This window comes from Pithys albifrons, chromosome 2, assembly GCF_047495875.1.
Source record: "Pithys albifrons albifrons isolate INPA30051 chromosome 2, PitAlb_v1, whole genome shotgun sequence".
NCBI classification, from domain to species: Eukaryota; Metazoa; Chordata; class Aves; order Passeriformes; family Thamnophilidae; genus Pithys; species Pithys albifrons.
In genome coordinates this window covers 71,394,584-71,682,941 of record NC_092459.1, presented here as the reverse complement: position 1 = coordinate 71,682,941, position 288,358 = coordinate 71,394,584, and the positions used below count along the sequence as shown (strand labels likewise).

Here is a 288,358-nt window from a genome sequence, read left to right as displayed (position 1 = left end):
CAAGTGAGAATATTTGGATGCCATTGCTAGTTTTGATCCGTAATATTTTGGTTGAATGTTTCTGCATCCTGGGTCATGACATCATTAACTTTTAGCTTTTGTGTTTTTATGAAATAAAATCTATGGTCAGAACTGTTAAAGAGTAGTTCTTGTTGCTTTGAAGGTTTCCCCTTCTCAACGTGCTTTTTCAGGCATTTTCTCTGGGTAAAATGTGGGAACACAATGTAAACAACATCCTTCAGCATGCATTCAAAGTCAGGCCCTCTGAATGTTGTAGGGTGCGCTCTTGCATGTGTTGCTGTTGCTGAAGAGTTACTCTTTTGATGTGCAGCAAACACAGGTTTTGCAGGATTCCTGTTTTGAAAAAAAATTTCTATCAAAGTCCAAACAACTTTCTCTTGCAATTTTTCAGTACTAAAGCCTTCCTACAAACACAGGTAAAATTTGACTCCTTCTTGCTTGTTTTTCTGACTTTGCCTTAAGAAGAAACATCACTCCCAGGCTGAATCTAAGGCACCTCAAACTACCAATGTTGTAATTTGATTCCCCTTAAGGAAAAACTCGTGGCTGAGCATGGAGATTTTTCTGTCAAGTCTATTGCACCTTCTCCTTGGATTACACCCAAAGGATGCTGTTCTGAAAAATGGAATTCCCTTTTCTTCACCTAAATGGGACTTGAGCTTCAAATTATCTCCTGTCCTCTGATATCATCTCTGAATTCTTTGCATTGATTTTTCATTTGCTTTTTCTGTATTCAGGATTCAGCACTGTTGCTAACAGCAAAGCACACACGCTGTGCACCTTCTGCTGTAGCACAAGTCATCCTTCCTGTTATTAGCTGTTTCAGTGTTCTGAATTGTCATTCAGGCCAAGTTAATTTTTATTCCTCTTTTGCCAGTGTGATCTGTGTTTGCTTTTTTTGCTTTAATTAGGGTGCTCTTCCAATCTCTTTGAACATGGGCATGAAGTTACCTGCAGCAAATATATTCCATATATGGTTTTACACATGCAGCTGTATCTCTTCCTTGCCTTACTGGGACCAGTAGGTATTAGCACTGGCATGTTCCACCTTTTTGCAGTTTTCCAGGTTGATGCAGCATCTTTTCAGCAGTCACTGCTGACTTTCAGAAATTATTTTTAGAAGGGAGAAACATGCAAGTTTTCAATTTTCAAACTCTCAGAAAGTAAAGGCAGAAATTTTGGCATGAATATCTTTTCAATGACTTCTGTGCTACTATATAAAGGGAGGTATGAGTCAGGCAATGAATGCAGGTTCCTGTACATTTCCACTTATCATGTGGGCATAACTCTCTTTGCTTGTAGTTTTTCTCCCCTGTCTTAAGCTTAATGCAGGCTACTGGATTGCATGAGTCTTAGAGAGAATATAAGCATATACACCATGTTTTTAAAAGATTAATAAATTTCCACTCTAGTTGTGTAGGTGTAGAGTTAACTTACCTATTTCTTGCTAGCAGTTGCATCAGCTCAGCGCTGTCTAATTTAGCTTAAGTAACTTTGAGCTATATCTTCATTTCCAGCTCCCTGATGGATATACCTGCGGTTCACATCTAACAGGTATCTTGTACTAAGCAGAATAATGTTACATCAAAACCGTAAAAACTAATGGTGCATTTGTTACTTAGTGTATAAACTAGTAGTTAGTACTTCCTGAGAAAGTACTGTATGCTATATTTGCAAGATTGGACTAGTTTACAAAAGATGCCCACAGAGGTGAGGAATGATAAGGTGTGGCTGTGAGGTTCGCGTTAGATCTCCAGTGATGCTCTGTATGGAAGTCATGGGATTGGTCTTTGGCCCAAGTGCAAACAGTAGGTACCCTAGGAAGACCTAGGTCAGACAGTCACTAAAGGGCAGGGTTGGGGTGGACTGTGTGAAACAAATTTAAGATTGTTATTTTATTAGCCCTAATCCAGGTTGCACCCTTTCTTGTCTGAATTTATGATGATAGTTAAGTGAGATTTGCAGCATAGACCATCTGTTTTATTAATTATGAATGTTCCTCTTCTAATAAATTTTAGTTTTACTTACCCTGTTTCAGCATTTGCCTAGAGTGAAGTCTGTGCATCTTGACATGTCCCTAAAAGAAAAATAGCTTTCTGGATAAATGGAAATGGAATTCTTTTTCACAGGACATTATTTCCCTTCAGCATAGCCCACAGGTTGGTGAAAGTAGTGCTGTTCCCAGAGCAAACAGTGAAGCCCCTTTCAAGTAAGAACCAGGTCATGCTCAAAGATTTGTGAAGAGTGTGTGGACTGGGGTATGCATTAAGATTAGGAGACAGAAGTTTACAATGATGTTTTTTACTTTATTACTGTATTGAAATCAGGGATGTTAATCTTTGAAACTTAAAGGGAAGTAGGTAGTGTTGAAGGAAAAGCAAATCTTAGTATGTCTTTAATAGCTGTCTCACAAGAAAGTAGGTCTTAAAATGGATTGGCAGTATTTTCTACATCACAATACTAGAATCTAATAGATGTGCAAATGTTACCAAAGAACTACAATACATGTCTTTAGCTTGAACTACAGTTAACTTTCTTTTCTTTTACCATAAAATTCTATATTGCAGTTTCTTGCCTTGCTCAGAGATCTTGGGATTCAGGTATTCCTCAGCCCAGCTTTCAGAGAAGTAAGCTAGCAGGAGCCATACAATTATATAACATGATTTTTCTTGCCCCCTTTTCTGACTGCTGTAGTTAAATATTAATGGAAAAATCAATGGACTTGACTACAATTTTTTACTTCCTTTAGAATTTGGACTTGCCTTGATGTGTGGTGTCTTTTTTGGTCTTTATCTTTTTTGGCTGTGCTAGATGATTTATTCCCCTCTATGCTATGCTGCACTACACTTCTCATTTCTAAAAAACTGCCATGAAAAAACCCTACAGACATATTAATGTGTGGTTTTTTCAAGTGATCATTTCTCTACTGCTCTTAATCCATTGTTCGATAATGTTTGAAATGAGATTCTACAAGCCAAGTGATAGACTTATATAAATAAAGATTTCTGTATGAAAGTTATTCTCATCCCAAGCTGGTTTAAAATTCTGTTTTATGTCCTCTGTAGAATAAATATACAAACATATTTTTGTCAAGCTACTAAAATGGGAATGGAATCTAGATTTTCAAAATAAAGCTCTTGTATAAGCTTACCCATTTCGTGTAGCTGTTAGATGTTAGCTGCAACATGTTGATACTGTGTTAGTGTGAAAGACTGGTGCAGCAGGCAAATAATTGTTTCTTTGATTGGATGTTGATAGGATCTTGTTCCCTTTTATTCTGTTTTTCCATCCTCTCTTCTTGATATTTGTACTGTTTTCCACATTCCTAAAGAATGAAAGGGAGCCTTGTTTAAGGAAAATAAAAAAAAGCCTTTGCTTGCTCAAATATAAGCAACCTGTAAGTCTGGAAAGTAAAGGTGCATTTACATAAACTGAAATGACCAAGGCAACTGCTACAGACAATGATGTTACCTTAAGCTTTTTAATAAAAAGGAAAATGAATTTAAATTTCATCTGGAGGCACAAGCAGAATATGTTGTTGAGCTCTGAAAGGCAAGGAGATCTTGCAGCCATGTGTGCCCCCCTTTTTTTTTTTACTTTGTTGCCTCCTCCCCAAAGAACAGCTCCTTAACAAGAGAAGACATCCACTTTGTCTCACTTCAGAATGGTGGTAGACACAGTAATCTTAGTACAAGGCTAACAACTATTGTAAGCAAAAAGATACCTGACTAGAAACATTTTAAAATAATTTTTTTACAAATATTGCTTCAGGGAATGACAGTTGTCTTTATTTAACAGAAGAAAATAGAATGTACATGGCTGGTCAGGGTAAAATGGACTATTCATGAAAGCCTTAAAAAAGTGTAAGGGCATATCAGTTTAAGGAGCTGTGGAATGCCATGGCCTTGTGTACCTATGTATATATTCATAAGCAATACTGTGAGTATGTTGAATTGTACACCGAGGATTCAACATCTAGTATTGTTTTGTCTGAATTCCCTTCTAGGATGGAACTGTAAACAACTTCATTTATTTGGGGAAGAACTAGCAACTCAAGTGCACTCGAGAGATAATAGGTATTTATCAGAACAACCTTCCCCTCCATAGACGAAGAAAACATGAAGTGAGATGGGTTAGGAATGGGACTGGACACAGTAATAAACATACTTAGACAAAAAAGACACAAACACCCTCAAATCAAAACAAGCAAAAAAACCCCCAAAACAAACAAAAAAAGCAAAAAACCCCTCCAACTTAAGCAACTTTGGAAGTTCCTTTATTTTCCCTGGAAGTCAAATGATTTTCATGTGCCTCAGATTGCGGCAGAAGCTATCACTTCAATATTTCAGCTTTTGGGGTGATAATAGACTGCATTATTCATTGGATGACACAGAACCTCTGTAAAATTGCTGAAGATGGCAGTAAGAAACCTGTTAATTAAAAAGAAATTGCCAACGAAAGTGATAAACCTAAGGAGTTGTTTTCTGTTTTAGTCTTTGCCTTGAATGGCCCTCTGGTTTATCACACTTAACTTTACATTGAAGAGTATTTTTTAAAATTACCTTTTCCTATTAAAAGTTGCAGCTAAGCTCTCCAACTTAGTCTCTGACTGTAGTGAGAAAGAAATTGAAGTGCAGAAAGCAACTGCTTGATTCAATGAGAAGCCCTACAGATGGTTGTGCAGTTGTGTTTGCCCACTTAAGTAAATCCCTCAAACAACACTGAAATTTGTAAAGCTGCATTAGCAACCAGCCTCATGGACAGAAAAGGTGCCAAACGCTAATAGCCTGCTGAATAAAATATGCCCAAGTCCTAGTTTTGTCCATTGTTTCCATGGCAGCCTGGGGCACTGTGGCCTGATGCAGCTGAGCAAACTGGACTCCTCAAACTTGGCTAATGACTCTCTTGCAACTTGCCAAGGGAGAGGGAGAAGCCTCCCCACACAGGCTTGCTGAACAGCAGTGCTTCACCTAGGAACAGCTACAGTTTATAGAAATTAATTTAAAGGCTGTTGGAGAGGAGGAGGAAGAGAAGACTGTGAGAACAAAGCAGAACCAGTATCAAAGACACAGGTGATGGGACAGCAGGTGTCCAGTCAAAAAGACCATGGTAGTGGGGAAGGGGGGGAAAGGAAAGACCTTGGCAACAAGTCTTCAGAGTACTGAGCAGGGAAAAGAAAGTAGAGCAACTCAAGATGGGATTGGTGACTAGAAATGGATACCTATTCTGGGGAAAAATGAAAAGGAAGGTAGGAGGGAGCTGGTGAAAGGACTTGAGTATAAGTTCTATCAGGAAAGGCTGAGGGACCTGGGGTTGTTCAGCCTGGAGAAGAGGATGCTCAGGGGAGACCCTGTCACTCTCTACAACTACCTGAAAGAATATTGTAGCCAGCTGGGGATTGATCTCTCAGGCAACCAGCAGTAGGACAAGAGGGCATGGGCTTAAGCTCTGCCAGGGGAGATTTAGGTTGGATATCAGGAAGAAGTGCTTTACAGAGAGAGTGGTCAAGCATTGGAATGGCCTGCCCAGGGAGGTGGTGAACTCTCTGACCCTTGAGGTTTTTAAGGTGAGACTGGACGTGACAGTGCCATGATCTAGTAATCAAAGTGGGGTTGGATTAAGGATTGGACTTGATGTTCTCAGACATCTCTTCCAACCCAACTGATTCTGTGATTCTGTGACCTGTAAGCTGTTGTAAGGAGCTGGCTCAGATGGTGGCCATTCTTGTAGCCTTCCAAATAGGTTCTCTCCTTTCTCATAGACAGATGACCAGGGAGGATACAAACAGAGAAGGGAAGCTAATGCTTTTGCTTGCTATTGCTTTACAAGCTCCACTGAGTTGCATCACTGTATAAGGATCTATATATTTTTAATTAAGAACTTCACTTTGGAATCCTACAAGCCGATTTGAGAACAAGTATTACAGATGAGTGACTTTTTTAATTTTCCTCTTATGTTCTTAGTGAAAGGCATGTGAAGGGGAAAATAAAAGATGCTCTTTATCTTATAAATCAAGATAAATAATGTTATAGATGTGGGAAGAGTGCTTGTGATGAATTAAATAGTCCTCAAGAGACTGTAAACTGTTCGACAGAGAATAACAAAATTTGAAATACCACATAAAGTAAGTAAGAAGTGTATTTTACATTAGCTGTTGTTATAGTAACTCAATGTATGATAAGGTAAAATAACTGAGTCTGCCTCTTTGAGAAGACTCTTCAAATAAAGCAGATTTTGACCTTTTATTACTAGTGAAAGTTTATACACCTTTGCAAATAACTGAAATGTAAATTGAAAGTGACCCATACTGGTAGACAGTTACTTGGAGGTCAGCAATGGGATAATGTTTCACATTAACTGAATTGAATGAAGGATGAGTACAAAAACATACAAATTTTGTTAATTCCTTTTAAGCCCTCACTAATCTATGTGATTGTGGTTAATCTCTCTGGGTGGCACCAAAATCTGTATATGAAGTGTAGTCATAAGCATGATGTGTTCAGCCTTGCAGCATTGCTTGTAGCCCACTCATACTTTTAAGAAGCTGCATTGCATATAGTTTTCTTCTTTTTGGCCAAAATAGGAGTGTCTATAAATTTAGAAGTGCCCCTACTGTCCTGTTTCCCCTTGTCCACTGCCTCAGGTTTCTTCAAGGATCTTATATTTGATAGTGCGAAGAAGGCAAACATGTTTTTCCAAATCTGAAGACACACATTTATTGAGGTTGTGTTTAATCAAGAATGGAAGCATTGAAAATAGGAAAGTTCCTGACTTGCTGGTGAAAAAAGCAAATGAACATCTGCATGGGCATCATCTCTCTTTTACAAGTTATGTACTGGGGCTCTTTACTTCAGTCTTTGTTCTTTACCAAAGCTAACAGAGATTAAGAATGTTCTGTCTAGTTGAAGGACTGCTTGACCTAACATGGTTTCCTCTTATTCCTTTCATTCTCTTTTCCAACCCTGCCACTTACAAGTCTTTCTCAAAACAAACAAGCTGAAAAATCCAAACCCTCATCTTAGAGCAAGGAATTAAAAAATGTCTCAGTTATGCCTAGACAAGTTCTTTCTTGTTATGTGACTGTCATTCTTCCTTCATCAGTCTCTAGGTTTAATAGAGTGTTGTTTTTTCAAAGATGGAGATGTATTTTAGAGCGGTCTTGAATCTATGACACTGAAAAATGAAGGGGTTTAGATATGGGGAAAGTGTCCTTACAGTTAAAATAGTACATGCTTTTTGAGGAGTACAATTTAAGTGGAAATTGGCATTTTTTCTTTCGTTTTTTTTTAATTTGTTACAGTTTCATAAGATTTTATTTACTCTGTGCTGCACTGATCTCCATGTAAACCACTCCTCCTATGCTTTAGCAGCACTGCCCCTGAAACTTGTTCAGATAGACAGATGGTGTGCTGTTAAATCCACCTGACTGCCTCATCAGTGAGAGTAGGCATTGGAGGGTTTAGCTGTTTTTAGGGAGGGGGAAACACCCCCCCAGCATTAATACTAAAACAAATTGATGCAGCATTGGTCATGACTACCCTGACAAGTGGTAATGGGAGCTTCCAAAAGTCTTGCCTAGATTTTTTTTTTTCATTTAGATGGTCTTTTCCCTTTACTGTTATTCTCATGGCCTCGTTTGGGACCTTTGGTTGTTTAAGCTTTATCATATTACACTAGATGAAAATAAACCTTGTGCTTTTAAAGGCTTTTATTCAGATGAAAGGAATTGCTATCTAAGTATGATATCAATCTCAGTAAGATACCTTATTATAAAACTTAAGAGCAGCAATTATAAATAAAAGAGGATTATTCTTGTATCTATGAGTAATTTGCAGTGACTCATGAAGGTTGCCAAATAACCTGATTCAAGGGCTTTTTTTTCTGGCAAAAGCTAATCTATCAGAAAAAGGCCTTGGCTATTAATCACTGTCCTTTCTAGACTTGTCAAGAGAGCTTAAATCAAATGTACAAATGAAGAATGAAAAAAACCAATCCGAAAGTGGTAGTTTATTTAGTCTTATAAAAAGTGTAATATTAACTTGATAAGTCTTTGTTTCTTATTTTCCTTTTCTATGTGTGGTGGTTGATATTTGTCTGGCAAGCAACTAGCCCTGCTCCGTTTGGATTAGCAGTGGTAAAGGGTTTTTAGTTCTGTTTTGCTTTTTGTAGTGGAGTTCAGTTGTATAGGGAGAAATGGTTGCACAGTACACACAGTCTGGGAGTTTGGTCACATTTTTATGTGAAGCTAGTGATCTAGGTTCTTCTTTCTAGAAGTGACTGGATTCTATAGCAGTGGAAGTACATGGAGCAAGAAACCACATTGCACAGATTTATGGCATTTAATGCAGAGGAGCTGTTAAGTCTGTATTGTTTCATCTTTTAAAAACTAAGAATGAATGTCCTTCTTGTACCTACATATGTATCAGTTATTTCTGTCCAATGGTTCTCCAAACTGCTTTTTCTTTTACTCATAATGGAGTTGATACATATTTATTTGTTCACAGAATATTCAAGTTTCATGATTCATTTTGTGCTAAGCCATTTTTGGGAACCTATTGATATGCAATGTGTGAAAAGAAAATAAAGATCAAAAGCAAATAGCATAATATAGAAGAAAGACAGTAGAAAGTGCTGTCTTGGTTTGAGGGGAAAAACCAAAATGTTTACCCACAAGTGGGGGAGGGGGCCTTCTCCACAATAATCACGCCACTCTTTATCAAATTTAAGAAAAGGAATTTTAATACAAGAAGGGTAACTGTCCCTAACTGCTTTAAATATGTATATATATGTAGATATAGGTATAACTATAAACAGACCAGAGCAAACCACTTCCCCAACACCACAGAGAAAAAAAAACACAAACAAAATAACAACCTCCACCACTACAAGTTGTTATACTTATGGCAGTATCAGTGTCACAGCCTGGCTGGCAGCAGGGCGAGTTCCCAGATGAACTCTGTGTCTCTTGTCCCAAATGAAGAAAGAAAGCTGAAAGTGGGGAACCGCCACGTGTCCTGGAAAGCAGCTGCACACCTCTCTCTCCCGGGTCACTGTCCCAGCCGGGGCGGGCAGGCCGTGACGGTGCAGGCGGTGGTGAGGCTGGAACAGAGGCCCGGGATCCCAGATGCAGGAACCAGGAGAAACAGCCGTGGTGAGGAGAAAAGTAGAGGCTCAGCAAGAAGCCCCAGCAGTATCCAGCAGCAGGAGCAGGAGAGAAAAAAAAGAACAGCTTCCCTCCTCAGCAACACAACCCCGCTCCTGCATTTCACTGAGCTAAAAAGAAAAATGTCCCCAAAAACAAAAGAGACAACCTGCCCCCATCCAAGCGATCAGCAGTTAGCTACTTCTTTTTGTTAACTGCTGGCATGGACAGTTAGTGGCAGGGGAGAGAATTTACATAATAATCCCAAACTACAACAAGTGCTTAGTTTTTATTATTTTGCTTTATTAAATAATTAAACTTCATTTTTACTGGAAGAATTTCTACCCCTTTCCCATGATCACTTTATACCTTAAATAGTGAGACAGGGTGGAGGACTTAAGCAACTGGATGGTAAAACACAGTGCATATGAAAAATACACAAGGGTCTACAGAGATAGTTATAGGATATGACCCCTAGAGGCAGAAAAAATATGACCAGCTATTCCTATGAATTTAGATATTCATGTTCAAAGAAATGGCTGTTGGTAAAATAGAGGGTCAGAATATGTCTCCAAACACATGATCACGGCATTTTAAATCTATTCCAAAGATTACTTATTCTCTTGCTTCCTTGTACCTCTAACTTGCCTATTTTTTTTTCTTTTGAGGTTTGTATACATACAACGTTTTATAGATTTCAGCAATGATAGTTCTGACATACTTAAATAGCTTCTATAATTCTCCCATAGTCTGCTTCACCCTTAATTTCACTTATTAGAACACTTTCTCCCACCATTCCTCTCCATTACTATACTTTTCTCTCCATTGTGTGATTGAGAATCCAGATAATACATATCATTAACCTCCTGGCCCTGGGCTTGTGATATATAGAGAGGTTTTTAAGGGTTTGAGGTATTAACAATTAGAGCTGATGGCAAGCTTTCCAAGTAAGTGCTGACCTGATGTATAAGGTTAATGTAACTGTTTGATCTGCTTCGTGATGACCGATAACATTAAATATTTGCTGAGTAAACTTCCAGGAATCTAATAGGCTATTACAGAGAGCAGGTGAAATGAGTGCAAGGAGGTCTAATTCATTTTAGCTTGAGAGGACATCCATGAAAAGTGATCTTGTAGTTGTTGCACTATTTACCAGCTCTTAGTTTTGGGCTTCATATCAGATACAATTGTACAAGGCACTGTCCTCCTATCTGATTAACTTCTAAGCACTTTCTCAGGTATTGTTAATAATAGGTTGTTACAGCTAAGCCTTTGAAAGAAACTGTATTCAAAGTTTTCCAGTGGTGACTCTTGGTTTTGTATCCCTTTTCGTGCAGTTCAAGACAAGTATTAAAGGAAATCTGTAGCTTCACTGTGGTCCAAATAACCAGATGCTTGTACTAATGCTTATACTCCCCAATGGGATTGAAACATGTTTTTGTTTATGGCTGCGGAAGAGATTACAGTTTAGTTTCCTCTGAAGGAATATGCTATACATGTACTGAAATTGTGAGATGATCCAAAGCAGCATAAATTTTTATGGATGGTGGGAGCATTTGCTTCGTAACCCATTACTGCTCTTAAATAAAATAACATTGCTGGTGTAGCAATGGGAGCAGATGAATGAGTGTTTTCTAACATCAGTGAATTAATATTATATTGTAATTAATGTATCTCTACCTTTTTTTTAAATTATGATAGCTTCTTTCCTGCAGAATAACTTGTGTAGAACTGTCCCATCATAACTTACATGCCTTTGTGTCCTTTTCTTTGCAATTAATTTGTATTGTGCAAAATAGAGCATGTGGATTGATGTCTGTATTGTTCATGCACCAAACAATGTGAACTGACTTGTTTATTCCCTGAATTCTCTTTATGGGCTCATTTTGAAATCAGTTTCTCAGTTACTGATGTGAGTAGTTCAGGAGATGGCTGAACATGCTGTAATTTTCCACTTTAAAAATTTCAGTGCAGCAGCTGGAGTGAAAATGTTCACATACTTAAAATCTTCAGAGTCAATCTTAAGAATCAAGAGAGTGACACTGATGTTCTGCATCTGGGGATCTAGGCCATCAGAGAGATAATGTACAGTGAATAAAATTTGATTGAAGTATGCTGTAAGATTCAATTGTGTAAAAGATGTTATTTATGGAGAAAAATGCATAATGGTACAACTACACAGAGCTGAAAGTATTGCTTAGGTAGACTTAGAGTTAGTAACCATCAAATGGAAAATATTGGTTGTAGTGTTTTTTGTTTTTAACAAAAGAAAATGTTCTCTCTTAAGATGCTCGTTTTTTCTGCTGTTGAATTTTGTAGAAGTTCATAAGCTGCTTAGTTCTGCTTCCAAGCACCGTGGACTTGATCTCACTTCCCATAGCAAAGCCAAGCTCTGCAAGGTGAGACAGATTCCAGAACATTCTTTTGCTAGTTTTACAGGACTAAGTACTAGCTGAGAGCTTTTTATGGTTTTCCTTTTCTTTTTTTTTCTTCCCCCCACCCTGCCCCCCTAATTTTTTTTTCATTTACAGAGAAAGCTCCAATTTCTGGTATTGCTAGACTCTTCCTTTGCAAGGAAAGAGTGCTTTGAAGCCTGGTGCATTGCTTTTGGGAAATGACGGCTTCCATGTCTGACTACTTTATTTGTTTTCCATGCTTTTATTTCAAGATTTTTATCAATCTCTGACATCAGAGTATGTGGTTGGCCATTCACTTTTATGTTTCTACATACTTAGGATGCACATAGAATAAAGCAGTGTTGGTTTTGTTATTTTGAAAACACTCTTCCCAGGGAAACAATCTCCTTGAAAACTTTTGTGCTAGCAGAGCGCTTAGTAAACTCTGGGGCATATATTTGGCTGACATAGGTATTTCAGCTTTGAAGGGAAAGAGGATTTGAAGTGCCAGCAGCAGAGAGATTCTAGGAACAGGTGGATATTTCTTGGTTTTCTAGTTTATGCTTCTTGGATGAGAATGCATGATGACGAACATCCATACACTTATTTAAAGTAACCAAACATCTAAAAGCAGAGACTTTTTCTGCTATGATTTCCTCTTTTACTTTGCACATTTCAGCCTAAAGCTCTGCGCTAACTAAACCTTTCAAATAGCTATGAAGAGACAATAATAATGTTTTCTTCTATCTTATGCTTTTGAAATGTGCAGCATTGGTTCACTTAACTGTTCAGCTGCCAGAGAAGTAGCTTTTCCCTGACAAGTGGCGAAAGTTCTATACTGACAAGTGCTGAGATGTTGTTAATTCATTAATGAATCGATTGGTTGATTTGAACTAAGTTTCTTCTATTACCATAGAATATATTTTATTTATTATCCATCACCACTGATTCTGGAGCTTTTCTGCATTTTTTAATCATTTAAAATACCAAAAAAGAATTGCCATTCTGTCATTCAAGAATTATTTCTTGATACAGCTGCTAAAATAGGGACTGCATAATGTCACAGAAATACATTGTATTTTAACTTAATTAAAACTCTAGAGGTCATAAGAGAGAATACAGAAAATTGCATTTAGGTTGTGTTTATATCCCCTCTTTTCTCCTTGGAAATTTGCCACAATTTGAAAGTCACAAACACTTTGTAAGACGACAATTTTCTTAAACACTGTTCTGAACTGTATGGGTACTTGGGGCAGCAGAGGATTAGATATATTTCCTTGAAACAGTGCAATGCTTGTTTATTGGTGTGTTTTAAGCTTCCATCAAAAGGCAGACTATCAACATTGTTGAGGTACCAACAGCTTGTATAATACATTTAATACATTATTACATCAATTTTATTACTGCTTCTTAAATAAACTGGAGTTCTTCCTCTCTCTGTTTAAATATATAACCATTTTGGTGAAATTAATTTTGCCTACAGACTTAATCACAAAGCTTCATCAAGTCAGTATCTTCTGTAAGCCAAAACAATTTTTTTCATACAGGTTGCCCATAAAATGTCCTTTATAACTAATGTATATCTATTGAATGTGTCAGGAAATTTGAAAGAGGAGAGATAAGTAGAAGGATAGAGTATTGTAATGTTAACTGGGTAAATTACTTGTGTGGCAATGCTTTTTTTAATGATTTTATGGAACATTTCAATTATGCAATGACTTCGAAATTTTTTGAGGAAAACACTGTCAAGCAAAGCTAATGCTTTATTCTTTGAAGGCTGTTTGAGCATTGTTATTTGAATTTATACAGAAGGCCATTGGAATGTTCCTTTTATATGCTTCACTTATTGAAGTAACTGGCATTTTTAGAACTGTGGCATAATGTCTTTTTTTGGGAGATAAAAATGGTGTATGGAGAGTACAGTAATTTGTGTATTTGGGAGCTTTCTTCAGTACTACCCACAAACATGAGAATATCCTGGAAAACCTAACCATCTGCTCTCATCCAGAGTACAAGTTGATTATTCTGTTCTGCATGCACCTCTTGGAGCTGACAACCTCAGCACAGGTCAGTATTTTCTGACTGGTCTGTAGTTTGAGCTTATTTGGCCAAGGTAAGAGACTGTACAGCTTCTCATGTGTAGATCCTTACACGTGGGATGTGTAGAGGCTCATCTGTTAGCCTCAGAGAGGACTGGAATTTTGCTTTACCAAATGCTCTAGGCATTGAAAAAAGAGTACCGTCCTCTTCCCTAGCTTAAAGTCCTGAAACAAATGTTTGACAAATTAATATGAACTAAAATCCAAAGCAGGTTTGTAAAAAGAAACACACTGGCATTTTTCACCTTTGTCCTCCCTTAATTGCCAGGTCATAGGAGCCACTCCAGAAGCAGAGTATATTAAAAATTTCCAACCTGCTTGAAAGTAATTGATTCTCAGTTGCTGCTTCTTCTTACAAAATGTTACAAAATAATCTTACAAAATGTTGATTTCCTGTGGGTCAATTGCAACTTTGAATGGAAGCTAAAAAAAAAATAGACTAATGAATTTGAGTATTAACAGGGGGGAAGCCTGATTGTGGGTAGGGATGCAGATTCTCTGCTGTAAAACTGGATGCTGGATTTTCTACGTTGTCCTGGTGTAGTCTAACTCATGGTTATATCATTTTGGCGTAGAAATCCTGAGCACCATATTTCTTAGTAGGAAAGCAGGACTTTTCAGGGTTTTGGATAAACTATTTTCTTTCCATGTTTCCTTGTCATTCATTGTCATACTGTTTATGTGAAGAATCAGTGATAGTTTCCCCTTGTAAGATTTTGCTTCATGCTCTTAATACTTTGGTATGCTCTGCTACTTAATATCCTGTGATTTCAGCAAGACATGGGGCTGCCTTACCCAGAAGCACTTTCTACCATACACAAGAGGCACAGCTGAAATTATTAATTTGAAATTGTTATGAAAACAAACAAAAAAGCCCAAACAAAACTGTGAAGGTTTGCCCTTTGCTTCCATGTTGTATTATGTAGAAGGCTTAAGTGTTGCTTATAAATTAATTTTTAAAAAGTCTCCATTATATTTGAACAGTATATGAAGAAAGGTCTTGGCTACAATGGGAACTTCAATCTTTTTCATGCATGTCACTCTCCAGCTTTCAGAGGAAGTTGACCTAACTTCTAAATCAAATATCAGTGGTCATTTCTTTTCATGTTGCTGTAGAAGTATGGGAAAGTTCAAGCATTACACTGCTGATAGCACTGTGGAAAAGCAAACAAAGAAATGGAACAGACTAAATGTTATCAATGTAAAGAATTTTTTTCTCTATTTGTTGATAATATTTGGTGGTCATTTTTCCAATTAAATTTCCCATTTAAAATCCATTTTGTCTCAATGTATTTCCTAGTGAGGTGATTTTTTTCTCTGTTTTCAGATAACTATGAGTCAGAACTATCAAGGAGTCTTAAATAGTACCCACTATAATAATTTTGCATCAGCTGATGTACCTGATAAAGCTAAAGAATGACTACCTTGAGGATAATGAGGCCTCTCTTCTTGTTCTTTAAAAGTTCTCGTATGGTTATTTATTTTAGTGTAGTATGCATTTCTCCCTTGTTAGCCGTTGAATACTTGGATCCATTTTTCTACTGCTAGTGATTCATGCTTTTAAACTATGAGTGGCAGTAATGATACACACCTATGATGATAAATGGTCTTTTATGAACATGAGGTTTTCAAAGGTAAGATGTGCAGCAACTGCCGAACACCTACTAAAGTTCACAACGCAACAGCTCTCAAACATTGTTGTATCTGCTCTTATTGCTTTTTACAGCCTCCCTCTTCACGTGCCTCTTAATTGTGACATCTGTGCACACACCTGATGTTGAAAGATTCCAAGTTTCACTAACTGTCCCACCAGGAGAGCTGTCCCACCTTGTGACACAGGACATTCTGTCCCTAAAATGAATGTGAGGAAGTGCAGCTATAAGAACGTTTAGCAGTGCCTTCAGTAAATCAGCGCATGCCACAGCTCCTGCTGCTTTGGGCAGTCAATTGCCCACTTGTTATTAGAAGCTGGGAGGTTCTGGAGAGGCTGCAGGGAGAAGGGCAGAGAGGGAAATATTTGTATATTTGTCCTGTTTGTCATGCTGGTTCTCAAAGCAGGTTGTATGATCATCTCTGAGGCAGATGCTGGCCTAGTTGCTTTGACCCAGGATGTCCTCTTGCTTTTATGCCAGCATTATATTGGCTAATCCCATGTGGCTGCCTCATTGAGGTAGTTTTTCAACAGAAGCCTGAGGGCAACATAACTAATGCAGCCTTTTTGAATAGCTTTTCATTAAGGTCGCTGCTGTTGCAATTTAAGTTCTTTGCTGTTAGGCATGGCTTCTGCTCAGTGTGTGCTGTAGTGATCTGTTCTTTAGAGTTGACTCTACCCTGAGGGGCAGCAAAATTCTTTCTCTCCCTGCCCACCCTCCTCCCACACCCACCTTTTTGATTTGGCTTTGTTCTAATTCAAAATGGCATGAGACTTCTGTTTCTGTGACAGAAATGCACCCACACAAGAAGACTGCATCCCCTTTTTTAAACAGTAACCCTTATGCAGACTTGTTTCTTTGTTTGCTGTAATGGCTGTACTTGGAATCTTGGCTCTCTGTATCCCACGGTCCTCCAGGGGGAGTTCTTATTAGTTGTAAAATTGGATTCTTTGTTAATTTTGGTTTAGCATTATCTATTGCAAGATAACTAGAAATTAATCCCTTCTCACTCCTACTGTAATCCTTCTATTTGCTCTGTAATAACTGCCTTCTAGTACTGCTCCATGTAATTATATTGGCATGGTTTGCGAGTTTGAATCAGAAGTAATTGACGTATATGCCATATGTTGTTTGATACTCTATTTCAGACAAGCAATTTTGAAAAGCATTTATCTCTGAGGATGCTATAGAAAGAAAAAGTCAGCTTTCATCACCTGTTCTCCTTACCCATTCTGAATCTAGGCTGTTGGTCAGTAGACCATTCTGTACCAGAGATTTTTCAAATTATTTTGTGTATCCCTCTCTGAATTGTTTAGACAAACTTAAGCAATCTATCAACACATGCAAGGAATTTCCTTCAAAAAACAAAACATAAATCTTTCCACTATATTCCTGTAGCAATTTCATATAACGTGAGGTGGTCTCATTCCTTGCTGCCCTGTCAGAGTGCTCCCATAATCTCTTTAGTTTTGGTATTCTGTGTAAGTCTTGGTACTTGCCAGTCTTCTATGTGGACTGATTCAGGATGTCAAACCAGGGGAAAAAATCCTTAAGTCTTAAATTAATGATTTTCTTCCATTTTATTTCCATGAAATGTGGTGCTAGAGCCTGTATACACACCAAAGTGGTCTGTATTAAGACTGTTTTTATATCACACAGGCAAGCTTAGAAATGCAGTAAATGATTTGCCAGTGTTTATTTTGTATTAACAAATAAAACCCATCTGTTCCTTCTGAGTTTACATACCTGCAGAATAAGATCTCTTCAAGGTACAATAGTCAGAAGAATTGGGACTTGTGTTATTTGTCTGATTATCAGTGCTCTCATCAGTTTATTTTCTGCACTTGTCAACATATTGTCTGAATAGACACACTGAAGGCTAATTCTAGGCAGGTGTATCTGCATTTTTGAAATCTCTCAACAGAGTTTAAACCAAAACCAAAACACTTTGTTTCTGTCATCTGCCACATGAATCAGTTGATTTTCTCCCCATAGTTTTTTCCCCTCTCTCCAAGCTTTTATTTGTGACTTTGTTATTACAAGCTAAGGTATGAGTTAGTTTCCTTTATTTTATTGAAGTGGCATTCCTGTCAGATATGTGTGTAACAGTAATGGTGTTAGTAAAATGGTGATTATAAGTGGAGTGATGTTTGCTTATTAGTGCTAGGAACCGTTGTTTTGCATCCTAACTTACCCAGGTTTACTGGGCAGAGGTTCAGAGCTCACAAACTCACAGTACTCAGCTTTTGAAGATGGTGGAGGAAAAACATTTAGAGTTTTGAGACAGAAACAGGAATTACCTTAGTATTTATTGCACTGATTGTTGAGTTGCATAGCATTATCTTTAAAACCTCAGCAGCTAGAATTGGGCTATGCATTGGAAATGTGGTTTTAATTTTTTTAAAAAGTAAAATATCTATTTGCCCTTCTAGAAGAAGCCTGGAAAGAGTGAATTGAGTGCAGTATAGCCTGAAAACCTGGAAGACAAGTAAAAAGAGCTCATTATTAATTTCTGAGGATTTTGTTGGTTTTGAGTGAGTCTTGGGAATTCTGAGAGCCAAACCTGCTTTCTATGTTGAGAACCTGAGCAGGCTGAAGGCACAGGATGGGAGGTGTGGATGGCAGGGGGAGCTAGATGGAGCTTTCTGATGTCCCTGTGACATGCAGGGACTGTTGCAAGCAGTGAATCAATTGCTTCCTCCTGCCAGCCCTGTTAAGTGTCAAAGCTGAATGCTAGTAGGAAGTAGTTTTAGGACAGAGACCTCTTTTTCTGATTGATTTAGTAATATGAAGTAGTATTATTTCAAATAGGGTAGCTGTCATCATCAGTAAAATTCTGGCACAACACAATATTGGTCCAGGATGGGGTTTTCAAATCTGCTGGCAGTCCAGATTGTTCCAAAGCAATTGAAAACAAATTCTTATTTTGCAACAGTTCAACAAATGTGTATTTTTACTTATGGGAGAGATACTTCTCTTCTAAAATATTTTTCCAACATCAGGGTATTGCCAAACAAAATCTGTGTTAGAAAAAAGAGATTTTTTTTTCTTAGTCCTTTGTTTATGTCATCTTTAGACTTCATAGCTTTCACTATGTGAAGAGATATCTGACATGATTACATTCTCAGTTTAAGGAACATTGTGTTGCAGTATATTATTTGACCACTAAATGTCTCTGAAAACCATATAAAGTGCCAGGAACAGTAAGTACATCACAAATAAGGAGCAGAAAGCCCAAATAATTCTATTGAATTCTACCATTGCCACTGGTGACAGGCACACAGCAAGTTGTCTCAAATTATACTTTCTGTGATGTGACATATTCTGAGAACTGGTCCTTTTCTGTAAGTTATTCTGCTTCTTCCTACTTCTCATATTTACAGAGTACAAGCCTGGAATCAACTGTTGCACCATGTATTCTCCTGGTCATTTGCTTCTCCCTGGGTTATTGTGGATAAAGCCTGCAATTGCACTTGCAAGAGAATGTCCAGCATGCAACTAGCTTTCACTGAAAGACTTTAAGGGACAGGCACATTCCTCTGTCTAGTAACTCCTCCTCAAAACCTTTTAAGCCTTGCTGGAAATATGAAAGTGGTGGGCTTTGGCTTCTGCTGTTGATTCCTGATGTATCTTCCTCAGTTCGGGTACAAGTGTCCTTATAGTTATAACTTCTTAAAGAGCTCATTCTATTAAATTCATCAAAAAGGAAAAGAATGGCTATTAGGATGTTCTCTAGCTGTTCTTTCATACCTTCTGCAACTTCTCTACATTCTTCTTGACATGTGGACATCAGACCTGGATCAGACCCATTTGCAGTACAGTTCTCACTGCAAAGCAGTGGCAGGAACAAGAATATGAGGTTTTGAATTTGCTTTTTGAATCTCCTTCTGAATCATATAGATTTTTCTTTGCAGTGGTGACTATTCATGTAATCTGTTGTCCACAGTACCCTCTATCCACTTGATTTTTGTGCTGCCTATTCTCTAAATTTTCTCCTAAACTTCTGCACAAAAGATCCAAACTTTCTTGTCTCCTAACTGAGATGTATTTGTCGTGACCTGAGTCTATATTTTTATATTATTATTAAGCACTTGAAAACATTTAATCCTAAACTGATTGGCCTCCCCTCTTTTCTTAAATACCTAATCAAATGTAATCAAGCTCTTCATCATGCACAGATGATTTTCAGTAGTGAAACAGATCAAGACTTTGGAGAATAATACTGATTTTCCTTATGGATCTGGGCTGTTTGTTTTAAGACTTTAGCTTACTTGTAAGTGAAGCTACTTATGAGTAACTTTAGCTTACCTATGAGCACAGGCACATCTGCTTCAGAAGGGTGTTGAGATGTTCTATACAGTGATTTTATAGGTCATTTAAATCCAATGACAATGCTTCCTCTATTTGTTTGTTTCTGACAATAGCAGAGTAGAAATTACTTTTTTCTTTATTTGAACTTTGGACATTATTGAACTGTTTTATGTGAATTATTTAATTGCTCAAAGAATGATCTATAAAGTACTGAGTAAAAAAAGAAAAATATTCCCAACCACAAAAAATACAAATAAGATTTAAATTGTTAAATGTTGATAAAAAGCATGACTCACTGTGCTTAAAACATAGCTGACATTTATTATGGGAGTTTAGAATAACAGTTTGTTATTGGAATTGAATTTGTTATGAATTTCCAACTCTTCATGCTTGTGGCAAGGGAAATATATCTATTTTGGTTATTTTCCGTGTAAAATGTTTACTCCTCAGGACCAAAGCTTTTCACACAAACATGTTGTCAAGAAAACTTTCCTTGGGTTGAGGTAAGGAAGTGTTTCTGGAGGTATGGATGACAGAGCAGGTGCATTTGATGACAACCAAACCAGGGGCCTGACAGTGTGGCAAAGGCTGTACATGTACTGGCAGCAGTCACCTGGTCTCTTGAATCAGGACTGAGTCAGATGGCACTCAGGGGGCATGAGGAGTTCTTTGGGCAAGTATTACAGGTATGGTTTTTCGAGTTGTCTAACAAATTCTTTATGTTTGGATGGAGTTTGAGTGGTTCTCGTAATAAATACCTTTTATTTCTGATGGTGTACCTAATGGGATGGGGTGGGGTTGTTGTGGCTTTGAACCTGAGGATGGCATTTGATGTGGTTGTTAGCTTCAGCAGCAGAATACCTTGATTCTCTCTTGGCGGACCATCTCAGTACCACAACGTTTCCCCGTTCTGCTAGGATTTGAATGAAAGGGGACCATGTAGTCTTCCTTCCACACTCTTTTCTGTTTTTCTGAGCAGATGATTATTGTATTCGGAAGCATGTCTACCTCAGCCTGTCCAGGGAGTTGCAGCTGCTTTTTATCCTAGAATTCTGAATCTCCCCTCTAGATTTAACCCTGTCCATCATCCCACAACTCTATTAGAGGTTTTGAAGATATCACTGGCAAATAGAATTTGATGTTTTCTTGATAAAGTGTTTCTGCGCACCCATTGTTGGTAAAGAGCTTCTGTCTTTGAGAACTGTCCCTAGAAATAATGGACTCTCCCACTGCAGAGAATTGCAGCCTTTAGAAAACACTCCATCAGGTCTGAAAAAGGCAAAATTTCTCGGTGGAAAATTAAAAGGTAAAATAATAAGGCAAAGAATGAAGAAACTAATCTGAATTTTTACTTTATTTTATTTTATTTTATTCTCTCTCTTTTTTTTTTTTTATGAAGCATCTAAGGAGCTGCTGAGGGCTGTATGGCTCCCACTGACCTCTCTGAACCTGTGAAGGTGTATGTGGAGGCAACACTTCCCTGCCTGCCCTGTTTCAGCAAAACTTAAATGAAGAGAGCCTGCTTGTGCTACCTGTTGCTGCTGAGCTGGCAGAAGTTTCAGCAGTCAGTAATTTCTTTCTTTTGTCTGATTTGTACAACAGCTGTTATTTATCTATCCCACTTACTATGCAGGAGACTAGGGATGGAATATGCTGTTTTAAACAATTGCCAAAATAAGAATTGTCAAGAGTATTTAATGCCTGGCGTTGTGTGAGTAATACTACTGAACTAGGGATGTGTAGAACAGTGCTCCCTGTCGCTCTTCTGATCCTTTAAAAATCATTTACAATTCTCTAACAAGACATATTTGCATGCAATTTTACTTTGGTAATTTATACAGCAAGTCATAATTCTGACACATTTTAAGATTGTAATAAGCTTATTTTTTGATGCTGCCTCTTTTACAGTCCTTTCAATAACCAACTCACTTGCAAAACTCACGTACCTGTGCTTGCCAAGAGATATGTTTCTGTAGTTTTGAGGAAGGTACTTCTGGATGTTAAAGAAAAGATGCTTCATTTACTGTAAAGTTTCTAGCTTTACCTGTGATATGTTTCAAATTTATCAGAAGAATAAATTAATAAAGGCTCTAGGGAATAGCTTCAGCTAATATTAAGCATTTTGTGTGTCCTGTTTAGGTATTTTCTTCTTTCCCTCTAAACTTTTCCAAAAATGTTTTGTATTTAGAGAGTGCAAGAAAATTGCTTCATAAAATGGCTGTGACAGTGTGGAATTAAGCTATATGTATTTGTATTATTTTAGATGTTTCAATCCCCTGTTGCTTAGGCAGGTATCCCATCCTTATCTCAAAAGGGTGCATGTTATCCAAGTTTTAGAGACCAGTAAGGCACAGCCAAATGGTGGTTTCTCAGTGTTGCACAGGGAGCTGGTGATAGAGGGAATTGAATCCAGGCTCCTTGAAGCCTGAGCTTAATGCTGTTCTTCCTGCTATGGTAGGGAGAGCAAATGTAATGTATCCTGCCAAGACTAGAGAGACAGGGCAGAGTTGTTCCATTTATATAAAGTTCAGAGAAGTAGAAAATGTTGGAGTTCAGCCCTCTAATGTTGGGAAGTTTAAGAAATTGTTCAGAGTTCTGGCTGTTGTTGGCATTGCTCCTGTGGAGCAGAGCTGGGTCCTTTCCAGGCATATTGGGGACAGTTGAGTGATATTGTCTAGCCTCTTTTTCTTCATTCTTTTCTTGACAATATTTGAAATAAATCTAGTGTTACAGAACAAAGGGTGAGGATGTGGAAGAGTTTGGAGCCTGTCAACATGTAAAATTCCTATCACTGTTACTTTTGGCATGGTTTTGTCTAAGCAGCACAAAAAGATTTTTGCACATACTTGATTTAAACACATGAAAAAAAAATCAGAAATTCGGGACATGTCGCTGGTATGGAGATCCATATTGGTTCAAAGACCTTAATCTTAGTTTTAACAAAATGTTGGCTTTTGCTTTCATTCACACTACTGTAAATCATAACTTCACTGACAGTTTTAATTTATTCCAGAATTATATGCTAGCATGACTGAGACCAGAAGTTGCTACAATAGTTTTGTTTGAGAGCAAAGGCTGAGTTCCCAGGTAACTGATTGCTGTACTTAAAGAAGTAATTTTTTCCCTCTGTGGTATTTGCATCCCAAGAAAAAACTTCGTAAGAGGTTGTTTTGTTTGTTTGTTTGTTTAAGGGATTTGTAAGGATTTTCAGCCAGCCTTTCCTGCCTGTAGCCAGCCTCTGTGTATGAGTTGTGTGCCACTGCTTGTGGCTTGTGCTCTGGAACTGATGCCTAAGAGAATGATTCAGAGGTCTAGACTTTGGCCCAGTTACTTCTTTGTTTTTGCTGTCACTTTTCCCCTTTGCTTATGCCAAAATTATCCTTTATGTTGGGTATTGCCTCTTTTGTCTCTAGGAAGGGTCACCCCAAGGCACTTCCTTGCAAGCTGGTACCACGTGTGGTGCATGCCAAGTACTGGAACAAGATCTGGGTGCTAGGAACAAAGCAGGTTTGCAGCTGCTCTGCCCCTTCCTACCTATCTGGTCATTTACAAGTTCAGAAGAGCAAAACCTGAGTTTTACATTGATTTTTGGATTTATCCCTGTGTTATAGTTTGGGCTGGCAAAATGCCAACTGCCTGGTACCCAGTCAAAAAGTCCACTCCCAGAGCAGGAGAGTGAGGGAAAACAGCAGAAACAAGGCTTTAAACACAGTGAGGTTTTTATATTTATACAGAGAAGAGGAGAGCTTAACACAGAATATGAAATAGCACATGGTGACAGGAAACAACAACAGGCTCACCGAGGTCGCCCCAGCTAACAGGTGAAACTCCGAACCAACCAAACCCCCTCCCCAAAGGAAACCTCCCAGCAAGAGGGAAAGAGGAATTAACAGGAATGTGCTCACGTCCCCGGCTAAGCAGACGTGCCGACCGGCAGGAGGGCCTGATATCAGCAGTCAGGGAGCGGGAACCGTCCTGGTCAGAAGCAGGGACCAAAAAGAGCAGAGACTCCTCCCACCTTGCTTGTTATACTCCCCGACACTTCCTGATGATGTCAGATGATATGAAATACCTCTATGGCTGCTTAAGTCAGATGATACCTGTCCCCTCTAATCTGTGTCACAACCTTTGAGGCCTGCTGAAAACTGAGGCCTACATGGGGACCTATGCTGACTAAAGCCAAAACTACTACACCCTGTGTATATAAATAAAGATAGTTGTTACCTACTGAGGGAAGTGGATTCTTGCAGTATGTTTCTATTATCTTTTGATAATAGCTCATCTTAGCACTCTCCTTGCTTTTGTCACCCAAGAATTTTTGAATGGTTTATATGTATAAATGTATTTCATCATTAGTGTGCTCTTGTGTTACTTGGATGCTAAAGCGAGAAATGCAGCTATAAATATTTATTCAATGCTTTATTTTTAATAAAAGTATTGATGTGTTAACCATCTGTGTTTATAGGCCTTATTGTAAGCAGTGATTTTCATCCTAGTTCTATAATAATCATTTTTCAAGTGTTTTCAGTCCTTAGTTAAAACCCTTTAAATTCACCCTTTTAATAACTAATTATAGATATAATATTTGTGTGATCTTGTGTAAAACACCTGTCAGGCTCCTTTCTAGCATGTGGGAAGTGTAGTAAGTGCACCTCAGCTTTTCCATGGAAGGGTAAGAAAGGAAAATGTGAATAAAATTAAGCCAAGGAAATTTGAAAGTAAGCATGGACAACAGTTTTGTTAAGTGATGCCTTTAAACTTATGGAATTACATCCCAAGGAAACTGCTATAGTTTGTTCTATTTGTTTCCATTCAAATCATGCAACAGGGAAGACAGATCTTCACTCCAGGAAACAAGATGCAGTTTAACTGTGCAGCTTCTTACATTCATCATTTTCTTTTAAGTCCTGACAGTGTACCTGTGCTGTGTATGATACAGCATGAATTTGACAGCAGAAAGAGATTATAAAACTTAGAAAATCTTCCCCCCGCCCTCCGTAAATGTTTTTATTTCCTTCAGGGGAAGAACTTGTTTCCTTCAGTATAATTGTTTATATCTTTGACACATCTGTTCCTTTTGCCTTTGAGGTGCTTTTACAAGATAAGTTGTATAATAATCACAGAGTGCCAGGCCTAGATGCTGCCACCAGCTGGATGTGGACGGTGGCAAGGGCAAGCAGTCTGGATGAGTAGCAACTGTTTTGCTTTTTAGCCTGACGCTGACATGCTGTGTAATGCTAATGGCAAAGGAGTTCTCCCTGCCTGATAAATCCTTGCCTGTAATTCTGTTGGGATAGAGGCTTTGGTGTCACATCTTTCATTTTTACACAATTGATCTGGTAAAATTGTAGCTTACACTGGAGATCGCGGAAGGAACCTGCTTGGCTGAAGGAAAAGTTATTTCCCTGAAGGAGAGTTTGCCATAGTTTGTGCTATTTGTTCACTTTCAAATCAAGCAACAGGGAAGACAGATCTTTCTCTAGGAAACAAGCAGCTCTTGAAAAAGCATTTCTTTATGTAAGAATTCAAGTCCTTTTCTACTTGTGTGCTCTTCTAATGGCTGATAAAGGAGCCCTTTCCTGTGACGACTGAGTGAATGTACTTACATCACCTTTTTCATATGCAGAAGAGAAAATGAGGGTAGCTACAGTGACCTGAAAATTTGGTGCTGAGGAGCATACAAGTCAGTCATGATTATATTAGGTGTTCATGTGAAGTGCTTTTCAGGAAAAAATGCTTGTTATGCACTGTTCTTTTCCCTGTGAAGAGGATAAGAAATCTAGCTGTCTTTAAAGATCTGTACAACCTCCTGTTGGAGGAATTTAGACACAGATTACCTTAGCACATGTAGTTGTCATTGAAAAACTATCAATAGGAAAATACTGTGATTTTTAATTAAAAACTGGGTTACTAATTATGGCCATTTACCAATATCCCGACTGTAAGTAAATAATTGAAGAGTACAGAAGTAAGTATATCTTGTGGATGGAAATGAGGAGTTTTATAACATTATCACTGGGATTTAATTCATTTGATTTTACAAGCTGAAGTGTCACTTAGTGCATCTTCTCTAGGGAAAAGATACTCAGCTGTTTCTCAGCTTCGATAGCTGAAGAAAGTGAAGTTTTTCCAAAGCCCTGAATAAACATCTGTCCTGATTGTGCAAGTATTTGATGAAGCATAGCCACCTAAGATGTTAATAACAATGCCTCATTAGCTATCATTTGTTTCAGTTCAGTTTTGTCCTTGCAGTCTGTTTCAGTTCACAAGTTAGCATGCTGGTGGCCTGTCTTGGTTTGAGGGGAAAAACCCCAAAATGTTTACCCACAAGCTGGGGAGGGGGCCTTCTCCACAATAATCACGCCACTCTTTATAAAATTTAAGGAAAAAAAAAAGGAATTTAATACAAGAAGGATAACTGTTCTTAACTGCTATATATAAACAGACTAGTGCAAACCGCTTCCCCAACACCACAAGAGAAAGAAAAAAACCAACAAAACCCAGCAGGTTTTCCTCCAGGGGGAAAGTTATACTTAAGCAGTGTCAAATGTCACAGTCCGGCTGGCTGCGGAGTGAGTTCCCAGTAGTTCCCAGTCCCTCTCCAGCGAGACAGACAAGTGGTGAGCTCCCAGATGAACTCTGTGTCTCTTGTCCCAGATGAAGGAAAAAGAAAGCTGAAAGTGGGGAACCACCACGTGTCCTGCAAAAGCAGCTGCACACCTCTCTCTCCTGGGTCACTGTCCCAGCCGGGGCGGGCAGGCCGTGACAGTGCAGGCGGTGGTGAGGCTGGAACAGAGGCCCGGGATCCCAGATGCAGGAACCAGGAGAAACAGCCGCGGTGAGGAGAAAAACAGCGTCTCAGCCAGAAGCCCCAGCAGTGCCAGCAGCAGGAGCAGCTTCCCTCCTCGGCAGCCACCGCTCCTGCGTTTGGCTGAGCTAAAAAAGGAAAAAATGTCCCCAAAACCAAAAGAGACAAACCTGCCCCCATCCAAGTGATCAGCAGTTAACTACTTCTTTTGTTAACTGCTGGCATGGGCAGTTAGTGGCAGGGGAGAGAATTTACATAATAATCCCAAACTACAACGTGGCCTTTTACTGCATTTCAGTTCTTTCAGGGAACAATAGCCAGCTGATTTGGAGGTCTCAGACCAGACGGCAAGAAACTTGAAGCCTGATTCTGATCTTGCTTACATAAGGGGAAATAAGAAATAGTGGTGTTTACACAAGTGAAACTTCATGTAGAATAAAATTATTTCAGAGGCAGCAGAATGAAACCCATAGTGTCTTCCCCATTTTCTAGAAAGTCTTACAGTCAGACTTGGAAATTATTTAAATTCCATTCACATGCCTTTTAAATGTCTAATCTCAACCTTTGAATGCTTCAATTAATGTTCTGAGACAAATCTTACCCTAATGCAGCTCCATTGAATTTGGTAGACTTAAACTTTGAATTAAATTGGCTTCTAAAATTTAATTTGTGTTAATCTTTCCAGATCAACATGAAACAAATGCCCACAAAATTGATATGCCACATGTATTTATATTTTCATTTAATTTTAACTTGAGTTGTAATCTAATCTGGATTTTATGTGTGTTAGTTTTGTCTTGTCTTCTGTTTTTTGTTCTATTTCTTTGTCTACTGGTATTTGTCCTAATTATAATTAGGCCTTATATGATTCCTTTGAAGGAAAAGAACTTCAAAAGCCATAGGTAAGCTGTGCACCATCCTTCTAAATGATGAAAGTGCTGTCAAAACCTTTGTGAGTGATCAGTGTATGTGGTCAAAATAGAGATGGATTCTTTTCTGGATTTTAAGATCTTGGAACTTTAATATATATCTCAAAGTAGTAGCCACTAATCCAGATATGAATTAAAAGGACACAGTAAAAATACATTCTATTAATTATTTTCAACATCACAGTATATTTTATTCCTTTAAAGTGTGTAAACTGGTGAGAGATTAACCAGTTAATTGTGTTTACAGCATCTTTACATTGATTCCTGTGAAGTGTAGAGCAGCTATGATAAGGGAAGCTCCTACAATGTCTTGGTATTGTTTGAGATGCCCACCTGAGTTACAGTCTGTGCAGCACATCTGGGTAATGTCAATTTTTTGTGAATGCTCAGTAAATCCCTCATGTCAGAGAGAAGGTTGCTGTCGAGAAGAGTACAGGGGAAAAAAAGTCAGTCTCATCCTTCTAAGAGCTCCTCCAATGAACCCTTCTCTTCTGTTGACCTGAATTTACTTGCCCTATATATTTTTTGGTTTCCATTTTACTTTTAGTATGTAAAATGAACTGTCTGGCCAATAGCCTTGCTGTTTAAGAGTGACTGGGAACATCATGGGTGTGTTGTGTTGACACTCAATTCAGCAGTTGTCTTGCTGTTCATATGTCAGACTGACTGAGGCTTTGGCAGACAGCCAAAAGCCATCTGTAGCATATTTCTTCATGGAATTCTGCTGTAGTAAGAAACAATTGGTAGACTTTAGTTGCCAGACACCCGGTTCATGAAATACATCTTCAGTATCTTTTGACTTTGGCCTTTCATAGTAATTTTTTTTCAGCTTGGTCTACAAAACTCAGTTGCTGGTGATTTAATTAAATGATAAAGGGATAAAGAAAAGTGTGTAAAGAGAGCTTGTGCATGCCTTAGCCATCTCGCCATCAGGGTAGCTGGCAGTTCTCTCGCAGCAGGGGGAGCTCAGGTAGACAGGTTTTTGCAGTGGGTTTCACCAGAAAACAAGTATTCTGCTTGTGCATGCATGTAGAGGTTTTAATAGTATGCTTTGACCTGCAGTGGAAAGGAGGCAGAGATACAGAAATATTTGTCAAAAGCACTTGGATGCAGAAGCACTTGATGTAGAGCAAGCATCAAGTAAAAACCTTACTCCTCCCACAGTCCAGGTAAATAGGAGTCACAGCCTTCAACCTATTCTGGAAGAATTTGCCTTACAAAAATAATAGTTGGAAAAATTGTCCCCAGAATTTACAGGTCCCATCAAAATGTGTTTAGAAAAATGGAGATATTCTGCTCCTGCTTTCAAACTACAGAGATTAACTTCAAATGAACTCAGAAAGGAAAAAAAGACAATTTAAAATGTTGTCAAATTCCATTTGAATTACAGAATGGCACTAGGAGGAAGTAATTTTATTGTTCTGAGCCAAAACATTCAAAAGGTTAGGGTTAGAAAGACAAACTTGTGATTTTTTGAATACTTGTAACTATGTGGTCTGATACTGCATTTAATTACAGAATCACATAAACACTTTTTTTGGAAGTGACTCATTTATTGAACAGAATTTGGAGTGTTCAGTTAATTGTTGGACACTGTTTCTTCATCCTATTTCAACACATTGTTGAAGGGTTGGACATACTAGACATTACTGTTATCTGCTCTGAAGGCCATGTTGTTCTTTTCTTTCAGGTGCTTTTATATATTGTGCAGTTAGAATCAGGAATGTTTTAGCAAAAACACAGTTATGAGATAAATGGGACTGTTCTGCAACTTGAAGATAGGGAAACTATGGCATAGATAACGAAAATGAAAGTGTTCTGGGAAAAACTCATAAGTGAGCTGACTTGTTGCAATTAAAACCTACTTACAGAAGTCCTATGGCAGAAAGAGGACTGTTTGGAGGGAAACTTCCCATGACAGTGTTTGCTAAAGTTAAAAGGGGATGAAATAAACTCACATAGGGGAAGCATCATTCCTAATACTAAACAGTACTGTAGCCTGATTTTCTAACAGCAGCAGACCTGCTTGTTGATGCTTCTAACATACACCATGTTTAATTCAGCATTTTCTTCCCTAACCATTTTGTTTTGTCTGAGAAAAAGTTAGAGTAATATAGGAATTATATTTAAGGGGAAGAAAACCCGAAACAAAACAAAAAACCCACCAAAAAAATCAGTGTAGGGATATAGCAGAGGTGATTCATGAATAATGTCAGGTTATGTTATACACAATGGAGACTCTTTGAGGCCCTCTTTAAAAGCATGTCTTTATAGTAAGAGTGATTAGTGTTGTATACCATGTTGTGCTAAGCTTTTAACATGGAGATGGGGCACAAGTTATAGCATGGTTATGCCATGCTCTTTGCAATATCTGTTATATTTTGCTTCAAATCACATCTGACCTGTTGCCATGATGCTTTTCATGCTTTTTTCAGCTTTGAAGACCAGGGGTACCAAAAAAAAATCTTGATTCTCTTGGCTAAATTAAATATGTAATATGCACAAAAGCTAAACTAGTCCTAGCAGAGGTGCCACAGTCAAGCCCTCTTTGGGTGAACCATTAGGACTGCAGTTGATTTTCTTCTGATTTACAAAGATCTGCAGTGGTTTGTGTCATTAAGATCTGTGGGGTGAAGTGTGTAAGCTGGTGGAATTTGCTCACCTAGGCATATGCAAGCGACTTCATGATGGTTTACAAGGGAGTCTTTGGCAGGGCAGTGAGGTGAATTTAGGCTTTCTGAGGAAGTGGATAGAGTCCTGCCCATAGATACAACCTAGTTTTACTCAGACTAATCTGTAAAGCTGGAGGAGACATCTTCCTAGGTGTTTATTTTTGCTTGCCAGTAGCAGAGGAATGCTAAAAATTAGAGCACATCCCTTAACAGAATCTCTTCAATCATTCAGTGCCTCCATGGCATATGTAATTTCTGACCATATCGGTAGAAAAATACATTTTCAGAAAGTTATTGAGCCTTTTTCCTGAGCAGCTGAATAAACTTCTTTCTTGAGGCAAGTATTGTTGTACTGTGGATGGAAATCTTTATCACAGTTTAGACTGGGGCTTAGAGACATTTCTTGCCTTCCTTTCTTCTTCCCCTTACACCATCTGCTCCAATTCAGCCTCTTACAGAGAGGCTGCAGTGTAAAGAAAGATATAAGTTGTCCTTGGAAGCCAGAGTGTAGGAGAGCAAAGGCAATTATTTGCAGTTGGTCAGTGTATAGCAGACCACATTTGCAAACCAATAATGAAAGGGCAAGGTGTTTCAAACACCTTGAAAACCTGATTCCTACCAGTAACCTATTTACATCTATTTAAAAGAGGTACTAGTTAGTGGTCATTCTTCCTTTTTGGCACAAATATTTTTTTTTCTGCATGCTGTTCTTCTGTGGATTTGATGAACATAGAAAGGAGAAGGGAGAGTATCATTTGGCAACTGTTGGTACAAGAGCATACAGGGTTTCTGGAAAGGCTGGGGAAGTATTAAACAGAAGGATCAAATACCTTTGGCAGCCCTTCACACTCAGCGTGTCCTGAATATACCATTTAGCCTGTCTCCAGCCAGCTTACCTGTCTCAAACACTTACCCTGACAACCAAAGTCACCTCCATGCAGACATCATGATTTGTAGAAGAGGATGGAGTAAGCTGCCTCTACTGGATATGGTGTTTTTACTCACAATGAACTTCAATTTCAGCAGTTTTACTCCCTTGAGGTTGAAGATGGGTTTGGGTGCTCAGAGCTGGAATTGAATATCATTCTCTTTCCTGGAACAGTTGGAACATCATTGAATAGGATGTCTCTTACTTCTCCAGAGACTCATATGCCTTAGAGCTCTATCTTCTCAATTAAACCACAACCCCTCTCTTTTTCAATTTTGTGTGGTTGGTGAAAGGTGATATTTTTTGTACTTGTTACCATTTTTCTTTCTTTTTTTTTCTTTGTTCCTTTCTTTGTCATCTGTATTTTGTGTTAACTTGTTTGCAGGTATCTGGATAAAGATTTTCCAGGGCTGGAAGGAAGATTATTTCTAAATCATGGCCAATGAGCTGTGTTTCAGGTCATTCTTTGACTGAGATTGTACTGAGAAAAAAGAGAAAAATCCAGAATGCAATAGTATGGAAAGTGGTGAAGATTTCCACACCTGTATTCTTAGCACCAAGGTAACCCCTATGAACTCCTTGATTTCCTTTACTCAGAAAAGGGGAAGTACAAAATTGTTAGCAAAAGAGTCTCCAGGCCTGGAACTGTACTAAGCCAAAACCCTGTATGCAAGGAAGATATTTTTGTCCATTGTTTTTGGTATCACCTCTCAGCAGTCTTCAATAGCACAATGTGGGTTTGTGCTTTTTTCACTATTCTTCTTAGACTTTTCCTATACTACAGAAAAATACTGCTTTATTGCTCATGTTTTGAGTTAGTCTTTCCAATTGATTTTTAAACTAGCAAAGTTTTAATAGATTGGATTACTTTTTTGAGCATGTCTTAATTCTTTAGCCAAAACACCACAAAATGGGCACAGTGTGGAGTTCCTGTTCATCACTCACCTCAGTCCATGCCCTTCAAGGTGGGTGACGTCTGCTCATTTTGTTCAAAAGTCAGTCTCTGATATCTCCTCTGCACTCACACACTCATCTGCGTTGGTGTGCCAGGGAGCAGATGTTTTGATTGGCAGATTGTATTTGAGGGTTTCCCTTGCAGAGGTTTTCACAACTCCCTCCCCCAAATAGTCTTTTGCAAAGGTTCTACTGATTTTCAACTAAAACTGTTTGCTTTGTGGTCCTTCACGGGGATGTAGGAGTAAGTGCTGAAGAGCTGTGCAGAAGTAGTCTGATTGCAAATGACAGCAAATCTGTGACAGAGAAGAACAGAGGCAGGAATGGAAATATTTCTGTGACTTCTGGGAGGATTTGAGAGAAAGGAGGGACCTCATAAAAGTTTGAGAACTGCTCACCAGTTTCAATAGTTCAGGAACCCAAATAATATCGTTTCTTTTTTTCTTTTTCTGGGATAACTATGAACACCTGTAGCTCCAACTGCAGAATGAGGAACTACTCTTGCAAATAATTAAAAATTGCACACCACAAAAAGGCAGTTCAGAGCAGCTATCTTACCTTCTTGAATGAGTCTCAGTTGTCCAGGATTTCTTACCACTGAATAAGGGGCAGGTAATGCAGGATAGCAAAAATATTGATAAAGTTATTTCCTTGCTATGTTACTAGAAAAAGCAGGGTGAAGGGGAGAACCAGACATGAAAATAAAATGGAGGACATAAAATTCTACAATATATATTTTTTTAATTTAAAAATAGTTTTTGAAAAATACTATTGGAGGAATGGGCAAAACTTTGATCTGTTTAAAGGATCAGACAAGTAGTTTCTGAATTTGTATTATGGCAATCAGATCCAGCAAAGTCATGACCACACCAGATAACTCATAAAACTTCATGGACTCTGTCAGGGAAACATTCTTGATTATTATATTTACAGAGCTTCAGTAAAGATAAAATATTTATAATCTGCATATATCAAATCCATGTTATTTGAATCTGTTTAATTTAATTTCTTTATTTTGTTATGAGGCAGAATGCAAATATTAATTTTATGGAGATGGAGATGAGTTGAACTGAAAACAGGTTCCAGCCAGGTAGATCAGTCTTGGGATGGGAACATACTGTGCTGAGCTGCCCACACAGTGCTGCCAACGTATATGAGTCATGAGTACCAATGCCATTTCCATTTATAGATTCCTTAGGAACAGAGGCAGCTATACATGCCATTGAGTGGTAATTTAGTTAAAGAAGGTTTGAACTGAAAATATTGAGCTCCACAAAACCGATTAAATCAACACAAGATGTCCAAAGTAATTTCCCTCTGAGAAATTACTGATGTTGCCAAATGCTGCTTTCATCTTCTAGGGAAGTTCCAAAGCTTTGATAATTGCTTTTGTCCCCAGCACACTTAAGCCATCAGGAATGTTCATATAAGACATTAACAATGAAATATTATGTTTTAGAATATCAATTTTTTGAAGCACAAACTTCTGGAAACAAAATATTTGATTCTTATTCTCCTAAGAGAACGTTCCAAAATATTAATAGCAAATTGAATCATATTGACATTCTGAAAGTTTTCAGGCTAAAAAGGTGTTAAGTAACAGTTATTCCATCTGTTAAGGTGGTCATAGGCTAGGGTACCTTGAGCTATATGTATATACTATATGTGGAGCGAGTCATATAAGCTGTGAATAACCATATAGTGTGACACTTTCACAGACTGAGACCAGCATATATAATGTGCATATATTAACTTAATACTCATGGACATACTTTATATATATGCATATATTTTAAATAAATGAATTTACATTTCCACACACTGAGTGTTTTTTGAGAAACCACAGATCTAAAGGAATAGGATTCCAGATTCCTCTTCCATTATCTTACAGAAAGAATGGTCTTTATGGCCTATATATTCCAAGTTACAAAATACCCATTGTAGATGAGGCTTTTGAGCCTGAAATCATTATCACTCACTCTACTAGTATATTTGTTGCTTCTGTTATTTCCATTCAAAAGAATATTCTTATTCTTCTTTCCACAGTAAAAAAGAATTTAGGGAATGCTACTGTTCATACACCTACACATATGTGTGTGTGTATCCACATGTATGTTTTTATAGTTATATCTACATTTAGCAGAGTCTCTCAACATCAGAACTTACCACTACTCAGTGGAGGAAGTTTCTGGCACCCAGAGCAGAGCACCTACCCTGGCAGAGCACACACACACAATGTCACATATTTAAGTCCTATGAATGTAGTTCAAGTTGAGAACTTGAAATTGTCACTTGTGTCCTATATGAATGTCTTAACCTTGAGGCAATTTTGGGGATGTTACAATTTTGGTCTCTCTTGTGAAAACAGTTCTGCTTTATATAAGTGATTAAAATACTAATTGAGTCTGGATCTTTCACAACTTGAGAAGAGTCCCCTAACTAGTGGGCTTAGAAAAACTACCTAGTTAGCCCTGTGAATGTGTAATTAGTTATACAAGATGAGGTTACTCCAGTGGAATAATTGAGAGCAGTTCACCTGAGAATAAGCTGGTAATTAGTGCACTCACCTAGTCTTTAGGAGACCCACTCATTCCTGGTATGACTTAGCCTGTGCTGGGATTTGAAGTATTTTATATCAGATTTTCAGTGAGGCTATGACTGGTTAGATTGTGGATTATTTCAGAGAAAGTTTGTCTAGATTTTCATAAGAATTTTCAGATGGTTTGGGGTTTCTCTGGATGAAGAACATGAGTAAAAGACATCAGTAAATTTTTTTGGAGAAGAAGAATTGCTTCTTGAATAGCTCTTTTAAAGGTAAAAGCATGAGAAATTCAAGAACTTTAAAAAAAAGTCAGTAATGATTCCTGAAATCATTGATTTCTTAATGTTATGATAAACAATGACATGTAATAAAAGTCACTTCTGTTGCTGATAGGGAAAGTAGACAATAGGAAACATGATGTTTGCATTGGCCTGTGTTTGTATGTTGACTTCTAGAGTTTACATGTTTTTCTTTCTCCTGACATCAGTTATGGAAAAGCATTAGCACTGTGTTTATAATAGATTCTGCATACTTAACAGCAGTTCCTTTGGGAAAACAAAACTCAAATATCTCGGAAGTGTTGCAACCTGTCTTGCCTTTCATAGGATATGACAAGCTTCCTCCTTGTACAGTACGTGGTGTCTGCCTGCAAGCCTGCTGGCACTCTCTGCAGACAGGTCCCAGACACTTCTGATGCAGGCCGTTCTTTTCCAGATGTTCTCTGCCCACCAGGATGGATCAATGAAGAGTATTGGCGAGACATTATGGAGTAGCTTGTACTGCCCAAATTCTTGACTGTATTTTTTCTTTGGAATGAATGGAGAACTCCTCTCCAAAATAGACTGGGACTGTGTGCAACACACCCAGTACAACCAGAGCTCCAAAGTATACTAACTCCTTACAGTACTTTGACAGAACACAGCCTCACAGAAGTCTTTCTGCCCTCTCTAAAGGCATACTGTTTGCACAAGGAAACAATGTGTCATACCTTATAAAATAAAATGATAAGTGCTCCTGCAGTTAATTACTGGCTTGGGAATTTAGTACATTATATAATCTTACTCATGTGAAATTGTGTTTTAGCAGTCCAATACTTCAAAATTCTGAATGTGTCTATAAAGCTGATCTGTTCTGTTACCTGCTTTGGTTGTCTGCAAGTAGTTTGGCTCCATAATTTTTATGAGGAAGTGGATACATTGCAGTTGTTTTAAGTTTCTGTCATAGTGTGTTGCATATTAAATCTGCGAATTAAAATGGTTGTTGTCCTTAACTGCAAACTGTCTTGGCTCTATAGCCTCCTCATTTATTTTTCTAGTGAAAATTCTATTGTGTTGCCTGGCACCAGTGAATCATTCCCAAATGTGCTCCATTTCTCTCACCTAAGCAAACCTGTGAGGCTGTGCCGGACTTGACTGGAGCAGCCTTCTGACTACAACAGAGAAATAGTAGATGGCTCCTTCTGCAGCAGCCTCTTAGTACTTCTTGGCAGTAGACTTCTTTCTGGCATTCAGAGACAAACATTATTGAAGAATTCTTGCTTGACTTAACTGCTCTATCTGATTTTCAATAATGGAAAGCACTAAAGTGATGCCTAGATCCTCTATAGTGGGTAAATTGATGTTCAGTGGTAAGGTAAGCTATTATTTTCACTATAGCTCTGAGCTGTCTGATGCCTGTGTGTCGATGCCCTCATCTGAGATGTTTTGAAGGTTTAGCTGCAAGTTGTTTCTACTTTTGGGTCATTCAAGAGATCAAACAGATTCTCCGATGTCATAGGCCCATAATTTTATGTCAGTTAGCTGGAGAGGTGCTTTTCATTGTGTTGCTATTCTAGCTCTTCTTTGCTCTTTCATTCATACTTCACAATATCAGTTGACATTCTTAAAACATGTGTTAATGTCATCTGTCACTTCCTCCTTGTTAGGCTTTAATATTTTATGTCCACATGCTCAGCCTGTGCTACCTGACACTGTATTCTGTCCAAGGGATCCTGGAGTTTTCCCATGGGGTTGTTAAAAGAAGTTCATCTTTTGTCAAATACAGTTACAGAGTTCTGTGACTCTGCACTGAGCAGGGAGAACAGATCTAATAACATTATTGGAAATTTTGTATTTAATATAAATTTTAATTCATGTTTTTTTCTTTTATGCACCTCCCTAAACTGCAAGTTTCTAAAAGCCTCCTTCTGACCTTGATTTTCATTACTTGACTTGTGGGAGAGTTTAACCATCATCATCATATAGTCTACTTGCTAAATAGTGTGATACTAATTTTTTGATATTCTTTTATCTGCTGTGGAGCTGGTTTGAAAGAATTAGTAGGCATGGTTTTTTGCTTCTCTGTCAATAAAGTGACCAATACATTTTACTGTGTCTGCTAATAACTGGTCTGTTTCTTCCACTTGGAAAATGAAATGAAAATCACCCAAATATACCTTTTGTCTGTGAAATTTCTCAGTTGCTCATTGCAGCTAATTTTGTTGCACCCCAGTCATGGATAACAGGGATATTACACATTCTGGTCTTATTCCAGTCATGATTACAAACAACTGGACTTTGACAGCACAATTGCTATTATAAGCTTTTTGAAAATCTCTAATATTTTTATGAATGGTGCTTGTCACTTTACATTAGCTGTATAAAATGAGAACAACCACTTGACACTGCTGGTTTGAAATCTGCTTGGTGCTTTCTGGTCCGGAAACATGCTTGCTTCTTGACAGGTTGCAGAAGGAAATTGCTCTTGATTTTTACTTCCCTTGCTCCCCGCTGTGAAGAATAATACAGGGTTTTGCTAAATGTTGAGACTGACAATGCTACCATTATCTGAAATGCCTGGTCTGAGTCTTTCTTTGGTTCCATTTGTGTCTTTTTTTGCTTTCCATATTCATAAAAGCATGACATGACTAAAGGTTTATTTGCCCCTTCTTTAGCAAATGCTCTCTAATCAATTTTTCCCTTTTGTATTTACTTACTTTTGTCTTTTCTGACACTTTGAAGTTTCTAAATCAATGTCAGACTGCCAGAAGATCTTTATTACCAAATCTTGTCCATCTCTTAAACTTGATCAGTTAAAGGCAATGTAAGCATATTTTAATTGTTAATTTTTATTTTGTGAGTGTTATTTATTGAGAATTGACTGTGTGTTGGACAGGAGTGCTGATTTAAAAGACATCCATTTGCTGCTTAGTCTCTTAGGACTCATTTTCGCTTTCAATCTTTCCATCTATATATCCCTAGATCTTTTGTGACTTTTTTTGTTTGTTTTTCTTTTCCCCTCCTAGATTCTTATCATCTAGTCTTTTGCTTTCTTTTTCTTGCTGCTACTAAAGTAACATTAGAAATTTATTCCTTCCCTTTTCATCTAATTTTCTTTGGAAGTCTTTCTACTTTTCTACCAGTACTATGGAATAATTCTAGTTATGATAAGATACCTAAGTCTTCAAGGTAGTTTTTACATTTCAGGGTTTCAGTTATGAACTGTAAACTTGAAGTAATTTTTTGAGATTTTAATCTTTGATTTTCACTGTAGCTATGTAAAAGTCATTGTTGCACCCTGTATTTGCTTGTTTATGTGTGCAAATATGTACTGAGGGATTGTAAAATTTTCTTGAAATTGAGTAATTTATACATAAGTTTGTACATTAATTAAAATATGACTTTCTATTTTTTCGAAGTAAATAGGGATAGGCTTGTGGAGTTTTCATGTGGAAGCCACAGTTTTCTCTGAGAAACATATTTTGATAACCAAATTAAGGGCAACTTGAAGTAGGAATGTCTGTACAGCCTTGGAGGTACCAGCTCTGTTGTCATAAGGTGAATAGACTTCAATGTTGATGATTGTTAAAGGCATTTCAACTATTTTATAAAGTGAATTCTGGAAACAGAATCTGTTTCTTCAGTGGTGTGCTGGAGAGATTTTTGTTCATGCTGTGTAACTGAATGTTATTTTAAACTGTTGTGCCAGGATGTGTGTTCATATTGCAGTTCTCATATGCCATGAAAAAATTTGGTTAGTTCCTTTTCTTTGGTTAGTTGCTTTTTCTGGCAACATTACCAGTGATTTAAGATGCTTAATATCACATTAAGGCAACTGACTTCTGTTCCTTCCTGATACTAAGTATCCGATTTCTCTGCAAAGGATTTGCAAGGATAGACACTCCCGTTCTAACAACAAAGCAAGGTCAAAGAATTCTTATGCTCCAGCACCCTTAAAGTCCATGCAAGGATGCTAGCTATTTTAGAGAGAGACCTATTTTAAAAATCAATTAACTGCTGTCACCTCAACTCACCAACCTACCAGTGCTCCCTCTGGTTCACTGCCTGAGAGAAAAATAGTAAAAAGGAACACAGTGTTTCTGCTTGAAAATGTAGTAGTTTGACCCTTTCCCATGTGCCTCTCCATCACACCTGAGCCTTGCTGCATTACAATTTTTATTTTTAAATACAAAAGCTGTGCCATTGCAATTCACCCACAGTGGCACTGAAAATGCACAGGCCTCAAGCTCCTGCAGCCACTTGCAATGATAGATCACCTTAAGCCAGCAATTCATTGGACTTTGAAACCAACTGCCAGAGCTAACAAGCCCCAGCTGCTGGTTCTGACAGTCTGGAAACACAGTGCTGAGCTGCTGTTAGCTGTGGTGGGGATGCCTGTGTATAGATAGGGCTGTATGTGGGTCAGTTTTGGATACTCAAAATCCAATTAAGACTGAGGGTTTTCAGTTTGCCCTTCAGCTACCTTGAGGGCAAAATAATCTTATTTTTGCAAAGAAAACTATTATTACAAATGCTGGTCTTGGCATTGTCGGTGAAAGATTTTTTCTTAACAAACTGTACCTTCCTCATCTTGCTTACTGGCAAAAATATGTGTCAGTGCAACACCGTGGATTTGCAGATTGTTTAGAGAAATACACTTACTTGGCACTATGACCAATTAAAAAAACAAAACAAAACACCAAACAATATTTATTAGTAAATATTTTAGTGTGGATTTTATTCGAACTGCTCAGGTGGTCTCATGCAGATTTAGTACCCATGTAGAAGGGAGCCAATGGAATAACATGCATATTGACTGTTTTAATGTTGCTTTTATTATTAAGGGCTCTAAACACATAATCCTTAGCCCACTTAACTTTTGTATTTTCTCATTACATATGCTTCCACAGTGTGGTGAATGCAAATGCTTAGCAAATGGCTATAATGATACAGTGTACTCCAGCAGAAATCTCTTTGGCCTTTTTTAGCCTCTTGATGCAGTTAATTACTTGTATTACAAGAATTTCTCCATCAAACTGGAACATCCAAGCCACATAAAAGCTTTCTCCTTATCTGTGGGCGAATATCATTATAATTCAGCCATGTTTAAATTGAACGTGCTGACATAAAGAAAAAAAAACCACTTAAGAGTTTCTCTGATTATTAATATTACTCATACCTGAATTCAGAAACCCAGTATAGGAGAGGGGAGTTATACTTCATTTCAATTTTGTCTGTATAAGTTGCCTAGCATGCCAGTTGAAATGTTCTCTATTCAATAAAAAGCATCGGCATCTGCAGCACTTCCTACACTTCACATCAGGTGAATAGAAAGGCAAATGTTGCAGTCATGTGGCTGAACTGTCCCAGCTAAAGTGCTCACTGTATTGGCTGAGCATTTATTTCCAGACAGGCAGCATTTCTTAGGCAGCTTCTCTCTCTGATGCCTGTCCCCAGTGTACACCATCATCTAACAGTTTTTCCAGTTGATTTGTGTGTACTGTTGGTATTGCTCTGATTCCACATGCTCAGATCCAGGCAGTGCAAAATTTGTGAAAAGCCTCATCCTGGACAGGGGATGTATTCTTCTTGGCTCAGTTTAGTTCAGCAAAGCTGGTTATCTGATTCTCTGTAGCAGACAACACAGTAAAAAAGTTAGGACTTCCAAGTGCTATGTAATACAGTTAATAATATCCCAGTTTCAGGCAAAGTTAAATCCCAACTATGCAGATAACAATCTTCCTTTCCATGCTGTATGTAAATGCTAATCCAGTTCAACTGGTCATTAGTTGATGGTTAAAAGGAGGAAAAAATCTCGGATGAAACAAGATACTGGGAACAACTGAGAAATTAGGTGGACTGTTGATTCTAACATCCATTAGTTATTTTTTTTTCTGCAGTTAGCAGGATTTTTTTTTCTCCTTTAATAGCATGAATTTAAGATATGAAGCTAATGCAATTATGCCTTCAGGGATAAATGATGTGAAAATCTTGCAAATCACTCCTAATGCTTCAGGCAGTATTATTAGAGATTGTCCCTTGAGAGGATTTATGCCTTGAAATTGTATGTTTGGTGAAAATTCTGCAGTAGAAGAATCATATTTAGGTTAGTGCATGGATAACAGAAGAGCAACAGAGTTTTTAGGACCTGGGGATTGATTGATATAACTTGAAATCTGGGAATGTCTGTCAGATGCTCCGTGTAAAGTTTAGTTAATGGAGTAGCAATCTCTTGAAAGAAAAAATATCTGTAAAATGAGGAAAAGTAGTGAATTCAAAGGGTAAGTTTTCTTGGTGTAGGGAAGTTACTACTGGAAGCTGTGCTATTTATAAATAGTCTAGAAAGGGGAGACAAGGAAAACAATGAATTTAGTGGTACTGCATCACTGAGAATAAAGAGAATTGATAATGAAGCAGTGATAGGACCTTCCAACAATGGCAGATGATATTGAGTACAGATAAACGTAAACAGGTGTGTGTGTGAAAAAAATAATGCCAGTTTTATGTACACAGTGATTGGCCCGGGCTGATTATTGCGACTAAGGAGAAAAAAGATGCTGGGGTTATTATCCCAGTTCCCTGAAAATGTCATCACAGTTCTTGGAAGCTCTGCAAAACACAACACACTACTACAAACCATTGGAGAAAAGCAGAGAACAAAATGTCTTTGTACCATTGTAGAATTTTATGGTGCACCAGCGTCCCAAATAACATGTGCATCTCTGGTCCTCCTACATTTCAGAAAAGGATGGTGCAGAAATGAGAACAGTGTGAAGAAAAGCCATTAGAGTAATTGAAGGTGTGGAAAAACCTCCCTTTAAGAAACAAATAATCAAAACCTCCTGTCTTAAAAAGGAGACAGCTGAGGGAAATGAGATAGAAACCTACAGAAGTACTGGGACTGCAGCAAAAGCTTAGCAAATCTAAGATGTTCCTGAGAAAACATTAGAAGCCAACAAATGGATGTCTTCAGATGCTCAGTTTATCAGAAAATGTTAAGTCAGCTCTAGTCTCCAGGAGTTTTGGAAGCTCACCAGTTTGCATCCCAATAAAAGACAGAAAGGTAAACTGGGCAGTAGTAACACTGCCACCCGTGCCTGTCGGCTATCCTGGAACTGAAGCAGAACAGCAGTACCGTGTACTCAGCAGCTCTGTTCTCTGCCCTCTTGGGTGAACATCTAGATCAGTGCTTCATCACATGAGTGAATGTTACCATGTGTTAGGCAGTTTATATTTGTAACAATGCCCATTAGTAGGGCTGTAGAAAAACCTTGAAGCAGTAAATTTGCCTATTCTGTACAGTTCAGAGTTACTTGGTTGTAACTATTCCATCTACTGTTTTCTTGTTTTGTTTTTGGTTTTTTTGTTGGTTTTTTTTTTTTAAACTGTGAAAATGTGAGCATAATATTTAACACATAGACTAGGTGGAAGTCTAGTCAAAAGAGAAAAAAAACAGGGTTTACAGATCAGGGAGAAAAAGAGAACATTCTTCTAGTTTGCTACTTCTGGCCAGTCAAATTTTTCACAGTTTTGCAATATGTAGCCAAATTATTGGCACATAGTATATCTGAAGCTGAAAGCACCAACTGAGAGTACATGATATGTTGCACTACTATTCAGACTGTTCTCTTTAGAGACTGATGGCATATTCCTTGTGACAGGTAATACCTGAAGCAACTGTCCTCATCCAGTTATCATTACTACTAAAAATACATTGTTATTGATTAAAGCAACAGATTTGGCATTTTGAAGCACTTCTCTGGAAACAGCTGTTACCTTATAGCTTGTCAGAGCTGTAAATGTGTAATCTGATAGCAGGTCATCACTTTTCTTTAGTGCATTCAAAATCATTCATCTTGTTGCACAATGGACTTTCTTGAGCAAGTTTTACAAGGTTTTCTTTGGTAGAGTTCCTCCTGATTTGCAGGAAGGGGAACAGAATCATGCGCAAAATACTTACTTCCATTTTATGTGGAAAGCTTACAGAACTGTTCCCTGGAAAACCTTTCTCTATCATACTCATCTACAACCAGCCTTGAAAATATAACCACTTTAAACTCTTTCGTGGTGTAATCCTGTTCCACTTTTCCCCTTTCCTTTTTCTATAATTGTCAGTTTTGCTCATGATATTTCTAAGCCTCATCAGACAGATTACAGTGGGGGTGGAAGATTACTTAAAATAATGTGCTAGTCTTTATTCTTTCCCCAGTTTGTACTTCACTGGGACCCACCACCTTGTCACTGAATTTCCTACTTTTTGTGTGCAAATATTAATCCAAAATCTGCCCCATTTGTTTCTACAAAAGTAAGGCTATGTTGACTCAGTATCCTGGCTAGATTTCAACCTAGGTAATTATCATGTTTTTCTGCATGAATTTGCCTCTGACTTGCATTTCAATAGGTGACTGTATTCTGCCTGTTGCATTTCAAGCCCTTCTAGCTTCCATTTTTGTTGTTCAGTTGTCCTCTGTTACCTGAAAGTACCTTCATTTTGAATTGTGTGGGAATCCATTAAAATACTTTCTCCCTTGACACACAGTGCGTATTGAAATCTTCAAGGAGGGAATGTACTTCTTTGTGTCATTTTATTATTATCTCAATTACTATTACATAAGAGACAATATGAGCATATTTTCAAGTTAAAACCAAGGTGAAACAGTAGAGGACAAACACCAAGAAGAACAAAATGTTGAAGTATTTTAATAAAAAGGAAAAAGCAAGACTGTAATCAGCGAAGATTAAATCTCTTCAGTATGTCTTAATACGTGAAGGAGTAATAGAATTGTGGTAGCAGTTTTCTGAACAGAAAATTTAACTTGTATTCTTTTTCTTTTTCTCCCCCCCCAAACCCCCCTTTTTTTTTTACCCTATTCCACTCCCATCCTTGTACTCTTGGCCCTGAGGAGAAGAATAGATTCCACAGAGATTTTTGCTAATTGCCAGTTAGATTATTTCCTTTTTTCAGAAAGTCATCTATTTCCTTTAGTTTGTGGAATTAGAAAAATAGGAAATATCTACTTCCAAAACTCTTGTCATTGTTCTTCATTAAATTTGCAATTTGTTTCCTTCCAAAGTGGATCCACTACTTGTCAAATGATAGTCATTGTCTCAAGTCTGCTGAATTTAAGGGCTGCTATCTGTTATGTGGAATTGACTTCCTCTGATATTTTTAGCAGATTTTGTTTTCTTCATGACAAAATATATGTTTACATTAGCATGGGTATATATAAGTGCATACTGTAAAGATGAACAAGTAACCATGTGAAATGAGTATTTATTTTTACATTGTCTTTAATTACAAATGTAAGGTGTACTAGCGTATTGAGGAGTACATTAATTATGTCTAAAGTGTACTTCTCCACTTTGTTTTCATCTGCTGTTGACATATATTGCACTTCCTACTTCTGCAGTTTGTTTGGATCTTATGCTGATTCACTCATGGACCTTAGATATTGATGGACTAGACCTATTTGTTTCATGATGTAAATAAGGTCTAAACTTTTATTCTAGGCACTAGCAGCTGGCATCAGTCTCTTTGGGGGCAAACTTCACTTTTTTGCAAAGGCCTTTGAGTTATTTGTATATATCTAAAAATCACCAGATTGCTATTCTTCCCTCTATCAAGAGATCATGGAATGGTTTGGGTTGGAAGGGATCATTAAAGGTCATGTAGTTCCAGCCCCCTTGCAAAGAGCAGGGACATCTTCAACTGGATCAGGTTATTTCAGAGCCCCATCCAATCTGATCTTCATTGTTTTCAGAGATGGGGCATCCACTTCCTTTCTGGACAAACCCATTCCAGTGTTTTACCACCCTCCTTGTAAAAGATTGCTTCCTTACATCTAGTCTGAACCCATCCTCCTTTGGTTTAGAACCATTACCCCTTGTCCTATTGCAACAGGCATTGCTAGAAAGTTTGTTGCTGTATTTCTTATGAGCCCCCTTTACTTACTGAAAGGCCACAATGAGGTCTGCCCAGAACCTTCAGTTTACAGGCTGAAGAATCCCTCCTCTCACAGCCTTTCCTCATAAGAGAGCTGTTCTATCCCTCTGATCATTTTTCTGGCCTTCCTGTGGGCCTACTCCAACAGTTCTGTGTTGTTCCTATGCTGTTAACTCCAGAGCTGGCAACAGTACTCCATGTGGAGTTTCATGAGTCAAGTAGTGAGTATCACTCCCTCCACCTGATGGTCATGCTTCTTTTGATGCAGCCCAGGATATGGTTGATTTTTGGGCCACAAGTACACCATTCCAGCTCATGTCCAGCTTTTCGTTGTCTAGTACTCAGAAGTTCTTTTCAGCAGGGCTGCTATCAAACCCTTCATTCCCCAGCCTGTATTGATACTGGGAGTTGCTCTGACCCAGGTGCAGGACCCTGCACTTGGCCTTGTTGAACCTCAGGAGATTCAGATGGGCCCACTTCTTGAGCTTTTCCAGTTCTTTCTGAATAGCATCTGATCCTGCAGGTGTGCCAACTGCACCACTCAGCTTCATGTCATTTGCAAACTTGCTGAGGGTGCACTTGATGCCATTATGTGATTGATGGAGACATCAAGCAGTACTAGTTCCAGTGCAGACTCCTTAGGGGATATCACTTGTCCCCAGTTGCCGTCTGGACGTATAGTTGTTGACCACTACCTGCTGTATGTGACCATATAAGAAATTCCTCATCCACTTAACAAGTCTGCCCATCAAATCCATATATCTTCAATTTAGAGAGGAGGATGGGGTTAGTGGTCCAGATAGACATCTATAGCTCTTCCCTTGTCCACTGCTGTAGTCACTCTTATCATAGAAGGCCACTAAGTTGGTTAGGAAAGGTCAGACTTTCTCTTGGTGAAGCCATTGCTGATTGCCTTAAATCACCTCCCTGTCCTCCACATTGTCTTAAATCACCTCCTTGTCCTCCACATTCTTTAGTACCTCTTTGAGGAAGTACTGTTCCATGATCTTCCCAGGCATAGAGGTGAGGCATATAGTTCGGTAGTTCCCAGGGCCCTCCTTTCTACTCTGTTTAAAAAGGAGTGCAATGATGCCCCTAGAGGTTTAAGTATTCATTTGTGATTATTTCATGTTTCCTTAAAATACTATGCAGTGATAGTAACAGGGCCAGTATTGCTACTGGTACTGAGAATGAAATGTTGGCTTCTGAAGCCTTGTAGCCTGTAGAGACAGATCTCATGATTTAGAGCCACAAGCTTTGAAGATGCATGGGGAGCAACCAATGCCTGACAGGGGAAGAGAAGAGATGAGATTCCTCTGCTATGCAGAATTTGTGATATACTTTTCTACTCATGAGCTTCTTTCAGACACTCTTAACATAATCCCTGAGCTTTAGCGTTTCATGCCAGTATTCTTCAGGCTGTTCTCTAGAAGCACTGTGTCTCTGCTGACCCTCAACCATAGCCTTTTGCTGAATGTTGTTCTAAGACCACTGAGTCTGACACCAAACTTGGTTAGCTTTTTATAGTTCCCCTTAGGAACCATGGACTATATAGAACAAAAGAATAAGGTAGTTGTTCACTTTCCCTTTGGCAGGTTAATTTATGTGCAAGGAATGTTGGATGGTACCTTCTGGGCACATTTTACGTGACTTGATGGTAGTTCTAATTCACTGCCTTGAGGCACTTATCATGACCTAGTATTCTCAAGGGTGTATGACTCAAGGAATGTGTTGGCTGCCATCTGTTCTGGCTGCTGCACTCATTCAGATGTGTCCCCTAGGCTAAGCAAAACAATAAAGCAGCTGGGAAGATTTTGCCTAGTTTTAAATGCCCTCCTATGGTTTAGTCATGACTTAATTTTTTAACCATTAATTTATTATGCAAAACCAGTCAAACATCTGTGGTTAAAATTCAGTGGAAATCATATGTTGTCTGTAAACTTGTTTGAAATAGAAGTGCCTTAGTTTGAATTTGTTACTCTTGGTAATTTTCTTCGAAGAAGGAATTGACCAACCTATTTAATTTAAAGTTGCATGAATGTTAGGATATCTGTACAGTTTTACTATTACATTCTTGAAGCAAACCATCTGTTAGTGCAACTTACATCCAAAAACAGCTCCCCCTCTGAACTGCTCATATAGTGAGAGAGTAGTACCATTACTTCAGTGATCTTTGTACTGCAGTTTGACAATAGCTCACAGAAACTTTATCATATGTGCACACCTGTTGTTCATCAGAAGACTTTTCCTAGTTCCCAGTCATTTCCTCTGCCTGTCTTCCCTTTCATTTACCTGTGATATCAGGTACTCAGCCTGCAGAGAAGTCAAAAAAGAAAAGTAGTGTATATGCTGGATTGAGTGAAAGCTGAGCTCCTTAACCTTTCTGGGAAGGCATATATTTAGAATTGTAGTCATTTGTCAGCTTTGATACTGAAGCAGCACTGATAGTTACAGTCTGAGGTACCAAATTATTTGATTTCTCAAAATGGGAGAAAGAGTACAAATCTGTATGATACCACTTTGTGAATATTGACTGACATTTATGGTAATTATTATCTGCTTTGTAAAACTGATTTGGTACTTTTTCTTTTTTCTGGGAGTGAAGTATTCATTTCCCTCCATTGTAGTTCTTAATCTACAGATGAGAAATCATCTTTTGGTAGCACCAAAACCAGTAAAGTGCAGAAACATTTTGGGTCACTGCACTCACAGTTTTCCTTCTTGCAGATAATTTCCCTCAGTTTGCGAGGAAAAAAGAGAGCCTGTTTAAGGATTTTTAAAAAGGGACTTGACAAGCCTAAGGTTACTGTAGACTGATTCTTTCTGTCTCTTCATCTTTCCAAGTCTGCTTTTCCGTGATCTGCTTCTCTGTACAGGGAATAATCCATGTAGCAGTCGAACTGGGTGTGATTAAAGGGGCTTTGCAAACCAAGCTGCATGGTCCTTAAAATTGCTTAGAAGTCCATGCTTTCAGGTGCTTAATTGAAATTCTGAACTGTCTCCAGGGTTATTCTTAAAATAGCTGATCTTGTTGAACAGATATCTAGAAATCAGTGAGCACTGCTGTTGTTTCAGTGCTCTTCCTCAGATGTCTTTTTCTCATCATTGAATATCTTTTTTATTTTCTTTTTCTCTATATATTTTCATCTGTTTCTACATGTTATGTGTTGTAGACTCTAAGACAGGGCAGGTCAATTGTTTTGCAAGGGTGAAGTTGAACTCCTACTCATTTTGAGCTGTAACAAGTACTCTAAAATATGTTTCTAGGTTTTAAAGGAAATCTTCAACTTACAAACCAGTTGTATGAATACGTATTAATTTCCTAACATATTTTTTAAAGTTCTGCTTTAATTTTTGCTTTCCTAAATGCTGAAGATAGTGCAATGACAGAATTAACTGTAGGAAGAGCCATGAACAAATACTGCAGTCCATAAATATTGCATTGACTCTGGGGTGCAAGTTTAAAGAGTCCCTTAAGATGTTGTTTTGTAAACAGTGCTAGTGTGAACCAGGTTTAGGAAATGAATACTGTTGCTTAATGGCTTTCCAGCAACATTAAGTGCTCTTCCAGCCAGGAAAACAAATATATAGCAATTGGAAATTTAAAGTGCCTTTTATTTGTATGATTTTTACTGTTGTCAAAGCAGGATTTTCTAAACATTTAATTATCCGAGCAGTTATAATTTTATGTAAAGTATTTCAAGCTCATGTTATTAACATAATTCTCAAAATTCTAGAAAGTCTTACTCTTGAAAAATCTGTCCTAATATGCAGTATAAGTATTCTCCAGTAATTTTCTCCTATTTACCAGTTCTGACACATGACTCTCCCTCATATTTCCCTATTACCACCTCAATGAGTTTCTCCTTGCTTTTGTACATTTTAATTCTCTTTCAGCTATTTCTTAATTCTCTACATATAAATGGAAAAGTAAGATACAATTACTTTCATCTCATTTGATTCTTTTTGCCACCCTTTATTTTTAGAGTAGAAGGTAAGGGATGCCTTGGCCTGGAGAGAAGGTGTGTGCAGGGACTTGCTGCCCTACACTTCTTCCTGTGGCTTCTTGACAGTGGCAAGGCTGGAGAGGGGACTGCTGTGCTGCCTTGAATGCTGTGACAGTTTTGGTGGGTAGTAACAGTCAGAGATGCTCAGAAGTGAGGAATTTTATTGCGTTGCCCTGAGAATTTAACCCATAGCAGTAGCAGCTTATGATTTTGTCAAGGACTTGGGAAAAGGTGATGTGCTGCTCTTCTCAGATGTTGCCTAGTGGCTGCTCAGCTGTTTTTTCAATAACACTTGAAGTTGCTGTCCAAAAGAATATGATCCAGCTCTCCTTAGATTCCATGATCTTATTATGTCTCTAGGCATGGTAACAGTGTTGCAGAAAAAATACTGGACTAAATAGTACTGATATTGGGGCCTGGATATTTATTTAAACAGTTTTATTAGCACATGCATAGAAGAATAATTACAGTTGAAGGAAGTGTACTACAGATATCCTATGCTGAATCTGTGTCATAGACTCTGCGAGCTATGCCAGTGCCATCACCCCATGTAAAACTTCACCAGCCACCTTGTTTCTAAGGAAGCAATGATCAGGAGATAGTATGCAAAGAATCAACTGTGACATGATGCTAACTGCAGAAATCTCCCTTATTAAAAACACCCCATATCCATCATAACAATTTAAAAATTCATATAGCTTGATATCTGGTAAACATGCGTATGTATTCTAGATACCTAGCATTTTTTTTAAAGAAAACAGCAACAACAGAACCATTTTGTCTTGTTAACAGCTGAAATGCCTTCTGCAGCTTGTGTAATAGCTGTGACTTGCACACCAAAAGAAGCAATCTGCTGCTCCTGCTAATCCTTTCAGCCCCTCCTGAGTATTTCTGGGGCTATGTAGCCTGAGTTCACCAATGTTAACATGGAATCAAATAAATATTTTTCAGAGAGTATTAAAAATGTTGTTTATAACAGAAGTCCTATAATTCCCATCTTAGTATGTTTTGAATGTGCTAGCAGATGGAAGGCTCTCCATGCAGGCTGTACTGGGAGAACACCATCTGCTTGGCTGGGCTACCATCTCTGTGCCTCTCTTGCCAATCTGGTTCTGAAGTGTGGCCTGAAAACACCTAAATTTTGTCTCCTTTTTGTGGATCCTTTTCAGACTGTTATGCTTGGATCTTTTCCTCCTGCACCTCTGTAATTCTGCTTCTTCTCCTGCATCTACAGATCATAGTTCTCTGTGCTCATGGTGTCTTATGCTCCTAGCAGTGATGACAGTCTTGATGCCTCAGTAGTTTTCAGGATATCCTCTCCCAGGACACATAGTACTCCTAAGGTAGAGCAATGCAGTTTTGAGACTTTTCAAGCTAGCATATCCTACATAAAGTTAAAAAATTACTACATTTGTAGTCAGGCCATTTGGTTTCCTAACCTGAAAATGGGATGGGGGTGAAGAGCATTAGCAGCAAAAGCTGAAGTATAATTGCAAACGATTTCCTATTATATTTCTAAAATGTAAAAATATAAATTGAACTCACATGTTATCTTACCCCACTGGTGGCACAGGAATGGATACCTGCTTAGAAGAATGCCATGTCTTAGAAGGCATCTACCAAATGTGGCATGAACATTAGTTTAATTTTCTAAGAAGTTCATTAAAAAGCATAAATATTAAAATGTATTGGCAAATTGAGACACCCAGTTACGCTCATAGCATTGCATGTTTTCACTTTCCTGCTCAAGAGCAAAGCAGGACAGCAGTAAAATTGCAATGAACTGCTGAGATTCAGTTTCTGTCAAGTGACCTTGCAGGGATGCATATTCATCAATCTACCATATCCCTCTTCTTTCTGTGTTGATTGGGTTCACCTAATTACATCAGCTGTCACCCAATTCCTGGTGACATCACAGGTTGACCTGACCTAAGCCCTATGCTTGAACCAGGTAATTAAGATGAACAGAATAGAGCAGCAACTTGGAAAGACAAACTAGCAGAGACCCTTCAGCTTCTATCTTCTTTCAGGAGAGTAATTTCAGAATTATTATGGAAGAGACACTGCTCAGTGTATAGGTCTGTAGCTTTTTCTTGGGCTGTTTTGCAGATTGAATATTAAAAAAAAGTCTTAATTTTTTTTAGAAAGACAACAAGAAAACGATATCACTCTCCCCCTATTTAAATGGTCTTGTACTCACACAGTCTCCCACTATGTCTAGCCTCTTTCCTAGGGTGCCTGTCTAGCTTTCCTCAGTACCACCACATGCTGTGTACATGACTTTGACAGTGGTCTCTGATGTAACTAGCTGCCCTAAAGATTGCACCCAGGTGACCTGGAGACTTCCACCATGTACATTCTTGTTGCTTTTCCCCCAGTGTGAGGAGGGTTGCACAGGGTCTGTTGGACAGGCTGCAGCCTCAGGAAAGCCTGTGCTTACTTTCTCAGATGTGCTCAACAGACACATGCTAGGGGTTAGATTAGAAAATTCTTTTTGAAAATGGGAAAAAGCAGCATGCACCTTCAGAAATAGTTAAGGGAGTTCTAATTTTGACTTTAATTCAAAGTGTATTGTTTTCTTTTCCACAGTGTTGATAGACTCCCAGGGAAATTTCTTCCTTTCTGTGAGAAGTATGGAAAATGCATCAAGTTGTCTATTCCTTTTCAGGCAGTTTTTTCTTACTCACCTATCCTAGAGCAAAATAACAACACCCACTGTGAGCTGCTCTCTACCCTGAACTGACCCAGCCCCTACGAAGCACATACCGGAGAATAAAGGGGCATCTGGAAAGCTTCATTTTGTTCTGTGTCAGTTTAAAGGCAGGAGAAGGCAACAGGGTGGTATTTGCAGTGTGTGAATTTCCATCTGTCATTCTTGCAGGTTTCCTTCTTTGCTCAGAAACAAACAAAAATTTATAAATTAATCTCAAACATTCCTGTTAGAATAAAGCTTGCACCCACAAGTGCACATTTCTAGTCAAGTAAAATTCCCCCTGAAAAAAATGATGGCTTGTCCATAATTTTAAAGTCTTGCATTTTTTTAGAAGATTGATTGGTTTTCAGTTCCATAACTTGCTCATTGGTGTCTTTTGTACTAAAATGAATAGTAGAAACTTTAATTGTTTGGCTTGCTAGAGTTAACTATTTAAATTATTTTTTAATGGAAAGATGCATAACTAAATAGCAAATATTCCAGTAGGAAAATTTATGTTTTGATGAGATAGAGGGATTCCACATAACCAAAGGTTTGCTGGTTTGGGGAAGCAGGGGGTGCTGGTGGATTTTTTGTGTTATCTTTGTTTCTTTTGAAGAAAACTATTTGTGAGAATTTTTGACCCCCACCAATTTTCTAAATCTTAATCAGCGGAGAATGGGAGCTTGACTGTTTTTACAACCTGCCTTTTCCTTTATTAATTTTTTAGTGGTTAGTTCTGGAAATTATTATTCTTGTTCTCATATGTCCATATTTAGAGTATAAATTCTTGAAAATTATTTTTCTAAATAAACCTAGAAAGAACTATTTAAAATGTCATATTGAGTGTGTACAGTGGACTTTATGTTGATTTTGTGTATGTATGTCAGGATTTAGAGGAAAGATAGTTAAATGCAAGTATGTACATCTAGACTACCAGGTGTGCAAGATCCATTTTGCACTGTTTAAAATTGAAAAGCAAGGTTCAGAAATATTCATTTAATCTTTTTCAGTCTGGAAAAACAATTGTTCAGTGGCAAAAACTTAAAAGAGCTCTTGTCAAAGTCACTTTTTAGCTCTCTAGAACCCCATTTTTGAAGGTAAGTCTTCATTCTACTCTCAATTCCCCTCCTTTTATAAATAATGCATATTTTGTAGTGTGTTTACTGTATGAGGGCCTGTCTTCATTTACAGTTTCATGAGCAAAGTAGTTGGAAGAGGGAGAGGTCTGTATTTGTAATGCAAGCACCACTTTTTCTTTTGTGTTAAGTCACAACACTGTGCATTTGCTTCTAAGCTCCATAAATTGTTCTGGGGCTCTGCCAGTCAATTGCAATTACAATGCATTGGACCAGTCAGCTCTTGTCCTCCTCAGCTGGGTCAGCTGCTTCCATTAGTGCTGTACTAATGCACACTGTGCAGTCATCTGCAGGGCGCTGTGGGCAGGGCGATTGCTCTGAACCACTGCATGACCCAGATAGAAAAAGATTCTTCTCACCTCCCAAGCAGCAAATCTTCATTTTAGCTGTAATGTACAGTATTGTTCGCAACCTCTAGAGTGACTCTTTATATTTTTTAATTTAACTCAAAGAAGTAAATACATGGAGTAATCATTTCATGCCATGATACACAATAGGGAAGTCACTTGAAACTCTCCAGGGAGATGATTTTAAAATGCTTTTTTGGTACATATTTAATAATAATTCAGTATGTATTTAATTTAATTCCTTTACTGATCTTTTTTGGTTTGTTCATTTTTGTCTAAAATATCAGAGTTCTTGAGGCAAGTGTTGGTTTCAGCTATTATTTTCGTTGTATTAGAAACAAAAAGGAATGGACAGGCCTAAAATTGTTGAATTGTAGTTTGTTCTTGAATTTTTCTCTTGCTGTGTACAGGAGTTGATTTGATTATGTATGAGAATGAAATTTGAAGATGTCAGATGCTGTCTGCTAGCATCACACTTTTTCCATTTTAACCAGCTCAAAAGATCTTATTATAGCTCCTGGCTATGCATTGCATTTTAGTATAATATGTAGTACTGCATTTTTAGTATGCATTTTGGTTGCCTATTACACTATCTGCTATTAACTTTTTTAGTCTTTGGCCCTTGAACTGCTCCATAGAGACTGAAAATATTCCTGCTAACAGTATAAGGTCAGCTGGCCAGTACTGAGGCTGTGCTGGATTTGCTGAACAAGCTGAATCCCATAGTGAGAAGAAATTACGTGAAACAAGTAATGTCAAAAGCTCTGATTCCCTGAGACCATTGCATGCTGTAGCTAGTCTTATCATGAACTAGGTTGTGGAGTTCCCAGCAGCCTGTAAAATATTCCTGGAGCTCTGCCAGTTGTGTAATGGGTGCTGTCTGGACTTTGGCTATCTGCAGATATTTTTTTTCAAGTTATTAGGTCATATATAGTGCCTGACCCAGCCAAGTTCTGCAATAACTGTTCATTTTCAGTAGAAACTTTTATGTTTTAAAGATAGGAGGGCATTATTGTCTTAAAGTTCCATTTAAGAGAAGAGGCAGCATTGAGAAAACTGAAGTGGTTTCTCCGGTTTGAGGTTGTGCCTCCTGGTTTGCAGAAAGCATCACTGCTGTCACCTTCATGAGGTCATGACTTGTTTCCAGCCAGTGCTGGCATTTGAGTAACTTATTTTCATCTCTCGCCCTCATTTCTGTATGAAGCAGCACAAACTCCTTACTCCTTCTCTTCTTCCTCATCCAGCGTCTATACATTGCTGCCACTGACAATTTAATTCACTGCTGCATTTTTTAATCTGACAAAATATGAAAACTGCTGCACTTTTCATTAGCTGAGTAGTACTAAAGAAACATGAATGAGCTGGGGTACAAATGACAAATTCGAAGTTAGCATATTGTATACGACATGTTGATGGATGTTAATGATCTCCCTGTTCTCCTATCCATGTCACCTCTGATTCAGTCATTAAATGACAAGGCTCCAAATAAATACATCTGGAGTGCCAGCCAGCAGTTCATTTTCTGCCATCAGAGAGGGTTAATCTCTATGCATCTTTGGAAGAAAATCAACATGAATATTTTTATTTTGCCTTATACAGTACCACAATAACATGTGGTGGTATTTTCAGGGCAAGGAGAGACCGGTCCTCTTGCTTGGGTCTGATGTCTGGGACCAGAGCTCATGTGGGACCCAGTGCTCTGCAGGGGTCCATTGCCATTTTGGTACTTTTGACCTGCCCTGTGTATTTGCAGCCCTTGCAGCCCTTCAGAGGGTGGACAGGGCTGTGCAGTTTTCTCTTTGAGGTCGAGGTGATACATATATGTCATGGTAAAGGCAGGAGCATGATCCAAGTCTTTCTTCCTTGTGTTGTGTTCTCTGGGGCTGTCTCTGTTCCCACACAATTTGCTGGAGTTTATTGTGACCAAAGACAGAACCTGAAAGCAGGGGCTGGTGGTAGGGTGTGTGTCTGTCAGGAGCCTGGGCAGCTGTGAGAAGGCTTTAAAAACAGAGAAGCAGCTTCCATGTCTTGGTGCCCCTGTTAGGGTCTGACCTTTATATCTCATCATATGCAACATCAGTAAATGTGCAGAGTCAAATGCAGACATCATCCCACTAAACTCTTTGTTTTTCAGTCGCTGTGCTAAAGGTTTGATGAGGCCAAGGCTTTCTCTGCTTTACTTCAGCCCAAAATTGAGTGTTTTCTGAGAAGTTTGAGTTCAGCCTAATTGTCACACAGCTGGTCAAAGTATTATTTTTCTTTCTTTGGTTTGGTTTTGCCTGTGAGTCTGTTCGAATACAAAGTGTGTTATTAACAGCTAATATTAACATCATTTGTGAATAATATATTATTTAAGATGAAGAGTAAATGATCATGCATTCCCTACAAAAATTATAACACAACTGTATGAGATTTTCTTATTTTAAATTTTTATAATAATGAAACAATGATGATGTCTTAACACTAAGAAAAAACCTTAAGTAATATGCAAAATAAGTTATAATAAGTTTTTATCACTTTGATAGATAGTAGGCATAATGTAGAACATAGCCCAAAATGACAATTTTTATTCAGTGGTGGGAATTTAATTTCACACAATTTTTTCAAGGTCACGATATCTCTGTCACTTAGGATTAAGAAAAGTGAGGGTGAACTCATAAAATCATATTGAAGTCATATATACAAGTTTTGAAACATACGTTGGATGTATATAAATAGTATATAAATAAATGTAGTATTTTAGGGATGCTGTCATTCTTTACTAGTATTTATAATCAGAGTAAGAGGGGATATCTCTAAAATGTTGTGTTCAAAATTAAAATTCAAGCTTTGTGGTGTGCCTGTTTTATATTTGAATCTATTGATGCATAGTACCAAGGCATTACTTTGTTACATGTCTGCAACTAATCAATAACTTAGATTTTAGCTCTGTTGCATTTTTTATACTTTCTTTTTCTTTGATATAATGAAACTTTTGAGAAACACATTATACAATCTCTTGTAGTCCTCAGAGAGGATTCTCCATTAGATTTCTGAATTATTAGGGAAGATATTAAATTTTTTCAAAGACAAATTCTCTTTTAAAATTGTAAACCATTGCTGCTGGCATTAATCAGTTATTGCATCTCAAAGTGGTGTGTGCTCATATGCATATGTAAAAAGGTGTCTGGAATAAAGTCACTGGTGTTTTCAGAGGCACAGATGGCAGCTAGCAGTTCAGTCTTTCTTGGCCCAGCATAAGACCAAATGTTCTGTCGTAGCTGAATTAATGATTAGGAATTAACAGTGTAGCAGGAAAACTGATCAAATGCTATGAGTCAGTTTTTATTTCCAGGAGTCAAGTAAAAAAGAGAAATGTCTTTGTCTGTTTGAGTGCTGGAACTGCATCTATTTAAATTCGCCCCTTAACACCCTTCAGGTGATATGAAGGAGGTATAAGTTGGTGCAAACTATAGTTTTATCCACTTTTGGGCATCTTTCTGCAGATGGGGCAGATCAAGGGAGGTTTTAGTTAAGGGATAACAGTTCTATTAATTACAATGTCCTACCCTGTGTTATTTTAATGAAGAGAGACTTCAGATGGGAGTGTGAATTTGCTCAGTTGTAGGAGTTGTCAGCTGTAGTACCTGTCCTTGAAGAATAACCATGGCTAATACACATAAAGCAGTTTTGATTAGCGAAGGGCCAAACTCAGGAAGTGCTAAAAAGCCTTCTGTGATGGTTATGGCAAGTGAGTTTACTTACGGACTATCAGCGGATTGTAAATAGCCCACCGATACGGTGGAGGGGTTTCCGCTTCCAGGAGCCAGGCTAGGAAAGCGACAAGCAGGGCTCCCTAGGATCAGGCCCCTTAGAAGCGAGGGACGGCTCCTCCTGCCCCCGGCCCGGCGACCGTCCCGAACGGAACAAGCCCGCACTTGCCAGGAGTCCACGAGGAAAAGCCAAGTTTATTGCCGCGTGCTAGCTTTTGAGGAGAGCATGGGAATTCCCCGGATGTAGGCGGGGAAGAGAGGCGGAGACGGGGAGGAGTAACACAGTTCATTGGGTACATGCAAACGAAGGGAAGGAGGGAGGGGAGGAGCGGCAAAAGGACCAATGGGAGAATGAGATGGGCGGGGAAAGTCTACCGTAGGGCTTCAGGCACTTCGAGGCAAGCACAGCCCCCACCCGGGCTCCAGCGGCGCCTCGTGGGCGGCCCCACCGGCAACTGCCCCCATGGCCGGGTCGGGCCAGGACAGGGGACTGCGACCCGGAGGGTTTTGTGGGAAGAGGGAACCCGGACAAGGAACTACCAAGGGAAAAACAACCAGGGTAGACACATTGGGGTGTATAACATTCAAGCTGGGGAAACATCAATATAGGGTGTGAACATTAGAGTCCTTATAAATCTGTCGCAGAGCTTCCATATTCGGGGAGCTGGGTTCCTGGACTTCGGTGTCCTCGTCTATCCATCTCTTGTAGTATTTTTGCCAGTGTATAAACCCTGGGTCTCCTCCGACAACGGACCAACTTCCCTGAACATCACACAGCTCATTGCCTTTGCATGGCGATTTCTTCTGCATGAAAATTGAGGTGTAAAATAAGTGCAATTGAGGATCACCTCCTAAATCTGCAAGCAGGGAAGCACATATTTGAGAGATCTGGTGCTATTAATTTCAGCAAAAGACAAGAGAAAGTGTTAAGGGAAAGGAAGAGGGAAGGTGATAGAGCTTGGGAAGCCTTCCATCAGTAGCAATGGGGTATTATAATGTCAAACTGTACCACTGTAATGATCACAGCTAAGGCAGTGGATGTCCATCAGTGTAGCAGATGGTATTATGTGATGAGGCATGGAGGTGTAAGGGGGTAATTCTGTATTTAAAATTAATCCAGTTCTGTTCATAACTCTATCACAGACTTACTGAGAGACCTTTCGCAAACAGTTTTCCACCTCTTTGCCTGTTTCTCCAATTAGAGTGATGATCATATTGCCTTCTCATTGACAGCTCCATTCAGGTGCTTAGATGTCCTCTGGTGGGGAACATTATGAAAGAAACCCACAAAGTGCAGAACTCTAAATATGGAAAACTAGTAAAAGATGCTAATTTTCTGTACTTTAGTATTTCTTGGACCTACAGGTCTAAAAAAACCCCAAACAAACAAACAAACAAAAAAAAACCAACAGAAAAAAGCACCTTCTTTTAATTAAAATTAAAGCTTCATTACTCTTGAGTAGATAAGAGCTCAATATGAAAATATCATTGCTATTCAGAACTACCGTAATCTATTGCAAGTCATCTGTGAATCATCTCTAATTAACAAGGTACTCTATTACAGGGCTTTCTGAATAATGGCAGGCTATTCTTTGCAACCCTCTAAGCTAAAGTCTATTAGCTTTTCATTATCTCAATTACTTTTTAATATTCTGGAAAAGCTGTTTGTGGGTTTTGCCTGCTGAAGAACTCTGAAAAGCAAAGTCGCCATTGAAAAATAATGAAGTTTGCTTTCCAACTCCCGAAGAAGGATGTGGATTCCCTTAAATATCTAGAAATCAGGCTGACATGGAGTTTTTGTGAAATCTTTATATACAAGCCTTAGACCCACTGTTCATTTTCAGCTGGTATCATCAGAAAATGGGATTGGTTTGAGAGACAACTGCAAGCAATGAAGAAAGAAAAATCCATCTATGTTTCTAGGTTGTGAAAGAAGATATGCAACATACCAGTGATTGAAAGACACTCAATGTTGCTTTATCTCCCTAAAATACAAGTTACTGAATCCGATAATGGGGAAGAAAGGAAGGAAAAATAATAATGTATTTTCCACATCTAGAAATTTTAAATAATAAATTTGAGCTGCTAATAGCAAGTTCTCTACACAGCCAGTGTATATTAGCTTCAGCAGCCAACTGTCTTGAGTCATTTAAAAAATTCAAACCCAGCTGAAAATGAATTCAGCAGTCAATACTTGATGTACATGAAAATAATGTATTGTGTGCCTGCTGATTAAGAGATAATACAGTGGAAAGGTTACTTGTGGAAGTATATATATATCTGTTGTTTTTTTATTTTCCAGCCTGTATTTGCTAAGTCCCTTGCTGTTGTTCATATATGTTTCTTACACTTTTCAGGGACATGATTTTTTTCAGATACTTTTTCTTCTTTTTCCCTCTTCATGTCTCTAAACGGGATTGTTGTTGGCTGTTATCTTCCTATGGCTACAAAAGGTAACTCGGGCTGTGAGGACAATGAAGATAACACTGGTTTTGTTTCCACTGGAAAGGAGGAGCAGAGGTTATTAGCATTATTTCACTGAGATTTCAGAGGCTAAATGCCAGTAGTTTAGAAAATGTATTTTGGGTAATGAAGGTAATTAGAACAATGCTAATGTGACACCATGATTCAAAACAAACAAACAAAAGAATGAAAACAAAAAGATGTTTACAAATAATAAAACTAGAATAGGAGCATGCCATAAATGTCATATTTTCCTCTTTACCAGTTTGATCTGAGGCCTTTTGCTGATGGAAGGTCTGGTATGTGCCTAACTAAATGAATAGAGAAACTATGGGCAACAACTATGCCTGTATCTGCTCTGTGCACACCAGCAGTTTGAAAAGTAGGTTTGGGGAAGGGCTAGCAGAAGGATGAAGGAAACACACAGTACCGCTCCTGTAGTATGAGAAGTGCTTAATATTCCATGTACATTATTTGAAAACATAATCACAGAGGAAATACAAAAAGTCTAGAAGAGAGTAATGTAAATGTGTAAAGACAGGCCAGGATTTAGTTAAGAGATTGCCATTGCTCCACAATTTAATGCTTATCCTGAATGCATAAAGGTTAGTAACAATAATTTCTATTTTGAGGCCAATGTTTTGGGGTTTTTTTCTTTTTTTTCTTTCTTATTTTTCCTCCTTCCCCTGTTTTGATACAGAAAAGTTGCAGGAAGAAAGCAATGCTGCTGTTGCCTGTAGTCATAGTAGTGTATGTCTAAGTTATGATGCTGATGTACATAGAGATAAGAAAGATTTGAGCAACTTCAATTCTCAAGAATCAAAGCAGTCTGGTGAAAAGCACATATTCAAATGAAAGTAATAAATATAAATAGTTAAATGCCTCTGTAAAGTAATGATCTTACATACGTTTAAATTACAAATGCTGCAGTAATATAAATGTGGACTTGAAACTTCAATTTTGATGAGAGTTCTTGCAAAGAAAAAAGTGCAATGACTTCATTTTGAAATTTTGAATTTAAATATGAGTTAAACTTTTGTTGTTTGAATCTATAGAAGCAATTTTCATTGAAATATAGACAATGATAATTTGCTATGATACTAGTCACAATACATGTTGTGATATATCGACCTTTTTTAAAAAATATAGGTATGTTTAAAATTTAATGATAACTGTGGGCTATAGTTGTTTCTTGCTAATAAATGTATCTTATCTTATACTGTCCATTTAGGGGAGACCTAGTCAAGCAGCTTGTTGAAAAACTGCTGAAAGGGCTACCAAGATGGCCAGTTCTAGAGCACATGATTTACAAGAGAAGTTGAGGGAGCTGTGTTGTGTACCAAACTCTTGATACCATCGGGAAAAACAGTTGTGGTCAGTGACTAAAAGTGCCAGCACTGGAGGCTCAGGTTGGAGATCAGAAAAAGCTTCACCTGGAAGGTAGAGGAGCACTGAAGTAGCTACGCTAGCAAGGCTGGGGGGTCTATTTGCAGATATTCAAGATTTAGCTAGAGAAAGTCATAGTTGACCTGTTGTAGTGTTCACATTGGCCCTGCTTTGAGCAAGAGACTGGGCTAGGGACCTGAATTAGTCTTTTTCCATTCACATTTACATGCTTGCTATTATATTCTGCTATGATGAAATAATGAAAAATATTCCATGCTAGGAAAGAATGTACAGAAGAATTTAAGAAACGTTCTCAGAGATTTTCTGAAATACCATTTTAACCAACTCCAACTCTGAGTGCTCTGCTGAGCCACTGGCTTTAAAATTTCAAAGTTTTAAAAGCAATTTAAGAGCTGTAGGTTTATGTAAGAAATACTAGATGGTATTATTTATCCCTGGATTACTTAACTTCATTTTATTTCAAATAAAGTCCTCAATAAGTATCCAAACAAAACTCAAATCAAGGTTAGGGTAAAATTCAGATTATGCAGTAGTGGTTGAGAGAGGGAAATTTCTCACAGCAGTGTTGGAGATGTCACCAAAACCAAGCATTACTATGTTACGAGTTAATGATATACTGAAAAGAAATGCTTATTTCTAAGAGAAGAAAACATAAAATCATAGAACGTTTGGGGTTGGAAGGGACCTTAAAGATCATATAGTCTCACTCTCCTGCCATGGGCAGGGATGTCACCACTAGAGCAGATTTCCAAGGGCCTCATCCAACCTGTCTGTGAACACTTGCAGGGACAAGGGAACCACAACTTCTCTGGAAAGACTTTTCCAGTGTCTTGACACCCTCTGAGTAAAAAATTTCCTCCTAACATACAACATGTAATCTAAAACTGTTGCTGCTTGTCCTATCACTATCTGCTCATGTGAAAAATCGCTCTTCATCTCTTTTATCAGCCTCTTTCAGGTACTGGAAGGCTGCTGTAAGGTCTCCCTGGAGCATTCTCTTCCTCAGTTCTCTCAGCCTGTCTTCCTAGGTGAGCTTTTTCAGACCTCTGATCATCAAGTCCATGTCCTTCTGAGGTTGGAGCACCCAAAGAGGAGATCGGAGATCTTTCTGTCTTATTCCATTGAGTACACAACAGGTTTATAAGTCCCAGGTAGAGTTTACCACCAATGAAAACAGGCTTTGTTTCCTACAAAGTTACAGGGCACCTGTGAACCACAAATCTGAAATAGTAATAGAAAAATTGAACCAAAAAGTACTGAAAAATTAAATAATTGTGTGATGATTTTATGATGGCATTAAAACAAGTTTGTAAGAGTTCAAGAAAGTTGTATGTTGATTAGATGCCTGTGCTTACATCCAAGTTGCATTTGATAGCAGTTTTCAAATTCATTGAGCAATGTGCATCAGACACATCCAGACTAAATTTAGGTCATGCAAAATTGCATTCACAGTGTTGTCTCAGACCTGTAGCACCTACCCTGAGCTCAGGTTCTGCATGGACTAGCATAAACGTGTACAGAGATTTTTAAGACTTGCATAGTTGTGTGGCAGGTATACTGATGTAACATGAAATTGCCTGACAGAAAAAAATATTAGCAGCTGCAGAAGATTGGATCAGATAAATGCCAGGAAATAGTATGTAGAAAATCAATTAGACTTAACACCACTGTAACTTGCAGTCTTAGTTCGGTACTACATTTCCAGTGGTTGGGCTTCTGCACTAAAGGGAAGCCCAGTCAATTCTAGTAGGCTTCTTGGCTTTCCCAGTAGGTGGACTTGGCACTTCTGAGTCAATTGAACAGCCTCCTGAATTTCTGCAGTGCAGCCATAGGTTGCTGTCTCACCCCTTTGGGAACATATTTCCCTTTAAACAAGCAAAGAACCTTTTATAGATTAACCGTTTTGGAAAGCATATGTCAGTCAGTAATTCCAGGTTTTGTATGTTTTTAGGCAATTCGCTTCTGCTACGTTTATAATACAGAAAAATAAGACATTTTAAATATTGTTTCTATACTAGAGCTACTTTCTTAACCTTCACTATGATCTAAAGGATAGTCTGACATGGCCTGCTTAGTGGTTCTGGGTCTGCTGGGCTAGGCAGCTGCAGCATTCCCGATGCATATCTTGGAAGCCAAGCACACATTCCTGCCCCCACCACAGGGAAAAAATATTGAGTAGGCAAAGATATTTCTTCAGTTAGTCAGCTCAGGGAACTAAACTGGTTTAAAGTTAGTATCTTTGGTTAGTTTTGGCCAAATATTAATGTGGACCAGTTCTCCAGTTTGGCTCATTCTGTGAATAGTTGTGCCAACAGAGAGGAAGAAGTAGTGGCCTGGAGGTGGCAGAGTGAGGCCATAAGTGAGGGCTTATTCCAGGACTAATGATATTCCTCTAAGGAGGCAAGATTTTTATGTCTAAAATACAAAAACCTTCCAGACAGCCTTCAAACCCATGTCTAGCCCTGTGGGAAGCAGGTCACTTTATCTATGCTCTTCTTTCCCATGAAGAATTTGTTTTGGTTCCTGTTTCCCACCATCTCTCCTAGCTGCACCCATCTTGCAGCAGCTTAACTGGGCCAGACCACTTGTGTTCTTCAGTGAAATCATAGACTCATTTAGGCTGGAAAAGACCTTTGAGATCATCAAGTCCAATCATTAGCCCAGCACTGCCAAGTCCACCACTAAACCACGTCTCTAAGTGCCACATTTACACATTGTTTTTAAATACCTATGGTGGTGGTAACTCAATCACTTCTCTGGGCAGCCTGTTTAACTGCTTGACAACCCTTTCCATGAAGAAATTTTTCCTAATATCCAATCTAAACCTCCACTGGAAGAGCTTGAGGCCATTTGCTATTGTCCTATCTCTAGCTGTCTGGGAGAAGAGACTGACCAGATTTCTCTCCACCTTTCTGTTACCAGCCTATGTGGTGTTACATGACAGGTATAGCCCCCTGAATATCCCTTTCTGGTTCCTTCTCACTCATATTTCTTCTTGCATGTTTTTGGACCTTCTGAATTCCAGAGATATGCCTTAAAATATTTCCTAAAAAGTAAATATCAGAAAGCAATTCTTCTCCCTTAAAGCTCAAGGGTTTTGTTGTTTTGGGGTTTTGTTTGGTTTTGTTGATTAATTTTTTGTTTTGCTTTTGGGATTTTGTTCTTTTGTTGTTCTTGGGGGGAGAGGGGTGGGTGAGTGTTCATTGGGTTTTTGGGTTGTTGTTATTTTTACTTCCTTGAGTTCAAAGGAGTGAGTCATGCATTTGAAGAGGAGATCTGAGGAATACGAAGTAAAAGAGGAGGAGAGAACTCTGGAGTGAAGGAAGGGAGTAAAGGCGACACTATAAATTTTAAAAACATATCAGAATCACAATAAATAAAGCAGTTTTCTGTTCCCAAGACACACAGTTGCAAGGCTTTGCTGTGCCTTTTAGAAATGCTCCTTGATGACCTTGCTGGTAGATCCTAGGCAGCCCAATCAGAGCAAGATGCCCTTGAAAAGCTCTTTGGAAAATGTAATAAGTCTTGTTTTTCTGTAATACAGGGAAGGGGAACCTTGTTACAAATTTGTGCAGTAATTGCATTATTTGTTCCTCGTATCTGAGGTATACATCTGATTTCTCCTTTGGAAGTTGTAGAGAAGAACAATCTCAGTCTCGTAATTGGTAGATGTTCTGTCCTACATCATTTTGCATGCTAAAATTGTTTATCAGGTGTGAAAAGAGGTATCAGAATATAAAATCAGATCCCAGTAACAAATTAGGGCAAAGGTCATGTTTCAGTGAAGATATATCACTACACACTGCAAGCTTTATGAATTTGAGATCCTGCTTCTTTGGGACATTAACAGAAGTTTACTGTTCAAAGTTACGTGATTCTTACAGGATTTTTCATTGGGTCAAAAAATATTGGAGTCAAAAATCAGCATTGCTAGTAAAGTGATGAATTTAAGATTTGTGTTGCCATGTTAAAGGATGTTTTGTTTTGTTTGTTTGTTGTTGTTTGTTGTTTTGGGGTTTTTTTTGAAAAGCAATCATTGTATTTCAGCACCCAGTTTCACTTAAGAAGTGTTTTGTAACATCTTGACCATTTTTCCTTATAGCAGACTAAGGAGGGTGGCAGAAGTACCATAGGATTTTAATCAGTTTATTGAATTTATGAATGAATATTTGAATTTTTGTTAACTAGCATGGCTTGCTTTATGATAGAATTAATTATACATTTTAATCTCTAGGTGATGAAAAACAGATGAAACTGCTAATTTAGTATTGAACATATGGGAAATAGGTTTTTGTTTCATGTCTTTGTGTTGTACATAGTCAGTGTTGTTTATTTTCTACATATCTCATGTTGAACTTTAGAGTTATTTCAGGACTTAAAATTATATGCAAAGTTCACAGTAAGGTGTCAAAGGCTTTAATTGACTTAATATGACTTGTCATTTTTTGTCCACTAGTCTGTCATCAGGATAGTCAAACATTTGAATGTTGAGTATTCTGCATTTGCTCTTTATAACTGATGTTACACATTTGTTAGGTGAGTAGGAAGACATATAGAAGATGTTGAAATTTCTTCCAGATATTTCTTGAAGCATCAGTCAGGAAGACTCACCTCCAGTGTGGGCAGGCTCAACGATGCAGAAAAAGCCTCAGGTACTTCCTGCTGCCTGGTGACTTAGGTGAGAGAAGTTACACTACATTTAAGAGAAGGTGACGCTATGTATCTGAAATTAAATAAGGGAAAAGTCATCTAACATATTGAATATATCCAAATCATAATGCAGTCTTGTAGCAACAATTAGTCCTAAACCAGAGACAATTTTATGGCTTGTCTTTCTTGCCTTTACCTCAGATGCTTTCACTGAACTCTTGTGCCTGTCTCTGGACCCACGTAGTTCTTGTGGTAAGCTGAGAACTGTTGTTCAACCCTGTGCCTTTGGACAGCTATTGGATGGAGACTGCTTTGCTCTGATCCCAAGTGAGCTGCCTGAACATGCGCCTCTACAGCTGAGTGCTGCACAGAATCACAGAGTATGCTGAGCTGGAAGAGACCACAAGATCGTTGAGTCCATCCCTTAGACCTGCACAGGACTATCCCCAATCACACCATGTGCCTGAGCGCAGCATGTGGATGTTTTCAACGTAGCTCTAAAAAATCAGGTTTTATTGCTTCATGATGTCACAAACCTTAGAGTAAATGCTAACATAGTAGTTTGGCTAGTACTATTCCCACATCGTTATCAGTTTCTGATGTTGTGAAATGGTGATGCCAACTTCTTTAGCTTTACTATATAAAGTGGATGGAAGATGAGTTTAATGCTGATTTTAATTTTTTAGCAATAAAATAGGAGATTGGGCTATAGTGTTCTGGGTGAATCAAGAAATCATTATGTGATTGTATCAAATGGAATCTAATTAACTTTTTGAAGGTTAAAATGATTTTGCAAGGTTTTTTTTTTTCAGTTTTGCACTTTCAGTATAGCTGTATTAGAGATAGAATTTAGACCTTTTCTCTTTTTCTGTGTGTTTCTTCTGGCTCTATTTCAAAAATGAGCAGGAAGAGCTGTGCCTGTAATCTGGAGTTAAGTACTGTTACTACACGAATTCAAAGCAGTCCTTCAAAATTTGTCCAAGAAACCATACAAGTCCAACAAGAGGGAAGCTAATGCTAAATATTTTAAGCATGACTACTGATTTTTTTTATTTATGAAGCTCACTTTTGTCATGTCTAACAAGGGGTAGGTGTTCATATAGCCTTAAGCCAAATTTTCAGTTAGTGTTACATGTGTACTATATTTTGAAAACATTTTGTATGTTATTTGACCTGCTAGACGTAATTTTTACAAGGTAGATTTGCATGTCCCATTGGTTTATTCCTTGACATTACTCACAGTTAATCTGTTTCTGTAAACACATATAGCAGACATGTGCCAGGCTTAAACTAAAATTTTGGCTGTGAACACATAGTATCAATTCCTGTGTTTACTCTAAATGAGCTCTCATGCAGTGGCAGAATGCTCTTAGCTCCATTTTAGAGAAGGAGATTTGAAGCAGTTTTTTCTCTGCACTTCAACAGGTACAAAACTTTAGGGTCCTGAGTTGACACATGCACTTGGCAAAATCAAAAACCTCTCTAGACTGCACTCTGTCTCCATTCCGGCTAAAATAACTGTATTTTCTTCACTGGGAACAGGAAATGCCAGTTGGAAAGAATAAGACAAAAATGATCCAATCTGTGCCCCCATTCTGATAGAAGATCCAGGATGTGGCTGGATTTTGTACATGCCCTGGAGCTAGACATAGGCAGAGAGTTCATAGATTCTTCAAGGTCATACACAATAGTTTCAGATATAGAAAGAAGAATATTAATCCAGGTCACTCAGTTCAACAAAATATGATGCTTTTTGTCCATCTGGTTAACTTTTGTACCTCATGTGTGTAGCTATATTTGATAATTAAAGGGAAATTTTTACCTATAATTGGTACTTTCTTGAATGGACGTTTGTAAGCTCCATTATACATTTGTCTGTTTATCGAGGTTTCAATGGCAAACAACGGTCTGGCTTTTCTGCTTACTGCCGTGTCAGTGATTGTCAGAAGCAGAAACAGGAGCTTTAGTAAACATTCCATGCACTGTTTCTCCTGTTAGCTGTATGATATCTTTCAGAACCTATTAAGGTAAATTTGTCTATTAGCAGATTTCTAACAAATGCTTTTCTTTTTAATATTGTTCTTGGCTAGTCTGGATAAACAGTAAACATATGCTGTGCATAATGAATTCTTCTATGCAATTTTCTATTGTATAATGCTCACTCAAAGTAGATATTCGCAAATATTCATATGATAGGACTGTTCATACTTCAGTTACTAAGTCACATCATTCCTTCAAGAAAACTCCCAGTCTTTTATAAGACAACAGTATCATTTTCTTCTTATTATCCAAAGGAAAGAAAGCAGAATTCTATCTTCAGCAATCTCCTTTATGCATGTTAGAGTAGAAGTTTATATAATATAAAGGAGATTGGGTTCTGAGAGTCCTTTGCCTTATACTTCTATCTAAGACACCAATATCTAGCAAGGCCAGTAGATGGTATCAGCCAAAAAATTAAATGCTCAGTGACATCACTAAAATGCAAAATGGAAAATTGAAGCTGTCACTCTTCCATGCAGATTGCTAGACAATGTAATCTCCACCCTAGAAGCAGTCCACAGCTAACTGACATGTGTGTGGTCAGTGATGCTGTTGCACATTCCTCTGAGTCTGTAAGAAAGAAAGCACATATGGGAGCAGTCAGTACAGCAGTTGTGACACTTGCCAATCTGATGTTCAAGCACTGACACAAGATGCTTTTCTGAGAGTTAAAACATCTCTCATCTGCTGCAAACTCAATCAAAAATTACTCTCTTGTCCTGGAGCTATTATGTCTGTGACAGTCCCAGTTCCCCCTGCACAAATAAGAACAAGCCATATGTCCTCAGTGCAGCTCATTTGATATGTCTGAAAGTAACACTAGCATCATGTGACTAGTGGGTGCTTAGGAGGGATTGAGAAGGTAGATTTTTAGGCAACTGCACCAAGGAGACCTCAGTGTTATGAATCTGTGTCAGAGGAGGTTGAGGTTATATGTTGGGAAAAGATTCTTCACCCAGAGGGTGGTTAGGTACTGGAACAGTCTTTTCAGGGAAGTGTGCACAGCACCAAGCCTGACAAAGTTCAAGAAGTGTTTGGATGATACTCTCAGGAACCTAGTGTAACTCTTGGGGCTGTCCTGTTCTGGGGCGACAGCTGGACTTGATGATCCTTGTGAGCCTTTCCAACTCAGTATATTCTATGACACTTCTGCACAAGCATGGCACAGAGATGGTTTACCCTGCTAGTGCCATCTGTGTATTTTTTTTATCTTACTGCTGAACTACTCTTTTGAAAATTCTTCAGTACTTTTCTCTCTATCTAAGCTACATTCTCTCTATCTAAGCTGCAAAATACTGATTTCCATTCTGCCAAGAACTTACTTTGATACTCATTTTTAAGAACATTTGAAGCCATTGAATGGAATCTAGTAATTGGAATATCACCATATTAAGCAAAATGGGTCTTTTCAAAGCAATTCTCTCCTGTGGCTGCTGAACTTCTACTTGTACTAGTTACTTTTCATATAATTGCCAGTGTGTTGTATAATGCTTTTAGCAACAAAAGCACTACATATATGTGGGTACGAGAGGTACTCTGCTTTTACTCAGACTCCTCAGGCCTTGAGATTACAAGTGCAAGATCAAACTGACTTTGCAGGGCTGTTATGTTGCTCTTGGGAATAGAGAAGACTGTGTCCAAGGAGTCTGTGTCCTGCCAGTTTTTCAGACCCAGGTAGACAAGTTGTATGACTTTGCTTTCCTTCTTCTGAGCAGTGATTTCAATTTGCAAAACAGCCAAAGGGGCCTGCACCTCCACTGGAAGCTTCTTTTACTTCATATGCACAAAAGATGGAAAATTATTGAAGCTTGTAATATGCAGCCAGAAGGTGAGAGAAGGGAGGAAAAGCGCTTTCTTTCTTGCCTGTTCTCTTACATCCCCATCCAGCCAACATTGCTGATCACTTGTCACTGCTGGAGAGAATGTCTGAGATGGCAAGTGACTGTCTGTATTCCACAGTACTGGCAGAAGAGTGTGCCTTTTGGGTTTTTTGAGAGAAAAACTCCAGTGAAGTAAGTGGCATTCTAAATGGGAGAAGGTACTTACCAATTTGTGGCAGTGACAAGGCTGATACCCACATTGGTATGCTGGTCTAATGAGATTAAACCCCAAGCATTTCTTTGGGCAAACCTCATCATATATTATTTAAAGAAACATCAATCAGAAAAATAACCACCCCGCTCATTGAGGAAACAAAAACCATATGGCAATTTGTCCAGCATTCAAGAAGAGGAAACAGCAATCACTGAAATAGTCATATGCCATCTAACCACCTGAGGGAAAGTGTTGTTCCTTATTGTGCTGATTGGTCTCTCTTTGAAACATCTGCTCTTGCTCCTGATTTTCCTCAATAAGAGTGTAAATGGCACTGTGTAATTCACCTTTTCTGTAGCATTGTCTCTTGGCCCTCTGTTGTGGGAATCTCATTTCCCTTTCTTTCTCTGTGTGTCATGTTCTGATAATCTTACTTGGTTTGTGTATTGTGTTTCTTTCTTATTTCTCTCTGGATCTTCTTCTAGCTTTCTGAACTTACTGAGGAAGGTAATAGTAATTGCATTTGCAAGGAAGATACTGTCAACTCATACCTTTAGTTTTGCAGTGATTGCTGTTTGCTCAAGTAGCAGAGTCATTCTGGGTTGCTCGTAAGTTGTTGATTCACATAAAATAGTAATAGAAGATTCAATTTGGACATAGGGCTTGATGTGCTGTGTAATATAATAATACAAAACTTTTCTCAGTAATTTTTTCATCCCGTTTGTGGTAGATGTCTTGGGCTTGCATGTTCTATCATTTAGAAATTGATGACTCATCTGGCATTGGCTACTGTCATACTTTTCACTTGGTTTCTGCGCAGGCTGTTTCACTGCCCAACATTAATTTTCTAAGTCTGGATCCTTCAGTCTGTTACTGCTCTTTGTATGGTCCATCTGTACACATAAGGAAAGGACCTTTGGCTTTCATTAGCTATTAATTGGGAATTGTTCATTTACTTTTTAAAAATTCCAACCTAGACTATGTAATATCTAACTTCAAGTGGTTTCATTTGGAGAGTTTGTCTTGAATTCCAGCTACAGGCTTTTTGATTTTTTGGTGTTTTTATGCCTTTTGCTAGTAAGCTTACTGGGAGGAGGGACAGGCATGTTATTGTATTTTTTGTGTCTGTCTGTCACAGCAAATATGATACTAGTTTTAACAAGTATATTTGATAATACAGATGAGAATTACTGATTGATGCCAATGTGCCGTTTGTGGCCTCCATCATTTTTGTTGTTTACTTTGTCTTAACCAGAGACATTTGTTGAATTTCTTTTTTTATCAAGTTTCTCAGCTGTTAAAATTGCTCAGAGGGGAGTTGATGAATAGTTTACAAACATGAATTTCTAAGTGCAATTATTTTTTACATTGTAAGTTGATCTGATAGTTGTATGTTTATAAATATAACAATATATATTTGAATTTAATCTATTTGCTTGCTCCGTTATATTAGAGTCATTGTGAGAAATGGGTATTTTCTGATTAGGTGAAAATTTGAGTTAGTGTTTTTGAAGTCTCTTCTCATTTGCTTTTCTAAAACAAAGTTAAGTTCAATGTATTGAAGCATGTAATGTAAATGGAACTGTAGTAGAATTTGCTCCTCATGTATCTATCCCCATGCTTTAGTTTTACATGTATAGGTATTTTGTCTGATTTATGTATTTGTGCTCTTTTTTAATGTACATTTTTGCATCTTAGTTGCTTTTTCTTTTTGCACTTGGAAGAGACACTCCAATATCTCTGCTGCTTTGCTGCCCAGTGGGTGAGGAGCAATGTCTTGGCATTGGTAGTTGGTTGTTTTTCTGTATTTAATCCCTAATCAGCTGTCTGAAAGAGGAGTAACAAAGCAAGATCATCATGCCTATTGCCATGCCTATGTCTTGGCAGGGATATAAGAGTTACTTTCTGCTGTGGACATGCTCTTCATGTTACAGTCTAACTGTTAGCATCCAAGGCTAGTTTTTGCTCTGATGTTCACAATAAGTTGTCAATACATTGTCACTGATTTTTTTTTTTATTTTATCTTTGTGGTAAAGAACAAAATTCTGCATGTACTGTACCTGACAGTTAGGTATTGAGTCACAGACTCTGTAATTTTCTTGGAAGTTTATTACAGTGCAGATACATTTAATGGTGAGTATATGACCTTGTATGTGAAATCACTACATGTGTAGTGGGATAGGAAGGTTGTGATAAATCTACTGTCCAAATAGTAACAGGCACTCACATACTGCTTATTATTACACACAGCACTGTGTATTCAAAGCTGGGAAATTACCACCTCTGCATTAATAAAGATGTCAGTGTTCAAGGATGTATCTGTGATAGGAAGGGTTCAGGGACCTACTTCTGAACTTGTCTGATGGCTATTTAAAGCTCAAGTGGCTTACACAGGTAGGAATGTGTGAGGCTACCAAAAGCTTTTGCCAGCACAAAGCCTGGTCCAGCACATGTCAGGACACCTCTTTGCCAGGCAAAGGACAGAACAGAAGAAACAGCAGCAGCAGCTGTGTGGTGTGGCAGGACAGGTGAGGTGAGGTAAGGTAATGAGGCGAGTGCCTGAGGCTTTTGTGCCACTGCAGATTTTACTGCAGCAAGGCTATGAGGTGACACAAAACTTGAGAGGCTGCATCAGCAAATAATTTTGTCATTGACCAACTCATTATTGTTTTGCTTTTGGAAAGTGTTTTGGTATATGTATAGATACCTGATATTCTTCTAGAGACAGTTGTCTCTGCTCCAGGACTTTTACAACACAGCTGTAATAGTAAAGGGCTTTTAGGCTTGACATCACAGAATCACAGCATCACAGAACATGCCAAGTTGGAAGAAACCCCCAAGCATCAACAAGTCCAACTCCTGGCCCTGCACAGGACCATCTCCATGGGTCACACCATGTGCCTGAGAGTATCATCCAAATGCTTCTTGAACTCTGGCAGGCTCAGTGCTGTGATGACTTCCCTAAGGAGCCTGTTCCAGTGCCCAATCACCCTCTGCATGAAGAACGTTTTTCTAATATATAACCTAAACCTCCCCTGACACAACTTCAGGCCACTCCCTTGGGTCCTGTCACTGCTCACCACAGAGAAGAGATCAGTGCCTGCCCCTTCTCTTCCCCTCACGAGGAAGTTGTGAGACCTGCAATGAGGTCTCCCTTCAGTCTCTTCTCCATGCTGAACAGAACAAGTAACCTCAGCTGCTCTTCTAAATCGGGGCAGCACCTTGAAACCAATGCCTAAAGATACTTTTGTTGCAAACCAAGTGAATTAGAGAAGCAATAAGAAGGAGGTGCTGAGAAGAGAAAGGGGAAAAGCATGTCACTGTGAAACAGTTATCTTAGGCTGGGCGAGACAGCAGTTTTCCAGCCATAGGAGAATCAAGCTGTATGAGATTACGGAACCCAGCAGTAACACTAGCCTTTCCAATCTGACCTGCTTTTTAATGCAACCATAAATGCCAAAATATTTTTTAAATACTTTTCTGGGTACTTATAGGTTATGGTGAACTTTATACAGAAGAGTGAGACAAAGAAGGTAGTGACAGGCATTGCCAACCTAAGTAGTTCACAGTAGAGTCCAGACATGCAATTAAAGCAAAATGCATCTCTCTTTTAGAGCAGATGGACCATAGTGGTATTCTCATTTAACCTCCGAGTGTCTTCTCAGGCTATACTGGTATCAGTTCTCCTTGGGCTTATTTTCTGAGTCTTTAATAAGTCACCAGAGTAATTCTCTTTCCACATGAGTTTATGGAAAAAGAGCATGTCTGAGTGCTCCGTAGTAGTAAGGAAGGAAGGACTGTCATGGACAAGGAGTCTGAGCTGTGTGCATGAGGCAGAGAAAGCTCTTTGGTCTTTGAATTACAGTGAGATTCATTAGTTTTTGAAGAAAAGCTGAAAAATGTGATTTCACTGAGGGGAGGTGGGGGTGCAGCTTTATGTCTGCATTCTTGCCAGTATAGAGAGCAGCTCAAAATTACAGCCTGTAAATAGATGTGCATATTTAACCTTCTAGAAGGGCTGTAGCTCCCTGCTGTAGTACAATAAGAATAGTAATACTTACCATTTAGATTGTGCTTTCTATTTTCAGAGCTGTGCCAATGTTGGGTATTTCAATGTAAAGCCAGCGGCTAATTGTGAACAGGATGTTAAGCTTTTCAATTTCGAGGGATGTGGAGGGATGTTATTTTGCATACTCCCCAGAATAAAAGGAGGCTCAGACCCTTCTACTCTGACAGTGGGGGCACGCTGTCTTTCAGCTTTCTTCCAGGAGCGACTCTCACAGGGGAGCCGATTTCTTCTCAGATCTGACCAGCACAGCCCTCAGTAATTATAGCAACGTCTGAATTCTGAGCTAAAAACAGAAGTGCAGCATGTGCCTATTCCCCATGTGATTCGGAAAGCAGGAAATTGAAAGAGCCTGACTGAGAGGAGAGGGAGTGCAAAGCAATAGACACATCTAATATTTGTCTCAAACCTGCTCCGCCTGGGACGCAGGAGCTGTCATCTGCCGGCGCTGATTCTGCGTGCAGCCAGAGAACAGCCTGATTGGGTGTAGTGGGACCTGAGGCAGGGGGGAGAGGCAGCGGGGAGAGAGTTGGGCTCGCCGCACCGAAATGTAAACAGTGGGAAGCGAGAGGGAGTACAACGCCTTTATGCTCCGAGCAGCGAGCGCCTGGCTCTGGGCTCCCATGGCTCCGGCAGCGTACCCCTCGCAGGTCTGGCTGTGCCTGGCTTGATGAACAGAGACAGACACTTCGGAGGATCTCCTGCCTGTGGATATAAATAGGGGGCTATCGGGATGCGCTAGCTTTCACCGCCGGCGCCGCAGTTCCTTGTGCTCCGCGCCGCAGCTGGGACAGGGCAATGGACATGAACATGAAGAAGTTCACAGTGCGTCGGTTCTTCTCAGTCTATCTCCGCAAGAAGTCACGGTCAAAGAGCTCGAGCCTAAGTAGATTTGAGGTAAAATTCACCTTAACTTTGTTAAATATAGCAAATACTATTAGGTGCAGGTAACAGAGGTATAAGAGAATGCCCACGTTTACTGATGTGCTAAGTAGTTAAAGGTGCTCTTTCGCTGGAGGTGGTGATATTCGCACCTAACGTGCTTTGTTTCTGTGTAATTCAGTGCTTTTTCTCGGTAGTATTCAATACATTGCATAATATATTTAGTGTGTTGCCAAGGATCCTTTTATCAGCCTTTCAGGAGAGGAGGAAGCTGGTTCAGGACATCATGAAGTTGTAGGAAATAATTACAGATCCACTTAAATTAGCACAAATGACACTATACTTTGAAATAGTGTCATATTTTAGTCTTAGTCTTCACAGATAGTATTCTTTCTTAGTGCTAGATTTCAAAAGAATTAATTTATTTGCTAGTGCTTTTTATGCATATCTGGTATGTTAGATAGGGATTTTCTGGCTTATTTCTCTATAGGTTCTCGTGTCTGCACATATTTTTTGCATTTATCTTCTCTCCTCTGCATTTCTCCCAGAATTTTTAATTTATTCTGTTGCAGGTGAAGTTGTTCTTCAGGAGTGGGGGGACAATGTCAAATTAAACCTATAATGATTTAGCAGTGTGGGGAGATGAAGGCAGTTCAAGTCAGAGGTATTAGCAAATTGGAATGTGTGAATGGGTTAGAACCGGGGTTTCTGCCTCCCTTCCTCGAACCATTGTTCTTCAGCCCTATATTTGGAGCTGTGAATAGTCGACAGGATGTGAGATCAATTGAATAGATGTCAGTTATATTTATGTTGTTCACTTTATCATTGCAGATGATCTGCAACCTCTGCATTAAAATAGAGGTAGATGGGGCCTGATTCCCTTCTGTCTCACATTTATTATGTGCTGGTGTACTTCAACTGACCTCTGAGGAGTTAGTCTGATTTGCACTCGTATTCCCAAGAGTAGGATTAGTTTTAGGCTGTGTGAATACATTTTAAAATGTTATTCCCTTAGTGTCCTATTTAAAGCACCAGGTAATTGTTTGAACATAAAGTTCTTCATGTGTCATTGCTTAAACAGGACACGCAGAAAAGCAGAGTTTTTGGCCTGTGTGTTTTGGTTTGGGGGTCTTTTTGGGTGTTGATTTGGGTTTTTTGTGGGTTTTTTTTGTTTGTTTGTTTTTTCTTTCTTAACTCTTTACAATCAACTTTCTTGAAAAATGGTTGTGTAAGGTACCTAATTTTATTTTCATCATCAAATAGCCATGCTATGCATTTAACACAAATTAATAGTTCCCTCCTTGCATCAGCCTTGCCCCTGTAGGACTGATGGTAGAGATGGGGATATGGTTCCTTTCCTTGTTATGTGCCTGGAATTGTGATGTTTAAACTAAAATAAATATTCTTTGTAACACACTGTAAGTTCTCTCAGCTCATGCTCCACCAGGACAACAGAAAGTGGACCTGGAGTTACATGAAGGAGTTCTGAGACAAATGAGTGTCTTCACAGGCTGCCAGTCTCAGGATGGGATGTTAGGAGGGAAGATGATCTGGAGGGAGTAGCGTCCCACCAGGTCTCATAACTATTCATTTGAAAGTGCCATAGTTTGAGAGAAACAGATTCCACCACACCTAATTATTTAACTTACTGGATAATCTAGCTGGATGACCAGTACGACTCAGCCTTTGTATCAGAGTGGACCTCGTTTCATTACAAAAAAAGAAAAAAAATAGAAAAAAAAAAGGGGGTGGGTGGGTGGGGAGAAAGAAAAAGTTTGTACAACCTCCTTGATCATCAGTATTAGATTTGCTGGACTTTTCCAATAATTACAAAATAGTTTTTCCTTATGTGAGTTTTATTGTAATGATTTTTTTCCTGCTTTTAAAGAATTTGTTTCAAGAAGGAGCCAGATACATTTCCTATTTCACCTGTAGCTTGAGAGTATTTTGTCCACTTCCCTGCTCTTGCCCTTGCCTTGCCAATAATGACCAATTGGATGCAAAGTGACTCAGTATTATAATGCATTTGGTAATAGGGGTTATTCCAACTAGGAAGACAAAGTGATTCATAAAATCTCTTCTGCTATTTCAGTGTGAAATTCATCAGAGATATTCCTACTTGGGGGTGGGGGGTGGGGGTGGGATGGGGTGGGGGGGGGGGGGGGAACGAAACGCGAACATCAAGCCCCTGTGTGGTTTCTATCCCTGAGTACTTCTGTGTGTAAATTTGTAATTGCATCCTAACAAGGGCTTGTCAGACAAACAGTGTAAGGAAGGATATTGGTAGGTGGGTTTTTAGAAGTCAGAATATTCTTCATCCTGATAGGTAGATATTTTTAAAGATGCGGTAAAAAGATGCAGTTTATTACATCATGTAATGAGTCAAAGTAAAGTAAAGGGAAGAAATTTGGAGGAAACACATGTGGCACTGCTTTGATTAGCACGAATTAGCTAACGTACCTGGTAGAAATTTTGTTGCAAAATGTCATTTGAAATTTGGAAGGGAACTGTTTTTCCTAAATGGTGTGGGATTTTTGTTATGGTGTTCTTTTGGCCAGATAGGAAACAGGGTTGAAGGTTTTAAGATCGATACTCCTAGTATCTTTAAAATACAACTATTGGAGCAGATTAAAAATAATATAATACTAGGTATTAATATAATGATTAATTACTTTTCTACTGTGGTGTTCTGTGCTTTAAGTTCACTTACAATGAGCTTCATAGCTTCCAGAGCAGCGATACAGATGCAGAAAATGACTTAGCAAATCACAGCTTGTAAGGTGACCTTTATTGTTTCACATACCAAAATCTTTGCTATACCTGAAAAAACAAGATCATTGCCTTATGTAGGTAGCTGGGTTTCATTTTTTGTCCTGCTGTAAAAGGAAGAGCACACTCTGGTAAGTGAAATATTACAGAGGTTTCATTTCATGTTGCCTAAAATGTGCACCCTTTTTGTTGTTCTGGGAAAACCTGGCTGAAATTTGAACTTATTTGGCTACAGTGTTGGGTTTTCAGTTTATATTATTTTTCAGTATGGCCTGCATTGTCCTTCCTTTATAAGGTATCTAGTGACGTAATTTTATTAAATGTGCAGAGCCAAGTTCTGCCCTTCTGCACGCACAGAGTTCTGATTGAAGTCAGCTGAAAATCCAGCAAAGTCAATGGGAACTGCATGTGTGCATCTGAGAAAGGCCTTTGTTTATGGCTCTTGCTGAGTGTTGATGAACACGAATGTGAAACCATGAGGAGAAAGTATGCACAGTGTGGATCTGCTAAAGACTTTGAGACCCAATGGAATGCATCTTATGGTAGTGAGCAATATCCCTTGATTTATAAACCAAAGTTAAATATGCTGTTCAAATAAACTAGGAAATACCTAGGCATGTAAAGTATTTGATTATATTTATTCTAGTGATGCAGGAGTGTTTTGGTTTTTTGCATTTATTGTTTGTTTATTTGTTTTGAGGGGATTTGTTTGTTGTTTTTTTTTTAATTACAAACAAAAACATTGCCTTTTATTCTTTAGGGAGATATATCTGCCTTTTTCATTCCTGGTGTATTTTTAGTTCATCATTCTTGCTCTTTAATCTCTTTCTTTTAATTCTTGTTTAATCTTACTAAGTAATGATGAATCCAAATTGTTTGATATATGTATGGGGTGTAGAGCCTAGCAGAGTTCCTGTAAATTAATTCAAAATTAATTTGCAGCCTGGTGTGTCTTAGAATAGTCAGTTGTGAGAGGCAGGACCAACTGTGGATAACTTAAGTGTGGGTTCTCCTTTGGTTTCAGCACTGGCACATAGGAAATGGAAGTGAGCATATGCAGACTGGTAAGGAGTAGTGCAGATGGATTCACAAAGGCTTTATAATACTTTGTTGTGAGAGATTTTCAGTTCTGATATTAGGCTCTGATTCTGATTTTCTACAAGTTAAAATTGCAGCAGCCTTAGAAAAGTTGCCAGCAAATGCTGAGCTAGACTGCTTCTTTTGCACAGTGGGCTTAGAGGAAAGCTTCACTTGCAAATGCTTGTGAAGTCTTCTGCACCTGTATAGAGAACAATTCTGTTCTTTATCAGTAATATGTCCTTTTTCTGTCTTCCTTTTTTTTTTCCTTCATCTTTACAGCTAATTACTTGGTAGAGGAATAGAGTCTTTCTGTCAAAGGTTAGCCAGAAAAAGGCAAGTTGAAGAAAGGAGACAGGGATTAACAGCCCAAGAACAGCTCTGCAAGGTGCACAGCCTGAAGAAGCTTTAGTTTTTGGTTTTTCCCCTGTGGTAATGATCATCTTTGTGAAGTGTGTTCTTGTTACAGCAGGAGTTACTGACACTATTGTAGTGTCTAACTTCCCCCAGCTGCAGACAAGAAATGCTGCCATTCTTGTAGACTTGCATGGCTTGCTGGGGGGAAGGGAGGCAAAGTGGGGAGAGCAAACAAGAGCAGGGGAGCATGTAGTCCATGAGATAGGTCACTTGAGGAACCAGGAAATCTATTTGTCAGGCTCATTTTGACAACTTGCTGTGTCATTGCAGATGGTTCAGACCTTTGTGCTTTGCATTTCCTATTGCAAAATGCAAATTATGATGAATATTCAGGTCCTTTGATACTATTCTATTTACATTGGCTTTGGTGCTAAGAGTGCATTCTCATGTCTACACATTCATAATGAAGAAATTTCTCCCTTGTTTCCCAACTATTTCTGAGTTTATCCCAAGTAAAGTTTCTTGCACCTCAGTCTTGCTATGTGCTCCTTTCCACAAGCCACAGATTAACTGCTGATCTACAGAAAGGAAAAATTGAGCAGGTAGATACAGGGGTAACTTGTCCACAGGAAAATCTTAGAAAATTTGGGCTGGGAGGCACCAAAAAAAATCTTAATCCAAACTCCCTCCTCTTCCTCCTTAGGCAGTGCCAGCTGTATCTAAGCTGTTCCACCAAGGATGCTTTTCTGACCTCTTATTCAAGGCCTCCAGCAGTAAATGCCTATAATCTCCATAGCTGTTGTATTTTGCAACATCACCCTTAGCATTTGAGAGTTTTTCTAATGTTTCACATGAGGTTTTCTTTTGTCGATTTAAGCCTGTTTCTTCTTGTCCTTCCCACTGTAACTGTGTAAAGGAGTTTGTTTCCTTTACATTGCAGCAGGAGTTTGTATGCATTTGAATGCTTTTCAGGTCCATTTTCTCAGTCTTTTTTGTAGGGCGGGAAAAATGTCTTTCCACCTTTCTGAAAGTTAGGGACTTCCAGGAACAGGACCTTGGTCTAGTCACAGCAACATTATTAGGGAGAATCTCTTCTTTTTTTTGGATGCTAATCATCCCTTGTAAAAATCACTTATATTTCAAAGACCCCTACCCTATCAAAATTGTCATTTTATGTTCCATTTCCATCATCTAAATGTCTGCATGATGCCCTGATCTGATGGTATTTGGCATCCAGACCAGAGCTGACTGACTTGATCCATGAGCTCTGATGTCAAATCAATTATGACATACATCACACAATTAAAGACAGGCTCTGGTCACAAAACCAGGGTACATGCATGTTGGGGCATAGAGCAGGGAGGGGCCTGGGATCATCATAAAACAGAAGAGGTCTTCATTTGGTTGTGGAATGGATCATGTCTGATCAGCTGATGGGACATGCACATACATACCTTGTGTGATGCAGTGATATGGTAAACAGATGTTTGGTCATGGTCACAAACCAACAAATTAATGAAGTGGAGAGGCCAATGCCAATGCCTATCCACTCTGTAAGCCAAGTTGCCTGTGCCTGGAGCATTTGTGTAGGGTTGGACAGGAGAAGAAAAGCTGAACCTGGTGGACTGGTTGGATCCTGTGGGCAGCTTAGTTCCCCCCAGCAGTTATGCGGAGTAATGTAGTTTTATGTGAGTGGAAAATGTGTAATTTTATTTTAGGTTTTAGCTCATAATATTATGTCTTGTCTGACCCTGTGGCACAAAAAGTCTGTTCTCAGAGGGCTTAGCTTTCCTGCACTTCTGTCTATTATCAGTAGCATTTGATTCATGCATTCTTCTGCTAGTCTCAGGAGAGGACTCCTTTTGTGTGTGCTTTCTGCATTTGTGTCTTCACAGGTAACTGGAAATATTTCTAAAGTAAGACAGAATTCAGAACAAAAATCCTCTTTATGTTGATTTACCAGTTACTCAAGTACAAATACTATCCATATAAATATTTGTTTGTCATGTTAGTTAACAAGACCTACTGTCCCAGTTCAGCAAGGATTCAGTAAAAGTATTTGCTGTTAAAGACTGAAAGTACTACAGAGACAGAGAAGCTAGTTCCACACACAGGACACGCTCTGTATGTACACCATCAGCTCTCACAGAGTACAGTTTTTCTTTCTGGAGAACAAACTCACAGGAAGTGGAAGAGAATGATTGGATCACTGCATCTGCCTTGAAAATAGCTCTCTGACTGAGGATGTGTAAGGAATCGAGTGATACATCTATTCAAGGTCCTCGCACAACAGCTGCAATTCACACACAGGAAAGCACCTTCAGGCGCGCAGTCTGGGATGCATGTTCCCTCACTGGGTGCATGGATGATGATGGGGTGGCCACAGCATTGGCTTTGCAGGACTTTGAAGTGAGCAGTCATCCTTTAGCTGTGCAGTCACTCTCACTACTTTGAAATGTACTGAATTGGAAATGTGTAAGAGCTGCATTTGCTGTGGGATGCGGGAGAACTTAGAGCTTTCTTCTAGCTAAGAGCCAGGAGTTCAAGGATACTGGAAGTGTGACCCATTTACAGCACAAAAGACGAAACCGTGATGTGTCTAATGAAGAAAACACTTTCCTCGTGTTGTAGTGATGTTATTAGCCATTGTGTAGCAGTTCACAGGCAAGAAGGGAAGATACAGGTTACCAGTGTGCTTTCCAATGGTGAATAATGATAATAGTTGGCAAAATGCCAGTTAACTTATTAAATCTTAACAAATGAACTCATATAAACTTCATGTGTAATTAAAGGGTGTCATGCCTCTTTTCTGCTAGGCCAAATCTGAACCAGTGTATGACTGGCAGAAAGCTATAAATAGTTCTCTTTTCAAGAGTTATGAATCAAGTAAAGGTTTGGCAAGGAGGGGAATTGAGTGTGTGGGTTTTGTCTATAAAATTCACCTTTCTCTGTTGTTAAACAGCAAAGGCTACCCTGTCCTGCTGGCTCTCAGAAGTACCATCCTCAAGATAATTTTCTGGTACTCTTGTGATATCTAATAGTACAATATCAAGTCAGTGCTGCAAAATGGGGCATCTTTAGGGGTATTTGGTTGCTAGGTTGTGTCAGTTCTTATTATAAGTTATGAGTAAAAAGTAGTGGTGAGCTGAGTTTGATGGTAGATAGGAAAAGAGATTTTTTTTCTTGGTTCGTGTAAACATGTGGAATATGTTTTATGCATGTGTATATATGCTCATAGTCTGGGGTTTTACCTTGTACCGTTTTTAAAGTTCTGTACAACTCAACAAGAAGAAAACTGGTATGATTAGACTTTTAAAAAAGTTTATATAGAAATTTAGCCTAAAAACTAATTTAATACAGGATGCTGTTTGTACTACAAATAAGGAAATAATATTTAAGTATAATAAAAAATCACATCTCTTAAAGAGGAATATTAGAGGTTGGCCTTAAAAACTGCAAAGAAAACTTAACTTGGTGATGAATTTGTGAGTCTTTTCTCTCAGTATTTACCAGATTGAGCCTTAGACATTTCCATATACATATTAACACAAATATGTATTCCACACTCAAAGCTTTACCATGTCCCTGGGGGAGAAGGCATCCAGTAATACCTTCAACTATCAGTATGGCACAGGATGCTGTATGCTGTAAAGAGAGTGCATGAGCTAGGTGATGATGAGAACTGTTGAAAAACACTCAAAAAGATTTGGAAAAGTTCAAACCTTTAGGTTTGAAAGATCTGTGTGTTGTAGAATGTGTTTTGGGACTGACCATTTTTTGGAGTAGTAATGCTCTGGAGAAAGAGAGTATACCCTTGGCATTTGTCCTACTGTCCTAGAAGTCAGTGCTGCTGAGCAGTGCTCTCACAGCACAAGTTGTCTCACCGATATTCCCCTCCACACACTGGGAGTCTGGGAGTGGGCAAGATCCTGGGAGGGGACATAGCCAGGACAGCTGACCCAAACTGACCAAATGGGTATTCCATACCATATGGTATCTGCTCAGATATAAATGTTAAGAGAAAGGAGGAGGTGAAGGAGCATTTGTTGTTAATGCTATTGGTCTTCTGGAGTAACCATTGCATATACTGAAGCCTTACATCACAGGAAATGGTTGGACAATAGCTGCTGATGGAATATAACTTGTGTTGTTCTTTGCTTTTACCTTTGTCTTGACCCATTAGGATTTCTTTTATCTTTCTCTTTGCTGTCCACCTGAGAAGTGGCATGATAGAGAGGTTTTGGAGGGCACCGGGCATCACCATATTTGGTTGGGAGGTAAAAGTTTTTCTTTTGGTAGAAATTTCTGTTGTTTTTTTCTGGTCAGTAACAAAGAAAATCCTGCAGCATTTTAACTTTTTCTTCACTTCCATAATGAGAGCAACTAATGGACAGGTTCTATGACTCTGACAGATATCTTTGTCTTTAACTTCTGCATCAGCAGATCTCCACGCCAGTCTTTTCTGTATGATACAATCTCTGTGACTAGAAAATGCCTGGGACAGCAATTAAACATTGTAATTGCATTCATTTTAAAGCCATCTCTCTAAATATCTGAAACCATGCTGGATCTGCTGCTAGTCTGCACAGTAGCTACTTTATTCTTGTATGGTTATGCATTACAATTATTACTAAAGTATAAACTGAAATTAAGGCTTTATATTAGATTATTTCTGTGACACAGTTCAAGACCATTTAATATCACTAGATTTGAATTTTTTGATTACTAATTTTGTGCAGATGTTAAACAGTAAATACTTCAGAAGTTTTTTAATAGCAATTAAGTTGTAAAAACTCAGCTTTTTTTTGAAAATAAAATCACTATCTTTTCTTCCAAAAACCCCTGTTTAATGTTTCATTAAATCAATACTATCAAGATAGCTAAACCAAGACAATTTCAAAATCTGAATTGTTTTCATGTGTTGGCATTTTATGGCTGATTTCAAGCACATTGCATTGCCTAAATTTGAAAGAATGAAGAAGATGATCTATCCATTCTTGTTTTCCAGATTCTTGTAGCCTTGAAAGTTACCATTTTTGTATGTGACAACCAGTGAAATAGGTATAAAAGGAGGAAAGTGTCATAGTTAGTCTTAGCTCTTAGTTTTGCATTCTGTCAACTTCTCTTCAGCTTCTCCTTACAAAGAAGGACCATGTCTTTAGGCTCACTCAAGAAGTGGATTGTAAGTGTATTATGTGAATTCACACAGAAAAAATGCTGTGTAGTGTAAAAGCAGCAAAGCCCCCAGTGAAGAAGGCATCAACTAATCCCTCTCTGTCTCTCCATCATTGTGAAGTTTTCCTGGTTTATGATGAGTCAGAGGCAATAATACTGTTTCGTTTTCATTATTGAAGCCTCCCTTGTCCATGGTAAGGTTTTAGCAATTGTAAGCCAGAAAATAAACAAAGCTACTAAAGCAGAAGTTGGATCAAGCTAAGCTGAGGGGGACTGAGAGGAGACTTTGTTTCATCCTTTAAAAAATGTGCATTATCCTTAGTTTGGTGGCTAACTCAAACCATTATGTCATAAGGATGAGCACTTTGGGGGCGTTTTCATCGGTCTGAAAAAGACTGTTGCATGTAGCATGTTAACTACAAACTGATATGACAAAAAATATCACCTGTGTTACCAGAACTGGAGATAAAACAGTTTTCCATGATGTGTTGTGATTGGTTTTTCCCTCTGTGATTTCAAGTTTTTATGTATTTGCAGAATTGAAAAATCCATACTAAAAGCACACTTCAAGTGCACTTACTTTTCCTTTTAATGTTTTTGTGGAAAAGGTAATGTCCCATCATAATATAACCAGTTGGAAATGCTGATAAGGATGATGGGCTGCAGAAGTTGCTCCATCTGCAAAGTAAGTGTAGATAATATTTATTTTCACCTACTTGCCTCTGTTCCACCAGTGCAATTCTGGCAGAATCCAAGTGTTTTCCCTTCCTATGACTGTAATGCCATTGATCCTATAGCATCCTTTCTTGCACAGCAGAGAAATTCAATCTGCATTTACTTTTCTTTTGAAAGACCATGTGCTGAAAATAATGGCATCTTTTGCGTTCTAGTATGAGATTAATTTCTAAAAGTTCTCTTGGCAACAGGGATTTTGTATTCTAGCAAACAATTTTTCATTTTTCCCAGACAGGAATGCCCATGTGGAACTTTGGAAGAAATACCATTAATAGTTCTGAGAACTTCCAATGGATAGACTACCTATATTGATTATCTGCCAAGAGATAAACATTTTATCCCAATTACCTTTTTGAAAATATTCTCTCCACACATCAGGATAAAGTTTACTCTTGAAAATGGGTATTCCACTATGAAATGGTATAAGTTACCTATAATCTTATGGTTTGCTTAGTCAAAGACAATTATGGTACTAACTACCAGTTTTTTGCTTGCTTTTTTTAAAAGCATTTTCTCCCTCTGTAACAGGTTTATAAAAGAAGGCATACAATTAATGAGAGTAATGTTTGTATTGAAAGAAATTCTGTAAGAGGTAGAAATTTGATGTTAGGGGAGGAGTTTTTTCTTTGGAGTTGTAAGGAAAGTCATAAGTTTTTGGCTTAATATTTTCATTTTTCTCATAAAATGTGTCAAATTGGTGAATTATAAATGTAATGTTTTCTAATGCAGACTCTCTGGATCATTTCAAAACCAGAGGTGTCTGGAGAGCCTTATTTATGAAAAATAAGCCTGTCCTTTGCTTCTGCTCTTGACAACTTGTTCTTCTATTGATCACTTTAAGGATTTTTCTTTCCTTCTTTTGTGCTCATCTGTTTCTCCCTGTTGTTAATCACATGCACAACCATGGCACTTATAACCTATCCTCAGGGAAATTGGGGACTTACAAAACAGTTAGGCACCACAGCCAGGAGAAAGTTTGCCCTTTTACCCTAGCTTTTTAAATCATTTTGCTGGTGTAAAATTCATGGGGCTGAGAAAGAAATAAGAACAGAGTTCTCTCCATGGAGACTACCAGTGTGGTCTGCAAGGATCATCTCTGGTGATCAGAGAGCTGTTGCTGTCTGGGATTTTGCATCATCTCTTCAGAGAGGCACATCAACTCCCCATTTTCCAGTTACTGAGGAGAAGAAATTGTTTTTTTTCTCCTGGGGTATTATTCTTTACTCGTCTGCAGGATTTTCTTTCCCCTTGTAAATGAAGGTTGAAGATTTGACTTGGCTGTGCACTGGTGTAGAATCACACAGCTGGACCACGGAAATGCTGAGCTCCACATTCATGGAAACTGTGCCCTTGAGACCAGGCACTTGACTCCTGGTGTCTACTGAAACTTACTTGTCTTCTATTTCCCTTGTAAGGTAACAGTCCTTCATTTTCCTTCTTGCTCACCCTATCGTTCATCTTATTCAGCTTTTTTTTTTGTTTTATACTTTAGACTCAAACAATGGAAATCAGATGGTTTTGCTTTTCTTTTACTGCCTCTTTTTTAGCACTTTCCACTGCGGTTACTGAGGAGTCATCAGTGAAAACAAAGCTTTGTTTAAAGAAGTGCTGATTAAGACGAGATACCTCCAAGGCTGGACAATGGTCAGATAGCTCCAAAATAAATCCCAAATGCAGTACTTACTACATACCTCAGAAATGTTTTCATCTCATATACTATAGTCCTTGCCTATTTCTCTTCAAATGGCTCTGCATTTTGGCTTTCTGTAGTTCAAATGTCTTGTGATCATTTCTCTTTCAAGGAGAGCATCAGCAAAAACTCCTAGGGAAGTCCCCTTGCATCACAGGCTCCCAAGTGTATTATTGAGGGTTTCATACCTATGACTCAGCTCTGCTTCCAGCTGAGCACAAATGTCTGTCTGGGATTTTAGCTTTATATAGTACCATGTTCACAGCACCTCTGCTCTGATTTTAATGCACAGTTACTATGGCATCTACAATATCTTAGAAAATAGTGAAATAAAGGTATCAGTGTTAACATTCTGTGTTGTTCTGTTTTCTCTGTGTGTTTTCACCCTCTGTGTTTTCTTTTAAACATTGATGAAAAAACCCTCAGAATGAAAATGAGCTGCCCATTTTGGTCCATTGTCATTTCAGATATGTGAAATCACACAAAGCCTCAAGGCTTTGCATGGTTTCTGCTCAGTCATCATCCATTTTAACTTGCTGAAAGGAGTAAACTTGTGTAGTTGTTCATCTTGGGATTTTCATGACAAATGTCAAACTAGCCTGTATTAATTTAGTCATCCATGATAAAAAGGTCTTCCATTCAAAGCACCTTACTCATGTGGTTAAGGGGTACTTTTAAATTTGTGATGCTGTAAAGCCTAAACAAGTGCAAACCTACACAGTTCAAAGCAAATGAAAATCAAATTAAATTGCTCTTTTTTTCTTCCTGGAATTGTAATGAGATCTGAATCAGAAGACAACTTGTATTGCTTTTGTTGTGACACTTGACACAGTACTAGACTGGCATCATTGTTGTTGATAGAGCAGTATTCCTTCCTCACTGCCAAATTTCAAGATATAGCAGAATGCATTAGCAACCTGCTGTAGGTAAATGTCCTTGTCTTCTGTGTGTCTTCTGGCTGGTGGCCTCAAGTTGTCAACAAGGACTACACCAAAAATAATGTTTTAGTTTATTGTGTAAGCGCATATTAGAATATTACCAACTTTTGGGCAAGCATAAAACTGGTGCCTCATAACTGAACATGTAAAAGAGAGCTGGGTCCTGGCCAAGCCTGAGAACCTAGAGGGCTAAATTTGATTTTGTCGGGGGTTAAAGTGTAGGCTGACAACACATCTGGTTCTGAAATGACCGTATTCTATACATTTGGCCTGTAAAATATATTGAGATTGTTAAATCAGGCATCTCCCTTTTTCTCAGTGTAATTTTAACTCTCACTTAACTGGATCTTAGGCAGGGTATTGTTCTTTCCTCCTAAACTGAAAAATCTTCAAGGCATATTCATTAAATAAAACCAGCTAAGTGAATCTTATTCTGCTGAGTTTCCCACTCAGCAGTGGATGCGTGAAGTGTTCTGTTATCCCAGCAGGGGATGGTTCTCTTGTATGCAAACCAAAATGTTGAGGTCTTACGCTGGTTTTTCTCTACTTTTCTGAAATGGTGATGTGTTAAGTGTGCTGTGTGTCTGTCGTGCAGTCATCTGAAGGTGATTGTCTGTGCGTGAATGCAGGAAATTTACTGAAAAACTGAATTGTTGATTTGGAGTAATTTTTAGCCTAGTTTCCAAAAAAAAAAAAAAAGAGGCTTTATACATGCTCTCATACCCCTCTCTGGCTCTTTGCTTTGAAAGCATTGTAAAATTTAACAGAGATAGGCAGAATAATCATGTTCTTGAAGACAATGTTCCTGTAAGATTCATGAAAATAGGATACTAGAGAAAGAGGCACTGCTTCTACCACTAAATGATGGAAAAGGGGGAACAAGGGTGGAAGAATACTCCTTAGCCACTAAAGAAACCAAGGGAGATGTTGGGAGAAAAGCAGAGATTCACAACTCCACTGTTTTCAGAACAGTTACTATACTTCAATGCCAGGAAGCAAAATAGGTGTTTTGTTTTTTTTTTTTTTGTGAGAAGTGTATTTGAATTTGCTGTGGAAACAAGTGGAGTATATTTATGTGTATAAATATTTGGGCTTGGAAATACTATAGTACCCAATAATGATACAGTTTTTCATAATGGTGCAGCCCTTTACTATTGTTTTTTCCCATACTATGAAATAAGCTTGCTTTTTTGTGTTGACAGTTCCTACTTCTAATCTAATGGGTGAGGCAGAACAGGTAACTAGTAATGCTGTTTTATCATGGTTACAGAGATGTTTTTGCTATAAGGGGCAGGCAACATAGTATAATGCTGGCTGTTTTCCTCTTTGGAATACAGTAATCATCTTTGTGCAGAAATGTATTAAAGCTGTTTTTTTTGGAAGTACTTATAATGCCTGGTAAGGGTCATGAGGGGAAAAGGGAGGCATTTTGCTATATTTTAAGGAGAAATATCTTACAGAATTTAACATCAAATTACTGATTTATCTATAGAATTATTTTAAAAGTCCTATAGGTGTTAGTAGAAAATGTAGGGTGATCAAGTAAGAATTAATCAGAAAAATTATTATAGTACAATAACTCACAGTGTTTTAGGATACATGCTACAGAATTATAATAGAACATCAGTGTTTGTTTGAAATATCCTCTCTTGCTAGCTGATACTGGCTTTGATGACATGAATTATTAATTTCTCTGGATAAAAGTGGAAATTCAGACTGGTAAGAGTCACTTTGGAGGTGCAATGAGAAGTCCTCAGGCAGGAATATTTGGAGCAAGCAAGTCTGGGAAGAATATTGGTTTACTGATGTTGTCCTTGAAATAATGCATTATCGTAATTGCTGCAACAATCTGTTGGGTATGACCATACACTATTAAATTCTTGGTTTGATGTCCCATATTTGCATGCTGAGTAGTCAAATCGCTCAATCTATTAAGTTTTTACATTTTCTGATGATTGCAAGATGTGTAAATAGAGCACGATTTCTGCTTGGTGATACTGTGAAGCTGCTAAGTTTCTTAACCAAGCCCTGACTGTATGCCCATGCCTCACAGCCTGGAGTTAAAACTGGCCTGTTTTGTACAGCTTCCTTACACTTTGCCTCCGAATTACAAATGAGACATCAATGCATACAGGAGAGAAGACGACTTGTGTGGGTATGCATAACAAATGTTCCACACTAACCAGATTAGAGGTATCTTTTTATCAGACAGTCTGTTCTCTTGTTTGCAATAAAGGGAACAGAAGTAAATAATGGCTAGTGGTATTTTTCTCCTTATTAGGACAGTTTCTGAAGAGGATTCAAATTATACAATTTATAAGGAATATGTTGTAATTACAGGCATACTCTGTGTGTGTAGATGGCATTTATATGAATAATGGATGTAACAGTGTAAATGCATATAGTATGGCAGTTTTTCCACAGAAAATGCTAAGAGGATTAGGGTTTGATCTCATAATACCATATGCAACCTCTTGTTGACTCAGAGTAGAGGTTTGTTTAGTTCTGCTGGTCACCAAACAGATTAGCAGCTCACATTTTTGCTGCTGACATTCCTTTTGAACTGAAATTGCTATGAATTTAACTTTAAAAAAGTTCTGGAAATCTCTCCTCAAAACTGATATTGTGCAACTTATTTTAAAAATGTTTTCTGCTTTTCAGGATTTATCCTCATAAAGTGATTTTCAGAGCATGACTGAACAATTTCTATCCTTGCTCCTTCCCTTCTGTTCTCACACTTGAGCCATTTTTCTATATTGTCTCCTATCCCCACAGGTGTAGGCTTTTCCCTTTTGGTCTTTAGGAGGCTCTTCCTGCCCCTGAAAGTGCTGCTAATGAAATCATCTTTTTCCCAGCTGCTTCAGATTTATCTTCTGTTCTATTGCTGAAGCCCATGCTGTAGACTAAGCCACTTACCTTCCCTTGTTAAATATCTTGTAAATACTCATTCCTATTCTACTAACTGAAGCAAACAAGCTCAGTGGATCATTTCATGCTGAAAATGTCCTTTCCTTGAAACTTCTGTGATCCTGTTGTTACCTTAACTTCCACTCTGTAACCCTTCCCTGTGTCAGAGAATGGTAGAATGTCTTGGGTTGGAAGGAGCCTTAAAGATCATCTTGTTCCAAGTCCCCTGCCATGGCCAGGGACACCTTACGCCAGACCAAGTTGCTCAAAGCCCCATCCAACCTGGTCTTGAATGTGGCTAGGGAAGGGGCACCCACAGCTTCTCTGGGGCAACCCATTCCAGAGTTGAAGTATGACATCACCAGTTGAATACCTCTTTGTTTTTCAAATATCTGTGATGTTTTACAAAGTCTTGCAGCTTTTCCTTTCATAGGCAGTGATATTAGGGAAGTGAATCACTTGCACCCAAAACTCCCTGAGTTGCCAAGAGAACTACTAGCATGATGTTAAGGACTATCAGTGGTTTAATTCTATATGATAATCAAAACTTTCTGCACAGTTATAAAACTCCAAAGCTAAATTCAGACATTTCTTTTGATCCAAATAATAGATTCCTTTGTTCTCTGCTGAAGGGCTCCATTTTTTAATGATAAATAGCTCTTGATTACAGAGAACACCCATGCTACCAAGCTTTTCCAGTCTTAGCGCGTGTGTGTTGTATTTCACAGCCACTCCATACCTCCATGCTCAGCCCATTCACAGGCTCCTTATTTTTGTAAGAAACTTCAAGATGGGAAATGGTCTATTTATTTGCTGTGCAAGCATCCCTCAGGCCAGACAAATACTCCCTGGACACTCCATTGAAGTACTGTACTGTCCCATCATGGTGAGCTCATGTGTTCTTATCTCCTGATTTCAGTTGTACTGCAGCCAACTTCTTGAGAACCAGGTTACTACTCCTAAACTAAAACCACTTTGTTTCTGGACCAACCAACACTGAACTCCCCACTAGTCTTTAAGTACACTTTTCCCAGAGCTTTCTTCATGTGGGCACTCTGGATTCAAATTCAGGGGTTCCAGTAGTTTGACCAAAGAGACACAATATTTTAAGGCTTCAAAACCCAAAGCGGGGAAAAGAAACTCAGTGTCAAAGTAAAGTTTACATGTGTTTCCTTGCCTTTGTTTCTTCCCCACTAAGGTATTCTTTGGTTTGATCAGGATGCTTTAAGGAGACTTATGGATTTATATTCAGTTCTCTGTATCCATTTAATGTTAAGAAAAAGTTTTCTATCCCACCAATCCTGCACAGCTTCACATCCCAGATACTCCTCTGAAAGGATTTGTGCTCTAACCACATTGTTTCTCTTCCTGACTAGTCACATTCAACAATACCCCTATCTGGAGGGGTGTATAAACAGGAAAACAACTAAATATAGATCACAGACAGAGAAGGAATAGAACGCAACAGTATGCAAAAGAGAAGAACTGCTTGTACAGATGGTGCAGGGCCTAGAGGAAATGTGGAGGGAGAGAGAAAGAGGCTTGAGAATGAACAACAGATATGGGGAAAAAATTTACCTGTGGCATCAACTGTTTATGGAAGAAAGGAGGCAAAAAGAACATCCCTCTGTTTCCTGGTGCAATCTGTAATGAACAGGATTAGCATGATCAGAGAACAGGACCAAACTAGACTTGAAACCTTGTTTACTTGGTGATTACCTGCTGCCTTGATCAGAAACTGGTCAGCAGGACAGTTCTGGGTACCGCAGCCACCTCCTTCTGGGCAGTCTGCTTGGTGAGGCAGAAGGCAGGAGAGGTCAGCCTTCGTATTAAACAGAAGATAAACATAGTTTAATGGAATGGCAAACCATGAGAAATTTAAGGAGCTTCTATTTCAAACATCTTCCTGACTTGGTTTCTTATGTGTTTTAGCTTTAATCTCTTATATATTAACACAAGTTGCTGATCCAGAGCAGTCTCTAACAGCCTCCAGTCAACAGGCTGGCTTAGAGGAGAAAGAGTGCCTTTACATGCCTCCTTCTCCACACTGCAGCCCTTACCTAGCTCTTACCCTTCCTGTCCAAGCCAGGTAGGATGTGACTGTGGCATATTACTATGTTCTTACACAAATGCACTAGGACCCATCTGTAACCCCACTCACCAGTTTCTGCAACTCTCAGCAAGCACGCATTGCTGTGAGTGCCTCTGTAAAAGGGAAAGATGAAGTGCTTCTGTGGTAGAGTACCTGCTTTGCAACAACGGCAGCAGGAGAGAATGGATGTCTGTACTTAGCAGCCTGCGGGCACTTGTTTGGTGTGTTAGCTCAAACTGTGGACGAAGCTGGGCTGTGAGCTAGGGCAGCAATGGGCAAATGCACTATCTGTTCTGGTGCCTCCAGCATAGGGGCAGTAATTTTCAAGGGAGATTGAGAAAGTGGTGAGAAGCAGAAATATATTTGATTGCTATTGTTAAATCTGCCAAAACCTGATGGCTGGAGCCTCAGGTCATTTTTGGAAGGACACACAGAGATCCATGTAAATTAAGGCTGGATTCAAAACCTTCTGCTGCTTCTTTCCTTGCACAAATAGCATCTCTACAAATATATGCTATTTGTCTTTCTCTTCTCCAACATCCTTCCACCAGATCTGCACAGGAACTGTTAGTTGCTGATGACATCTTTTTGGAACTAATGATTACATGGGGTATTTTATATTGCAAAGCAATTTTATGCTGTTTTGCTTTCTATTCTATTCTATTCTATTCTATGTATAAGTCTGAAATTATTCATATTTCTTGTTCAGAAACACATTTGTAAAAAAATATAGTGACAGAAATTGGTCATCTTCTATCTTATTTAATGTTTAAAAACATTCTTCACTCTATCTTTTATTCTTGAATCGAGACATGTTCATTTGAGGGAAATTTTTCTCATTTGAGTGAGAATAAGGAAAAATAAGACCCTTATAGAAAAGGTTTAAGAGACTTTTAATTAAATGGACAGCATATTTTATAATGTTTCAAAAATGAGAAATAAGTTTGTTGGGGTTTTTGGTGGTTTATTTTTGAAATTTCACCAACTTGTTTAGAAGAATATTATTTGACAGTTAATTTATTTTTTTCCAAACCAAACATATCTGTATGGGTATTGTGGGATATAAAGCACCAGAGAACTAAGTCTGGTACTCATCTGTTTGTGGAAAGATGTGTCATCTTTGATGAGATTATATTTTATATATGCAAGTCTTTTCAGCATTAAATTAAAGGTCTCTGTACTTTTTAATTGTTTTACCAAAGTACCTCAAGTTTCACTTTATCAGAAAGCTATCTATAAGGAACTCATTAAATCCTGTATTTTGTGAGGATATTCAAACATGGCTGACATCCACGTAGAAGGACACAAAGTTGGTAAAATTAACTTCTCTTATGGCAGAAACTTTTGAAAAGATCATTGTTAATAAAGCCTGAAATCTAAAACATTCTCTTGCACTTGTAATACTCAAGCTTGAAAATCAAAGATATGTGCAGTCAGATATGTTGGATTAAGTTTACTTTTTTTTGTTTGATCTGTCCAGAAATGCTACTTAATGTAGAGGAACAGCTAGTAGTTGCATTTGTATTACATCAGAAAATTGGGGGAAGTGAAAGCAGATGTTTAGTCATCTTCAAAATACTGTAGACAGACTTCATTCTGTATTCTCCTACATGTTAAAATCTATTGTCTGTACCTGCAAGGTTCTGGTTTTATTTTGTTGTTTCATGCTGTCAGAGCAGGTACTTCATTATTTGAAAAGATTAGACTGATAATAGTACAAATCTTACCCCTTCTGTCCCCAGTAACATCAAGGTGCCCCAGCAGTGAGCCAGTGAAGGCTGCACAGTGCTGTACCCATCCAATGTCAGACAGAAGCATTCTTTTGTTCTTCGGGGCTAGTTATTGTTATGTGTTGCTAACTGAGATCTTCATTTTTGGTGCTCTATGTATTATCTCCTATTCTAAAAGTCTATTATATCTCATACTACTTTGAATGTTATATATTTCTGGGAGAGTTTAGTTCCAATGGACAATTGGGTAGTTATGAGTTGAAGCGTTCAGTTTCTTTATCCAGCACACACACATACAGATCTGCAGATTCACCATGGTCTCTGCCTCCTTTCCTCAGTTCTGGCCAATAATGCCATCAGCAGTCTTGCTGCAGTCCCTAGATATGCACAGGTGTGTGCACGCAAATCACTGCACACATGCAAACATGCATCTTCCTGTCCTACCTTGTCTGTGCTCTAGACAGCTCATTTTACAGATTTCAATCTTGTCCCCACGTGGGGGCCAGCAGCAAGGACAGCCTGACTCCCTTGGTCCTTGCCCTGAGCCTTGGGTATTCCTTCGAAGAGGCTGCAATGCAAAGGAGGAATGAGGGATTACAAATGCTTTTCTTTTTGGAATGTTTTGCCAAACCAAAGGTGGTAAGAGGAGCAGTGAACTTACAGTTCAGTGAGGAGCCATTACTATGACTGTGGCTGCTCTGTGTTGGTACACACCAACAGGACGTGGCTGTGCTAAGTGCTTTGATTGAGATGATAGAAAATGCCCTGTGAACTTTCTAAGTAAGGAGTGTGATGAGGGTCTGGCAGTGAGGAGCTATAGCAGAGAGACAACGTATAGTAGAACTCAGAACAAAGATGCAGTGCATCAGAAGGGAGGAAGACTCACTTGGAATTAAATTTAAAAAGAGAAGGGAAGGGAGGAGAGACAAATATGGCAGAGAGGAGGAAATGAGGCATGGTGAAGTAGAAGACAGAAAAACAAGGATGCGAGAGGATTGCAGTGAACAATCAACACAAGGCTGAGAAACTCTTGTCAGAAGCTTACAGAGTGCTACATGTCTGGAAAAAGCAAAAACCTGTCTTGACTGTTTCAGCAGCTGTTCCTGCCAGCTGGTTTTGTACTCTGCAAACCTTGCCCTCCTCCCCCCAGGCCTTCCCCAAAGTGTACTATGGTGAATCATAACTGGTAACTCCTCCGGCTGTAGATGCAGTTTGAGCTGAGGAAAGCTAATATCCTCTGGTGTTTCTAGTTTTTGGCTGGAAATCCTGTGAAGGAAAGACAGTGTACAGGCTCCTGCTTTTTCTAGCATAGCGAACTCCAGCAAAGAATATGCAGCTTGCACCCGCACGCAGTATTACAGAAGAATGCAATAAAGCATCTCCCTGAAAGATGGAAGCAAACTCAACAGGAAGACTGTGGCTGGTGAAAGTTACATCTCTGTACCAAGAAATACTTTTTTTCATATTCACAAATAGCAAAGCTAGGCCAGAAAAAGCTTGATGTTGTGGGTCAGGCCTTAAACACTAGTGACAGAAGCCTAGCAAACTTAATGTCCCATTTTCAATAACATCCTCTTGAAGCTAGGTATTGCTGTTTTGTAGTGCATTCCATAGAGCATCACTGGCAATCTGCCATTTGAGATTTTGTTTGAGGGCTTTACTGAAAGAATAACTTGCCCTTTACAACAATCACTGCATGTGCATGGGACTAATGTCATGACTTGGAAAATATCACTTGCATGATGCTGGTAAGTTATTATCCATGTGGTTTTTTCTAGACCATATTGTTACCATTCTGTGGTTTAAAGATGCTAATAATCCTTAAAATCTCATGTGTATTTCACTTTTTACAGGGGTTATGTACTTTTTATTCCCCTAAACTTGGACAGTGAATCTAAGCCAACATATTTGTTTATTGGGTGTTCTGTTTTCTTCTTATTCCTTTTTTTTTTTTGTTGGTTTGGGGTTTTTAATGTGTTGTTTGTTTGTTTGTTTGTTGAGGGTTTTTTTGAGTCAGAGTCCACAGTGTTAAATTTATTGGAAAAATAGGCCCAGAGACTGAAGTACTTATTTGTCAGTGTCACTAGCTATTGAGCATATATGGTTCATGCCAATTTTTAAAAAGATGCTGTGTTAACTTCTATAAAGTATATGGAACTAGAGAGAAAAACATTTACGTAACTCCATTGCTATGAAGTGCTAAAGATGTGCATAGAAAAAAGTCCCTTATTTAACACTGCAATAATTATCTCATTTACTAAAGTTGCCATCAGAGCTCTGAAAAGCAATACTGTTCCTTTTAAAACCAGTTCTATTGACTTCCACAATATATTTTAAGATAATTTCAATTTAATATATGTTTAAGCAAGGCCTTGAAAGTAAAATGTACATCTTGAATTCAAAATTGTAATATGCATTTTCAGGACCTAAACCAAAATTTCTTGCTGAGATCAGGCTTCATTTAATCTGGAATATAAAAGTAATACTTTAGAGTACAATGAAAGCCAAAGCTTAAGCTCAGTTATTACAAATTCACTCTGAGGCCTTGACTGGGGCTTGAGCCAATACAATGGCCTCTGAGATCAAGTTTTTATCTGAAGGGAGCTTTTTTCTTAGTTTTGTGCAGTACTGCAAACTGTATAAAACTATAAAAGCGTGTTCCCAATCCTCTAATTATGTGTGTGTACTTCCAGTTGGATGCAAGTCAAGAAGTAGCTGATAGTAAATTGGACCATGATAACATTTCCAGCTCCAAGTCAGATGAACGAGTTATTTTCTGTGTGCATGAGGTGTATGCAGGTGATCAGTTTTCTGTTGGGATGTGTTAAGGTGCAGTTGTTCACTGGGCTGTCCTGGCAAGAGATTCAGGGCTTCTGGCATGTGAGCTCACTGCTTTAGGCAGCATGGGCTGGATTTTTCTAAACCTTCCCCAGTACTTCTAGCAAAGTGTGAGTCTCTTCCTTTGAGCTCTATGTCTGTAAGATCATGAGATCTATAGTGTCATGGGAACTAAGAATCAATGAGAAAAAACAAATCAGTAATACACAGCACACTTGTGTAAGCAAGTGACAGCCCAGTTCTCAGGCTATCTTGGGCACAAGTTTTATCACCAGTTAATGTAAAAGCCTAATGCATCCTCTTCCTGATAGTTTTGTCCCCTCACAGTTGACAGGATGTACTAAAAATAGTCTCCAGCCTATAGATGTCTAAACAATGAGACTACTGATACAATTTTGGGAGCAGGAATGTTGCCCTGGACTATTTATTGACAATGAGCAGCAGCAGGAGGGAAAACTAGTTTCTGTAGATGTAGCTTAGTAAAAATTTCTCTTGAGGTTAGAATATAATTTCTTCCTCATTTTGTTTTCAGAGAATAGTTTAGATGGGGTAGAAATATATTTCCCCCTGAGGAGTGGAGTAGTTTGTTTTAAATTTCCATGGTAATCTGTACACAGCTCAGCAATTTATCTAGAAAACCTGAAGGATAACATAGCTCCAGCATGCAGAAATTACTGGAGTTTCAAATTGTACTGGGGACAGCTATGGCTATGCCAGTTACGATGCCTGATTAAAAGGTTGTAAGTCGTAATGGGTACAAATAAGTTTACCCTAAAAATAGGTGAGTTGGTCACCTTCTAAAATGAGGTAAGGTAGAGGTGAATATCTGTACTTACCTCAAGGCAGAGAGTGAGATTCTGCTTTCTTAAATATGTTTTATGTACCAGTCTCTGTTGAAGAAGTTTATGCTCATTCCACTTGCTGTATTTTTACTCCTTGCACTGAGCAGAATTAAGGCTTGCAACCTTTATACCAATGTCCTCAACAAAGGCTACAAATGAAATTTTTGGCCATTTCCCACCACTGCAGGTTCATGGCTGTGGTGTGTCAGGCCATTATTAAGAAGTGTACAAGGAGTGAGGGGCACATGGGAGCAGAAGCTGCTACCTACTAGACCTGCTGGAAGGATGCAAGGAGTCCAGGCAGGTCAGCAAAGTTATGGAACTATGGCCATGGGCCAAATGCAACTCATACTGAGCAACTTATGAGTAAGCCAAACTGGCTCCTTTCCCCATCATATTATAAAATTGGATATAATCTCTGTTGAAATGTATAGTCTGAACTGTGTTTATGTTTTTTGGTGAGTGGGAGATAGAAAACATGTTTTACTGTGAAAAGCAGTGTGTGACCTTGTAGTGCTATTTATATGGTTATTACAAATGGCATAGCCTGTTGCATACCAGGAAAAGAATGCAGAGTTTACACCACTGCATTTGTCATACAAATCATAATCCTCAGGCAAGTCCAGGCAAAGACTGCTAATATTTTATGAATCATACAGAACTACGTGTTTTAATAGTCTCCTTACAAAAATTTTTATTATTTCAAGAAAACGAATGAGCTTCCTCTTAATAACAGCTGCTGACTCTCAGAAAGAAAAGGATTGTTGGTCTGCACATCCTGTAGCTCTTCTCATCACCACCCACTACTTTGAGAGTTTGTTTGGTTTGGGGGCTTTTTTTGAGCTCAGGCTTTATTTCCTTCCTCTGTTGCCTTCTGCATGGTTCTCTGTGCATTCACCATTATTGATCTGTCTATTTCTAGAAGGTTAAAAACATTGTTCCTCTGGCATGGAGGCACACAGTGTTAAACCAGGGAGGCTAGCCTGTGGCATGCAACCTTCTTTTCATCCATACCTGTGAATACCAGTGTTAGGGAAGAAAGGAAGAATGATATTTGAGAATTTGATGTGGGGACACAAGCAGTTGCACACCAGAAGCCTCCTCTCACCAGATCTACTCCCAGATTCATTTATGGCATGAGGCTGAAGAGATGCAGTGCATGATGTACCCCAAAGCCTTTCTCTAGCCATGACTAAGCACAGCTTGATACCGCATCACACAACGGAGACAGGAAATTTCAGGCCCCCTCCTTCACCAATGCAGTAGCCATGAAGGCTGACCTTAAATGTCTTGAATTTTCTTTTCAGGCAAGATAGTAGAAAACTAGAACTGAAGAGTTTATTTTGGCTATAAAACAGTAATCAGGATGTAAATAAGACTGAATTTTGGAAGCAGCCTAAAAAAGGGAATTTGGCAGAAGGGATTTACATTTTGTCATCACATCCCAGTGTTCTTTCTCTTCTTTTTTTTAGTTGTTCAAGGGTTTTCCTATGGTGTCTGTCAAAAATATGCTTCTAAGCACTTGGCTGCTGAGTTATTCCTTCATGATGAAACATGTCTGAAGTGTTCTATTCTCCTCTCCTTAGGCAGAATGGCCTTTCTGGGGAGTGGATACGAATTGTGATGAAAAGACTGCTTGAGAATCTTGTAGCGTGTCTTAGAGATGGTCTCATTCCACTTGACCTCATTCCCTCTGGCAGTGTCTTTTACAGATCAAGTTTACATTCAGGAATACTTTACCTCTGCTTCTCACATGCTTTGCTGTGGTCTCTGTATCAACATGCAATGGTGATGCTCCACTTGATCATCAAGAGGAAGGAATCCAAGTCATGGGCTACTTCATGCCTTGCACCCTAGGGAAAAGTAGTCAGTTCCTAGATCAAGTGGCAAAAATCACAACAGTAGTAATTCCAATTCACAGGTTGTATGGTAAATCAAACAATTTTCTACTTTCTTTGAAGTTGTATGCAGGACTGTGAGTATTAAAAAATCAGACGTACTAACTTTAAAAACATGTTTGGGAACATCTGAGTTCTGAAATGGTTGGATATTAGCTGCAAGCATCTACTTTTTTCCTTGTCTTACAGCAAACACAACTATCCTCACTAATAATTGTTATGAATCATTGAATACAGGAATTTGCTTGGCAAATATGCATTTATGGTCTTATCATAAGGCCCATTGTTTTCTGCTGTGTTTATTTTTCTTTTTTCCTTCTCTTTTGGAGAACTGTAAGCAAGAAGAAATATTTTTTTTTTTAAATTTTCTGAGTGGCATGTCACATCTGACTGCCTTCCAGCATGTTGATTCCAATAGACATATGAGTAATAGCACAGTCCAGAACTGCCATGACAGAATGACATATTTTAACAGATCATTGGGAAAATATGAAAAGGGCAGCAGTCTATGGAGGAGATAGTCAAGGAACTTGGGTTTTTAAAGACAGAATGACCTTTAGACAACCATACTTATTCTTCATGAAAAGAGTTGGAGTAGGGAATGTAGCTATTGGAATAAGTTGGAAAGTGCAAGAGATTTTTAGTCTTGCATTTTCCTTTCCATTCTTCATCCCTTTTTTGACATATTCACTCACTTCCATCTTTGTAATGTCTTTTAGAGTAAGTCCAGGACACAGGAGACCTAAAGCAAATGTGAAAACTGACTTGCACATGCCCAGATCAGCAAGCCAAATCTTGTGTACTGACCAAAACACCAGCATGGACGAGTGAAAAATGGAGAGGAGGCATCCTCTCACCTGTGAAAGTTCATGCAAGTCAATGAAAGTTACTTGCACAGGAGCTGTTCTAATACACAGGCATAAGCGTAGTTTGGAAAGCAAGCTTTGATGTTGGGGACTTTTTCTCTGCCTTGCCAAATACCTGGTATGCAAAGAGCAGCAAAAATCTGTGCCAGTTACAGCAGTGGGGTGGAACTGCCACTGAAGCTGGGAGAACATCAGGACATTTTGAATTGACTTGAATGTCTAGCAGAGGACAAGGAGGATGTTCACCTGCTGCAAGTTGCCTTAGCTCACATCAGCTCTTCCTGGAGGTTTACCCAAGCCTTATGAACAATGGCCACTTCCTGCAATTCTTGTAGGAATTTAGTGTGGGGTGGAAAACTTATGGGTTCATGGCTTTGGAAACCAACAAGTCATTTTATTTATGAGCAGCAGAATCCAAGCATCTTTGTTGTGTTACCAATGCAGTTTTAATAGAAACAAGACAAGACAGTAATTCAGGTTTCATACTCCAGCATATGGCATGTGGTAGTAGTATTTAACACACACATATTTAAAGGCAATTCATTGCAGAGCATAAAAATAATTTACACAATTCCATTTGTTTCTGATAACTACAATCTGGCAGCATTTTAATGAATGATAAATTAATATTTCACCAGTCAGTTTTGTAGACTTGACCTCTTTGGGTTACAGTCTTGCTTTTTCTCCTAAATGCCTCCATTTCTGTACTCAGAAAGGGAGAGTTTGTTTTGAGTCTCACAAATAGTCAGCAGCTGCAGCAGGAAAAAAAAATCTTTCAAGCACTAAAATTATTTTGGACTTGTTTTCTCAATTTCTCATTTTCTTCAGTTTCCCTTCTCCCATGTTGTTACTATCTCCCCTTAGCTTACCATGCTGTAGTGAAAAAACAGCCTATAGTAAGCTGTGTGCAAACTACAAACAGAACACTTCACACCTTGAGGCAGCTGCCCATAAACATCTGGGTGGTTTCTTTTTTATTTTTCTAATAAAAAAAAATTAACCTTCCTGATGGCTTGAAGATACTGCAATTTTATTTCAGAGCATCCAAGATAGGTAGCAGCTCATTAACAGTCTTCTTTTGAAGGCATGTCATATCATGATGGTGACCTCTGTCATAACGCTTTTGTTCTTTGTGACTACTGTCTGGGCTTGCAAATGAAATAAGGCCATAGGATTTATACTGCACTGCTAGCAGTGCTTCTAAGGTGGAAGCAATTTCTCATAATTGCAGAGCAGCAAGCAGCCACACTGCAAAATTTGGGCTTGTTTTTCATTCTTTGTTAGTGCCTCTAATGAAGTTGACGAGAGATTCCAGACGATGAGGAAGATTGCTGTCTTTGGCATCAGGAGCCAAATTACTACTACAACAACAACAAAAAGAAATGTAGAAATAGAGATCTTTCATGTGGGCAAAAGCAGTAAGATCAAACAGAAGCCAATTGTGAACCATTGGACAAGCATATTCATAAAATTGGACAGAGAAGTGCCCTCAGTTTCTCCTTGCATCACTGGAATTCTTTATCTGCTTCATGGCACAGAAAAACAGTAAAGGGTCATGGAAAAAGGTATCTCAGCTCTCTGCTGCGTTGTTCCATAGATGAGAAGGATGAATGGGAGGAGCCCTCTTGGAACTGATGACTGAATATGACTTGCTGTATTTACCTAGGTTTTTTTAAGTGCTGGGTTTAGTGGTGATTTTAGCAGTTTACTTAGGGATATTCCGTCAGAATTGCTGAGTTGTGCCTCACGCACTTGGTCCCAATGAGACTTTGGTGTGCTGAATGTTTCTGGTTCTCAAATATTCCAAATTAGGCAGAATTGTGGAACTGTTTCTAAGTGCATTTTTTTCTGTTTATCAAATTTGTATTTTAAAATCTGGCTTTAAGACTGTACCTACCATTTCCTTTTATGGGACAATATACTATCATACTCTTTTCCATCATGTCATTTGCAATTGATTGCTTGCTTTCAGTGAGGCTGGAAAATTAACTTGGATATACATGAAAGTTAACATTTAAAAGATAACACAGTTGTGCTTCACTGAAAGGGAAAAAAGGCTTTTGGTGAAATAACATACAGTATCCTCTGAACATGTCTTTCACTAAATCCAAGGCCTTTGTTTTGTTGCACCAAGAATGCAAATTTTACAATTTTTTTAGTCTTCTGAAGGCTGCAGATAAGGAACTGGGAGTTAGGTGTTTTATTGCAAGACTGATACATATTTTCAGGCATATATAGAAGAAAGCACAGTGTGTTGCCATGTTCTTATACTAGCTAGTCTCAAGAACACTATAAATCATCATCACAGGGCTGCACAAGCCTGTATAGAGACAGGATTAATGACTCTGGCAAAGTGCAATAATGTGGTTCATGCTTTTCAGGCCCCAAGCTGGAGACTCTGTTGAGCTCCATGTTATGAGAGGTACTTTTGTCTCTAATTGTCATATAATTGTTCACAGAGTGATTTGGAAGTATGACGTGCTGTGGGTAACTGTAGTTATTTATTTTTCTTCCAAAGAATGGATTTGAAATATGAGTGAATTGAAAGGAGACTGGGAATAAGGCCCATATCCTGCAGATACTTCTGCAGATGTAGCAGATGAGCAGGCATGTTTTTATTTAATCATGTGCATAAATGTTTACATGAATAGTGCTTCACTTTCTATTTTTAAAGAGTGGAGGACCTTTTAAATTGATGTCTTTCTCAATTCAAATTACAAAATTTTAATACCTTTTCTTTATAGCTTCTTGCAAAATCTGCTCGTAGCTCAAAAAGTCAGTTCAGATTTATCACACTAGCCAAGGAACTAGAATAGAGCAATGAACATTGTATTGTCCTAAATAAGTAGTGCAGATACCAGAATTATCAAATAAAATAATCTTGGTCAAATCAAAGTCAGAATTCAGATGCATTTCTAGTAAGAATATACAGCATATGAGGGCAGTTAAATGCCACCCTGACTCCCAATCCCGTCAGAACTCAGAAGCTGAGCAGGGTCAGCCCCGGTTAGTACTTGGATGGGAGACCTCCTGGGAATACTGGGAGTTGTAGGTTCTAGTCCTGAGGACTTCACTGTCGCTGTCCAAGCTCGCTTGGCCGTGGCAGATGAACCTTAAAAGTTAAAGGGTGGGGCCAGTTCTGCGCACGCTGTGCCTCACCTAAAAAATCCACTGTGGAGGCTGGAATGGCACACCCACGTGGGGAGACCCCTTCCCAAATCTTTGTTCATACATACATGCAGGATACTAGAAATACATGAGACACACAAGATGCAGGTATGTTTTCCCCTTGAACTTCAAATTTTTGAAAATTGCTTTGAAGCGTTTAATTTGGAACATCAGAAGTACATGAATGTGGTGGACTGACCCTGGCTGGATGCAAGGTGTTCATCTATGACTCTCTTTTCAGCTGGACAGTGAAGAGAAAATGTATTGAGAAAACCTCCAGGGTCAAGATAGAGGCAGCTTAAAAGCAAAAGCTGCTTGTAGAAGCAAAGGAAAACAAAATATGTAGTCTCTATTTCCCATCAGCAAGTGATGTCCAGCTACTTCCCTGGAAGCAATGCTTCAGTACATGTAGTGGTTGCTCTGGCAGATAATGAATACTCTGGGATCAAAGTCATAGTTCCTCCTCTTCTATGCTGCCTTTGCTTTGTAGTTATGATTGTGTAAAGTAGCTAGCTCTGTCAAGTCCCTTCTTCCAGAAAAAGTGGTAATAAGTATCAGACATTCCTTGGATGAAAAAAGTCAACAGGTATGTTATTAAATACATGTACTGATTTTTCATCATACTACTTTAAATTGAGGAAATTAGTGTATTTTAAGCCTTTATATCAGAACTGATTATGAGGATTCACTTTGGTTGTTTGAATCAAACATGTGTGTGTAAAACACTCTCTAAATCTCATTTGTGGGTTGAGGGGGCAGGGTAAATATTTGTAAAATGTGTTTGGTTTTAAATATTAGGTTTTCAACAGAGGAAGATGATGGCATGATTTATTTTTCTACAGATCGTTTTTCAAGATATGAAAGATAATGGAAACCAGCAGATTTGAAGCAGTAAAAATATGAATTGCAACAAGTAGACATGTTGCCTGGAATTTACAGAGGACCCACAGGAATTAGCATTGAAAATCCTGGCCATTGTATTTATACAAGCTATTGTATATTATATCAGCCTTTTATTTCCTAATGTGTCTTCTGTGACTCCTCATTATTAAAACAGTTCATCTGGTAATTCAGCATAGACAATACATCACAGAGATTTTTTCCTACAGGCCTGCAGGGTGATAATGATAATGTGGGGTTGGTTTGGGGGGAAAAGTGTAAATGTACAGATCCGTCTACAGAAGAGAGCAGAGCTGAGGCTGGCTATAGGGAACAGTAAAAGCTCTGTCTATAAAACACTTATAAAAAATGTCTGTTTCAGTATTTAAAAAAATAAAATTGTTTAACCAATAGGAGAGTGACAGACAAGTGAATCAATATTTACTTCTGTTATCAATCCATCTAAAGGAAGAACATGTAGCCAGAAAAAAGAAAGAGGACTTGGACTGGATTTTGACTTGCATTTATCAAAATACTGCTGAAGAACATACCCAAATTCCAAAGTACTCTAATGAACTTTGAAAGATAGCAGAAGCAGTAGGAGGCAGAAAGAGAAAGCCAACAAGGGCAGAAAAGCAAGTTACAGGAATGAAAACCATTTTCAGAATCAGATATCCAGTGAATGAATTCTACTCATAGAGAGGACAGGAGAAAACCAAAGGGTAAACTTTTTTTTATTTTATTGTTAGTACTGTGAAGATACTTAAGTTACTAGTGTGAAATATTACTAAAATCTTGAAGGTTTTAACCCATGCAATGTTACATACATGTCTATCAATGTGTATAATTTTTACATTTTATTTTCATGTTCTGACTTTACTGGAAAGGGTTTTTTTTAATGAAATATTTATGAAGAAGGAAAATCCAGATTAGAAATTACTGCCAGCCAGATGAGGAGAGTTGAGCAGATGGCCAGGTACTGCAAAAACTACCTAGTGTACAGACTTGGAGTTAAGGGGTTGGCCTTTTGGTTGTCTGCAAGTTTAAAAGCTCAAGTGGAATTTATTTGATCATATGTACTATTACTTAAAATAGTTCTATTCCTGCTGTGAAACTACTTTCAAATGCCATCTTTCCAATATCTATTAAGATAGCTATAGTGTGTAAATCTTAAAATATATTAAATCTCATAATTGCCATTCTTCTTGCCCTTTCCCTAAGATGTAGAATCTGTCAAAAAGATTCCTACTTTGAACTCAAATGCATGATTATGTTTGAGGTATGCACTACAGTTTCCTATGTTTTGCTAAACAATATGATTTCTGCTGAATTAAAGTGTATATTGTCTTCTGAAAATCTTCAAGGCAGCAGAAATCATTGGTTTCAACATCACTTCTGAAGCCACAATTCCAAAACCTATGCCCCCTTTCTTTTTTTTTTTTTCTTTTTTTTTTCCCTTTCCAGCTGCAGATTTCTACCTGGCCACAGTTTGAGATACAAAGAGTAGTTTCAACATAACAGAACTGTGGAAGTCATGAAATTCAAGGCTTAAGCTGCCCTAGTTTATACTATCTGTTGGACCTATTAAAAAAGACTATGAGAATTTGTTTCTATATCATCCATAATTTCCTGTGATTTGCATTTCTCCTGAAAACAGTGCTGGGACAGTGAGCAGGTGTGTGTTAAGGACTGGTTTATAGTGGTGTGTTGTAATTTGGTGTAGAGTATCTGCTTCTATTTCTTGTGAACTTGAATGCTCCTAGCAAGTAATAATAGAGAGTCCTCAGGACTTCAGCGAGCCTTTGAATTAGACTCGCAATCCCTTATTTAGGCAAATGTTTAAAGGTAGATTTGACTGTAGTAAGAGTGTCTCTATGTAGTTAGTTGTCAAATGTATTTTATACTTGCTTGGCTAAAAGTACAGCATTGCACTACATATTGCTTCCTCTTTCCCCATACTCATGAAAACTGTTAGGTCAGGTAATCTGTGAGACTGTAAACATATATGACATTTTTGTGAAAAGATCTTGCTTAGAGGATGGAGCTGCTACTTCAGAACACAAAGTATTTGAGATCTTTATCATCAAACTACTAGATCATTTTATAATTTAATTTTATTGCTGGATCGACTTGTCAAATGCATTTGTAAGTGTGTATCTCTCACTAGTAATTCAAACTAGTTTGCTGATGTTACCATACTCACCTCTGCTCCCAAGTGCACAGGACTGGAAGTAAATATATATATATCTGTGTCATGGAACTGTTGCATTTATCATCTAGAAATGTGTCTGAATTAACTTCTTTATTCTAATTCAGTAGTGAAAATAAAACTAATGTTTTATCAACTGATTGTTCTCTCTCCTGAATTACTTTGGAGTAATATAAAGCACTGAGGTATCAGTATATTTGTTTGTGATTATGGAGGAGGATCTAGAAGCTAACAGATGCAGTGTGCAATGACAAAAGTTAGGGAGTGTTTTGTGTGTTGGAGTTTAATTGCTTAGATAGATTCCAAGAGTACCTAGTGAAGTACTTTGGTTAAGCTGTTTAGTCAAAGCAGGCAAAATTGCCAAATACAGTCCCACCTTTTAAAATGTTTTTCAAGTGAAATCAGCACAACAGAAAGACGACTAGATTGTTCTTAGTTTTGTTAGTAATTGGAAAATTTTTAGTGTTCTAGCTTCTGAAAACTGCTTCTACCCTTAAAATGTAGCTAGAGGAGAAAATCTCATTAAAGGGGATGCACAATGACACTTTTTCTCTTCAAATATTAAGGTTTTCTCCCATTAAATCAGGACCAGAAGCAATGCTTGGATCTTGATTTAAGTCTGAATGTGGGATTGGAAGAAAACAACAAAAAACCCCAATAAAATGATACTTAAGTAATGTAAAGTTTAAGGAAGGCCATTTGGATTTTGAACCACAAGGTTTTTATTTGAGAAAGGGGATGATTAGGGCTGCAGGGGGAGGAATAAATAGCAGTTGATGAGCAATGACTGAAAATAAGCTCCATGGCATCAGGTTAACTATGTGTATTAGTAACAGCTGCTTTTCATATATGCCAAACAGGATCCCTGACTATCAGCTATCGACTTTTGTAATGGGCATCTGGACTTCCACATGTGATATGCAGCAGCCCATTACTATTTTGAACAAGATCTCATATTTCTCCTTCTGGAGATATATGAGGAACTGCAATTCTAGTGACCTCTAGGAGACCTGTATGACTTAAACACCCAGGATCTCATTTCTTCCTTGATAATTGTTTTTTCTGATTCATATCTCCCTTGAAAATTGAAGGTATTAACTCGTTTCAATCATGTGTGACAGTGGTAGTCTCTGTGCTTTGCATTAGAAATCAGTGATGTGAAGCCGGCCTGGCCTGTCACATAGGAGGAGGTTCTAGAGGAGGGAAAGTGGAAAGGTTCTCACTCCAGGTCTCTCCTTGACAATCCTAATTAATAATGAAGAACTTGTTGAAATGGAATTTGTGTACAAGTTAGCGAAGTTTTTAGCACAGAGCATGTACAGCAGAGGAGTACCAGAATACTTGAAAAAATTCACAGCACCTACTTGTATAAGTACCTCTCTTATTCTGTGCTGAAGGAGTTGCACCTGAACAGGGAAACATGAGTAGCTTTCCAGTGGTTATCCCTTTTGAGGTAATCAGCAAGCTCCCTTCTTGGGCCCAGACCCTACTCAGAAAAAAAATTATGTTGACCATGGCACAGTCATGTATCTGTATCTCTGGGAATAATGTGTCCCTGAGTGGCATAGAGGATTTGCATTCAAATTTTATGAACCTTCATAAGGCTATTGTTCTCCAGTTTCTGATTGATTGTCTTTATGTAATAAGGACAACTGATATAGACTTGTCAGAGTGACTGAGGAAGGTCAGCTCTGACTAGTTCATTTAACATAAGCTGCAGGATGAATTATGTTTTGTTGCTTGTTGCAGAAAAGCACATTTTTTAAGTGGTGTTTTTAACTGATGCCTGATGAATTGTGCTTTCTCCCTCTAAATCTTACCCTTTTGTACAATAGTCCTAATTGCAGTTTGCCTCAGGTTGATTGATGTTCTCTGGCCACAGTCTCTTTGACAGGGAGGGTTGATGTGGAGTAAATGTTTTCAAAGGTCCATGATTAGGGGTTCTCATGAGAAGGGGTGTAAATTTTCAGAGCAGGTAATCAGTCACAATTCAGACTGAACAGGATCTGTAAGTATTCAACATCTCAGAAACTTAATCCCTAGTGTGGGCACCTGGTATTATTCATTATTTGTGCTGCTGTAGAACAGAGGTAAGAAGGTGAGAGACCATGGACTCTGCATTAAAGTAATCTTAAACCCTGCAACTTAATTTTGTACAATCCCCAGTTCACCTGCATTTTATTAATTAAAGGGTCATCCTGAAGGCTGTTCAGATGTGGGTGTGACAGTGGTGTCTGAATCACCTGTCTGATCTTTTGTAATAAAAAATTTCTCACTTCTGCCAGACCTCCTGGCCACAGACCCAGAGCCCATTGCATCAGCCTTCCACAAAAACAAAGCACAAAGAGAACAGTTCTGCAGGAAGTAAAGTTGCCCGAGGTGCACTCTTGCACCCAGAGTGGAGTAGTAAAAGGAGGTAGTGACTGCAGTTCATCTCAGATAAGATTCCAAAATGTCTTTTTGTGGGGTCCTTTTTGTTCCTTCCCTGCCTAGCCCCCATGTGCAGTTCAAGTAAGGTCCCCACACCATCCCCAGAGTCTCCCAAAACTTCCACCCATTCTGGAGTTCCCCACTGATCCTAGCATAAACCTACTCCTTGAGCCACTCACACTGCAACCTCAGCCACTGTAGTCCTTCCCAGGTACTTCTGCTTATTATTGTCTCTTCCAGTCACAAATCCCTGCCCATTTGCACAATATATCAATGCCAGCCTTCCTCCTGCGTTCCTCTTTGACTTCATGTCTGGGTCCCTTGGGTCCTACAACTGTCTTACTCCTCTGCTACTTTGCTCTGGCTACTATGCTTCTGGTGGCCAGAAGCACAGCCACTGCTGGGACAGAAGAGCTACATAGTCTTGATGTCTTGAAGGGAAGGGACTCTTCCTAACTGAAGGGCTTTTTCTTTCCCTTGAGTAAAGGAGTCTTAGAGCCAACTTTGCCTAGCAGTTCTTTACACCAATAGTGAAAACAGTAGCTGTTCATTACTGGAGCACAGATAGAGAATGGTTTGCCTTTTCTGAGTATGACTATAAATGTTGAGTTTGGGGGGCTTTACCACTCAGCTAGTTTTAGCAGAAAATGCCCACAGATGCGGCAAAAACTACTGCCCCATTACAAGCAGTTCCTGTTTTCCAAGAGTGGCAAGATAAATTTGCTTGTCCCCAGTCCATAGGAATGGATTGTGTTGCCTTCTCTGTTGTCAGGTGGCTAGGCTCACTGAAAGCATAGTAAGTCTGTCTATGTGCATTTTAATATATAGTTCTGAGGGTATTTTTGGTGATCTGATTGACTTTCTGACCCTTGAAGCAGAGAAACCAGAAAACCATTCCTAGAAATCTTGTCAGGGAAAGAGGCTTTCCTAAGTGGATGAAGAGAGAGTTCCTAGTGAAAGACATGTTGCCCCTTTTTTTCAGCTGAACAGATTTTAATTCTCTGTGAATTATGCTTATAATCTAAAATCTGCTATTAGAGGTGGGTGATAGGATGTGTATTTTTGAGAAAAGTGGCACTCAAACTGGCTTTTTCTTTAGGTCTGTTGCCAGAAGGATTAGTTGCTGTGTGGGAAAAGGTTCTGGGAAGTTTTTTGGACTCTGCCTGTACAGCATGGCTCATCTTTTTGTGACACCTAGTGACCATAGCATTTCCATCTTCACTGTTTCTTTGTTATTGTAGAAACTTTTGGTGACACCTGTTCATACAGGAGAATAAAAAGTTGAACTGTATAAAAATGAATCATTAAATAGGTATTGATTTGAATTAAACTTCCATTAAAATAACAGGATTGATAAATCCATGGATTGCTGCTTGCAAACAAAGCTCTGAAAAAAAACCAAACAAGCAAACCCTGCCTGGATTTAAGTACTGTTGCATAATCCATGGGAATGTGTGTTAATTTTAGAATGAGAGGTGATGTTTTCTGTGCTTTCCTCCTTTACCATGTAAATAATAGATGAAATTGTGAAGATAGATGTTAACAATAGAACACTTCTACGAGTAGGGGAGAGGCTATTGTATGAAAATTGGTGTAGTTTAGTGGTGGGTCTGGATTCCTGTGTTTGTTGCTGGGACCCATACTGAGGATATATGTAATGAATTCTTGCTACAAGGCCTTTTTATATTTCCAGAGGGTCATGAAGGAAACAGTGTAATAATATTAAGTTGGAAATAGAAACATTCTTGTAGACACGATTTTCATTTATTTTCAAAAACTCAAGGAAAAAAAAAAGAAAAAAAAGGACCATCAAAAAATGAAATTGAATGTAGTAGAAGAGTTGAGAACACTGGGAAAGGGAAAGCTGAACTTATTAAAAAAGTTCTCTTGCCTTACAGCACTGCTGTCAATATCATCTCCATTCCAGTCTGTGACCCTGTCTGGTCTCAGAGGTGGCTTCAGTGAAAACACTGTATTTTCAGCAATATTCCTCACCAGGCAGCTCTTTGTTTTGTGTTATATTTCTTCTGCATAACAGGAAATTTAGTCATAATTCTATATGATAAATTTATTTTTAAGTTGTTGTTAAAAATAAATGTTCGTATTCAGTATTGTTGCATCCTTCTGTTCTGCTATCTGTAGCTTTTCTGTGCTGGCAGAATAGAGGCTGGCTAGAAAATCTGATTTAGGATTAGGGTCAGTTTCTAGCTAAATTTGACCTGGATGACACTGAGCTCTATAGGATTCATTGCTAATTAATAAGTTTATCAATTTTCTTCACACAATCAGGATCAACATTGCCCATCAGAGGATTACTTTATTATTTTAGCTAAAGAAGTTTGTAATACAAGATTTGAAAAAAAAATTTAAAAATGTTTTATGCATCCTCTATTTCTGAAGAGATTTAAAAGTGTTGCTGATAAAAACGGTAATTATTCACAAAGGAAAAAAAGATTCATTGTTGACAAGTTGATGTGAAGTGTGATATTTTTACATCTTTGCATACCTATCTATAAAGATATTTAAAAGGTCCAACTAATGTAATAGATTTAGCAAATGAATAAGAACTGTTTTGTTGAAGAAAGGTGTATATAATTAATTTGTGCATTCTATGCATCTCTGAACTGGTTTAATTTTCAGACTTGCATGTAGCTTTCAATAATAGTTACCCAATTTATTTCAAGTCATAATTTCATCTTTGAATTCCCAGTAATTCCTGTAATAATATGAATTTGTATTTAAACTTCTTTCTTTTTAGAAGTCAAATTTGATAGAATTGAATTCAGTTTTTCTGCAAAAATTTTGCAGGTAGTTTTATGTCTTCACTTAAAGGTCAGGCATTTCAATCCCTTACTGCCTGTATTTGGAAGTCAGAGATTTCCGCCCTTGTGAAGCACTTGAGACTTGTCTGTGAGACAGTCAGGTGCCTTGATCTCAGCAGATGGTTGGGATGTAGGAAGTGGTGGTGAGCATTAAGTATGTGCCCAAGGGCAACAGTGGCTTTGCTGCAGCCTTCCCTGTGACCCCTTTGAGTCTGAAAATTGGTACCTGTAACACTTGGCTACACCATGAGACAATTTATTAGAGAAGTGATTTGATGCAAGTGAGTTCCCTGAGCTGCTGCTGTGCCAGGTGCTCAATGCAAAAGAACCAATCACTTGCACTGTGCATCCTTTGACTGTGGGACTGTTTCATGCTTAGTTGTTTAGAAACCCTTTAAACAAAAGGCATATCAAGTACCCTGTCTAATATTATCTTATTGAATAAAATCCATGCATTTCAGAAAAGTGGTTTGCCATTTGATGTGGCTGTTTTCTTTGTTCAAGTTTCTGTAGCATAGGGCCTCTTCTGCACATGTGACTGTGTTGTGTTTGTAGGTTTGTGTACTGTTCTCAGTTCTACCTCTAATAGGGTTAAGTGCCTTTGAAGCACAAGAGGAGTTTTTTAATGAGATTTAATCTCATTATCTGCTTTTATCTGATCCTGTCATTGCTTGTTGCCTATATCATAGGAAAAGAAAAGTGCTCTGGAAATCTTGTTCTGAAGTGTGGAATTGGTGTGAAATCAATCTTTCTTCTTAACAGGAGGCTGACAGAGAGTGAAGCGGCTGGATCACAGATCAGAAGCAGAGTGTGCCAATATCTGTCTTTGATTTGGGATTTATTTGTTTGCTTTTCCAAAAGCTGCATGGTTAAAGGATTTCAGTTTTATTATAATTCTTATTATTTACATTGTTAATTTCTCCACCGTAAATTAAAGCTCTGGTTCCTCTAAAGTTATGAACCTCTTTTTGATTTATACATAATACCTGCTAAACATTAAGTATAGCAATTTTTTGTGTTACTACTTTCTCTATTTGTGCTCAAACCTACAGTGCAACAAAGATTACTCACCAAATGTCTGTGACAACAGTGGGTTGTAATTGCTTAATTAGGCAAATGTATAGTTAGGTAGCAAGTGAGATATTTTAGCCTTCCTTGATTTAATTATGTGCTGTATGTGTTTGAATAGCACATGAAAACTAGAGGGGGGAAAGGCATCACAAATTGGTCAGATTGCTTCATTAAATTGGGTTTAGATTTTCCTTAGGACACAGTTTTAATAAAACAGTTTAAGTAGACTATTTCCTTTAGGAATTCAAGCATAAGTCACTGTATGAAAAAATGTTGTTAATTATTCACAGAAGGTTTCGGTCATTGCTGCATTATTGTCCCTACTTCACAGGGTACTGCTTTTCCAAGTGTTTGTATTGTTAGAAATCCTGCTTTCTTTTTGGCTTTCTGTTTTCTTTTGGTTTTTTGTAGGCATGGAGCACTGCAGATTTGCTGAAGTGGCATATTGGTATTTCCTCCTTACATGCCTAACCTGTGAAATACTTGGAATCTACTTAACTAGTGGGTGTATTCTTTTCTTCCCAGATAAATTCATAGTGTGTGGGGGGATAGGAGGAGGAAGAAGTGAAATGGCATGATCTATTTTAATTTAGCAACATTTTTCAACATAGTGAACTGGGAAGTTTCTTTGTATGATTGTGCTGGTTTAAAGGTGAACCAGCAGGGGAAATGAACTCACCACGAGAGAGATTATAAGTCAGACCTAAAATTTAATAATAATATTACAATAACAACACTGACACACAAGGGAGATTGCTTTCAACTCACAAAACCCCAGCAGTATAACCCAGTGTCCTGGGGCACAAACCCAAGGGGGTTTGTTTGCCCTTGTGCTGAGACCCCTGTGGTTCCCCCAAGTCCAGAGCAAAAGGAAAAGAAAAACCTGTTGGTGCAGGCGAGGGCTGTGGTCTGGGCGAGAGCGGGGATCTCCTCCTGTCAAGGTCCTGCTGCTGCTCTGGATCCGACGAGAGGTTCCCGAGGTCTTCTTACCCACCACTTATGTACCCTCAGGGAGCTCTCAGTCCCTCCCCCTGGGCGGGGACTCACACAATGGGTGATTAACTCTGGGAGCCAGGGGGTGTTGAGCTGTTGATGGCCCATTAGCAGCTCCGCCCCCTCAGGCTGGGTGTGAAGGTGATAATGGCTGCCTGGGCAGCTGCTGCTAATGGCCCATTGACCTTAGGGAATGAATAGAGGGGGTAGAATACACAGCTTTGATCACCCCCACACAGGGTTAGCTGGTCCCTCCTGCTGAACTAGGACAATGATACAACATGGTATGTAATGAATATGGAAAACAAGTAGAAATCCTCATGAAAAACATCCCTATTAAGGGCATGTCCATCTACATAGTGGCCTCTTTTATGGAATATCCTCTTTCTTCTCCCACTTACAATAGAGGAGATGAGGCAGAATATGTGGCAGAAGGGAAGGATATTGCTTTTGTGTTTGTGCTGCTCTCATTTTTGAAAAAAAATGGTGCTTACACCCCAGGAAGCTGGAAACAAACCTTTCTGCTTCTGAGTCTGCTGCTTGCTGTGTTGGAATACAGCTTGGGCAAAGGCGACTTGAGTGTGTTGTTACCTTCAAGGTATTTTGGAGGGTTTGAAGGCTTTCTAGCCATAAGTTGCATGCAGACATGGTGGAGCTGCACCTGCCAACACAGCTGCATTAGAGCTTCTCACATCACAGTGAAGTCCTACTCTCCCACAGTATAGTATTGTTGCCTGGATCTAGTGTGTAAAACAGACAATGCTCTTGTCTTTTTCCTTTTTGTGGGTAAGAAGTAAGTCATAGCAGAACTGAGACAGAGTCATGTATCTTCCTCAGTTTAATGCCCCATACTTCAGATGTCCTTTAGGGAGGTCCAAAGGGCTGGGTTATGCCTGGAATTTTTGCTCTGGGCAAGAAAGAGGGAATTGAAAACAACTTTTCAATCTTAAGTTGCCAGAAGGTAACAATACTTTTTCCTACCAGTTTTATGTTCCATAAAATGTATGTCCTCCAAAAATTTGTTATAAATTATTTATTGCAGAAATCAGTTATTCCAGAGTTATATTCTCTTCCCCTTTTAGAGAGTATTCACCTTTCTCTGCCTGATGTTTCATCCTTATTCATGAGCAGCATTAATGAAGCAGGTGCATAATGTAATTCTCTTTGCACAAGAAATATCTGCCAATAGTGTCCATAGTTCATTCCAGTGAGGAAGAGGCATTGAGATAGACTGCAGAAAAAGAAATCTGCTCTCTCTGCCTCTGGAAGATGTAAATATGTTTCAATATTAAACCGAAGAACCTGATTTTGTCAGGTTGTGGCAGTAAATATTGGCAGCAGTCAACCCCAAGAAGCAATTAATTTACACAATAATTAGTAATCACCTGCCTTTATATGGAACTTAAAGCATAACAGCCTTTCTAAAGCACTGAATGTTCTAAATTTTGGTTCCAAAGACAAGTTCTGTGTCCCAGCTTCAGCCCTGTTAAATTTGCTATAGCAGATTTCCTGCCAGACACTGTTGAGTGACAGCTCTTTATTAGCAGCAGGGCTGCAGATCTGCATCTTCTCTTTCACAGTGTTTTCAATCATACTTTTGTTTATGCTTCAGCATTCAACAGTCTGTTTATTCCTGCCTGACAGCATTTGTTTGTCTTCCTGGCAGGTCACAGGTAGAGGAAAGGGGTCAGTTCAATGCATGTACCAGGCTGCTTCAGTGATGCAATTTTAGGATTTTGAAATGTGTTTCAGTACTTGGAGAATGGGAACTGAACTTTTTCAAATATCAATGCACACAAGCCACATTAAAATCCTGTTTAATGATTCATAACTGCCAGGAAGCTGTGATATCAATATATAGACAATTATGGATTTTTTAAATGTGTGAAATTTGTTATAGGAAAAAGAAAATAAACTAGGCCCCTAGTAACAGGGCTTCATCCAACCTGTCTTGGGTAAATTCAGGTCATGTTTATTTCAGATTGACTTCTAGAATGTCTCTTGGAGTGTTTCCAAAAATTAATCAATATATATGATGTGATAAACAGACTATTTTTAAAATGTCCATGGCCATTGTCCAGTTTCAGATTGGTCATGACAGGCAGATTATCAGCTCTCAGTGAATAAATAATTTAGCACAATGATGGGGTCAAATTTCTATGATCAGGGGCCTGGCAAAAGAAAAAGGAATTGCCCAGGACATTTCGTAGGAAAAAGTGAGAAGTTCTCCAATCACCTAGGTTTCTCATAGAGACCTTCTCTCTCCTGCTTCTCTCAGCTGTACTCTGATGGGTAGCACTGTGCAGTTTAGGCAGGATTTTGCCTAGGGGCAGAAAAATATAAACACAGAGGAGTAACAGTCACTAGTTACATTGAATCAAGTGGAATTTTCCATCATTGGTATTGCTTATTGCACATATTCCCAGAACGGACAGCATCCCTGGCCAGGAGCCATGGTCCTCTGCTCTGCTGCTCACAGGGAACAGAAGATAACCCTGCCCAGGGATCTTGTCAGGCACACGCAAAACAAGCCAAGCCAAGCCAAGCCAGCCAGACAAAATGGCAAACACAGGAGTACAAAGAAACAATGAGAAAACACTGAACAAACTGAAAAGCAACGTGTTCAGCAGCCAGTAACCATGATGATGAACAATTTTGATTTTCTTTCTTCTTTTTCACCCTTTTTTTAAAAATCACTTTTACCATAAAGTACGTGTTTGATATGCTCCTTATTTTTCACTAGTGAAATGTTAATACTGTGAGTAGATCATTCTCTATGTCAGTTCATACTAAGTAAATCTTGACACTTTTCCAGAACACAATGCACGTGACAGAAAAATGAAAATACTAGTCCGGATGTGGGGAAAACTTGCATACTTGACCTTAAGAGAATGAATAAGAAGCTGAAAACTTCATTTAAAAAAAAAAAAGACATCTGGCATGTTCTGGTAGTTTTCTCAGGAAAGGGTAGATGATCAACATTAGGGAAACAAATGTTTTCACCCTCTGCACCCTGCATTTTCTCTTCAGTGACTTGCTTGAATATTTCTCACAATGTTAAGACTGTGTGTGATGCTGTTGAGGGCTGCCACAGTTGTAGAAGAGCTTGAGGACTGTTCTGTTTTGCAAGTGATGTTCTTTCAGTCTTGAAAACTTATGAAAGTCACCCAGCACTTACGATAGCATAAAAGGAATGTTGGTAGTAAATATTCAAAATAAAATTTTGGGGTATTTGAAGAGTTTCCTCTGGAAAGGGTAGCTGCCTGCTGTGGAATGTTTCACACAAAGATTTCTGGGTGAAAAAAATTAGTCCAAGGATTGTAAATGGTTAAGAGGCATTATACAGGTCTAAAAAGAAAAGTTCCCTTTCTCTTAATTTGATCTTTGACAAAAATTGCAGATTCAAAGGTTAAAATATTGATTCTTATACCATGGGAAATCTAATAGATCTTCTAATTCAAAATATTTCTGAGATTTGCTGTAGACATTTTCAAAAGTAAATTTTCATTTCATGCTAAAAATGATAAAGACTGATATGAATGATACACAAATATAACACCATGAGTCTTTTATGTCAGATTCCATTTTAGAAATATCAGTTGCAATTAGAAGTTCTTATTTAATGTATATTTGAGTCTCCATATATTATTAAATAAAACAATACTTTACAAGAGCCTAAGGGACACCAGATCTTGAACCAATAGATACTGTTAGGAAAATCATAGCCCCTAGTTCTAAAGTGTGAGGGAGTGGTCTGAAAAGATTACAATTTTCTAAAAATGAGAACTAAAACTTGCTCATAGCTTTCTACTTCTAACACTGATTGGTACTCAATGTGTAGGTGTGATTATCAGCATAATAAAAGTCCATTTTCTCTATAAGAAGAAAAAGAAAGTTACTTTGCCCTTGATGATATCACTGCTAGACATGAGTAATCTTTAGGGCTTTATAGAATTTGTAAGCAATCATCTAAAGTAAGTGCACAGAGCTTTTAAAACCCCGTAGAAGTTTTTTAATTAGCCTTTTTTTCCTTTTTGGTCTTAAATTCAGTTCCCCATTGAGAAAGTTAATATGACATTGGCATTTGTGTGTTATTTAAATGTTACTTTACTGAGAAGTTACTGGAATATTTAATTCTGCTAGGAGTGAAGATGGATCAGTTGGATACTGATTGACTGGAAGAGATAAAGCCTTAGTATTACAGCATTGTGAACATTGTAAAACTATACCTGTAGTAAAATTTGGAAATCAGTATTTTTCATACATGTGTTATGCTTTGCTCTCTGCTTGTGTATTATTTTCTCTGTACTATATTGCTCACAGGAGAAACAAAAAGTTTGATTCTTCAGGAGCTCTACTGCATAGAAACCAGTGCTGTGCCAGATTCCTTCCTATAACAAGGTTGCCTGGCTTTCCCTTTTTCTTAGAGGACTCTGAACCACACATAGACTGTGACTGAGATTTAAGGGATTTCACTAAGGAACATACTTAGGTATGCTTGGTGCTGGCCCTCACATCAGTTTTGGAATATGGAATTTTCCTGGGAAAGCCACTGTGGGTGCTTCTAAAAATGGCAGTATTCCCACAGCTGATTGATATTGATTATCTGGAATTGGAGTCCTCCTAGGTTGAGGGAGAGGGAGAATGACACTGCTTTGAAAGTTGAAAGCTTTTCTTGAGAGCAAACTGTAACAGGAGGAGAGATGTGGTTGCCGATGTGGAAGGTGCTGTAGTACAAAGGCATCAGCAGGTGCTAAACTACACTGGACCACAAGGTCCCTTGCACAGACTGGTAACTGTAAGAGGCTGCTCGTGCCCGATCAATTTACTTGAAGGGGAAAATTAAACAAGAACAAACAAAACAGAACAAAACAAACTAACAAAAAGGAACAAAAAAAAAAAAAGAGAGAGGAAAGAAGTATGTTTGGATTTGGTTCAGTGAGTTTCACGACTTGGTGAACTCTGAATTACTTTTTGCATAAATCTTTTCTCCAAAGCTCCTCTACATCGCTGAGTTTCTCTGGTACTTCCCTCCATGGCTGGAGGCCCTTAATATACAACCCGTGTGGCAATAAGTGGCACTGTTCTAAAGCTGAGCAAATGTGTGTTAAATTATCAATTGGATAACTGTGGTCACTGGATTTTGTGGTGAACATAAGCAACAGAGATCCACTTGCCATCTTCTCAGTCGTCAGGATAGTTTGGAAAACACTGGGGTGTGAAATGAAGGAAATATGTTCCTCTGATTTCTATAGTCCTTAAAAGTCAGGGACAGTGCAGGTTATCGTCCAGCTGAAGAACCAGAAGAAGATGGTGGTGATCAGAGAGACAGAGATTTTAACTCCTGCAGAGGCTGTTGCTATGGTCTGACTGAACATGCATTGTAATTGATTGACTTCACTTCAGACCTTAAGTCTCTTTCAGTGCTGGGCTTTTCTTACTGTGATGAGCCTCTGCTGTAAGCCGTACAATGAAGGATCTGCCTCTCAAGGCCTGGCTGGAGGGGATGGGGTGACCATGTGTATCTGACACAGCCTAGGCCTCCTGCAGCTGAGGCAGCCCCTGCTCATCTCCCACTCATCCCAGTTCATTGCGGTTTACGTTGCTGTCAAAATGTAAGTCCTCATTTTACTTACTTTGGGCCTAATGCGAGGCATTGCATAACTTTAATTTTGTTCTTTTTGCAGTGCTCAGTCAGTGGCACTTCAGCCTGGGCAAGATGTTGTCCTTAGCTGCCTTTATACATGGGTTTTAGGGCACCAGTTTATGTAACCCACTTAATGCGTTTTTTCCTCATATTGTTGCCAGATGTCACCCCTTGTACGTATTTGCCCTTTACAGCTCACTTAGTTTTCCTTGATCACGGCTCTGCCTCTCTGCTGTGCTAGCAGGGCTTGCCCCTACCCAGCAAAGGGCAAATAGCTCAGAAAGGAATGGTCTGCTTGACTGAAGAAAAGGTAGTAGAGCATTGTTCGTTTCAAAATTGATTATAAAACCCCAGCTCAAGAACTATTCTCAAAACATACTTGATTAAAACAAGTATGGTTCTAGATTTTATATATATGTATATAAAGTAATCTTTTTAACAAAATCCAAGGTAGTTCAATAAAATTTCCATCTGATTCCTAGTTGAGTACAATATCCTTTCCAATAAGAAGATTCGTCAGATTAAAAATTAAACAGGAGTTTAAGAAGTTTTAGAAGCCTAGTAGATGTTAAAAAGTGTTCTTACATTACAGTGGGTCTGGAGTTTTTCAAGAAATCATATCTTTATTTTAGCATTATCTACGTAATCAGGATAACTGGATGCCTCAGGCTCCAGTATAAACATGTGTATGCTGTTGTACATGCATGTAGTCCCAGAAGTTCAAGAAAAGGTGATTGTCCCTAAGAGCATAAGCTGTTACTGCCTAAATGTTTTTGGTTTTCTTTCACTCATACTAAGTAGTCCCTTATTCTAGAACTGGTTAATCATTAGAAGTATGACACAATTTACATTTAATGGCATTACAAATGCTAATTTCACTATTTATTTCCTGAAATACTGGAACTGACATTTTTGGAATTAGAAAAACCTATTTTACTGTGGGTTCTGTACTTATAAGATTAAAATACTCTTTCTATGCAAATACTGCCTTCCTGTGGGATTACTGTAATTGATGGTTCTCTCCCTTGGATTGGTGGAGATGGCTATTTTCAGACTGTCTGCAGGTAATGACTGTTCTCTGACTTGTTAATCTCTTCTGTCCTGATTATCTGAGCAGATGTTGCTTAACCCACAAAATGGGTAGGACCAGTAAGAGCAATAAAGAATGCAAGTCAGGGGAAAAGTTTTAATAAAAATGTGGGGAAGGGACAGTCAGTTAGCAAGAAAGATAAACACATAATGAAGACAGTGAAGGTAAAAAGAAATTTTGAATTTGTATTTTTCATGGGAAAAATGTCCTCAAATGGCAGACTTTGGTATTGGGTGAGACCTGGAGGTAGTTTCTGGATGCAGAAAGGATTGTCTACTTGTATGGTGGTCTGAGGCATGCATGCTTGTCCTTGCTTCTTCTGTGACCTTTGCAAATGATGAGTTTCCAAAGGATGCGTACCTGCAACTTGTCTTTGCTCTCCATGTTTGGGGGTTCTTGGGGCCTCTGATAAAAAACAATTCAGGGTTCTTCTAGAGAGACATGTTGGGCACACAGTTGCATCAGGAGAAACAGGATTGGGAAGCAAGCAGTTGAGTCCTCTAACAATTCCTTTAATGAGCTGCATGCTGTTTGATCTTTTGGGAACCAGAATATCCTCTGAGTACAGAGTAGGTAGCTTCCTGCAACACATAGTGGAGACTTATCCCACCTAGTGACCGTATGCTGAAACTAATAGGTCTGATCTCTCATGATGACATTTCAAGCTGCGCCTGCAGGGGCAAGGTCACATGAAGAGGAGCTGTATGGAAAATGTCCCAGGCCTTGCAATGCACAGCTGGTCTGAGCACTGCATTGCCGGCTCTGATGACAGCGGTAATTGAACCTGAGAGCTGCAAACCTAACATTTCCATACAGTTCTGTAAGCATTAGCATGCTTAAACAGCATGGTGCTTAGAGATGGGCCATTTCATTTCCATTGACCTAAAAACAGCTTTTAGTGTACTTTGTACTTTTGAACCTGAAGTAAAGCATTAATACTCTCTGTTACAAGCACTGGAGATTTAGAAACATGAATTGCACAGACCATTAAATTAAAATTTAGCAATTACATCAGTGTTGCCTTATGATAGGGCTTGGGGATCAGGAAATTTGGGATTTATTTTTGGTCATGTCAAATTCACTGTGTTACCATAAGCAAGCAGCTTAACCTCACAATGTCTGAGGTTAATACTTACCCAACTTGCAGGGCTTTCTGAGGCTAGGTTAATGTTTCTGTTGTTACTTTGGTATCCTGCAGTGGATGATGTTCACAGTGCATATGTTGTTGATAATAACAATAAAGAAAAATGAAATGTAAATTGCATTTTTCATTTTTATAGAAGAAAAATGCAGAAGTTACAGCCTATGTGTTTTAACATTTTGAAGAACTCTGCATTGTATTTGATAGAAATAATTACAGATAATCAAACAAGTAAAATTACATAACAATTTTTTGTTTGTTTGTTTTTAGACATGTGATTAATTCTAGGTGTTTGATGACCCAGATTAGGTCAGCATTGCAGTCACTTTAGCAATGCAGGAATACTGAAACTTTCCAATGGAAAATTATAGCAATAAATTCCCCGAGGAAAGAAATGTGCAAAGAAGCCCTTTCTGTAGAAGTCAAAAGGAAACCATCAATTTTTCATTGCTTTATAGATGCAGCTACAATTTGCAAAACTCATCTTCTTTCAGTGAAAGTCGTTTTGGGGCCTGTGGCATTAGTGGTCAGTGGAGTAAATCCTGTATTTGGATTGTTGAAATGTTTTTCAATGGCAGCTGAAACTTTGAAGGGAATTTAATTTCCCTTTAACGGAAAGGAAAAGCAAAATGAAGGGACTTTGGAGGATGAATGCAATGCTGAGCTGTTCCTCCGGAGGTTACCTTACACATTTATAACCAAAAGTTTTGTTTTCACCTTCTGTAGTCAAGTGGTTTTGTTTGGCAAATTGTTTTACATTGACTTCCTGAAGGTTCTGAGTCTTTTGTAAACCATGTGAACTGTACAGCTTCTAACTTGGCTTTCAGTTGAATTAGTTTTGAATTACTGTATTTGATAAAGCTCTATGTTATTGAAATATATTTGTACAGGTTGCAATGTCTGCCTGCATCCTGTGCAAGGAGCTTTCAAACCTGGATGAAAATCCAGTTTTTCTTAGTAATTTTCTATATAGATGTTTGGGGTTCTTTTTGTTGTAAAATTTAGTAACCATCTGTTCAGACCTGTATCACTTTAGGAAAAGTTTCTTTAAATACCTAGGTAATTTTTAATCCAGTTTGTTTATGGTTGCTCTTTGTGTGGCATTATAGTCTGGAATATTACAACTCTTTTGCACTGAGGAGTGGTAAAATATAAATGGATATGGTACTGGAGCTCTTCTGCCTGGAATGGTGTATCAGGAGCACTGGGAATTCCCACTGCAGATGTCACATCAGTGGTGCAGGTTCTGAATCCCAGGAGAGTCAGTGGCATTTATCTTTTTTCAAAGACTTGCATTCTGAAAGAAGATAAGCTGCTGAAACTCTGCGCTCTTCTTTTCTCTTTTTATAACAAGAGGGGAAATAACACAACATTATGTTGTTGTTCTCTAGTCTGATGTGGTCAAACAGTAATAAATAAAGTCCTAATTCCTCAGTCTTTTATGCCTTCATTGGTATAGTGAAGTCACACTGTTTGAAATCCATAGTCAGGATCTAATATTTTTTTTCTCAAATAACTTCTAAAGACCAAGTGATTAATCTGCTCTTCATCCTTGACTTTTCTTCATAGAGTGATGCTATTTATGTGTTTTGATGCTGCTCTAAAGTCAGCAGAAAGTTCTTTGATAGTTGAGCCAGTATTTTGTTAACAGGATATTTCCATCTTCTTTTTTTACTTTAAACTTACTAAAAGCAAATTTAGAAACTCTCCCAGTTTTTATAAAGGAGATGACAGTGTTAGTTGATTAAAAGGGGCATAATTTGTTTCCCCACTTACCTAATTTAGTTGATTAGATGCAACAGATATTGATGCCCAGTTCATTCTTTCATGAGTAAATTTGGCACATATGCATAACTGTTCTTCCTCTTGTACAATCATTAGCAGGCTCTAACTAACCTGCATTCTGCCATTGTGGAAAACGAGAATTGTTTTCTCTCAATGTGCATCTTGTGTTCACCATCTGTATCCTGTTTTCAGGGCCTGGTCCTGTAAAACTATTATGAGGATTTCTTCTCAAACATCTACTTATGTTTCCGATAATGGAGCTAAAAGCGTAAACCAGAGTTATGCCTTTTTATAAAGGGAAGTGTTTTTAAGACCTGGGCCGTGTACTGGTAAGGTGAATTCTGAATATCTGTTATAAATCTTGTAATGGTCACCATTTTACAATGGTATTCATTGTATTTACAGCCATGTGGACACACTGTGGGCCCTTTAAAAACACAACAGAAGGGTACAATACCAGATAGGATAAAACAAAAAAGAGGCAGTTGAAGGGTAGTAGAATACAAGCTGGTTATACATTAAGTGGCATCTGTTCTGGTGTTTCTCTGTCCTTTCCAGGGAAGGATTTTCCAGATATCTAACCCGAATTTTTCATAGTGTGGTTAAGTTTATTGCTCCTGACTTTATCCATTAAATATAATTTAGATTTGATGCTTGTCTCCAGTCTTGCATAGTAGGATAAATAATGCAGGTAGACATTGCAACAGGCTTGCTTTAGGGCTTGCAGTTTTTCCATGTGCAGATTAGAAGGTGGGGGCCAGCCCCTGTTTTGACCAGCAGGGTTTTCCCCAAGTCCCAGAGTGGGCTGAGTTGGGAGACCAACTCTTTAAGAGCACCCTGGGTACCTGTCTGCAACCTGTTTGTTGCCTTTGCCCAAAATTTCTGCAGCAATCATAAAGGGGTTACCCTGTAGTGTTGAACAGTTGTTTGGGTGTGACAGGCTGGGAATTTGTCAGCTTCCTTTAGCATGACTCTTCACAATCCAAATCCTTCCATGATTTCTTCAAGGCCGCACTGCTGGAATGTCCCCCGCGTGTTTTGCCTTATATTGCTCCCAAGACTGACTGCAATTACAACATGACCTGGCTCCTTTCATTAACTCCATTTCTCCAGGGTTAGCTACCACCTCACTCGCAGGTGGCTCACTTTCAGGTCAGGATTTAAAAGACTGGTTACAGCTACCCAAGATTAGAGCAGCTGGAGACATATTTGAGGCAATGCCTCTCCAGGGTCGAGGAGCTGTTGATGGACTGAGGGGTGGCAGCTATGTTCATCTCTCCATCATAACCTTTGTGATGCTGGTGTAGACCCCAGGAATCTGCAGCTGCATCCCACCCTGGCTCCTGCCCAGCCTGGCCCTGCTGCTCCACTTGGCACTCTCACAGACAGCTTACCACTCAAATATTTGTGATGTGATGACTGGAAGGCAGGCAGGAAGTTTTCAGGTAGTATGAGGAGTAACTTCATTTGCTTGTTTGTTTGTGAAGATAATACTGCAAGAGATTATGTGCCTTTCATTGGTGGCTCCTAAGGGAGAGATATTCAGTAGCTAGCTTAGCTGATAGGTGCTGTTAATATGTGATGGATTCCTTAGGTCTTTAGATTGCCTTTTGTGGGGAAAAAAAAAATAAAATCTGATTTTACTCCAGATAAAACCCAGCATATACACATGGAAATACATAGTATTTTTTTTCTTGTTAATAATTGGAAATAATGTTGTGTATTTACTATAATAATTATCTTATTTGGTATACATTGCCCTGGGTCAACTTGCAACCTGTGTACAAAATACTGGCTCTATTTTCACTATCCTTAATTGCAAGAAAAATGGCTTAGATTGTTCTTCCACTCTCTGCAGTTCCAGGGATCCTTGTTATAAATGCACCTAATCTACCTTCAGTATCCCTAAAACATAGTTACAGCTTGCTGGCTGACATTAAAGTAGTTACAGAAATAAGAAGCCAATGTGAGTTTTTTACTTCTCTTTACTCTTACCTCCAAATGAAGGCTGTTTATGCAGCAGTGTTATATGTCACCCACCTTTACTTACTATTTCATGTAACTAGAATTTTGGATATTGCTGCTGTGCAGAGCTGTAAGTCTTATGTTACTTGACTTTTCAGATGGATCCAGTGATAGAGTTTAATGCTAACTCATGGATGACATCCGCATGTATCTTCACAAGCATAAGGAGTTCTACGCAGACAAAGGATTTTGATATTGCCCTGTACAAAAAGTGTCAGTTATAACTTCTGGATAAAATTCAAGGATAGCAGATGTCAATTTACTCAGCCTTTGTGGGTAAAGAAACATTTTGAACACTGGAAATAAATCAGAATGAGCACAGTCCAAAAATAATGTTTTCGAGAAAACTGAGCTTTTAACAAAGCAAACTGGAACTCTGCTTTGGCATAGCAGGACCCTGCTGTGTAGTCAGCAATGAAAAAGAAGAGTTTCAAATGTAAATAAATTTAACAATACAAACAAAGCAAAATGTGTGGCAAATTCATAATCAGCTTTTCACTGTGTTTTACATTAATTTTTTTCTTGCAGTATTGGCTTAAATTACAGAAAGTTTACCTCCCATGGTGTCTTGGAAACACTGTGGCATTGCTCATTGTTTATGATGGCAAATTGGGCAACAAATGAGTGCTGGACTTGTGCATTTGATGAAACACTTCTTCAAAGCAACACTTTTGTGTGGTTTCAGCTTTCCTCTTTGGCTTTCCCTTGTCATTTTCCAGTTGTCTGTTTTTCTTTTGTCCATCATATTAATTTTATCTTCCTGTTGTTACTGATTGATTGAATCACTTCCCTTACCCTTCAGTTGTCTTTATGCTTTTATTTATAAAACATCGCTGTGGTTACAAGTGATGCAGATATGTTTGGTTGGCTAGGGTTCTAAAATAAGGCTCACCATAAATGCTATAATCTGCTGCAGACATAATTGCCTAGGACTCCCTGAGATGTACAATAAATGCCTTATCTGTAAAGGAACAGGAGCAGCTGTTGCTTGGTGTCCTGTGTTTCATACACTTTTACTGAATTCAAGTGAGTTTCCAATTTTTCATGTGGCAAAAAAAAAATATTGGTGATTATAATGTTGCATCAGATTCTTCTTCAGAATTCTATCTTCCAGCTGCATTAAGAATTTCACTGAGTTTGCAGTCCAGTGGAACCAGCTGGTGATTTTGACTATAGGTGTGATAGCACCCAGCATACAGAGCATCAAAAAGCACTTTTCTTTTATTAGCTTTATATTAAAAAAAATTGGTTATGCATATGTGAAATGTGACATTGTATTTTGACATTTATTTTTCTTTGTTAAGGTTACTAACTGAATCTGTATCTGAAGCTAATGTTGAAAGTAGAATAGGAAGAACTCATTTAGTCTGTGCCCATTCACTTTTCTCTGAAGCAGTGGTTAGTCTTCCAGGAGCCCAGACAGTTTTGTGGCTTCTGAGCATAGGAACAATCTCACACAGCGTACTGTATAGTAACTTCTAACTACTACAGCTCATTGGGGATAAACTTATGAGGTCATGATGTTGCACTCTAAAGATCTTTATCTGTGCTCTGGTCTTTTGTAAGTACTGTTCTGGAATCACTTATGTCCATTCAGTAAGACAGTAGGTGTAAATCTCCTCTCTCCACCTTGTCCATTTATAGTTTGCAAGCTCATTTGCAGGAAAGCCATTTGGATCTTCTTTTATTTAAAAAACACCAAACCCAGCCTCTACCTTGTAAGATGCCATGTGGATTTGTTGTAACAGTTTTCAGCTAGTACAGGAAAATGTTGAAAAAGCCACACATCAAGGAAATATACTGGCAGGAACTCGGTAATCTCACTTTGACCTTCTGCTTGTTTGTGTATATGTTAAAAAATACTTGTAGAATGAAGACTAGAGAAGTGAATTTGCTCTAAAACTGGTATCCCAATATTTTAAAAATCCTGGAGGCTTCTGCACAGAAATGACTTAAACAGAAAGTGTTCCTTTCCACTGCCTTCCTTCATCGTCATGTACCCTAATTTTCAATAGGTTTTATGAATAGGTGGCTGAAGAAAAGAACCAAGACCACTTGATGTAAATCTCCCTTTACATAGTTGGGACAGAGTAAAAGACTGCAAGGCAGCTGAAACCCATGTCTTGCAGTCCGAAGGCATGTGGTGGTGAGCGCTGCAGCTGGGCTGTTTTAAGTTGTCATCTTGTCAGTTCCTAACTGTTGTCAAGTCATCTAGTGAGCCAAATACTACAAGGATTATGCTAATAAGTAAAATGTATTTTGAATTAAGAGGCTGAAGAAACTGGTGGTTTTTTCTTAAATGTCCGATCCCATCAGATCTCGAAAGCTAAGCAGGTCAGCCCTGCTTAGTACTTGAGTGGGAGACCTCCTGGGAATACAGGGGACTGTAGGTTCTAGTCCTGAGGACTTCACTGTCACCGTCCAAGCTCACTCGGCCGTGGCAGATGAACCTTAGGAGTTAAAGGGTGGGGCCAGTTTTGTGCACGCTTGTGCCTCACCTAAAAATCCACTGCGCAGGCTGGAAGGGCACACCCACGTGGGGAGAGCCCTGCCCAAATCTTTGTTTGCAAAGCCGAGCCATACATACAAAGCTTCCCCCATGTCTGACGCAGTGTTGTGGTTTTGCTTCCAGTTTTGTGTCGAAGAACCCTGATTTCCCTGATTTGTGGTGGTAGGTCTTGGCAGTAGCCAGGCAGGGTAAGAATGTCCCTGCAGAAGGTTGTTGCAATAGCTGGGACAAGTATACATCAGGGCAGAAAAATGAAATTATAGGAGCACCTCAGATTATCTGTTTGAGACTGTAGAAAATCCGTGGTGAAATAGAGGTGGGTCAACCAAGGGCAGGCCTGAAAATGTCCAATATAATGCAATGTATTCCATTTGAAATGCTCATATGCTCCATCTGATGCTAAAGGAATCATTGAGAGATGAGGAAGGGGAGAATTATCTGTCTCTGAATTAATTAGCATAGACTTTACAGTCAGCAGAAAGGGGCAGATTCCGAAGTCCTGTTTTAGAGGCCTGCTGTTGTTTGAAACAAAGCAAAGCCTAAAAGAACCCATTTCTCTGTCAGCTGGACAGAAGTTGAGATAGCTACCTCAGAGAGAGAGATATGTTTTGGTGAATACTACTCTGGAAATCCTTCTGAACTTCAGTAGAGTGTGGATCAGCTTTGGCTGAATTTTTGATTTTTACTGCTGTGAAGCTGTGATAAGCCCATCAAGATCCCAGTCAGCTGAGAACCGAGTAACTTATCCCACATGCACTTTTGTTATGCAAAGACTTATTATCTGTTGTAAATCTCTGCAAAAGGATTGGTAAACAGTTTGACCACATTGCAATAAGGGAGTCTTCCAAACAATGTTGCAAAGGAGTTTCCTTGCATGCAGATGGATTTTCTGTGTTTTCTTTATTCTCATTCTTCAAACACATATCTTTTTAGTCAGTGTGTATACATAATATATGCTTCAGTTTAGTACAGCAATTGTAAACAATCATTCCCTTCATGGAAAAGAGGATGTGTGATAATCAGTTGGCAGCTTGTTCCTTGGAGATGACCGTGTGAATCCTTGAGGGACATGAGCTAAAGGCTTCTTAGTAGTTCACAAAACCACAAAATGTAATGGGTCTTTTCTTGAGCCAGATTTCCTGTAGACTGCTAAAAATCTGTTTTGCACAGGTACTTGTGTGTGTTAACAGTTCTCAGACATTGAAATACATATGTCTGCAAATAATGACCTACCTGGGTCTTAGCCATGGATGTAGTACAGCTGAAGAGGTAAGTATGCAGTTTTAGTATCCCATGTTAAATATTTGTCCATGAAACTGGAGCCCAGCATGAGATGAGGTATTGTCAGGTGTTTTGTGTAACTTTTTTTCTGTTTTATCTGGGTGTTTTTGTATAACTTAAAATATTGAAGCTGGAGTCTACATAAATAAGCAGAGCTTGGATTCGCAACACTGATATGTGTTTTGGTAGCCCATCTGAGTTACTGAAGCAGGCTGGATGCCCAGGGCCATTAACTATCTATGCAGCAAAGTGGGGTCCCCATCATGCTCTCACGCTTTCTTTTGGGAGCAGTTCTGAGCATGCCAGGGCTGCTTCCCCATCAGCTCACTCCGGTACAAACTTGCATGCCTGCACTCTTTCCTCATACCAGGAAGATGGTTAGGTGTTTAAATGGGATTAAGCCACTGCATAAAAAGGACAAAAGTTGCATTATAAGTTGTTTGTTATTGCAGTTCTCTTGGTTTGCTTCTCTCTTGGCATAGGCACAAGCTAGTTGTCCTTGTCTGGTGTCCTTTTTGATACCCCTGTTTCTCTCTGCCCTCCATCTCTTATTCCTCTGTACATGTTGTAGCTAAATCTTGTCATATAATTTCTGCAGGATTTTCCTTTTGCCATCTTCTGTCTGCTTTATTCAGCTCCATTAGCCTCTCTCCTTCAATGGCTTCACTGATGCTCTATTCTGCAAACAGTAGCATTAAAACTAATTTGTATTTGCCTTGATTCCATAATGACCTCACATTAGTCCCTTTCCCTATTAATACTCTGCCTGTAAAATACCATTGAGATAATGAACCTCATTACAACACGGTTTTTCCTAACATAATAGCAGCAGAACTCCAGTTTGTGAAGTACAAGCTGGTTGAACCTTTAGCTGATACTTGATTTAATTAATGGGAGGACACAAAATGTGCAAGCAGGCCAGTATTCCTCTCAAAGACAAGATAATAATTACCAAACCCTACAAGTGCAGACGGGTATTTTTCCTAAACTGACTAATCCAACATTTCAGTAATGTGATTATCTTTTATTACAGCCTTTTGTCCACTCTGCCTAACATTTTGAAAGGAAACCTGATATTTTTCCTTTAATGTGCATATTAAAGATGATTCAGTTCTTTAAAATCACCATGCAAGTGCCCTAGGGCTTTATATTTTCTACTTACTGTGCTCTGGTGCCATTTATGCTGCTATGGTGAGTACTGCTTCATTTAGATCGAGAAATGGTGAGAAAATGGTTGCAAATATGTTTTGCTTAAGCAGTTTATCTTCCTAGTGCAGCTGGAGTTTTTATTTCACACTCAAATGCACTAGTAAAACATCAGCCACCTTTTTTTTTTCTGGTCTGTGAAGCCGCTGAGTGCAGCAATAAGAGAAATGGAGTAATTTAGTAAGTATTTATAATTCTTGAATAGTATCCTGAACAGATAGTCCTTCCTTCTTTTATGAGCCTAATGTCATAGTATCTGAGCATTCCTAGTCTTTTCAGTGCCCTTATACTCCATTAACCTTGTGAAAAAGGAGGATGACCTTACCTGTATTTTGCAGATGAAAAGCTGGGACACAGGGATGTTGGGGCCACCTGTATCTAGTCACAGTAACACATGAATGGTGGGTTGTCATCACGTTAGGACTGTCACATTAAGGTTACCCTGTGAGTGCTGATGTGCTTCAGCAGTTGCCAGGCAGCTCGAGTGAGTGGGCTGCAGTGGTGGCGGACAGGGGCATCCCTGTGAGTGTCTCTGGTGGGAGTCACCCAAGCCACTCATAGAGAATTTGTGAGGACTTCAGACCAGAGTGTTCAGGGAACAATACTAACCTGGGAACTGGAGCTGATCTGAAGTGGAGGGTAACATATGCAAGCCTGTATAAAATAATTGTTTCTTTTTTTCAATGAAGTCATGTCCCTTACTATTGCATATGGTCTTCATAACCCTGTTTAGTGGTGACATAGCATTATCATAAGGAAACAAAAATACTTACCATTCCAGGAGTAATGATTTCTTCTAGTCGCTGGCTTTAGACAGACTGGAAGCCACTTCCTTGGTGGATGAGCAGCAAGTGTTCTTCTTTTGCCTATTCACCAGTAGAAACAATTGGTAATGGAGCTTACAGCTCTTTTGAGTTGTAAAGACCAATAGCACACCTGTAAGCCATACCAAGTAGGATGTTGATGAAAATGTTCCTGCTCTGTTTTTTTGTAGCTTAGAGCAATATACCTGAGTTCTTTGTCCTTTAATGGTGTAACTCATTCTGAGACTGTTTCTGTTAAAGTTCACAAGTGTATTTGAGTATTTGTAGAGTGCTGCTGCATGACCAAGGCTGGCAAACTGTTTGCATTTTTTTTGTGACCAAATGGGTCTGCTTTTGTTCTACTTTCTTTAACCCCTTGCTCTTTCTACTCACCACTCCTCATAAACTATTGCAGTTTGCACCAGAACTAACCAAAAATTTAGAGTTACCCTAGCTAGTCATTTGAGGTTGAAAGTCAGATCAAGAATTAGTGTCATAGAATCATAGAATCATAGAATCGATTGGGTTGGAAAAGACCTCCAAGATCATCGAGTCCAACCCTTGGTCCAACTTCAGTCCCTTTACCAGATCATGGCACTCAGTGCCACGGCCAAGCTCAGCTGAAAAACCTCCAGGGATGGTGAATCCACCCCCTCTCTGGGCAGCCCATTCCAATGCCTGAGCACTCTCTCTGTAAAGAATTTTTTTCTGATATCCAACTTAAATTTCCCCTGGCAGAGCTTAAGCCCATGCCCCCTTGTCCTATTGCTGAGTGCCTGGGAGAAGAGACCAGCCCCCACCTGGCTAGAACTTCCCTTCAGGTAGTTCTAGACAGTGATGAGGTCACCTCTGAGCCTCCTCTTCTCCAGGCTAAACAACCCCAGCTCCCTCAGCCTCTCCCCATAGGGCTTGTGCTCCAGTCCCTTCACCAGCCTTGTTGCTCTTCTCTGGACCCGCTCCAGCACCTCAATATCCTTTCTGAACTGAGGGGCCCAGAACTGAACACAGTACTCAAGGTGTCCCTGTATTTCATGTATATCTGCACTTGGGACACACTTCTCCTCGTGTGTCTTCATGGTTATTGTGTTGTATGCATTTGTCTTAGTCAGGAACTGAGTCTGCAAAGACATTATAGTCATTAGATAAAGAACACCAACCGTCAAGACCAAAATGTTTCAATCCAAGCCGAAGGAGAACTCAGTTGTAGACCACCTGATATCATGTATTGCTGGATACACTTCAGATGATTTGTCTATCCATTACTGCAATATGAGATAATTTCCTTTTTTTTCTGTGTTAATTCTCAAAGTAAAAGAGCAAATGGGAATAGTTCAGGTTGGGGAGGAAGTAAAAAAAATGCCTCATTTACCAGAGCTGCAAAATTCTGATAAGTGGAACACTCCTAACACCTTAGAGTATTTTTTTAATCATGTAGATGTTTCAAGTATAAAAGTTCTTTTGAAATGTCAATAGGAGTTCTATTAAGTTGTCCATGGCATTTATCAGCAAGCATTTCTCTTGTAGTGCTGTTAGAAATTTGGCCACAATACTACTCTATTAAAGAATTTTTTTAAAATACACAGTAAACATGAATTCATCTTGGGAAGTTATTTCAGGCCTTCTTCATAGATGAGAGAAATGTGCACTTTTTAGGATGTGATTTCATCTGATCTCTTTGTATCACAAAGTCCCTCCTTCCCTCTATTAACTGCAAAGTAAATCTAAACAATTATTCAAAATATTGTCTCCTGCACTATAAATACTTGCATTTATTTAGCTGAATCCAACACTAAGTGATTCATGAAAGATACACAGGAAGACTAATAGCACAAAAGGTAGCACCCGGGTCTCCCAAGTATACTCAGACCTCCACCTCAGAGACATCATCAGTCTACCCAGCAGATTACATTCACTGCCTTTGCTCTCTGTGACTCATCTCTTCCCATTTTTCCCATGTAGTTTGTTTGACTTCAGCTGAACCTCAACTGTAGAGACATGCATTAGGGAGAAAAAACTAAAAATGTGGGATAAAAAATTGAAGCTGGAGAGAAGTGCTAAAGAAAGTTTAATAGTTATTCTCTCTATAAAACGGCATGCTGAATTTAACAGTGACTGACAGTGTGTTGCACTTCAAAGGAATTACTCCAAAGTTTTTGTGTTCCAGTGAGTTTTGACCTACTTGTTGGAATTCTATATGCAAGATAACACATTCTAGTCACTTTTGTGAAAGATCTGTGAAAGAAATCCCAATCTCTCTTAAAATACTTGTGTATTTTTTAACTTTATATGACTTTTTGAGAAGGTAAGTGACCTTATGCTTAAAAAGGCAAGTACAGACCTGGCACAATGTCCAGCGAATTCACTATGAGTTCCTCATGCTTCTTTAATGGCTCAGTACGTTCAATTCAACATTGTTAAAGCAAATATTTATTTGACAGTAGAGAACAAAGCAACCAGACCCATTTAAGATATTATTGCTCAGTTTACCACAATAGAGGCCAGAACTTGGATTACAAGCCATTTAAAATGAAAGATTTCTTCCTCAACTTTTACTCCAGCTGATGGAGACTGGCCTGGGAAGAGGCTAATGAAAATGCTCCTTATATAATACATATATAATTTTAAAAATTATTATTATTTAATTTTTTTATTGTGAATACTTATCCTCAAAGAACTTAACACAGGTCAGCAATTAATTTCCTGCCTTAAGCAGCATTTGAATAGCCTGTTATGTCTTGACTCCTCTATGGGTTGAGCCAGATCAAAACCTGTGAAAGAGAGGAGGAAATCTGCCTCATCATTAACAGACATATCCTCTCCTAACTATTCCCATATCACAGTTTTAAACATGCTTTATTAATGTACTGTATTATTTTGGAATGTTGTGTTGCCTGTGATACTTGGAAGTTGAATAGTTGTGATTTGGGTTTATGTTAGATTATAACCTGCCAAATGGCAAGATTGGTAAAAAAAATCAAGTCTGTATCTTGATCATATGCTATAGACAAATAATGATTCTCTCAAAGAATAATAGAGTATCTTCAGCGTTAGCATTATTTCTTATTTCCTCTTGCCATATTTTCATTCATTTCTCTCTTGACCTTAGGCCTTAAAGCACACAAGCCTGAAGACTGTAAGACTTGCACATCAAAAAACCACATATTTTTATTGAAAAATTAAGGTTACCCTTTATGACCATACCTGTATGCCAGTCTTGATCCTCTGCAACTGAAGAGATGGCCAGGGAAGGAATGAAAATAACAATCCTGTCTTACTGATTTTTCAAATCAACAATCGTCTTATATTAGCACCATGGCTTTTGCCCATGTGATATGGTAGCATAAAATTTTCCATTGGTAGAAGTAGCTGATTCTGGAATAACCCTTTCTCCAGGTGTTTCAGGACATCTTGGTGAGGAAAGTTGTTTTGTGTGCGACAAAGATATTGGGTAGTTGGATTTGGTGTTGTTTGTTCAAAAGCCTGTTGAGCAGTAGCCAGACAAGACTTCAAAAGGGGTTAAACCTGCCCATTTGCTAGAAGGTATTCTTTCCATAATGTTTGCTGAGAGGCTGTGGAGCAGGCAAGGTAGGAGACTACAGATGAAGTGAAATTCCTCTCCAGGGAGGCCTGCCCTCTTGAGTGACCTTTTGTACTCCATTCATAGGTCCATACCCCTACACTTCCTGCTCTTACTCCAGTATGTGACAGTGAGTTAGGGAGCATTGTTGCACCTAGAAGAGTTTTCTGTGGTTGCTGTCCCTGAACCACTGACCATTAGTGCCCCTCTTTCTCCAAGGTCTCTATGAGGAAGTTTGGGAAGTGAGCCAAGATGTGTTACAGGGAGAAGCTGCCATCCAGGAAGCACCAAAACAGAGGTGTCTGTGCTATCCACGGTTACAGGGCTAGAACAGAATCTCTCTTCTCTTATGTCCCAAAGGAGAGGCGATCCATTTAAATATTGGGTTACTTCTATGTCCAAAACTTCTGCTAGCTTGTGGGGGAAGCCTTTACATGAGTGATGCAATTTAGAGTCAGACCCTGAACTGGTCTTTCTTGTATTAGCATAGAGAAACACTCTCCATTCCTCTTCTATCCTCCCCAATCATTGCCCTCCCTCACCTAGTCTGTCCTGCTTGACCATGTGCTTTCTCCAAGCCACCAAGAACATCCATCTCACTTTTGTCACAGGATGATGCAAACATAAATATTTAGAGAAGTTTACAAAAGGTTAAGCTTCATCAAGTCAAGCATTCCTGCTAATGCAGTGTCGGGATAAGTCAGCAGCGAACAAGAGCCCAGTCTGCTGCACACAGCTGTTACACGATCAAACTATAGAACATTCAGTTTTGACTCCACCAACTTCACTGATCAAAACCATTTTTGAAGTTGGCTGCTATTTTTTTTCCACAGTGAAATCCATCAAAACGGCTGCTTCAGTGTGCAGGCTTTGTCTGTATTGTGAATCTCTTCTCTTAGTTTTATTGTTGTTATGCAAATTCCTCATGCAGATTGCTGCACTTGCTGGAGCAGTGGGAAAAAAAAAAATCATGTTAGAGAAGTTCCTAAGATGCAACTCAGAGCAAAAACCATTGAGGGATCTGCCCACAATGCTTATATTTTGATAGTTTGGTGTTCACTCTGATCATCAATATCTGAGAAAAATTACACCATATTCCATAATAGTGTCATACAGGGAAACTTCAAAAGATATAAATGAGAAAATCCTATATGAGGAAGAATATTAATAAAGAATAAAAGATTGTTTTGGTTTGTGGGGTTTTCCCCTAGTAATGTAAAGCAAACAGAGGTTATTCCAGAATGTATGCAGCAAAGTAATGTATGTATGGATTGGCTTCGCGAACGCAGATTTGAGAAGAGCTCTCCCCAGGTGGGTGTGCCCTTCCAGCCTGCGCAGTGGATTTTTTAGGTGAGGTACAGCGTGCGCAGAACTGGCCCCACCCTTTAACTCCTAAGGTTCACCTGCCACGGCCGAGTGAGCTTGGACAGTGACAGTGAAGTCCTCAGGACTAGAACCTACAGGTCCTGGTGTTCCCAGGAGGTCTCCCATTCAAGTACTAATTGGGGCTGACCCTACTCACCTTCCAAGATGTAATGGGATCAGATGTCAGGGTGGCGTTTAACTGCATGCAGCAAAGTAACAAGATTTTAGAATTACATGCAAGGCGAATGGGTGCACGTGTGCAAACACATCAGCATATATTTCCTTTAAGGGGCCTATGTCCATCTTTAGTCTCAAGCACTGACAGCTTGGCTTTCTGCTCCAGTGGTAAGTGGATTTGTTATACTAGATAAAATACTATCTACCTCTTGGATAGCTCTCAAGTAATGCCACGGTGGTGATGGTTGGTGAAAAAATAGCTGTCTGGCATGCTTTTCTTCAGTGCTGCTTTGCTGCCCCTTTCTAGTGAGGAGACCACAGGAAATCCACAGGAAATACTGCCTTCCTAGAAAAATATCCTACTTCCTCCTAAGGAGCCATGGATCAGGCAGCTCGATTTGACTTTAGGCAAATTAAAAGAATATAATCTGTCATAGGAAATGGCTCAAGCTTCATTGTTTGAGACACTGAAAACCACAGCAGACAAAAAACCCAGCTGGTCTGATCAAGATGACCTTAGAGACCTCTTCCAAACAATGTTTTTACAGTTTAATGAAATCACAGAATCTAATGGGTTTTTTCCATGTTTAAAATCTGTACTTTTCTGATGAATTTCAGTAGGCCTTGTATTGGGTTCCATTCTTTTAAAATAATATCTTTGTTTTTCTGAGATGCATATAATTATTGGTTTTGTTTCTGTTCTCTGGGAATGCTAGAAGTTTTTAAGCATTCTTCCAGCAAACTGAATTGTCATCGCTTTAATACTTTCAACATATTCCTGTAACTGAAAGCATTTCATGGACCTAAAGAGGTTATATAAAATTTAATAATACAATTGGAAATATACTTAAGATTATAGGCCTAAGACTTTGATGACTAATATGAATGGACAAATTGAAACTCATTTATCATTTAAACTTGCAAATGTAGCTGAAAGTGACTTCAAGATTCAGGCTGAAGTACAATCTAACTGAATTAAAAAGGGATTTGCTGTTTGTGTAGGTCTCATCCACAGTTTTTTCCACAGTTTTTTGAGATATGAGTGTCAGCTCAAAGGAGAAGTAAATCTAAGGAAGATATATGGCATACATAAAATTAGGATTAGTTTCCTTTTTGCAGAGTTTTGTCTCCTGAATGCATTTCCAAATTTGTATCCACATCCTGCATCACCTCGTTGCAGTGTATTGTTCTTGTTGGGCTGTGCTTCTCTGCAAAAAGAGATGGGTCAAATCATGAAATGGTGACTAGATGCTCTCAAGCTCCATTGACTTGAGATATCATGCAGGTTTTTTCATCACATGATAGTTTTTGGCTGGGGGTCCATGCACAGAGACCAGCCTGCAGAAGTCACTCCTCCCAAACACTGCCTGTGCTTAATAGAGAGCAAACTGCCAAGCATGAGAAGTGTGGAGGTGAGTCAGGAGCCTGACTCTTTGGGAAGTCATTTTTAGCTGTAGTGAGTAACCACTGAACAAGATGGGTGGTGAGCCTTGCTGAGCTAGGCTAAGCTTAAAATAATGTTCCTACCAATGTACAAGTCTTTCAGCTGCAGGCACTTTACTAAAGATGCATGTTCTCAATATGAAAACTCATCTCTTCAGAACTTGGTGGAACCTTTGATAACAGGATATGGGTAATACCAGGTTTCCTTAGGAAACAGCTGATACAGAGTATTGTAGTTGTATCAGTTTACTACTGTTTCTCTCACCTAGGAAAAAGAAAAAATTGATACAATTCATGTTAGAAAGATACTCTATCTCTCACAGCAATGAAAACCAGAAAAATGAGAAGAGAGATCATGGCATTTAGGTACTTAGAAATCCTTTAAATCTTTCTGTGAAAACTGTTCGTTAGTTTCAAACATTTCCTTTCAGGCAAACCTTAAACTAAAGGAAGTAAGATCAGAAAAAATGAATTGCTGTGAGATGATGATTACTTTCCATGATTGGGGTAGCATGCACAAAGTAGAGGAAGCTTTCAAACCAAGCAGAAGTTATAGTCTCAAAGCACATGAGTATAAAGGTGCAGGGTAGGGAAGAGAAGGGATGAAGCTACAGTACAGAAAGCAATCTGGGTAATGGGAGCCATGTGTCCAATGAATTACGGCTGGTAGAAAGTGATAGCAATTTTTTCTGGAGGAAAAGAGAATCAAATTTATTCTTCTTTAGTACAGAATGTGTTTTGGCTAAGTTTTTTTGTTTGGTTGGTTGATTGGTTTTTTTGTATATGCATTTTCATTTTAGGATGTTACTTCTATTTTCTCAACATTGATTTTAAAAATGGGAAACCAGTATTATATTTCTGAGATTTACAAGGATATTTTGGGGGGAAGAAAGGATGATTGCAGGAAAATTCCATGTAAATAAATGTTTGTGAGATTCCAATTATTTCTGCTGGGTGCAGAAATATTCAAATTTATTCCTAAATTAGTAATTCCCTTCACACTGGGAGATGAAATAAAAACAGTTTTGTTCTCAAAATCCATACTTTAATTGTAGAAAAGTTATAGCAAATAATTTGAAAAACAAACAATCGAAAAACCCAACTAACCCCAAAATTTCAAATGTAGGTGTACAAAACATACAGAAATGAAAGGGAGTGTAAATAATTTCTTGTCTTATCATTGTGTCCTTGAAGAGCAGGTCCTTTCTTTCAGGTTTCTTTCCAGCTCAATGACTTTCTGGATTGTTGCAAACTGTGTAGTCCCTCTGGGTCTTGCATGACCCAGTCACTCTCTAAATTTTTAGAGGAACATGCGAAAATAACATGAAACAAACAACTAAAACAAATCCCATATGTCACAGCTTGAAAGATGAAAGTCCTACTTGAACTGATGTCTTTGAGGAATGTGCATCTATTGACAATGAAAATATTTTAACAAAAGAACCTGGAAAATCCAAACCATATAAAGCTAATTCTTGCAAACAAGAAAGCGTGTGTCAGTCTTCCTCTCACCACTACCCCATTTTCACATCTAATTGTTCATTTGTCTTCTATTTAAAGGATTACCAGTAGTAACATTACAATTTTTGAGGTAAATAGGAAGAGACAGTTCTGGCAATGTCTTTTCTTTATTACCTACTGATTAGAAGTGTTGCTTAAGCCTAAGAAAGTTTTCTAAGATTGATATAAATGATTATTTGAGGGGAACTGAGGAAATGTGTGGAAAGGTGTGTTAGACCCCTATAGTACAGATTTGAGTACATACCACTCTGCTAGCAAGGTCTCTGATGGGCATACTAGGTTCCACAGTGTATTTTTGATCAGCTTGTATATTCTGTCTTCACCTAGTTGTATCTTGAGGCTCAATAAACAGAAGCACCGGGCTTGGATGTTCTGACAATTACCCTCCCCAGCCAGTAACAGGCACGTGGCATATTTGGACAAGCATTTGTTTCTATTTTCAAAATTTCCTACATGATTGTAGCATCACAGAAGATGAGATTTTTAAAAAGAATGTTTCCTTAGGATAAGAGCTCTGATTTGGGAACTTTTCTTTTTTTCTTGTTTCCTTTGCAGGAAGAAGGTATCGTGAAGGAAATAGACATCAGTCATCATGTCAAAGAAGGTTTTGAAAAAGCAGATCCTTCTCAGTTTGAGCTACTGAAAGTATTAGGACAAGGTTCATATGGAAAGGTAATTTTTGTCATCATCTAATCACCTAGAGCAACACCAGAAATACCATGTCCTTTCTCTGAGTTCATTTACATTGGTAACATTGTCCATATATAAATTATATTGTAAAGGCAGATAAGTAAAGCTCTTCTATCTTCATTTTAGTAACACTTATGTCTTTTAGCTGTATTGCTGCATATAAACCTCTTTAAAATTGTGCTTATGGCTCTGGACCTGGACTGCTAAGTAAAAGTGATACTAGTGAGCATCACTGTTGATAAAATTACATCCTCTTTCTGACCTATCCACCAGGGAGGTGAGTGTGCCACTGCTGCTTTGTTGGAGGATATAAATAGGAACATTCAAAGACTTAAAAAAGTTAGCTGCACAATTCCCAATGAGAGCAAATGGGACCTCAAATACATTTCCAAGTTCCAGACTGTGAAGCTTACACTCAGAGGCCCTGAGAGATAAACCTCAGTGCAGAAGACAGCATCATTATGGTGAGATCATGGGAGAAAAAACTCCTGCCTGTATGATCCCATGCTAATTTGGGGGAAAATAGCATTCTTCACATACCTTAAGACCAAGGATTTTCTTAACCCCAGAGACAGTTCTTCAGCAGGACGTGTTAGTTGGAAATGAGAATAGGAACATGTCCTAGTTCAGCAAGAGGGACCAGTTAACGCTGTGTGTGGGGTGATCAAAGCTGTGTATTCTACCCCCTCTATTCATTCCCCAAGGACAATGGACCATTAGCAGCAGCTGCCCAGGGGGTCATTATCACCTTCACACCCAGCCTGAGGGGGGGCGGAGCTGCGGGCCATCAACAGTTCAACACCCCCTGGCTCCCAGAGTTAACCACCCATTGTGTGAGTCCCCGCCCAGGGGGAGGGACTGGGTGCTCCTTGAGGGTACATAAGTGGTGGGTAAGAAGACCTTGGGAACTTCTTGTTGGATCCAGAGAAGCAGCAGGACCTCGACAGGAGGAGATCACTGGTCTTGGCCAGACCACAGCCCTCGCCTGCACCAACAGGTTTTTCATTTCCTTTTGCTCTGTACTTGGGGGAGCCACAGAGGGTCTCAGCACAAGGGCAAACAAACCCCCTTGGGTTTGTGCCCCAGGACACTGGGTTATACTGCTGGGTTTTTGTGAGTTGAAAGCAATTTTCCTTTTTGTGCCAGTGTATTTATTGTAATATTATTATTAAATTTTAGCTCTGACTTATAATCTCTCTTGTGGTGAGTTCATTTCCCCTGCTGGTTCGCCTTTAAACCAGCACAGAACAAAAGATGGAAAGAAAGAGGGAGTAGTCAGTTCTGCCTTATAGTCTTTCCATAGTTTAAATAAGAGATTGAAACATTTGGAACAGTGAACCTAATTAAATCCAGTCATGGAATTCCTTATAATTGTAAGTATATTATTTTGTGGAGTTGAAAAAAAATTCACAATCAGGACCTTTAGTTTTATTCCTAAAAGAATCTATATTGAGAGGATTTGTCAACTTCCTGACTATACTAAAATTATACTGATAATTAAATCTATTAGGAGTTCCCTGAGATGAGAGGTATCAGGAAAGCTAACATTAAATACCAAGTTTTGATCTAGAGAATTTCTTGAGAACACAGTGATGGTATATGAATTTTGAAAATCAAATAAATGTATAAAATCAAACAACTCATAATTAGGTTTACTGTATGCCTCAATACAAGAAGGAGAAGAGCTTGATAAGGAAATGTCTTTTGCAGAAGTAACACAGGTAGAATGACCAGTTTTCATACTCAGGCAGTAAAGATTTTAGAAAAGGTTCACTGGCTGTCTTAAATTGTATTGGTGTATTTCAGTCTTAACTGTTTGAGCTGGCCTTCCTACTTTAGGCATTTTATAAGCAGAATGCCTAGTCTCTGCCACCACTTCCCAAAAGGAGATCTGATTTTGGGGAGGTCGGACTGTGAGTGTGGACATCATACCTGTTTGGAGCTGCATGTGATTACAAATCACTTTCTATATCCTTTGTGAGAAAGATCAGTAAACCCCCCAGCAGCAACAAAGACACTGGGAAGGGTCGTGTCCTCTGTGTGTCTTGCAATGTCCAGTGTCCCATGTCCCACCACCTAAGTTTTCATCACCTTGGTATTTGAGTTAGTGACTCAAATCTGTAAGTCTCTGGGGATGCAAAGCATTAGGTTTTCAAGTTGTTCACCCAAGGCCTAATTAATTTTTTGCAGGATTAGAGATGATTTTTGTGTCAGCAGGAGTGCCCTCAACACTCTTGAGAGGCATAACACTTGCACCGCTTTTTAGATTAGGATTTGGGTGATACACCAATTGTTCCAGCTCAAGAAGTTTTCCTGGTTCAGGGGTTAATAACCTGAGATTCTTGCAAACATATCAAAATAGAAAATTGAAAGTCATGCTCAGACACATGTCCATGCTATTCTGGCAAACTAGTATAGTATTGCTAATATAACCAACAAGTAGGCACTCCAGGGGCGCCTGGTGGTTTCAAGAACAACATAGCTTTACCTTTAAGAATAATCAGAAGGATGACATCATTTTGCAGTACAATGCATTTTCGTTTGTTCTGTTTCCTTTTTGGTTTGATGATTATTTTGGTGTCCTCTGACAAAGAACATGGTGTTCGTGACTCATCTTTTTTGGAGGGAATGCAGACAGGTGCCCTATTCTGTGCTACAAGGAAAAGCTGACTAGTAATGTAACCTGATAATTTAGCTTATTACAGCAATACAGATTATATGGCAGACAAGATATTCCTAGAACTGCAGCCTAATATTTCTGCAGATACAGCATTCTGTGCTATTCTATATGCACTACCACATATAACCATTATCTTAAGGATTTGGGGGAGGTGGGTAAAGAACCCATAACTGTTTTTACATAATAATAGAGCTGAAAATCTGGTATCTGAGTGACTTTGCTTTTGAATTTTTCCTCCCTTTCAATACAATACAAAAATTAAATCCTTTATTTGAGCTGGATTAAAAAATATTCCAGCTTTTCTCTGTAAACTTTGAAATGGATTGACTTCCTGTTAATGCTGGAGCAGCTGAGCTTAATTTATCATGAATGCTAATGAAAAACACTTCAGAAAGTCTTATGTGTTCCTGTTGCATACAGATTTCATAATTTGTTCCCACAGTTGTGAGTGTCGGAACTGTTTATATGTTCATCAAACTAGGAAACAGGAGATGGGAATAAGCAACATGTGCCCAAGCTCAGCTATTCAGGGAAGCTTGACAGAGGAACTGTGACTATCTTCTCCGCACAGGAAACATTTTGAGAAGGAAAGTCTCACCAAAATTGTGCCAGATCATATTGCAGAAGTGTTATAGCTATGATGCTGTCAGACATAAGAGTCCTGATTGAGGTCTTCAGAGAGAATTTACCTTTTTCTTTTTCTTCTTCTTTTTTTTTTTCCTAGCTTCTGTACCTGGTTGGTAAAAGTTATTCTCACTATCCACAAACGTTTCCTCAAAGTGTGTTCAAGAAGAACCTAATCTGTTTACAGATTATTTTTTTTTTTAGGAGGAAAAGTCTTTTAACTTGCAAAGAATGTCCTAGAAGCAGACTTCCTCCTTTTTTTTTTTTTTTTACTTTTTATATTATAGGTGGAAGCAATTAACAAAGTTGCATGGCTCCTGGACAGGAAATTAATAAAATAATTGCCACAGAGCTTTTAATCTAACTAGACATTCATTAGTTACATAATTTCACCTAGTCTTTGTTAATTTATATAATTGTAAGTATATGCGAGACTATATTTTTATTTCTACATTTGGCTCTACTTCAGCTTCTGTCCAGAAAGAGAAGTGCTGAAATAAAAAAACAAAAAAGAGACACTCTTGTCTGGTCCTTTTGACCTCAGCAGACAGAGTCAGTCCTGGGAATCAACAAAAAGATTTGTTTATTTTATTTTCAATTATTAAAACACTGAAAGTCTTATGAAGACCAAACCAAAATACTGATATTTTTGTTCACTACTCCTCTAATGCTCAGGTGCACTCAGGGGCAGATAAGAAACACTTCAGTGAAGTAAAACAAAAAGTATACAGTTTTAGGAACAGTTTTAGTTTATTTCAATTAAAAATTTACACTGTCAGAAGATGAGACACATGAGGCTATCTATCTGTTATTATAATAACAGATTTTCAGTGTTATGAACTTTCTGCTTCAGCTACATCTTAGGCAAGTCACTGTTCATGATTTCCGGCATAAATTAGACCAAACTGGTTTTTCTCTTTAATTTAGTCAATGACAATAATTTTAAGGCATTGCACATTCCTAAATACAAATGAGACATAAAAATTCTTTTCATGTAAAATTCTTCAGAATACGAAGAGATATGTGCACACTGATTGTGACTTTTCATCCATCCTTAATTGGATGTATAAGGGCAATTAATAATGTTGAACATATTTTCTTTGTGAGGTGGTAAAGGCTTAAAACTGAAAATTTCCAGAGCTAGCTCAACCAATTGCAAATGAAATAGATATGAAATACTTTCAGCTAGTAATTTTCATTGGATTTACTGAACCACAGTAACTATTCCCCTGTCACATGCAGTAAGGCTTGTAAGTAGAAATTCAGTACTCAAAATATTTGCTTTTTACAGGTATTTCTAGTGAGGAAGATCAAAGGTTCTGATGCGGGCCAGCTTTATGCCATGAAGGTGCTTAAGAAGGCAACTCTGAAAGGTAGGGATTGGGACAGTGGCTGCCACCTCTATTTGTGTGCTACTGAGTAATTTATTTTTCTTGCCATTTTTTACGTTGCTGCTGCTTTGTTATGTGAGTGCATAAATATGTCTCTGCCATCCTCCAAAATTCTACCTCACTGTAGTGAATGTTCTAAGAAAACATAAACAAAAATATATTACTTGTGCAGTGTAGGAGCAGGGGTGTTTGGGGTTTCCTAGCTCCATGCTTTCTTCATTTTCTTAGTGTGTATATATATAGAACTTCTATTGGGTATATATTAGTTTGTTTTGCAGTGTCAGTATCTTTCTGTTGCTGAAGTAAATAAGAATATTGCTGCTACTGGGCAGAAAGGCCATCCCAGTTGGTGCCTCTCACTGTGTGACTGAAAATTGATGGGAGCAAATTTTGAAGTGTGAGAAGTCATTCTGAGGCTGTTAAGATCATACTGTCTTATGGCCAGTCAGTGCATGGGCTGTAGGAGGCTAGGACCAAATGACATTTAAACCGGTCATCCTCATTTGGGGCCACTGGCTGCTACAGCCTTACTCAGATGAAAAAGAAATTGCTAGTAAAGCCTAGGACTTAAAAGCAAACAGAATGTTTGGTCTTAGTTGAGGGCCTTATTGTTTGTTCCTCCACAGAGTTAGGAATATTCAGTTGTCTTCTTGTTTCCCTGATCTAGCACTGTACTCTGTTTTTACCCCTCAAAAGTCTGACACTTTTTGCAGGTAAGGTGGAGAACATTCATTTTGCCTGGTGCAGTTATTTTGCTTTCCCTTGGACAGTGCAGGTTTGTGCAATGCAATATAGAATCATAGAATCAATTGGGTTGGAAAAGATCTTCCGAGATCATCAAGTCCAACTCTTGGTCCAACTTCAGTCCATTTACTAGATCATGACACTCAGTGAGATTTTTGATCTCAGTTTAAAAATCTCCAGGAATGGTGAATGCACCACCTCTCTGGGCAGCCCATTCCAATGCCTGATTACTCTCTCTGTACAGATTTTTTTTCTGATATCCAACTTAAATTTCCCCTGGCAGAGCTTAAGCCCATGCCCCCTTGTCCTATTGCTGAGTGCCTGAGAGAGGAGACCAACCCCCACCTGGCTAGAACTTCCCTTCAGGTAGTTCTAGACAGTGATGAGGTCACCTCTGAGCCTCCTCTTCTCCAGGCTAAACAACCCCAGCTCCCTCAGCCTCTCCCCATAGGGCTTGTGCTCCAGTCCCTTCACCAGCCTCGTTGCTCTTCTCTGGACCCGCTCCAGCACCTCAATATCTTTCCTGAACTGAGGAGCCAAGAACTGAACACAGTACTCAAGGTATGGCCTCACCAATGCAGAGTGCAGGGGAAGGATCACTTCCCTGGTCCTGCTGGCCACGCTATTTTTGATCCAGGCCAGGATCCCATTGGCCTTCTTGGCCACCTGGACACACTGTAGGCTCATGTTGAGCTTCCTGTCAATTAGTACCCCCAGGTCCCTTCCTGCCTAGATTTCTACCCTAATGTGAATAGTAATAATTTTGAGATGGTTCTGATAGCTTACAAATCCAAATTTCTTTAGCATACATTATTTTGGGGAAGCAAAATAAAAATGAAACCAACAGTCATTGCAAAGTAGAGTTCCAGCAGCTGGTGGCAGGCAGAGCCAGTACCTCTTCTGAGTACTAGTCAAAATGAGGAATTGGCACCCCAGGCATTTAGACAATTCTTCCCCCACGAGAAAGCCTTTACAGAGAAAATTTAGTTCGAAGCAATGCTGGTGTGCTGATCTTTTTGTTTGCAATGTAGATGAGAATGTTTGTTCTAGCAAAAGAACAGAGTGTAAATAAACACTTAAGTAGCATTGGTTATAAGACATAAAAAGTAACAGGTCAGGCCTTTGTACATAGTGGGTATGATAGAGTGATTCTGTACCTTTTCGACCAAGACTAGAACCATAAAGTGCTCAAACTGAGCTGCACCCAAATTTTAGTTTCCCCACAGGGGAAAATCATCTCCTGATGGGCATAGTGTCTGAACAAGGGCTGTGTAACCCCTCAGACATCAATATGCACCAGAAACTTATTTCCATTTTTTTTTGACAACCCAGAACTCTTCACACAAAGTGAAAACTTGGTATTCTTTTTCTATATAACTCTGATAAGTGTTATGCAGCTTTGAAGAGGGGGAGGGTTTCTTTTGCATCCCCAAACACTTCATTGTTACTTAATATTTGATGGCTCAATATGTAACATTAGATTCCAAGGAAAAGACAAGACCTGTATTATGGCAGTATTTTAGGAAATCTCAATGTTTAGATGGTGATTTTAAACTACACAGTATTCCCTCAAATTTTTATTCTTTCAAGAATGGGCACCTCTGTGTTTGCAGTTCCTTGGTTCATTATAGCAAAGAACTACTGCTCTCCTTCCTTGCCTGTTACAACAGCCTATTTATTGTTTTCTCAAATGTGGATCACAAGATCCAAAATTTGAGGTTATTTTGTGATTTTCCTGGATTGTATTTCTCTCCCCTTCAGACTCTTTATTCCTCTGGCTGCTGGCTCTGGATTTTCCATTAATTTCAAGATAACTATCACATTGGTAGGAACTAATCTGTCCATGCTAGTTTCTACAAATAAGTTAAACTTGACAGCTTTTTAACTCAAAAGTAGAGAAGTAAAGGTAGAATCCCGTTGGCACAGTGCAAATGAGACAAGCAACAATGAGGATTGCTGTCAGTAAGCTTCCATGTAACGTTTGACACAGGGATAATATTTCTGACATCTTAATCTCTTTTTAGTGAGAGTGCGGAATTCTTGCTGACTGCCTACACTCAAAAAGGCTGGAAGTGACCCCAATGTGAGGTATTTATTACTATGTCAAGCAAAGATGGGAAAGCTACAAGTATTTGTGAGCATTATGTTCAGTATTTGCTGACAAAAGACTTGCTACAAGACAAATTTCTGAATCATTCTGCTTTCTGACCTGTGCTTTGCACAGTACCACATGGAGCAGAAAAGTCAAAGCTCCTGGTGCCAATGCCATTGACAGAGCCAGACAGCCCTAAATGTTATAGTAGTTATTTTCTGTAGTGAAACAAATATAGTGGACAAGTTAGAAATAAAAGAATAGAAGAGGGGGTAGCAAAGATAATTTTTTTTCTGAATTAGTTGGAAGAATGAAAACCTGGGCAAGTAAGATCATTAGGAAGTTAAATGCCTTTAGGAGTGATGGTTTGAAACTAGCTTTGTACCTTGCTCTAAAGAACAATCATAGTGGATCCTGTTGAAGGGTTTTCTCCCCTGGGAGCCTGACTGGCTGTGCCTTGCTGGTAATGTTTAGGGAAAAGCAAAAGTATAAAATGGTGTTTTCTCTAGTGTGTCTGCTGCCTCTTGCCTCTTTTCAGGATAGTTGCCCCTTGTTAACATGATCCCAACTTCACCAACAGCAAAGATTAGTATAAGAAGGATGCAGCAAGCAGCAGCAGAGATTTTCAAGCATTTACAGCTCACAAATTTTTTTCGATAGAAAAAAGACTTTATAGATCAATTGCATGTGTAGTTTTGATCTTGAAAAAAATCTGCTAATCAGCAGAACCACTCCTGCTGTGGAAGTTGGGCTCCAAAATATTCCAGTTTAGATTGAAAAGTTTGCAGAGGCATAAGCTCTACAAATGAATATTTGTGAAAATAGAATTAATCTTAACCTTGTAAAAGTTTGAATTAAATGTAGAGTATAACTGAATAAGTATCTATAACAGCATGGATTCTTGAAAGTGAGAAAGCCACTGCCCTGTCAGTTTTAAAAGAGAGCATCACACACAAGTTTCTTTCCTTCCTGCCTCATTTCCTTTTGCAGGATCTTGTGGGTATCTGTTTTAAAGCAGAAAACTTCCTGAAGAGATTAGATAAATATTTCATTGAAATTATTAATTTTAGGAAAAGCTTGTTCAAAATCTTTAAAGATGTTAGGTGCCAGATATTGAATACTCCAGATTTAAGGCTGCATGTATGTATGACTAACTTATCTGTCTTTCAAATGCCGTGTATTAAATTACAGTACCCTAATAACTACCTTTGCAAATATAAACCCTTATAGGGGATCCAGTTGCTCAAAGACCTACTTTTCCTTTTAAATCAGATTTTTAGATTAAAAATTGAAAGAGAATAAAGTTGATCTATATGTTTAAATATATCATTGAGTCTCAACTGCCCATCCTGAATACATTGTGATACTGAGGAAGTGGAAATAAATCAGGGCCTGTTTGTTCTGTGTGTATGTAGGCCTTCTATTCACCAGCAAAGCTGGAACAGACAGGGCAGACTGATTGTTTTGATTCACTCACCATTTTTCTTGAGGTGTCTCAGGCTTCATTGGCTTTATTGAATGTGCTTCAGGATTCCATGATCAAGAGTTGTTTAGATTGGTTACTTTGTAAGCCTCATTAAACACCCATGAAATGCCTATAAATCCCCAGCAGGTTGCTGTGCTGGAATGTAAGGTCTATTTTCTAGAGCTTGAAAATCAAAGAGCTGTTCCTCCATGAGATATGCAATCTAAGAGATAGTGGCATGAAGCCATAATTCACTGACGTAATGCTTATGAACTTTATAAATATTACAGTGAGGATCTAGCAAAGGTTATGTGATGCATCATGAGGAAGTGGTTTGCATCTGCCCATCTGGCTGGTAATAGGCTGTGTAAATCTTGGCAGGGGAAGCTATTTGACCCTGAGAATGCAATCTACCTATTTCTGCTTATGGGGTTCAGAAATGATAATCTGTTTTCTCAATACCTCTGAAGTACTTTACAGTTTATGATCCCCTCAGTTTAAGCCACTAGGCCTAGGGGTTTACTGATGTGTTGAGTGTGTGTGATGGTTATAGGTGCCGTAAGCCATGAGAACAGCTTTAGTGACTCACAGAGAACTTGTAGTGATCTTGGGGATGTTGAATCAATGCTATTAATTAAACACTAAATTAAACAACTAACTTATATGTTACCAGGTGAAGTGTGATTTCCATCTAAACTATTAATAATATTATAGTAGTGGTTTCCCTGATTGGACACCAACTGAAGCGGCTTCTTCAGTTTTCCTCTGTATGTGATTCAGTTTCCCTGTAATGATTGTGGTGTTTAGCTATCAGTGGTTTCCCTCTGGTATGAAGGGGATAAAAATCCAACAAACAAGAAACTGAGGATGATTTAACCTCATAAAGCAGGATTCAAAATGAGTCTTCACCTTAGATAAACCTAGCTCCTTTGTGTTGAGGTTTTAAAAGAGTGTTGTTCTGTTTTGTTCAACTGTTGTGTCTGAGGAGAGGCCCTGTTACTCACCCAGGTTTACCATTTAAATTTTGGTTTATTGTCTTTTCTTAAAGTATTCTGAAATATTTTTTTTATCTTCCTGAGTCTCTTATTACCTTCTTCTAAACGATTCATCAGGGAAGTCCTGTCCACAGGAAAGGTCAGACCCCACAGCAGAGCTCCCCTTGCCCATGGTGTTTGAAGGAAAGAGTGTGTGCTCTGCATCCTTGGGAACTGCTGTCTAGGCTTCTTTAGTCTGGGAATTGTAACCCTACAAATGTCAGAGCTCTGAGCTCAAAAAAAGAAACATTGCTGGAACTGGAAATGCTCTTTAAGATCCAGGTGTGACATAGTGTACGGCTATTTGTGGATATGGGGGAGCCTAATTTTTCAGTTGAGGAAGGAAATCAAGTCTGTGTGCACAAACACAATAACATTTGATTCCTCTGTATATTTCACAAGTGGTTCTAAAACATAAAGATGAGCCTGTCTGGTAAGTGCTCAGTCACAAAGCAATGCTCTTGGATCACCATCTGGACTTTTTCCATTCACATGCAAGTTTTGTGGCTAGAATTCAAGATCTCCAGCTTTGCTCTGAGCTGCAGAGTGTGCCAGCCTTGCCTGTAACAGTTCAGGAGCAAACTGGAATTAGTTGCTGTCATCTGAGGAGGCAGAGCTTTCTTTCCTCTGTAGAGTTTTAATATGAAACCAAGATCCTCAACAATCAGTGCTTAGAGGTCGCTATCAGACTGTGCCTTTACAGTGCCCTTGCAAGGTTTCTTGCATCAGATCACCTCTTTCTTCCTCCCCTAAAAAGACAGCTTGCCTACGACTTGCTTTCCAAAGGAAGAAAGGGTACGGTACTCTAGAGAGAGCTCACTTCAATTGTTTCTAATGGGCTGTGGAGAATAATGTGTTTGCATATTATAAGGACCATGAGCTGTGGTTAGGCAACTAGCTTATTGTGTGTCAGTAAACATTATAGAGAGTCCTGGATATGCAGCAGACTGGACAGGTCAAAAATGACAAAAAGTGCTGCTGGAAGTTTATTTTCATGGTGTTTGCTAAAGAGTTCATTGAGATTGTAGCTTCTGGGTTCAATACTTAATACTCTTTAGTGATTCAGTACAATGTTAGGAATTCAGGTTTGGATGAGAAGGGAAAACTTTTGCATATAAATATAAACTGAACATGCATCACTTAGATTTTATTATCTGTTTTATTCAAACCATGTGGGAGTTCTCATTGTATGAAGTCCTGATTAAATTATAACCTCTTCACAAGCCAAGTGCATTGTGAAGATCCTGTTAGCAGGCAAAAACTTCCACTGCTATGTCATTAAAGAATTGAACCCTGAATATTAAAAATGCTCTCTGTTTTGTAGCAAGGGAATATTTTGGATAGTTTGCTTTTACATAAAAACCTGTTGGTCCTCATGGAGCTTTTCCTAGTTGCCAAAGAAAATTCAGATTTCTCTTAGTGAACATTTTGGCTGATGAGTTCTGCATAAGGTCACCTTGTTAGAATTTTTTTTCAGGCTGCTAAATAGCAGGTTCTTCCTATTGTCCTAAGCAGGAAAGAATTATTGAATCTTCACCTAAATACTGGCAAAAAACTAAAATCAACTTCTCTGTTTTTCTGTCTGTCATCCAACCTGACTGATTCACATAGAAGCACACACTTTTGCACTTGTCATATATACTGTAGGTAAATGCAGCAATATTCCTCAGTCCCTTCCTGTCCACACATTTGTTCCAGTATAACTCTGCTCTTATAGCAATATCAAAATATAGCTCATTGCATAGTTTTATGTTCATTTGGAAAGCAGCTTCAGCAGCTTCATATGATTCTGGCTGAAATAGTCAGGACAAGACTCACAAGCAAACCCCAGCTTTCTCTATGAGCAGTTCAGTAGAAGAAATGGTGATGGGAGTCCTAGCATCCACCATCATTGGTGCTTGACTTTGACTGAGCTTTTGAAGCAATTCTTCCTGTCATCTCCCTTTGCTGTGCCTTGGTTTGCCGGGCATGCAGTTTCGAGGCACACAAGTGAAGTTTCCTCCTGATGAAACAAACCCAGGAACACACTTAGTGCCCTCCAGCTTCTCCTGAGCATTCAAGTCATAGGACCGAAGTGTGACATAAAACATGGGGCAACCTCAGGTCCAAGAACCTACTGTTACTTTCCACAGATTGGAACCACAGTGCTTCCTAGTGCACTCATAGGTTTAAGCCAAAGTTTCACACTTTGCTGTGAAAAAAGAGTGCACCTGTGTTTGTGTGTTTCACTTGGTATAGCACAGAGCTGTCTTAAACTCTTTCATTTTTTTGCTAAGTTAAAGTCCTCATGCCCTCAGCTTCTAATCCTTGAGCAGTTCCATGGACACTGTTAGCAGCAGCTGAGTGTTGCATTATTCATGTTTTCATATGATGATTCCCTAGAGAGCACAAAAGCAATTCAAATCTGAAGTCAGAGAAAGCACTGGAAAGTCTGCTGACTTCTTTGGCAGAAAAGATTTGTTCTTCATCTTTGATCAAATTATACAAGTTTGTCCTAACATTTTTTGAGTCACTCTTCTGTCAATGAATTACAGAAAGAATGACTTCTTTAAATCTACAAATAAAAAAAAAAAAAGGCAACTCATGCAGGTTGCATTTGAATATGCCCCCTGGCTGTTCCAGCTAGTAAAGGAATGGTGGCTGGGTATTTTAAGGACCAAGTAATTCATTATACTCATATCTTTTTTCATAGTAGAAAGAAATTTTTCATATCACCTTATAATTTCCAGTCAATTTGCCATCTACTTCTTCAAAGTTTCAATTGATCCTACTGTGCCTGACACAGTGAATAAGCAGCAATGAAGACAATTGAAACTGTAACTCCTGCAGGTACCATCATTGAAAAGTTTTTAGACCCAAACTCATTCTTCAAACTCTCTGTAGGAGACTTGATCAAGAGCTTTCAGAATTTTTTGCTTTCCTTTGAATTACTCTTTTCATTGCACTGTATATCTAATGACAGATATTTGCAATTATTCCCAAATTCTTTGTTTAACAGGAAAGACTACACTTGATATTTTTTATTGTCAGGTAGTAGATGGCTGTTAATTGCTTTTGGTGTTGATTCAGGACTTGAGAGACTACATGAATAGTTGTCCCGAAGCTGTGAGTAAAATCTTTATCCTATTGGAAAATGTGGTGCAATTTTGTTTTAGCTGTAGGAAAAAACCTTTTTCCAGGAAAGGACTGGGAGGTTCAATGGCCTTTGTCAGCCCACGCTCCCCTCATCAACAGTAGCTGGAAAGCAGATAGAGGAGAGAACAGCCCATCTTCGTTTAACTGGAACAGATCTGTGACGATGACATGAAGCTCCAGCTAAATGAATCAGCACACAGTGAGACAGTCAGTGCTGACTGTCTTCTGTGCTCTGCCTGGGCCAAGTACCTGAGAGTGAGGATAGGGCAATCACAGAGGCTCTGGTTCTGCTTTGGAAGCCTAAATTGTGTCCTTGCTTGGTCTGTGCCAGGTAAACCCGCTGGTGTGGTATTCTCAGAGGGCACCCCATGCCTTGCATGCTACTAAAACAACAGCTGGAAGGGACATGAAGTCTTACAGCCCACCTCTGACCTAGGGTGGCACTAACTATTCTTTTCTGTAATTTCTCACAGATGTTTGCCTAACTTCTTCTTTGGACTGTCTCTATCCCTACTGTTACAAAATGCTTCCTTAGCATCTGTCCAGTATCTGCCTTGCCACAGCTGAAGCTATTAATTCACATCCTCTCTTCTGAGAGCAGTTTCCTCTCTGCAGTTTTCTTCCACATCTTGAAAGTTGTTACCATGTTTAGCTTCCATCTTATGTAGGCTGAGACTCTTTTATGTTACTTTCCTTGCTCAGTGTTCATTTTTTCTGGATATTCAGGTTAGAAGAGTTAGTTATACACTAGATAAGTAAGAGGTGACTATTTAAACAAAATTTAATCTGCTCTAACTGCATGTCCCACATCTCAGGTCCTTTGGGAGTGCTTTCTTATGACAGAGTATCAGTAGTACCCCAGCCCTGCCATGCAGGTTATTGAAAATTTAGGGGGTTTAACTGAACTGACAGAAAAGTCCTGCAACAAAGACAGCAGAGTGATCATATTGCTGAGATGTTCAATAATTATTCCTTTGGAAAATCCCATTAGGAGAAAAATCTCTAGGAAAAGCTGGCCTTTGGATAGATGGCTTTGTAAAATGGCTCTTCTTTGCATTGCTGCTCAAGACAGAAGCATTTTTGGAGGGTGGTTTCAGTTCCTCACGGTTGCCTGCAGCTATCAACCTCCATTCCCCTTCTCTCATGTGTTTAGTTTCAGAATTAAACACATCAGTGAGCAGGACGTACCCAGGGCAGTCAGGCTTTACCAGTGACAACATACTGTTTTACCTTGCCTTCTACTGCCCTTTTTCTTCTGCCTTTCTGTCTGGCATCCTGTAGGCCAAATGGCAGAAGTCTGCTTTTCTAGTTTTCTTTTGGCTTAGTCTTGAGGCTTGAAATTTTTGTCTTGTTTATCTTGTGCTGTCTTAAAGGAGCCTTGCAAACTTCACATTTGTTTGTAATGCTTCTAATTTTAAGAAACCTGCTACAGAAAGAGAGGAGCTATTGCTGGCAACCCATTGAATCAGCTGTGAAGCATGTGAATGAACCTCTGGAACTCTTTTAATCCTGCCTGTTGCCCAAGGGCTTGCTGTTGGTACCATGAGGCTGCATGAATTACAGGGAGAGGAAACTTGCTCTTTTGGCAAACACAACCTCAGATACTTCTAGTCTTCATTTCCTTTGAATTTGTCATGTAGTCTGCTCTTTCTTAGCAGCCTGTGTGTTTAGCATAGGAGCTGGTACCTCAGTTCAGAAATTACAAGACTTTGGCTCTGCTCATATCTCTGCTGTCAGCCTGCTATGTGAACATAAACCAGCTACCCTTACTGCTGCTCATCTTCACAGTCTCCATATCTGTAATGTTAACCTTAATATGCCAATGTCCTCTTCAGAGTGTATGATGTCCTTATGAAGAGTAATAGCCAGATATTAATGGAGATATTATTAACACTCCTCCCCACTTAAGTGCAATATGCTGCATTATGGAATTTAATGGCGAAAGATTCCAAAAGAAGAAATTGTTAAGAAACATCCCTTTTGTATAATGCATTGAATATTGAAATAATCAGAGCTATGAATCAAATGTGCCTTTGAATAAAATTATAGATATAGTGGAAAGCTAAACTGAAAATACAATAGCTAAATATCCCTAGGATTTTGAAACTCCCTGATGGACTCAGCAAGTCTTTGACTGTGATACAAATCCATTATCTACATAAAAAGCACTTGTTTGTTCTGTTCACTGAATAAATTTCACCAGTTGGAACATCCAACATAATTGCCATTTAACCAAGCTCAGCTGACTGCAACTACATTGCATTTATAGTTGGTTGGAAACCAAATTCATAAGCATCCTCTGGGAGTTGCATCTAACTGCTTTTACTGGTTCTTGTAACACAGCAGAAAAATCTTATTTTCTTTTATGCATGAGGACAGATTAACCGAGGTGTCAACATTGCCACTTGATGCCATTATAACTCAGAGTGACAGCAGAGAATAGGGGTTCAGTTGCACTGGGGATGGTTTGCCTCACAGCATTGCAGTAGGATGGCTTGTAAACTTTCACCAAACAGCTGGCCAGGTGTTCTGTTCACAACTGCTGGAGGTGTGCTAGCACTTAGCTGGCTCTCCATAGAAGTTAGAAGGCATGATGTGGGTGACTATCACCTGGGATTTGTTTCAAGCGAAACAACATTATTCTCTGTTTTTTTGCACTTTCATGTGGGTCACATATGTCACTTATGGCTTCCTCATAGCTCTGGAATTTGCTCCAAGTTGGGGTTTTGGTGATGTTCAAGAGACCAGCAGTCAGCATCAATGAGCCTCTCCTTTCTATTTTCTCTACAGCATTTTCTATCTGCATATGACAGTAATTGACACACTCAAAAGGTTTCCATGGTATGGAAACGTGACTGACATTTTCTCAGCAGTAGTTTATTTTTGTAGGTTCAGGCAAAGCCTCAATTGTACAGATAATTGTGCAGTGCCCCTGGTCATCTTTTAGTCTTTGTGTGTGCTATGACATAGTTGCCATTTAGTGGGCAATTGGCTTCATCAACACTGTTAACTCAGAGTTGATTTCCTGCTGAGAGGCAGTTTCAAGTTTATGGCCAATGCCTGCATTTCCTTTTTCTGTTTCACTTACCACTTCCTATTTATATTCTTTTCTTTCCTTTCATTTTGAGAAATGTCTTCTCTGTCCTCCATGTTTATATCTTTTAAATATTTATCTGCTCTCCTTCTGTCTCCCTTTAGTCATTGCTTAGTACAGTTTATGTTTAGCTTTTGGCAGTTACTCAGTAACATAGGAAAAAAAGAACATTTCCTCTTCAGTTAGGTATTCTTGTAGAATTCAAGCAGCTACATATATTTTCAGAATTGTATACAGGGACTGAGATGTAGATGGTGAGATCCTATTAATGTCAACAGTGGTTTTACTACTGACTGTTTTAGGGCCATGATTTCACCCAGAGACACTCTGAACTTAGTCATATCTTCCACAAGACTCCCTATACGGTAGTGGAGTCCAAGCTGAAGAACAATTTGCAATTGTTTGAGCCCTGTGTTTGCTGGTTGCAAAGCTTTAGTCAGTGTGTTGATAATGGCACGAGACTAAGCTGTTTCTTATGCTCTAATTTAGGAAATTATTTTGTCTTAACTTCACACCCTACTTGCTGATGGGACTGGAGTCTTTTTCAGTGACAGACAGCCATCTCACAGATGCTCATTCATTTTTATGAGGCAAATGCATCAACAAAGCTATATTAAGCATGTCTGCATGACATGGCATGTCAGGACCTGGGCAAAGTAGAGTTTCACTTTGCCTCAAAGTTTACATTAACCACCACAGTTTTACCGGGCTATTTAAATTCTAAATTCTATTCCAAATTGTCTATTTTGTGTGCAGGTAGCTTGAAGGGCTGTGTTACTGGTAACCTGATAAATCTTGTCCAGCATGGTTTACAAATAAAGGCTGTCTCAGGGCTTCATATCTCCTAAATGAACTGTGTCCTCAATGTGAGATAAGCCATTATCCTGTCTTCCTCAGCCATGTCTTAAGTAAACTAGTTACTTGTTTCAAAATTCAAAATGTTTGTAATTCAGTAACTGAAATGCTTGACCAAAAATTTTTGTTAGAGCAAGTCAGATTGGATTGGTTCTGTGTTTACCACATCCAAGCAGCCTAATGGAAGGAGTGTTTAGAGTGAGAAATCAGCGTAGTGCAGTTGTGGTTAGGATAGCTTGGGAAGAATGTTAACATTTGCCTTGTGTCCCGTGACCAAATCCATCCAACCATCCATCCAAACCAAAACATTCTGAGAAATGCTCCTCTCATTGTCCAGCCACTGCCTCATTTAACCATATTGAAATTAAGCTGGCAAACTACCCTCCTACTTGGACAACCTCAAAAACATAACTTCATAATTTTGTATTTTTAACTTACACCTGTAAGACAGAGGGGTTCTTTTTAAATCTTTCTGGTGGGCTTGGTGAACATATTTTTCCAGAATAATGACCAATAAGTCCTCTTTTTTATTTTTTTATCTTCTGAATTCATATTACAACTGAAAAAGAAAAGATTGAGTTTCTGATAGTGTCTCTCTACAGGAGCAGTACTGTTGAAGGAAATTTTGCTTGACAAAATAACAGTAGTAAGATTTCAGCAAAATGCTCTGGTTTGATTGTGTGCATTTTTAAAAAATATTTTATAGTTATATGTTTTAATTAGTGTTTAAGAAAGATTAGATTAAAAAATAAAATTACACTCTCAACAAAAGAGTACTTTGATGCACCCAAAACAATTTAATTTTGCCAAAACTTGCCAGTAAACAAAATAGTAGGGGCTCATACAACAAAATAGAAGGGATGTGGTTGAGCTTTAAATCATTCACTCACAGGGGCACTTTGCCCTGAGTCAGTGTGCCAAGGAACTTCCCGGGGAGCTCCAGCACCACTTTCATACCCTTTCACCTCTGCCAGGCCTTTAAATGAGTAAGTGGTTGCTCAAAGATCCTGAAGGAGAGGAAATGCTCATTTCAGTACAGCTGGGGTTTTAGACCTGGAGACTGAATAAAGGGAACTTTTTTTTTCTGTAGAAGGATAGGATAAGAGGGAATATCTTTGTATTTTCATCACTGATCCAGTGGTCACTCCCAGTACTTTTCAATCGTAAAAGCTGTATTTTTGCCTTTGATGGTATGCTGCAGAGCATATTTGTGGTGAATACCAAAGCACAGACAGTTTTCACACTTCAAAACTGACAAAACAGGTGTGTTTTAAGAGCAAAGAGAAGCAGTGGTTGATTAAACTGTGTTGGGCTTCCAGCTTAAAAGACAAGCAGTGAAACTCATTATCCTAAGAGACCCAGCAGTTCCTGGATGTCTGCATCATCTCCATCTCAAGCAGGACAAGAAAATAAATAATTTCTTCATTGCTCCTGTTGACTTACTAACATCTCAATAGCAAACACAAGGCAAACACTCATTTAAAGCTGGAATACCCCAGGGTTAGTAAGTCTGAGGCTCGGTGCTGCCTCTTTGCAGCTGCATGTGACAGCTAGTGCTGCAGCAGGGTAGTAGCTACAAGGGAAATAGAGTCTGACAGGAGACAGAAGTTTGATGGAGAAGATTCATCCCTCTTTAGACTGCATTTAAGAGTAGGAGTGAGGACTATGTATACCTGTTCATCTTTTCTTTGTTGGATTTTTGTAGGTTGGAACTAAATTTTAAATACCTATTTTGTGTGTGGGGAAAAAGGCCAACTGTCTAATAGCTGTTTTGAACAACTTTTTTATTGCAAAACTGTATGAAACCAGTTTCTCCCTTCAGGTCACTGGGGCTTCTGAATTCTAAGGCCAGTCATTTTAAATTATGCCTGTTCCTAGAGCATAGGTAATTATTGCCTATCAGTAGAAGTTAATATCGAATTTTTTGTTATTGCCTGGAATAGTAGTAGTAACGATAACAGCTATGTCTGTTCAAATGAAGGTTATCACATCCACTAAGGTAAATAAATTTAAATAAAACATATGCTTTAGAATAAAAAAAAAGTTCCAGGTGCAACTATGCAGAGGTGTTGAAGGCTTTCAGTTTTGCACAAGTCGTGAACAGATGTATTTCCAGATGTAGTTTTTTTTCCTTTTTAGAGGAAATTCCCTTCTAGCAGATGGCAGCTTTCTCATCTCCTTTTCTCATCAAACTGTTTATTGAGTCTTTTTTTTAGATATGAGTAAGAACTGATTTATGGGGTTGTGAAGGGTGTAGTTCTGACTTTGCTGGTGTAGTGCATTACCACAGGATTTGGTTTATTGGATATCATTGCACATCTGCAGGTCACAGACATTGGAGGGGTGTGGTTTCATCTGGGACGTATGCACACGCACATCTGTGTATATTCAGTTGGTCCAGTTCTGCTTAAAAATACACAAAAATTGAAATTTTACCTCTGCATAAAGACATGAGATTTATGTGATCATCTGGCTGGTCTGTCAGTCAGTACTTCTCTAATGATGGGATTGAACCCACCAGCAAATTTAAGCCAAAAATCTAAACCAAACTTAATCTCCTGCAACATCTGTGGGGTTTTTTGACCAAGGAGAGATATCCAAGTTGGTGTTCCAGTGAGGAAACAGCAAGTGATTGCAGCTGCCAGAGGCTCCATGGGGCAATAAGGAAGCCACCAAGCAGCGTCCCCAGCCCATCAGGCTGCTTCTGGGCAAGGGTATCAGAAAAACATGGGAGGAGCTCAGGTTCCTGCTCTGAGGATTTGTTCTCAGCTTAGTTATTATGTCCTAGCACCATGTTTGCTCCTGAAAACTCTTTTCTTTTTTTCTGAAAACTTTTTTCTTCTTTAATGTAGCATCAGACTTCATTATTTTGTTCTTTATTTCTCCTTGTTGGAAAATTGAACAGAGGTACGTCAGAGGGATATTGCAAGATTTAATGAACTTTTTCAAACATTTAGAGAGGGGAAAAATGAATGGGGGATAAAGAGTATAAATAGAGGTCTAATACTGAAGTTTAATATTGATCTCGAGACATCTCATTCCACATTTCTACATTGAAGTATATAGGCTTCCTTAAAATACCAACAAACAAAGGAAAGTCTTTGATTTCTTTAAGCCAAATGTGTTGTTTTATGTAAAAGGTGGAGGGAAAAAAGGGAAGGAGAGATAAAATTATGTGCTCCAGACCCTGGACTCCTAAAACCGAGTCTACATCCTCATTGATTTTTCCAAGTGCCCTTCTACAAAGGAGTGTCTCCTGCTCTGTAGATCTGTTTTTTATCTTTGCTGCAGCAGCGCTAGGGCTGAGTGGTAAACCTCTGGTTTTAATGTCTCTTTCCACATCTTTAAAGGTTCCATATTTCAGGCCACAAAGGCTCTTTCTTCCAGAAAAATAATGTTCACAAAATTATGTGCATTTCAGTAGAAAAGCAGATAAAGTCCCTATGTGACATTATTGGTGTACTTCTGCATTCAGGTGCCAACAGAACACATTTCTGTTTTCCTTTGTGTTGTAATAATGCTTTGCTGATAAAGGTACAACATGAAAGGCTGCTCTTTATAGAATTTGAGTTTAGTATAGTGTGGAACAAAAACAGAGTAATACAAATAGTATTAACAAGCAGAAGCATTGAAGCCATACTCTGATCATTTTTGGAAAGCCTGTATTTCTCCATATCTCACATAATTAGTCATCACACAAGTACTCTGTCTTCTGGACATAGTGTGGATTTGAATTTAGAATTTAGCTCTCTGCTTTCATCTGTAACAGCCAGCATTAAAAACAGATTAAAATATCAGAAATAGAATTGAAAATGATTGTTACACAGTTTTATGTATATATTCCATTTTCTTTATCTTTTGTGTGTTGCAGTGCTGCATGAAGAATTTGAAATTGAGTTGCAAGTTCATGAGCTTGAGTCATATCTTGCTTTTGTTCCACTCAAGGCATGCTGTTGTGTTTTAAGGAAGTGAGGAGGGTAATGGAAAATATCATTTGGCTTGATGATTTATTTCTCCTGTTACCAGTACTTTTTGATGGTGATTTAATTAAGTAGCTTAGTTTGTAGCTCCCCCTGTTCTTGCTTTATTAATTAATTAGTGCTCCACTTCTGTTTAGGCAGTGATATTTCTTAATTAAAAAAACATTTTGAAAGGTAGGGATGGGGAAATAATTTATAATCAATAATGCTTTTTGCCAAACATCTCTGAGCGGATTGCAAAATCTTTGACCCTGTTTGTGTATTTTCTGTGTGTATCTTCCTGCAGGAATAGCTTTCCTTAAGTGGCAGGTGCTGGTGTCAGACATGCAGGGGGATTTCTGTCCCTGGTCTTTCAGGTCAAGACACTCAGTAGCACTTTGGGTATAATTGTCAAAAAGTACAAAAGGCAATAAGAAAAAGTCACTAAGACACCAAATGTATTGTCTGGCAACCCATTCCTTCTTTATAAAATAAATAAAATTAGGCTTTCAAATGCCAATTTCAGCCTGGTGACACCAAGAAGATTGTCTCCAAAAACAATGGAGAGATACTGACCCACTCAGAGAAGCAACCAAACCACCAGATCCTGCCCTGAGCCTCCTCCAGAGGACTCAGAGGATGAACCATGTTCCTGTACCTCAATGCAGCCAGCAAATATTCCTGCTGGGACTAGAGTTATAAAAGGATCTATGTGGCTAACACCAACTTAAAAAATAAGTTATCTCAGTGCTATTGATGAGTGCTGGAACTCTCTTCAGTTTACGATGCCTCACAGAGCTCCCAAAATCTATATCAGTCCCCCTTTTTACAAGTATTTAGGCTTGAAGTCAGTTATTTCTGGAAGTGTATAGCAGCATACCAATGCTTTGCTTGCATTTGCAAGGCTGCATTAGCAAATCAGAGACATACACAGGACATGAATATACTGTGCCATCATGAGCAAAGCAGATGGTGCTGAACCTCAACTAATGTTTACAGAAACTATTTTTCCTGCAAGGCTCTGTCTTCCTGTGCTCTTGACCAACAGAAGTGAGAGCAACACCCAAGCTCCATCCTATGGAGGAAGTTAGAATATATTGCATACACCTCTGCACTTTCTATGTGGGCAGCCAAAGCTGGACAGACCCGACCCACTGACTCCCTGCCCTGCTGCTGATCCTCAGAACAGACAGGATGGAGGCAGACCTCTGCCTTTGCTCTGTGTTGGCCTTTCTGATAGACGTGTCTTGGATTCTGCTTCTTACCATTGATGCACCACCCTGTGGCTCCTCCCACAGGAAAGCCCAAGACAAGTTTCACTGCACTGAGGACTTTGTTGTTTATCATGTCAGTTTTGCAGACCAGTGCCCTTAGCCAAGGCAGTCCATTAAGATGTCTGCAATATGCACTGTCTTTGCTGGATCTTTTTCTACATTAGATTTTTAAAGAGGAAAGCCATAAGTGGAAAATGGTGTTTGTCACTGGAGCACTAATTTAAAGCATCCATGCCCTGATGGGATCCAGCTGGTGCCAAAGAGAATGCATGTGACACAAGTGGGACACCAGCGGGGTTTCAACCCAGGGAGCAGGGCCAACCCCATCCCACTGCGACCCACCCTCATTAGTGGTCTTGCCAGGAAAAGATGCTTATGGGGTACCAGACTGGCCCAGACCATGTGAGAACAGCAGTGCCCAGTTGGTGACTACCTGTAGTGATGTGGAGCCTATGGCTTCATGAGCCTCATCTCTGCTCCCCAGACGCCAGTATTAAAAAAAAATTAAGTCTAGCCCCATAATGCAGCAGCTACTGGAGCAAATTTTTTCATGTGGGATTTTCTGCCCCAATAGCTATCAAGAGAGTATGCTCAAGTTTTCCATCTTCCTTTTCATTTTCCCTTCCCAAGTTAAACATGTTGGGAGGGTGATAGTGCAGAGGCAGGTGGGTCCACTTGGCATCCAAGTGTAATACAACTTTGACTGTGACTGCCCAGGTGTCTGCAGCTTTCAAACAGGTTCTTCTGCAGGCTGTGGCAAAGTCTGAGAAACTCTCAGTCCCACAGGAGCTTGTAGAGAAAGCCTTTAAGAAACAAAAGGAGAGTTGCTAGGAGCTGAAAGTATGTCTTACATAGGTAGGTGTAGGATAGCTAAACAAACTTTCTCCAGCACAAATATTTATCAAAGAAACAACATTAGGATTGATTTACAGTTTTTTTTAACAAAAATGATGTCATTTTTATTTGACACTTGAAAACTGAAGCTGAAATATAATCTTCATAAATTAATACCTGTTTAAATTTAATACATGCACTAGTTTGAACAAAACTCTAGGTAAAACCCTCATGCCTTGCAACATATAATATATATGCAAAAGCTGAAACTTCCCTGCAAGTCATATTTAAAATTATTTCTTTTGAAACAGAAAAATTGACTTTTGCTCCAGGTAAGTCTAAAGACAGAGAGAAGACCAGCAAACTTAGCAGTAATATCCTTATTTTTAATGTTCAGAACTAGACAGATGGAAGTGGATAAGCTTCATTTGTTTGCATGTATCCTCAGCTGCCTTCCCTTCTCTTTCATACCACACTAATATCTGGAAATGGGTACTGGTTGTATTTTTGGGTGGCAGATACTTCCTGTATTTGTTACAGGCTCCACCATTGTAGTCTCTTCTGTCTGGTGATCACCAGAGATTGTTTCCATGAGAGTTAATTTCTCCAAGATCATACAAAAATTCTTCATGGATTTGTGTTCATTAGTTCAGGCTGGGTTCTCTGTTTCTGTCTGATATATAATTTAAAGATAGGCGGCAAACCACAGCTTTAAAACCAAATTCCAGGGTCAAGATTTTAGCAGTTGAGCACTATTCCCAGTGAGCATTTTAGTCATACAGGTAAGTATTCTCATGGTGCCCTGTTTTATGTTAGCTGGTAGAAGCAGGTAGATGCCTCTGGGGAGGCTGCTTCTGAGGTTAAAATTAGATGTGGCCCAGCCATATGGAAGTTACAGAGTAAAAAGACAGTGGGAGAAAGCAACAGTTTTGCTTTTCTAGAGAATATGATTCTTAGGTTCTTTGGCGGTAGGACTGCATAAAAATCTGAGCCTACATAGCTTTTGCCCTCAGAGAATTTGAATCAGACTGTATTTGATGCTGTAAAGATGGGCAGAGTGGGGCAGCAACATACATGCCAAGCTACAATCCTGATTACAGGTTCCAATTATTTTTTTTGGCAGCCACACTGAAGGTAGTGATTAGAGCAGCTCCTGAAGAAATTAGTTTCAGGGTGGTTTCAGAGCCATGACTCTGGAGAACGAGATGCCTTCTGTGACATCACCTTTTCTTTTTTGGCATGCCTTCTGTGTGCAAGTGGGGAGAAGGGGTGATGTGGCACCCTGACAGGTCTACAGTCTGTAACCACCACAGCAGAGAGCAGAGCACAGGGCAGGGGGCTTTGGCCAGGCACCTGGCTGCATAGTTGGGCCTTGCACTCTTCAGAGGTTGAAATGATGGTGAGAGAAGGGCATGCTGCTGTTCTGACAGCCTATTCTCATACCTGTGCAGTGCAAATGCAGGCAGGCACTTTGCTAGGCTAACTAACCAAACTTAAAGGGAAACATCCCATGTAGAGTGTTCCGCAATGCCCACCTATCCAACAAGAATTCTTGCCTGGGATCATCACTGATCTACAGCATAAGAAATGGTCTGTCTTCACATAGGTTAAGCATTTTGTGAGTGTATGATGTGTGATTTTCACTTGGGAGATAAGATTAAGATTCTGAGATTCCCTTTGTTTTGAATTTTATCTACAAGGTAGCTTAGGCTGAATGAGCTAGTAAAGCTTACATCACTATTGACCTAAGTAAATCATTAAAATAGCAAGAAATCCAAGTATCTCTCCAGTCCTATTTAAGATTTTCAGATCAGCTGGCATAGAACTATTTCTGTGCATCAATTTGTGAAGTACGGCAACAGACTATGTGATTTCATTATGTATATTCATTACTCAGGTGCTGAGACTACTCAGCTTCTCAGCAGCTCAACAACATATGCAGGCAGTGACAGAATCTCATTGAGATCTCATGCTTTGCTACCTAAAATAATTTCATAACATCTTCTGTAGATGCTTTCATCTTAAAAGTGTATTGGCATTGTGTAATGCAAAGAAAGAAGAAAATTTCAATACTTTCAATACAGTAGTGATTGACTGGAAAATGTATATTTAAGATCAAGATTTGATAATGTGGGAACTTGAATTCTCCTTTGTGCCTGAACATTCTGCTAAATACTTTTACTATGAAATCTTCAGCATTAGTTTTTTTTAGCTTGAACTTAACTCACTCCTGTAACTGTGATTTCCCTTACTCAATTCATCTTAACCACAAATAGTATTTTTCTCACTGCTATCACACAACCTCTACATACACAAAAAAAATTAAGTAGTTACTTACTATTTTTATTCAATATTTTTTCTTACTATTGATTGTTAGGGTGGTTTATTGGAAATTTTAAATATTTTACATATAGATCACTTCGAGAGAGTGCTATTCAGTGTTACGTCATAAACAAAATACAGTAAATTAATTTGCACAAGATTAATCCAACTTGCTCTGGAACTGGTACATTCTGTTTAATCTTACATGAAATAAAGTTATTAACTTTATATAGTTTTCATTTTCACATTCTCTTCTGTGAAGTATAATAGCCTTCCTGTTGTAATGCTGCAGTCCTTTTAGTTAGGGCACTTCTTCACAGAGGAAGACACAGAGCCTTCCTGAAGAACTTACTTTTACTACACAGACAAGACAGGCAGAAAAAGTGGATACTCAAGTGGTGTGATTTGCCAAAGTTCACACCACAAGCCATCAGCAGAGTGAGAAGCTGAATCCAGATCACTGTATCCAGTGACAATGCTGCTTCCCAATATGTCACTGTTCTTATTGTTCTTTCTTTATAGTTCGAGATCGGGTGCGATCAAAAATGGAGAGAGATATTTTGGCAGAAGTGAACCATCCTTTCATAGTCAAGCTTCATTATGGTAACTATAATAAAATATAATTCATGCTTGTTCTTAAATTGGTTGGAGAATTGTAACCAGATGTGTTACAATTTCATACAGATCCTCCCTGCCTACTTCTAGCTCTGTTTCTAACAAAGGAATAAAGGCTACCTGTGTGAAATTCTTCATTTATGCTAAAGGAGAATTTCAGTGTAAGTTTTAGCCATTCCTACATCAAAATAAATTTGCCATAAAGTCAGACATGACAGTTATTGCTGGTGGAGTAGATGCTGGGTATATGCCTGCCAACCCCCTTACCTGCTGTCAGATGTCATTTAGAAAGAAGAGAATCTAAATAAAAACTGGTTTTAATAATCAGTACCAGTCCAAACTTGTATATGTGTGTATATGAATGTGGTGCCTTGCTGGAGTTACCTCCTCACCAGCTGCCTCAGGAGCCCCATTATTACTATAAAGGGTATTCTGAGGACATTTTTGTTGTGCAGGCTCTCATCTCATGCAAACTTGGGAGCTTTTTTCCATGCCTAGCCCTCAATGAATCCTGGTATTTTGGGTAGTGAGAAGCACTATTAATACATGGGTGCTTACCAGGGAAACGAGTATGTTAGCAATGCACAGTTGTCTCTCAACGATGCCATTTTTTTCCCATAGTCTTAAGCTCAGTTGCTTAGGTCTGTACAGAAACAAATATTTTCAGTTCTCAAATTTCTGAAATGACAGTGAAGCAATGCCTAGTCCACAAAACTTACTCTTTGGAGACTTTATCTTGATTCAAACTGCCAACATCTCCATCCTTTTCTAATGTAGCATTTCAAACAGAGGGAAAGTTGTACCTAATACTGGATTTCCTGCGGGGCGGAGACCTCTTCACCAGACTCTCCAAAGAGGTAAGCTGATAGACCTTTAACTTGGAAATTAAAGATTGTCTTGGATTTCTGAGCTAGTGGGGATGAAAAATGACCTTGAGAATAGTCCTATATGTGTGTAATAGAGCTATCTCATCTTGCATATTCAAGTGGGTTCTTATATTTGAATTATATCATAGGTAATGCAGCAGATACCATGTAGGCATCACTGTCAGAGAAAACTACATCACTGCTAAGCCATTCCCATAGCAAAATAACCCCCAGACTCATTGCTTTCAAAATAGATCTTGTATGTAATGTGAAATAGTCTGAGAAATCAATCCCCAATACCTTTTGCCCTGGGTGTGAGCACAGAACCACTGGAAAAACACACACACTGCCTGCAGAGAGAAGAGATGGCCATGGGTCAGGGTCAGCTACTGCAGCAATGGGGAGAGAGCCATCTCCTGCAGCAGCTGCTGGGAGCAGGTCAGGGGACGCACACCACCCCGGGCTGGGAGGTTGTCTCACCCACTCTTCTCTTGCTTGCCAGGAGCAGCTGCTGCTTCCATCACCTCCCCAGTCTCTCGCCCCTCCCCTGCCCAGGGCTGTTACTGCTGGAGGAAATGGCAGCCAGAGGATGGCCTGAACTCGAGTCTCACTACTGCCCATACAGATCAGCTGCAGTAGGCTTTCTAGGTTCTTTAGCTCTTTCCTGCATCCCCGAACACCTCTGTAAGCCAGCAGCTTCAGAGACATCCTGTGGGCAGTGCAGGAGGCTCCCGTGAGGCAGACTGGCTGCCCCGGAATTGTCTGTGCCCTGATGTTTTCTGTGCCCAGCACAATGTCTCCAGCCCATGGTCACTTTTTAGGGTGTGGAGACAGGGGTGCAGACAACCACTTATCCCAGTCTTTAAAGTTAGGGGACCTTTCACATGCCATCTTGAGGGGAAGCTCTGTTGCTCTCCTTGGGTTTGGGGAGTTATTAATGGACTAAAAAGGCTGTGGAAACAGTATTTTTAGTTAAAAGTTCCCTAGCCTTTCCCCACCCAATTCAGTTCCTAGTTTGCAGACATGCTGCAGTCTGCTGTGGGCACCACAGCTTGGGGCCCTGAGTATTGGCTTTCAAGGCTTATTTGCTAAAGCAAGAAGACATTGGCAACAGGTTAATTACACTGCTGAGTAATGATACTTGTATAAGGACTCAGTACATGGTAGCAGTTATTTTTAGTATGAGGAAAAATATTTTTAAAAAAGTAAAATGTCATTGTGCTGTTTGTCATGAGACCAGGCTTTTATTGTCAGGCAATGTTACCATCTCAGCAAGGGCCTCTCTGGTTTCGTGGAAAAGAGAAAGCATCACTCTTGCCTACAAAGGGCAAGTCCCTGTTCTGTACAATCAGAGAACTCAGACTCTGAGCTTCTTTAAAGCTTCACATTTTGCCCAAAGCTTTTTCAGTCCAATTCACTGACTATTCTGCTTTATATTATCAAGAGTGAGTCCTCTTAACACTAAAAACTTGCTTCTTTTTTTCCAGTGGTTGCAGCTCACTTTGCCTCTCACTTTTGCAGCTATTTAGTGGCAAGGTATTACAAGGGAAGAAGTTCTGGGAAAACTCGTACTGTTTGCAATTTGTTATTATAGATTTGCTTGAATGGTATTGATTTCAGTGGACTTTGAGTTGGATCCCATATACATATATTGCATGGATGCATTCAAAGCTTGTCTATTTCTTGCTCTGTCTCTCTGAGACATCTGACTTTAACTATATCTGTATAGAATAGATTTTTCTATTGATTTAATTTCTTCCCTACATTATTTATTTAAAACCTTATAAATAATTTAGATTTATTTTGAAAACTAATGAATTTTTATGTTTAGTACAATTAAATTTTTAATCACGGTTTTTGCTTGTGTATTTATTTATTATTTTGCTTGTGTTTCTATTTCTAGTCTTTGCAGTGAAATTCTTAATTAAATTATGTGACGTCTGTTCTCTGAATCATGTCTTTTTTCTCTCAGCTGTCTGGGACTTCTCAGAGCACTCAAGTATTTTGTCTGCTCCTTTCTGAGATGAGAGACTCAATTTTAATATCAAGCTCTGCAACTTCTACTGTAGTATTTACATTTCCATATGACAAGTAAATTTGTATTGAGCTGACTCATTTTACTTCTTTCATGCATAGTATTCACACTTGTGTATCCAGTATATCAACTTCTCTTTCTGCATTATTATCTCTGTTCATATTGAAATTTAATTAAAGAGAACATTTAAGATATAATGAAAGTTGAACCAAAGGGATTTCTTGCCATGTGAATTTTTCAGAGCTTAGTGGTTTTTTGAATACAGAAGTTTCTTCTCACCAAAACCAGGGCTTTCAGTTTTAGCAGTATCCGTATCAGGTATAGAAAAACTGCCCTCAGCTGACACCTCATCAGGCTCTGGTTGTTAGACAATACATCACTGCTTAGGGCATCTGCTCTCAACTTCCTGGAACCCTCGTTGTATGGGGTTTTAAATCCATCTCAGAGTCTCTTTATGCTGTGTCTTCTGCTCAGATTTGGAATCATTTCACTTCCCCTAAAATGTTTTCCCATGCATTTCCTGGGAATTTGGTAACCAAATGCCAAGATTTTAGCAAATTAAGGGATATGAAAACAATAAGGACTGTTCTGAATATATTTAATTCTGCCATTCATTTACAAATGCGAAGGAATGAGAACTATGTTTATATTATTATGACATGATGCTATCTAAACAGATCAAACATGAATGAGAGCAGCATATTTTAAGGAACAACAGTACTTAACAGATCAAGTTTTGTTTTATAAGGAGAATCTGGTAAGAAATTTCATGTGAGTTTGGTCAAATTATGGAAAATTGAACCTGATATGATGGTCCTTCCAGTATTCCCAAGTGTCTGTTTAACACAAGCCAGCCCACCGCTGTCCATTAAATAGACGTGTTCTTCTATTCCTTCTCTCTAGGTGATGTTTACAGAAGAGGATGTCAAGTTCTACTTAGCTGAGCTGGCCTTGGCATTAGACCATCTCCATGGTCTTGGAATTATTTACAGGGATCTAAAACCAGAAAAGTAAGTTAACAAGAAAAAGCAAACTGAAACATAAATATGTGAACTTTTAGGTTATTTCTGTTCCTTGTCACTCCACTAAATCAGAAGGTGCCAGATGCTCGGCTTCCTTCTTATGTGTGAGACTCTACACAAGACCCTCACTAACAGCAGTAGGGTCTTCCTGGCATACCATTTTAGCATGAGGCCAAATATTTTGATTGTGCTCCAGTATAATGGAACCTCTGTGTGCCTGGCCTTCACTTTCATGAATGGTCTCAGCACAGGATTCAGATCCCTGTGCCTTTAGCTTCAGTAGCATCATTCTCTGTTTGCAGCATTTAATCTGGCCTTCCCCTTGATGCAGGGTAAACTGCTCAAAGCAACTCCACTTCCAGCTCATATGAAACATGCTGTGGCACCATTCAGTTTTGTTGTAGCCCTTACCTAAAGGAAATGAGCATGTCTGAAAAGTAGCGTGCCTGTTAGCTCACAAGAGACAAGGTAATCAGGATTTTTAAAACACTTTTATTAACTATACAAAGTACTTTCCAAATATTTTATTCTTACTTATATTTACAGCAATTTTCTACTCCTAATGTGGTGCTATGGAGCATTTTCTATTCTCATTTTTATTTGCAGTACATCAGAAGAGCAAATGACACCCTCAGTGCTAGTACTGGGAGTAGCATGATACTGGTTTTATGCCATCTCCTTTGCCTGGTGCTTTGCCTGCATCTGCTATGCTGGCTCAAATAAAGCAGGCTGTAACATTTAGAAGTTACCAACCTTTTTAATGTAATAGTCACCACCATTTGTAAAAGATGACCACTAAGGGCAGTCTGTTTGTCAGTTGCTTACGCTTTCAAAGTCTACCAGCAAACAGCCTTTTTCTTCTGAGACATCAAATTGAAAAATCTGCAGGTCTTTCTTCAAAATAGTATTATTGCTTTCACACTCATGGACAAGAGACCAAAAGTGACAGAAGGTGGACTTTGATGGTGGGAAGTTGAAGGGGAAGAGACTATTTATCTACATTACATTCTATGTGATGTAAATTTTAAATTCAACTTTGTGTTTTGATTAGAAAAATAATACTAGTAGTAGTACTATATAAATTCAACAGATGTACATAACAAGAACTCTCATTCTTTTGGACTAGAATCTTTTTTGCAGGTGACCAAATTTTCCAATCTTGTCCATTTATGCTACCAAAACTCAAACCTAGAGTCTCTGGCAAATATGGGAAGTCATCCTTCAAATTAAACAACTGGAGGGAGTAAAGTACCAATTTGTTACTCATATGCAATGCAGGTAGGCAGCCATCACACCACAGCTGTCACAGCCATATACTGTTGCATCATCTGCCAGAAGCTCTTTAGTTTCAGCTTCATTCTGAATTGCTGTTTTATCCATCTAGCATCAACAAGCATGTACATAATAGAATAACTCCAGTTATAGGTTTCCAGTTTTAAACTTGATTCCAGTGAGCATTAGTATGAATCATTCATGACTTTTCTCTCTGATGTTAGATGAAATTGATTTTCAAGCTAACACATGATATATGAGTCTGTTACTAGAAGGTATCCAGACATGAGCTTGTATATTTGAGTATAAGTAAAAATGCTGTTACATTTATAGGGACATGTTGTAATTTTTTGCTTTAGGTTAGAAACTAAGGAGAAAATTAAGTGTGTGTCAAAACTATTCACTGTATTTGAGATATTGAGAACTGGATTTTTCAGAGTTCTCAGCATGAAGCATCACTTTGCATTTCAAAGCACATCTCTCAGTGACTCCAGTTGCAAGTGACAGTGCTAAATTTCTGCAGACCAAGCTGCAGTTCTTCAAATCAGGGATCAGTGAATCAAGAAATTAGAGCTCACCTGAGAAAGGAAGGTGTCACTAATTTGCCATTGTCAAATAGAAGCATGTCAAGAAGATGGAATCCAACTTCCTGTGTATTTTTTTCTGAGCTAAAACCAGCCTTCCCTTTCACTGTATCACTCTGCTAAAATCCCCAAGTGTTAACACTCTGCCAACTGAGACAAGATTTCTCTGGAAGAAAACTAAAAGTATTATCATGTAACTGAAGACCTTTATACAGTGAATGGCAGCCCTCACTCTTATATTTCGTAACTTTTGTATATATAGTTTACAATCTTTTAAGTACAAATAAATGGGTACCAGAATACAGTTTCATTTGGATACAATTGCCATAGTATAAAATTAGTTTACATGAATATTACTGTTGTACAGGAAAAGGGATGACCCAGAAGTTCATACCTGGAGATAAAGCAGGGCATCTGATTGAAAACGACATCCTTTAAAAATAGCTCTGTTAGTGCAAAGCTTATGTGTAGTCATACCTAGGACAGCAGAACATAACAGACTGTGATTTCACTGGAACTTAAGGCTTACATTAACATAAATAGAAACAGCAGAATAAAAGAACTATTCTCAAGTGAGAGAAATTGCTAAAGTTTGGAGTTCTATGTGGGAAAGAATAGTTTTCTAAACAAGACAAAGAAATTTAAGACCATCCCAGGACGTTCTTATCCTCCCCTTGCCTCTGAGCTAGGTCAAATATATCAAGGCCATTACAGGTGTGTTGCCAACCTAGTCTTATAATAGCTGTTGGAGGAGGCCTAGAAAGAACATATAGAAAGTTGCTCCAAATAGCTAATCTGAAATTGCTTTGCTGCTGTTACAGACCACTGCTCCTTAGCCTGTCCTCCTAGACTCCCCTGCCTGCTCTCAGCAGTAGCCTCAGGGGATTGCAAACACATCTGTACCCTAAACTATCCAGCTACTGAACTCTTCTTCAGTAATCAGTCTTTATAGGTGCTCAATCATTCTTGTTCCTCATGTTTTGTTTCTATTGCTATCTCCTTTGAAGTGCAACGTGAAGAATCACACACAGAAGAAGCATTACCAGTCTGATTAGAGCACGAAGATTACTCTATCAGATTTGCAGAACTGAGATAAACTAATTAGTTTGTAATTTCCCAATTCTCTCTCCCCTGCTTTGTTAAAGATAGACACTGCATCTGACCTTTAATTGTTCAGTGTTTTTGCTGTGCTTCATAAGCTTCCAAAACTAGCCACTAATCGGTTTGAGATTGCACCAGTCAGCTCTTTAAGTATCCTAAAATGAAGCTCATCACAATTGCTTATGTAAAAAAAAAAAATTAGAAAATAGCACTTGAAAGAACCTTCAGTACATTAAAATTTAAGGTTCAGCACTTTTTTTTAAGCTTTCCTGAGCAAAAATCCATGTTAGCAAATCAAAGTTATGAATTAATTCTATGTGCAACTGGGACTAGTTCTAAAGTCAGCTGTACTTACTTGAAAAAGGCAAGCCAGATGCTTCCTTTAATTGTTGCAGCCAAATTCTTCTCATTGAGTTATCTTGGTGGTTTCAGTGTCATCCTTTGTGAAACAAGGTACTGCTCAGTCACACTGAGAGCCATTGAGTTACTTACATGGGGAGGCATATTTTTATTTAAGAACTGCAGGGTCAGGCTGTTAAATTTAGTAAATACGTTAGCATAGGAAAATGTGAACTTACAAAGTAGTATATGATGCCTATGTTATTTCTTATGCTGTGGTTTAAGGGTATGAGTGACTTGGAAGTAACTCTACTATCTGAAAAATCCCAGACTTTTATTATATCTTTGCCTTTTCCCTTTTCAGGAACTCAGATGCACCTTGATACAGTTCGGTCAGAGGGGCTTTGATTAATAAGGAGCATGTACATTGTAAGGTCCTCAATTGTCTGTACAACGGACAGTTCATATCACCGCTCAAATAACTTCTGAATATTCTAACAAACCCCAAACACCAGTATTTAATGGAGCATGTTACAAACCACGGCAATTCATTCATTAATGTAGCTGCCCTGTGTAGAGAGAGATCGGAGAAATCAGTGAAGGACAAAGGCTTATGGTGAAAAACAGACCACAACTTACATCAAAGTAAGCAGTCCCTTTTTGGGACTTTATGGTGTCAACAAAGCTACAACAGAGAGGAGTTTGTGTTCAGCATGGTGAAATAGCATGGGGTCATGTGAGATAGTATAGGCTCATGCAAACACTGAAATGTCACAAAATGCTGAAAATTTGTGTGAATCTTCAACTCTTTGGTGGATATTTTACTGCTTAATCTGGGAGTTTCTTAACAAAACCTGCAATCACATGAAACACTCTTTATGAAGTTTCAGCTTTCTTTCCATGGTGCAAATTCAGCTGTACAGTTTCTGAGAAACATAAAGTGTGGGTTGAATCTTCTGCAAAACTGTACTGACTTAGACAAAAATTCAGTTCATTAAAAACAAACAAACAGAAATCCCCCCCCCCCCCCCCCCCCCAATCCTGGAGTTTCAGCTGCAGAACTTCACATTCATTTGGGTATGTTGGAGCTCAAAGTGAAGCCCAAAAGATATGACTTAAAACCAAATATAAAGAGAGAGATAAATGGGAGAGAACTGCTCTGGCCTTGATTTAAGAAATGATGTAAAACAATGCCAACAATTCATAACAAAAGTTTTTTATCCCAGTGATAAAGTTGCAGCAGAAAGCTACTGCAGAGTTGGCAGTCCTTGCTGTACTTTGAAATTCCCTGGTAACTTGGAGTAGGTCATTCCCCTGCTACTAAGTTATGTGCCTAGCCTCTGGCACAGAGATTTTCAGCCTTCTTTTTCTCAAGGGGCACCTTTAAAGTGGTCAGTGAAGCAGTTTGAATGTTTGTGGGATGATCTTGGTGCTAGAATGTTCAATCATAGAATAAAAGAATATCCCCAAGACAACTCCAAGAATCATACCATGTGTCTGAGAGCATTGTCCAAATACTTCTTGAACTCTCAGGCTTGGTGCTTTGAGCACTTCCCTTAGGCACCTCTTCCAGTGCTCCACCACCCTCTGGGTGAAGAAGGTTTTCCTGATATTCAGCCTATACCTTGGGTCTTACCACCAGAAAGAAGAGATTGGTGCCTGTCCCTCCACTTACCCTCGTAAGGAACCTGTAGACTGTGGTGAAGTCTCCCCTCAGTTTCCTCTTCTCTAACAGATTACCTTATTTTGTGAAAACTTTTTTTCCAAGACTTTGTGTGGTTCGTTTTTTATGGTGTTGGTATCTTTTCACCAAATAGCTGTTGTTACTGTTTTGAAGAGCAGGTTGGCAATACAAGTATCCTGTAAAATCACTCAAATCTTAAACTGAACAAATAAAATGGAAAAATCTCAAAGTGAAAGGTTATCAGTGGAATTATAGCCTAGTTTATCATTTAAAAGTAGTCTGCATTTTATGTTTTTATAATTTTAAAACATTAATTTAGAGGAAAGATTATTCTCAAGCCTGAATCACGTTTACAATGTCTGGTTATTTTTTCCCTCTCACAGAATACTAGTTTATTGCAGATTATCTTATCCTGCAAATCATAGCTAAAGTAAATGTGATTGTTACAGTAGAATTTCTACTATGAACATATTGAGATAAAAGAGAACTGTAAAATGATAAAGATAAAAAGGGATTACACAGAGTATGATCAGTTAGTAAGTTTGCTTCTACAGTCAAAGGAAAACTATTTGTGTGTTGTTTTAATTTGCATGCTTAGAAGCAGGTATTTTGTTCTTTGCTTCTTAACAACATTCTAAGATAATTCAATGCAACAGTTGTCTTTGTTTTCCTTTCCTTTAGCATATTATTTTCTTTTTACATCAAATACAATCTTTGATTAGTAACTGTAACATTATTTGTGGTGGCAGATGGCAAATGTGGAAGCACCCAGCTGCCCAAAGGGTGCTGCCAGGGGCCACAGAGGAAGCTGCCAGCAGCTGAGGGCATGGTATAAGGGTGGTTAGGGAACATGAGACAGAGGAGGAAACTGTAGATCAGGTTTTAGGGGATATAGAATACACATCCATTGGCAACCATGGTCCATTCATTTTGCTGCTCACACATTCAGAGTGAGAAAGTCTGTTGCCATGTGATTCTGACTCAATCTAAAACAGTATAGTCTAAAATAGTGTGATAGGTGTGTTAGTGTTGCCTCCATCCCTTTAATGAGGGCAAGGTATGAACCTGCTAATCAGGGTGAAGGTATGGAAAATATACATGAAATATGCATGAGACAGCGTGGATTTTCAGGTGAAAATTATGAAATATGAAATCTGTGAAATACAAAATTGATGTTTGTGGGGAAATTCCCACAACGTGTGAATTGCATTGTTATTCATTGGAGATTCCTGGGTATGGGGTAAAATTTTGGATTATTTTTGTGAGCTCCCAAATCTGGGGAGTTTACACTCACCCAGTGACAGAGGTTTTATTCAGTGCTCTTCTGAAGCATAGGTTTAGGGGCTGCGATCACAAAAACACATTTTAACGTGCTTATTATAGGCTAGTGCTTAAAAATTATGCCTATTCAAGAAAACTGTGGATAAAAAGTAAAGGTAAAGATGCTTTTATTAAAAAGAAAAATCTTTAATTATTGAACACATAGTAGTGACTCAGCTTCTGACCTTTGTTTGATGAATTGCACAACAACAGTTTGTTCTGAACACATAAATGAATGACGGAAGATCATCTTTTTTCAATTATGTTTCAGACACAACCTTTCATAAAAGTGTAGCCCATTATATTTGGTTCACTTCTGTCCTATTTTCTGCCTGAATAATTGGATGAAAGTGACTCTGTAAGACAAGAGGAATATAAAAATAGCTAACACCTTGCTAGACCGTTTGAAAAAGTGAAATATGCTAAGTCTACCTAGAACTGAAGAAACACCACCTTCATTACTGTCAGTAGTTACTTACCAAAAGTCATTATTTTTTTCCACCAAAACTAGCACTACAGCCATTTTTCTCACAGAAATGTTGGAGTGCCTTTGTGAGAATAAAATACATTCTCAGGTGGCAAACATGAGAACACTTGAAGTTGGCTTCCAGGCTGAATTTTGATTTGTGCTTCTGAACAGAATAAATTAGCAGAGGCTGAAATCCATGTAGTTAGGCTGTGACTAGTCATTGTGCTCTACGATCACATTTATTACTTCAGCATGAGCCTTTGAAGTTAATTTTAGATCCAGTTAGTCCAAGCCCTGATTATTGGTGTGATTGCCTTTTATTATGATAAGCAGACAACCTGTAGCTCCTTCTGCTGCTGGAAGCATACACTCTGCAGTTGTTGGCTTTCAACACTGTGTTCTTTCTGAGCTCTGTATGCATGCCGACCTTGAGCATCCTATGGAGTAAAGAGGAGGTTCCTCATGCAACTGCCTCAGACTATGCATGCTTCAGACATAAGATCAGGCAGATTTTTGAGGCTCGCTTTTATTTCTGGAGCCACAGAATCCTCTAACAGTTGGTTTACATAATTATTTGTGTCTTCATATCTCCGTACCTGCTTAAACATATTTTCTCCATGTTTGTTAACTGCACTTTATGCCTGCATAATGAGTGATTGTTGTTTTTGGTTTTGCCTTATAGCATTCTTCTTGATGAAGAAGGTCACATTAAGATAACAGGTATGTGAGGAAGAAAAAAATTTATGTCTATGAGCCAGTTATTTTTTTCTGCAGAATGTTCCATGCATCTTGGTCTTCTGACAATTTTCAACCCCCCATGCTGCACAGCACATGGAGAACATAGCTTTTTCTTGGTAAAATTGTACTCTTGACTGATGTGAAGTATGCAGGCTTGGCTGCCTACCACTGTAGGTGAAAGGATGCTTCCAATATGACTGCTTACTTCAAGTAGAGGATGCCTGGAAAGACATCCCTTTGCTCCCCTGGAGGTGCTATCTAGCTATCCTTTTCACTGGTGTCATCTGGGATTATTGTTGCTAATACTTTATTTATCTGAGCAAGAATCCTTGCCAGCAGTGCCTTCACCAAACCTGAACTGTATATTTCTGCTTGTTTAAAATCTCTCTTCTTCTTTTGGGCAGAACCTCATTCAGAACAAAGAAAATGATATACCTAATTCAGGGTGTATTAAATGCCTACCAGGCGCTCCACATAGGCAGGGCTTCAGCACACAAGTGCTTGTAGCCTTTCTGCACACAGAAAGAAGGGTGCTTCCCCAGCTGCTTGGTGTATTTTGTTCAAACGAATGAAGTGAGAAAAAGCACAAATAATCATTTTTATAGACCTGACAAGTCTTTTTTGTTTCAATTTGTTTAGATTTTGGTCTGAGTAAAGAAGCCATTGACCATGACAAGAGAGCATACTCGTTCTGCGGGACGATAGAGTATATGGCCCCAGAGGTGGTCAACCGACGAGGACACACGCAGAGTGCTGACTGGTGGTCTTTTGGCGTGCTCATGGTAGTGGAAAATTTGTGTTTGTTTATTGGAGGGTTGGCTGTAGGAGGGATTAGATCCCTCAGATAAAAATACTATTTTCAGTAGTTTAGGGTTGATAGAAAACTAGATGTGTAATGATTGCCTGATGGCTTTCATTGCATCAGCTATGGCAAACTAGCTACTCCAGGCAGTATGAGAAATAGAATTTGGCCCCTAGGTTATTCTCTCTTTCTTCTTACAGTCCTTTACTTTTTGCATGGTTGCCATGAATATTTCTCCTGCACAGAAACAGGGCAGGACAAGCTCAGAAAAGCAGGGGCATTTTAGAAGAAACATCTTCCTAGCTACTAACATAATTCCTGTTAGGAAACAAAGCAGCAATTTTCAGATGTTAGAGAGATTCTCCTAGAGAAACTTAGAAATATACTTTTTTCTTTTTTTTTTTCAAAAGATAGATTTAAAAGTATGTATTTTATGCAGATCTCTGAATGTTTCACAGAACCTCAGTGGTTCTTTTGTCTTCTTTACAACAGCATTGCTGACTCTTGTTCCACTAATAACTGGCTGTGGATGTCTTGTATTCTTATTAGCTCAAAAAACTCTCTTTTCTCCTGGAAAGAAAAGAAAACAAATGCATATAGGTGCTATGGCATTATTCTTGCTTCTTCTGTATCATTTTGCAGTGTTTTGATTATGACCAGTTTGGGATGTTTGCTTTGTTCTGAATGTGTGCTGAAGCTGGTTTAAAAAATTCATGTGTGAAACAGTTTTGAAATGACTGCTCTTCAGAGGTGGAAGCTCACCAGAAACAGCCACAAGTTTATCAATTGACACAGAGTAATAGCTATGAATTCATCTTTTCCTTTGCATTTGATTAGGTAGACCGAAGTTACAATTTTCCCTGCTGTTGTTTAGACTTTGAGTGTCCTGCAAGTTCTTCTAGAGGTAGTTTAAATGAAATCAATATCAGAAACTGTGCTAATTTGTTTTTTATACATGGAGATAAATGAAAAGTTAGATGAAACAAATGAAATTTACCAAAACTCAGTAATGATAGATTGATCCATTATTTTACTTTATGAGATAGCCATCTTTTTCTGATAGATCTCATTCGCCTCCATTATAAGAGTGTTTGATACAGTGTTGTAGGGGAAATCCATTAATTGAAGATGCTTATTAGTGCAATAATAGTCCAAAATTGGTATTGTGCCTATACCATCATAGGGAAAAACACCACAGAAAGAAGGAGCTATTTCAGCTAAAGAATAATGTTTTCCCAAGAGCAAGTAAGAACAAATTCATCATGAAATGCAATTGGAAAGTAAAAGAAATCTCCTGACTGCTAAAGAATTGAGTCCCTAGAAAACACTTTCCAAGAGCTCCAAGAGATATAGACTTCAGTGAAGCTGCTTGGCTTATGAGAAGGACCCAATAACATCCTCCTGTGTGCTGCAGCATTGGACACTGGGATGCAGTGTCAGAAAAGTTTCTCAGAGAGGTATTGAACTGTCCTCAAACCAGCCTTCTAAAATTAAGTGTTTGGATGCTAACCTGTTTCCCCACTGCACCCATCTAGCATCAGCCTGTGATGCTATTGGTGCTGAGAAGGATAAAGAAGTGATCGAGAATTTGGGGTGTGACACTGTAATTTTTTTTTCAAAAGCTATGTGAACACTACAGGCTTTTGGAAGCAGTTATTCCCTGCATTATTGTAGCAAGTGTAGTGCTGTCCCTTGAGCCCAGACACTATACATTTATTGCTCTCACAGGGATGTGTTCAGATAACAAAGTAATACTATTCTCCCCTGAAGTGTGCAGGCTGTGGGTCTATCCAAATGCTCAGTGCAGGGCCCCCACCAGGCAACCCAGCCCAGCTCAGCCCAGCATAGCACAGCACTGCAGCTCACAGTGCACCTCACCACCATCTCAGCTTCCCTGCAGAACCAGGGCAGAAGCAGAAATTAACAGAGCAATGTGCTCTTCTTATACAGCACCATTTCCTGTGGCATGGAAGCTATTTTAGGTAGCAATACATTACCCTACGTACCACAATCCATAGAGTATGTTTAAGTTTTGTTTTCTCTAAGCAAACAACTGGTGCCACTGGAGGAAGTAAGTATAGGAAGCAGTGTGAAAACTGGTGGAAATTTGGGTTGTGGAGGGCCTATGTCACTGATCTAGCAGGTTGACAGCAGCTAATAAAAGTAAATATTGTAATTTATTGCCTGAATTATAAAAAGAGCAGAACTTCCCTGTCTCCTGTAGCCACGAATGCATTTATGGATGCTCAGCACTTCTGAACTGTATATGTTTAATCAGGAAAATCAATAGGTTATATCTCGTAGAATAAATATATCCCTATCCCCTTACTCTTTAATTTTTTTATTATATATTTATTTTGGAGTATAGCTGTGCCTTCTCACTATCTGACTCCAGTCAAATGATGGTGCATTTGGTGTATAGATAATTTTTCTTTCAGCAGCTACTAAACTGGGCTACTTCAGCCCTGATTTTTGCTAAGCTTTCTGCCCTCCCTCCCGCCGCCTTCCATTGCTCTTTTCAACCCTCCCTTAAGGATTCAGTGTATTAGAACTAGATAAAAACCCCTATAAAAGGACATGAATTGAAGAAAGTAAAAACTTCGTAACTTTAAGCTTATGCTTTAATCCTTTGAGTGTTACCACACATCTTAGAGGAAAATATGTCTAATCAGTCCAATCTTTTTTTCCTTTTTAACATTTAACTGGTTGGGACAAAAAAGGAGTATTTCCACACACTAAAAGTGTGGGAGGATTTTCTGATGCTGTTTTTTGCTCTGCTCTTTTCTCCTTGTTTTCCTTGATTTGTCACTTGTATGTTTTATTAGGGAAGCTGTTTTTCTGACAGTCTGAAAAACTGTAGATAATTAAATGGTATTCAAAGTATTTATTAGCATTTCTCTCTAATTACTTTTCAGTATCAAACAGACAAAGCAAATATACCAGTTGGTGGAATATGCATAGATTGAAAAGAAGTGTATGTGATAGTATAATTTTCATATTTATGTGATAGTATAATTTTCATTAATTTTCTACTATTTATTAAAAGAGAGAACATATTAGGCAGATAGTTATAAAGTGGCTTGTAAGCTCATCTTCAGAAGAGCAACACTCACTTGTCTATTCTGTGAAGAGGGATTAATGCTTCAGTATGAAGAGTTGTGTTGTGCCCGGAGTTCCTTGCCTGCTTCATTGACCAGAGTAGAAGCTAGAATTAAACTGAATGATCCTTGAACACATCTTTAACTGTGACATATTCATGATGATTAATATCAAAACAAGCTTGTTGAAAATTAATAATTTCTGGTCTTGACTTAATTATGTTATTAATTATTTCACTACTTTTTATTCACTGGGAGTTTTACTATCAACACCAGTAAAGTTTCATTTACCACCAGCTAGGTCTTTAGCACAGGTCACACAGCCAAATCTGTTACCTGCTCTGTTTGTTTTCTGTTCAGTTTGTTTGAATTATTTCATTGTGGTTCATCAAACCAGCTGATTTTTCAAGGCCACAGACCTCATGGAAGTTGATCTGTTTCATTTCAGAAAAAACCCAACACTGTACACCTATAAGAGTCGTGTGAGCAGAGAGGGGAACATAATTAGGGAAAGAATGACTGTGATGTCTTAGTAGGCAACCCCAAATAAAAAGGAATTTATTTCTATATGTCGGCAATGTAAGGAATGTGTAAGTCGTGAAGTCTTCACAAGAAAAGAAAAAGTCCTTTTGGTATCCAAAATGCTCAGCTACGTAGTAATTTCATATTAACTATAGAGTGACATTGGAAAAATCAATACAAGACATCAAAGTATTACAATCTTCTTTTACAAAATCCCATCATAACACTTGTTTTCTTCCCAGTGCAAGAGATGGTCTTCATGAACATTATTTTGAATGTTTATGGTTGCTGCTATGTTAAGGTATTCAACCCTTTGCAAGCATTAATTCATTATGCTTCACACCCAGCTAATAATGAAAAATTCTTAATGCATTTTACAAATGATAAAACTGAGTGACTGAGCAGCTCTTAGGTATGTGGAAAATGACTGGATGTGTTGAGAGGAGAACCTGGCCATTCTGTCAGGAGTGCCTCTCTCTGCTATCCAAAGCTGAGTAGTATAAAGTTTCACAGAGCATCCTGTTGTTCTGTGTAGATATCACAGACTATTCTGAGTTGGAAGGGACCCACAAGGATCATCGAGTCCGACTGTAGTCAATGGCCCACACAGGGGATTGAACCCATGACCTTGGCATTATTACAACCAAGTTTTAACCAACTGAGCTTTCTTTGTAACCCTGAATTTTATGCTAGGCTCACAGTACTTCAGCAGACTTGGGCTGAAGTAATTTGCACAATCTATTCTCCTTCCATCTGTTAAGGCAGTTACTCCAAGCTGTGGATTTTTTCTCATTCATTATCTTCCTCAATGACCTACCAGGGTCGCTTCTTGAATCCATTTCCTCAGGAAATGTGGCACTCTTTTCCAAGATCTTCCCACATGTATATCTTCTGGGGTCTCAAGTGCTGGTGTTTTGCCTACTGAAATTGGACACTACCCTGAAAACTAGAGAAAAGAAGCACTGCAGAATGTGTTGAGACTTTATCAGGGGCTGGACTGTGTGACTCCAGAGGCCCGTTCCCATCAAACTTTAATTCTGTGGGTCTCTTAATAGGCAGCTGAACTGGAACAAATACTTGCCTTTCTTGCTAAATATTGGTACAGAAAGAAAGTCAAGGTTGGAGGGAAGCACAGCCTTCTGGAGCACTGGCTAACAAAAAACAGCCCCACAGAATACCCAGGAAGTAAATCAGTGGGAAGGAAGGATCAACCATATGGTTTATACTGGTGGGGAAGCTGGGAGAGTGAAAACTGTCTCCCCACGCAAAACTATAGGAACTGCTTTAATAACCAAAAATACTAACAGAGTTCCTTCACACCTAGGCTTAGTTTATTGTAAACCTGCTGTGCCCCATACAAGCTTCGTGTCAAACTTTGTGCAAGCGTGCAAGCAGCAAGAGCTCACTTCTGTTTCCATGTTCAGTTTTGGAAAGATTTTTGGTTTTTTTGAAAAAGTAAGCAGGAAGACAGGCTGTTGTGCATTAAAGTGGTAGCTTTAACTGATGAGATGAACTATTTCAATACTTCTTTCATTTTCATTGTTAACCTTCAACAAATTTAGTCAGGACTGCAATCGAGAAACCAATGCATTCTTCCACTTGCAGCTTAGTTAAGTTCATTGAAGTAAAAAGCTTCAGTACACTTAACTCATGTAGCTGCCTTTCACTTTAAATATTGATGTTAAGAACATTTTCTGAACCTGAATTAATCTCAACATTAGACTTGTGTAAATGGAGACATGTGGTAACAAAGCAGTGCATTATTTCCTGCAGCCTCTAGAATGGTCATTTCCCTTCCTTGTTTGCTTGCTTGCTACCTCCCTCCCTCCCTCCCTGACACTGTCTCTACATTTCTGTGATAATGTGGTGGGTGGGAACTTCTTCCCACATGTTCACTGACCAAGCAGTTGGTTATATTTGTACCATCTACATCAGCAGTGTCAAGTCTATTTCTGCCAGTATAAATGAGATGTAGTAGTTGTTTTTAGTGCTGTTAAATTAGATTTATTATAACAACAAAGTTACGTGAGCAATCGTAAGTTAACATTAGGTACTTATCCTGGACATAAACACTTCAGAATTCACGAGGAGCATTTAGTACAATACATACCATTTCTGCTGCTGCCCTGGGAAGCAATGTTCTCAGCCCCTCATCCCCAGTATATCTGAACACTTTAATCAAGCCTAAGGGTCCTATAGGTCAGAATTACTTTGAAAATGGTATTTAGGATCCAGTGTCATTTAGGCAGTTTTAAAAATTGTCCTCCATTATGTTTCTCTGTAGAAGATGAGCTGCTTTGCTCCAACTCTACCAGGCAATGATTCTCTTGCCTCTTGTAACCTAAGCAGAAGATAACACAGTTGTTTTTCCCAAATCTTGTTTATATTTGTCAGCTGTAAACACTTTTTGACAGTGTTTTTTTCCTGTTTCTACTATAAGTTTTATTGTCTTGAGGTAATTTGTTACTAATGCAGATTAATCCTTCAATTAATTATATTCAATTAGTTATCTGGCTTCTAAACCTCTCCTCTGTCCTCCTCCCAAAACTAGCATAGTAGTTTCACCATTAGTTTTCTTATGTTTTCTATATTTTTCTTATGGTGTAGCTATATTTAATCTGGGCAAAAGGAAGAGTCAGGCTGTGGAGCAGTCTGACACAAATTTTGGTAATGAAAAGATTATTTTTAGCACAAATGTGCTCCTGGGAGCATGGGGCCATCTTGTGGATAAGGTATAAAAACTACATAAGTCTTGCAGTCTGTCCTGCTGTAACAGGTATTTAATTATAGCAATGAATATTTAGGTATTTCTTAGAGTAGAAGAGATCCAAAGCCTGAGTCACAGACATGAGCAAGTCAAATTTACTGAAAGCACTAATCTGTTTCAAAGAAGCCATAACTGAAGTTTTCATATGTGAATTAGGCAAATAATTGAGGATGATGAGTTTTGCTTTGAGATTTGAGTTCAGGTAAATGTGCCACACAGATTTCGTCACTGAAAACAGCCAGGGGAGCCAAAGCAGGAGAGAAAAAGAACATTCAATTGCCTTGAGAATGTGGGATTTCTGCTTATTTCTCCTGTAAAATATAGCAGAGACATCTCTAAATGGTGCAAATATGCAATCAGAAAGGTGGTTCAACTCAGCCTGAAAAGTTGGGGATTGGCATGTTGAACCATTTTCATTTTATGATAGTCCATGCAAAACACTTAAGAATAACATACTTATGCAGACCAAGAGTCCCTCCAGCCAAATATCTTATTTCCAAGACTGATCATAAAATAGGTGCTGAAAGAATCAACATATATGACACTTCTCAAACCTGCCAAATGTGACCCTGCATATTAGTGCATTCAGTTTGTAACAAGACTCTTGAACGAGTTATGTTGGTCTTTCTTGTTCTGCATAATCCAGTGTTGCTGTGTAATTTTTTTCTGAAGCTCGGCCTGTTGGACCACTTCTTTTCCTCAAGTTTTCAGTTATGTTGGAAATAGAAGGTGGATGTGGTGCCTATCAGCCATGCAGACCATCTCAACACGCATTCAATTTACCATTTTGTTGTTACTCCACAGTTTGAGATGCTGACAGGATCATTACCCTTCCAAGGAAAAGACAGAAAGGAGACAATGGCTCTCATTCTGAAGTGAGTATTGAAACTGCTTTTCTTCTTCTAACTATAAGTCTATCCTCTGAAGAGTCTATAGATCCCAAGTGTGTGAAAGGTATACTGCACCTATATTTCAAAGCCATGTAAGGCATGAATTTGGTAAGGCATACATATCTGATGCCTGTATATGACTCTTAAAACTGTCTTCAGGGCAGTTAAATGCCACTCTGACATCTGATCCCATCAGATCTCAGGAGCTCAGCAGGGTCGTCAGCCCTGGTTAGTACTTGAGTGGGAGACCTCCTGGCAATACTGGGGGCTGTAGGTTCTAGTCCTGAGGACTTCACTGTCACTGTCCAAGCTCGCTCGGCTGTGGCAGATGGACCTCAGGACTTAAATGGTGGGGCCAGTTCTGCACACGCTGTGCCTCACCTAAAAAATGCACTGCGCAGGCTGGAAGGGCACACCCATGTGGGGGGAGTCCTCCCAAAATCTTCATTTGCAAAGCCGAGCCATACATACAATACAAAACTGTCTTCAATAGGAATTGAATTACTAAGAGGACCCACAGAAGAAATTTATCTTTCTGTATTAATGTCAATATCCACAATGTGGGAACAGTCAAATTTATGCAGGACACCTTGTATTTTGTTGTTGCCAAATTTCAAATCATTTGCTTTGCAAATATATGATTTGATTAAAGTTAAGTGCAGACACATGTTTTTGAAGTTTAGCTTTGCTCAGTTTTACATTTTTTTCTGTAGCATTGAGTAGTGAAAAGTTATATTCTCTTCAACAGTATATGATTTAGTACTATTGCTTTTATTAGATTTGGTTGTTTAAATTTCTCTTGATTCCCAAATTTATTCCAGCAAGCTGAAAAAGTGAAAAAATTCTGTAGGAAAATTACCTATTTAGGTTGCAAAAGGTTTATGACATTCATTAAATCTGCTCTATCTCTAGTGAAGTCAGTGGTAAACTTTCTCAACTTCAGCAGAACAAGATCAGGTTCTTGCTCTCTATTGCATTATGCTTAGGTAACCAATTTCACCCTGATACCGTGTATCTGCCCATCCTGACTACTACAACTCCATTTTTTTCAGCCACAGCAGAATGAGAAAAAAACCCACCTTGAAAAATCTATTTTCTTTTCAAGTGTTGTGTTCTTTCAGAGCCAAGCTGGGAATGCCGCAGTTCTTGAGCATAGAAGCCCAGAGCCTGCTGCGAGCTCTCTTCAAAAGGAACCCCTCCAACAGATTAGGTATGCATGTGCATTTTATCGGGAGGTGTTATGTGTGCTCTGCCTTGCCAGGTGGTGATCACTTTTCTCAGCAGATCTTTTCTGATAGTTGTCTTATCCTATTCATTATGTGGCATTTTGCATTCCTTCCCAGAGTACAGTGAACCTTGAGCAGTACTAGAGAAATTTGCAGAGTACAGGCAAAGTATCAGAATCTAAAACATGACATTAACTTATATTTCATTTTTCTGGTAAAGCGGGAGCTTAAACTGCCAGGTTTTTTGAAGGATTTAAGATAACTGCTGCATATAATAAAGGGAACTCAGAAACAAGTGTGTCTTAAAAATCTGTATAATTTAGCTGCAAATCTGAGATTTCATCTCTTCCATTCTCAAATGCGTTTCAATCCTGTCTCATTCCATTAGCTGGGAGCGTTCTCACAGGAGACTTTCTGCTTTATTATCCTAAATGTATCATCTGCTTTTCACTAATGTCTCTTCACACTTGTTAATATTCTCACTTAAATTGTGATAAACTACAAGTAGTTATTGGATAATGTATCTTATGTCATCTGTACCTTCATTTAAGAGTTTTATTAATAAATTAATTTCATTTGATTAGGTCATGGATAATGACCTTTGCATGATTTTTATTGCAACTTTTGTCCTTGCTCCATACAGGCATGAGGTGATAACAGCCTAGCACAGTGCTGGGTGTTAATGGGGTTTCCATGTGGCCTGCATTGGTAAAACCTATGCCCTCCCAAAGGTTTTTACCTCTTCACCTAAATGGTAGCCCTTGCAGTCTCATGCACTGTAGACATGAGAGTGGAAAAACACATTGTCTCAGCATGTTTCAATTGCTCTCAAGCAATTTTTTTGATATTAGAAAAAAAAAATAGAGTACAGGGATTTCTGGGTTTAATCTCTGTTCAGAAAAATAAGGTGCTGCAGCAAATACAAACTTTTTCCCACTCGCTACCTCTGTTCCTTTCTGCTGTTTCCTCCCTGTCTCCATCTCTTGGTTTTGCTCTGCTCTCTCTGTTTTGTGGCTTCCCACAAGTTGCTATCCTGCCAAAATGGGGCTTCAGTGAAGTCAGTGGGAGTTTCTTTATATCAGTCTTTAAATAAAAAGCTACTCACTAAAATAATCAAAGTTGTTTAGTTTTAGCCATAACAATTCTAGCCCCCATATCATCTCCCTGTTAATAATGAGGAATTTCTAGGGGTTAAGGTTTTAAAACCTGATGTTTATGAAAATACTGAGAAGGCTTGGAGAAAGAAGGAAATTATTTATAACACAAGCATCCAAGAAAATAAATTCTAAAAGGGTAACAGAAAAATAGCTCTTAACATTTCAGGAACAGTGGTGGAAAGCTCCTGAGGGCACTCTCTGTTTTCACTGATTGAGAATGAGCACAAAGGAGGATGGTAACATACCTGTTTTTAACAAAAGCAGGAAATCTTAAATGGTTTGCCTAAATACTGAACAGAAGTCAGTGGATAAAGGACTACTTCAACTTCATGGATTTTAGTTTTTTCTGGTAAAGGAATGACAGTAAAAGAAATGTAAGCTTAGACATCCTGTTTTGGAAATCTTTGGAAAATTAATGAAGCACGCTGAAATAAAATAACCCTGTTACAGATCAAGCACTTATTTTCAGCCATTGTTACACAAGTTTGCAAATCTGGAAAGTGTAATTAGTTCAAAACCCCAATTTTTTGCATTGACAAGATGAAAAATGCTAAGCTTCAAAAATAATTTTCTTCCTGCTACCGTCGTGCTTTCTGCCATTTGATTTTGGTATCTTAACACAAGAAAATAAAGATGGATGATGTATTCTGAAATTTTGCTTTGAAACTTTGTTTTGAAGCTCTGGATTGTTAATGGATGAAATATTAGAGTTGAAGCAAGATAGACAAGACAGAGGAGGAATTTAGTAATCCAGTTTACCTGGTCGTTTTTAAGTCTGGTGCCCATATTAATGCTTATGGCAAGTATTTTAGGAATGTAAAGTCTTCCTTTGGTATCCTTTGTTTTGGACACTGTTCTTTTCTGAGCCCATACACTTTGCTGTACAAATAGTCTGCCTAGCACTGCTTTGGTAGTACTGCTCTAAGTACAAAAAAATTCAGATTATGGATAAGCATACTTTAAATTCTTAAAAAAAGCTAACTGGAATACCCAGGCAAACAAGGAGTAGGCATCTCAATGGCGAAGGTGTGAGTTCATTACATTGCCAGGAACTTACGCAAGGCACTTGTCCTAAGGCCTGGATCTGCTCAGTTAGGTAAATAAATGTAAAAACATTTAACAAATGTCCTAAGCAGCTGAGCATTATAAAGGTTCCAGAGTCCTTATAACTGAGAAGCTTGACCAAGAAAGTTTAAAATAAAAGCATATGCCAGTAGGTTCCGAGTAAAAGACAAGGAAATAGTTTTTATTTTCTCTAATCCCATGTTCTAAGAGAAGATGAATTCTGCTTCAGCACATAGAAAACTTTGGGGTTTAACTTTGTAAGGTGATGAGTTTAAACAAAAAACAGCTTTCTCATTTTTCAGTGTTACTGTACAAATTTCTTGTAAAACTTAGAAAAATATTTCAAAAAAATCTAGCCTTCTAAAAAGATTCTGAAGCCATAGAGACACTAAAATTTTATTATCTGAAACTAAAAATCTGGAAACTCTTTTTGATTATTTTGAATATCCAAGTAATCAGCTTTCAAATTTTGTAGGTCTCCCATTTTCCCTTCAATATATTTCAAGGCTTGCATTGTCCATACTGATTCAACAATCAAAACCAATTAAAAAATAAAACATTCTACTCTTTAATGTTTGCAGACACTTTTATTACAGGTATGGAACAATCTTAGATAATCAAGTTTTTGCTTATTAATGTGAGGCTGATTTTATGTAAATCCTTGCAATCTAATGTGTTTAAACTGGCAATTAGATCTGAAAGAATTATTTATCTTCTCGAACCCTCATGGAACTGGATGACACATAACAATATTTGCAGGCAGAAGGTTTGATTTTGCTGTTTATTCTTTATTGATAGGTTTTATTACTAAATTGAAGTTAAAGTGAAGTTAAAAAATGAAAACCACTAACAACTTAGAGGAGGTGAAAAGTTTGCAGTCATGCACTGTGACATCGCATGATGCATTTCAGACATTCAATAAATACACATCTCTATGCCAAGAAATGTCCATCTCAATGAAACAGGACTTTCCAGTCATGACCTTTCCAATGCTTCTCTTTTCTCCATGAAAGCACATCTCTTTTCAGTACCATTTTGTATTTGCAGAAGGTAGATGAATGGTTGAAATATGCTGAGCAAATCCAGAGAGATTTCACCAAAAGCATCAATGCCTCATGTCTCCCATGGAACTTTGCAGTAGGATCAGACTTGCCCCTTCAGGCTCCCAGAATAGTTCCTGAGTGCACCCTGGGGCCACTTCCCTCCTCCAATTGAGGAGAGGATCCGGCCTCACTCTGCTGCCTGCAGCCACAGCACACAATTCAAGAAGGATTTATGGGCTATGTCCACAGATCTTATGGTAGGGAAAAACTACAGGAAATGCTGAACCTTCTCCATAGTCTAAAATCAGTTTCTAGGAACTGGAAATCCTTCACTCTTCGCAAATTAGGCTATTACCATCCTAAATCTTTTTCATATACTTTGTTAAACTGAGATGGAGTCAAGCCCTTGCACTTAACAATGTATTCCTTCTGAGCCAGATCTCTGAGGTAGCCCCATGTGGGAAATGCAAATTTTTCAAACAAATGCTTGCCTCTCACCTGTATGCTTCATTCCTTACAGCACACTGAAGCCTCCAACTAAGAGAAGTAGCTGTGTGTGGACTTTTGTCTTGGTCCTGATTTCTGTAGTTTTGTGGAAAAAAGAACAACAGTAGTAAAAATGTGGTTTTCAAAAAGATCATCTGAAAAAAAGCCCATCATTTGCATCACACAATGATAATGATCCTAAGCAAGAGGAAAAAGAGAAACAGTGGGGAAGGGACAGAGCAGAGAAAACTGAATGCATTAGCTGTTATCTTGTGCTAACAGTGTCTTACAGTGTCTGAGCATTTATCCCAGTCCTTCAAAATCAGTTTGGCACTCGGGTTTCATCTTTATGTGGTTAAGAACATCAACTGCACATTGCAAAGTTTCCAATTACTGCCACTGAACCTGAACACGAAACATTTTCTTCTTCTCTGAAGAGTCACTTAATGTAATTCTCTTCTGAGTAACTGTCAGTTTCATGTTTCTGTTGGCATTGCTAAAATCAGAATGAATCTGCTAAGGGAATCTGGTGCAGACTTCAGACTGTGCATTGAAAAAAACATGCTAGGGAAGTCATAGAAGTCTTATTCTAAAACTTAGTATTTGCTTGTTTATTACCCATGGGCCATAAACAACTGCCTAGGGAAGAATAAGAACAGGTTAAACATATGTGTTACTTCACCCATATTTTCTCCCACCCTATTTCTGCTTTAAGGTCAAGCAAAGGGGTTTCCTGAACCTCTTGTGGTTTGTCGATTAAGTAATTGTCAACAGATTTCTTTTCAACAGACTTTCTTGGCCTTCCCATGAACCCATACAAATATTTTGCACTGCATCATCTTTTACAAGTAATTCCACATCACGCAGCTATCTGTTTCCTGAAATATCTCTAGGTTCTGAACCTGATCCCTGCTAGCGTCATTTAATGACCTATTGTAAACCAGCTTGGTCATCTGTTTCCAGGTTGAAAAGTCTTGTCCTACTCAATCATTCCATGCCATTCTTTGTTGACCTTCTTTGATTTTTCCTCCTTTTAATAAGTATACTCTCGTATAGGTGAGTGTGTCAATATCTATACTCCAGCTGTAGTACAACAGACATACACAGTGGCAATGCAATGGTATTGTCCCTTTTGTCCTCTTTTCTCTTTCTAAGATTTGATCTCATGTTGCATTTGCCTAGAACTGTGTGTCTGTCACAACTCACGGACCTCAGTGGGGCTGATCACCTCTGAGCACATAATTTTATGTGGCGGTGTAGGATTATTTATCCTCATGTCCATTGCTTATGTTTTTCTATACTGAAAGATTACCAGGATGGGGAAGTAATCAGACGATCATCTCTATTGCATTATTATCTGGCAGACCTGACAGACGTCCTGGATGTTGTGTTTGCTTTTCTTATCCATTCATCAGTGAATGTTAAGCAGGCTGTAGGAAGCTGTTCCTGACCATTGCATTTTGACAAACATCAATAATGTCTTGTACACAAGGAGAGCAGACATCACATTTACAAAGCTTCAGGTGACAAGACCTTTGTAAAGCTGCTTGTAATGTTGATTTTCCGAAAGTACAAATACTGCAGATAAAAAGCTGAGTCCTCTGAGGTGTTGAGTGCCCCTGGCAAGTTGCTTATGAATCCCAAGTCCTTTTGGGTATCAAGGATGCTCAAGCATGCTTGTAAAGAAGTATGCTGGGTACCTTTCAGGAACTTGTTCCAAAATTGCAGTACAAAGCCTTTGCTTCCAGATGTTAATTCTCCTTGAAATGAAAATGAAAGAAGTTATTAATAAAGTCAAATAAACCCCATAAATGTCATTCTAAATTATCTCTGACAGTTGTTAATTATTACTGAGCACCTGTTGTATGCTCTGATGGCACTGAAGCAAATAAATTGAAGTAAAGTAATAAAAAAAAGGCAATCTTCAGTGAAGACATAAGGCAAAAGTAATGAAAAAATTAGATTTCTTACCTGATTTCAGAGGACTTTTCCTAAAATTCCTGTAGTAATGTAACAGATATTTAATAGTGAAGAAAACATAACACTGAGAAGGATGATTGTGGTACTCACAGGAATTTGAAGGCAGTATTTGAAAAGGGGGAACCTAAAACTCTGGCTTATGTTAAATCATTTATAGCCTTTTGGTATTTTGAATGTGTAATTATTTTTAGTGCAGCTTTCTCTGTGGAGTACAGGTAGCTAGTCAAGATTTTAAAGTTTGGGCAGATAGAAGAGCTGCTGTTGGTGGCAGGGAGCATCTGTAGCTGTGCCAGAGTATCAGGACATCCTGGGGCCTCTGATCTTGCTGGTGCATGCACTCTGCTGTGGCTAAAATCCCATGTCTCATTCAACCTGAATGTGCAGCTATACTGCCTTGGCAGCCTCCTCACTTAGAGAAAAGGAAAATACCCTCAGCCATCAGATTCTCATTAATGAAGTGCCTTGTATTTATGGTAGTTTATACTGTTGTGGCAGTTGCACTGTTCAGGGTTTCTTGACTAGAGGAAATGTTTACATGTTGACTGACTTTGTCAATGGAAAAGTGGGGAGTGGGAGGAAGACTGGAGATTTCATGCAGCACTCATCTAAGCATGACTCTATTTTGATTCTTTCATTCTTTTGCCAGGTGCTGGATTTGATGGAGTGGAAGAAATTAAACGTCACCCTTTCTTTGTTACTATAGACTGGAATGTAAGTGGAGCAGCATATAATTTTTTTATTGTTATTTTTCTTAGCTGCATTTTTTGAATAGACACTGCCATGCTTAGGAAGGAAGACGATATTCTCTAACATGTTGAGCCCAGGAGCTAGAGCCTTTTCAGTGGGTGCCTGTGTCTCTCTTGCATACATATTTGGCAGTGTTAGGTTTCCGATTTAACTTGCTTAAAGGTCTTAAAGGTCTTTTCCAATCTATATGATTCTATGATTCTATATATATGTTTATTCACATACCCACAAAAGAAAGGAATGAAAAGCTGCTTTCAGCATTGTCAGTTTCTTCTTACTACTTGTCTCTGTAATCTGTTTTATCATGATACTACCTGAGGCTATTTGCAGCATTCCATAGAATAATTTCCACATTCAGCTCTATAAACATAAGACTTATTGTGGGAGCCAGACTGGAGTGCAAATAAGTAGCTGTAAATTAAATAATTCCTGCAGTTGTAAAATAAAACAGAGCCAAAGGATTGGCCTTGAAAGAGATACTCCAGAGGGAAGCTCTAGGTCCCTCCATCATTCTGCTCTAATGTTCCATATTGAAATATTTACCTCTTCTCACAGGGTTGGGCAAGCTGGACAAAATGCTAGTTTTACTCTTTCCGATATCAAGGATGTTCAGGAATCCTTTTCTTTCTTGGAAATATTCAGAGCAGCCCCAGGTCTGCTTTTACATGTCTGCCAACTGTAGCTCCAAGGAGGTCCAAGACTTCCAGGTGCACCCTTTTCCCAAACACAGCATGGTGTTACTGGGACTGCCTGGGCATCCACAGAGCTGGTACAGCATGTTGTACAGCAGGTTGTGCTGCTTTATGCTGGGGGAATCATAAATCTTCCAACAGGATAGCTTTGTTAGCCCATTCTTGTCATTTTGGCCTAAGTGACTACAGGACAACATCTAGTGCTTCCACTGAGTTGCAATGGGGGCTATAGAAAAGCACAAAAGTGATGGATTTTCAGAAGAGTGATTTTACATTTCTAGGCATACAAGTCAACCAGTGAGAACTGGAAATGTCAGTTCCTCTTACAAATGTTTGATGTTTTATTGAGGTGAGTTATTATTTTAACATCAGCACTCAAAATTGGAACAGCAAACATTTGATCAAATGAAGCATGGTTCAAATAAGACATGTCAGAGGTGATTATAGATTGGTAAACAAGGGTTTGTTTTATTGCTATCAGCTACAGCTCATAAAGCTGGTGGTAGAGATTAGCTAAGTATTGATTTAGACTTGCAAGAAGTTAAATCTCACATTTTCAGCATCTTATTTATCCAAATTAATTTATTTTTAGACAAACCTGGAAGCAAACATTTTTCATTCTTGATCTGAACAACTACCAGTGTATCAAAGCTCCTGTTTGCCAAATCCTCTAGCATTTTCTAGTTTAAGTTTATTCAACCTGTGTTAAGGTTGTTATATCTCTCTAATATTTAAACTGTTCACTCATGAATGCTAGTGCAACAGGTCATGTTGATGCAGTTCTGAAGATAAATTCTGGTAAAAAAACATGGATATATTTGAGAGAGCCATTCTCAAACTGCAGCCCAGGATAATTCAGTAAAGCTAATTCCTCTGGGAAAGAACATTTTATGGTGCCCAGGTAGACGTTGAAAGGCCCCAAAAAATCATTTATTTTGGAAAAACTCATTAGCAAAATCTCATAAACATGTTAAAACATCTTCCATGAAGGTAGAGTTTGAAACTGTCCTTTATGGTCCAACTGACTTTTAGTCCCAGTACATATGTTCTGGAATTTAGATTCTCTTTCCTCTCTGCCTCTTACTAGTCATGAGATTCTGTATGAAGGCTTTACATTCATTGAAACAGTAAGTGAAAATAAAAAATAGAGAATTTGGAAGACTTGGAGGATGATGATGATGATTATTATTATTGTTGTTGTTGTTACTATTATTATTGTTTTCTGTAATCCTCCAATATCTCTACAGTCCTTAGCTTTGCAACCAAAATACAGGTCAGACGAATATATCTTGATGTAATAAGAAGCACTGGAGCAGTGAGAGGGTTTTTCTTTCTTTATTCACTAGTGGAGCAGCTCACTAACTCATCACAGATAAATGAGGCTCTGCATCTTGGAATTTTTTGAAGTCAGTTCTGTCCCATGAGACTCCACAAGACCACCTTCTGTCATGATAATTGGTGATTGTTTCAAGCCCGGTTCTTCGGGGAACAATTTCATGCCTAAGGAAACTACAGTCCTCCATCATTTGCAACAGCTCTTACAGATAGGGAAATATCTACCGTGAAGAGAATAGGTATGCTTGAACATGCCTTGGAGCTAGAGAGGAACGTGGATTTAATTGCCCTTTGATGTCTTATCTAGCCTTCTAACGCTGCTGTAAAATGTAGCTGTAAAAATCCATTTTAATCCAACATAATTAGTGCTTATTGCACTTTCTTGGAGACAGACACATCATTATTATGCAGATCAGCTATTGTCTTTGTAATAAATTTCCTCATTTTAACCTAATTTTCCAATTACTCATGGAGATCTTGGGAGGCTTATCTCATTACAATAGCTACAGTGTTTTATAGATTTCAGAGCAATGTGAGCCAGCCTGGCCCTGAGCTGAAGCCAGGACTTTGACTTACAATGATCATCCATCCAGCTGTTAAGGTGTTCTCCATTGACAGAAAGGGAGAGAGGTCAGAGAACAGAAATGGATCAGACACAGATGTTTAGTGCTGATATGTGGTTGTAGGAAAAGAATCCCTGTGCCCTCATTTTGTTCTCCTCTATACAGAATCTCTCTCACACATCAATTGTAGGCAGTCAGCAAAAAACACTGTTAAGACAGGACAGGAATGTTGATTTATTTTATGCCTTGGTAATGTGAAGACCTCAAAGGGCATGAACCAAGCTCTTTAGGAGAACTTCTGTACTACCTTGGCAGGTATGATAGGACTGCTGTGACTAGTAAAATGGTCCTGCATCAAAAACTGCCTCATCATGAAGGGTCAGAATGGTTTAGTGCCTGCTAGAAATGCAATATGAAACAGATCTTTTTTAAGCATGATTTTTGCTACAAAAGTGGCATGATAATCAGGAACAAACTACCAAGTTGCACCATCTAATTTTAAAAAGAGATTCAAAACAGAAATGAGCTAACTTCTTTTTCTAAGTTTGTGTGCAGTCTGGATATTGCAGTGGTGAAGTCACTAGAATCTCAGGTGGAAATGTATGACTTGAAACATCATTTCGGAGTATTTTCAGTGCTGTCCCCTTGGGATTTGGATTGGGGCTGGTTATTTTCTCTGTCACTGAAGTGTTTACCTGTTGCAACATCATTTCACTGTCTTCAAACAGGCACAACCAGATATAGTGTCTGGTTTGCATAAAGGCAGTGAACACAGTGGAAACAACATGTACAGTGTAAGAATGGCCCGTGTTACATGGCAGATGCTGCTGCCAAGCACATAAGTGGTGATAGTGCATGACCACTGCATGTAGAGGCAGTGAATACTACTGGAAAACATGAGTGTGGCCAGAGAACAACCCTCCTCCTTCTGGCCTTTCCCTGGTTCCATTTCCATGTTCCAGAGTGCCATTCTTCAGCAACATCTCCGGTCATCCTAGGTTTAACTTCTGGTTAACTTATGTACTAAATGAACTGTAGGCAATCTGACAGAGTTTTTATGCCTGGATTTAAAACTTGGCATGAGCTAATCTCTGTAAAAGTCTCATTTTTACAGCTGTTGTCACCCCATAACAAAGCCTTAAATTCCCACTTTACAGGGTGAAAAATAGATAAAGGTTTCTGCAAATATCAGTCTTACTGCTCTAAGACATTTAGTAGGCACTGTGACGCAACTTCAGTAAATCCGTTATTGAATGAATGGACTGTCTTTTGTGATCAAGGCTGGGACTCTCAGGAAAGAGATTAGATGCCCAGTTCTTTGAGTTTCACCTGCCTGCTAACCCTTTTCTTCCTAAAGCAACTAGACCGAAGCTGAGTTGACCTCAGGTAATTTCATTCATGGGCTCTGAGAAAGCTCAGTCTGGTTCCTGATTTTTTTTTTTTATTACTGTTACTTCTTTCCAGATCATGCATAATGAATTTCTGTTTTTTCATTGAAAATGAAAAATAAAATATGAAGTCTGGTTTTGCAGACTGTAGTTGGAAGAGTGGGCTATAAACAGTAGCTTTTGTTTAGATGACAGGCTAAATTGGAACTAGAGGAAATTATGTGCTAGAAAATGAACTGCCAGATACAGCTGAGGAGAGGAGTGGAAAGTGGATTCAAGTTCTCTTTCCTTCAATATTAATCAGAGATCAAACTAAACTAAAAGCATGAATTATTTAATGCAGGTTTTACCAACAGCAAAAATTAATCCCAGGATCTGAATTCTGCTAGCTTTCTATTGCAGGCAATAACATTGAGTCATTAATCTAGGAGAGAACAAGCATTTTAGAATATAATTCATCCTTTTGTCTGCTTTTTGTATTTTCCATGACAGGTATATGTATCAAGGGAGTTTATTCTCACACTACAAGTGCATCACTGTAGAGGGTAGCATCTTGCTATTTCTAGAAGGTGTCTAAGGAATAATTCAATTCTTGATCAAAGAAACTCAGTTCAGGAAATGACTAAATACTTTTTAATTAAATTAAGCCATTTTCATCTTCTTGATATTTGCTAGGCACATGTATAGAGCATTTAGAATCATAGAATCATAGAATCATAGAATCGATTGGGTTGGAAAAGACCTCCAAGATCATCGAGTCCAACCCTTGGTCCAACTCTAGTCCATTTACTAGATCATGGCACCCAGCACCACGACCAATCTGCATTTAAAGATCTCTAGGGATGGTGAATCCACCACCTCTCCGGGCAGCCCATTCCAATGCCTGATTACTCTCTCTGTAAAAAATTTTTTTCTGATATCCAACTTAAATTTCCCCTGGCAGAGCTTAAGCCCGTGCCCTCTTGTTCTATTGCTGAGTGCCTGGGAGACACTCTGGGTTTTTTTTAAGAGTGCATTTTTTAAAGATGATGAAAAATTAACTGCTTATCAATTAGCAGAGAAAGAAACAAAATGTTGCAGTATTTTGTTACTAGTCTCCCTGCTGTATTGAGTTTCAGCTGAGGAGGTGTTCAGATGAAGTTGATATTAGCTCTCTGGCAATATATTTTACGAAAAGGTCACTGGGACCTGGAGGAAAATTAGTTATTTCAAATAAAAATTGTTTTGTACAAAATCAGAAAGGAAGTTGACAGAAGCTTAAACTTGTGTAGAGCTGTGTTATTAATTCATAGGTACTTATTAATATAAAAGTACTGATTTCCAAAGTTTCAGAAGGATGTGAGAAGTTGATAAGTAGACAGAAGCATGGATATGTATCCAGGTGTGAATATCTAAATTGGTACTTTCACATCTTGGAGTTCATCTCCCTCATTTTGTGGATTATGCAGTCCCTCAGCACAGCCTCTGGATCTGACAGCTCTGTGAGATACACAGTGATTCCTGATATCTATCAGCCACATTTTTCTGTGCTAAGCCATTGCTGTGCCCAGTTTATAAAATTAGGGGTCAGATGTGGGAGGTTATTCTTTACTGGGAAAGAGAAAGAAGTTACATTCTCAGTAAAACATTAAGGGATAAAAAATTCAATTCTCCTTTATGGATGTGTAAACAATGTGGAAGGAAAAAATCTTCAGCTTTTTGTATTTGTGCAAAATAGCACACATGTAATGATCTTAAGCACTCAACCTGAGATTTAAACGCTCCAGGTAGCCCTAACATATCCAAAGTCTCTTCCAAATGCTTAGTAAGATCCAAAGCAATAAATTGGATATCAAAACTGGGATTTAAACTGAGACTAGGAGTCTGTTCCCATTTAAAAAGATGATGGAATTCACAGTGACTTTGGCATACAGTACCAGGATTACCATGACTTGGAAAGTACATAACTGTTTAAAGTTTAGCAGAAGTTATGTAACAGTCTGATAGAAATGGTCAAAGAAAAGATTTGAAATTTAAGTTGGTATATCATTTGCCACGCTGCTTGGTTTCTGTTGAAAGAAGTCAAGGTCAAGATACATCGACCCCAAATAATTTTGGGACCATGGTAAGAGATAATACATTTCCTAAAATCAGAAATATTCTTGAAAAATCCAGAATGGTCTCAAATGCTTCAAGAAATATTTTTTCTCCATGTATTCAAAACTATGGCTGTGATTCTTACTGTTTTCTTAGATCAGCTTGTGTCACACTGTGTTTTGCAGTCTACAGGGTGCAAGTTTTTAAAGGAAGAGGCATTCTGCCTGCAGCAGGCCTTCATGTTTAACTGTGTTGGGCTGCCTGTGTCTTAGTGATTTGGCTTTGGTTGTTGTGGTTCACTCAGAGAACTGGAGCTACACTGGGATGGAAAAGTCCATAGATGATACTTCTCTGTTTTTCCTAGTCCTTAATGATTTCATTTAATTTCCTGATTCAAAAGCTTGGGGGGAAAAAATGGTTTAGGCAGTTTACCTTTGTCTATTGTCTTTGTTCCATTCTCTAGTCAGAAACACCAGAAATAATTTTTATCGCAAGTGGAGAAGGAAATAGAAAACGAAGTCATCCTGGTTGTGCTCAAAAGTGCCTTTCACTTGCATAAGCAACTTCTTTTTTTCCATCCCAGAAAGCAAATTTGTGATTATGCATCTTTAGGTGGCATGTGACTCACAATGAATCTTAAATCCCTCCCTAGCAGTGGAGGATGTGGGTTAGGGATTCAAAATACAAATGTAGAAGCACTTAAGAAACTACAGATGGGGGAAGGAATTAAGAGGCCAGAGAGAATATGGTTATGATAATAAAAAGAGTGCAGTTCCTGAATGATGTACAGCTCTAAAACATTTTCCAATTTTTGGACCTCACAGGATGAGTGGTGCAGTTAATTCAGGGAGGAAGCATGTGCATGTGACCATATTGCTTTCTGCAGCAGAAGCACTGCAGCTGTGAATTAAGACAAATAGAGGAAAGCTGGAAGCAAATAGCTTTCTCAAGGTGAAATCCTAGCAATAGAAAAGCCTTCAGTAGGTGCTGAGTTCTTCTCTTTCAAAGTTCTGTGCAGACAGAAAAGGATGTACATTAATTACTAGGTAGATACTTTTCAGCTGATGAGTGACACTTCCTGCTTAAGATTGCAATTGGCTTTTAATTATTTGGAAGACTGGATTTCATTGTGGCTTACAGCAGTTATTCATCTCTTTTTGTCTGAGAAGATATAGAGCAGTTTTACACAAGCAGAAACTTTTTTATGATGAAATGGCCATTAATTATTGCAGAGTCATTTCCAGCCTCACTATTTCACTTTTCCAAGGAATTCAACCACAAGCATATCCTTTTTGTTAGGGCTAATACTATCCTACAGAATTTCCTGCTCAAGAACCTTCATTTATCAATGCAAAATCAACCTCAAGTTATGGTGATTTGTATATATCTCAGATTTGACCACATGCTTTATATTACAGAAGACAATTCACCACAAAACCCATAGTTAAAAAGAATCTTCCTGCATGCAAAGAGCTGGGCAAGCATTTATTAATCTCCATGAAATATTTTGAAAAATCAGCTCATTAGGAAGTTGTTTTAAGAGCTAACCTAAAAATATATGTTACAAACAGTCATAAAGTTAACTTTCCAGTTTTTATCATGACTTAAAAGTTTGGATGAAGTGTTGTATTTATGTTCAGACATGCTAATTATAGAGAACTATCTGTGGCAAGTAATTCAGTCCTTGAAACCCGAGAACTACAAGAATTGCTAGAAAGGAAATGCAGTCTAGGGACTAAAATGTGCAGCACGGCATCAAACTGAAGCTCTGTTCCCCATGCTGCCATCAACATGATGTTCAGTTTTGGCCATTTGAAGTAGAAATGATGCAGAGATGGCTGGAACCAATAGGGCTCTTTCAATCAACCTCTAGAAGCTTTGGATCAGATCCAGATATGCTTCACCTCAATCTCTTCATCTCCTAAAATGTGTGTATGAATGCAAAGGGGCATGGTGTAACAATTTCTTAAAGATCACTAAGCATGAAATAAGAGGCCAGAAAGTCCCTCATAATAAAGGCAGTGTATTAGAATGAGTTTATGGTGCCTATTACTTAGGTGATCCCCTACATCATCTCTCGGTCATCAGTAGAAACTCACACACCTAGCAGTGCTTACCTTTATCTCCTCTCTTCCTTGTGTTTTTCCTTTGTTTTGTTCCTCAGCTTAAGCTACATTTAGACCTTCAATGTGACTTCCCACCCATCCGCAGTGGTTTCTTGATAGCATCTTTTGATGGGAATTTCATCTAACCATCAGATGTTAGTCCCCTTCCCTTTTACCAGATATGCCAAAAAGAACAAGACTTTGTTTAGGTTGTAAGGACCAGGCAGCCAAGCCTGTTGCTCAGCTCAGTCTGGCAGCATGTCAAACATATTGCTAGTTCTTGACAAATAGTAAATGCTAAAACAGTCACAGCTTCTCTAGAGGTTCTTTGTGCTGATTGCCATTGCTGCAAGCTACAGTCACCCTGTTACCATTGCACATTCCAGTGTCTTGTCCTTAGACCAGTGAGTTTCCAGAGGTCCCAGCTGAAATACTGTGCCAGTCTATGGGCTAAATTTTTGCCAGAAACACTTGTGTTTATTTTCTGGATTCCAGTAGCTAAAAAGTGTAGAGACCATCCATGGCACAGATTCTAAGCCAACCTGTCAAGCAGAAGCCAGAGTCATTGACATATCCTTTTTTGCCAATCCTGCAAGGATACCACAGAGCTGAAAGGACACCCTAAAGGAAGTGGGGGAGCTTATCTGCAGATGCTGAAGGTGTATACATTGCTGTTGATTGTGGTCTGTTCTTCTCCTTGTAGAAACTGTACAGAAAAGAAATCAAGCCACCTTTCAAGCCCGCCGTGGGACGGCCAGAAGACACCTTCCATTTTGATCCAGAGTTCACATCTCGAACCCCCACAGGTTAGTAAGGTGGCACATGGGTTATACAACTTTTCAGTTAGTAAGTTCATTCTTCCTTTCCCTCCCTTTTTCAGCAGGCTCTAAAAGTCAGATCACCTGTGGTATTACAGGGTTCTGCAACATCCAGCAAGAAGCAAATATTGTTTTGCATTTTCAAGAAAAGAAGCCCATAAGTATTTCACGAGCTTCACATTAATTGGTTGTCAGGAAGGACAAATTTCACATTTTTAAATGGAAAAATAACTATTGATTTGCTATTTTATTTCTTGACATTGCTAACACTGGCTGAATTTAATTGTTTTAAATTACCTTGGTTTCAAAGAACTTTGAATTTCTGCAAGTCAGTATATAATTATGTATTCCATAGATGTTTTATTTAATTATGAAGTCCCACAGACTGTGAACTGTTGGAAGTTAATATGTGGTTAACAACAATGAAGAATCATCAAGTTTTCAGGTCAGCAGAGTTATGCCAACAGTGGAAAGCAAGAATACCAGTAATGTCAGAGTGGTAATCCTACTTATAATGTTTCCTCTTGCTAGATATAGATAAGTTACATTACATTTCTGCCTATGATATTCCTGTGTAAAGGCAGTACCTATTTATATATTCTAAAATGTAAGAATTTAATTAGCTGTTGTTTATAAAACACTTTGACGATGGTAAGCACTGTAAGCATCACATAATAGCCAAGTATAAGTTCTCAAGCTCCAACCCACAAATTGCCCCAGAACTGTTGCAGTGAGAGTGAAAGATCTGAGCTCTCATTATGAAAACACCTGCATTATAGCGTGTGAATCACAGCTGAGATTTCCTGTGGTTTTCCTGCAGGCAGATCATGACCTACACCATTTTTTTCCTTAAAATTAGCCCAAACTTCTATTCTAGGCCTGACCCAAACTTCCTTTCATGGGGTTATCAGTCAGTTCCTAGGGGATTTTCGGCAAGAACCTGTTGACTTATACAAACTCGCAAAAGATTACAGTGTGGTTTATTTGAGTCTAACTGGAACATCCACCTATCTCTAGTATGTGTTGGCCATGTTCTGATATTCCTATCCTACTGCATGGAAACAAATGATCTTTGGATACCAGACATTTCCCACCTCTGACTTTAGCTTTCGATTTAGATTTCGGAGGCACTAGTTTCTCTGAAATACTGGAAACTGCAAATGAGTCTGATCTTGAGAGAAGTGCAGTCTGGTGCTGCCCTGGGAAGTCTCACTGACTTGCAAAGAAGCATTAAGAATTTGGATAGCTTTAGAAGTTCACATTTCATTGGTTGTGGTAATGCCTGGGGCTATACTTTACACTCTGCATGTTACTACTGTTGCCTAACTCAGTTTGATGTCTCATACAAGATACTGACTTGGAAGGTTTGTTTTGTGGTGGTGGCTGGAGTGGCAAGAAGGTCTCAATTCTGCTTTGGGCTACTATGGAAAGTGGCCTGAGAATCAAACCATGTCATTTCAAAATCGATACAACTGGAAGTGTGAATGCCTTTACACTTCTAGAATGATGGAAAAGCCCTTGCAGACTGGCAGGATATTTTGCAGACCCTGACTGCTGACTGGTTGGGTCAACCAGAATGGAGAGAGGATCACAAAAGTGTGTAATTCTGGCTCGTGTTGCCAGTGGAATAAAACAAGAACCATTTTTATTTTGTGTTTTTTCTGTCCTGACATAGATCTCAAACCAACCAACCCTGTTACTGAGAACATACCCAGACAGAAAGCACTGTAACAATTCCTGCTTCATGATCATGCAATTGTGTTATAATGAAGCTGTCAGAAAGATACTGCCAAGGAGGGGACACTGATACATATAGACATTTTATACTCTGTCTTTATGAACAAGTTCTTCTTCCTGAAAGCAGGTTTATGTCAAAGTTTTGGATCCAGTAACTTGCCAGTCCAGTGATTGTCTGCACCTCTGAAAGTTTATTTACCCTGGAGGTTGAAACAGCTTTCTGTGGATTCCTAACCTCAGATCTAAGTACGCTAAAAATGTGGTTTCTGACACTGACAGTTCATCTCTATGGGGATAGTTTCACATCACTTTTTCTCAGAAATTTTTCCGAGTTGGAGTTGTTTTTTCTGACCACTTGCTTCCTGAATTCACATCTTGTTTGTGGTGACTCAGCTCCTCCCAGGGAGCAGGAGGCTGAAGCAACCTAGGTTAGAAATTATGATTTAAATAAGCCTCAAATCAAGAGAATTTTTGTAATCCAACTTAGATTTCAGTCCACAGATGTTTTTACTGTTGCAATTGATGGGGCAGAATGCTGTAACCAGAAGGGATATTTTAGACTGGCTTTACTGCAAGAAAAAAATAAGTAAAATTGCACCTGAAGTATCTAAATATCCTCCTCTGCAAAAAAGATAGTAATGTTTGCCAACTCCAGTGAAGCATAATGAATGAAAAAAAAAAGATTTATGAAGCCTTTGAAAGCTCTTAAATTTGGATGTTGTAGTGGAACAAAGCATTATGACTTTCACAGGGAGAAAGATTACCATTATAACAAGATTGGTGTTTACAAGGGGATCTAATTCAGACATATGAAATGATTCTAGATTTATAGAGGCTAGGAAAATTATTTGGGTTTCTTAGCTATCAGTTAATTAACATGATTTAAGCATGATTTTACACTTAACAAAAATTTTTTAGCATTTAATTCATATGATGAGCATATCAGTTGTCGGCAATGGATATTTAATAGTGAACACCAAATAATCACTAGTTTTTCTACAGTGTTTGCTCAAGCAATTGGCAGTGAATTATGAAAGAACAGTTATTTTTAAAGGGACAACCTACCACCCTAGTTTTAGAGCTGGATCACAGCTTTTCTGAAGTCCAGGAGTGTTCAGATTTGAATTACTGTTATTCCTTTTTTTAAAACAAATTCTTTTCTCTTAGTTAATCCCTCTTGGAAAAAATCACTGTTATATGTATACACCATTATAGGAAGTATCCAGTGACGCAAGAGGTCTGGTGTGATTCAGCCATTTTTTGCGAGGAGAGTGCCCATCAAAACACTGAGATAAACAAATAGCCCACGTCATTTTACCGAAAGACAATCTTCTCCATCTGAACTTTGACTTGCTGTGCTTATTTCTGACTCCTGTCAAAGCTGAGGCAGCTTTGTGATGAGAAATATAATTAGCTGCAGTCTCAGTTTAGTTTATTTCCAAGCAGATATTTTGATTTTAGCAAATTCTGGCTTCAGATTCTCTGTTCCTTTGACCAGACTTATACAGGGAGTGTGCACACTAAGAAATACACATTTTCACATATTTTCAGGGCCACAAGCAATACTCAGTCTTCCATGCTGTTGCCCTATGCTATGCCCTGTTGTGCTGATGGAGTAGGCAGGGGAGTCAGATATAAGGTCCGGTGAGGATGTATTTTCTTTAGATAACTGAGTGTTTACACACTTACTACAAGGAGACAGCTTTCTAAAGGAAGTTTAGCTCTGTAACTTTTCCATGGTAAATCACATGTTGCACTGGAGGAAATGTGAAGGGAAGGGGAGACAAAAAAACAACCCCCCAGAAAGCCAAATAGAAGGTGAGCAAATTTTAGTACTGTAGGTTTTAGAATACCAGGCCAGTTACCAAGGAATGCTTCTCACAGTGACTCTTCTTGCTTATGAAAACACCCGAGATAAAATGTACACTTGAGAGAAAGATATTTTTAAAGCTTTTCAGAATTTTAAGTGAAGCACAGCTCTTCTCTTTTTGCTTTGTCATGCTGTTTTCACCAAGCAGTGGTGCCACTACTAGGAACTGCTCTCTGGTTATTTCATTCCAAAAGTAGAATAATTCAGGATTTCCTAAACTCCAGCCATCCCTCCCCTGGTTATGCCATGTCAGGGGAAGGAATGGGGAGAAAACCTCCATGAAGGTCAGTTAAAACAATGCTAGTTTTTTTGTTCACCTGAGAACAAGTCAACCAGTGTCCTCCCTGGAGTAGGTCCCAACTCCTAAAGCTGCTGTCTATAAGATCCCTATAGGGGAACAAACCACCACTGGTGTTGTGCTTTAACACTTGCTTCATGTCTTCTCTACATTCTCCTGACTCACACAATATGTCACTTCAGCTTTTGTAATTTCTGTAGTCAAGTTGTGCTGCAGAGGACAGTAGCAGCTTGCAGCTTTTTTCCACTCCCAGAAAAACCTCTGCTAAGCCAAAGGGTGCCCTTCCTTGAGTCTTCTGTCTCTCTCCTAGCCTCACTGTCTTGTGTCTTCTCTCTTCTCTCTGTGTGTGGATTCTTGGCAGTACTTTGCCTAAGAATGAACATGCACTTTGAAAAAAACCTCTGTATCCAATAGGAAAGATCCTTGGAAACAATACCCCTATGTTGTTCAAATCCAGAGAAAAGGAATGGGGAAGGCACACCAAACCCTTGAGGCGGAGGTGAATTACGTTCACATGTATCTGCCAGTTTATCAGGTTCTGCTGTTGACTGGTGGGGGTGACTTTGTTGTGGGTGCCGTGCTATTTATTAATTTCTGTTCTTTTGTGCAGCTCATGAGGACATTTTCTTCCTTCTACAGATTCCCCAGGTGTTCCTCCAAGTGCCAATGCTCATCATCTTTTCAGAGGGTTCAGCTTTGTAGCCTCTAACTTGGTGCAGGAGCCTGCACAGCAAGATGTGCACAAAATCACTGTTCACCCAATTGTGCAGGTACTGATGCTGACATTACACCTCACATCTGATGGGCAGACACATAGGTGCATGGTGTATTTAAACTGACTCAACCTGATCACTGGTATTTCACAGCTACCTAGTGGAGGTAGGAGGTGTTTACATGCGGCATATAGAGGGTGGAAAGTGAAAATTTTTCCCCAAAGGCTTTTATCCATAAGTTCATATTCCCCACAGCCTTTGCAAGGGAAATAGGAACTGCTCTTTATCACAACTTAAATGAAAAGTATTTCTGAATACGTAAAATATGATTTCAGTTGTGCATGTAGGGCAGGTAATGAAATGCTATTTTTTCACTGAATGCATGTCATTCTCAACAGTTTTGTCTTGGATTATCTGATACAGTCAAAGATGCAGCAAATTTTCTCACTAGGAAAAAGTTCCTCTCTTACCCCAACCAGAGGGTATACAAGCCTCAAGGGGAATGCCCCTATTTTAATAATTTATAGCGGAATATGTTGTATTCTTAGAGATTTCGTTATGCAACAGTGAAATGTTAACCAAGAAATTACATCTCAGAAATGTTATATATATTCCTGTGATTTACTTTGTAAAAACGTATTGCATGTTAACATGTGTGCCTTAGAATTTAGCAGGTTCTATGTGGACTTTGCTAGCAATTTTTAGACAGAGTATTATTGGGGATTTTTAGAGCTACTGGCCATTTCTCGAGTCCTGGGATGAAATTTGCAGCAAAGCCTGAGATCTGGGTTTCACCAGTCCAATTCACCAATTTAACCAATCCACCTGCCCATGCCCTTTCCAAAGGCGATATGAATTAATGGCTTAAAAAAGTAACCTCTCTCTCACATAATTAAACACAGTCTGGACAAGACCTCCCATGGTTTAGAGACACCTCCCACATGTGTGGTATCTCTTTTGATGACTATGAAGCCATTAGTATTTTATAACTTATCTGCCCTCAGTAGTTAGAAATAAGTTTATATTGTCAAGATGTATGTGTTTGTCAGGATATTTGGGTCCACGGTTTCCTAAGAATTTTAAATCAGTGGTGATTTTCTGCATTCCAAAAATAGTTTAGAAAATCATTATGGTTTTGCCATTACTTCTACATGGACAACTCTATCTTACAGACAGCAAAAAGGTAAAAAGGGAGGAGATACACTTCCTTGTTTAACTAAAGAGCTTCAAAATTTTTTAACTGGACTTAGAAAAACTACTGAGGATGAGAGCTCTTGTGAAGGAGAGGAAATCAAACACCTCCTTTAAAAGAAGGCTAATCCTTGCTTTTACATACCCATGTCCTGATTACCTTGTTTCTTTTGTCTTTCCCTGTAGCAGTTACATGGGAACAACATTCACTTTACAGATGGATATGAGATCAAGGAAGACATAGGAATCGGTTCCTATTCAGTGTGCAAGAGATGTATTCATAAAGCTACAGAAACAGAGTTTGCAGTGAAGGTAAGAAAGCCTCTGGCAGATGCCAGAAATGTGGCTGAGAGTGCTCAGCCAGCCTGGGCAGAAGTTTTGTCAGTGGATTTTTTTTTTGGCTGATTTCTTGTTGGCAGGTGTTGCTTGGGTTTTTTCTCTTTTGTAAGATGATGTTTCATGATAAGCCTTATATTCTCACACTTCAATCTCTTAAATTCCTGGACGTAAAAAAACCTTTGCAGTCTTGCATGAAAATCCTGTTATTTACTTCAGCCATAGTCCTTGCAAACTGCAAAAGATTTTTAACAGCCTCTACATTTAATCATTGTAAATAAACCAAATAACATACAAAATGATTGCAAAATTGAAATATCATTTATTCTTCTTTCTCAAGTTGTTTAAATCTGACATTTTTATTGTTATTAAACAAATTTGTCAATGCAAAACCATGATCACGTACAAAAACTCAGATTTCTTTTTGTCTTCTTGACATTCAAAACCAACATGCTACCCAAAGAAGCAAAAGTCAGTCTTCAGCAGAGATTGAAAATATTTAATTGGATGTTAAAGACAAGTCAGTGATCTTCAGATTTGGTCAAGCAACACATAGTGTTTGTAAAATGTCTTTACCAAACTTGCAGTAAATGAGGGGATCTTGCCAATTGTCACTCTACTTTTATTAGTTTGAAAAGATTTGTAAACTTCACTAATAAATGAGGTTGTGTCTTTGCTACTAAAGAAGATTATGAGAGTTTAGGGAAGTGATTCGAACTGCAATTCATCATATAAATGAACCCCAGGTAGTCAACAGAATAATATTAAACATTTTATTCAGTCTTAATTTTCCATTACTAAACTGATGATAATGAAGTATCCATGAAAACCCATGGAACTTTTGGTGTTTCCCCATGGTGGTCACAAAAATCTGGAAACCATCAATAACTGACAATCTGTTGGTGTCACTGTTCAGATAATGGTTGATTTTTGTGGACTACACCATAATTAGGAGGATGGACCTACCAGCAGGTCTGTGGGCTTGCATGTGAAAGTGCTACTATTTTCATTTCTAAATAACAGAAAATTTATAGTTTTCTGGTGTCCAGGTCATTTGCCAACAGATGGCATTGTGTTATAGTAGGTATGTGTTCTGTATAATAAGTTGTGTTTGTGATGAACAAAATGCATGCTAAATTAAAGTAATAACTTTAATATTTTATTTTTAACACGTATTGCTGGCAGTTTTATCAGTGTAACACAGTCAGTGAGAAACCAAAACAGGAGAACCTCAAAGATGTCTGAGTGCCTGAATCTGAGAGGGTCCAGCATACTCAGCAGCTGGGTGTTGGGTAAACCTCAGAGGATCCAGAACAAACTCAACACATGGAGACACTCAAAACTTCAGAAGAGTTCAACACTGTGATTGCTAGGTTTATGCTCCTTCCCATTTTTATTAATATTTCCTCTGTTTATTCCTTTCTTCCTCTACTTACTACTATTCTCTTCTTGTAAGTCAAATGTGTAGCACAGTTTAGGGGTTGGAGACAGTTGGTGGGTTTCTGTTTGTACTGTCTTTGCAGCACATTTAGTACTGCCTCTTTGATTATTACTCCTACCAATGTATTAATTTTACTTTTCTTTCAATTATAATTTAATTTCATAATAAGATTATATAATTTTGTTATCAGAGTAGCTCACTTTCAAAAAAAAATGCACAATGCCACCCATTTCCAATAATTAGATAGCACAGGAGTTGCTACTGATATTATCATAATTATATATCAGTCCCGTTTGACGTGCATCCTTTAACTTTCTCTATAAAAATCACTGTAATTAGGCTCTTTTGATTTCTGTCAGTAAGTATAATTTTCTCAGTGCTCTCTAGTACATAGCATTCACAGAAAAAAAGTATCTGCAGTGATAGTTTGTGTGATAGGCAGCAGCCACATTTGTCTTGCACCACCCCATTAAAAGCTTCCTCTTGCTGATAACCTGACAACACATCAGAGAACATCATCCTGTCTCCCCAGGGGAAGCCGGTGATAGGGAAAGAGTTAAAGAAATTATGCGTTGGCATCACTGCAGGAAGACACACATCATGTCACTGTGTAAATAAGTAATCCTTCCATGGAGGCTGCCACTCACCTTATTTACTGCTGCTGCGTGGTGCCATACAGACACAGCAGAGTACCCAGCCAGAGTAACTGGAGTCAGAGCACAGTCAGAAAATCCACTCAGAAAACCAAAACCTTACCTAGCATAGAAGCAGAATATATTTATTAAAATGCAAAACATTTCAATCCTTTTTCTTTTGCTGGCCAGCTGCTACTAATTGGGGGGTATCTTGTAGAGATAATTAGTGATCTGGCAGTGCAAAGAAGTTCTTTGCTGGTGTGTAAAAACACTTGAACAGATGTGAAATTTCACTCATTTCAGAGTCCATTTTGATTAGGCACATAGCTCACTGAGGTGCTTTTGGAATTTCCCCTAGACACCTGTCTGCACCTGTAGGCAGTTGTACTCTCTTTGTAAATCCAATCATGAGCTTGTAGAAGAAAATTTTCTTGCAACTTATTCCTTCTTCTTCTATTTCATCTGTAAAAAATGAAATGCTAGTAATAACCTCCAAATCTATTCTAGACATGGCCTCGGGTTCCTAATTGAAATGTTTCACAATTCAGACTTATAACTCCACTTCTGAGAGGGTTTCAACACCATGCAACAGAAAACTGTGTAGACAGCCAGATTTCCTGCAAACTGAGTCTACTCTGAAACTAGGAGTCACCTACCTGGGTCAGTGAAGGTTGATGTTGGTTTAGCAAGTCTATGTATCATATTCTATTGCATGTACATACTCTGAGGAGCTTTAAAAATTTTACTCTTGGGCTTTCTTTCCATCTCATTCCCAAGTGAAAAAAAGTATGAAATACAACTAAATATATTCTTCATTCTTCTGAATCACAGAATATTCTGAGTTGGATGCTTTGTAAGACTCTGGTAGAAAAAGAGAAAAGGGGAAAAAAGAGTTTCTCCTTTGATGGACCTCTAATGTCTTTCAGATTCTTCTCCTATAGTATTGATCATCCTGACTAAAACAGGCCTAATGATTTTTAATAGCAAAGGGAATAGTCATAGTTACATGATTCACACGGGTATAAATGTTACAAGGTGGTAAGAAGCAAAGGAAGATCAGATTGAACTGCTTCAATCACATCAGTATCTAGAGAAAATAAGTCAATTAAGTAAAAGAATCATGCTAGAGGAGACAAGGGGTTTCTGTGGATGGAAGAAAGTTTTCAGTGGAAGGCGAAACAGATTAAGAGGTCTCGTTTGGAGTTCACAGTTCTTGATGAATCAAATTTTTCAAGACTTTCCAGAGACTTGATGCAATTACCCTATTTCAAATATTTTTCTTTTCTTAAAACCATTGCACGGCTCTCAGGCTTGGAGTGCTAATGAAGCTTTCAGGCTGGATTTTTGGCTGTGCTTCTTACTGATGCCAGATTAAGTAAGTTTGAAAAGGACTTGATTGCATCTCCCTTTTTCTAAGTATTTATCTATTTAGATTGACTCCCTACCCCTAGGAGGGATTACTGGTGGATAATAGCCATGTAGAAACTGCTGCTACTATAGCCTGTTCTACCCCCAAAATGGTAACTGCCCCAGACATTGCAGAGGTGCGTCATTTAAGTACCAGATTCAACACCTTGATTTCAGCTGTCTTCTTCTCCAGGTTAAAAGGATATCTGACTGGTTGAGTCTTGGGCATTTTTAACCCCTTCATGCTGTTAGAGCCAGGGGAAGCTTCCCTCCTTTGAAGAAATAAAACACAGGGTAGAGATAGTCCCCACAAGTCCAATTTTGCAGATGCCAGTATTACAGTGGAATTTGGATCTCAAAACACATGTGAATTCCATGACTTTTTCCTGTGTCTGTAATGTACTAACCAACTGTTTGGCTCCAAATATTCCCCAGTTGTGAACAAAGCCAAAGTTTGCAGTCTGTGTCTGCCACTGGGGTACAAGTTAGTTTATGATAGAGTCCTAGTAAATCCCACAGTTTATATATAAATCTGGTATTTACAAAGCCCTGAAAGCACAGCTACCTAGCATGTTTTAGTATATGAAAACTGGAGAGAAAGGTGTATTTTAACTACCTACTAAAATTCAATACCGGTGGAGAAGTGATGTCAAAATGCTGTCAATAATAAGAAATCAGTGCCTCCTGAGAGTTGGTTTTAGCAGGCCTGTGCCATCAAACTTGTATACCTCTATTTGTTTGCTAATAATGTGAGTGACATAGACAGCAAAACCCATATAAATTCCAGAGTTGTTTCATAATTTTTTTAAACTTCATTTTTCTATTTCATTGGTGTTCACATTCTCGGTTTGGTCATTTGTAGGTGGTTGGTGTAAGTAGATAAAATTGCATGCTAATCTGAAGGCAGGAGGTTACACAGTAGTATTTAGTGGCTCTACATCTTCTCCTTAGCCTATATTATGGTTATGTCAGGAGTTCAGTGCTGCATGCAGCAATTCTTGTAAAGAGAATAGGACTCTTGAACACATGTAGCTTTATTTATTGAAATAGGAAAATGAGAAAATAAAGAAAAAAAATCGGTCTAAAGGTCATTAAATCTCCTTGAATGTTAAGGTCTCTGTAGATCTAGAGGGATTTACTTAGAATTGTCTCTCCTTAACCATAGCTAAAGTGAAACAGACTGTGAAAATTATATGGAAGGCTTTGTATCTACTTTTGACTGTCTGGGAGGTACCTTGTGTCTGGTGGAACATGGATAAATATATAAGTTTTTTAATAAACAAGTCAATGGAAAGCTTGCTGGATAACCTCACATTGCTTGGCCCTGAGCCTGCCAGCTTGTCAACACCAGAAGATACTCACCCACTGCTCGTCCAACCATTCCTCCCTCTGCCTGCATCAGAACATAGTATGTGGGTCAGGCCCCAGTGTATGTGAAGCCATCTCCAGGTCAGATCCACTGGTAAATGCATTCCCTTTAAATTTAGCTTTGAAATTTAGCAGAAGTTACCTGCTGCTGGAGCAGAGCAGTAACAGGATTCTGCAAGGGAGAGGATGGGCTAAATGGGTATGGATCAGAAACTGAGGTCCTGTCTCAATTCTCGTTCCATCCCTAGTAATGCAAACTCCTCTTGTCTTTGCTGGGTGGCTGTGACAGTCAGGTTTGAATGGATGAGAGTATAGCTCTACCACATCTTACACTCATGGAAAATAGGAAACAGGAGGAATATCATGTGATGTATAAAGACATCATTATAAAACCTGTCAGCCAAGTGAAGGGAAATAAAGGTGCTAACTGTGCTTCCAGAAGCCTCTAACTGTCCTCGCTTTTCCCCAAGATGGCTTATCAAACTACCTATGAAGAGCATATCTTTTGCCTCTGAAAGATCATACCAATAACTCTGAAAGATACTTTCCAATATTTTATTGAGAATGTATCTCAGACTTACAGTCTTCCCCAAAATTTTTATTCCTGTTTGCATTTATTTCCAGAGTGATATGCAATGAAGCTGTTCAGTGTACTCAATTAATTTATGGGATGGAAATATAAATATTTGAATACCAGCATCAGACAAGCATTTCATAAATATGTTGCTAGTGTAGTTAAAGTTTTATTAATAAAATTGATACGCAAACATATAGATTTCCATCTTTCTAACATTCTTGCAAGTAAGTGAGTTTTTTCTGTACTGCCTGAGTAGGAATACTAAACTCTGTGGGACTATATGCTCTTTTGGTATGCATGGTTTAGGACAGAATATAAACAGCAGAAAATATGCAGAAATTACAAGGCAAGCTCTATCTAGAGAGCTACAAATATGTATGACGTAAAACAGACAAGTGCCCGGTGGGATGCAATCAAAATCTATAAATATCTCTAAGGTGATATAAATGATGGATGACAACCATTTGGCTGCTAAAGACATCAAGACAAGACAGAATGTCTTGAAGCTAAAAAAAGGAGCTTCATGGAAGAAAAAAGCTCTGATTGCAAGAGCAGTTGGTAAAACACTTTTCAAGGAGATGACCGAGATGTCCTCCCCCTCAATACACAAAGTTGGATTTCTCATACTAGTGGAAATGTAGCTTTACAAATGCAGGGTAAGAGGCACAAGATCTCTTCTTACCTTGATAAACTACTGAGAACACTTAGCATGTTCTTCCATGATATTTGGTTTATAAAGCTGGGCATCAGGAAATGCAGTGGTCCAGATACTTCATTAAAAGCTGGTTTTGTCTGCCTGAAGCATACTCAAGCTTCTTGGCAGCATGACACCAGATTCTGTAGGCTATAGGGTGCCATGTAGGAGACACAGGCTTTCAAGCAGACTTAAAAATAAATCTCTGATGTTCTTTGAATTTGTATAGGGAGGGCTGTTTTCTAGAGTGCTCCGCAAAGAAACTGGCATTAATAGCCTTAGTAAGGGCCAGTTACCATAATGAGTGATTACAAATGGTGTGGAGGGTGTCCTCTAGGTATGATGGAAACAGAAAATGATTTACAGTAAAATAGATGAATTAGCAAAGGAGTGATGAATAAAGTTCTCTGTGAGGATCTTGTGTCTGACTGGTGAGAGTATTTTTGAAGGCTTTCTTGCTTTTCCAATTTCAAACAACTTTATCAGAGAGTTTGACTTACACACTGGACAGGGCCACTCTGTACAATTTCACTCACCACAGTAGGAGGCAACATAGCATATTTTATGTGGTGTCCTCAGTTTTTAAGATCGGAGTTTACTGAAATACCTGCAAAACTTCATTGAGTCTCACTTTTCTACTGTTTCGGTTTGAGTGTGTTCAGATAGAGGTTGGACTTGATGGATCCTTATGGGTCCCTTCTACATCAACATATTCTGTGACTTCTACCAGATGCTCTCTCCATAGAAATAAGTCAGTTCTCCAAGGAGGCACTCCTTGAATAGACAGAGTCCTATGGCTTCAGAGAGGACAGGCCAATACAGAGTGCTGGCCTCTGCCTGAAGAACTTGGGAGAAGGCAGGACAGAGAGGTAGCAGTGACTTGAGCACTTCTACTAGTAGCCACCTTGCTTCTAGTACTGAGAAGCATTGCTGGTTTTAGGAGTAAATGGAATCAAAGCACTGCTTAAGTCTAACGAAATAATCAGAGAGGACAGATAGAAATACAAAATTGTGTGCAGACTTACCTCTTAATCTCATCTTCGAATCAAATCTTAGATGTGCAGTGGTTGTATATCCTCTCTGGGGTAAGGAATCCTGCAGTCTCCTGTATCTCTCCATATCTCTCCTTGGCATGGCTGAACCTCTGAAGAATGTGAGAATATGGTATTTTTCTCTGCTAACTAGGTCTTTTCTGAGTCCTAGAATCAGGCAGCAGTTTTTCTACAGCTTAATAATATCATGTTTCTCTTAGCTTGCTTGCCAAATACCTAAAGTATTTTGGACAGAATTTGGTTCTTCGTGGCTCTGTTTCTCTTTTGGCACCATTCAAACTGTGTTTCTTGTATTTGTCTTCCATATTGATGTAATAGTTTCCCCCTTTTATAAGTTCTGAATATGATACAGTGGTTTCCAAAGCTTTTTTGTAGAAGGTGGGAGTAGCACAGCAGTTATTTTACAGACTGAAAGCTCATCAGTCTGGACTTGTGCTGAGCAGAGCAGACTAAAACACAGTGCGGAGCTGTTCCCACAAAGCTATTCTACCTACAAAACTGCAGATTTCTCCTTAAAATGAGCTTTTCTATTTCACAGGTCTATTGGAATAAATTTGTTAATGTTTCTGCACTGCTTAGAAAATGTGTACTACCATATAAATGTTCATTAACAAGTACTGCAGTTCCAGCTGACAGCTTAGAATTGCTAAGTCAGCAAACAGTGGCAGCGAGTGGGCATGCTCTGTGTGCAGAAATGTTTAATGTCTCACCTGCATGGCTTGATCTGATGGGCAGTCCTTATTTCAGAAAACTATTGCTAATTAGACCTGTTTCTTTTAATATTCGGTTCACTGTTTTTATGAAAGTTTCAAGCATGAATGGAGGGAATGAATTTCTGGAGCTAATCAAAACTAATAGCACAGAAAATAGTCCCTTAGAAACTATTAGGCTTGGAAAAGTTCTCCTTGGAGACATCTTAAATGTAAAATTATACCATGTCTTTTTAAATAATATTAGCCTTTCTGCAATGATTTTCATCCAGCTTGAGTAATTTGACATCAAAAAAGGAACCAAATTAAAACAGCTGCTTGGCATGAATAGGGCTTAATTTTAGAAGGAAATATTACTGAAATGGAAACTTGTACATTTTCCAGCAGTACAGAACTGCAGAACTCTGTTTCTGTGACACTTTCATTGGAATTAATATTGTAGATGAAACTGTTAGGTTAAAATCTCTCTATGCTGTCACATCTCCTTTCTGCAGAAGAGATGCAAATCCCACCTATAGTCAGTTCCATAGGTTGTGCTCTGAATTTTCAAATACATCATAGTGTAGACATAATGTGTAAAGGGATACAAGATTAATTTTCCCTTTGCACATCCCTTTCTTCCCAGAAAAGGATTTTTACAGGGAGTATCACATCATACTATGTAATGAATCTGTTCTTAAAGGTGATTAACCCATGCTTACACTCCAAACAGACTAGAGGAAAACCTTCAAAGTATGTAATAGAAAATAAAACAGCTTTAAAAAGCATAAAAAACTCTCTTCCTTTTCCATGCTTCTTTCCCAAAGCCATTAAAAATTATCAGGTGCTGGTCAAAAGGAGTTTTACATCATCCTCCTGCCTAAAGACGCTGACAGCCTCAGCTGTGGTCATTCCAGGTAGTGCAAGGACCAGGTGTCTGCCATGTCCTTCTGCTGGACTTTCTGATGCTGCAGTTGGAGCAGCAGTTTGGGACTGTACCAGTAGCTCGGCTGCCTCAGTTTACACCCATGTAGCTCAGTTTCCACTTTCAGGAAAGGTCACTTGGGGCAGATGAAAACAAGGCAGATGCTGAGCCCATGTGGGACTGAGGGAAGAAGAGCTGTGCCTTATGCTTCTGCACCATGATCCACTAAAACTCCTCAGTCAAAGCCCCCAACCTACCCTGCACTGATACTACAAGATGTACCTTTAACACTTCCCAGTATTTGTGAATTTTGTTGTGGAATAAATCTACCAAAATAAAATGGAAAAGTTTTCTGCAGTCCATGGTAGTGGCGAACACCATGATGTTAAGAGTTAAACCACCATGCCAGAACTAGGTACATTCAGATTCACCAAGAAGGGAGATGGCTACCATCACCCATTTCAATTGATGTGATTAGACAGAACTGTTCAGTTCTGTATCACTGAAAGGAAAAAAAAAACAGGTCAGAGCCAAGCAAATGTTTTAATAGTCTTATTTGTTCATTAAAGATGCACAAAGTCCTTTCTCTCCAGCACAGAAGACCCAAAACCAGACAGCAGGTTTTTTTTGCTGCTAGCTCCAGCTTAGCCCATCCTTTCTCCTCAGGCTCATATCACTGCTTTTCCAGTCAGTGCATCTCATGTTTCTTTTCTGTCTTCTTTCTCACACTCATTTGCTTTTCTCTCACCTTTTCTTTTGAGCTGTTCATTTTCCAGACAGCAAAGGCAGTTAAACTGCCTTGTCCTACCTCTTGCTTCTTCAAATCTGATGACTGTAGTGATAGAGAATTCCATGTGAAGTTCTCCATTCTCCTCCTGCACAGTCACTCAGGTTAATTTCAGTATTTGAAAAGGCAATTTGTATTTAGAGGGCTGGTTCTATGAAAGTGGATTAGGAAGTCCTCACACATTCCATTTCTTTGGCAGGGTTGTAAAGGCTGCAAGTCCCAGATGGTGGGTGGTATCGAAGAGCTGAGGACTTTAACATTTGCTAATAGAATAACTAGATCCAGAAGAAGAAATTTATCTACACAATTGGAAGCATGCAAATACCTTCACAAAACTGCAACAAGGAAATATAAATACATACTGTCTATGTAGTTGCTGTGCCAATTTCAGCAAGGCTTTACTCACACTGAATTTTATTGGTACTCTCTTTTATACTCCTCAGTCCATTCTGGCAAGGCTGAAGTCTTTGAAAACCTTATAGTAGGAGAACTAGGTGATTTTTTCCCTTGCAGAAGGACTTCTAAAAACTGGTCAGATGCATTAATTAGGATTTTGGAAATATTCTCTCCTGATCATTTCATTCTTGATAGAGAAGGATTACATTATTGTCCTCTAAAATAACTTGACTCATTCTGAAATATCATGAGGTTCTTATCCTAAATCCCACTAAAGAAAACACACTTTTTTGTTTCAGTTAGTCACACAAAGAGTGTGATAGTAGAAGAAAAAAGAAGTCCCCTATTAGAACAAAGGACACTATTGATTGTGCTGCACCCTTTTACTCTGGAATTGTTTCATACACTCTTTGACACAAATGAGTTTCTAAGCAACCCCTGGGTGTCCAATACATAGAGAAAAGTCTGTTTGTTTTGTGTCTCAGTTTCTTTCTTTTCTGAAGGGCAATAGAAGACTCTTGTGCTTCATATTTCTTCTCTGCCAAATTACAATAGAGCTAATGTTATTTATACATTATGATGGTTTTCTGAGCTGGTCTTCACCATACATCTACAGAGAGAAATAGAAAAATAGCATCAGCACATAGGACTCAGAATCCCAGGACTAGTAGCTGAGAAGATCTTCCTTTAATTCTGTAATGGGAAGTGTTTATGTATACATTTTAGTAGAGTTCAAATCAGAATTAAGTTTCTAAACAAAACACATCATTCCTTGCACAGGAAAAGCTGTAGGAGGTTCATGAGCTTTTAAAAGAGAGAAACAGAGAAGAGTCTGTCTTCACGCAAAACACAGTGTCTCAGAGGAAACAGAGACTAAAGTGGCAAACACTGTTTTTTACCACAAGAAATTTTTAGAAGTTCCATAGTTCTGCTCAGCTTTCAATCAGGGTTTAAGAGTGTTATTTCCTATCTAAAATTCAGACAGATATAATTTAGCTTGTCATCATTCAGCAATAGATCTTGAGAGTTAGATAGCAAAAAAATTGATTGATTAATAATAATATGAATTCTGAACAAGAGCAGACAATGCCACAAGTTGTGGCAATGTGTCTGATGTAGGAAGTCTAATGAGGCTACAGCATTTCCTGTACCTAAATTTGTAACATTAAATGCCTTTTTTTTTCTTTCTAAAGTTGCCTCTTCCAGTATATAGGTAGGAAATAATCCAGAACCTTTGGTCCTCATTACAGCAGAGTACCCAACCACAGGCTGGGCTTGAAAAGACAATCTGAAAGCGCATCAGAGATGTGATCTTAAAATGACTTTGAGGACCATACCTAACTGCTACGTTGGTTGAATGTGAAATGCCACATATATTGTTGTCTAGCCTACACAATCTGCAATGGTTGATTTAGTGGACAAAGCTAAAACCTCTCTATATGCAGAGGTGGACTGACAATAGAGATGATCTTTAAATGTGTAGATGTGGCAGTTGTGGACATGTTTTAGTGGTGGACTTGGCAAGTGCTAGCTTAATGGTTGGACTTGGTGTTCTTAGAGATCTTTCCCAGCTTGAATGATTCTATGGCTTTCTAAATAAGAAGACCAGGAGAATAAGGTATCACAGTGGAGCCATGGGCCATATTTAAGGAATTGCTGTGGCCATTGCAACATACAAATAAAGAAACTGTGCATAGTGCAGCCAGTCTGAGCTGCTAAGACATTTCTGCTAAAATATCAGCTGACTCCTCTTCTGCTGCTTTATCAGTCATGGGCCAAATATAAGTTAAAGGCACACTGAAAAGAGGCACTGTCAGGGTGACAATCTCTTGCTGTAGAGGTAAAAAATGGTTCTGATCTCTCCAACCAGAGTGACCAGGAACTGAGCATGCATATTTAGTGTTATTGTCTTGCAGTTTGTATTTATATTGCATAATGTGAATTAGAAGCATTACATGTCATCTATTGCTTTTGCTACTAAATCAGGAGCAGACTGCTTCAGGTTATATTGGTTTTAGTTTTGTGTCAATAGCTGAGACTATTTTTGGTTGGGATTTTTTTTTTAGGCCATATATATGCATATATAGTCCTGCATTGTTAATAGTTCCTTAAAATTTTACACAGCTCTGGATATTTCACAGGAAACTACAACAGAAAAGGAATCTGGAATATATTGCTTACTACAGTGGCATAGCGCTAAGTACTTCACACAGTGATAATAATACTTGCCGCAGTAGATTCTGCTGGTTTATATAAGACAGGCAGATGCACACAGGAGCACATGTGAGTAACTCCATTAACTTGACAAGAGCTATATTAGTTTAGCCAAGGAAGTGGCCCTGAGGATCGACCCCTTTCACCTGCCAAGGTGCCCTTAAAAAACAGGTATATGGCCCTGGACTCGGACTGTCTGTTGGAGGACAGTCAGAAGGAGGATCTGTCTACAAGGTCTTCTGGTTACCCCCAGTCTACCGGACGGGTTACAACTACAAGTAAGAGGAGAAAGAGAGGGGTTGTTGTAATCAGTGACTCCCTTCTGAGAGGAACTGAGGGCCCTATATGTCGGCCAGACCCATCCTACAGGGAAGTTTGCTGCCTTCCCGGGGCCAGGGTGAGGGATATTACCAAAAGACTTCCTAAGCTTATCCAACCCTCAGACTATTACCCGCTGTTGGTTGTCCAGGTTGGAAGTGATGACATTAATAAACGGAGTACCAGAGTAATTAAAAAAGATTTCAAGGCACTGACCCGATCTCTTCATGGGACAGGAGCACAGGTAATAATTGCCTCAGTTCCTGTGCTAGCCGGGATGAATGAGGAGAGGTTTAGGAAAGCCCAGCTTACCAATAGGTGGCTTAGGGGATGGTGCTATCATCAAAATTTTGGGTTTTTTGTTCATGGGGCAAACTCCGTGTTGCCCAGTCTCGTCAAAGCAGATGAGCTTCATTTATCTAGGAAGGGCAAAAGGACTGTAGCCCATAAGTTGGCAGGGTTGGTTAGGAGGGCTTTAAACTAGGTTTGAAGGGGGAAGGGACGGCAACTGGGCTCTCCAGAGATAGGCCTAAGGGCATAGAGCCCGAGTTGAGAATGAAATCAATGGCCCAGCTGAAGTGCATGTACACCAATGCACACAGTATGGGAAACAAACAAGAGGAGCTGGAAGCCATAGTGCAGCAGGAAAACTATGACATAGTTGCTGTCACAGAAATGTGGTGGGATGAGTCACATGACTGGAGTGCTGCTATGGGGGGGTACAAGCTCTTCAGAAAGGACAGGCAGGGAAGGAGAGGTGGAGGGGTGGCTTTATATGTTAGAGAGTCTCTTGACTCTGTTGAAGTTGAGGTCAGCAGTGACAAGGTTGAGTGCCTGTGGGCCAGAATCAGGGGCAAGGCCAACAAGGCTGACACCCTTGTGGGAGTCTGTTACAGACTGCCCAACCAAGATGATGAAGGAGATGAATTATTCTACAAGCAGCTGGTGGATGTCTCAAAATCTCCAGCCCTTGTTCTTGTGGGTGGCTTTAACCTGCCAGATATCTGCTGGGAGCTTCATACTGCAGAGAAGAGGCAGTCAAGGAGGTTACTGGAGTGCATAGAGGACAATTTCCTTCATCAGCTGGTAAATGAGTCTACCAGGGGTAAGGCCCCGCTAGACCTACTGTTTACAAACAGAGAGGGGCTGGTAGATGATGTAGTGGTTGGAGGCCGCCTGGGGCATAGTGACCATGAAATAATAGAATTTTCAGTCCTCAGGGATGTAAGGAGAGCCACCATTAAAACCTCTACTTTGGACTTCCAGAGAGCAGATTTTGGCCTATTCAAAAAACTGATTCAGAGCATAGCCTGGGAAACAACCCTTAAAGGCAAGGGGGTCCAGGAGGGATGGACATGTTTTAAGAAGGAAATTTTGAGTGCACAGCAACAGGCTGTCCCAGTGTGCCGAAAGGCCAGCCGGAGGGGAAGACGGCCAGCTTGGTTAAATAGGGAGATTCTGCAAGAAATCAGGGATAAAAAGAAAGTTTACAGACTATGGGAAAAAGGGCTGGCTACTTATGAAGAATTTACAGATAGAGTTAGGTCATGCAGGAAAAAATTAGGGAAAGAAAAGTGGAATTTGAAGTAAATTTGGCTATTTCAGTTAGGGACAACAAAAAGTTCTTTTATAAATACATTAATAACAAAAGGAGGGGCAAGGAAAACCTCCATTCTCTGGAGGGAAACATAGTTAAGGAAGATGAGGAGAAGGCTGAGGTACTTAGCACCTACTTTGCCTCAGTTTTCACCAGTAAGACAGTGGCCCTCAAGACAACTGGGCTCTGGAGCTGGTAGACAGGGAGAGGGAGCTGAATAGCCCTCCTGTATTCCAGGAGGAAATAGTTACTGACTTACTGAGCCAGCTGGATCCTAACAAGTCTATGGGACCAGATGGGATCCATCCCAGGGTGATGAGGGAGCTGGCAGAAGAGCTTGTCAAACAACTCTCCATCATCTTCCAACAGTCCTGGCTCTCTGGGGAGGTCCCAGATTATTGGAGGTTGGCGAATGTCACCCCAATCCACACAAAGGGCTGCAAGCAGGACCCTGGCAACTACAGGCCTGTCAGCCTGACCTCCGTGCCTGGCAGGGTTATGGAGCAGTTCATCCTGAGTGCAATCACACAGCACCTTCAGGGTGGACAAGGGATTAGACCCAGCCAGCATGGGTTTAGGAGAGGCAGGTCCTGTCTGACCAACCTGATCTCTTTCTACGATCAGGTGACCCACCTGGTGGATGAGGGGAAGGCTGTGGATGTGGTCTATCAGGACTTCAGCAAGGCCTTTGACACTGTCTCCCATAATATACTCCTGGAAAAGCTGGTAGCCCATGGCTTGGACAAGTGTACCCTCTCCTGGATTAAGAGCTGGCTGGAGGGTTGGGCCCAGAGAGTGCTGGTGAACAGAGCTGCATCCAGCTGGCAGCCAGTCACCAGTGGTGTTCCCCAGGGGTCTGTATTGGGTCCAGTCCTGTTTAACATCTTTATTGATGATTTAGATGAGGGGATTGAGTCCATCATCAGCAAATTTGCTGATGATACCAAGCTGGGAGGGAGTGTCGACCTGCTGGAAGGCAGGAGGGCTCTGCAGAGGGATCTGGATAGACTTGAGAGATGGGCTGATTCCAATGGGATGAAGTTCAATAAGGCCAAGTGCCGGGTCCTGCACTTTGGCCACAACAACCCCCTGCAGTGCTACAGGCTGGGCACAGAGTGGCTGGAGAGCAGCCAGGCAGAAAGGGACCTTTGAGTACTAACTGACAGGAAGCTCAACATGAGCCAACAGTGTGCCCAGGTGGCCAAGAAGGCCAATGGGATCCTGTCCTGTATCAAAAATAGTGTGGCCAGCAGGACCAGAGAAGTGATCCTTCCCCTGCACTCTGCGTTGGTGAGGCCACACCTTGAGTACTGTGTTCAGTTCTGGGCCCCTCAGTTCAGAAAGGATATTGAGGTGCTGGATGGAGCGAGTCCAGAGAAGAGCAGCAAGGCTGGTGAAGGGACTGGAGCACAAGCCCTATGGGGAGGGGCTGAGGGAGCTGGGGTTGTTCAGCCTGGAGAAGAGGAGGCTTAGAGGTGACCTCATCACTGTCTAGAACTACCTGAAGGGAAGTTCTAGCCAGGTGGGGGCTGGTCTTTTCTCCCAGGCACTCAGCAATAGGACAAGGGGGCACGGGCTTAAGCTCTGCCAGGGGAAATTTAAGTTGGATATCAGAAAAAAATTCTTTCCAGAGAGAGTAATCAGCCATTGCAATGGGCTGCCCAGAGAGGTGGTGGATTCACCATCCCTAGAGATTTTTAAATGCAGATTGGACGTGGCACTGAGTGCCATGATCTAGTAAATGGACTAGAGTTGGACCAAGGGTTGGACTCGATGATCTCAGAGGTCTTTTCCAACCCAATCGATTCTATGATTCTGTGAAATGCAATCTCTGGCCACTCTCTTGTTCATTACAACAACATGGCCGAAAGAGCAAAGTGATTACTAATATCTTCAATTCAAATGTCCCCTGACAGTAAATGTCTGTACATTTTCATTTCTGAAAAACACACTTGATAAGTAATTTTTATTAATTTATCAGCAGATACACAAGCATCTGCCAATATTATGATTCTATCTACTTTTTTATGTCAAAGAGGTCATTTTAAAGTTATGATTATTTTAAAACTTCCAATGTTGTTTGGTTTCTAAGTGACACTTCTTGTAACTGCCATTGTTTATAAGTAAATAGAACTGTAGGCATCAGAAAGAGGGCCTATGCCTCCAGAATCGAAACTAATTATTGCTCCGTCTGGCATTTGCAGACTGTCAGCATGGCTCTCATTTGCACGTGGTTTGAGCTGTCCTCTCCTAGAATAATGATTACAAGAAGAATTTTAAATATTCTCTTTTTTTTTGAACTGTAAAAATTGGTTGGTTTGTGCTTAGTGCTGCTAGCTGGGATTTGACTACAGTGTGCTTCCTGTCTTTCAGATAATTGATAAAAGCAAGAGAGACCCCTCTGAAGAAATTGAGATCCTCTTGCGATATGGACAGCATCCAAACATCATTACTCTTAAAGATGTGAGTAGTCTTTAAGCACTTCAGCATTAAATGATTTTCATCTTATGGTCAGGCTCATTTATTCGTCCATGTCTGAAAAATTCTTCAGTTGAAGGTCAGAGCAAAAACCAGACCCACTGAAATAAAGGAAAAAAAAAAACATGACTTAACAGATTACTGGATAGCATTTAGAAAGACTGGTCTGGTTATACATTCTTCAATTACTGTCTAACAGACTATAAATAAACCCAAAGGGTTTTACAACAACAAAATTAATTTCATTTTGCAAGACTTTTTAAAAGATCTCCCTAGTTGGAAGTTTCAGTGCACATTGCTGAACACACACCGTGGTACTGTTGGACAAGGGATGATCATTCATAAGCAGCAGCCATTCCCAAGCAGGCTGTGGTATCTGCTTTGTTGGGCAGAGAAGGGTTCACAACATCGCTAGGATTTCCTCCAATAGTGTTTTAATGCTGGGGAGCACTTACCTTCTACTTAAGCAGCCTGAGAAGACACAAAGGTATTTTTCTTCAGCATGTCATGTGAAAAATAGCCTTCACTATGCTTACATCCAGTAATGATCTTTAGTCAGAGACATTTTAATTATGCTGCCCGCAATCTTTCCTAGGATTGTCCACAGTATGTCAGATTCAGAGTTTACAGAATAAAGTCCTGCTCGTATCTGGGGCCAGTGTGTCATGGTTTAGACCTTAGAGAAGTAGATAAAAATTTTCTAATCCTATGCCCTCAACAAAGTCTCACCTAATTTCTAAGCATTAAAGAGTATCTCAAAATCTGTGCAAACAAAAAAAAAGGTTTTGTATTCTTTTCCAAAAACATTTTGCACTGGTGACTATAATACTGCCTATTATTGCAGTCCAGATAAAGGATTATGACATGGAAATGGCTGTCTTCAATTTAAATGACAAAATGTTTTCTACCCCATGCCCTTGACATTGAAGATAAATATGTGTTGCAGCTGATGTCACCAATGTATTCACCAGAATTGCAAATATAAACTATATATAATATCATTAGATGTAGGTCTTGGCCAACAGTATAATACAGTTCTTTAGTTGATCATGACTCAAAGGGAAATATTGATATTTGAAATGGCAGATGTTACCCTGTAGAAGTGTAAAGAGAGAACACTACTGAGAAGGAGGCTTGGGTGAAAGCCAGCAGACATCTGGGGCTGTGTGAAGTGGTGCTGCTTTTAGCAGCTTGGTCTGCTCTGCTGGCATGATAGCAGATCAAGAAAGCTGCTCGTCTTTGTGGACAAATCAGCAAGCTGCTACAGACACAAGAAAGAAAGTGATGATTAAGTAATTTTATAAAGTTTCCTTTTCTGTTGTTAAGAGTACTAAGCACATTTTCCACACATTAGCTGACATTTTCTTTTTGAAACATCTCACAGAAGCAAGCCAACACTGTGATTAAAGGACCAACTTTTACCAAGTTAATGGGTCCAAAACATATATTTATTCTATTCCTTTTCCAGGTGTACGATGATGGGAAATTCGTATACCTGGTGATGGAGCTGATGCGTGGAGGTGAGCTCCTGGACCGCATTCTTCGGCAGAAGTGTTTCTCTGAGCGAGAGGCCAGCGCTGTGCTGTGCACCATCACCAGGACTGTGGACTACCTGCACTCTCAGGGTGTAAGCATTGCCTTTTTGGCTTAGCTGCATCAACCTTCTTAACATCCAACTTCTAGAAATAGCAAATAGTTGTGATTTTTCTTCTCTGAAATGTAAATATGGGAGATTTTCCCCTAAAAATTCTTTCTCCATATTTATGATTACTTTTGGTTTGTAAAATAGGGTCGTAGGCTTTTTATCCATTTTCCCACTGAGCAGAAGTATATTGAAGTGGTATTTTCATTCCCACATTACAGTGATTTTCAAGTTCATGTACCTTGCTCAAATATCACTTGTTTACTTTTTATCACAGTCATCATTGCATTACCTGATCTTTTAAAAGAATTTCAAATACAGTAGCCGAATCAGCAGGTAGATAGAAAATCAAATGCTCAGCTTTCCAAATGAAGTGGCAGTTTGAACAGCTGATGGGAAAGGCTTCTGACATGCTGTTAAAAGGTGGCTTTTAAAGTCTAAGCTGTCTAAATACAGTAATTTGAAAATATCTCCTTTTCTGCATTTCAGGGACTAGCAGTTTGGATAAATAGTCAAATATTTGCTGCTTTTCCCGTGTCATGGTTAAAACAAGTGCATTTTTTTTCTTCAGCTTCTATGTTTTTATGATAATATTTCAGTCTTGCTATAACAAAGAAAGGCTGACTTCCCACTACTGAAATGCAGCATGTCTGGTAAAACACACAGTTGTGTGAATACTTTTTAAAATCAGAAAAAAAATAATCCCCTCTTTCAGATATGAGCCACTCACATGGACAGCCACAAGAAGACCTTACGCACTTTCCTTGTATTTCTTTATTTTTTCTTCACCTTTTAGCTGAGTATTCCAGGCCGTCATGTTGCAGAAGCCTCTGCCACCAAGATGACTGCACAACAGCCCACTCTGACAACACTCAGGAAAGTTGTGACCTGCTTAAAGCAGCAGCCTCCATCTTAATAAACCAGCAGAGGCTGACAAAGATTTTATTTCTGTTTTTGACAGCCTTAACCTTTTTATTTTTCTCTTTCATTTGTCCAAGGCTTTTAAGTAACATTTTTCCAAAACTCAAATATTTTTGGCATGAGCTCTTGACCTGCCTTGACTAGCAGACCAGAAATGGTAGCCAAGCCTGGATGCTCCCTGATCTCCTCACTTGTTTCTCACTTCTCTTTCTTGTTAAGGTGGTGCACCGAGATCTCAAGCCAAGTAATATCCTCTACATGGATGAGTCAGGAAACCCAGATTCTATCAGGATCTGTGACTTTGGGTTTGCCAAGCAACTGAGAGCTGAGAATGGGCTGCTCATGACTCCCTGCTACACGGCCAATTTTGTTGCCCCTGAGGTAGGATTGCATTTCAAAGCCTTCAGTAATAAATGTGTCCTAGGAAGCTGTCCTTCCTCCTTCTCACCTTTTCCTCACTGCCTTTACAAGAGAAGCAAGGTAGAAACCAGGCTACTGGCACTTGCACAGTCTCTGTTACCATAACTTTCCTATTCGTGGACTTGTCATGGCAGTTGTTTCTCTTCTGACAGAAGCTGGTGTCTGTCTTGGATTGACTTACACAATACTTTGGCTTATTACTGGAATAAATATCTTTTTTTTCTCTAGATGTTTTTGATCAGACTACTTCCCATCTAGTGCACTGCACAGAACAGGATTAAGCTTTAAGAGGGAAATCTTGATGTCAGGAATAAAAACTTCCTGTCAGGTTGCCCAGGGAGATCGTGGAGTCTCCTTCTTGAGATATCCAAAAGTCATTTGGACGTGCCTGAGTAGCATGTTATAGAGGACACTGCTTGAGCAGGGAAGTTGGACTATATGGCCTTCTCAGTGGTCCCTTCCAACCCTTCTATTCCATGATTCTGTGATAAGACTGAAAATAAAAATCCTTCCATGAAATCCTTATCATGCTGAAATCAGTGAGAGTTTTATTGTTGACTTTACTGAGCTAAAGTAACATCTCCCCTCTTGGGCTTTCCTAGTATCAATCCCCCTGTTATGGGAGATGTAGGAATGGGCTGCTTTCTCATTTTCACAGACAGGGAAACAGATGAAGATCAAACAGCTTGTCCCAAGCACAGGGATAGTGTCTGCATCACTGGTGAGTGCTGCTCCTGTCATGTAGGCCTCATGGAGTGGGCTTGGGTAACACAGCAGTTTCAATGGTTTGGACTCTTTGCTGTATTGACCTTTAAGATGTTCATTGCTGCTTCCTTCTGATGAAGGAGCAAGAAGTTAATATCCTGGGTAATTTTCCATTTCTTGGAGTGATGAAAATCAGAAATTTTAGTACTTCAAATGAGTGTCTTCTTCTGTTTGTTATGGTCTATATAAGAAAAACAAAGAGCTATTGTCCTTCAATACTTATCTGTCCTCTTCTATAAAATATCAATGTCTCTCAGTTGGTATCATTCAGCAATCTTTTCCTCGCTGTAAGTGTCCTACACCCAATGTTCATCTGTGTGGTTTGTAACTGGGAAGAGAAAAATGGGATGACCTTTTCATACAAGGTTTTTTCATGATACCAAAAGTTACAGGAGTCACAGCTTTCTGGCATCAGAAAGAGAATTTGTTATATTGAGACCATTACCAGGGCAGTATAAATTCAAAACAGATTTTTTTTTTCAGCAAAGAAATCTTCCGTTATCATGATAGTTGGTTTGTTATTTTATTGCTTAGTTCGTCTTCCATTTTAGAAATGGGAATGGGCTGTTCACAATTTATTGAAGTACATTAAAAAAGTTCCATAGCACCACAGTCATTCAATTTCTAAACTAAAAAATAATCATGTTTGCAAGATTTGAAGAAGTCAGATGCAATGGGCTTAAAATAGGTGTAACTATTTTTCATGATGGGCTATTCTGTATAGCGTCGGTAATCACAAGCATTGCCAGCCCAATGCATTTTCATATCAGATACTTCTGACTGGAACTGAAAGCAGAAATCACTCCCCCAGACATTTGTGATGAGTAAGACAGGTCCTGCTACTGCAGGAGACATTGGAGATTAATTGAAACATCACCAGAACTGGCAGAGAGCTTACATAAAGCCTTAAGTGGTTTTACATTTTACCTGTGATATAATGCTGCCCTCCAGCCTAGACTTGACTTTCATGTTCCCTGTCTGAGCCCCATCTGCCACGTGCTCATGAAGCTAATCAAGGAGACAGAAAGTCAGCTGAGCTGACGACAAAGAGGACAGAAGAAGGAGGCCGTGCTTGCCTACTTGGATCTACCCGTATTTTGGAAACTTTTAATTTGGGAGTTAGATGATAGCAAGAGCAATGAAGGCTACTGAAGAGAAAGACAGACGCTGCCACCTAGTGTATGTCATGCTACATGCAGGAAGTGAAGCGCCATGCTGTTCTACTGATGCAGTAAGATCCTTTTGGATAAAGTAAAAATACTTTTTTTCTGCAGTTTTTCTCCAAAATCGGTGAAGAAGCCTATAAAAATAAAAGGGTGTGGGTGTGTGTGTGTGAATCTGAGCCATTACCAGAACTGAATAAACCCCCGGGTATTATTATGTCCAGAGCACCCATTCTCTCCACAATGCCCTGCCAAGTGTGGCACTAAGAATCAGCTCGTGCCTCTATTTCAGGTCCCACTGAGTTCTCAAGGTGACCCAAACCCCTTCACTGGCAGTAAATCCTTCATCATCCATTACAGCAAGATACCACTGCGTCTTTTGCAAAGTTCCTTCCCTGATTGATTTATTTCTAAAACACATGCCTGTTACTGTTTCATATCATCTCCTGCCTAGATCAAGCACCAGTCTTTTTTGGCCAAGGTTTCCCACACTTTCTCCTGTCAGCTCACTGGTTTCATTTTAACCACAGTTGCACAGATCTGCTGGAGACCTTTTCAAATAGTAGTGATACTAACTGGTAACTCAGTAGATCCTCTTATTATCTGCAGGGTGAAGTTGCTGGTGATAAAAAAGTATTTGCCAACAAAGCTTTCCCTATACACTGGCACAGAGTGAATGTTCCTGTTATCTAGCGGCACTCCTGCAAACTGAATGATAGCACACAGCAACACCTCTCCATCATTTTGGGTTGTGTAACCACTTGCTCAATATCCTGCTCCACTAAGTATCATCACTGCCCTGTTTTTCTGTCACTTACCTTGGACTTGATTGTTCTTGGTTATTGGACGAAAACAGGGATGGAGTGAAAATGTAACTGTTCAAAATGCAGTGAGAATGACCACCAGTGAGATTGAAGCAGAAGCAACTGAGTTTGTCAAATAGCAAAGAAGTTTTTCCCATAAAAACTAACATTAATAGAGCAGGAATGAATGCAGGAACTAAAGAAATAGAAATAATATAACAACCAGAAAGCTTATAGATGGTGTACAGGAGAGAGAGGCACAGAAGCTGGATTTTACCAGCTTTATCAAGAGGAGGAAATGTGGCTTTTTCTCATTTTGTTGTGGTGGTTTTTCTGGTTTGGGTTTGTTTGTTTTTTTTCCAGGTAGCAAATGTTCTCTCAGCAGCATACCTGGCAGATGGTTGCTTTATAACTCATCATTTATAATACCCATCTAGGCAACATTTTATCAAACTGTTTTTCCATAGCAGAGTTTGGTCTCTTCTGTGATAGACTTCAGATTACTTTACTTTAAATAAATCACCCCCCGTGGAATAAGGCTGCAGGTCAAAGAAAGACTTCTTGAATTTGTACATTCCTTTTTCATGTGCTTTGCAAGAAGATGAATCTATTGATCCATCAGAACAGGACAAAACTCTCCTTGTGTGTCAGAACTGAATAAACAGAAGGGTAGTTTACTTTTATGAGCAAGTGGAACATCTGGAGGAGGACTCTGAGCTCAGCTGGAGACTTCACTTTAACTTGGACCTCCACTGATCCAAATATGCATTTCTTCTAGTGTGCACTAGCATAAATAAAATCTAGGCTTTACCCTTACTGCTATAACTTACCATCCTGTATTGATATTGAACCTGTTGGTTCAATATCTCTACTGGTCAGATCTCTTCTGAGTACCATGGGTCTTGTTTTCCCTGTAGGGAAAGGGAACAAGTTTTAGCCTTCTATCTGTGAGGTCCAATCTAAATGTGGCCACTTCTTTTTATGCAGAAGTAAGATAAGAATAAGCCTTTTAGCTTTCCTTGCAGTTGCCATCCATCTTTATTAGCCTGACATTAGATATGCTTTTGTGTGCATCCATTTGCTGTATATCAATCCATACTGAACTCAATTGGAATACTTCTCTCTGTCATTCATCCCTATGATTGTCCCATCCATAGTGTTCTTGGTAACCTTTATGTTAGGAGGGTATGTTTCAAAATATTAATGATCTTTTTTTATTTTGAAACATTTTCAGTCATTGAAATACTGTTCTGTTTTGCTCCATGTTAAATGGTCAGAGAGGTTCATAGGTTCTCCAACAAACTGCAGTCATCTCTCTCATTGTGGAGGAGACAGATGTGCTTGGTTTGAACACTAACCAGCTCATTCTAGACTAGGCTTCACCTTTCTCCACACCACTACTGGACATTTTGATCCCAAGACTGCCACTTGTTCAAGCCAGATCTGTGATTAAGCCCTGGAAATGTCAGCAGATAACAACCACTAATTGGTGCTTTTTGTGGATCAGAAGCTAAAATTTCAGAAATGCAGATTAACCTATTTTCATCTATCCCTTTCCTTCACATAGGTCCTTAAACGCCAAGGTTATGATGCAGCCTGTGACATTTGGAGCTTGGGGATCCTACTCTATACCATGCTGGCAGGGTGAGTGACAAGATTCTCCTAGAACAGCAGACTGCAGTGAACTCAGCACTTCAGCACTAATTAAGCCTGAAAGGAGTCACAGATAGAGCTAGCAAACTGTCTGGCCTTCTTGAAGAAATGTGTTTGGTTGTGTGAAGCAAGAAAATAGATTTCAAGACCTAGAATTAGAATACGTTTTTTCTAGAATGCATAAATGTTAGACAAATTGTTTATGTTTTTAACAGACAGTGCCTGTAAGTATGCACTGAGACCTAGACTTCTAAAGGGTTCACTCACCGCTTAAGCAGTTTTATGTTAAGAGAGGTCCATAGGAGTATGGAGAGCCACATCATGTTCCAACATCCATGGAAGGATGTTAATTCATTCTGTTAGTACATATATTCTCTTCAGCTTCATTATTCTACTGTTACTGTTGTTGAGGTATGAGAGTACCTTAAAAAGCTAAAAAAATCCCCACCCAAACATAGCTTTCAGATGCTATTTGAAAAATATCATTCAGAAAGGGCAGAAAGTAAATGAACAGATCAGCAAGAATTGCAACAGGAAGTAGTAACTTTTGAGAGGTACTTAGCAAAAATATTCTTATCAATGTGTTGGCTGACATTAAATATTGACACAAGAAAATCCAGAGAAAGAGACAGATTGAAATAAGTAGTAAAGGATAGGAATAAGATGTGCTTCTGGAAACACAGTGTGCAAACCCAATCTAGAGTTATCAGGGCCCTGAATTTAATTTCCCCAAGTATGGTATGTGAACATTTATCATACCTAAGTGCAGCTTGAAACATCTTAGTGACCTCTCTAAACTGTTTAATCTTCTTTGTGATCATTCAGCTGGGGCAAGAAGCTTGGATTCATTCTTAGTTTTTATCAGGAAAACAAAGAGTTGGACTCTACCTTTCTGTTATTTGTATCTCTTGCCTCATGGATTATAGAAAAGGTAACAAGAGTGTCTCTCATCTGTTTTATTCCTGAGTAAAATGTGTTCAACCTTAGCTGAAATATATTGTGACTTTTTGGGGAAGTCTCCCAGTCTGCTAGGTTTCAAATAACCTGCTTCTGTTTGACTAATGTTATACATTTGCAGTTATACACAGATGGAATCAGTAAAATAAAATCAACAGTCCGATTTGTTCAGTTGATTATATTCCAAATGCTTCTTTATTAAACATGGGAAAAATCCAAATACATTTGAATCAGAAATACAAATTACAGAACTTAGTGGATATTAAATTTACTGACAGGTGCTTATATCTCACTTTTTCTACACTTACAAGAGAAAATAAGAGTAATACAAACAGTTGAGAAATTCTAACTTTTTAGGTGCCAGCACTGCATTTATGGATGGTCTTGTTCTTCCTCACCAGTGGAGAGTAGTAGGAACTGGCTGTTATTTGCATCTGGGATTTTATTCTCCTCCTCTCATCACTGTGAGCAGAGAAGGCTCAGACAGCCAGGACTAGTGCATAGGCCTGGGATCCTGTAAATGGAACAAGTGACAGACCTCAGTTTTCATCAGTCCTTAACTCATACTGTATCCCTTGTGATAGTTACGGGTTGGAAAAACATTATGTATCTCTCTGGGCTGAACTTCTATGAAGTCTGAAATGTTTTTGAAAATGAGAAAATACATGTGAGGAATTCAAATTGCTACTAGAAACCAGGCGGGGTAGGAAGCTGTGGCCAAACCAACTGTTTAGCAATCTCAAAATCATTCTGGCAAGTTTCCAGAAGAGAAAAGATGGAAAAGTATAAAAATCCCAAATTCTTCTAAACCTACACAGCTTTTCAAAATTGCAGAGTAAAATTTGATCTGGTAAATTTTATTCAGCTGCAAAAAACTTGTCTCTTACCAGTTTTGGAAGACAAAAAGTGTACCCTTTGCAAGTGACACTGATTTTGTAAAGCTTGATGCATCTTACCAGTCATTTCTTACTGTCTGTATCAGGCAGTAGCCTATTGCAGAAAATTTCTTTTGCCCAACAGACTTGAACATTATGGTTAACAAAGCATTACAAAATAGATTAGAAAGGGTTCTTTTTTCTTTTCCCTTTTTTTCTGTTTCAGATTTTTTTTCCTCCTTTATAATTTTTGTCCTTTCTTGCCATTATCAAGGTACTGGTATTGGCAATAAAGCACAGTTAAAACAAGAAGTAAAAACATGTCTACTTTTACAGAAAATATTTAATTCCTAAAAAAATAGAAATAAAATAAAAATTGAAGAAGCAATTAAGGAATCAGTTTTTTCCTCTACAGAACAATATGAGGAACCATCAGCCTTTATATTTTGAATGAAAATGAAGCAGCAATGTCTGTAGTCCATTCTGGAACCAAATTCCTGTTGTAACCAGTGGCAGTTAGTGCTAGAACACAGAAATCTTAAACTTGCAAATTACATTGGAGTTCTCTCTCTCTTTCCTTTTTTTTTTTTTTTTAATAGATTCACTCCTTTTGCAAATGGACCAGATGACACCCCAGAGGAGATTCTGGCCAGGATTGGTAGTGGCAAATATGCTCTTACAGGAGGAAACTGGGATTCAGTATCTGATACTGCAAAGGTCAGTGAACGCTTTCTTAGATTTTCTCTTGATTTAAATAGCGCAGAACTCTTTTTTGGTGCCACTGCACTTTTAAAACAAGTGTAGGTTTGACAGTGCCACAAATGTATGTTCTATACATGAATCACCTTTTTGCTTCTCAAAAGTTAACCAAGAGCATGCAGTTTACAAACTAACATTTTTAATTCCTGTACAGTTCACAGTTTAGGCTGGGCAGGGTAAAGTTAGCAAACTTCCAGTTGCCTGGCATGAGTCAAAAGCTTTGAAGGGATTTAAAGAGATTTCAGTTTTAGCAACCAGTAGTATCCAATGAAAGAACATTGATACATCCCACCACAAAACTGCAAGCAATCCTAATAATATATTAATCTTGCTACCAACACCTATAAGCCTCACAATATATTTTTTTATCAATGTTCTGTTTTGAAATTTAAATGTTCAGATGTTGTAGAACTGACCTAATTGAATTTTAGCTGCCTGAATATATGATTTCTATTCTAAGCCTCTCTTGTAAGCATTCTTTGGGGTCAGTGAGGAGATGCCTCCAGATGGCATCCTCTCTAGGTAGAGTTTATCACTCCTATCAAGTCACCAGTAGTTAACATTCAGTCAATAAGCCAAAACCCTCCACATTATCTTTTGACTGTCTTATCAGCTGAGAGTTGAACATTACACTTGAAAATTTTGAAAATCAAGACCTGACACTTAAAGAATATAAAGCTTATCTAAAGTACATAATTCTGTCCACTGGATATGCTAGATGTGATACTGCCACCAGAAAGACCTTAGTAAAACTTGCACTGCTCTTAATGACTTTTTCCTTTGTACTGTTTTCTTCCTTTTAAACCCAGGACATTGTGTCTAAGATGCTTCATGTAGACCCTCATCAGCGCCTCACAGCAGTCCAAGTCCTAAGACATCCATGGATAGTGAACAGGGAGTACCTATCTCAAAATCAACTCAGCAGACAGGATGTTCACTTGGTGAAGGTACTTCCTACACCCTTGCCTCTTCCTTCCATGCAGAATGACCTGTCATTTGTGTAAATATTCTGGAAAGTGATAGAGGAGTTGGGAAGATTATTTGCCATAGAGGCCAAATTTAATATGGCACTGTATTTATAGAGAAGATTTTTTTCCCATCACCTGCTCAATATTTTTAAATTCAAGCTGCATTGTAATAACCTGATAGCATTCTCTGCACATACTGCTACTCACCACTTTGGATCAGAGACACCCTAGCTGTCTGCCAACCTAAACATTGTTATCATTTCATTGAAATTGTGCATGCAGGACAATTTTTTTAGGAGACTGAATAGGGGAAGGGAAAAGCATCAAAGAACTGAGTGTCAGCCCAATGTTTTATCTTTTTTTCTATTTTACAGGGTGCAATGGCAGCCACTTACTTTGCTTTAAACCGAGCACCTCAGGCACCAAGGCTGGAGCCTGTATTGTCCTCCAATCTGGCTCAGCGGCGAGGCATGAAAAGACTTACCTCTACCAGGTTGTAGCAGTACCCCTAAAAGGCTTCTTTGAAAACCCACAGCTTATTATTTAAGCAATTCATCTTGGCTAGCAGACCTTTTTGGACAACCTGCATATGAAATCACCAGAACTAGCTGAAGCCCATGTAAGGCAAAGTTCTACTTTGCTACATCATTTTTTTTACATTCCAGCCAGAGTCCTAAGTTTGACAACTTCACAAAGATGTGCCAATTTTCCCAGTAGCTGTTTCTTAACTGAGATAAAGCCAATAAAGTAGGTGTGTTCCATCCTTTCCACCCTAGGAAAACTATTTTTGAGTCCTTAAGATGTTCCATGGGAACAGTTTTCATTTTGTTTCTCAAGACAAGCACTTTTTGGTATGAAGAACACAGTTGGATATGAATGATGTTCCAGTATGTGTCATGATGAAGTGACTTGGCTGGTCACCAGTAGACATCTACTGATCTCCACTCACCCCAGGAAGAGTGAAGGCTGCAGAGACATATGAATAATACCTTATTTGAAACAAGTGCTATACAACATGAAGGAGAGAGAGCTGTTGCTGTTGAAAATACCTTCTGAATTTGAGGAATCTTTTGCACTTTGCCCCTGCCTTCTCTGGAAAGAAGCCAGCACCTCTCAAGGAGTGTGTGCCACCAGCCCTGATTTACTCAAATGTCTCTGAAAGCAGAAAACCTCTGAGAAACATGGTCTTCTGAGGAAATTACTGGGTCTTATGAGACTGTGAGCATTCATGTAAAGAAGTGTGAGTAGGAGCCTGTGGATCAGGCGAGAAGAAGGTGTCTGCCCTTTACCAGCAAGCAGATCTGGCAGGAATAGGTGAGGTGACTGGGGAACCAAGCAAGAGGCAGGGAAAGGTGTGGGTAACTTTGAGGAAAGTAGGCAAAAGATCCATGGCAGCATGGTGGAGAGTATTGGCAAAGGCAACTAGCATGCACATGGTTGAGGGGCAAACTGGGGTTCCCTTTCAAAGCAAGGGAATCCCTCATCAGCAACTGGTACAGAAGGGGGTGAGTGACTGGGCTGCCCGGGGCCTGGTGGGTCAGTACAGCTGTCCTCCCACCTGGTCACCCAGTGTGCTCAACTAGAGAAGTTCTGGTGGGCCACAGTGCCACCCTGAAGCAAGTAAGGCCATTTCCAGTCATTGCTCCTTGACCTTCCCTGGCTGTTCACCCAAATCTGCCCCTGCCACCCAACATTTACATGTCCCTGCCAGGCTGTTCTGCTGTAGCAGAGCTAAACTCCCCATGCCATGTGTGTGCAGAGAGTATCCACTTCTGAAGAGTTCAGCTAACTCTGTTACAAGCTTTAATAATAATAAATTATGAGGAGAAACAGGAGGATGCTCTGCTTTTATATTTATATGAATATGTACATGTGTATTTATATACATATAAAACAAGAGTTCTGTACCCTAATACCTGGATTTGCCAGGTCCAGGGAAAGAAAAACTTTTGTTGAAATGGTGTCAGCAAAATGGACCTTTTTTCTGATTTCCTGGTTTCAAAGAAAGTGAGCAAGGTTTGTGGTGCTGGATGTGAACAATTTTTTTATTCTTTTTCTTACCCATCTTGGCTTATGGTTGTCACAACCTGCCCAGGATTCTTCTTTGTACTGCTTTTGTTAATTTTTATTTTCTGAGTGAATTTAGTCACATCAGATGCTTTGTAGGAAAAGCTACTGTGCTATGTTGGCTTTTTTTCTGTTGTGACGGGTCAAAAAAAAGAAAAATGTGAACATGGAGCTTCATATGCTAGACATGGTAATTTTTCCTTGCTGGGTAGTTAGTGCATCTCAGTGCTGAACTGAAATTACCAAATCACTGCCTCAGAGTGTCCAAGGGAACAAGGAGTTTCATTTGCTATAGCAATATGCTTCCTAAAACTAGCTTTGTTTCAATGTTGACTGAAGTTTGGTTTTTTGCATTATTCTATTTTTAAATTTAAATTTATCCTTAATAATTTAAACCACTATTTAATGCTCAGGTTTATGTGCTGTGCACAGAGGATAGCTGCAAAGCAGCTCTCTTTGAAGCTCTTCTGTTTTCTAAAATAAACAATGCTGTGAAACTCCACACAGTGGCTGAATCGGCTGGGATTGATGAGTGCAAACATGCAGGTGTGTGTCTACGGTTATATACACAGCAGCCCTCATTCTCTCCTCTGGCTAAACTGTGCTCAGAATCAGCTTTTTGCTGCCTTTATTATTTTTTGCTTGTTAGAAGTAAAGTCTCACATATTTCAGCTAGCAGCACACTGTGAGAATACCCACAAACAGGGATATCCTGGCTGGTGCAGAATAGCTCTGGCCAAGCCTTGTTTCCCTCAAAGTGACTTCTGTCCTGGAGAAGACAAAGTGGGCACAAAGATGCGAAGCGCAACCTGGAGGGAGGGCTGGATTTTCTGAGGTTCCAGCTGGTATGTGCTGTTTCAACAAAATGTATTTTTAATGGTCAATGTAATTGTATTGTATAAGGGCAGAAAGAGTGTTGTAAAGATTATGTACAGTTTTTGTCTCCCTTTGAGATTTCCTCGTCATCTTTCCTTACTTCAGTTTCCTTTTTCTCACAACCACTGGAAACAATCTAATTCCGTCTTGCTATGCTCAGTCTTAATTCTTTGAGCAATTTTTTCAACTGAATATTATTGGAGGCCAAGCTTCCAGGAGGACGCTCTTCACAAAGATGGATCATCCCCTAAGACATGGATGCCACAGGGTTCCACTGGTCTGCTGAACTTACGCCAGCGCATGCAAGTGCTGACACTAAAAAACAGGCAGATAGTCACTTTCTCTCGACCTCAGCTTCTCACATGTGCTTTCACACCTCCCTTATTCAGGTCATCATGGGGCAAAACAAATGTTTGTGCATCAGAACAAATGGCTGGTGACATCAGGAGGGCAACAGCATCTGTTTTGCCAACTGCGCTGTCAACACTTTGGAGTGACTACAAGTTCAGTGTCACCTCTGTCCTTCCGTTTCTGAGTTATGCAGAGCAGAGCTCAGGTGTGGCTCAGAGTCAGGGTGATAAATGATGGGATGTTTGTACAGCAGCAGGTTACCAGTGCCAAGTGTGTGAACAGAGATGGAGGACAAGTCCAGGCTTCTGAAAATTGGCCATTAGCTCATATGAATGCCCTGTAAACAGAAGGGGTAAGGCCAAATATGGCAATAATGTTGACTCTGTGTATTTTTGTCACCATTGACCTCATAAAGACAACAGAAAAAAATCCAGGGGGTTGTTTTAAAATCAGCCATTTTTGCCCAGGAAATTATTGATTTGGTAGAGTGCTACAGCTTGCAGGATCCCTAGAAAAAGGAAGGCAGTCAAATATTGAAGATGCAGCAGATTACTGTAGCAGAAAATATATCATAGCTTTCACTTGAAAATTATCTTCAGGCAGGTGTTTTGAAGCTCTGTCTTAGGATGAGTGTATCAGGAATGCCAAAGCAACTATTTAGAAGCAAAGTTCTCTGGTTGAACATCTGCAGGTGGCATCTTTAAACAAGAGCCACTTAAGCTCCAGGTTCACATATCTGAATCCTAAAAGACAGGCAAGTAGCATAGGCAGGACAACCACCTCAGATACTCCTTACATTAAAATAAAAAGGCCTAAAATAATGTTAATAAGGTGCTTCAGTACAGTTCATTAAATTAAAAAAAAAAGGGAAAATGTGCAGGCTGGCTTAATTTTCTTTTCTCTTTTGAAGTATGCATAATTTTCCTTTAGAAGTGTGTATTCTTACCTCCTAGCTGAACCTGCTCTTGAAATCCTGTATTGCCCCAATCCATTGCAGCTCAGCTGCTTCTGGTACCTCAGTTCCTGTGTAAATACAGTCCCACATTCCTCCTCCCATGTCTGTCAACCACAGACACAAGCGACAATTGCACACACTCTCCTATTCTGAATGTTGGCAAAAAATGTGAATTTAAACTCAGAAGATAAAGCAAAGCTAAAATAAGGTTCTCATTGTGTAGAGAGCTAAAACTCTCAGTATTTAAGTGAAACATAGTTTAAAATCTGTGCAGAACAAGAATATTACCAAGTAAATAAAGTCACAACAGTTCTTAGAGCCAAATTTCACCTAAAATCTCTTCATAAGTTTTGTGAGCCTAGACCTTGCATTGCCAGTGACAACACATGCATGTGAGCCAGTTAACCAGGCATCTGATCATGCATGTCATCACAAGGCTTGCACATGGAAAGGTTTTGCAGCCCAAAGCTTAGAGTCTAAAAGTAAGAATCTGGTAATTTTCATCATCCTGTATTGTGTAAACCATGATGTTCAGCGTTAAACTGTACAACCACTGCTTCTTGCTTTGGTATATGTAGTTACAGAATCAATTTGTACTCCATTATGTCTCCTAAATGGATTTAATGTGCATAGTTTTCAGAAATGCTGTAGCCTGAAAGGAAAAGGAGGAAAATTAATGCCCTCTTTGATAAAGGAAAATTTTGAATGAAGAGGATGGAAATATGCATTTGAAGTACAGAAAATGAAAATCAGTTGCTAAAAGATTGTTTCTGATTTGCTACTTAGAGCCAAATCTTGCCTCCTTTGCTTCTGTGTTAGTTCCTTAATTCATATGCACCTCCAGTAAATCATAGGGTCCTCTTTCCTGTCATAGCGGTGGAGTCTTGGCCATTAGGTGATTACGTGTGTAAGGGATTTACTTGGATAGTATTAAATGAATTTGACAAAATACGAACCATGATCTAGCACTTTGTTTACAGGCTCCATATTCATGTTTACAAATGATGATTTCTGAGGCTCACGCTTTTTACGTTTCCTGTATGAAAAGGGCAGCCAGTGTACAGATATTTATTGTTTACCAGCGTTTCTGAATAGATTTTTTTTATAGTACATGGTTTTATGAAGTGTAATATTTTTATAGCAGAATGATGATCTTTGGACTTTCTATATTGTTACTTACAGTTGTTTGCAAACAAGCTCTTTGCTCCCTTTTTTCTGTGCACTGTATCCCATGTTGCTGCTACTGTTGCTGGCCTCAGCTGCTGCTGCCCCACTGTGACGTGGGTTGATGGTATTGTGAAACTGTGCAAACTAACTTCAAAGAGCTGTGATTGTGCTGAAGGGCTGGCTGCATGCTGGGTTCCTCCTGGCAGGAGGGGAGCTGTACCCTACTAGAGCAAGAGTTTGCTGTGGATGGCCCCCAAGGAGAAGCCTCAGTGCTCACCTTTGTATTCTGCCATTTTGGCTTGGCATGCCCATCCTTTCCTTTCTTTATAAAGAAATAAAAAAGAAAATAAAAAAAAGGATCCTGCTCATTTTTCCATTATTCCTTTCCAGTCCCCAAGCACTGGCCATATTTGAATGCCATGTGTTTGTCACAGTAAAAGAACAGTTACCTATTCAAATTATATGTAGAGATGTTACCTCTCTGCAGCCTGAACACTCAAACCTCTGCTTTGGAAAGCAACAAGTAAGCCTTTAATCCCTCATCAGTCAGTCTTCACAAGACAAATTAAGGATTTCAGTGCCAGAGAAATGAGTGCTTTCACATAAGCTGCTTAGCATGAATTTCCCTTGCCTCCTTGAGATCTTCCAAGGTACCATTCCTCTGGAAACTGCTGGTCACAGGCAAGCAGCCTGCACAGCCTTTTCTGCTTGTTGAACTTAAGAGTGACAAAAAGCAAAATCAACTGGCATTACCACATCTGAGCTTACACACAGTTACACTGGCATTCACAGATGGATTTTCATCAAACCTGGCAGCATCACAGAATTGGCGAGTCTGGCTCAGGCTCCACACAGGAACAGCATGTCGTACCAGATACTGAGAAACGGCATGTGATTCAGATCCTGACAAACATAACTCAGGAGACTTGGACTTGTATGTTATTCATAGTATTTCTGCTCTGACCACAGGTAGTCTCATGCCTCTGTTCTCCCATCAGTTGCTCCTGTCCTATTCCCCTTTCTTCCTTTCTTTTCTCTGTTCATGAAAGATACAACCCTTCCTTCTCCTTTAATCCCCATGGTCCTTCACCACTGGGACATGCGCATCCCTACCCATCCTCTTTCTCTGTACCCCAGCGCCTACCAGAAACTATTCCTCTTCTCCCTTACCAAGCTTCTCTCTCACAGGCCCACTTTGAGGGTTTTATAGCCTCTTCTAGTGTACAGGCCAATGACTCCTGTACACCTGTCTTTTTAATCCCAGTGGTTATAAAAGGAAACTTCTTTGGAAAGCCCTAATCATATACAAGAACATCCAAATGGAAAAACTGAAGGGGGAGGGGGGAGGGGGGGGGAGGGGAGAAGAGGCTTTCTCTTCCCTTTTCTAATTCTTTTAACATGACCACGATCATGAATGACCCAAGTTCAACCACTGTTGGACATACATAACTTTCCAGAGGACCTGGTTAGGAAGCCTTGGGGCTTGCCAGGCCTTGGGCAGGCAGGTAAGAGTCTTTCCCTCCAGTCCTAGAAAATGAATAAATGAGATGTCTAAGAAGAAGTCTTTCCAAAATATATTAAAGTGTCTTATCAAGACAACCCTTTTAGGGAATCTGCACTGACACCATCTTAAATTTCTGCACTTACTGAGAAGTAGCCATGCTTTTTTTCCCTGAACAGAGAAGAACACCTTACCTTAAAAACCAAAAAAGTAGCAAAGAACTCCCCTGTCTCTTGTTGTTGCCGTAAAAGTCTGTAAAAAAGACTCTGAGCCAAGTTTTGTAGGAGATAAGATAATGGGCAGGCACTTTAATGAGCAACCCCGCTCATCCAGGAATACATAGACACGTGCGCATGCAAGCTCTAAGTTCTATAGCTTTTATAATATAACCTATCCAATCACTACTATCCACATGTCCAGTTCTACCTCTGTCCCCTCCCAGTTCCCATCCCTGTTGAATTGGGGCTGGGGTCGTTGGGACCCTCTGTCTTCATCCACCTCCTCTTCTTCAGCACACAAAGGTTCTTTGGACGCTCTCCAGGGCTTCGGGTCACACTGCTCCATGTTTATGTTCTCTCTGATATGCTTTAATCAGGTACCTTGAGAAAGAGACTAAATAGCTGGCAGATCTTAGCTGCCTGTTCTGGAGCAGGTGTAGAGATAGAAGGACTTTATGCTACAAGCTGCTGAATATTAATTCACTAAAATCTACAGCATTACATTTACTGTGTTCCTAAAATCTACAAAATATGAAAATTGAAAAATAAAAAAAAACCCTTTGCCATCATTGTAATTTTGTTCTTTAGTCAACATTCATTTCTTTCTTGTATCTTCCTCCTGTTTTATCCCATTCCAGTTCACTTTCCCTCAAAGGCAGGGAGACCCTGTAGAGAGACCTTGACAAATTAGAGGACTGGGCAATTACCAACCATAGGAAGCTGAAAAAGCAGAAGTGCTGGATATTGCACCTGGGATGGGGCAACCCTGGATGTACATACAGACCAGAGAGGGAGATACTGGAAAGCAGTACATAGAAAGGGACCTGGGGGTCCTGGTCAATGACAAGTTGAATGTGAGTCAGCAGTGCCCTGGCAGCCAGAAGGGTCAACCATGTCCTGGGGGGCATAAGGTAAAGAATCACCAGCTGGTCGAGGGAGGAGATTGTCCTGCCTCTGCTCTGCACTGGGGCAGCCTTAACTTGGATATTGTGTGCAGTTCTGGCCACAGCAATATAAGAAGGATACTGAGCTATTAGAGAGCATCAAAAGGGGGCAGGAAAGATGGTGAAGGGCCTTGAGGGGAAGCCATAGGAGGAATGGCTGAGGTTACTTGGTCTGTCCAGCCTGGAGAAGAGGTGACTGAGGGGAGACCTCATTGCAGTTAGAATCTTGTTGTGAGGGGAAGAGGGGGGGGCAGGCACTGATCTCTTCTGTGGTGACCAGTGACAGGACCACAGGGAATGGCCTGAAGTTGTGTCTGGGGAGGTTTAGGCTGGATATTGGAAAAAGGTTTTTAACCCAGAGGGTAGTTGGGTACTGGAACAGGCTCCTCAGGGAAGTGGTCGTAGCACCAAGCCTGACAGAGTTCAAGAAACCTTTGGTTGCTTCACCCCCTCTTCACTTGTTGTGTACCATGAGAATTGTCCTGAGGCTCAGAAAATCTTCTTGTATGCCTGAACAGCATCTTGTTCAAGGGCAGCATAACTGCTGGGTGAGCACCTCGAGCACTACAGTAAGGCAAATAATAGGTAGTAACAATAAGAGTTAATGTCTGAAGATAAAGAAGCAGAGATTTTGCATTGAAAGCTATGAAAAAGAGCTGAAGACAAGAATTTTAGGCTATGTCCAGCCCCGAGAATTCCTTCTTCCACCTTCCATCCAGACACTAGGAGCATGGCATTTTTAACAGCCAGTGCACTGCAGTAATCTATGAGTGACCTGAATAGCTGTGTCCATTCATCTATACAGACTGGAGTGCTCACTGTTTTCTAAACAACCAAAGCTGGCCCGAGATCAATTCCACTTTTTGTTGAGGAAATTAGTTTATTAAGACGATGGTGACTCACCACCTGTGGTAAGCCTGTGTGTTGTTTTGGCTTGGCATGCTTCTTACTAATTCTTCCTGTCCTTCAGGCTCTGTGGTCACTGGTAAAAATAGCTGCAGTCATAACACCTAACACATTCCCTACTGCAGAATTTTGCAGCTTCAATTTTAGTGATAGCCTCCTTGCTAAGACATGCAAACAAAGACTCAGAGGTTTTCATTGCATTTACCTAGACTTTCTAATTGCCATGTTATTTTCTGGGCTTCTGTCTGTATTGTAAAATCTATTATAATCAGTATTTGCTTTACTCTTCCATTTATTTATTTCACCTTTTGGTACTAAAATAATTTGCCCTTTAGGAACATCAGCTGTTACAATGGAGGCTTAAACACACAACAGAAACAACCTGCACCTCACTTCAGATAAGTGACAGGAGTGATCCATCAGCTTTTAAAAACTCTTTGCAGTGTTGATCTTTTGCTATTTGGACCTTTAATCTCACTTCAACCACCAGTTTGCTGATGTCAGTTACACTTTGATTAGAGCTGCACATCAGCCACAGGGCTTCAGTCTGCCTATTGGGTCTGTGGACTAATATATGCAGGTAAAAACTCTGTCCAGGAATTAATAACATGTTTCTCAGTGTGTGACTGGGTGGGGATAACCTGGAATACATAACTGAGATGTATGCATGCTTTTGGCACAGTCAAAAAAAGTGCACAATTAGCTGAGCAAAAATGAGGATTATTTATTCTGCAATTCAGATGTGAAGTTGTTATTACTCGGTTCCAAGTCCAGGAATGACATCAACCTTCTGAGGAGCTCGTGTCAGATATCCAACGCACACATTCACACAACCTGCACAATCCCCAGTTCCAAGAAGTCTCCCAAGTGACTCCCCACCATCCCAATGTTCTCCCACCATCAGATAGTCTGTGAGGAAAAATACAGTTTGGGCATTTGAATGGTATATGTCCAGCACCACATGCAAAAATCATTGCTCAGTGGCCTTTAAATTTGGTATGTTTTTCCACTGTTTGTAGCCATTCAGGTCAAAAGTACCTGCATTGTTATGCAGTCAATACCTAAAAGCTCTGTCTGAAACAGCCTGGGTGACTTCCTCAGACACAGAAGGTTTCTTCCAGATTATGTTTCATTAAGTAGAATGCTTAACTGAGGAAGATCCATTGCCAGTGGCCATAACTTATGCTTAAATGCCAATGCTTCAGTCTTCTTAAAATGTTCAGTCAGTATCATTAACAAGTACTTGATGCTCCTAAAAACTGATCTCTAAGAATTACAAGAAAAACTTCAATGCAACTGGAAACTTCATCCTTGGCTTCTAAAGCAAAGTGGTTAGGTAGTATACGTTAAATGTAAGAAAATGTCATGCTAACCCCATCATTCAGGCATCAAGTGTCATTTTTTAAATGAACCAATTAATATTAATTTAATGCATTAAAAAGGTCCAAAGTTCAGATACAGGGAAAAAACCCACAAAATGCCTGCCATGGAGATGATTAAAGACCCTGCTCTGTCCAACTTAGCCTGGAGATGGCTGAGAGGTGGTTATTGTCTACGAGAATCTTCACAAGGAGAAAAATCCCATATTCTGGAAGAACACAGAGCACAGGCAAATTTCTGGGTGAAAATTCACACAGCTATAGAATGGAAATAAGGCAGCTGTAGTTTTAGAATTGGGGCTGGTTATTTATTGGAACAAAATCATCAAAAGAGAAAAGGCATTTGCCATTCCCTTTGTATTGCTTTTAGTAGTACCCCTTAGCGGACAAAAGGTTAGTGCAGAAGCAAGTGGATGACTTCAATAGCCTGCAGGAATGTGGAAATCAATTTAAATGGTATGATGGTCTCTTTGACCTCAAATATGACATGCATTCTTATCGCCCTACCACAAGCAGTTGGCACTGAATGAACAGATAAGGTTTCACAGGATTAATGGATGAGCTCTACAGATTAATTCAAAGATTTTCAGGCCACAAACAACTGGAATAATCAACTTTCTCTGTTCAAATCTGTATCTTTACTGTGGTACATGTGGAAAATATTTGCTGTCCTTGACAATATAGAATATCCCTCTGAAATTTTCTGATGCTTATTACTACCTATGATGTTAATTTAGAACAACCTATTTCACAACGTTGGTGCAATGTGGTTAAAACCTGTAACAAGACTGAGTAAGTGGTGTTCCTCCTAAATAGTAAAAAACTCATTGCCTTAAAACCCAAATAAATTATAATAGCATTAATGGTGCACTAATCCTGTGAACCACGGGAGGGCCTTAAACAAATAGATCTCAAACATGAGTGAAACCTTCCAATACAGAGCACTAAAATAAGGCTTTAATCTTGACTAAGCCCTCCAGTTAGAATTAAGATGTTTAAAAGAGAGTGAAAATTAGACTACAAAATCTTGAGTTCCTAAATTTTCAGGCCTTGGAGCTGAGTGACAACTTGTGAACTGACTGACTTTATGCAGCTTCTGAACATCTGTGAGATGTACACCGAGACAGATAGAGAGACTGTATCATTCTAATCACAGCAACCTGGACATTAGGGAAAAAAAAAAAAAAGAAGGAAGGAAGAAGGGAAGTGTCAAATAACAAATGTAAATGCTGTTCATAGTAATGCATAGCAACTGTGAAAGAAGATGCACTACTTCCCTCATCTCCAAGATGGTGAATATTAGCAATTCCCAGAACTCTTTTTGGTAAACTAAAATATTAACATTATGTCTGGTGAGACTTGTTCCATCTTTGTCACGACAATGCTGTAGCAGCCTCCTTGAGCAATGATGTGGCAGAAATTTACACAGAGCTGCCACTCAGTATGGAAGTGCTACAAAGCCACCCCCATCAGAGCACCCTCCCATGAAGTGACAGTCCCTCTTTAAGTCCAAAGAGCATTAAATAAGCCTACACTGCTGGCAGTTTGGATCACGTTCCCAGGAGGTGTTTGTGTGGCTCTGACCACCACCAGCCTGAAGAAGGAGCTGATGAGATCCCCTGCTCTGAGCTGCAGCACCCTTGGTAAGTACTGGAATCACAAGGTTTCCACATGATGCAGAGACGATTCTCCCACTGCCTCCTCCTGAGCTTTCCGTGAAAAGAAGGAGCGGCTTTCATCAAGTTGTAAGAATATACTTCTGCACAGCCTTCAAAAGGGACACTGAGCAAGACAGTCACAGTAGGGTGGCATAATAAGGGCATTCCTCCACTCCAAATTTCTTTGTGGTTGAGTTTTTGTTGAGCTTCCTGCAAAGTGTGAAAGGTTTGGCTTCCACTCCAGCAGGGCTAACAATCCCTCTGTGTGCAGGGCAGATGCTGCTGTCCAGTCCACGTGCTAAGGATCAGTAGCTAGGTATTGCACAGCCTCTGGATATAGGCTGTCACATTTAATTTATAAGATGCTTGGTGTGAAAAATGAGCTAGTCCTTGTGAACTGAAGCTGTAGCATCACCACCTAATATTGATGTTTACTGGAAATATCAATACCCATACAAAAGATGAACTCATGTCTGTGGGACACAACATTTCAAATCTTTCTCATGAGACAAGGACCCTCTCTACATAGTTTGAAGGTTGGTATAACCACCCATCTCACATTTGCACATGCACATTTGTGTGTATGAGTAAAATGCATCTATTTTTTTAGAAGTATACATACCTGAATCTCCACTTTTTTTTTTTCTGTTAGGCCTTGTACACACCTAAATGACTCTGTGTTGAGTCCTGAATGACTTTGTAGAAGTCCACTATGACCTATTGTTTACTTCACTTTGACCCCAGAAGCTTTGGAAAGGACTTTGGAATGTTTACTTTCAAGTTACTCATCTTGTATGCCCATGGTTTGTTTATCCACTGTAGTCTATTGAAATTTCCCTCTTTTCTTTTAGTTAAAGAAATAGGCCAAAGGTGATTTCAGGGTCCCTATCTGGACATGCATAACCAATTCAATCAAAGACCTTTGGCTTCCTCTAGTAAGTCAGAGGCATCCTAGATACTATCTTGCTCTCACATTTCTCTGGTGAGTGAGAGAAATCTCCGTCCACCACAAAAATAATTGACCCTAACTTTAATGCTACCATGGATACTGTAATTAGATGAAAGTGAGTCCTGGTGTAATCATGTATTTCTGTCTCAAATTTGCTAATCTAGGGTTTTTTCCCCCTAGATTAAGCCCACCAATATTTATGTTCAAGGTTTCCAGTGGCAGTAGTTTAGGTAGTTGTTCTTCAACTGGGGAAGGGCTGGTAGAGGAGAAAAGCACAAAATTGTACATTTTTATCAGGAATGATCCCCCACTCCTGGCCATCCTCCAGCTTCACTTGGGTTATTTAGGCTGAGGAGAGCCAAGGTACCAGGGAAGTGTATATGGTAAGTAAATTTATTAGTAATGAAACATGCCAGAAACCTGTATCTTAACCATGCTCTACTAAATTATGACTTATTCAGCTAAATAAAGACTCATGAGTCCTGAGGAAAAGATTATATAGGTAAAATGATTGTCATTATTTACCAGTGTGTCTCAACTTTGATCCCCCACTTTCTGCCATCAGTCAGAACTCTGACTTTATGCTTCTCCTTATAACCTGTGGGATGTTTGTATTGGATAAAGCATGTTAAGAAGGACATGGAAACCTCAGGAGAAAAACTGTTGTTAATATTCTTCCTGAAGTACAAGTGTTTCAACACACACTTTGCTAGGCAGCAATCAAGGAAGCAAATTTCTGCACAACATTACTTAAGAAGTTCATGCCACATCATTGATATTCCTTCCTCAGAAACTGGAAATAGTTTTTAAAATTAGAATACAAAAGTAATTCTCTTTTTTGTTTTTTAATCATACTGGATTCATCACCAAGACATTTTCCATTATGAGGAAACCAACTCTGCTTTGCAGCCCAGTTTGACACCTAATAAGAGGTGCAGCCTACCAAGTGAGCACCAGTAGCCCTCCTGTTCTGCTTCTCTGGATATGATAATTATAGCAATAAAGTGATTTTATGTCATTTAACTGTAAAAGAATTTTCTCTGAGTGAAGAAGGAGAATTTTGCAAGGTGGTGTTACAAGAAGAGGCTCTCTTACCCCAGCTGACCTGATTAAGCAATATAAAGCACAGGGTGCACCTGACTGAACAAGCAGCCCTCATTCTTCCTTCCCAAACACAAGATAATTATCCACAGTTGCTTCAAGGATACCAGTAACATAGTGCTGTGGTACTAGAAGCAGCAGTTTGGTGTTTCTCATATGGATGTGAGTGCATGACTATTAAAAATTACCATTTATTATAACAATTTTTATTTAAGAAAAGATAATTTTATAAGATAAAAAAACCAACTCATTTTTAAGGTTCATTTATTAAAAAATAATCAATATACCCATGTAGCCCAGTACATGTGTCTACATTACCAATTACAAGTATAAATAACTCATGAATAAACCCATTTCTCCATGTTCTAAAATCTGATTTCTTCTAAGCAACCATACCAATACAGCTTTATATTTAAAAATAGTTTCTAAAATTATCTCATTTGAAGCATTATAAGTAAACTAATTAAAAAAAACCTCTAGAGATGAGCTTAAGCCCAGAATAAGATTTTAAAACACTTAGTCTTCACAACAGTAAAACACACATCAATATAGCCATCACCACTACAGATATTTCAGCTGCAATTTTGGCTGTGTCTTTTACCATGTGTGACTAATTGAGGACTCAGAGCAGCCTCATCACAGCAAGACCCATCCTCCAGCTGCCCCAAGGCTCTGCTGCACCACATATGTGCAAGTGCTACTTGTGCAGGGTACCTCCTTCATCTGCAGCCAGTTGACTTTTAGGAAAAAAATTTCCAGGAGAAAACTTGCCCTTAAGAAGAGTGCTGCTGTAAGCTTAAGTAGGGGAAGATACTGTTTGGGTTTCCTTTGTTTGTGTGTTTGTTTCCTGTTGGTTTGGGGTTTTTCCCACCCTTCACAGAGGGTGTGATGCTGGCACTCAGACCAGCAGTGGGGAGCTGCTCCCACTCTTGAGCAGTGGCCTCTAGCCACACAGGCTGCTCCTCAGGCACTGAGAAAAAGAACAGCCTCCCTACAAACCCAACTGCCTCTCTGCCAGAGTGTTGTACTCTTCTTCTCCTTGTCTATGCAGTTTTGGACATTATAGCTTTTCAGAGCACAGGACTAGCTGTTTTCTATGCGTGCATGACATAGACCATGAGAGCCAGAGCTTGTGTGATTCCCACCTACAGAGTTTATAATAACAGGAACAACTATGCTAATAAAAGCTTCAAACATTCAGACCCACCCAACTGTAATCTAACCATGACAGACAGGTCTTCTTGCATTAAGGAAGGGGAAAACAATGATAATTGCAGCAACTGCCTGAAATGCTTGTCTTCTATGCTAACAAAATACTTTCATTTTCTGTGTTAGAGGTAGCACTCTTGCTTCAGTTCCTGCTGCCCAGCTGTTGCTTAGCTTGCCTGCAACAATTGGTAATCAAAATAGCTGCTAATTTCCCCATATTTATGTCTCAGCAATCCAAATTTTTCTCCAGATTCATTCTGCATCTAGTTCACTTTCCAGTTCTTAAACCTATCCATTACAATACCTACATCATAGTGTACCTTCGGCCTTTCACAAAGGAGAGTCTGTCTTTTTCCTGTGGTTTTGTAATTACACCATTGTCTTATTTGCAGGTCCTCAGCTGGAAATAATGTTTTACTTTGATATTTGATCCTACTCCAGATCCTATTGAGAACTGCAGATGATATAATGCCTCTAGCTCCATAATCTAATAATTTATCCTACTTGATTAGGTTTCACACAGAAACTATTGATCTCTCAAATGATCCATGCTGATCTTTCATGACACTGTGCCAGCTCCATGGTCAGTGTGAGAACTCTTACCGGCTAGAAACTGTATTTTTCAGCACTGAGAAAAATATTTCTGTTTTTCAGAAAATGTTGTCTGAAAATTAGTACAGCATCTTCTCAACTGCTTTGGCTGTTAAGCATTTATTTCCATTTTCTTTAGACTAATACTAATGTTTCTACTAGGATGCCTTTGCAAAAGTGTCAGGTCTGACCATGCATTATTCATTATTTATATGACAGCCTCCTGAGCTGGCATTCTCAGGGGTTCAATCTACTTTGTTACTGCTGTATGCTCCACGTGGAGTAAAACTGCTCAAGTGTTGTGCCAGCATGTAGGGATAATATATCTCGAATCAAGGATGCAAAGACAAATGTAAGTGTTACATCAAGCTGTGCTTTCACTTGGCTCAATTTGAGATTGCAGGTGGATTAAATGTCATAGTCAATGGCTCTAGTCAATCTTCTTATCCACCCACTAGGTGATTTGTGTCCACGTTAATGAACAGGTATTTCATTACAAGGTCTAGGGAGACTGTCTGAGCAATATATCTTTTCTTCACATTCTTCTGCCACTTTGCAGTTTCCATAGCAGGGATATATTAACTACTTTAGTCCCAAAGTCACAGATTCTCAAACAATTTCTTTAATGGTTGCTTCCTTGTCTGTCAAGCGACACTCCTAATAATGTTTTCTTGCAATTTTCTTCACAGCTGGGAAAAGGCACCATCATTTGCCCCACTTATATTTGTTAAGAGTTGTATCAGATACGTATTCTAGGACTGACTTTATTGTCAGAAGCTTAACTACTGCACAGCACTAGTAGACTGCTCTGCAATGCCCATAACTTATTTGTTTTCCTGATGTTACTGCGTGGCAGGTAGTACGCTCCTCTTTCCCCAACAGGGAAATGCTACCATGCATGTGCCTGCAAAGGCATTTCAAGAGGAAGACAGGAGATGTCTGAAAAGGAGAAATATTGCAGGCTGCTTTACTCAGCAGCTAGATTTTCATGTGTTGAGGTCAAGATGTGCTGATTCCTGAGGTGCAGTTCTGGCATGGGGAGAACAGGACAGGCTGTATGTTCCCTGTGGCTTAGGAGGATTGCCCTTGCCATGGCTCCCCTGTGTCCCCCTCCCTCCTCTGGAAATGGGGAATATGGGATATGAAAACTCTATTTTGAAGGAGACACAGTATTCATTTGTTAAACAGACCAATCATACAACAATTCACCTCCTCACAGAGACAAAATCTAAGATACTACCAAATATTATTAAGTATCACAGCCCTGGCTACCTTAGAAAACACCAGCGCTAGGTGTGCCAGCACTGAAGACTTGTGGAAACAATGATGAAGGAGCCAGGGATGGAGAGAACTGGACAATCCTCCAGTCTATTTGCTAAAAACAAGAAAGGGAATTCAAGTAAAACAGCTTGCAAATCTAGGGAGGAAAAGTTTACGGTAAAAACGTACAGTAACTAAAGTCAGTGAGTTAAAAACATGGTGACCTGTCCAAAGGCTGAGGGAAAGTAAGGAGAATAACTGGGCAGTCTTACAAACTTCAGAAGTCTTTCCTTGCAGAGGTCAGAAGTACAAGGCTAACAAGAAAAAAATGAAAGCAATGAGGATTCCAGGAAGAAATTCCAGGAAATGGAAGGTAGGGTATTTGTGACAGGGCAGTCCTCCACTGGAAAAGAGCACCTGTCTGAACAGAAGCGGTTAAAAACAACCCAGCAAACTATAAGACAAATGGCCTAATTCTCATATGCAAACAAAACTCTGCTCGAATAATTTATTAAGCTATCAGTTAATGTTCACTCAGGGAACAACATGCTTAAAAGTACACCAGGACTGCTCAAGAACAACTCAGAATCACAGAATATTCTGAGCTGATCACAAAGATCAAGTCCAGCTCCTAAGTGAATGACCCACACAGGGACGGAACCCACAACCCTGACATTATGACATTATTAGCACTAAGCTCTAATCAACTGAGCTAATTAAGCTGACTAATCTCACTTACATCGAATAAGATTTTTCTATTGAACAGGCTAAAGGGGGTAAAAGAAAAGCTATTAATATGATAAATTAAGGGGGTGTTTTTGTGGACTTCAACATCCTTATAAGCAACCTAAAAACCAGTATGCAAACAAAAGCACTATAAATAAAGAACAAAAGCAAACTTCAAATCCTTGCTAGCTAGTTTTGTTGTGTAACTGGTAGAGCCTGTCATGTGGGACTGCTTTCTTCCGGGCATGTTTCTAGTTAATGGTTTTTCCATTAACTACTTTAAAAAGTGGGATACTCTCAAAACTGGAGAAGTGTATTGCACTGCTGGTAAGGCTTTGACTGAGACATGGTGACCCTTGGCTATGCCTTAAGAAAGCTGTAAACAAAAATAGAGTAGGTAAAAGGTTAAAAGATTGAAAAGGCATAGACTGTGAGAAAAGGCTTAAAGAACTTGTTTATTCCAGGAAGAAAGACTAAAGAACAATACCTTCCAATGAAGACATATTCTTTCTTTTTTGTTTTCTTTTTTCTCCATGCATAGAGTTAAGAAAGAAAAATAATATAAATTTACAGTAAAGGAGAATAAGACTACATTTTTAGCCCTATTCTACAAGGCTAAAAATATATGTTATAACTGTACAGCTGTAATATTAATGACTAAGCTGATTTCCATAGACATTCCTTCTGTCAGTGCATGTGGAATCAACTAGAACAAATGATTCTTTGAGACCTCATTCAGATTCACATTGCTGCTTTTAAAGAGTCTAAATAGTGCACAGAAATATGCTGGGCTACATTTTGGCTTTTCATAACACAATACACCAAGGGGACCTAACTCCTCCTCCCACACAGCAAAGCCAGGAGTGGCCGTGGGGTGTTACATCATATGCTACATATATAGAAGAAGGAGATGATACCAAACACTTTTCCTAAAACTTGCTGCTCTCTAAGCAAGCAATGGCGGAAAAAGGATGAAGGGCATTTTTTTTTTGGTTTTTTTTGGGGGGTGTTTTTTGCTGTTGTTGTTATGGGTTTGGGTTTTTAATCTGAGATCCTTCAGGAAAATGGGAAGCAGAAGGAAATGAAGCGTCCATGGCCTCCAAGGGCTCCTTGCAGAGCCAAGGCGTGCCCCAGGCTGCACTCTCAGCCCAGCTCTAGACTGTAAAAACTGGGGCTGCAAGTCTTTGGAATGGAGTGGATAAACATCCATTTTCACTATCTCTAGTGCACGGAGCAAAGATAAAGACGTAATGCACAGAGAGGTATTTGTTTGTATGGTCCAAATTTTATGGAGATAGTATTAGCAAGGTTAGAGTTTATCTTCCCTTCTACATAAGCGCCCTCTGCTCAGGAATGAAATGGAAAGTGCTGGTGAGGGATGGAATCTCAGACCACTACAGAAAAAATCGCTGAGGTGACTATGACAGAACCACGGAACTGCCAGGGCTGGAAGGGGCCTCTGGAGATCCCCTACGGCAGCTCCTGCCGCGGCAGGGACACCTCGAGCAGGTGACACAGGAGCGCGCTCAGGTGGGTTCGGAATGTCTCTAAACAGGGAGTCTCCACCGCTCCTGGGGCAGCCCGTGCCCGTTCCCTGTGCCCGTTCCCGTGCCCGTTCCCCGTTCCCGTGCCCTCTCCCGTGCCGCATTCCCGCGCTGTGCCGCATTCCCGCACTGCCCCATTCCCTCACACCCCTCCCACGCCCCTGCCACGCGCCACTTCGAGGGCGGGGCCACGCGCCGCGAGGAGCGGGGTTGGCCAATGGGAACACACCTGCCGCGGCCGCGCAGCCAATAGCAGCTCGGGAAGGCGCCGCGCGCCCCTTCCCTGCGGGATGCGGGGGAATGACGGCGGCTCTGCCCACCGAGACCCCTCCTCGGCGCGCTTTGCGGCGGTCTGCCCCCTGCTCCCGCAGCGCTGCTTTACGGCACGCTGCCTTTCCCCCTGCCCGCGACCATCTCCCCGTGTCGGGCGCGCGAGGGGGGCGGGGCCGCCGCAGCCAATGGGCGGCGAGAGCGCCGCGCTGACGGGGGGCGCGGCGGCGCTCGCTGCCGTAAAGAGGGCGGCGCGCGGCGCGCGGGCCAGTTGTCACCGGCGGCGGAGGCGGAGGCGGAGGCGGAGGCGGCAGCGGCGGGAGGGCGCTCCGTGCCGAGGGCACCATGGCGGGGGCGCTGGCTCGCAAGGCCGCGGACTATGTGCGAAGCAAGGAGTTCAGGGACTACTTGATGAGGTGAGCGCGACACGGGAGGGGTGTCATCGCCCGGGCGGCGACGGCGACCAGCGTCCCTTTCGCTTCCCCAGCCCCCGCAGGCTCGAGGGGCGCTTGGTGCCATTTGCGCTCTGCGGGACTCGCTCTCGCCGGCGCCGGGGGGAGGCAGCAGGAGCCCGGCCCGGAGCTGACACGGTCCCGCCGCGCCCCTGGTCGCGCCCGTCGTCGCCGCGGCCCGAGGAGCTGCCAGGGCTGTCAGTGTCGTCCGTGTCCTGCTCCGCCCCGGGGAAACCGGGCGTGACCTTGAAGCGAAGCGACGCGGTTTGAAGCTGCCGCGGCAGCTGCGCTCCTCTGTGACCTTCCCTGTCCCGCCTGGGACAGGGCGGCCCCGGGAGCTGCTGCCCCGCACCCGGCAGGACTCGCTCGGGGCCGGCACAGCGTGAGCACTGTCTGCGACAGGGGCAGAAAGAGCCGGGGTTGTCGTGGGCAGAAGCTAGTTTGGTCACAGATGCCGTCTGAAGACGGCATATTTAAATCTCTGAGTATGTGTAAGGGAGTTCTTCTTTTCAGAGGCTTGTTAGAGCCCCATGTCGTGGGAATGTGGCTTAAGTCCCCTCCCAGACAGCGCAGTACTTCTGTCGAGCTTCGCCTTGCCTGCCGTGCTAAGGGGTATGACACCTTGCACTGAAATCACAAGACTGTCTTAAGGAACAATTGCAGCCTACTAAAATCTGGTTGAACCGCTGTACAGGAGCAGTCTCGAGTAGGCAGACTGAAGTTCCTGTGGCTGACAGGCTATTTGACAAAACTGAACAAATAAAAATGGGCTCTTCTAATAAAGGTGGTTGAGCAACCTTTCACTATAACTGTTGCTTGCTGTTTTACCTACATCTATTGCAACTGGTGTTTGACGTTGAGCAAGCATGTAGGAGGACATCTGTTTATCTGAGAAATGTAGTCTTGATTAAGGTAGCAGGAGATGGTGTAAGTCTGCGTGGAAGAGCAATTATAATATAAAGACTTAGTAAGGCCTTTAGATTAGATATTAGGAAGAAAGTCTTTGCTGGGAAAGTAGTGAGGCACTGGAAGAAATTACCCAAAGAGGTTGTGGATTCCTCATCCCTTTAAGTGTTCAAAGCCAGGCTGGATGGGGCTTTGAGCAACTTGGTCTAGCGGAAGGTGTCCCTGCCTGTGGCAGAGGCGTTGGAGCTGGGTGATCTCAGGGTCCGTTTCAACCAAACTACTCTGTGATTCTAAGCAGACTGTGGGTTTGACATTGACAAAATCAAGATTCATAGAAACAGCAAGACAAAAAAAAGTAAAATATGAGATGGAAGAGAACATCCTTGAAGCAAAATGAAGAAAGCTCAGAGCAGGCTTCTGTGATTTGGGTTGAAAGTCTTGAGGATATTATGTAAGCTTGATAGATTGTACTTGGGCAGTTGGCATTTTGCCAGCCTCCAGCCTCCCCTGGAGGTGTGGGTTCGAATCCCACTGCTGCCACCAAAAATAGTGTCTGGGTTTGGCCTAGTCCTTTTACCAACCCTGAACTGCCTTCCTCCCTCCTCCCAAAGTCTTCCCAGCAAAGGAAAAAAAACTGAAAAGAAAAGCAAGAACTCAAAAGAAACTGAATTAAAATAGAAATTGTATTTTCTAACATCTACAACCACATATGCAATTTGTACACACTATTTGGGCCCCCCCCTCCCCCCCACCAAGGGAAAAGGGAAGAGGGAATGGGTAACAAGGAATAAGGAGGGGCAAAACCAAACCAAACGAAACAGACAAATACAATTAAAAACTTCAAGGAAGGAGGGGAACAGGCAATGATACAGTCTCACCATGATACCACGAGGAAACCAACTGAAACAAGTGACCGTCTAGGTTCCTCCTGCTCCTCTAAGCTTTGCCGGAAGAAGGAAGACTAAGCTACTTCCTATCTCCCCTCCTTCTCTGTTACGTGGAAAAAGTGTGGAATACTTACGTAATGTCCACTTCCTTAATTACACTTGGTTACTGAGGAAGCCATGGATCAAACCCATCACATTCATGCATATTAATGTTAATATTTATTTAATTGTAACAGGATTCACGTCAAGTATGTAAATGGCCATTAGAACAGTAGTGTGCTTCAGGATTATACAAACAAACAGAAATCCAGAAGAGGTAGCAGCTGCTTCTTAATGCCACCACAGTAACTGGAAGGATCTCTGTCCTCACCAAAATTGAGAAGGTTTTGGAAAAAAAAACCCCACCACCTTTTCAGATATATTTCATCTAATCTTCAAACAAACTATATAAATAAGACTGTATTGTTAAAAAAAAGGCATTCCACAGAGTTCTACCATTGTGGAATGTGTTCTGCCTTGTTATGTACAGATACTTGCTTAATTTTTACTTCTATTACTGGGTGTGTCCTGAAGGGCAAAAGTCAGTTGCTCCATCTGGTATGGCGTTTCAGCATCATTTCTTGCTTAGCAAGAGTGTTTTTATGTTGAGTTTAAAATTTAGATAACTGTCCATAACTGTTGCCTGTCTTCTCCATAAAAGAAATTAAGAGTTAACTCTGCATTTCTTTGTGAAGATAATTGTTTCCTCAGGCTACTAAAGTAAACAATTTTCACCAACAAGCTTATGAAGTTTATAGTGAAGACCCTTTATTACACAAAGCACACAGTTTATATAGGGTTAGGACTACAGCTTATTGGCTAAAAGAGTTAACACACCACCACACCAGATACTTCAATCGGTTAAAGCCTATCTCTCACAAGTCCCATGTGTATATTATTTCATCCTGGCTGTTTTCGTGCACCTGCAGAGTCCTGTGAATTCCTACTATGTGAATTCTTGGGGAGTAACCTCCTCCCTATCAGCCAGCAGGAGCTGGGCTCTTTGCTGCTTCTGGCTGATAGCTCAGTCTCACAGGGTTTTTCTATAGATCTGAATTGCTCACTTTTGATTTTACTGTGACAACAGGCTACAGGACTCCATCTTGAAGAAAATTTCCTTCTTTATTTGCACATAGAGAAGAAGTTTCCTCAAAGTTCTGAGACTGGTGTCTGTTTTAAAAATCAGTATCTAATCAGTGCTTGTTTGTGGGAAATGAATTGGAGTATTGTTTGGAATACCGTTGTTGTACTTTAAATTGCTTGACCCTCAATAGAATAATTGAAGTTACCCAAAATTGTGGAATTAACTGCTCCATTGTTACAGCTTGGGGCAATCAAAACTTTCAGGCATGTATTGGAATAAGTAGCTTCAGCTTCATAACTTGAAAACACGAAAGCCAGCGCACTGAATGTATGCTGCTTTTCTCAGGTGGATACATCTGGCATTAGAGTTGCATTATGTCACGAGTTGGTTTTGGATCTTGCGCAAAGAAACAAGAGAAAATACTTTTAAAACTGTCATTGATAATTAATTGCCCTGCCAGTTTCACATCTGGCTTTTCTCAAGTGGTGATTAATAGGGATCTGAATGACTGTAAATCATAAATAGAAATTTCCCCTAACCATGTCTTAATGCTTTAAAAAGAGCACAGTAGAAAGGTAAGCTGTAGGAAGACTTTTCCAGTTTCTTGTAAAATGCAGCAGTAATGTTAATTTAAAACTAGCTGATTAGCATATGCAACTTTGGTAGCTCTATATATTGTACACTTGAAGTGGCATTTTTTTCTAAAGATCCTAAAAATGAAAGCTGTCCGTAGAGTTGATTATCTAAGCCACTAATAGTAGGCAACTGCATCCTCTTAGTTCTTATCCTATTGATTTAAACCAACATCTTCTGAAAAACATCCAATAAAACAGCTTCCCTCATCTTTTGAGAGAGAAAACATATAAGCCATTCTAGACAGCTTCCTTTTTTTGTGGTGGAAGCCTAAATTATTTTAATCTCATAGTGAATCCCAGGGAGTCCCAAGATCTTCTGGTAACAGAAAACTAAGCTTGGAGGTTGCAGTCTTGTGGGGCACTTCTGAAATGTCTCTTTCTGATGACTCAGCAGTAACACAAATGTTGTGACTGTTCATGTGGAGGGCTTTGAAATAGATAGTTCATTCCTTGTAACATCTGCTTCCCTGGTGTGCTCTGAGAACTAAACAACCCAGCTGTTTTGTGGAAGGGTAGTGCCCTTCACACTTAAGGGATGGCAACATGGGAGAAACAGAGTGTGACACTTAACCTATATTTGGGGCACGATCTCTAGTCTCCTGACATCTTCATTGCCAGAATAAGGAAAATACATGCAGAAACTGGAAAAATACATCATCCCCACTACAGCCTTTTTGCAATGTTCTGTAGTACCAATACAAGGTATTGATCAGCTGTGGGTTCCTCTTGTGATGTCTAAACACTTATACAGAAAGACGACACTTGGAAACTGAGTAAATCCAACAATTGCTGTCCACAGTTCTGGAGACAATAGTGTGCAATGTCTTCTTTGTCAGTGGATTGAATGTAATTCTTGAAGTTCTTGGGAACTACTAGTTTGGGATAGAGTCACTTCAGAAACAGGTGTATGGACATGCTGCAGTATCCTCACTGTTGGATATGGTGCATTTGTTGCTGCCCTACTGGCTACAGAGTTTTGGGGCTGGATGCCTGCTTCTGGAAGTGTCTATATGCCCTTGATTTGCCCTCTTCTAGGAATAAAATCACTGTTCCAGTCTCGTGATTGTGAGGACAACCTTGCAAAACCTTAACCAGAGCTGCCTACTCTGTTAAAATAGCATCAGTTTGATTCTATTTTAGGCTTTCACCTCACTGAAAACAACTTCCACTTTCAAAATTAAGGCTGACTCCTGTTGGCACAAACACATTGTACCAGGAGACACATCTGAACTTGTTTAGTTGAGGTTTTATGAAAAAAAAAATTAAGTACACACTTGTCACCTGGACTTTAACTGTTGCTGCGGATCAGTTAAAAAGAAAACAAAAACCAAGTGGTTAGACTTGTCTGGGGCATCCCAACAAAGCACCTTGAACCAGTCTGTGGCTTGTTAACGAAGACTCACTGAAATGCACAGCCAATGTGATTTCCTAAGTAGACCTGACTGTTCCCTTACGGTAGCTATTTATAAAACAGTACTCTAAGAAGATGGAAGTCAGTGTGAGGGAAGTGATGGTTATGAAGTGTTCTGCAGCTCAGAACAGCAGTAGGCTTTCTATAAGCCTACCTGTTAGCTGGCTTCTTAAAATTCAGAATTAAGTCCTATCAGTATCCTTGTTAGAAAGAAGGTGTTTAAAAAGATCTGCAGCATTTCAAAAGGTCGAGTGGCAAACAATCTTAAATACATGCTGTAGTCTAGCTGTCATGCATTGAAGTTGTTACATAAATTAGTACCTAGATGACCACTTAAATGAACCTCATACATGACCAAAGTGTAATTGAATGTTATAAAAGTGTGTTATAGCTGCTGTTTGGTAGTCACACTTGGCCCGAACTTAGTGACAGTAAGATCTCTGGCAGTCTTTGGTTTGACCTACTTTACATAGGTATGTAAAGCATTCCAAGCGACTTCAAAGGTTGAGGAATCTTAGCTGTTTAGCTTTATCATGGCAAAACTTGATGGCCTTTGGCATCCTTTAAAACTAGTGGGGGAGGGATCTTGGATGCTTTGAAGGGTTGAATGTCCTCCACAGACCATAATGGGATTTTATGTTGTTAGGAAAAGGAGAGCAGCAAGCATTTGTCACAATGACAGCTCTTGAGGGAAATGGAATTTTTTAAATACTAATTCAGTAATCAAAGTTAATGCCATGACACCTTCCTGACTTCTCCCTATCTTCTATTTGTTGTACACTTCTCTCTATGCGGATTATGAAAGAAACTAACATTTTTTTCTTCTTTTTTCCATGTGTTTTTTGACTGCAAAACAATGATGATGCCCTTGAACAGTACGGTAAGAAAGGGAGGGGATTTCTGGTTTCACATTCTTCCTAACTTCCATAACTTGCTGTCTTGCCTCAACATTGTTATGCCCTTGTCTGCACTTGAAAAATGTCCTGCAAACGTGCAGGAGTGATGCACTAGTAACATTTAATTACAAGTCTGAGATTAAGGTGGCCAAATGTAAGTGCCTTCAGAATGCCTTAAATTAAAGGGGCTTCATTTTTTCCATACTCTTTGCTAAGGAGCTCAGAGCAGTCTGGAACCCACTTTAACAACAATACCAGTACAACACCAAGCTGTGTGGCTTATCTTTATTGGCCTTTATGCCAGATGATAAATGTGTACCATATAACTCTCACTAGAGACTCTTCTGTCCTTGAGCCCTTCAGTTTGCTCCTGAAACTGGGAGTGGATATTTTATGCCTGTTATGCTGTGAGTCATAATGTTATGGAAGACTTGCTCTTCTACATAAGCAGAAGACAAACTGTATAGGTGTAGTTTAACTTCAAAGGGCTGCCAGCCTGAAGGGCACATAAAACCAGATACCCATCTCAAGTGAGAAGGTTCCAAATCCAACTCCCTGGTCAGCAGAGGAAAGCTAATGCTGCAGCACTTATGGGATGTGAACTGATGATTCTTCAAATTGTGCAGCCTGAACTTGAGTGTTCCATAGTCTATAGTAAATTATTTGGTTATGCTCTAGTGGCAGTTAATTAAGTAAAAATGCCAAGATGACTTAATTTACTTTTCAAAACTGAAGTCATCACTAAGATTCTTAAAGCTGTAAATGTTTCATAGAGTCAAAAAAGTCAAGCTTAATTTTCTGAAACAGTTGTTCAAATGAGACTCTTGAAATGTCTTTAAAAACCTCACCAAGTACATATAGTGCCTCACCACTTAAGTTTGCAGTCTCCTTTATTGTGGTGTTGCTAACACAAGTTGGCTTGCTGTCTCACTGTGCAAATAATCATAGTTGTGACTAATTGTTTGTTTTCTGGTCCTCTGGTTGTCCTTTAAAACTATTTAAATGACTACATGAAAACCGCTATATCAACATCTTGTATCCTGCTGACTTCATTTTCTGTAAATGTTCTCTTCCTATATATCTTGTATATAAGTGGCATTGTAGGTACACATAACTGTACAGGGTAAATTCTCCCAGGCACTCAGCAATAGGACAAGGGGGCACAGGCTCAAGCTCTGCCAGGGGAAATTTAAGTTGGATTATCAGAAAAAAATTCTTTCCTGAGAGAGTAATCAGGCATTGGAATGGCCTGCCCAGAGAGGTGGTGGATTCACTATCCCTGGAGGTTTATAAACTGAGATTGGACGTGGCACTGAGTGCCATGATCTGGTAAACGGACTGGAGCTGGACCAAGGGCTGGACTTGATGATCTCAGAGGCTTTTTCCAGCCCAATTGATTCTATGATTCCATGTAACCATGCAACTCTTCTCAGTTATGCCACGTTACCTCTGACGTGCTTGAGAGGTTTTAATCTGAGTTTAGACAATTGCACATTCTGTACACACTTGCAGAAATACTGCATTGTTTTGCATATCACACTAAGATTCAGTTATCACAATAGTATGTCTTACTTAAACTCACTTTTTTCTATACTTTTTTAGTTAACTTTCTTGTATTGCGACCCAGATCTGCAGGGAGCAAGTGTGGGTTTTAATCTTACTGTAGTGTTACAAGTTAGTATCCAGACTGGCAAGAGTATCTTGGAATTAAAAGTGCAAGAAATTTAAATATCCCCTCATAATTTCAAATTATTAAACATGTTACAGGTAGAGAAAGTGTCAAAAGAATGGATATAGCTGGTATCTACAAAGCTTTTTTATGCGAGGTGTATCTCTTTTGCTATATCTGGCCAAGTTACTTTTAAGAGTCCTTAGTTGTCTATTAGAAGAGGCTGATGCAAATACTGTATCTTCTGTGGAAAGAATTCCAGCAAAGCCTTGTTACTCACAATGATAGTAGAAATTGGACTTCTGACACTGTTTTTCTCTGTTTGGAGTCTTGTAGATAATACCCACTAACCTGAACTCCTGTTGGTTTTTCTGACTTGATCCTTTCCACTTTTTGTTTCTTCAGGAGTTCTTTGGTTTTGTTTAACTTTTTCATTTTCCCTCTTTACAGCACTTTTGGGGGCCAGTTGCCAATTGGGGACTTCCTGTTGCTGCTTTTAATGATATGAAGAAATCACCAGAAATTATTAGTGGCAGAATGACATTTGGTAAGACCTGAGAAACTTCTTAGTGACTGAAGAACACAGTTTGTCTTTCAAGCAGTGGTATATTATTAGTTGTCTGCAAATGTGTGATGGAGAGTAGATGGAGATATCAAATATCTTGTTATGTAACTTCAGAGGCCACTTAAATTGAGGTACTGAGAAATTGCATAGCTCTTTTTTTTGGAGAGCTTTCAAGTAATTTGGGAGGGGAGGGGAGAGGGAGGCAGGTCTTGAGCCTTAGCAGTTTTTATCACCAGACTGTCTCCTAAGGTATAATTCTTATGGTGTCTTATACTATTGCACACGCTTGTTCAAAATGCATCTTTTTACCCGGTTTTATTCTTTGTATAAAGAGCAATGATGCTTTATGGTTGGTGTAAGATTTAAATATTTATCAAACAGTGACCAAGTGAAGAAATGGCAATGCTTGGACAGCAAGGTGCAAGAAGCAGCTAAGGAGATCTTAATTCCCTGCAAAGCAGTTGCCGATGAGAGGCTGGTGTGATTACTTTTAAATGAGATATTATTTTTAAATGCACAAGCAGTAATTTTTCCACCTTTCTTTGGAACATGTATAGCTTTTGGCTAGACGGCTGCTTCAATTTTATGTTCAACAGCTTTAATTTATTAGCTTAATTTTGGCATTGTGTCTCTTCCTTAACTAACTTAATAACTAACTTAATTCTGAGTAATTCTTCTTGCCGCAAGCAAAATAAGGAAATTTATAGCCTTATCATCATTAGGCTCTGCTTAGAGTAATTCACTCTTTTAGTCAGCTTCTTTGAGAAGGAAGACTAGTTTAAATTGTCTCCAGTATAGCAAAATTGTTTTACCAGTAACATTTTGGTGACAGCTGCCTAGCTCAGCAAAGTTGAGACACTTCAATTTTTGCAAGTATGTATAGTTTGGTGTGTATACAAATGGTCTTTTTTTTCATCTCCTAGGCTCTGTATTTTTAAAAAGGCTGCTTTCCTTGAGCAATTAATTGCCTCTTTTTTCCCTTCAAGCCTGTCACAGCTTTGCAAAACTAGTGAATTCTTGGGTTGTAATTTAGTGTGCTTAAATGCAATTATTATAGAAAAATAGATTAAAACAATTTCCCATCTTTCTGGAAAGCAGATAACAAAGCTTCATGCTTCTGAATGTTCATGTCATCCCAGGGATGGAAACTTGCTTCTCTTAAAGTTTATTTTAAAATGTTCCCAACAAGAACTGTGTTTAAGTAATTAGTATCTTTAAAAATACTGTCTTATACAGATATTCTGAAACTTTCTAGGACAGGCCATGTCTCATGGGGATTAACTCTTTATTTTCTGGCTGAGATAGTTCAGGTGATAAAAAGGCTTCAGTTTCATCACATGGTAGTGTATAAGTAAAATTTTTTATAGGAAGCTGCAGCCCTGTAGATTTTCTTGTATAGGAGAAATGAGCACTGTTGTGTGTTTTCTTGCATTGGATCTTTGAAGTCAACATACTTACAAGACTATTGGAAAACTGAAAAGCAGCAAGAAATGTTCTACTTGTCATTACGCTCCATTAGTAGGAAAATTATGCCTCAATAAAATGCAGGTATTTACAATCTATTAAAAATATCTATTGTCTTTTGCAGCACTGTGTTGTTACTCCTTGACTTTCATGAGATTCGCCTACAAAGTGCAGCCAAGGAATTGGCTTCTCTTTGCATGCCACTTCACTAATGAAGTTGCACAACTTGTTCAAGGAGGACGACTGATCAAATACAGGCAAGTCACACTTTAAAATGGCAAAGTCATAAACTGATGACTCCTGTAATTCTCTATTAATGGTTTTTAACTGTGGTGCAAACCTCTGCATGGTTTCTGAGTTTATTTTGACTTCTCTACCTTTTGCAAACATATTAACAAGCTTGTTGCCAGTAGGCTGAACTTGTTGCCTTGCACCTTCTTTGAACCTTCTGAGATGTGCGCGCAGAAAAGGCAGGAAGCCCTTATGGCCATAGGTGGGTGTAGACAGGGCTTTCAACAGCTGCTGGCTATTTTGGGGGCTGTTTCATGCATTATGTTGATGAGTCTGAATGTGCCCATCTTGGTAACTAATTCCTGAGATGGAAACATCCATAAAACTGGTGTATGTCTGAAAGAGAAGTCAAGGAAGAACTCTCAGAGCTGACCGTTCTGTACATGAGGTAAAGTCAACCAGGTGTGACTGGGGAACACACTGCAATCAGTCTCACACTCTCATTGTGTAGCAAGTAGTGTAGACACTGCCCCAAGCAATCTTGGTGAATCAGGATTATGGCTTTCTCTCTTCTGCTCCAACAAATTACTGTGGAGAAGTGAGAGGATGAAACTTCCTGAACTATAAATTAAAAAATGAGACTAAGCAAAACTGCAAGTGGACTTGCCTTTGTGTGAATCACTGACCAATGTAATTCATTCATAGAGATCTACTGTATGTTCAGATTTTTTTTATAACCATTGTAAATCAGTATTCACTCTTACAAAAACTGTTCTTCTCTTGACAGGCTGGAGAAAAAGAACTAAATATATAACTTGAAATAAGCCAGGGAATGTATTCATCCTGAATTACAACCAAGGAAGACTTGCCATCTACAGTTGCTGTGACAGTTACAGTGGGGATAAAACAGAAACACCTATTATGAATACAACCCCACCAAAAATTCTTCTACTAATTTTTTTATCTTGCCTTTTAAAAAGTTCTATTCAGCAATGTAAACCATTACATTTAAAGTCTTGTTGCCTTACAGATCCTTAATAACTACCCTTTTAATAAAAAGTTAAGTCACACAAATAACAAGCAATATTTGAAAACCAACTTTTTTATCTGACAGTCTACAAAAGCGGCCCATGATAGTTTGGCAAAACTTGTTTTCAATCAACCTGAACAGAGGTTGGTAAACAGAACTGTAGGTGGTATGTATTAACATATTCTTAAAAGCCATTTAACTTGAATGCATTCATTCCTATTCTCTCTCTTTTTTTAACTTAAGCAGTGGCTTGCTGATCTACAGAACAAATATGTAGATGGGCAGCCTGGAAGTGACCAGCCATCCCTCTTCCCTTACTGCATGCCTTGCCTCAGTAAGAGACTTCATTAACATACATTTTTAAGTCGCACATTATTTAAAGAAGGTTTGGAAAAACAAGAGCATAGCACTGAATGAAGGAAGGCAACAAAGTTTGGTACTGTTCTTTAAGCAGTTCTAAGTGGATTTTATTTTTTTCCTACTGTTTTGAGTTTTTCTAGATGTACACAGTTTTTCCTTACACAGGTGAAAACTTAACTTGTTTGGAGCATAAGATCTGAACGACATAAAGTGCTTCTCAGTAGTTCTTGAGTTCATTGTGAGAGTGGTTTTCCTGCATGACCTGCCTGAAAGTTACATTGCTCTAAAGATAAAATGACAAAGAATGTAAGAGTGTATGTTACAGATTTTTCTTCAGTGCAGTGGTTTTGAACAATAAACATGTTCCAAATGGCAATAAATCTCTTGAACACTTGGAGGAGTTTTGGGTTTGTATTCTGATATCAGATCCTAAAGTGAGATTTTAGTATGGAGTGTCACTTTATTACTGTCACAACATGAAGCAAAACCAGTAAATGATAAGTACTGAGTTTAGGTAAGTGTCCCCTGGATCCTAATACCTAGCACTTCTGCCCCCTTGCAAGGAAAAGGGGGTGGGTACTTGTCTCAGAGTATTCTTGCTGTGATAGGCAGGGTTGAACTCGGAGCTCTCACTATGCAGCTCAGTCAATATTACAGATTCTCTTCTAGCAAATATAAGATGGTCAGTTAAGACTTGCTGTAGTTCTGCTGTGTTCCAAATTGCATCATGGCAACATTTTTTAATGGGCATACAAGAAAAAGGCTTATAGGGCCTGTCTTCTGCATGGGTAAAACGAGTACTGAGTGCTACTTGTTGCTTTACAGAAGTTAGTGCAAAAAGCTGCCCCTTTAGTACTGCTGTCTTGTCATGAAAGTATCATCTTCTTTGGCTCACTCCCTCCCTATGTATCTCCTCAGAATAGAAGTAACATTAGACTTCCATGTGAGTAGTGAGACATAAGCAGTTAAGGATGACTGATTATCTTGGCACCTTACAGTTGGTTATCTTATTTTTGGAGAGAAAATAAGTTACAGGTGAGTTTGAACTTCATAGGTATGAAATGTGGTGTGTTGGCTGCTCTTGGGTAAAGCTTGCATTGTGTCATATACTCTAGCCTCAGCTGGTGCTTTGATCACTGTTCACTATCTCCTCATTGTCTTAACTTCCCTAGCCAGGGAGTACCAGTTAGAGGTTTATTCTCTCATTTTCCTGATAGTTGCACCATGTTTTCTCATCTATTTCTTTCTACCTTTCTCCTTCCTTTCTTCCCCCTATCCATTCACTGTGATGAGGCTCAAGTTCTTTCATACTAGATTAGTTCAAGAGGGAATTGCAAGTAGAAAGTGGGCTAAAACTTACTTTGATCAGATTTTCAACCAGTGATGCTTCTTTAAGTCCATACAGACTTCTTAAACAAAAGGGGGAAGGGGTGCAGCAAAACATTTTTCATGGGATGAGGAGTCTGGTCTGGGGTGGATTTCCACAGCCTGTTAATCTGCCTAGTGACAAAAACAGTTTATATGGGCAGAGTGGCTTATGGCCTGTGTCCTTCAAAGCATTATTTATCAATCCCTTTACATACCATTTTTTGTTTAAATAATGGTGCTGGGAGCAAGGGGACACCTTAAGGAGGAGAAATGAGGAATTACTGCACTAAATAATGGTATGATTAATCTGCACCCTCCTCTGCCACAGAACACCGAAATGTTGGCATATGGCCATTTTGGGATGGGGCTGCTTGGGATAATCCAAGGAGGAACATTTTATGGAAACAGTGGAGATTTTACATTTTTTTAGTCTGAATACCTTAATGGAGTTAATGGCTTCCTTTTTTTTTCTTTCTTCCTCACCCCACTCAGTTAGCATTGGATGAACGAATGGGGCTACGCCAGTTGCACTGATTAATAATCCAAAGTTAGAGCTTAGAATTTGCATTTGAGTTATAAGATTGCAGGGCTTGTCTCTACATGCCAGTATCCCGGAATACCTATTTGATTTTAATGTCACAGCTTGCTTTAATAAGAACAACTCTCTGCTGTAGGCTATGTCCTGCCACTAGAAACCTGTGCTGCCCTGGTCCCAGACACTGTCCTGAGTTTACTGCTTCTGTTCCATTGGAGTAAGAGTGATGTGGCCTTTCCTCTCGTGCTGCACTGGCTAATGCTGTAGCTACAGCTGCTGTCTTCTTTCATCTTTTCAGGCAGAAAAGAATTTCTCACTTTTCTGGGCAAGTGCTGCTAGACTGCTGGTAAGGAATGCAACACCCTTAGGAATTCAAGGGGGAGACAGTACCAGCTAAAGTGCTGATCTGTCTGGCTTTCCCCCTTTTCTCCCCAGTCAGCTTGTGATTTCTTGACTCACTTTTTCAAGGGGGGAATAGACTGTAAATTACTATGACATTAAAGTGGCTCCCAATCTCTTCTGCTGTTGTAATATTTAAATGACCTTCATCTTGAAGCTTCATGATTTATGGTTCAAATGTGGAAGTCATTTGCTAGCATGATAATTAATGGACAGAAAGGAATAACCATAATTGTGGGGTCAGAAGACAAGAAATTAATTAAAAGAATTATTTAATGAGTGTAAAAACACCTGCTGATAGTGAGTTTTATCACAACTGTCTCAAGCTTTATAATTTCAGCTAATGCTGCTATGTATGGTATCTGTCACATTGCCCAACCCTGACCATGATATTGGTCTCTTATTTTCCTACTTCTCCTCCTTCCCCCTCCCTTCCCACCTTCTTTAACAGTAGGTTTCAAGTAACTATGGCAACAAGGCTGGCAATTTTCCTCTTGTCCTGTTCATCTGAAATCTGGGTCATGTCTTTCTTATTAAGTGAAACTATTGTATGGGGATAACTGGGCCAAACTCAGCCCTTGGTGCAAGAGAAAGCAGTGTTGGTTATGGCAGCACTTGCAAGTACTTACAAGATGGCTGTATTTGATCCACTGTGTTAGAAACATGTAAAGGTACGAAGTAAGCCACTTAAAAATTTGAAAGTATTTAATAATTTTGAAAGCATTGAGCACATGAGTTAATCAGGGGAGATTCATGCTGTAACTTGCTTTAATTTGTGTTGATTTATAGGCTGGTTGAATAGTTTCATATCATACTTGTTGTTTTAAGGTATGTATTAACGGAAGGGATGCCTTCTTGGCATGGTGTTGAGTAATGCACATGATTCTTTGAAGAGAAAACATGGTGGTGTGCAATCTTCAAGGTGTCTCCTGACAGGACAAAATATTAATCTCTAGTCTGTCGCTGCTGTCTGCCTGGATCTGAGATCACAGTTTAAAGACAGAAAGATCTCCAAGTTTTAACTTGTAGCAGTGCCAAGGGAGTAGTAAGATTGTCTCAAATGTTCCTGTCTAACCTATTCAAATATACCATGTCTCCTTGCCCCTAGAATCACTTAAAATTCCACAACAATTACTGTATTTGTTCATGGGGAAGCCATGCAAAGCAATAGTTACAAAGTATTTTTGTATGCACTTGATGCTATGGGCCACCTGGAGGGAAAGCACCCAGCCAGCAGTGTGATCAGTAACCTCTCTATTACTTTGTGTTTCTTATACTGTAACTTGGTAAACATCAGCAACAGCTCTCAGATCGATTATTGTTAGTAACAGGAATGGATTCAAAGATCTGGCAAGGTATCCAGTAGTGTATCAGTTAACCAAGCGTCTGTGCTACCTGGTCTGAGTCTATGATGCCACACAGAGATGAGCTCACGAGGCTGTTTGATACTTCCTTGCATGTGTTGTGTTGGCCATGATGAGCCAATGAAAGCTATTGCCTTTCCCTTCAAAGCTTTGCAGTAGGTCACAGTGTTCCTGCGAAACACAAACACATCTAGCTACAAGTTGCCTACGAAGCACTCGGGGAAACAGCGAGACCTGTGAGTGAGGTTAGTATGTGTCACCAATGAAGTGATGACTGGATCTAGGAAGGTTTGCCTCGCAGCAGAAACAATTACCATCAAGCTGTATGGAGCCACCAAGTGGCCCCTTACTTGGGGTGGTGTGTGGAAAGTGTCAGACAAATTAGAAGAGATGGGTTTCCTGAACTGAGCCGTAAGAAAGGCGATATATTTTTCATATATTTTTCAGCTTTTGCTTCATTGCTCCTTTTTTTGGATCACCTTTTGTTTTTGTCACTGACAGTGATGCCAGGTTGCTGGAGAATGTTGGTAATTGCATTTTCAGGAACACAGGATCTTTTCAAAGACATGAGGGGCATTGATTCCCCACTGGTAAGCTTCATTCCTTTCAGTGGGCTTCAGAGCTGCTGCTTTATTTGATCTGACATGTTTGCACCAAGCAGCAGGATTGAGGTGGGGTCTTATCAACTGGAATAGGGAAGTCCCTGAAGCAGCTCTACATTTTACGTTTTCTACCATGCTCCCAGTTGATCTCTGTAAAAGCTTTTGCTTAACATTCTTTCCTGACTTTCACCTTTCAGCAATATTCATTCAGATATCCTGTTTCCAAAGGTGAAGAATGCAAAGGTGAGGAGGGATACAGGACATTAGAGCCCTGACATGTGACCAGAGCAATGGTAGAGCTGTTATTTTTACAGAATAAGACTTACAGGTTTACAGCTTTGAGAGCTACAAGACTGAAGGGTACAGATGCTGCTCTATGTACATGTAAAGTATACCACCAACTGCACCACTTCAGCAAGTTGGCTGAATTTATGCATTTTTCAGGAAGTCAACATTACTTAGCAGATTTTCTAGCTAGCTTCAAATTTAGATGTGGATACATGCAAACTACTACGGTCAAGAATCAATGAAACTTGTAAACAAACTACACCCTACCTTACAAATAGAGAAACTGAGGCTTGTAAATCCATAAATGAGAAATTAGCTCCAGATGTGGTAGGTTTGGATCTAAAGGCAAAATGATATTTTGTATCAGTGATTTTGACTTGTGTTATCATAAGAATTTGAGATTTTTGGAAAAGAACAACTTTTTGATCCTACTGCCTTATCAGCCAAAGTTCATCAGCACAGAAACACTGAACAACATAAGCTTTCTGAGTTCCCTGTTTTCCGTGGCAAGGTGATGACCATCTCATGGTATTTGAACATTGTATAGAGAATTAAGAATTTCTGTTCAGCAGAGAAACTAGGAAAAATAAATTTGGGGTGACTATGCCAACCTTCCACTCAAGAAAATAGCAGGGAAGCAAAAAACACCCTTTGCCTCATTCAGGAGCACAGCCCAGGCAGCAGCAGGTGGGAAGAAGGGGTAGTGATAGGATGCAAGCTGGACCAGCCTCCCACTACCCAGATGTGCACTGCTCTTCTCTGCTTTATAGCATTGAATCTGTGCACTTGTTCAGTGCACAGAAACAAAAACACAGCTTCGGCTTGCTCTCTGCCAGATGCTTCCATGTTTATATTCCCTATACAAGCAGAAAGCCACCAGTAGTACAAGGCAGAGCCCAACACTCCTGCTTAGTCATGCAGACCAGAAGGATAGTCCCAGAATTAAATTGTCTCTATCTATCCATACCTATAAATTTGAAGAGGAGGAGGGGGAAAAAACCCCAAGAACGTTTTTTTTCTTGTTTTTATACTTTGCTCTCAAATTTGCTTGGGAATTAAGACACTTTTGTAACAAATATTGTTACACTTCTGGGAGCTACTACTAATGGGCATTTTTGACTTAACCTCTCCCTTGCTTAAAGTAACAGTTCCATCTTGCTCACTACATATATATATATGTATTTGTAAAAGTAAATGAAAATTATACACTATAAAGGCTGGTCCTGCCTATATTTAAATTAAAAGACGTATGGTGTGAGGTTCATTACCCTAATTCATCAGACTGAAACTTATGTATCAGGTCTGACCTAGTCACCCATGCTTCCTCTGTAGCCACCAGAGAGCAGAAGGCAATCTCTCCTTTACTAAAATAACTGCTTTAGATGAGAACTGCTCCCTGAAAGTGCCACTCTCTCTCTCTGGACTGTAGCAATCGCAAAAATGTTTCTAAATGTTGGGCTTCATTTTTTGACAGCATCTAATTAAATTTAGTAGAAGCATTTAATTATAAAGCCTTGAAGAAGGCAGCTGTGCTTTTGAAAATCCCAACAAATGTTTGATGGAGGTAGAAATGGTGATATGCCCCTGTTATGAAGGTCTTGAACCAATCACCTACATACAAATACTTTGGAAGCCATCAGCAGGTCCTGGAGGTATACTGAAAACTGAAAGCAGGATAATACCTTGCTGCTGCTTGTCTCCCCTTCACATGCCACCAGCCATGAAAAGGCCATGTACTGACACTTTCAAGATCAGACATAGCATCTCAAGTGGGTCAACTGAGCAATCAGGGGGAGTCAGGGCTTTGTGAGAAGGTTATGGAGGTACAGAAGGGCTTGCACACCTTTGGCTTTAGTGGGGATCCCAAAGATTTAAGCTGTGGGTTGTGTGTCACTTGGGAAGAGGTGGGAAAGAGACTGCTGCGCTCTGACAGGTTTGTTGTCATGCCACCATTTCCAGTAGACGCATGAGCCCACATTTCTGTGGAATAGAGGAACTAGTAAAAGTAAACTGCTGTGTATCATTTTTGCCATCCTTCTGCAAATAGCAGTGAAGAAAAAAAACTCTTAGCATCATGCAGCCATGAACAGGATGCAAAGTCTGCTGGATACTGTACTTACAAGGTCTCATTGATCGTCTCCAGAGGCACCTGAAGAATCAGGAAGCTCTCCCTCCTTTTCCATTCAGTTCAAAACTGACAAAGCTACTTTCTGCTCCCACCAGCTGAGGTCTGCTCCCTGCCTCACAAGTCCAAATGCCCTGTGCTTCTAGCTATTCTGCAGAAATAAATGGGCCATAGGGGAATAAGCTTCCTGGGGTTTGAGCTGTATGGATGTAGCCTGCCAGGCCCTGTTGTGTCAAATTCTTCAAAGCTTCACTTCCCTTCTTCCTCACAAGCAGAAGTCAGGGCAAAGATGGGTCTGCCCTAGCACATCCACCAATCTGCAGAAAACGTTGTCCTCAGGAAGACGGGAGCTGTGGGAGGGCAGCCACTGCCTTGGCTTCTCCCTCCAGGACGGGCAGGTATGTTTTCCTCTCCCCTATGGGGTCCTCTGGTGAAGAAGGGAGGCCCTGAAGAGACAGGAGTCTTCTTCCAGGGGCAGAGGTTAACAGACCACACAGCGCCCCACTGGAAATCTCTGGAGGAAGACGTTTATACCTAATCCCATTTCTCTCTACCCCACTCATTCCAAGCTGCAAAAGCACCTGGCTTGCTCCCAGGTGGTGTGCAGGACACCGAACCCATAGTTGAAGGAGGGGTGAGGCTGTCTGCCTCCACAACCTCTTTGGCCAATCTGTTCCAGTGTGCACTCACTCGCACAGTAAAGTTCTTCCTCATATTCAGCTGGAACTTCCACGCATCAGGTTCAGCCCATTGTTTCATGTCCTAGTGGTTGGCACCCCCCAGAAGGACCTGACTCCATCCTCTTGACACCCCTCCTTTAGGTATTTATACACATTGATGCAATGCATAATATATAATAAACCGATATTTGTATTAATTGTGATAAATGTTCTACTATTAACCTAATATATGGCTAATTTATGCTACATAATCTTGTATTTCTATTTTATATTGCTTTATTATTTATTACTATATTGATGTATTGATTATGATATAGTCACTTATTGTTAATATAATGTACACATCGATAAGGTGTATAAATATGTAAAGGACGGATGCCAAGGTGAGGCTAGGCTCTACTCGACCTCTGCGAGGTAATGGACAGAACCCGCCGCACAGAAGTTCCACCTGAACAGGCGGTGCCCTCACACGGTCCTGCCGGGGCCCTGCGCACCCGCGGGGCTGTGCTCCGTGCTCTGTATCTGCCTTGGGGCCTTATTCAGCCCCCGCCTCGCACCACGGGGCCCATGCAAATCACGCCGCCGTGCGCACCGATTCCGCGGGCAGCGACGCCCCCGGGACAGGCCTCTCTTCCTTCTCGGGGCCTGCAGCCAGTGCTGCACAGCCCCGGCACGGCCCGGCCCTGCCGCGTCCCACGGGATCTTTTCTCGGGAGCCGCTGCCGCTTTCGCCCTGCGCGGCGCCGCTACTCCAGCGCGCAGGCGCGGCCCCCGCGGTGCGCGCGTCACTTCCCGGCGGTGCCGGCGTCGCTCCCGGCAAGTCCCGCTACCGGCCCGGCGCTGCCGAGGCGCGGCGGCGGAATGGAGAAGCTGCGGAGGGTGCTGGCCGGGCAGGACGACGAGGAGCAGGGACTGACGGCGCAGGTACCGCCCGGACAGGGCCTGATCTCCCTCCCACTCCGCGGTGCGAGGGGCCGAGCGGCGCTGGAGCCTTCCTGCCCCGGGTCCGCACCGTGTCCGCGGCTCGGCCGCAGCCGCGTTCCCCGCACTCTCTGCCCCGCTCCCCGGCCTGCGCACACAGGCACACACACACACACACACACACACACACACACACACACACACACATAGAGGTACACACGCACACCCCTCTCCCCGGTGCCCGCCCGACCGTGTCTGTGACTGGGAGAGAAGGCAGGCAAAGGAGAGACCGAAGTTTGCTGCGTGCGCCGAAGGACCAAGGGCTGTGGGCACCAGGCCCTGCCCGGAGTATGAGTTTTGGCGAATTCTTGTTGGCGTTAAGCTTTGGGCTGTGTTGGTGGCTTGGGGTCCTTTGGTTTTGTTTGTCATGTCCGGCCTTGAGACAGCAGGGTTTCCTTGTGTCGTGAATCCTCTTCCTTCCTGGCCTTGCTACGTGATCGGTCAGACAATAGGTTTTCGTTCTATAAACAAGGTTCCTTTTGCTCCAGGGCGACCCTGCTTAAGCAGGGGGTTTGGACCAGATCACCCACTGTGGCCCCTTCTAACCTGACCGGTTATGTGATTCTGTGTAAATTGCTTCTCCGTTTCTTTGTGCCTTCGAATTTGCAAAGGCAAAAAATATTTTCTTTAGAAAAAGCTCGTTTTATGTATATTGTGCTGAACTTACCTTTTACCCTATACTCCTCAAGTACAACCTAATTTTTTTATTTCCTTCCCACTATCTTCCTCATCTTTTTGTTTCAGATTTACTGGGTTAGAACACCATACATTCCTGAGAATTAATCTCTAGGTTGAAGCAAAGCCAAGCATATTTACAAAGAACCAGTTATTCCATCAACTCCTGCTTAATCAGTGTGACTGCAGGTCAAAGTGCTCCACATCAAGGAGTATCTTGATACTGTTTGCTCGAGGGTGCTGGAGCGTGGTGGAGGAAGCTGGAATGTGGAGCGGCTTTGTGTGAGCTGCAGCTGACAAACCTCGGTGAACCAGCACAGCCTGAGCACAGCTGGCATAATATGAGTACCAGCAGCTTGGTGCTCACATGCTTCACTTGGTTTTGCTCTGAGTTGCTGCTGGTCTTTGAAGTTTTATGAACCTATGACGTTTATGGCCTCTTTGCCACAGTAAAGCAGCTAAATTTTGTCCACACCTAATTCTGGAAGCAGTGTAGCATCTGTGCTTTCACACTAGAACTGACTTGCCAGCATTTGGGAGGGATTTTCTACCTTCTGATCTTGTTTCAAGATTATCAAAGAAATACTTACATTTCTGTTAATCTCAGTTCAATTCCAAGAGCATTAATGAATCTGCCATCACTAGATGCATTTCACATGAGGCACATGATAGTGACAGAGTTTTCCTTAACTTGATGCTGTGATGTTTGTTTTAAAGCAGCAGTCAATAGATCAAAAGTCTTTTAATATTTTTATATTTCATGTGTATTTCCTGAGAAGGAGAGAACTGAGCTAATAATATGTTATTAGTTAAATGCCAGTAATTAAACTATATATGATTTCACTGTTGCATGTAATGATACTGTAGTAGACAGAGAAGACTTTAAATAAGAAAAATGTGCCTATATTTAAAGCATATCCAGTACATGGTAGAAGAAAACATATAAATGTGTTTTTGATTCAGTGCAAAGGAGCTTCCTGCTGAGATGAACCAGAAAGATCTTGAAATAAATACCTACTGGAGAAAAAAAAGAGTCAAGTCTTTGGGTCAGACAATTTCTCAGCTGTTGGTTTCTCTCAAAGTAGTACTGTGTCTGTAGAACTCCGGAAATCAAACCTCTTTTTAGTGAGGAAATTCATATGTGACATTCACTAAAGCTCTAGGTGAATGGTGCTGACTATTTTTAAAATGTATTAGAGTAAAAAAGTATGTGCATTCATGCAGAGAAGAACATTTTTTAAGAGCTAGGATTGTGAAAGAAGGTATAAGGTGATGCATTTTGTGTGTAAAATCTTCAACTGTTGTAATGATCTTTCTGGAATTGAGTCATGTGTTTGGTTAAAAACAATGGCCGTCTCTTTGAACTAGCTGATAGTTGTGTAATAGCTATTATAGGGTTCATGTCTAGATACCTCTGTATTCTCCTTGATTTTTGCAGAACCATTACCATGAAGTCAGAGTAATCCTACTAAGTAGAAGGAAAGTATCTAATGAAAGAACTGTGTTGTGACTCAGTGAAGTCTTTCTGTACTTTCTAAAGTCTTCAGATGACCAACTGTTGTTTCTTGCTGCAATTAGATCCATTACTCTATATTATAAAAAATTAACTAAGGGAATTCATTAATGAAAAGCTCAATAATGAATTGTAACTATGCCAGTGTAATGATGTCGTTAGGGCAGCATTATGCTTTTTAGCTTTATCAACACCAAAACCAAAATAAAATCAGTCCATGTGACATGTTGGCTATAGTTCCCTGTCAGCTGACAATTGACAGCTGCTTAAAGCGTTCAACAAGATTTCAGTGAGGAGGAATAGACCAGACAGTTACATTTCTTATATTTTACTTTCTAGTGATGATATAAATACATACAAGGAAGCCTGTTAGGGAAAGATGAAAATATCTCTGAAAATATTTTTTAAATATTGCTTAGAAACTCAATTTTGCAAATTTACTCAACATTTGTTTGAATTTTCTCCATTACTTGCATATTCTTAAATTTGCCATCAAGAAAAGATTGTTAACTTGTATAATCTTTCTTAAAACTTGTAAAATAAAGTATTTCTGCTTTTCCCTTTGCCCACATGGCAAACTTTCGTAAGGTCATTAATTTATGGGAGGAGCTTAGGTGGATGTTCAGAACGATAAAAAATATTTTTGATCAAAGGCAGCCTTGCCGATTGTGATTCTTACTGTTTATTGTGTGCCCTTTGCAAACTGGTCAGCAGAGATGCTGTTCCCCGTCACTTGCAAATTGTGTATCAGACCATTGCAAGACTGTCCCTTATGATTCAGGAAGTCTCTCCTAGGGATTCCAGTTTCCATTTAGGGTTTCCTCTTGATTTCTGGATGTCTTGATCATTTTTTTGATATAATATTAGCTTGAACTATCCTGTGAGTAAAAATCTTTGCTTCTTGCCCGGGAGTGTGGCATTAAAGCTTGGCTACAGAGTACTAAAGATTTCCATTTGTTGATTTCGGTTTCATTTTTCTTGCTCAGAAACAAACTGATAAGCAGTACAGCAAGTGGGGTGTGTTTTACAGAACTCCCTTGCCACCACTACTGTGTATTCTCCATATAAATTTTTCCCCAGATGTGGTACTTGCCTGGCAATTTTTTCAGTCTTTTACTTAAAAGCTTCTGCTAATGCAAATATCATAGATTGCAATGCCAACTCTTTTTATCTGAAATCTTGGATTAGGTGGACAGTTTATATCAGACACACAAAAAAAATCCTAACCACCCTTGCATTGTTTCCTGCTTTTGTTGCAGGGCCAGTTTAGACTTACTTATTCCAGGGTTCTGGTTCATTGTCTCTGAGAAACGAAGCTGTTACTTCAAGGCGTCTCATGGTTCCTCGCATAGAAATTACTGCTCCTGCAGCACGTGTGGCAGAAGAGACTGTGGCACTGTGACAGATCCTCAACTTTTACAGATTGTAGCCTGGCATTTTAGCACAAGCTGATTTCTGTGGTTTATGTAGTTGAACTATGTATCTGTTACTCAACTTTTGTAGCAAGGTGCTTCACTATAGGGATGAAACAGGTATTTTGGAAAGGTAACAAGTTCCATTGCTTCCATGAAACCTAAAAAGTATTAATCATAGAATATCCTGAGTTAGAAGGGACACCCATAAGGATCATAGAGTCCAATTCCTAATCCTGCATGGGACCATCCCTAGGAGTCACACTGTCTGTCTAAGGGCATTGTCCACACGCGTCTTGAATTCTGTCAGGCTTGGTGCGTGATGATCAGCTTCCCTGGGGAGCCTGTCAGTGCCCAACTACCCTCTGGATGAGGAACCTTTTCCTAATATACTGCCTAAGCCTCTCTTGACACAGCTTTATGCTATTGTCTCAGGTCCTGTCACTGGTTACCAGAGAGAAGAAACAAGTGCCTGCCCCTCCTCTTCTCCCCATGAGGCAGCTGTAGACGGCAATGAGGTCTCCTCTTCTAGAAGAGATACCCTAAGAAAATGCATAACCAAATCTCCAGTTTCAGGATTTCAAACACTGCATAAACTAGATTCAGCTTCATAACATAAATGGTGACAACTTTGAAAATGGTTGGAGGATCAGCCTTCATATTAATGCAAATTCATTTGTTATTACAGAGAATGCTATGTTGTGGTGCTCTGGCAGCTCTCATGCCACAGCTTATCTTCCTGTAGTTCATGTGCATGTATTGTCAATCTCAGTTTTTAGGAATTAAATCCATAAAATGTATTGAACTAGTTTTAAAATCATATTTTAAATCTTGTGATCTTTTTTGCTCCAAGCCTTTGTGTGATTATGTCTTGCGTTTGTATTTTTTTTTTTTACCTCTTAAGTGTTAGAGATTTAAATGAAGATAAAGTTGTGTTCAGATTTATATGAAGAATTAAATTTCCTGGTAGTAATTTCTGGAGCATCGTAGATGTTAAGATTAGAAGCAGAATAGTAGTAAGTGGCAGCAATGTGCCTGATACACCTGAATAAATGATTTATCTTCATCTTTTCCATGTTCTCTAGGCAATCTAAAATGTGTGTATTGGGTTAATTCATAGTATTATCCCATCCACACTTGAGTTCTGAACAGGAATGGAAAGGATTTTTACTTTTTGTGTGTTTGTGCTTGTGATTAGTTGCATGAATAGATGTAACTAAAAGCATGATTGAAATTAATATCTTCAGCTGTGTCCTACCAGCTCTTCCCACACTTCGTATGTGTATAGGCATTCAGGACTATGACTATCAAATATTATTTCAATACTAAACCATCTTTCAGTTACTGTTTTTGTCTGTTTCTTTAATGCATGCATAAGGATAAATTGTGGACCTGACAAGGTAAGTTGTATATTCTGGCCTTTGGGAAGTTCCATCTTAACTGCTAAATAGGGAGAAGAGGAAAGGAAACTCAGAACAATAGGGTATCCCAGCTCTGTGCTCAGAAAGTAAGCCAGTGTAAAAGATTTTTCAGTGCTCTACTCTCCCTTCCTAAATAAATATTCAAGCTATTTAATTTTATCAAATAAGGTGGCTAATTTTTTTATAAAGTTGATAAAAAAAATAGTCCAAGCTATCCCTTGTTGACTTACCCTCAGATGATGATTCATCCCAGCACACATGTGTGCTTGCATGTGGCTCTTTTTTATTGAACTAGATAGGGATTCTTCATTGGTAGAGATGTGAACTTGTTTTAAGCAGTAACCAAATTTCCTTGGTTCACTTACCACTGCCTGAAAGAGAAATTTCTCAAGAGAGTAGGAGAAACATACTCATTGGCTGGGGAAGGCCTAACTAGTGTATTTGGTTAATAAGACTTGATTAAAATATCTGTAGACTAGACAACAAGAGGGCGAGTTTGCTCATGTCATCTGAACAAATAGGAAAGTTGGCTTTTTGTAGTCATCTCATATAAGCTGAAACAACACTTAATAGATCAGTTTAAAATAGAAAGTATATTTAATTGTAGTGACTTGGCATAAGCTGAAATATATTGTTCTTACAGCATGGGTGGAGAAGATGACCTGAGCATATCTAACAAGTCACTTCTGCTGAAAGGGGCTGTTCTGCCAGATATGTGGCCCTGCCTCTTTCCTTTCATCAGCCCCATCACTTTTCTGACAGCTTGCAGAGCTGATTTGACTCGTTAGTTTAGTACAGGACTAAGTCATCAGAATAGAAGGAACACAAGTTCTCTTCCCATATTGTGAGTTGTATCAGCTAGCTCAGCTCATTAGGGGGTCTTACAGGTTCTGGAGTCCCTCTGGAGAAGCAGGAAGTAAAATAATCCCTTTCAGCAAGTTAGCTGTCTGATGAGACAAGCTGTGTTAATCTGACTACACCTTCACCCTGTAAGGAACAGTAATTGAAGTGGAGTCGTAATGCTTGCAGTGGATACTGGTAATACTATGTACAAGGGATCATCTCTAGTAACAGAAAAAGGCAGTAATGTTTATAGGAACCTACAGTGCTGCACAAATAGATATATTCCTCTGCAAATTGCTAGAAGGTTCATCCATTCTTTTGCTTTGGTACAATTGTGATAACTCACTTTTGTGATATAAAGAAAGTCTGTTGAAAAGTGGAGTATTAGCGCTTGAATGTGAGGATAAACCTTCATGGTTTGTGTCTTTTTGTTTGTTTGTTTTGGAAACATGTTTCCAGATTTCTAATAAATTTTGTAATATGAAAGAATTAATATGCAAGTGACTGTTAAGCAAGGTAAAATGATTGTTTCTGGCTAAAAAATTATTTTGTTTGAAGTTAAGTACTTCAGTGGTAAAGAGTAAAATGTCGTTTAGGTTGTTCAAACCTGGGTTTGTAATATCTTTTTTTCCCTCTCTTCCTCTTAAGGTCCTTGATGCCTCAACACTCAGCTTTGGTACTCGAGTCAGATGGTTTGCCATATGCTTTGTTGCTGGCATTGTGTGTTCTTTTCTTGTAAGTAAAGTGTGTTTTTTTCTCTGTCTTTTATTACTGTTCTACAGTAAAACCTCATTCATAGATGTAGGATTCCCCCCCCCCCCGCATATGTAACCGGTATAATCACAAATTTTAGTACACACCACATTTGTGCTTTAACATCTGTTTCTGGGCAGGTAAGCATCACTGGGTTTGCTGCTGTTTTTTAGTATTTAATCCTTGTGTCTTTTCTGTATCACATGGTATAAATCTATGAAACAACAGATAAAAGGCTTTAGGATGTTTGGTTTTCGAAGATTCCTTGTGTTATCTTGAGCTTGATAAGAGTCAAAACTCTCAGTAGTGTGTTTGTGGACTTCACATCTTGTAGAATTTAGCTTCCTAGCTGGCAACTTCACCTTTTTCTCATTCAGATTACGGACCTTTTGGTAAATTTATTATGTTCTTGGCTGATGAAGGTTGCATGTGGTGTTTTTTCTTCAGTCAAAGTCTTTGCAAAATGTAGGCTTTCATTGTAGAATACACTTACACTCTTTTCTTGCAGCTCTCCATAGCTGCTTGTACTGTGCAAACTGACACCACAGATTTGCACTGAAACTGCAATTGCGTAGAATATAGTTGCTTTTGTTCATTTTTTTTTCAGGACACGGTGTCCGCATCACAGCTTGTTTTGCTTCTAGTTTAGCCTCCATTTAGGCTCTGACAGGCTGCCAAATTTGGGGCAGTTCAGCCTGGAGAAGAGAAGGTTGCATGGAGACCTCATAGCAGCCTTCCAGCATCTGAAAGCACCTACAAGGAAGCCAAAGAGGGACTCTTCATCAGGAACACATGTAGTGACACAAGGAGTGATGGGTGCTACAACTTGAAAGTGGAGATATTTAGGTTAGATATATGAGGAAATTCTTTACTGTGAAATGCTGGAACAGGTGGCCCAGAGAAATGTTCAAGGCCAGGTTGGATGGGATATCTAGCAGCTTGGTCTAGTGGGAAGTGTCCCTGCCTATGGTAGGGGGATGGGAACTGGATGATCTTTAAGGTCCATTCTAACCCAAACCATTCTATGATTCCATTTCTCTTTGATAATGGTAAGTAACTGTGATCAGCAGAAGGATTTGTTTTGGGTTTTTTTTAGTGGAAATGAGAGATGTCCGGAAAGAAGAGTTCTAAAATATTTTTATTCAGCCTCAGTGTGTATTGGACTGCAAGTCCAGATGGTTGATTGGAGGAGAAAGGAGATGTCACGTGAATATTGGTGTGGGTTTATGATATTTTATCCTTTGTGTGCAGAGGTGTGGAATGTACAGTGGGGCACTGTAACAAAACTGAAAGTGTTGTAAATAAAATATAAACAGTACAAATAAACATGTTAAACACTATAAACAAACATTGCCTAGTTGTAAGGATATTGTGAAATACAGTAAACCAATACATTGTTTTGCCAGTAGGTGGCAATACAATTATGCTGAGCAGTGACTGCTGCAACTCTGAGAGCAGTGTACTCTTCTATTGTATGTCAGAATGATGTTCTTCATAGTCTGAAAATATATTGATAGACTATAAAATCTAAATAGATTGAACTATCTAATTGCAAACCTAAAAATAACCTACCTTTTATAGGGAACAGCATTGCTATGGCTCCCAAAGGGGATCAAACTTTTTGCAGTATTCTACACGCTGGGAAATATTGCTGCATTAGCCAGGTATGATTTGAGTTATTGATATTAAAAGAGTACCCTCCTTTTCAGCTACATTTCCATTTGCTTTTACTCTAGTATGGTGTCTGGTTTTGTTGTATGTAAACAACATTATTTTCATATTGAAATGATAATAGCATTAAAACTTGTTTTACAGTTTTATCACTGTCATAATTATTGAATATCAATTATCTTACATGCTTGTTTTGTGGACACATCACAACTGTTATCTGAAATAAGAGTAACAAATTGCTGGTTGAACGTTTTGTGCCTTTTACAGCCGAGTCCTTCTAGGTACAGAAGTACCTCAGTTTCAGGGGTAAGCTGCTAGTCTGCCCACTATAAAGATGCTTTGTAACTGGAAGGAGCTTCTTGCTTTTAACAGAGACCCCGTCCTCTTTCTCTCTCAAGAGAAAAAGAGTTCAGAAAATCCTTGTTTTGACTGTAAGGCCAAAGGCAGAACCTAAAAATGGTTCACAGTGTATTTTTAAACTCTATGTTTGATTCTTTGAAGTATTCCACATAACAGTCTGAAAAGATTTGCTGAAGGGACCTGTTAGGATCAAACCCTTTTCTTCCACAGTGTGAAAAATATGTAAGAAGCAACTTAATGTCCATAAAGTATTTTCAGTTTCTCTTTGTCCTTTTTCTCTTACTATCTTAGTGTACTTGATGCATGGTCATGGGACTCAAACCCCATGGAGTATGGTCTTGATTTTCATGGACTCTGTTACTTTAGTCAAGTGACTTAACTCTTGAATCAAAACAGTGTTAATCTGTTAAAACTCAGGTAATGTGACACTAACATTTGAGAAATGTGAAGGTGTACTGCTTTTCCTCAACAAATTTGTTAGGAGACAAAAATTTCTACATTGAAATTGAGTCTTATTTGTAGAACCATTGCATCTCATACTAAAACAAGACAAAAAGTTAATACTGGAGGTAGGCAAAGTTAAATGTTTCCCTTTCTCTCCCTTATCTTACTTTTTATTCTTTGGTTTTGGTTTGGGGAGGGAGGGTTCTTTCTTTGTTTGTTTTTTTTAACTAGTACTTCGGGTGTGTTTTCACTGCTTCAAATTAAATTAGCATTTTAGAAACTTAGTACTAACCGAGTAAAGTTTTTACAGACTGTTATTCCTTTTAAGAGAATGCTGAAAAACTTTATTCTGGAATCCAGCTAAAATTAGAAGAAAAAAGAGGCCCCCTCTTCCTTCAGTAGTCCTTTTAGATATAAACAACAGGCAACTGTGTTCTAAGAACAGTAGAAAACGACAATAAAGTCACAAAATGACAAGCAGATTTAAACATTTTCAGGCTTGTTTGCAAGTCTGCCTTTAAAAGAAAATGCAGTTACTAGCCTGTCTAGTCCTCTCTGGCCTGTTTCTACTCTAATTTTCTAGCCACGGACATGAAAACAATGATACTTATTCTCAGGCATGATGACTGTATCTCCTACAGAATGTGTTGAACCTAAGAAAACTATCCTGTGTAAGTGGAGGACCTCTAGAATTGTTTTCCAGCCTTTCTTTCTGCTCCCTATGGAATCTCTGATCTCTGGAGAAGCTCTTGTCATGTCTGTTTTCAGTGTATTTTGCTTTATCTATTTTTTCTGCCTACTTTTTGTGGCCTAAACTTTCCTGTTTTTTACTACCATATTTTCAACATCCCTATCCTTCCACTAGCTAATTAATTTTTCTTCTAGTTCTTCAGATTCCCTTTTTTTGTCTTAATGTAATTTTATGGCTCAGCAGACAGGATGAAAAAGTTAGTTAGGATTACAGTTAAATTAAAACATTTTTTCCAGTTGGACATCTGGGTGTGGAAGATTGAGTTCTATTTACTGCTTGGGATGTGGATTCCCATATTTCCTCTGTCTTAGAAGGCTTGTAACTGGTCTCAGGAGGGAGCTCCATCCAACTCTTTCCTGCTACACATTGTCTAATTTCATATAAAAAACTATTAACTAGAAAAAGTGCTAAACTAGCTTTTCTGCTCTGTAATAAAACATTCAGACTACCACAAGATTACAGGCATTCTATTCTAACTCTCTCACTGAATTGTTGTGTTTTCAACAAAGCAAAAGTACTTCGATGACAGGGAAGAAAAAGACTCATCTCAGAATATTTGAAGCCAGAGAATTACTCCTGTGGTTGTGAATTCTTAGTTCAGATGGCATTTCTTTCCATGAACATGTACAGCACAGTGTTGCTGATGGTTTTTGTTCTCCCTTCAAGTTCACTGCAGAGTAGACAAAAGCAGGAGGATTAGTACAAACTACTGAACTTTTCCCTTCCTTTTTGCTTGCTGAGTTTGACCAAAAAGTTAGAGCTTAACCAGTAATCTTGATTGTAGCTACCTGAATGCTGCCTGGGTAAAAAAGTTTATTGTTACACAGAAATTTTCTGAAGAAGTTTGGTCTTTATAATCTTTATATTATTTTGGCAAGTCAGTTCTTAAAACAGCTTCAACATGAAATTCACTAGACTTCACTTGATAACCCTGTGCTATAATTAGAGCATTACGGTTTTGTTTTGTAAAAAGCCTTTAGTTGTTGTTCCTCTAACCACTCTATTTGTTCCCATTATCTTTCCCCATATCTTGAGTATGATCTTCGTTTTCTTCTGTTGAGTTTTCTCATCTTATTTTTTTTCCTATATATTATGGTCTTGCCATCTTAAAATAACAGTCAAAACATCTTTGACTGCCCACACATCTCTAAATTAATGTAGGGCTACTTATAGTCATTGTTGATCTCCCATTTTGTCTCTGACATGATTTAAATTTAACTGTAACTGCACTGCTTTCTTAAATGTCTTTATTTATATATGGCATTCAACACCATCAAACAGATTATTATTAGAAATGTGTTTTTTCTTACATGATAAAAGAGTTCATGAAAACTGATTTGCTTCTACTCTCTTTATGTTATTCCTTAAGTAAATCCTTGTCACACACTCCCTGTCCCCTCTGACCTTGGCAATCGAATAGTGTCTTTGTATTTGCCTATTACTTCTTTTTCTATGTTAATGTTTTGGAAAGAATTTTGTGACCAAGGGTGAGTCAAACTGTTTCCAGGGCTAAATTCATGGAGTATTTCATCTTCTGTTCTAGCGAATCTCTGTTACTAAACACTGAAATACCCTTTTTTTAAGCCTTTATAGTTATCTAACTGTTGGAAAACTGGTTAATTACCTACTGCCTTTAGCTAAGAGTTATTTAAAAGTGATTTACCATTTGTTTTGTTTTTTCTCTTCTATTAGTACATGTTTCCTGATGGGGCCACTGAAGCAATTGAAAGCAATGTTTGATCCAAAACGATTAATAGCTACAATTGTGATGTTGGTAAATATAATATCTTTGCTTCCTTTTACTAAAATGTTTTACTTTAGCCCCAGAGCTAAATTTGAGGCTTTTGTAAAGAGAGGTTTTTTTCTCAGTCCACCTCTTCTTTGTACTGAGAAATAACAGTCAAGCCATTTAGCTCTGTATGTCACAAAGATCATCTAGATCCTTTCTGTAAGCCCGTTTTTATTGCTTATGTTTTTTTAATTAATTATTTAGAGTAAAATGTTCTTTTCACCAAATCTTTCTTACTAAATCCTAGTAATAGGTTGATTATTTTAAATTTATTTTCTAAAATATTTTCTTCAAGAACAAGGTGAGACAGAGACTTTTTAGCTGCTGTGAAAAGTCACGGGTTGTGAAGTGTAGCTTGACAGTTGTTTGTTGGCTGCAGCTCTATCTGTAAAGGTTGGTGGTTCAGCACTTCCAAAGCAATGGAGAAAATTAATTTATTTTCCCCAAAGTCTGGGAAGTCACATGTTCAGCTTTGTCTCCATTGTGACACTCCTGGCTTCTTTAGTTCCATGTCCATCATTTCTTCTTCCAGGAGGAGGGAAAAAACCCCTTCCCAAATATCAGAATTCCTATCCCAAAGCTCTATATTAGGTACTTAAAAACAACTTGCACTTGCTGCTCCTCTGTTTTGTACTTCTCTCTTGTTCCTTCTGATTTCTTTCAACTTTTTATTTTTTAAATGTAGTTTGCTGTCCTATTCTCCCTATAAGCTTTTTTCTAGTTGATTAAAGCTGATGTGGGTATGAAATTCTTTCTGGATGGCTGTCATATGGGTTGTATGTTTTTCCTCCCATACAGTCACATTACAAATAAACATTATAATCTTACTTAGGAAGTTTATGTTTGTCCATATCTTTTGGGAAAGTCACTTAATCCTTAGCTTGGACTCTGAGCTTTGTTCAAGAGGTTTGTTTGGTTTGGTTTGGGGTTTTGTGTTTATTTTGTTTTGCCATCTTTTACAACCAAGTTACAAGTCCTAGGGATGTTTTGCAGGTTTCCAGTAGAAATGTCCAACAAGAATATCTCCCCTTCTCTAGAGTCTGTGTTTGCTGAGCATGAATTCTCCACCTTATAGCTGTGAGCTTTTCCTGGTGAAACTGAGACCCTAAGCCAGACACTTAAAGCAGCAGGCACAAAATTCTTTGATAATCCTGTCATCCACCATGCTCAGACATGGTGACATAGAAAATAACTTGCTTTGAAGACTGTAGAAACAATACACATCAGGGAAATGGAAAGAGAAAAGAG

The 288,358-nt window shown here is 39.2% G+C and overlaps 3 protein-coding genes across 4 annotated transcripts in view; all 3 read left to right on the top strand.

Annotated features, from left to right (window-relative positions):
• Positions 1 to 73,978: 73,978 nt before the first annotated feature.
• On the top strand, positions 73,979 to 241,596 carry RPS6KA2 (ribosomal protein S6 kinase A2). The gene is made up of 21 exons (XM_071549435.1): positions 73,979 to 74,148; positions 139,745 to 139,861; positions 144,475 to 144,556; positions 165,905 to 165,985; positions 166,775 to 166,854; positions 169,802 to 169,908; positions 177,372 to 177,409; positions 178,067 to 178,209; positions 185,421 to 185,491; positions 186,628 to 186,716; positions 193,110 to 193,174; positions 202,073 to 202,175; positions 206,732 to 206,862; positions 208,183 to 208,308; positions 224,806 to 224,895; positions 226,379 to 226,537; positions 227,693 to 227,854; positions 232,192 to 232,268; positions 234,709 to 234,826; positions 235,678 to 235,815; positions 236,211 to 241,596. Exons 1-21 carry the CDS (start codon positions 74,050 to 74,052, stop codon positions 236,334 to 236,336), a joined length of 2,202 nt encoding a protein of 733 aa, XP_071405536.1. The 5' UTR covers positions 73,979 to 74,049; the 3' UTR covers positions 236,337 to 241,596.
• Positions 241,597 to 255,777: 14,181 nt separating this feature from the next.
• MPC1 (mitochondrial pyruvate carrier 1) lies at positions 255,778 to 267,531 on the top strand. 2 transcript variants are annotated; one of them, XM_071549434.1, is made up of 5 exons: positions 255,778 to 255,924; positions 256,348 to 256,351; positions 263,938 to 264,034; positions 265,641 to 265,773; positions 266,535 to 267,531. In XM_071549434.1, exons 1-5 carry the CDS (start codon positions 255,854 to 255,856, stop codon positions 266,551 to 266,553), a joined length of 324 nt encoding a protein of 107 aa, XP_071405535.1. In that variant the 5' UTR covers positions 255,778 to 255,853; the 3' UTR covers positions 266,554 to 267,531. The 2 variants fall into 2 exon arrangements, with proteins under 2 accessions (XP_071405535.1, XP_071405534.1); XM_071549433.1 differs by lacking the exons at positions 255,778 to 255,924; positions 256,348 to 256,351 and adding an exon at positions 260,489 to 261,802.
• Positions 267,532 to 275,273: 7,742 nt separating this feature from the next.
• Positions 275,274 to 288,358, top strand: part of SFT2D1 (SFT2 domain containing 1) — a 19,674-nt gene continuing 6,589 nt past the window's right edge. Inside the window, exons 1-4 of the mRNA XM_071549432.1 lie at positions 275,274 to 275,421; positions 281,991 to 282,077; positions 283,677 to 283,759; positions 287,014 to 287,095. Of these exons, the coding sequence (XP_071405533.1) occupies positions 275,359 to 275,421; positions 281,991 to 282,077; positions 283,677 to 283,759; positions 287,014 to 287,095 (315 nt within the window). The 5' untranslated portion in view covers positions 275,274 to 275,358. The remainder of the gene's footprint in view (positions 275,422 to 281,990; positions 282,078 to 283,676; positions 283,760 to 287,013; positions 287,096 to 288,358) is intronic.

What these genes read in the sequence shown, in the direction of transcription:
- RPS6KA2 (XM_071549435.1), top strand. Translation starts at nt 74,050, where the DNA reads ATGGACATGAACATGAAGAAGTTCACAGTGCGTCGGTTCTTCTCAGTC. An exon ending in CATAGTCAAGCTTCATTATG is followed by an intron (nt 165,986 to 166,774) that starts GTAACTATAATA and finishes TTTCTAATGTAG; the next exon opens with CATTTCAAACAGAGGGAAAG. An exon ending in TCACCAGACTCTCCAAAGAG is followed by an intron (nt 166,855 to 169,801) that starts GTAAGCTGATAG and finishes CCTTCTCTCTAG; the next exon opens with GTGATGTTTACAGAAGAGGA.
- MPC1 (XM_071549434.1), top strand. Translation starts at nt 255,854, where the DNA reads ATGGCGGGGGCGCTGGCTCGCAAGGCCGCGGACTATGTGCGAAGCAAG. An exon ending in TAGTGGCAGAATGACATTTG is followed by an intron (nt 264,035 to 265,640) that starts GTAAGACCTGAG and finishes TGTCTTTTGCAG; the next exon opens with CACTGTGTTGTTACTCCTTG.